The sequence below is a fragment of the Gavia stellata genome, chromosome 15 (assembly GCF_030936135.1).
Source record: "Gavia stellata isolate bGavSte3 chromosome 15, bGavSte3.hap2, whole genome shotgun sequence".
NCBI lineage: Eukaryota > Metazoa > Chordata > Aves > Gaviiformes > Gaviidae > Gavia > Gavia stellata.
In genome coordinates, this window is record NC_082608.1 from 12,352,131 (window position 1) to 12,607,479 (window position 255,349).

General features: G+C 40.3%; 2 protein-coding genes across 2 annotated transcripts; both read left to right on the forward strand.

Annotated features, from left to right (window-relative positions):
* The first annotated feature begins 32,101 nt into the window (after positions 1-32,101).
* Positions 32,102-172,125, forward strand: CHST8 (carbohydrate sulfotransferase 8). Its single transcript, XM_059825050.1, has 3 exons — positions 32,102-32,210; positions 168,505-168,542; positions 170,977-172,125. Exons 1-3 carry the CDS (start codon positions 32,102-32,104, stop codon positions 172,123-172,125), a joined length of 1,296 nt encoding a protein of 431 aa, XP_059681033.1.
* Positions 172,126-212,967: 40,842 nt separating this feature from the next.
* On the forward strand, positions 212,968-251,426 carry KCTD15 (potassium channel tetramerization domain containing 15). Its single transcript, XM_059825014.1, has 5 exons — positions 212,968-212,985; positions 214,417-214,592; positions 237,076-237,220; positions 245,239-245,544; positions 251,271-251,426. The coding sequence occupies exons 1-5, from the start codon at positions 212,968-212,970 to the stop codon at positions 251,424-251,426; spliced, it is 801 nt and encodes a 266-aa protein (XP_059680997.1).
* The last annotated feature ends 3,923 nt before the right edge of the window (positions 251,427-255,349 follow it).

Here is a 255,349-nt window from a genome sequence, read left to right on the forward strand (position 1 = left end):
CAAACGTAAAAAGCCTCAGGAAGAGTGTATCATATCACAGAAAAGGAGGCCATGCCTGGGAGCGAGCCCTCTGTATGGGGAAAGAATTACAGCTCCCCCAGAGCAAAAGGAAGGTTGAGACGAAGGGAGAGGTTTGAACCTAAATTTGTAAAATTAGGCCGTATTAAGACTTCTAACAAAGTCAAAATACTGGAAGATGGAAAAAGCTTCCTACACTGTAGCATGTGTGGCTCTGTGGATGTGCCCAGGATTAGATTTCTGCACATCTCCCATTCACTCTGATGCCTGTGTAGAACCTGACACTAATGATGTCCCTTGTAAGACAGAATAATCTATCAAACTAACCAGTACTTCTCCAGCTTCTTCCTTGGACTTCCCCATCACTTTGTACCAGTCCTTTGGTTTTACTTAGTTCTTTATTGTTTGAAACAACTGTATCTTTTTGTCCTGGGCTTGTACTGGATTTGCAATTGGGGTCTCAGTTCTAAAAGATCATGAGAAAAAAATACCTGTAATAATAACACTGTGTTTAAAATAACTAATTCTACATTGGTTTCTTGAAAAAACTCCTCCAATAAGTAATAATAGCAATGTGTATGAGGACTGCTGTCATACAGGACATGACAAACTTTCTAAAAGATCTCCTATCTTCATATTGTACAAATATTTATTCTTAGTAATACTGCTGACTTTACTAGCACTTCACTCTGTTTCAGCAGAGCCATGACAGGCTTCATATGACAATGCAGAGCAGACTACAAACATCTGCAGGGCTCGTTCCTGCGAGAAGAATTGAACTGTCTCAATAATTAATTTTTCTGTTCAGTGGTTGAACCAAAATTAGTGGGGGAACGAATTGCTTCAGGTACGTCCAAAAGACAAGTGAGTGTTTCATTTTTATCACTGAAACAGAAATCTTCAAAATTAAAAATAATTTCCAATACAAAGATCTTTTTTTGCTTACAAGTATCAAAACAAATAATTTGGGGGTTTTTTTAAGTTTAGACTAATTTGTAAGGTGTTTAGTCAGTTGCTACCCTCACTTTAAAAAAACCCATGCAGTTCAATCTACAAACGTTTTGTAAATGAAAGATCCCAGCAAGCTTTAGCAAGAATTACAAGAAGTTATAATCTCCTACCTTTCAGAGAATCAGTGTTTTTAATGGACACCAAAATGCACTCTGGAAATAGGCTGCTGCTTCTGTCTTTTAGTTAATTATTTAACTTAAAATGTTTGAAATATGCATTGTAAGATGACTTTATTTTAATTTTCCTAGCAGGGACATTGACAGCTCCTGGATGACACTGCACCGAACTGTCCTCTTTAATGACATTTTCTTTCTAATAATCATTGATCCACACAGATTTGTCAGTTCCTGAATAGGACCTCATCACTCACATTGCTTGTGAGAGCTCTGTCAAGGGCTGAGCATGGCGCAGAGGGTCTCCGGCTATGCAAGTTTGCCATGTGATCACGTGATAGATTGGATATGATTTGGATCTTAATTTTTTTGTGGCTGTTCTAAATACAACAGTGTACCAAAATACGACATCTTTTGTCCCTGTGCGCTGAGAGCATTCAGAAAGGTAAAATCCTGTGATGAAACATAAGCAAAATAAACTCATTTGGAAAGCAGCATTTCCTGTCTGTCCCCAAGGCCAAGAATCTCTTATCTCCACCTCCACCCTGTTTGGGCCAAAATATCACCATTTTCTCAATTTATTGTTTACATGATGGGGCAGCCCAGCCCAGTTCTTCATGCAATAGGAATGCAGAGGTCTTTGTCATCCTTTAGAGGACGACAGGGATGGCTTAGCCTGGGCAAGCCAGAGCAGAAGCTCAGACTGGGGCCCCAGCGTGAGCCCTGGTCTGAAACCTGGGGAACAGGCTGCGCTCTTTGCTTACCGAGCAGAAGGGGCTCGATAGGCAGGGGGTGAAAGAGGGCAGGGAGAGTCTGAGGAGCGCACGGTCCGTGGTAAGGCACCAATACATTAATAGCTTTTGCTTTTCCTGACCTTCTCTCACTGGACATTGCTCTCAGCGTAGTCAGTCCTGTATCCCCTCCCAGCCACCACACTGACTGCAAAACATATGAAATAAAATCGGGCAAAGACAGCACAACATGCAACCACTAAAGGCAAGAAAACAGGAGCTCTGGTGAGGCAACAGGGGGGAAAGCATGCAAGGGGAAGGTGTAAATTTGAGAGCAAGAGCTGAGACTCGAACGTGGGAGTGAGAAGGAGCCAGATGAGCTGAAAAGAGACCTGCCATCCATGCCCCAAGGGATTCATGAAGTGGAGAACAGGAGGCTGCCCAGCCATTGAAGTCTCCTTTCAAGGAGGACAGGGGAACAGTTTGCAGCAATTCCCGGTGGAAGGGACAGGGTATTTGATGAGTCTCCCAAAGCCTGGACCTTGGATCAGTCAAAGCATGGCAAAGGCTTGCTCTTCCCTCACACTGCCCTAGGTCTTGTCCTAGAGTCCCCTTGATTGTTATGAAAGCAAACAGCTGCTGGAAATTAAATCATAACCTGTGGTATAAGAGCACACATGAAGCCCTTAAAAAACATTGCCCAGACACAATCATGTCTTAGAGGGTCTGGTGCTAAGGAGCAACTGTACCTTCCACCTTACAGAGCCTTATGGGGCATAATCTTCCTCCTTTTTTTCCTCTTCCTTTCTGCCTTTTACAACTATGGGAAGAAAACAGATCAACACTGTAATGTGACTTCTTTCCTGAGTCTGTAGGGAAGAGATGGGGAAGAAAAGGACTCCCAGTCCTTTCCCAGAGAATCCCCATGATTAGGGGAGAAGACTCCTTTAGGATACCCCTACAGACCACTACTGTATTTATTCCTTTTCCAGTGATTCCCAACAATCTTCACGAATTACCACCCCCTTAGGACAGTACTGTTCGCAGACACGTAATGCTGTTTTCTCCTGTTCCTTCCCTCAGCACCTCCCCTGAGCTGGTATCCCTGGCAGGATCAAGGTTTACAGTTCTTCCCCCCGCTTTTCGTCTTGTAAGCTGTACCCTGATCTCATTCTCTGCTGCTACACAAACAATAAACCAGGCACCCAAGCATGGTTTATCTTAGTAATATTCCATTTCTCTGTCAGACTTCAGGCCAGGTGGTAATTTTGGGTGAGGTATCATCTGCAAAGACAACAAATGCAAGAAACAATCTTTCTTCCAGCAAAGGATAAACTAGATGACCCAAGTGATTTTCTCTGTCACTACTATGTTTCTATTATGGAATAAACCACTGGACAAGGAGAAGGATTTAACACTTTGACTGTAGTGATGGATACTACCAAAAAGCTCAACTTATTTCATCTCCTCACTGCCTTATAAGGGATAGTATGCGTCCAGCAAAACAGCAGTATTTCTCTTCTGTGCAGAGATGGTCTGTAGAGCATAGCATATTCCCTTGAAGGATATCACAGATTCGAAGAGGCTTGGCTTGGATGGCTCAGGTGTTGAATATCTGTATGAACTTAAGAGGCAAATTTTGGCTTTCTTTCCTTATTTTCAGTCTTTGTGAGACATATTTCAATCTGGAATGAATTTTTAGCACCTGTGTACTGTCCATACAGCTCTGGAAAAGCTAAAGTAAGGAGAGAAGAGTTCAGGGGAAATGGACAGGTTACAGCATTTCCCTTCCCTAGAAACCTGAGGACTACCTTGAGCCTGAAGCACGTTCACAGGCTGTCCATTACTGATCTCAAGACAGGAAGAAAGGTGAACTGATGCCAGCAAAAAACTCCTCCACCAAACAGTCCGTTATTAAGATCCTATTCATTATATGATAAAGGTCTTACAAGTCAGTCTGTTGTTTTACTTTTCAAACAAGAATACCATCGTCTGGCTCTTACCAACAGCAAGCTACCAACCCTCATCCTTGCATGTTTGCTTTTCTAGGTTACTGAAGAAAAAAACATTTCTGAGTGGGTTTAACAAAGGGAGCTGAAGATAATTATGTTTATAGTTTATAAATGTGAAGGTGACTCCTGGTTGTTTATACTGTTTAGACTGAGAAATGTTGTTAAAGGGAAGAAGACATCTCAATCCTACAGCATCCTATTTTTCTGTAAAGTAAAACTCCCTAGTACCAGAGGGCGAAGAGTTTTCTTCTGCTGTTAGTCTCTCAATTCTATTAAGAAATTCTTGAATATTATTTCCCTGCCTCTTTCCTCTTTTTTTTTCCTCTCTTTTTTTTGTTTACCAGATAGAGCAATGCTTCACTTAAACTCCATTGTAGTCAGCGAGTGTCTCTAGCTGACACTGGATCACATTGTCATTATGATTTAGGGTTTCACTGATTGTGTTTTATTATTTTTGTATTTTCCAGAACGTTTTAACTCTCATTTTATGTGTTCATCAAATTGTTTAAAGTGAAGGGGCTCTCAGTCTCCACTGCCATACTAAAAGGAAATAGAGGAGAGCTTGCTGTTATTACTATGCAAGTTAAACAATCTGAACAGTGTCTTTTAGCCAGATGTAAATCCACCATTGTAACTCACTATGGGAAGGGGAATGGCAATCACTGCATTTTGATTTATTGCCATAATACTTTTCATATAAATATACTGACCAGAATAGGGAATTTGGGTGTATTTTATGTCTTGATGCAGTAAACATATCTCTTCAAAGCACCATTCGTGCTAGAAGTCAAGAGAGCATCTGAGTAATAACTACTCACAGAAGAAAGAAGAGATAGTGCCAGGCTTGTATGCAGTAGAGGAATAAAAAAAAAAATCTGCTGTGTGGCATAACTGTATAGGGCTGTATAATTTCTACAGATTGGGATGTAGTTGTGTTCACGTAATGCATAAATAGTTCCCCCTGCTTCAAGAGAAGGGCTGTCCTGGGAGCTACAGGGCACTCGGAGTTTTAGTTCCTACTTTTCCATAGACTTCAGTGGTATTTTCTGCAAGTCATTTCATTTCACTGCACCTAAGTTTCTTCATCTGTAAAATAAATCCTTCAAATACAATTGGATCAGCTTCATACAGCAAATTACATCTGATGCTGAATCATGTCTTTTATCTCTCTATCTGTCTGCTTATTTTTATTGTGAGCTCCTCAGGGCAAAGACTATCACTTGAAGTCTCATATATAATAAAAGTGTCTTTAGCATCGCAGATCCCATTCTCAGGGACTGGAAGCTTACTATAATAAAAATAAACAAATATGATCAGCCACTGGAGTTAAAATAAAGCATCCAAACAAAAGAAAATCTATACTTATGACCCTCTTTCATGAACGTACGGGTCCCCAAAACAGATATACCGTTTGGGTGCATCCCTGGACAAATGTAAAACACTGGCTACACTTCAGCCTTTGGTCAATTGGAAGTATTAAGAAAAGCCTTCTTGCCACAGACAGAGTCATCTATGAATAAAATAACAAAGATCATGGGCTAGGAAATGGGGTACTCAATAGTTCAGTGACCTTAACAGGAGACTGGAAAGGAATATTAATACTTCTGAACCCCTGTTTTCAATTGTAGGAACGGGTTGGCCAGTCTAAACATACCTGAGCTGGAGAAAGTTCTAAAAAGGGATTTTTCTGGTGATACAGTCACATGGGGGTTATCTGGAAATGAGAGCAGAGAACACAAACAGGTCTGCCTGTTCCTAGAAGAGCCCAGGCCAGGGCTACCAGCCAGGTTTTGTGGCATGCCCGCATGCATGGAAAAGCTTGTTAAAAGAGAGCTTTCTTGGAAGACAGAAGCTAAAATCTTGTTCTTACTGAAAAAGTCATCTCCTGATACAGAATAGAGATACAACCTGCATAGAAATATGACAGGGATTTGGTCTGCTGAGCAGTTTCAGAGCATGTTTACCATACTTCACCTGGTCAAAAAACTGAAGAATGGCGAAGATGGAAATATTTTCTTTTTTAATGCCTAGATTTGATAGCTCTGAGCTATCAATAAATAAATACAGAGGAGATAAAAGGCTCATTAGAATCACGCTTGAAAACTGGGTGAGGAGGTGCTGGATCATTGAGGTGAGTCCCTTCGGTTTAAGCATGAGGTTTTTGCTCAGACAAAGCTTAGTGTCTCTCACCAGAGTTTGGTTGCAAGTCCTGAGCCCAGGGTTGTGCCCTAGTGGTAGGTTCATGATACATTGCTCGTTATTTTTCATACATATTAAATTCATTTTGTTCACAGAAGAGGTTTCTGGGGTCAGCAGACACCTCATGATGCTCATTCCCTTGAATGGTATTAACACCTTATGTGGCAGTCATTTCTGCTTGCTGTGCCTACATTTTAAAGAACATTATTTTCTTCCAGAAAAACATTTCCGTTCTTGCAATCAGTGCTCATTTTTGTAAATTAAGGAATGAGTTGTGCCAAATTGTTCTCCTCTCTTTCTCTCTTCCAGGGTTATTTGCGATGTAGCTTATGCTACTGTCCGTATATCTACTGCGTGCTTTACAGGAAAATGAAATCATTACACACAACACAAATTACTAGACCTTTTTTACAATCACACACTCTTAATTGGCATGTAAGCACTCAGATCACTGTAATACATGCAGTAAAATGTCTCTGACTCATTTTTTTCTCCCAAGTTTAAAGGTCAACGAGAATATTTTTCTTTAATTTGACAGGCACACAAGAAATAATGCAAGACTCATTTATGGTCAGGTAATGCACAAAGAAATCTATAAATCAAGCTAAGGGGAATATTAGATCATGCTCATATCTGAACCCATCTGGCTTAGTTCACAAAAGAATCAATATGAGGCAGAGAGCTCAGTATTACTCGTGATTTATGCTCTTGCATCTAAGGGGAGAAACATTTGCAATTTTTAAGTCGCTTCATCTGAAACAAAAGGATATGAAAAAGAAACTACAGTTGGCTATTACAACATATGCATTAGGTAAGTAATTTGATGACAGATTATGGCTGCTGGAGGAAGGGATGGTTCTAGCGGTTCCCACTTAATGACTCAGCACATTGTTTTAGTATTTTGATCTTCCTCCCTCCAAGGTATATTAGTAGGGGGCTGTTAAGAAATAAAATTAGCTGGGTTTCCATGTGTTTGATGTTGTAGATGAATTACAATTGATAGTTCTTAGGCACAGTACTGTTAGAAAATATAGCATATTGTAACATACATAACATATAGCTTTTCTTCATCGCCTTCTTTCAAATACTACTTTCACCACTAAACCCCACACATACATAAAAACATATCGTGGCCAAATACTAAGCTTACCCCATACCATATGAGACACATAAGCTTTTGACCCTTCTGTGAACATCCAGGATTTACGTGAAAGCTTTTACCTATATTGTACATCTCTCAACTAAATAAAACCTCCAGTTGGCCTTAAATTCAGCCTCCCCAAGAGGCAGGATGAAAAGCGTCAGACTGCGTTGCAGTACACTGTGCAAATGCACAGGAGTGGGAGGCAGAGGAGGAAGAGATTTCACAAAGCAATTAGAGTATGAAAAACAGATATTGCAGTGATGGGTGCCATAAAAGTATCAGGGGAACTGGGGCAAGTAAAACATCCATTTCAGCTACAGTCATTTGTTTTACATACAGTGCTAATATCCTTCGTACAAGTACCAAAGGCAGCTTAATTTAAATCTAGAAAGGCATTTGGACTAAAGGGAGACCCTGACATATTTTTCTCCCAGCTACTACGTACAAGTAGAATCAATAATTTTCCCAGTATATGTTGATAAATTATTACATCAGACATTATTGATCCAGCCAAAGAAGAAGGAGGTCAAAATAATGGAAATCAGATGGTTGTGATTAGAAATGCTTGGGATATTAATTTGGAAAAGGTTGGTAACTAACATGGTCTATGGGCTTTACACTTATTGATTTAATAAATAGAATAAGCCTTGCTGATCCAAAACAAGGTTACTTGTATAGGTATTTCAGGGGGTTGTGCTACTGAAAGCCAGTCGAGATGTCTTCCGTATGTGTTCGAATTATATTTTAGTTCAGCACACTGAAAACATTAATTTTAAACATGTTCCTTTCAGCCACAATTTTCTACTGCATTTTGCTGCTGAGAACCCTTAGACTTCATGCTAGCAGTAGGATTAGTACTCTTTCAAGTATTTATTTAAAAGGTTTTCGTATGTTTGTGCCATTATTAATAATGAATACATTCATTAATTTACACATGCTTTACAAACACTGGGCAGGATCCAAGAGCCTCCTGTGCAAGGAGCGATGTGTTGGGGCTGTGCTATTGATTCTTTCTTGTGTATATCCTTTTAGCAGAAAATAATACATCAGTGTTGCACCTTTGAACCCAAAAGGTTCCAAAATGTTTTCTGAACCAAAGAGGGCAGCATGCCTGCTAGCAGAGACCGCATCATCCATCCCAGGAAGGTACCACCTTCAAGGCGTTGTATGGCAACAGCCTGGCAATGCAGAGTACTCAGGAGCTGTGCAGGCAGGCAGGGAGGAGAGACTGCCATACAAATAATAGAGAGAAAAAAAGAGGTAGAATGCAATTTACCTGAGTGAGACACAGTCAGGATACAAAATCCACAGCTTTCTCTCCCTTTGCCTTCATACCACTGGAGTCTCTTCTATTTTGGGAGTCCCACTTGCCTCTTTGTTTCTTCCCTCACTAGCTTTACTATCCAGGCACTATTCCCCCACCTGGGGCTCAGTTTCCCTTTTGCAATCTCAGCTTTCTACTTCCACACTTCTGCTGTTAATGTGGTCTCCAGCTGCCTCTTCCCCATCACACTCCTGCATCATACATCCTCCAGCCAGCAGCCCCCACTCGCCCTTCCCATCCCCTCTGGGATGAGCTGGCCCTTTCACAGTGCCACTCACCTGCACCAGGCATGCCCCCTTCCTGCTCTCTGCCCTGCTGGCTCTACCTCATGGCCCTGGCAAGTAAATAAGAAGGACTAGCCACAGAGGGGCTGCAGCAAAGACAAGGAAGCAGCTTCACCCCACTCCTTGCAAGGACTTTGAATGCTCTTGATAAGAGTGATACCTACCAGCTGGGGCTTGTAAGGACGGAGTGGACCGGAATCTGTTTCACCTGTTCTCTCACAGATGGCATTTTTCCTGGTACCCACAGGAGCAGGCTGGAACACTGCCTCTGGGAAGGGTAACTTAACTGAGCGTATGAGCGTATAATGCAAGTATTATTACCATAGCCCTGAATTACAGAAGAGAAGTAGAGCTCCACTACGTATTTGGGAAAGGGTGGGGGTTAGTCACGTCTCATCAGTTTCAAAAGTCCTTCTAAAATATGGTAGCACAGGAAATGTGTATGTGCAGATATGGCTCATTGAAAGTCAAAAATTCTTACCCATTTTCTTTCCACGCTTGGGATTTTTCCAAAGTTTCTCTCAAGCATGAGAAACCAAATATGCTTTCCTTAAGGTCTTGAGCAACTCCTTGCTCTGGTTCTGTGTAATGAATACCAACTGACTGTTGAGTTGACATAGTTACAAAGCCTGGGCCACATGGGACAGCAGTATAGTGTGAAAAATGAAAACATCCATATGTACTTCTCATTTGCTGTGAGTAGAAGGTGATCCTGAAAATGAATTCTATATTTCTTCCCAATCATCCTTCACCATGGCCAATGCCTGAAAAGCTGTGTGTTTTCCCCTGGCAGCAGCACATCTAGCAGTCATAGCAGCTGCATAGGAGTTATGTTGCAAGGGTGACAAAAATCATCTTCCCGACAGGCAGAAAATGATACTCCATAGCTCCATAGCACGTGACTGGATCTATCATACCTGCTCTACGTTATTTAAAGGTACAATAGCATAGCATAACAAGTTATATTGGCTAACGTGGTACAGCAGCTCCGTAACCTCTCTAGCAGGTTATAGTTATGAATCTCCTTTGGACAGCACAATGCAACTGTTTCTTCTGAGTAAGACCTGTCGCATTTGTTACCTGCTGTATAATAAGACACCTGGACCATCATTATCCCACACCAACTTTATAGGTCCTTTTGCCTGACCGGATTCTTTCATCCTAAAACTCACCAAAATGAGCAGCATTAGAATGAGAAGGGCTGGGGTGAAACAGAAGAGAAACACTACTTCCCTGTTCCTGTACGTGCTGCAAGATGAAACAGACTCTTGCGTTAGAGCAGTGCAATGTGGCAAAGCTTTCTGGTCCTTCCCAAACAGCCCAAACTTCACTGATGTGAGGCAGGGCTGTAAAGTATAAGAAGACAGAGGGTGCTCAAAGGGCCATGGCTAAACATTTCCTTCGCTTTCCAGGCACTAAATTCAGCTGTGGACATTTACATGCAATAGTAGTTTAGGATTAGATTAAGAAGTACTTCATGTCTGGGATTACACCCAAATTCGGGGAAGTCGTTTCAGATCTCTGAGGAGCAGTCACAGCCTAAAGCAGAAACGCAGTTGTCCTGTGCATGGTGAGGTGCTGAGCACTGAGCACTTACAAGGCAACAGAGAGTAATTCGGTGTCTCTCAACTGAAATGAGATATGATTTCCCCAGCAGGGAGTCTGGTATTTGTACTATATTCAGGTGATAGTGTTTACGTATCTCTCTTAAAATGGCATATTATTCCCAGTGCTGGTATCTTTCTGGCCACAGAGGCTAAACTATTATTTCTTATTCATACTTTTTTTTTCCTGCAAAGCTTCACTTCTTTAATGCTTGTTATTTAGAAACTTTGTGTTATGTAAATAAAAGCTGTGACCTTTGCCTTTCCAGGGGCTGGAGCTAAGTTAATGCAGAACAGTGCCAAGAGAGAGCAGGAGCAAACAGGGTTACAGCACATTTTAAAATGCCATTTTCCTGCTTGTAATTTATTCTTTCTACCTCTAGCATTCCTCTGCAGAGATATTTATAAAAATAGGTGTTCCATGCACTGTATATCACAGGTTTATTTAGGACTGTTATTGAAGATTTACACTGCTTAAAAGAGCAGTCATAGCAGATAATTCCATTTGCAAGCTTCAACAAAATGTTCCAGGGAAAGTGCTGTTATCACTGTGGAGAATTTTAATGATGGCAGCATTTACAGACGACTTATTTTGCAAACAAGGCTGCAGCAACAGACACCTCAGCAAGTTCTTTTGCCAGTGGTGGTTTTCTGATTGTTGCTGCTGCCTGTTAAACACACTTTACATCCACCTCCCAGCCCGCTCCAGAAACCAGAACTGTGTTTATCCTGCAGCGCTAACCTTGCTCCTCATAAAACTCCTATCAGGAACTCATCTACAACAGTTGCTGAGCACCTCACAGACCTGACCGGGGAACTTGGTCACTGCTTGTTCTCTTATAAAACTTCTTGTTAGGTAAATAAAAGTTTTGGCTTTGCCATTACAATAAGGAAAATTAATAATAACTTTACTAATAGACATGTGTAACATGATGCAAGGCAACCATGGGAGAAGCTGGGTTAAGGTACCTCCTGCTTTCTGGGAGATGCCTCAATTCACATCTCGCTAACCACAGGATTCACTATTGAATAAATTAGTACCGTGCTTTAGTAATCTGTTACAACTGTTGGAGGGAGTGAGGAGAAGAGGAGCTTGCAAGCTGGTAACTCCCTTCATCTTACAGTCCTCACTGAACAGAGACCCTCTCTGCGCATTTAGACCTGCAGGGACACTCCAGAGGGACAGCAGTGATATCCTTGCTATATATTGCAAGTAATATGTAATTATTATGTGTCATACATTGCACGTAATACGTAATAATAATATAGCGCTATATATTGCACTTCTCCAGCTTAGATTCCCTTCCTTACAGGCAAACTGCTTTTCTGTGCCTCAACCTTGGCAACACCTAAGAACCGGCTCACTTGCCCACCTCTCGGTCACAGCTGCCTGTGCAGCAGGCTGTACCCCTGCTAACGGGCAGACTAAGTGTACGTGGCCTTCCCTTCACAACTGTTCACTGGCGTCCGGAAAAGTAAATTTGAGCTACTCCCTCTCACATTGTTCCTTTTCAGCAAATACATCAGGTTTTGGTGTTGCCAGTCTGACATCCCTTCATTAGCACTAGAAAAGCTTGTCAATGTAATCCTGTGTATACTGCACTGGAAACCTTGCAAGACGCCACACTACTCCCCAGTGATTTTTTTTTTCTCTCATTGCTTTTATGTTGTCAGCTAGAACAAAAGGAGTTTCAGTTAATTATCTGTGTATTTGCTGAAACCACTAACCTACATCCTAGCTAGTGCAAAACAGTTGCTTAACTGAAATTCTTGGCAGATTTACACACCTTCTGGTTGCAAGTTTAAAAAAATCTATTCCCGTTTTCAGATTTGCATATTCAATTTCCTCTTATATAAAAAATAAACATTTTACCTTTTTCATTATTCTCGTAACTAAGGGAAAGGAGGAGGATTCAGTAGCTGGAATATTAACCTGAACTGTGGAAGGTCCAAACTTAGCCTCTTCTTGTCCACAGATTTCCCACTTCTCTAGGCGAGTTCTTCAGGTTTCTCTGCCTCAGCTTCTCATTTGTAAAATGGGAGCAACAAAGTTGTTTTCACAACTATAGATTGTGAAAATCTCAGCTGTTACAGTGACAGGGACGGTGCAGGTGACTAAATAGATGAACTGTACTGCAAGAACAGAACAGGGAGGGGTTTAATCTGATTTAGTGCTTTGAAAATATATTTATCTCCACGCATATGACTTTGGTTTAGTGCTGTTCTTTTTTGATGGACTGTTTGCCAGCTGAATCAGTTTCCTCAGTTCACTTCACTACCCAGCTCAAAGACGTTACGCCAATGTAACGCAGCAGGCAGGACAAGACGGCTAGAAGCATTAACTGCTTGAGTTGTACCGCCACCAAACAGCAAATCATGGCCCTGGAGTTTCATGAATCATTTTTTGCACAGTAGCACATGACATAGCTAGAACTCAATTAATGTTTCCACTGATTTTGCATAGAGCTGTGACCTTGCATACAATATCCAAACAGATCACATGCAAAGTCACAGCCACCTCACTGACAGATACAAACTGAATGTCACCATCTATGCACCCACCATGTTGTCCTCACCCTTGATGGTAATTAAATGTGAATTTTCTCCTCCTGGGCAAAAATTAAACATCTGCAAGATGTGGAGATTTTATCCTGGGTGTGGAGGGACAGGGTTCAGATGTCTCTCTTCTTGCAGATAATTGCTTAGTCTAATGAGGAAGTTTTGCAGAATTTTTAACCATTGCTTCTGTGCCTTCTTTAATTATTTGCATATGGCACTATCAAGTTAAAAAGAGTGTGCATATACAGCACTTCTTCTCATTCCTGCATTAGACATTAATGAAAGGAAGTATGAGGATAAGTTTCTCGCTAATGATGGTGGAAAATTAGTTTCAAAACCCCAGAGGTGTCTTGAAAGGTACACCAATGGTATATAAAGGTCCAAGGAGAGAGATTCAGCACAAAATATTGCTAGGCCCTTTCGGGCTGTTTCTCCAAGAGATCCTGTTCCCATTTAGTTTTGTAGTTATGGGGGAGGGTGGCAAAGAACAAATACAGAAGGATCTAAGAGACTGCAATACGCATAGCAAGTAAGCGAGGCTGATAAACAGCGCAGACTAGACAACTAATGCCAGCATGGCATATACAGTAAAGGTTACATGCCTGGAGACCTACAGCCAAAGACAGATTCATGGCATTTTTTAAGTCTCAAGCTAGTGAAAAGTTGAGTGACTGGAGAGGAGCAATGCTTTATGCATCAGTCATAACATTTTGAAGGGCAGCAAATCCACAGTCAGGAGTACAAGGTAGGAGAAAAACAGTTGCTAATTCTTCTCCTCTCCCATTCTGCAAGATGCAGTCTCCAGTTACTCTCAGGCATCTCAGCCAAGCAACAAGAAGCCGGTTCAGAGAGGATCACGCTCTACTTGGACTGTGCTACCGTATGCTTCAGCATCGCATTTGCAATCTTGTGTATTTCTTCTCTGATAAGACTGAGTTTTATAGTGGTTTTCAGTGTGAAGGGAAGAGATGGCGATCATTAGGACTTACTGTTTTAGTCAGTGGTAAGCAGTCGGTCAAGTATATCATACAAGCCCCATTTAACAGTGAGGGATCTGTTTGCCCAATTTCACCCTTTCCTGTAGTTAAACTGGGAAGAGCTGTGGGAGCGAGGGTCAGGTGATGCTGCTGACACCGCTCAACCATTTCACCACCTCAAATAGGTCTACAGTTTGGGGGTTTGTTTATTTTCCTGATTGATAGACACCTAATTTTTTCTTAAGAGTGCCTGAATCCCTCTGCAGATAAGTAAGTCTATGACTACAAGGCTGCTTTTCTTAGATACTTTTCAGAACAGTTTAGAAATAGCCCACATATAATCAGCTTGAAAATTCCTCCACCACACAGTCAGTGCTCTCTGCCTGCGGTTGCTGTTTGTCTGCATTGTCTCCCAAGTCCCCTGGGTTATCACTTTAATGTATTTGACATTAAAACACTTTAACAGGAAGTTGCTTATTATACATAGGCAGAACAGGAAAAAAAGGGTGAGGCAAGAAGGAGAAAAAGATAAACGGAGGCGGCAAAGAAGCTACCACTAATGGTTCAAGCCAAAATAGCTTTTTTTATTTTTCAGTAGGTCTCTAAAACACAAATACATGACAACCATTAACCATCAGATGCACAGTTTACTTATGTTAGTCCTGATGCGCTCAATTAATTCTGTTTTACTGATCTCTAATAATATTTTGCACACAATTATGATACTGCAGTTACAGTATACTTATGTGGGAAAGAAGCTCTTTAGTGCTTTCTTCACGTAGCGTGTGCTGGAAACATGTTTAAACCAGAGTTAATGGTTTGAAGAGGTCTCAGATCCACCCTGCATTGCAATGCAACATTTAATAAAACAGTCATGGTGCTACTGAAAAGGGATGCAAAATTAATCTGTAAAAACAAATAATAAAAATATTAACAATTCAAATAAAAGGAATGGAGTGGGCTGGCTGGAAGCTGGGAAAGTCCAGAATGAAGTCTAAAATGGTGCACTTAACCCCTCTGTTATACCTGGGTATTTTGGGGATCTAACACTGTACTCAAGCCCCTCTTAGGCACACACAGCAAGTTAATATACGGGCAAAGCTGTAATTTTCACCATGGTGAATGTACATAAACTCCAGTCATTGCTAGCCCTGAAGAGGGCTGCAGAGCTGAAACACTGCTATCTGGAACCACAGGAGTTCCTCTAATGGCTTCTCTAGTTTGTTAGATTAAACTTTTACAGCACCGTGTGACACCCAGAGTGGCACGGCTAAGTTTCAGTTCTAACCACAGCGTATTGCTAGTGATCAGCCCACACACCGCTAATTGCAAGTGGGATAGAAATAACGTGCAGCCTGATTTGGCTTAAAAAATATATTGTCCTCAAATCCTACACTGTTTTTCCTCTATTGGAGTCACACAACCATGAGCTGTCATCTGATGAGGCAGCAGAACATACAGTAATTACTAAAAGGTAGATTTCAGGCTCTAGATATTTCCCTCTTGCTAGGATGAGTAGAGGCATTGGTCTGGAAAGAGAGGCGCTAAGGAGCCAGCAGTTGCTTTCAGTGAACTTGAGCGAGAATTTTGATACCAGCTTAGGGTGTCAGGAAACATCTCCTGGGAGACACCAAGCAGAGTGACGATGGAGAATGCTAAAATTCATTACCTAAAACCAGGACGATGAAAGGAACTCCTTGAGAAATATGACACAGCAAAGCTCGGCTGTATCGTTATTAGCAGTACATCCTTCTAGCGTAAGAGAGCCCCAGCACCTGACAGCTGACGTGCTCACCCCTGTTTAAATAGACACCCAGTGGGGAATCCCCAGTAGCCGTGACATTGCGCCTGTTCTCAGGCACCGCAGAATTAGCTCTGTCGGCCACAGTTGTTGAGATTGGAAGGCACAAAATCTGTTGTGTATCCAAAATTAATCTAGCTAAAGAGTATGTAGTGACTGGGCAGGATTTGGATCAACCTAAGGAAAAATTAACTGGAAGAATATCCTTCCTTCTAAAAACTGGACTTCTCTCTGCTGAGAGGTATTATGGCTGGCATTTACTGCGTCAAACTGATAGAGCTCCATGTTTTTCCAGGAGGCTGGAGTCCTTAAGAGTATTTTCTGTCGATATACTATACATCATGCAACACGTACGTATTCTAAAATTACAGTAATATTCACAGTATTAGTTTCAGCAGTATAGGACACAGAACTTAACTTTGTCAAAGAAAGCACCGTTTACATCACAGAATTATGACCAAAGAACACATTTTCTGAAAAGCACCATTTTGTTAAAAAGCCATTTTGGCAAAGAAAATTGACTGGCTCTAATGAAAACCACAATGCTATTACAATGTGAAATAACAGGGAGAGGTGACTATACTTTTATGGGCATCTGAGCATAAAACGATGAAAGAAGATTACCTGTGAAATGAAGGAACAGAAGGGCACTTGCTGTTACCTGCCTACTACTCTACCCAAAGAAGGAAGAAATCACACTAGAGAGCACCTGTGTCAGGTAAAGAAAAATCACACATCATTTCATTTTTCTGTTTTACTGATTTCAAGTGTTCAAAATTCTTGAACGATGCTCTCCAAAATAATGAGGTTTAAAAATAGGAAATGTCATAAACACTTTGTCGATTTAATTTCACAATCAAAATAATTACAACACTATTCAAGGTTAAGTGCCTTAATATTATTAATCATTCATTACATATGATTGAAATAAGGGCCAGCAGCATTCAAACCAGTCCTGCAGACGCTTGCTGGCTACTACCCGTTTCTTAATATAAGTAGCACAACTCGGACATCTCCAGGGACTCTAGCAAAACATTAGCTTTTGTAACATGACTGGAAAGTCACCAAGTTTGGGTTATTTTCAGTCTATGTGGGAGTAAGTTCCAGAAAACAAGCTGGTTGGGGAATTCTCGAGCAGAAGGATTTCAGTAAGAAAATGCCCTTTTCACAGAACCAAAATTTTCTACGTGGAAAAAGAAAGTTTGGAAAAATACATTTTTCCCTGTGAGAATCAAAATGAAGGCTCGCCCGGCTGCTGCCTGCCACGCGCTCCTCAATTCCACTTTCCAGGCAACAGCCCCCAGCTCTCTGCCTTCCTGGCATGTGGACGGCTGTGAAGGGAGAGGAAGAGGATGAAGTGGGGAGACCTAGAGCCCTTCGCCTGCCTAGAAAACCCTTGGCAGTTCACAAGTTTTGTGCACAGCTGTCCAGGCAGTTAGCAGCCAAGCACAGTGAAAACGCCACTTAAGGGCCCAATAAATTAAATTTTTCTGAAAATTGTTTCTACAAAAATCTCACTTTGACATTTTGTCCTGATTCAATACACCTCTTTGCCCCAGCGGAAAGGGCTTCTGTTTTCCAGACAATTCTTTCCACGTATCATGGGGCTCTCGGGAGACCCCCTGGCCACCCACTCCTCTCTGCTGTAATGAGGGCACTCCGCTGGAGCGACCTCGCTGGCCACAGCTGCTGCCGCATCGCACAGGGAAGGGCTGTCCCCAAGATGAGGCCTCTAGGGAGATGCTGGGGTATCTGAGTAAGCAATTAGCAAACAGGCCTTGAGATTATAGTTGAGATCAGAAGAAAAGCTCAAAACCCTCTGCCAACAGAGCTACGAAATGTTTGTTCCAGCTGCAGCATAGAAACATGGTTTTAATGGCACTTAAATAAATTGCTGTCTTATAGCATTCTAGGACATGAATATATTCGCCTTTTTGCTTAGTCGCAGGAAATTGCAGTGATGGATTGACATCATTTTATAATAGGATGCGATGCACAACCAAAACAGGGCTCAGGCAGTGAGCTGCATTCTAACTAAATTCTCAATATTAGTTAATAACAAAAGTTCAGCTGGCATGATATAAGAACTGCACGTATAGGATGAAATATTAATTTACTATGCTTCAGTTGAGATTTTTAAGGTAGTCTTATTTTCCTTGAATGCATGGGTTTATCAGTATCAGCCTGAACACAACTAGCACTCTTCAAGTTTCTTGCTGAAAAGAAATTGAGCGTGCAAATACTCTTTCATCATAATCACACTGGCTGTGCAGGGTAATTCATAAAAGAGCCAGAAATATATTGAAATTCAATATTGTTTTAGTCCAAATCAATATTAATAATTGTTTGCATTTTTAAAGTGCAATTTACAATTGAGAAATGTACAGAGCTCAACCCATAGTTGCTAACACATCAAATTTTCCTATTAAACTTAAAGACACAGTAATTTCACTTAAAAATGTTTCTTATAAAGCAGGAGAAGGCATTGATCTGTGAAAACAGCTATCTATTATTTATATGCACAACATTAGAACAGGTTTTAATTATAAATGAGCTAAAAGGTCAGTAACTATTTTATTTTTAAGGTCTTGATTTTAAATTTGGATAGCTTAATACAAATGTTTACGCACTGTAGGCTTAGCAATGTGTTTCAGTGGTGGGACAGCTCACAGTGGAAAGTGCAGAGAGGATTAGGCAAGGTTAATTCTCAGGAACTGGAGCAAAGGAGAGCCTCTGAGCTGCTAACATAAATGTTCCCATCTGCTTCACTGGGGAATATTGTATCTGTGAAATGCTTCTTGAAAGGACATGAAGTGAAACCATGAAGCACTAGTGGATAGCATAGGAAATGCAAATAATCAGAATTAAGCTTCAGAGGATTTTGCCAGGGCCAGAGTTGGGGCTGAGGGGACATAATCAGTTTGTAAATGGACAGAGCTGTGGTTTTGTAGGAAATTTCTGTGAAAGAGAAAGATTTAAGAAGCTGTCAAGCACCAGACCGGGTCTAAGGTGGTTTTCTAGACATGTGGACATTGATATAAAAACTGATTTTGATGGAACCAGGAGTTAAAACGTTGTCTCTATCGTCCTGGTTTGAATGAAACCATTGTCATCGGTGTGTTGATGGCAAGCTAGAGGCCTGCTTGGCTCTTTAGGAGTCCTGGCTCAGGCACACCCGGTTTCTTTATCGTGGAAATGGTGATAAAAGCAGAAAGTATTATAAACATTATAATTTCTCTATTAAGTCCTAGGAGGCCGTGGAATCTCTGTGCCTGGCTATTTCTGTGGGCAGTTGGCAAAGCATCTTTTAGCACTGGTTTAATTGCAGCTGATGTAGTGTATCCTGGGGATAACTTACACTGAAGGCAAACTGGAAAAGCTCAGGCCCTCTGGCATTGCTTTCCATGATCAGTTTGTAACCGTTAGCTGCTGCCACCTAAGTTTAATGAAAGCTTAAGGAAACCCTAGATCTGAAAGCGAAGATGTTTTATTTTTTCCTATCAAACTGCGCATGTAGGATAATAAACTCACCCAGCCCCAGGAGCTCCGGCACCAGAGCTGCAGGACTGTACCTTGTTTGGTTTCTCTAGGCAACCCCAGTGAAGTCATGGTGTACAAACCAGTATGACTGAGCAAGAAAACCATTTAGCAATGTGCTATCATCAGAAAATTATAGTCCAAAAGCAGTATTACAGTGATGTAGCCAACAAAATCCAAAGCTAAGCAGTCAGACTAACTTGAACCACATCTCTGCCAAACACTGCGCAGAAAGAAGAATTAGCTGTCCCTTAATTGCTACGAGAGCCGCAGTGCCTGGCGGGTTGCAGGTGTGGAAAAAGACCTACAGCATATTGCAGTACCCCCAGTCCTTAACTCTAGCCTTGACCTTTCGCTGGTCACCTTTTGCATTACAATAGTATTTGATTTTTTTTAACCAGGGTTCTTCAGGCTTTGTGGAATGAAGAGTGTATCAATAGTGATACTACCCTAGTAATAGTACTAGTAGGAAATACCCCCCTCAGATACACATTTTACTCCATATGGTTTTTGTATTTAAAAGACAAATACTTGATCAAGCCTTTGAAAAAAAAGTGTATAAAAATAGTAGTTCAATTTCGTCCACCACTAATGAATTCGTGATTAGTCTTTATCTGTGGCAGGAGAAAGCCAGCATCAGCTACTGCTTTCATAAGAAATGTCCCGAATAACTTCATGCAAATCACATAACTCCTCCCTGTGCAACACTGCATCTATATGTTAAAAAAAAATACAAAATCAATGCAATTACTTCTTTGCTTCAGAGAAGTAATTGCAAGGGGAAACACAAAATTGTGAGGCACAGATAATTACATTGATGTGAACCATAAAACCAAACAAACAAAAAACCAAGATAAACTTTGGTGTTTATTCTTGGTGCCAGGACAAATACTGATGCTTCTGTGTGTGCAGAATGTGTTTGAAATTTGTCTTACCAAGTCTTATTCAGGCAAGTCATCTTTGCACCTATTAAGTCTCAGCCTTCCTTTACTGCTTGTGACGTACAACACAGTGTCTACGTCAAACCCCAATTCTTTTGGTACCTTTTACAGAACCATTACATGTGAGTGACTTTGGAAAACTAACAATAATTTCTCTGAGCTTCAATCAGGTTCTTTGAATGTGAATCCCTCAATTTCATTAATGAACGCAAATATTCATGTTTGTGTTAACATCCCCTGAGCCCTCAGCCAGAACTAGATCGGTGTCAACCCACAGGAGAGACGGCACAGGCACAGGGACAAGATGATAACGCCGCCCCGAGAGCCATCCCCCAGCATTTGCATAACCCTGTGGGGTACAAGACTAAATACACCAAACAGGAGGAGATCCTGATTTTATATTATCTTTGCTGTTCAGTCATCTGAGCCTAGTTCACCAGTACCAACATGCTGCTAAGCGTCTCAACAGTACAACAGAGCATTGGTGCTGGAGGGAGGAATACCAAAATACCCTTTCTCTTCCCCAGGAGGATTCCTCTGTGTCACAAATACTTTGACAATTGTTCCATCTCCTGGAGCAGGCATCGTTATGCCTGTCTACATTACAGCAAAAAGAGGGAGGAAAGGGCACAAGTTTTGAGGCTGAGTCTACCTTCCCCTCACTGAATGCAGAAGCTGAGAAGGGATGGAGTTACAAACCGAGTCTGATGTCAAACGCATTGAGTCAATAGAGTATATCCATTCCTATAGAGTATCAATGTAACAACAGGAACTTTCCCAGTGACATTTAATGATCTCCGATATTTACAGCACACAAGTACGCCTAGCAGCTAGTTGCCTTATCTGTTCTTATTACAAATCTGACAAAAGGTGCTTAAAAATAATTGAATAACAGCAAACCAAATAGTAATATTCTCCCACTCTACCAGTATTACAGAACTGATTTTAAAGAGAGTTCATGCCTATTCAGGATTCTCATTACAGCTCAATATTGAAAATCCCCTTCTGTTTAAAAGGCTGAGTAGTTGCTCTGAAATCCACGCTTCCTCTAACTGGTCTGAAATTTGGAGTGTCTGAAATTCTGGTGCGTAGTAGCATACGGATAAGTAAGAACTAGAAGTGCATTGCACATAGGCATCCCCGTTCCTTATACGGTGACCATCATACTAGTGTCTTTGCTTCCCTATGTAAATGGGGACCTACAGTCCTTTGACAGACAACTTTGCACCTCCTTTCTCACCCAGTCTTACAGTTACTGCAACCACCACCTAATGAAACAGCCACATTTCTGAACACAGACCACATCTGTCTCCTTGGTGGCTCTGTTGGCAGCTATGCACTCCTGTCTTTCAAAGTATTGCACCCCTTGCCAAAATGCAAAACTTCCAGAAGCCAAAGAGTGCAAGGGTGAGGCAAATGCTCACCACCCTATGTAAGCAATGCTCCAGTATAATACTGATAAACATACCCTCATATGGCCTTTGAACAGGCACCATCTACCACAAATGCTCGGCTTGCTTCCCCAGGAAACTCCTGACCACGTCACAGCTCTGCCTCTTTGCAACTCCACCAGCTTCCGCATGTACTTTCCCTCACCCATCACTACACAGAACCATTTCACTGCTCTTTAAGTGATGGCGAAGTCCCCAGATATTTCTCTTCCCTAATACACACCTAGGAGATCTCTCAGCTTGCAGAAGGGCTTCTTCCCATTGGTCCCACATGGCAGATGAACCGGAGGGACTCAGCCCCTGCTTCAGACCTGCCAGCCGATCCAGATGGCAGCACGTCACAGCTACGCCTCTGCACACCCAGCCAACTAATCCTCCAGCACCCAGTGCAGCTTCCCTTTATACGCTGCAGTAACATGACAACTGAATTCAAAACAAAAATTCTATTTCATTTTGTTTAGAAATTGTACTTCACAATAAAATGCAAATATTTATTTCAGTTTCCTTTGCAATGTATCCTGGGGGAAAATTTTCAGCTGGAAAGAAAATGTAAGAGGCATTTTAGAGAAGAAAAAAAATAGCTTTCCAACTAGATCTACTTATAAAATATCTCCTTTCAATTAGCTGCTGGGTTTCAACTGTCCGAATCAAGAACAAGAGGAAATAACTTGCCTCTGACATACGGGCATAGTGTAAGTGAAAAAGTACCTTGACGAGACAGATGGTGATGTTACATTAAGGAGAAAGCATTTGTAAAATTTCAGTAAGAAACAAATTAGTCATCATGGCTAGAAGGATTAAGAGCCAGTATTAGGTGAAAACAGTCAGATGTACAATGTTAACGGAAGTCGCTCAAGTCAATAAAGGAACCCACTCCACTGCCACAGCAAAATGTTCCAGTTCGAGGTTATGAGGGCTATTTTCTTCTTCCCGAAGTAACCATAGTAGCATCACAATGAACTAGACACAGTGTGAGCCAGGAGGCTGTTTTCTGTCTGCTTTTGCAGAAATTTTGCTGTGTTTTGTTTCCTCAAGTGCAGAATTAAAACCACCCTGACTTGTGACAAAGGTTTTTGATTCCTAGCTTACAGGGACCATTTCATAGTTTTCCTGTTTTTCTTGCTTGCTTACAACTCCCAGACAAAGAATCTGCACTTCAGACACTTTTGTCTTTTAGGAAAAGGAAATAACATTCAGGAATCATGAACCTCCACACTGTGTTACATGAACCATGTTACATATGGCACAAAGTTAAGCTGTAACATTGGAGGACAGGGCCCCCACATATATATACGTAAAGCTACTCAAAATTGGTGTTATAAAAACTATTTAAAATCTCATGATGTCAAGAGGTTTGGCATGTGAATAAAACTTTTACCCAATGCCTAGGAACATATTGTTTAAGTTTATATATATATATCTCTATATATCTATATCTCTCTAAGAAGCTTATAAAATCTTTTCAGTTCTGTCATCTTTTTCTCCTTACCACAACACATCTAAAACTGCACAGAAAAATTAATTTATAAAAGCAAACTCCAATGTACATTTGCTTCATACTGACATAAAGGAGGGAACATGTTTGGGGTAATTACTTGTTTGGTACCTCTGGAAGTACAGCTTACTCCAGGTGCGTTGTATCTTCTGAAAGAAGGTGTTTTTATTCGGAATAGCCAGGAAACCTATGGAAGAGACAAATGAAGCACCTTCAGGACAACTGAAGAAGAGTATTTCAGGGATGTGCAACTACCACTGTCATACGATGGTGCAATCATCTAAAAAAACTTTTGAAAATGTGATAGTTACTTTAAATAGAAGAGAGATGGAGGCAAGTGTAGGGAGAGGGAAGCATTTCAAACCAGGCTCTAATCAGAACCAAGTGGGCAGCTGAAAAACTAGGAACCTTTCTGCTGTATTTTACAAGAGAGTTCACTGCTTTCAGCACAGTTTTCCATATGAAATATTGAAGGTGGGACAATATCCCTATAAATCCTGCTGCCAGGCAGAGCCTGGGAGGGCTGGGCTGCCTACATGTCAGATCTGCCCTGCAAATTGTATGCCTTCTGCGCAGGCGTGGAAGAAAGCTGGACAAGTTCATTACGGACAGTCACTATTTACACTGTCACTGTATAAGCTCCTGTGAGATGTTAATTTGAAACAAAGTAAAGAAAACTTTTTTTATTTCAAATGCAAACTGCTTTAGAGATTATATTTTAGCTTAGGAATAGTATTATAACCCCTCAAGGATCTTGGAGAGGTGTGTGTATTAACTTGCTAAGGACCTGCTGCAGTACTGAGGAGATTAGTAACACATGACTCCTGCTACAATTTGCACCCAGAAAGATAGGAAAGAAATCTTCTCCACTTTGAAAGGATTACTTTGGTTGTTTACTGAGTGCTGTCCCTTTTGGTCTTAAATTGTAGATGAAAGTGGAAACCAGAAGTTCCCGCTTCCTGTTGCAAGATGTAATGGAAATGAGAGGAGCAGCTTTCGCAGCTTTGCCAGGGGTTTTGGAATGGGCAAAAAGGGTCATATGTTATCACTCTGACTTCAGCCATGTCAAACAATATCATAGCTTTTTACAGTTATGCTAAAATTCAGGTTTTGGCATGTTATATGAGTTAATATGCCTTCTAGCTGTGTGCGGGTCCAAAGGACAAAACTGGTATACGTAACAGAGTAGAAGTGGACCCACTAATACCTGACAAAACAAGTTTCCACCAGAATAAGAGAAAGCCTCTAAACTCCTTTTCCCCACTCTTTGGATTCGTGCATATGTGAGCAAAAGAGGATCCTGTAATTTTCAGGATTCTCTCCATGTTGGGAAATCCCCGTTTTGCATAATTGGAGGAGATGCTGAAAGCCAAGACACATAATGACATCAATGACTGGAGAATAGAGCTGTTAAAAGGCAATAAGTTCTGCCTAATTTCCTGCAACACTGATGGTGTGCGCTTCGTGGCACATAACATAGGTGGTCAGCTCAGCGTGTTCATTCAGGTTCGCTGGGACGCAGAAGAGACTAATTAAGCTGCAGGGAGGAAGAGGTGCCAGCTCATCGGGCAGGTCAGTAGGTCTGATTCACCCAAGCACCCATTCCTGCCTCTGCAAGTGCTTCTTAGGAAAACTAAGAGCTCAGAGTAGTGCTGCATAAAATCACACAAGGCAGGTATGCTTTCTCTTCTTGAATTCAAACTGCTAAACTGGTCTGTGCATCTGGCAGTGCTGACAGGCGGGTCAGGACGTACCCATTGGAGCTACCTGGGGGCGAGGGTTCACCATCATCCTTGGTCATCAGCTGGTATTACAGATAGGTGGGAAGGCTGAGCCACCTCTCTCTGCTCAAGTATTTCTCTTCTGATTTCCAAGGATTTGTCAGAGTCAGAGGAACCTTTTATTTCACTGGTGATTTCATATAAGCATGTTTAATTCCTTTCCCCATATGAAGAAAAAATAAGAATCCAGATCTTTTCAGGAAAGAATTTTGAGGAGATTTCAGGGACAGGGCATTTTGAACAGATACAACTTAAAATTTCTTATTTCACCCTTCTTCAAAATACTTACTTTTTCTTATTACACAAAGAAGAACATAATTACATGTGAAGTTGAAATAAGCCAGACAAAATGTTTTGATTTGAAATATCAGCTGGAAACAAATTTTTCCTTTCCAAATCTCAGGGAAAATCAAAGTTTTTGTTCTATTGATACATGAGCAAGAATATAGTGACAGAAAATCCAGCACCCAAAGATGAATGTTAGGTGAATGGAAGCAGCCATGGGATTAATAATTTCCTACTTCTTTCTATACTAAAGAAGCTAGAGGATTTGGGGCATAATACTTGGGATTCATTTGCATTTCCTATTTCCAAGAAGAAGTGCTGACAGCTACAGAATAATATGACTTTTAATATCTCCACCTTTAGTACAGTGCCTGCATTTGTAAAACTGCTATAAAAAGTTAGTTTTACTGGTGAATACGAATAATGTTTACAAATCCTTTTTTCTTCTGTAAATGTCATGACAAGCCTGATCTAGAAGTCAGGGGTAAAGCAGAGAGTGGACACTTGAGTGGTGGGAAAACGTAGTGCCCTGCGTTTGAAGGCCTTTTGTCTCTGTAAGTGCTTTGAAGCAAGGAAATGCATGCTTGGCTCAGCTTCAGAGATGAGAAGCAGCTCTTGTTCACACAACTCATAGAAACACAGCTAATGTATCTAGAAGTGATCATTTCAGTAATAATAGCAAATCTTTTCCTTATATTCTTGTAGTAATAGTAGTCCCTTTTTTTTCCTGTTCGGCTAATTGCCCACTGTCACTATCCCAGTCTCTAACTATATTACACAATCTAAGTAAAATTATCTTTATAACGCATAAAGCAAGTGCTCCATTATGGCACCCTTTCAGAATGCACAAAACAAAACCCAGTAGAAGACAAAAATCCATCACAGCTCCCAGCTGCCAACAGCTCACAGTTAAACTTCCCCAGATCAGCTATGGGAGTGCTGAAATTTAACACGTAGTTTTTATTTCTATCAGGTAAAGATTGACTTATAAAAACATTTCCGTGTTTATAAACATATCTCCCTGAACTGGCAATACTACCAGTCAATGCATGCCATTAACTGGGGACAGTTTATCAAAGATAAAAGACACCACTGAGGCTGTGCCCGTGCAGTGCCACGTTTCTCCATACAGAGAGCCCGGATAGCACTGCACAGACCCACACCTCCACAAAGAGCTCCAGAGCACCATGGGGACATCCCAGTTTGCCTCCCAAGAATGGTATAACCACAGCAGCGGGAGCCCCTGCCCAAGCTAATCTCCACTGTTTAGTACCTGGTTATTCAACAGCACACAAAGCTCCTGGTGGAAACGCATCAATCCCCGCTTTCAGAAGGCAAAGATACCTGCATACTGCTGCTGTCCTTTGAATAAACAGTGGGCTTTGACTCTGCTCTGAACCAGCAGCCTGCTATCAACTAAAGGAATATCAACTAAAGCTCACACAGCATGAGAAATGAAGTTTATCGTGTACATGTGAACTAGGCATTTACATTCATTCATAGGTGATTTGTAATTGTCCAGTTTAGCAATCAGTAGATGTTTGCAAAGAACTTGGGTGTTTTGTTGACTTGCTGATGTATACGGTAATGTAAACCTGACGCTGGCATTAGCTTGCATTCCTTAATTCACTGGGAGCTGCATCAGCACCTTGCAGTGAAGCCCCAGGAAGGGAGAGTATAAAGGTGCCCTGTAATGGGCAGGTGCCTTACGGGGTCTCTAGCCCACCTTGGTCCTTCCCTTCACCTGGTTCCACATAGGAAAAGAACCTCTTCTGTCCTCATCTTGGCACAGTTCCTTTCACCGTCAGGCTAATTTAGCTGGTCTGGTCACCAACTATCTGGGGGAGTGAAAGCACACTGGCACCCAATTGCACAGAGGGTCAGGTAGCTTGGGTTCTGCAGGGTCTCTGTGAGCAGCCAACAAAGAGAAATGAGGGGCTGTAGCTATCTTGTGCCCCCTGTCCCTCCTGTTCCCAAGAGTGACCAAGCTCTTGGAAAGCACTTGTTGGTAGTGCTGTGAAAGCTGCATGCCCTGACAACATGTTTTCCCAAGACAGCCAGTCTCATATACAATACCCACCTAAAAAGAAGGTGACCTCAATTAAAGATCGACAGACCTTTTCCTGGAGGCAAGTCAGCCTACAACTTTGCTCTGCAAGGTTTTTTTTTACTTTCCGTTGAAGCATCAACATGGCTACTAATAGGGAAAGATCTAGTTCTGGATGGACCAAAGGAAATCCCCTGAGTGTCTACCCAAAAATTACATCATCCCCTTAGATTATTATCTTATCAATGCCATTCTTCACACAGACTTGTTAGCAGACAAAGGAGAGAATGTCATGTCTGCAAAACTCATGAATGAACAAACAGCCATGTGCTATTAGACACAACCCTGAGTACAGCCTGGCTGACCCATCTCAGATGAGGAATCAAACAACAGAGATGTTGGTAGAAAACTGTCTCTTTGTCTTTCTTGGGTTGATCCATTATCATAACGTCAAATTGCTCACAGTAAAAATGTTCAGCCGTTAGGCTTCCAGGTAGCAATTGCAAAAAAGCAGACCTACAAAGCACTACTTTCAGTGCCACTCTTGTCAAAAAATTTGAATAAATCTTTCCCATCATATTGGTTTGCAGTGTCTTCCACTACTGCTTGGGAGCAGGGGGGAATTAGTCATGCTTCAGTGTTTGTAAATAAAATTTTGCTATAATATTCAAAAGTTTGCCACAAAAATATTTGGATGGTTTTTACCTAAAACTGTATACCTTTTTCCTTAAAAGTCTTGTTTTAATGATGCAACAACTATTCTCCTACCCAATGCTAATACTTCCTCACCTCGCATTTCATAGGAGCACTATGGTGATTAATGAATGTCTTTGAACTGGAAAGTGCTATCTGATTGCTCATTATTGTCCGCGTACGCACATACTTCTGCTGTTTTCAAGGGCAGAGCATTCACATACCATGGTAATGGGAAAGCTCAGAAAAACATATATTGATACCCAGGAGTTTTATCCACCACAGAATTGTATAAAGGAAGAATAAATTAAAAGTTAGATGTTTCAATTCATTATTGCACGTTCTAGTGAACTGCTCTCCATCTGTTTAATAAGTTCAGGGCAGCTGAAAATGGAGTTTCGATTGGAAGCTGCTTGCAACCTTATCTCCTTGCACTCTCAGTAATACTAATAAGAATTATAAAAATATGTTATTGCCCATTGTGAGGGGCACAGTTAAAGTATATGACTGCAAATCCAAAGTGTAAGTTGAAGGCTATGGATTCATCCAAATTCTGCCCCCCAGATGCCAGGGCTCTGTATGGATCAATCCAAAGCTCCCACATACAGCATCCCTCTCTCTCACATGCCTGAGGAAGTATTGCCTGAAGAAACTGTTAGCTGATGCTCCATTAAGGTTTGTTGTAGGTTTTTTATCTCATCCATCTTTAAAATTATGTGATTTGAGTATAAACAATATTTTCAAATATTTCCTTAATGAAGGTATTTCGTTCACATTTATCAGTCAGTGCTAACTGCTTTCAGAGTTCCTCTGCTCCTGTAACTCAACGACCAGCCTGGGAGGGCTCAGGAAGCACATGCTCAGCATGTATAAAACAGCCATTCCCATTCATCGGCTTTGCTCTCCTAGGACACGTTAATTAAAGTCAAGTGATTGAAAAAATAATTACAGGAGAATAGGGAGGGAAAAAGCTTAGACCCATAATTTAAAGATCTCTGAAGTTTGTGTTTTGATGAGAGGTAATCATTTTGTTGAGAAGAAAGAGGTTCTCTTTCTTTTTCCTTCTTGGACTCCCTCTATAGTCACTGCTTGCTAAGATGTGTAATGGCAACAGGCAATAAGCAGCAGTCTTTCTTTAGAGTTATGCAAGTACATATGGCCTTTTTTTCTTTCAATATATGCTTTCATCTAGCTTTTGTGACTGTTGCATCTTGAGGTGTCCCAAAGATACTGTAATGTCTAACCTAAAAGGTTATGTGATCCTGAACACAGTTGTCCTATAGGATGTGGAATAATGTAAACATTGTAACTGTTAAAAATTGCTACTGTAGCATTTCTCTCACTAATTAAAAACTGGCTAGGGATCTTCTTTCTTGATGCTGCCTCTATTTCAAACAAAAACATTTCAACAAATCAAAACCAGGGAAAATGGTTTAGCATTTTAAGCTAATAATAATTGTTTTAGAAATCCGTATTTGCTCAAGGGTATAATTCATTCAAAAAATGACCTTAAAACTCAGCTTTAAGCAAATATAAACCCCTTGTTATTTGGGAGTGGATGTTTCTAAGCTGCTCGCTCTCAAATTATGATCATGCGTTTCTTGCCAGCTCTCTATCCCACCAGCTGCCGGGGCACTCCCAGCAGAGAAGGGCAGGGCCGCCAATGCCAGCCTTGGGGCTGGGAGACCCTTCGACTCTCTGCTGCGTAACAGACTTTCTGTATAATCTTGGCCAAGACACTCGCCCTGTAAAACTGGGGTAATAGCATCCTCTTCCCCATGGGCATGTAGAGAGTGTAAATAGGTTACAAAAGGGAAATGTTTATGTTGGGTAATCAAATACAATTCTTAGAAAGCTCTGACTGGATGGTTTTACAAAATGATGGTGTGATTTTGGTGTTGTACAGGTGGATTCGGTTCAAAGTACCCATTTATGGAAACCACTGACTATGTAGCGCAAACAAATTCTGTAGGGAACCAGACAGAAGGTGGTTCATGTTCCCTAATTGTTTGCTTATAACAGCAGTGTTTGGAACTGTCACACAGTTGCTTTGAAGGCTAATCCTCCTTCCCTAATCTGACTCCCCTAGGCCTTTAGAGTTAGTATTTGACTCTTTAAAATATATATAATAAATATATGTGCAAAAAGTCCATCCATAGCATACACACATGCACACAACAGGCACAGATGGAGCTACACAAGGACCCATAAGGATTTGGCTTTGCTAGTGCTGAAAAACTTAGTGACATGTTCTTTTAGTTTTACTTTTAAAGGGGTGAGAAAGGTTTAAAAAAAAAAAAAAAACCCCACAGCTAATGCGTGCCATAATTTTAGCAGAAAATAAAGCTGAATATGTACAGAGAGAACTTAGTGCTCTGCATTCATTTAAGATACAAGCATCCACCAATGATCCTGGGCTGGAGCTCCAGCTGCTTTACACACTGAATAAACATAGTTGCCATTGAATAACCTTATCAATCAGAGTCACAGAAATTACTTCATCAGGACTGCACAACTAGTGTTCTTCTTTGGTGCATTTTAGAAATTTAGAATACCAGTACACTGCAGAAAATTAAAAACCTGCTATGGAAACCACGAAAAGCAAACAAGTTGCTCCAACACCAAATATTGCAGACACATGGAGAACAAATCCTTAAAGACTCTTCGTGGCATAACTACTTTGAATCATCATCTTTCCACAACCCATCTTCCCTGCAAACTAGTGTTACACAGTCTTTCTGTACTTAAAACCTCCTTTGTAAACAAAGAGCACCTTCAGAAACCTTCCTTTAGACCAGGTCACATTTACAATTAGAAATATGAGAAAAGCAAAGTGATTGCCACCCCTGCGACCTGTTGCTGATCTCCAGCCTGAGCCCTTGTGTTCAGTAACTTGCTGGTAAGAAATCCGGTTACATTTTTGGGAACCAGTTCCACTGCCTGTGCTCTAATGCACCTTCCTTTGTGTTACTGAAAAACACAGAACCAGCACAGTTGTGTGGCAAAAGCATTTATTTTAATTAATAAAGCCATGTGGCACCGCTAATGGTTTTCCTCTCTAGTTCCCATTCTTCCATTTTTTCTTTTCTTAGTATCTTACCAGAACAGACTTTGGTTCCAGCGGGCCTATTCTTGGGCTTAAATTAATTTGCCTTAGGGCTGTGCTCAGCAAGGGGTTTAGAATGACACACAACGTGCCCATCTGGGACTCGGGCTGCTGCCGTTTCACTGGGACTGCACATAAGGGCAAGTGTTAGAGCAAGCAGTGAGAATCCGCAGAACCAAGCCCAGAAACTCGCTGGGAGTTCCCAGGGGAGGAGAGGCAGCCGTGCCCGTCGTTCCTGCAGAGACAGCCCGCTTGCTCCCCACGCTCTCTTTTCTCATGTTTTCTGCAAGCCAGTAAAAGGAGCTCCAAGCACTGTGACCAGTATTTCCCTTGGAAATCAATACGCCTGCAGAGCTTTTTCAATAGGCAGCATGGTGACCTGTGGTGCACTGTTCTAGTTCGACTGTTTTCATCAAGGGTGAAGCAGGCAGCTGTCAGTTGTTCATCCTTCTCCCTATGTTTGACATGCAAGGTGCAGCTCTTGTGGTCATTTCCCCCACATTATCTCACTTTATGGTTTTCATATTGTTTACCGGTGAAAAATAAAAAGTGACACATGCTTCACTTGAAGCAAGCAAACTATTAAGAGGGGTTCCTGTGCAAATTGCAGCCATGGCATGACCATTTTTCCCAAACTGTACTTTTTAATGATATTCTACATTGTCTTTTCAACAAGTTAAAAACAGTGACATATAATTAAAGACAAACTGATGGGGCAGAAATTGACTGGATGACTGCAATTAATTGTACCAAAGAAATACTAGAGAAAACAGTTATTTGGTCTAAACAAGGACTTAAATCTACTAATCTGCATTGAAAAAATAAATGCTCTGTATGTTAAGTTTTAGGGATTTGGTTTTTTACCTCTTGTAGATGTATTACACCAGACTTCCAGATGAGAAGACAAGACTATGAGTGAAGAGTGTCCTGGAGATTGCATGCAGTTCTTTTCCTGGGTCAGAACCAGATTGATCTGAGAACAATAATTATGAGGCTGACATGTATGTTCTCCTTCATCTTGCTGTTTGGAGCAGCTGGGCTCGTTGTCTTCATTCACCTGCAGGATCCAGAAGAAATAGTTCATCAGCAGACACCAGGTTAGCATTCCTATTTCTATTTGACTCACTCACTCTTGCATGTTCAACATTTTGTGCTTATACCCTTAACATGTTTTACGTATTTCACAGAGGTTGCCTCAACAAAGGTATGGAATTTTTTTTAATGAAGGCTATTTTGAAATTAATTAACAATTTCAAAGAGGAGTTTGCTTAATAAACAGTTCCAAGAACCAACTGACTGATTATGCAGGAATCTTTGCCAAGGTGTGCAGGGTCCAGCTGGACAGAGTTAATTTTCTGCTAAAGTTGAGAGCAACTTCTGCTACCAGCTACATCACTATATATTTGAAAACGAGCAATTTTGCCAAAAGTTCAGTTCCTGCAAATACATGCCTCTGAATCCCCCTTTGCCTGGATACGGTATTCAATGTGTCATGGAGATGCAAGATAAGAGATGCATAAATGAATTATGCAAGAAACATAAAATACTTTGGGATGCATTCCTTTAATGTGCTTAACTTCCATTAAACTTTTCATAACTTTCATTCATATGCGTGCCATCTTCCTGTGCTACTAACTTTAAACTGTGAAGAGCCACAAAGACTACATCAATGTGAGAACTAGAAAACTGTGGGCTGAAACATTGGCTTCCTTTTAAACGAGGGGCACGCAAGAAGTATGAAAAAGCACAAGATCTCTTGATTTACTGACAGTTGCTTTCTCTTTGACTAAGGCTGTAATGAAGGCTGGTTAGAGCCTAGACAAATGGCAGTGCAGTTACTCCAGCTGATAATAATGCCCCTATGCGCTGTGGTTTGGTCACTGTGTTTGCTCTTATATACACTGAAATTCTCCTTTGACTAAGTAAGTGCTTTATAAAAAGTCTATTTGATTGACATCTTCATTGTACAGTGACCACAACTGTGTATATTGTAAAGTATTATTAACATTTTTAAAGGAACTGAACCTTAACACAGAGACTTCTTAAATAATTATATTAAGTGCTAATTTCTGTGTCCATGTTTATTAAGTGCGTATGTCCATGTCACTAAACAATCTATACTTTAATATGTTTATAATTTAGTCCAACTGCACACCAATTTTGAAAGCAGCCACTCAGCTGAAACTATATAAATAATGAATCATCAGTGCAAAGCACAGAATTAACCAGTCCCTTCAGTGCTTTTGCAATTTATTCTTGTATACTTAGATGCAAAAGAGCTTACAGATTAAAGCTGTCGGTACTGGCCACATTCGACTGAAATTGGCCAGTAGATTGGGGGTGATGGGAAAGACATATGGACAGCAAATGCAGGCAGTACTCTAAGGCATCTAAGAATCTGTAACTTTATGTTGAAAAGTTAATTCTTTGTTCCTGAAAGAGAAGGAATTTCTAGTGGTGTCTCAAAAACAGTGCAATTTCTTCTCCATTTTTTCATTATTTGTCCCTCATCTTGACCTGTCATACCTCTGTTCTCTCTGCCACAAACCTCTTGAACACTGACTGCTGATTGTAGTACACTGTGAAGTGATTTTTGAGAGGGATATAACGGTAGAAGGGGACACCCAAGCACATTTAAATAAAACCAAATTTGAACAGAGCTCCTACCCCCAGCAGGGAAACTCACTCTGTAAGGTACTCGATTGCTGTGGGCAGGGTTCTGCATAGCTAAAAGATGAACATCCCAACGATGCTGTTACTGCCAAAGGTGTGTAATCAATTGCTCCATTCTCACATTCAATTACTATTTATGTTAACTGGAACCAGACTATACCCTTGAGTAAAAGGTGCTCAGTACAATTACTCTTATTTCTGTTTGGCTGATTTTCATGTGTGTTAAGTGCTTTCAGCTCCCAGTGGACTCAGAAACTCCTCAAATCCCCTGCTTCTGAAAGTGATACCAGTTATCACCAAAACATATTAGGAGACTTAAAGGGCACAGGAAAAAATATCCATTCATTTCATTAAAAAGACAGGTAGGCATATTTCACCACTAGACAGTCTCCTGTGAAAATCTGTCAATCACAAGCAACATTTCTGGCGGGCTGAGAGGATTCTTCCCTTCCCCTGTTCCGAGTGTTTCTCCTTAAAAGGGCCTGTTTCTAATGGAGATTGGATATTGCTGTAATTTGCTTGTCTGATTGTTCCCTCAATAGAATTGAACAAATGCATGTGACATTAAGCTACTTAGGACAACAGAGTCTGCATGGCCAAGTTTTATTGGATTAGCCTTTGCTTTTGTATTTCCCATGTAGTTACTATGTAGTAAAACGTATTTGCCAGACCCTGGAATCTCATCAGGAAGGCTGGAGAAAAGTCAGCAACGTTTATTTTCTGCTGAAAAGCAGTGTAGGAGAATTTTGCATTGTCCAAAAGGACATTTTTCATTGTTAGTCCGTTCAGTCATCTTTAATTTAAGATAGTACAACTTATAAAACAAGATTAATAAAAATACTTTGGTACTTCAGTTTATCTGTCTGTTCTGGAAATTGTTCTTGATTGTTTTAGTCCTAGCAAGCATGATGGTGAGACCTTGATGTACTACTTAAACCAGTATAAAATCCACAGTCATAAAACTTTAAGTAATGCTTACATTACTTTCACTGAGCAAAATACTCCTGACAGTAGCTGTTTGTGTTGATTTGTTACTATTCATTTATTCTTTCCCTGTGCTTCACATTGCTACCTAATTGTGATGCTGTACTGAGAAAGCAATATCAAAGTAATTTTCCACAACATTAGTTACAATTTTCTTCTGATCTTTCGAGTGAAACAATCCCATCCTGTTGGCTTCTGTGAGCATATAAACCTTGATTACATTTATCTGTTGGAAACCAATGCTTACAAAGTGTACGTGCCCGGGATAGCGGGTGTAGAGCCTTTTTTGCTGATTGACAAACATGCTGTCTGTGTAGTTTTATTTATATAATGCACATCACTCTGAGCAGATATATTTGAGACAGACAGCCATTTAGGGTGGGCAAAACAGATTTCCCAAGCCAATATATTACATTCAGTAGATATTCCTGTGGTCATTAAAGAGACAATAACTTCACCTAGGACAGTTGTTTTCTCTGCATCTATGAAGAGTGCTATTACTATGGAGAATGCAGGATAAAGCAGGGGTGTGGGCTGAGAAGTGGTATGAATGAGAGTCATACACTGTACAGAAACACAATGCTCTTCTAATAATTCTCCCTGTATAATTGTACAAAACTTGGCTTCTGCAGTAATCATGCCGTTATTCAGACACAGTAAAGGATTTGTTTTGGGTGAGTCAAGCACATTTGCGCATGGCGCACAAGAAAAATTTAATACATATATCCCCATCCTAACGCTAATGAGTCTTGAATCTATAAATCTCCTGTCTGTGATAGGATATTAAACATGCAACAACTTTACGGTAACTAAATGTGCAGCCACTCTGCTGCTCTGTTTGTCCTGGAACCACAAAAGCAGCTGGGAAGGGGCCTGTCCAGCCCTGTGGTTAGCAGGAGGCTTCTTCAGCGTAATGGCATGTGCCCTCTCTCTCAGGATTTACAGTGGAAGAGTTGATAGGGCTAACGAGCGCCTTTACAGCCTTGGCCAGGGCCACTGCAGTTTATGAGATCACTGACAGCACAGCTGACAGCACAGAAAACTTGGATTTGTGAGAGCTGCAGTCGGGCGGTACAGGAGAGAGCAACTTGGACAAACAACATCAGCAAGGGAGAGAAGAGTCTAGAGGGTGCAACCCGTCCTGACAGCTCTCAGGTGGATTTCAAATGCCTACACAAACTTCTGAGCTGCAGACCAGCCAGTCCATGGGCTAGAGGCAGGACTGGGGTCCTGAATAGCAGGTGGGCAGGTGAGGTCGTGGATAGCAGGACCACTGCTTCTGAGTCGCACCAGGGACACAGTTATCTATAGCTGTACTACAATAACTATAGCTGTACTGAAGACCATGTGCTCTAAGGACTTTAGTCAGAAGAGAGGGATATTCTAAAATGGCATCTACATTTCTAATGGGAGATTTTGCCAAATAAAAAGCAGGAGAAGTATTAATATTTCTATACACCTATATTCATGTAGCAAATTTCTCTCTATATGGTGAACAAGCCCGTGGGAAAAAAATATTGGTTTTTTGCCATATGGTTTCTGAATTCACAAACCTGTAAGAGTTTTCAGTTAGAACTTTTAAGATGAATATATGGGGACACACACTCCTCTGGGAGCTGGTAAAAGGTGGAAAATACATCTCAAAGGAAGCATGTTGTGAAAGCTCCAAAAGGGTGAAAACAGGGAGTAGAATGGAAATGGCTTTGCAGCCTGACTATATCAGAATTTGAAAGTCAACTATGACTATAACCAAGCCTGAAACTCATCTGACTGAGATTCTGCAGGGATTGCTCTCCTTACCTCATCTACCGATGAGGTACATCATCTACCAATTCCAAACATAATACTGTCATCTTTATTTTCTGCTTTACTAAGGGTGTGATAGGGAGGAGAGGGAGGAAGGAGAGATGACAGAAGGGCTGGCATGTGAATGCTGTTGCAAGCCTGATGGCACAAGGGAGCCACAGTGCAGAAATCTTACTGTATATTGCAGTAGCCTTAGAGCAAATACCAGTATTGCAGCTATACTGAAACTTTCTTAATTACTTATTCAGAGCACATACACCTTATTACTCACAAATTACAGTCCTATGCACATCTCCAAGTTCGCTGTACATTTCCATAATACTATCCTAGTGCACAATGTACCGCTTGTTTGTCATACTGGAAACTTTTTATAAATACAGTTGAAAATGAACTAGCATTGATATATAATTTCAAAAGTAATTTTCCTACAGTTTGCACCTTACTTCTCTTTATAAACTGGGAGCTGTTTAATCTGCTTCTCAACTAACAGCATCAGCAGAAATCATGAACAAAAGAATCTGGTGACTGTAGCGGAGGCGAGTGGGCTTGCCAATATGCTTTTCAAGCAGAAGCGGCATACCATTACGTGTGTAAGGGTAGCTTCCACCAACTCAAGAGTGGATGAACCTTCTGCAGTTGCATCCTCTGAGTCTTCTTTACCTGAACTTCCCCCAGAAAAGAACTTCCCTGTGTGCAGACTAGTTCCCAACGGTCTGCAGTTACTGGGACGAAAAGAAAAATATCTATTTCCTCATCTGCTGAGGCAAGGCACTTATAAGGGAAATGTGGTCTTGTAAGTATGATATTCCCTTTTCTGTTGCTTGAAGTGGTTGCATTTTAGACTGACTGCGAATGTGAACCTGGTTATTTTTTACATTGGAGAGAAGTGCTGGCAATGACTTCATCAGTCTACTGCTATAGGGGAATCAAATGCTGCCCAGATGGCAACAAAGGAAACTCTACACCACACTGCCGGTGCGATCCTGTTCAAAGGAAACGCAGTCTAGTGCTGAAAGCCATCACATATAAGCTGTTTTATAATGAGTAATATAGAGAGATTGTCTCCTACAACACTTTTTCCCTGCTTTCATGACTATGCCATATCCTTGGCAGTCTTATGAAAAATGCAGCATTTATTTATGACACGATATTGAGAGCGTGCTACTTTTTTTTTATTTTATTTTATTTTTACAGTTTCTGTTAACATGCTTTAGCAGTTAGAAAGTTAGTACTTTTTCCAGCCTAAAGCCCATTAAAGCAAGTAAAGCTCTCAAGCTACAGCATCGCAGGCCAGCATTATGGGACGAGTATTTCCTGTCAACCATCAGCAAGTGCTTCATAGGAGTTGGAGCACTTCGGTGTTAGACTGTGGAATCAGGATCCAAAGCTGTTGCAGTTTGTTCCTGTCCTGTCCTGCTGCTCTTAGATTGTGCTATATTGTGTTAAATCAGGCGATTTACCTGCTCAATGTTTCCATTTCCTATTATAAAGGAGGTTCTCTGCAGGGGATTGAAGGTAAGGACTGCAAGATCCTACAACAAAAAAGCAAGGCCAAAGCATATTAACTGTGAGATTATCACAAAATCCAGTGCATTACTGGCAGCAGTTATAATCCCACTGCAGTGGTGCACACACACATCAGATGACTGAACTCAAATCCACTGCCCGTTTATTTGATGACATAAAGTCCATGTCACCTAATCCCAAATGTATTTATCAGCATAAAACTAGACTGATGTAGGGCTAAATCAGACTTACACAGTGCAGCTTCCACTTCCACAAATTTTCCTATCCTCTCTTTTTCTGTGAGCATTTCTTCTCAGATACTGACTGGTTAAAAAAAAGGTTTGATATTTCTGTTAAAGCGTACTTTTAAAAACTGTCAGAGGTTGACACTTCTTTGTTGTGTCTGGCAAAATAAAAAGTGACCTGCCATCTCAGAGCTGCATTCGTTTATGGTGCTTGGCAACATATCACAGGCAAAACTCAGCTGCACTGTGATCTGTCAGAAGAGTCTCAGAGTGGCAGCTTTATGAAAGTATATTCCTAGGGAACAAGCCTGGATGCTTCTCAGATTCCCCTGGAAATTTGCAGAGGCATTACAGAACCGTGCAAAACTCAATCAGCAGACTTTCATTTCACCTCAAAACATTTATTCTAACTATATGGCTACATTGAATTTTTCATAGAAAATGCATCAGTACTAGAAAGCCTCCTTCCATATGTCAGCTATCATTCAGTTTGCTTGATTTTTAAAACTTGATACACATTGAGGAGCTTAGGTAAGTTTAAAATACTTTCTGGATTTTCTAAAGTTTATGCCATTTTAAACATGTCTTAAATGTTTCCGTTTCTCAAAGTTATTAACGTTCCCCTAAAAGCTTAACTAAAACTTCCTCTCTCCAGCAATATCATCCTTTTTCATTTAGTAAACATTATTTTTCCTTTCATGATTCTAGTGGAGCTTGAAATTAAAGGTTTTCTTCTCTATTATGGCCTGCTTTGTGTATCAGCATCAAAACTGCCAGTTAACTACTGCTTTAGCACCAGTCAAGAGAGCATAAAAAGCCAAATACTTGATCTTGTATAGGCCCTACACAAGAGCAACTTCTTGTGGACATCTTTATAATTTTCTCCAAATGAATAATCTATTTTTGAAAGTAAGTGACTGCTTTTGGATCTGTCACCACTTGACATATGCAAGGTGATTAACTGATTTTAATCTTATTCTGTACAGGCCCTATCTGACAAGATGCTAGCTCATAGCATCAGTGCAGAAAAGCACTTCAGTATCAACTAAGTGGCTCCAGTTAGCTCTGCTCCAATGCCTGAAGTGCTCTGCTGCCTGAGGGGCAGAATATTCTCCGTCTTGTAAAATTAAGTCCCATCTTTGTCCCTTTTTGGTCTCAGCCAGTTCAGGAGACCTATGTGGTAATTAAGGGGAAAAATGCTCCAGCCAGGCACTTCCTCCGTTGCCACTTGTGTGCATCAGGGCAATTCAGACATGCTCTTTCCCTTTTTTTCAGAATCACTATCCACTGTTCCCACCTACAGAAATGGAGTCTTTTGGGGCTTCTGATCCTGCTTTTTAGTTGGAAACCACACATTTTCTCATAAAACTCTTTGCAGGGGCTGGATGTCTGATGTTTTGCTCTTTGTAGCGCATTAGCCAAGAGATCAGTGTTTACAGACTTGGGGTCTCCCTAAACGATGAAAGAGAAACACGCTGTGCCACCAAGTATGTACCCGCATACACAAGGAGAGTTACGCGGGCTGGGAGGATATCAAGGGACATCAAGTCCCTTTATGGAGCAGTGGGAACTGAACAGCTTCAGGAGGGAAAAAAACGCCGGTTGTGAATGAAGTTCTTCATTCTTCAAGAAGGCGGCTGTGCTCCAGTGCCCTGTTCCTTCTCTGTTCTACTTAATTTACCTTTCTCCTCCCATCTGGCATAAAGATTGGCAGTGCTGAGCTTTCTGCAATGATGGCACAGATAATACTTGGGCCAAAGAAAGGTATATTTGGCTTTAGAATTATTTAAGGCTTGAATTCACAGGAGTCTTTGGATGGCCTGCACCTGCTGCAGTCCGAGTGGCTGACAGGGAAGCAGAGGAGACACGCAAATACTTATTCTTCTGGCCAGGAGGACAGAAAGCACAAGCCTAAACAGAGGAAACTGGTCATCTGCCCAGTGGCTGTTTGAGAGGGGTGGGAGGGGAGACTCCTTTTCTCAAGCTGTAGGTAATGCACAATGGCCAAGATCCTACATACCAGTTTCCAGCTTGTTGCATTTTTTTTCTTGGTTTGTTTGACTTGACTTTATTTGTTAATAAAGTTCTGCACAGCTTAATGCCCGTAAGTCAAACCACAGGAGAAATTATAGACAGCAATCACCGCCACTCTTTGTGAACTGAATGCAGCTTTAATTGGGTTCTCCTAATTGTGCATGCAGCTGCTAGGAAAAACATGATGATGCTTATCTCATACAAGAAAACAAATTCCTCTCACTGCTCCATTGTAAACAAATGAAAAAGCATGTATTCAAATAGTCACAAAAGTAAACGTATACACCTGCAGGTAGATACCATGAATTTTATGCCATAGCAAAGCAATTCAGTACTCATTGAGACTTTAATGCAGTTCATTGTAACTGTTTAAAACTCATCCTAAAGACTTTGGTGAGAACTTAAGCGGGGCTGGGATACCATTCACATGCCCAAAACACATTGGCACCTCAGCGACCAAGTTCACTTAGATACTGTGAACAGCCAAGATTAATAGTGGAAACCAGTCAACTGATTTTTTACAAGCTGTTAAATTGAAACCTGCCCCTCCATTCATTTAGCTCAAGAGATGTTATTACCCTGTAAACAGGAGGCAACCTGCAGTCACTACCTAATTAAAATTCCAATTATTCTGCATTTATGGGCTGCTCGTTCTCATGCTATTGAAGGGAATTAAGTTACTCAAAAATGTACAAAGTCAGGTATTGTTTAACACCTATATATTGATGATGTGTTCAGTGCTGCATGTTAAACCAGCCATGTCATTGCCTGTTCCGGTAGCATATTTCACCAATACCTGCAGAATGCTTCTTGCGATGATTTATATTTTGTAGGAGAAAAAAAGAACAGACTTTAGCAAACCATTGTAACAACACTGTTAGGAAAGAAGAGCATGCAAATGGGAGAGAAACAGAAAAAAAATATGTGTGCAGCACACAAAGAAAAATGGTAGGAAAGGAGGTCTGCGAAACAAAAGTTGAGATAACTTCCTTTTCTGTTCTTCACATTTGAAATTATTTAATGAAAGGAGCTTTGGGGTTTTTTTGTAGAAAAACATCCAGAGAGACTAGTTCTGCTAGATACTTTAAACAATTTTTAAAATTAAAAAATATTATTAAAACCAAAATGTTTAATTAAATTAGAATGTAACGGAAAATTTACTGCAGTTTCATAATTCATATTAATAGAAAATGGGCCCAGAATCAGTATGACTGAAGTTCCCAGGGGTGCTAAAATGGAGACAAGGGAAGTAGTAAGGCAAATTAATATTTACTACAGTTAATTTACAGTAGTTAATGAACTTAGAAAAAACACCTTAAATTTTTAAAAGCACTAAATATTCCTAATAAACAATAATGATCTAATTATATTATACTTCCATATACAAATCTTTGCGACATAACACGTTCTTAACGTCTACACATTTGCACACCGTATTTTTCCTCTTGCTTGTTTCCAGAGATCAAATTATATATTCAGTATATTCTGATTGTTCTCTGCCTTTTCCTCTAAAGGCACTGGCTTCACTTCTTAATTGAGACCCAGTGGAGATAAGTTCACCACAACATAATTTAATGAACTATGGAAGAGTTACCTTTTACTGCATGAAGTATCAAGCTTCATGACAGAGAAAGAGTATCTCCTAGGTGATGTTTCAGTAGACAATAATTAACTAAGGCATCTCTTAAAATAATACCACCCATACAAAAATGCAGCCCTTTCCCCCTTTGAAACCGGACAACACATAAAGCGAGTTAATAAGCCAAGGACACAGTTCTTGAAAGGAGTTCAGTAACACAATTTCTTTCCTCCATGAAATCACAGATTAGAAATTGGAGACCTACAGTACAGACGAGTGAATTTTACTCTTTTTCCCCTTTAACTTCAAAGGCTGAATTGTACTTGATTTACCCTGCACATTAGTCTTGGATGTGCCATCACCACAGTCCCTTCCAAGTGTGAAGAAGATTTTCCTTTTCGCTCTGAATGATTTTGAGCAGATCAGCAGAGGTACTCTCCCCACACACAGCTGTCATCTCAGCGCCTCCTGCCCCCTTTACTTCGGGGCTTTGGGGAGAAACTTCTGCAGCATCGGCCTCGCTGTATTTTTTGGTTATTTACTTATACTTTTGTGTAGGGGAAAAAACCTCTGACTTTTAAATGTCTCACATAGTGCAGCCTGGGGAGCAGGACTGAGCCGCCTGCAGCCTCCCTCTCAGGGGCACGGCAGAGAGCGCGCTGCCGTTCTTCTTCACCTCCCTCATTCAAACGTGCTGCTACTACCTGTGCTGGCTGTCCTGTGACTACTACCTGTGACTCCCTGTCCCTACCTTGAGTAGTGAAGGCATCCTTTTGTCGCTTGATCTTTGTATATTTTTGCTGCAATTTAATGTTAATTAGATTTCAAATTTGTCAAATTAGGGAGTGTGAGTCAAACGCTGGCTGCTATTGAGTTCAGAAGGGTGCGTGTATTTTTAGGCATTTTTACAGCATTCAGCCACTTGGATCACAGCCCTCCACACCACCACAACCAGACAGTAATTTGATTATAACGAAAGATGTTTCACAAAGAACTGCTGAGACAGCATTTCAAGAATTCTGAATATTTTAATATTCATTAATTAAATGTTTCTGAGTTTCTGTCCTTTCAGCAACCAACCATTGGTGCTGTAAAAACATTCAAGTGAAGGGCATATTGTTAATATTCCAAGAGAAACCCTATTTGCTGTGAGAGCAGCTCTAATTAGCAAGACAAACCGTCGTCTTGTAGTCATTTAGAGGAATCAGAAGCAAGCACAGCAACACTGGTCTTGATAGCAGCAAAATATTTACTATCTCCTGTCTCAGTGGAGAAGGTGCCCAGAGTTAGAGGCTTACCTTGGGAAAAGGCAATTCTGTTTCCTGGCTTTGACTTTGCTCCCTAAACAAAGCACTCGTTAGATCTGTTGCACGTAACGACTGCATTTTCTTAGCTGAGTTGCATGAATCTGTCTCTATTTCTTTCATCTAACAAGCTGAAACATTCTTTGGTAGGAATTTCACAAAACAAAGATTTCTTGAATGCATAGCTGCGTTTGGGTTGTGCGTCCGTCTTTCCCGCAGCCATGGCTCAGCTGCAGGGCACCGGCAGGGGAAACGGGAACCCAGGTGCCGGTGGCCAAGCGGATTTTTTAGACACAGAATGGGACAATCCACAAGTGGTTTCTCTGATAACGTTCCTGGCACAAGGAGGAGAAAATTGGTATTGACTAATAAACACAGACTTCACAGTCAAAGCAAACTCACTGCTAAACAGCAGATTGCAGTCACGGGGTGGAAATAGCCATCGACTCCTGTTAGGGCTGCTGCTGCAGACAAAAAACAGTGCCCCACAGTCAGCTGAAAAGCAACGCGGTCTGATAGTATCAGGGGCAGAAGGCATCATAACATCAAGTTGCTGTAATACAGCATGCAGCACAGCGTTCACATTGGCATGATGTTTTGCCCTGGGCAGCATGTACTACGTCATGACGTGAGGCCAGTGAAAGCCTGCCCAGCCGAAGCCAGACCTAAGGGCTTGGAGCCGCCGAGGGGTGGTGGCCAGGTCAGGCAGAAAACGTGTATGAAAAATGTATGGGAGCAGTTCTACAATACATTTTCAAGCTTTGTTATCCCTCCATGCTATTTTAGTTTATGGAGCTAAAATGTCCCTCTCCCTTACCAGCAGGCCTGGGTAGTGCCTAACGAGTTCACTGAAGAGAGCTGATTCATTTAGCTGATTCCTTTTCTCTGCAACAGGTTTAATAATGGCACAATTCTCTGGGCAAGATTGGGTCCTAAAGATGATAGGGGTTTTATCCCTCAGCGTAGAAGTAGTAATGAAAGCAGACTGGAAATCTCTCCATCCTCACAGTGGGCCACTGTGATGTCAGTGTCAAATATAACTTGACAAGACAGCCGATACCAGCAGGATTCTGAGGTGGTGAAGGCAATGCAAGACGTTTCTTTAAATCAAATTTATCTTGTGGGTTACTTATACTATTCTTTGCATTCTTTGCATTTCCCGGACTTAATACATTGCTGTTTGTTTTTTAAAAATGAATGCTCAAAAGCTATTGAAACATTTTGCAGTCAGCATGCTACCCAGCGAGGCTGTATCATGACTGCAGTGTGTAAATGCCAAATAGCTTGTGTCACTGGCTGGCCCTGATAAATCAGAGTTTAAAACAAATACCACTCAAGCTTATCTACTGATGCTACTGCTTATACTCAATCAATACCGTGGGGCAGTGCCATCTGATAATGCTCTTCATAGTCCAGGGGAAGCTTTCTCACTGCTCCCACTGGACAGCCAGCAAACGTTTCAACCAAAAATGATCCTTCTAAACAAATATATTTGAAATTTTAATTTTGCAATTTTTTTTTTCTTGTGGAAAAAAAAGTAATAAAGGTTAAAACACATCCCAAAATGATCCACACTGAAAGGTAAGTAACATCGCAGCAGGAAAAAAACCCCTCCATTTATTCTTTTCCCAACTTGTTTTAGTTTAGCTACCGATTCAAAATGTTGACCTAGGCTACTTAAGTGGCATTTCAAAGGAAAACTAGTACTTATAAAGTAAACGATCACTCTCTTTTAGACATGGCATTAAATACAACTTGTTCTCCTGCTGTGTTGAGCTCTTTTCTCTGCTTCCCATGATACAAGAGCAATGAATGGGTCCTTTGGGGGCCTACCTGATATGAAGTGAGAGATGTGAAAAATGTGACTTATTTTTAGTTAGAGAATTTTATTACAGTAAAGATATAATCCCTTCCTCAAGTATTATAGTCCTAAACAAAGTGATTACCACCAAAGAATGTCTTCTTTTCCCTAAAACATGTATAGCAAAAAACCCACCCCCCGGCCCAGCAACCATAAACTATGTTGCAGGATAACCTACCAACCATGGCACTGCCACCAAGGAAGCACCTTCCCATCGGTGCCAATTTTCAACAGCCGAAAGCAAAAAACCACCAAACACACGTGTGAAAACTAATGAACTCCAACATACAACTGCAAAATGTTTATCCAAAGCTTTACAGAGAAGCTAATAGTTTTTTAAGTGCCACACAAATTTACAGAACTGAAGAGTGTTAACATGATATGCTAATGGAATCTGCATTTAGTAAGATATATATCCATTCAAATTCTATGTACCTTTCTGTCAACACAGCGTATTGCAAAAATGAACCATAGAGACCACAGTTTAATCTGATATAAAATCAAATGATCCATGTTAACAACACAATTAAATAACTGTCAGAAACTAAAGAAAAAAATTATCAGAAGTTCACCAGATAGAAACTGGTTTTGAAAAATGTGAAAGCACGATTACACAGTAAACTGGAAGTTGTTACTGTGATTAGAATAATATGGGTGGTAAATTAGGTATCAATTTTATTATGAAAAAAGTCTAGCTCAGGTGCTTCAAAAATGAAAGCAGAACTGCAAATTACATGCTGTTTATGTTGGCCTATTTAAAATTACTGGAGAATGCATTACAAGGACAGTAGCATTTGGAAAGGTTATTTGAAGGCAGTAAAACTGAAAATTATGACAGCTGCTTTTCTGCTGGACATGTCAAACAAAATGATGCACCATATATGCTACATAGAGGTTTGGTATTTCCCACAACAAAACATTGCCATGCAATGGGTACAAACCACGGGAATTAAACCTTATGCTTAAAATTCAACAGCTTCTAGCTAGTAATACTCTATACCTACAGTCTGAAGGTGCAATATAGGGATTTCTTTCTCCCCAGCAAAATTTTACTAGTGGCGATGCATGAACAGTCTTGTACAGCTCCCTCATATGTACATTTGTCAATGTTACTTTTGCAAAAACAGCCCAGATGTTGGATGCTCAGAAACACTGTGGAGCTGATCTGTGAGCACAGCTCTAGCATCCCTGTGTCTGCTTCTCCACAATCACTTTAGTGCAGTAGCTGTCAATAAGTCAGTGTGGTCTGTGGACCACTGGAAGTTCATGGATTGCTTTTAAGGTAACTAAAAGAGCAAAAAAAAAGTAAGAAAAGTAAGCTTACACCTAGCAAACCTCAATACAAAGAGGTCCATATGCCCACAGAATAATTTTAGAGGCTCACAGACTTAATGAAGGTTGAAACTACTCTTTTAAGGGTATAATTACCAGAAATGCACCTAAAGCTATGTATTTGGTGTGAACTACAAAACAGAAATGATCTCTCCAAAAGGAGATTGAAGTAAAAAATAGTCCTTCCTGGGTGTGTAATATTAGGAGTGCTCTACACCAGATACAAATAACCACACAGCTGAAAAGTTGCGTTATCTCACGGGGCCAGTTCAGGAGCAGGGTCAGCAGTAAATGCGCCTGCACTTAATGGTCCATTTTGCAGCCTCACTCAGCTTCAAGGGGAAAAAAACCCAGCACCACATTTTTTCAGAAGCCACACAATATTTGTTTTGTCTTTATTCGGGGAACTTTTGACGATGACTCTTCGTGCAGCTCTTCTCTTGCCCTCCCTGTGGTTACCCGTACTGCTTATCCATTACCTCAGGAGTGAGCAGTGCTATTTGCAATTCCATGGGGGCCAGACACAGAGAAGCAGCACATTAGATACATTCCAGCTGCTCATGGCAACCACATTTAACCCTCCTTGCAAACGTAAATCTTTCAGATCTCTTCTTCTAACATTTATTTATATATCTGAAACAACAGAAAGGGAAAGATATATCTGGGGAAACAACCAAATCACCAGTTTGGTTTAAAATTCAGCTTCCCCAAAAAAGGATGCAGAAGTAATGCATATAGCCTCTGCTACAGCTGATGGCAACCTCATCCTTTGAGCTGCAGTTTGGTTCAGCCACTGTCCCTCTGCCCAGGCAACAGTGCAAGCCCCTGTGGAAGTGAGTGTGACTAGACGGGAAGAGTACCTAGTAACCTTACAGGCAAGTTAGAGCCTTCCCACTTCAACACCCAAACGCAGCAGTGGTCAGTCTCAGCTGGTTCCAGCGACACCTCTGCTTTCAACCTTATGGTGCGTTGGGCACACAGATCTTTCTAGGATTGCTTTATCCACTCATACACATAAAATAGCTAATTTGCTCAACGATTATGTTAGCTCCTAATGCAGGTGAAGATTCACGTACATAAGTGCTTTAAAAATAGCTTTAGAAAACCTGATTCAAAGACCATTGAAGTCACTAGGAACTTTTCCATTGACTCGCTTTGGATTGTGTCCCAAGTACTTATCAGTTCCTTCAGCCCCTGTGCTTCAATAGAGTTGAACTCCGCTTACTAAAGATGATACTCTGCTTTTTTCTTATTACTGGTTAAAATTCATATTCACAGTGCAGCACTTTGAATCAGCAGTTTTCCCCAGATGCTTCTGATGCTTATCCTCCTTTGTAAAAGAGAATGCTACTTCATATAACAGAGCTGGTAGCCTCTATTCAAACTCTACCATGCTGCAAAGAATGATGTTGTCAGACAGACTGATCTTTCTCCAATAGCTTTTGCAGCACTTTTGTTATAAAGATGTTAAAGATAACATGGAAGAGAAAAGGAACAGATTTAGAGTCTTGGGATAACAAAATACAAAGCATGACAAAGAATCATAATACTGATACTTGTAATTGAAAGAGCTACTGAGAAAGTGTATCCTGGGCTTTGGGGAAGAATAAGGGAAACGAGTAGTACAGGCTGCTAAAAAAATAAACAGATTTTTGTGAAAAAGGATAACAATAATTTTTTAAGGACTGTTAATTGTTTTGTTTCATTGTTGTAATTGAGATTTAATTGTGGTAACTGGAAAGAGCATCAGCCCAAGACAGCATACCTTCAGGAGTCTGAGCCCCCAACTCGCAATTAAGTTAATCCAGGGAACTATTAAGTACAATAAAAGACGGGGAATAGCATGTATATCATGGGAACAGAGACTCATAGCAGTTATTCTAGCTCTGTGAAATAGAAATTATAACGAACAGATTTTAAAATGCATTGATATTGAGAGTCCTTTGTAACATTACACTAACAACGTTATGGTGCAGCCTTTACATACTGCTTGCATGGTCAAGGTTTGCATGTGGACAGTTAGGTGGCATTTTCCAAAGCAACAACAACAACAAAAAAAAAGATCTCAATCTCCCACCATTAAACTGTAACTGGTAACTCTACGGGTAGCAGATTGATGCTAGTGCTAAATACTTTGCAAAACTTCAAATACTGAAGAGTAGAAAGTCATGTGAAGAAGAGCTAGTTAAATATACAGGCGGCAAAGTACAAGATTTATTATGCAAACTACACATGCCCAAAGGCAGCTTATGCAAGAGTGGAAGGGATTCTTCCAAGACGTATCATCATCCTTCATGGAAATTGTTCTATGGTCCAACTAAACAGAAAGTACAGGTTGCCCTTAACTCATCTTATTTTGGTTAGATTTCATGTTTCTTGGAGTTAGTCCTTTTCCTATTAGAAAGACAGACAAAACCCAACCAAACAAGAAGCCCCAAGACAGTAGCTACTGTTAAATAAAAATTGGATTTCCTTATTGCTGAGTAACTGCCACACTCTTCAGCATGCACCAAGCTGCAATACCAAGAGACGGGTTCTTGCAGCACGATGATGGGCTGTTTAATGGCTGAATGCATTACAGTGTGCAACCAGGCTCTCTCGCGTTCGCTCCTGCAATGTTTCTCTCTCTTTGCTACACCTCATGAACAAGTTTAAAAGGATCAAACCACCGAGTGGATAATGTACGTAGTGGGCACTCTCCAAGTATCTTTTTCTTGCTTTCTACCTTTGTAAACAAGTTAAACATGCAGCAGAGAGGAAAATTGCTAGTGACACTTCAGACCTTGCTGGCTTTCCTACATTACCACAAGTTGTAAAAAGCTGCTCTGAACAGCACAGTGAAGTAGTTATGCCAATTAAAAGGGGTGGAGTAATAATTTTGAAGTAGCAGATGTCTAACTTGTCATTTTTAAGTGAAGTCTTCTAACACAATTTTTGTATTTTCTGGAATTTTTGCACAAAGTATTGTAGCCTGCAGAAGCCTTATAATTAAACACCTATCATAGTGAAGAGCATGTGCCAGAGTTGAGGATTAGGTGATCTTATTCCTGTAATGGGATTTGCCTGCTAATTGTCACTGCAATGACAGCAGCCTCTGTTAATAGGAGCATAGGAATTGCTATAGTGGCTAAGATCAGCAGCACATCTATCCATGAAAATATCCTGTCTTTAGCAATGGACGGTATGATATGATTTAGAGGAAAATGGAAGGTAGTCTGCTATGGAATGAACTACTATCGAGTAAAGTTTCTTCAATATTCTCATTAGCACTCATATTTCTTACAAAGCTCCTTTTACTTGGGCAAAGAAGCCCTATCTTTTTAATTTCTCTTCATAAAATTCACTTTCTGTGACTCCTGACCAATCTCATAATTCAGAAGACATACAGCGTGATGCCCCTCCTTGTTCTTCATTTGAATTTGTGTGCAGCATCACGGCCATGCCCAGAGCAGCTCATGGTGGTTGCAAGGTTAGAACTTCAGGGAGGACAAAGACCAGAAACTGATGGGTTCAAACATGGTGGTGCAAAAAGTGAGATGCGTAGAGAAGACTCTTTCCTACAGCCTGTTGCTGAAATAATTGAGCTTTGGGATGAGTTCAAGAAACCTTGGAATTCACAAGACAACAGCAATAGTAGCAGAAACTGCAACTGAATTAAGTAGTAACTCCTACTGTCTACAGGAGAACCACCTCAAATCTTTAGGCAGGGCTGTCAAGAAGGATGTGAGCTACAGCAGCTTCCCTGGGCATACCAGTAGCAAGGGATTCAGAAGGAACAAAGAACCACCTCTGCAGCACCAACACGGTCCTGCCCTGTCACCCTACAATGTGCAAGGAAAGAGGATATTAAGGAGGGAGAGGAATGGAGGTGGGTGATGCAAGAGCGACGCTCTGAGTATTTGTCTCATCAAAGCTCAAAACAATGTCTGTCCATGGGCTAGATTACAGATTAGTCAATTCCTGACTTCACTTGTAAACTGAAATAATTTAATGATTTGGGATTCTTGTTTCTTTATACTCACAAGACTAAGTGATTGTTTAGAAGACTTACACCGTGACTTTTGCATTATTATTTCTACTGCAAGAATAAGACAAAAACAAGCTCTGAAAGCAGTCCACTGCAATATCAGGTAATTGTATCACAGTACACTCAAGCTCTTTCAAATAATTAGTTAGTCAAACATCTGCTGCAAATTAATATTGGGCCAAACTTGCCTCTTGGGTAATTCAATGGACTTCAGTACCATTAGGCAAGGGATGATCTGTTCCCACACATTTACTGTCTGCGGATAATTTGCTCTGGTTTAGAGCTTCTTCCTTGCATTGCTCTAGCTTGAAATCCTCTTGCAGTGCAGTTGCTATTTACTAGCTTGTGCTGATGCATCCACTTTTTCTGGCTTAATGCAAGAAAATTCAGCATGCACACACTGCCAAGGAAATGAATTTATTCAATAAGCCCTGCAATGTCAACTCTTACTAATTCTGTAATGCTGGAATAAACAAAGTCAGAAATTATGCTTGGCTTTCTAGCCATCAATAAAACCTTACAAATCTGTAAGGACTCCTAAATTTCACTGTCCAAAACCAATACTAAGGCAAGTCTTAACTTGGGAAATTCAGATTGCATTTTAACCAAACAAGAAATGAAGCTAATATGTATTGACTGCATTAACAATTCATAAACGCACAGAAAAGAAATAACCAATCTTTATAGTGTTGCCATGTCTTTGAGGCATTGATTAAACTCTGTAGATGCTGGTCTGTCACTTTAGCAGCTATTCAATAAGTCCAGTGTTTGTCCATCAATGTCTTTTGTCATTGGTCTGACTGTCCTGCTCAGGTTGGCAGCTATTTAAAAAAATGAACTGTCACCATGGAATAATCAATTAATCAAGCATGAATTGCTTGACCGCGTCTTCTAATGAGTGTTAACATGTAGACACTTGTCAGACACTTCGCAGACCAGAGGGTTTGTGTGGTTATATTCATGTCTGGGAAGCTGACTGGCAGCAAAGCCCATAAGCACAGACCCATCTCATTGTGTTAATAATATACATCGCTTACAAGCATTTCTTTAAAATAGATTAGCTACAACCATAATGATCTTATTGATTTTACAATCTTTTCCCCTTCTATGGAAATTGAGGTGAATCTTTGCAGGAAGAAGTTGGTACCCTACAGGAGTCAGGGAAGTATACATCGTCTCACGCCCTGGTGTGAAAGGTTAATGCATTTTCACGAGCCATTACCTCCTCTCACATACAAGAGCAATTTATATCCAAACCCTGTAATAACAATACTGCTTAGCAACACCCCAAAAATTCTATTGCTATTTCAGGGATAAGCCTCATTCTTTGGGATTACATTTGTCAAATTAATAGTAAAACTATGCAACAGTTCTCTGTGAAGATGTACATTTTAATTATTTCGTATAAATATAGTGACTTAAATAACTGTGGCTGTTATTAGCAGAAGAGTGGAGGGTAACTATTTCAGTAAGCAGTATTAATTCTCTGCTAAGCTATCCTAAGGCACACTAAAGTATCAATTTTGTTCTTTAAACTTATTCTTGAACCTTTAAATAAATTATTTTATTATCTAAACTGGTGAACAGAATGGGTTAAAGACTTTTTTAGACAAACAAAAGCATTTTATTTCTAAGGTAACTGGATTACAACAACCGAACACTAGATTTTGTCCCTCAGAAGTTTTGTTTCTTTTTTTTTTCCCATAGAAACCTCCAACAAAACCCACAAAAGAAAAAATTCAATACAACATTATTTTTCTATATACAAACAGAATAGTTTCACATATAAATACACATCTTTTTGGAGCACTTCCCCTCCTGAGCAATCCCCAATGAACAAAACTGCACTTTTTTAAACCAGAACGCTTATTTAGATGAAGGATTACAGATTTAGGGGTCCAACTTTGGTCAGGCTGGTTGTAAATTCAGAGCCTCTAGTCATGTATTCATAATTATGAGCTTCACTGTGCCAGTTTGTAAGCAGAACTCCCCTCTGATTAACATGGGGAGGAGTGCTGGAGACTGGCTGGATGACAGAGTCAAGCAGCAGTAAGACTGCATACAGAAATGATTGTACAATAGGTCCTTTTTTAGATTCAAAATCACAATTTATAGACAGGAACTATTTTTTTTTTTTTTTTAAATACTGCCTCTGCTCTGAGCACATGTTTGAAAATGCATGAAGCTAATTTAAACATGCAAAATGTCATTCTGTACCTCTCTGCCACATGTCAGTGTGTGCATGTCTGCAGGAAAGGGCGCCCATTAGGTACAGGAACACACAGGATGGATTCCCTTCTGGTTCTGGCACACACGAGTTAAGCATATGGGAATGTGTGCACCCACAGTATGCACATTAATTTGGAAGATCTGACATTTATGAACTTGGATTAAACTGCTTCTCGTGATTACAGATTCATGTTTCTGGATGACTTTACCAGGAGTGTCTTGGATGGAACCTATGGCACTGTTTCACGAGGCACCGGAAGGGTAGCAGCATGCCTGTATGGTTAGCATCAGATTTCTCTGAATCTGAGTAAATGATACACAGCAATCGTTCTAGGAAAATGCCATTTTAATGATAATAATTCTTATTTAGCAAAGTCCATTTATGAAAATGGCATACAGTACTGTGGAGTCATGTGCATAGGACTCTTAAGTACTAAGGACTCAAATAACACTGCATGGGGATAAAAGCAAGGTTGCTTATAGATATGGACATTCACAACCTAATTTAATAACTCTGAAAAACTCTAAGTATAGAAATGGCCATAGAGGCAAGTTTACATATCCACATGTTTGATAAATTGGAGGGGAAATGTACATGTAGTCTACTGCAGTTAAAAGAAAAAAAAAATTAAAATCTTTGTTTCTACCTTGTAATCTTGTAATTGCTTGTTAGTGACCAAATATTTTGAAGGTACTTTTGTGAAAATAATGTATTTTGCAAGAATAGATCTGAGGCCAAGACTGGAGTTCCGTTTAGGAAATTAATCCCAATGAGATCCATGTTTCTGCCTCTCTACCAGAGATCACTGTTCCCACATTTTGGCTGGCCAAAAAAATTTTATGAATTTTCATTTTCAATGCAAAGTCAGACAGCTGTTTACAGAACTGTTACGAATGAAAAATAACTTTTTTCCCTGGGTTACAACAAGTCCAACTCAGTTCCTCCAGCTGCTTCACCCTCCTAGATATATCATTTTTTTCAGCAGAGTTAGCTGCTCAAACCAGCCCAGTTCCTGGTTGCACAAGAATCACGCAAACTAAGGCAATGGCAGTCTGAACTCAGCCCAACCATGCCTGGGGGTTAGTTTAAACTTGCCTTAAGCCACCAGTAAAGGTGCTTTGAGCCGAGATTACTGATTTAACATGGAAACGCCTGATGCAATCAAACAAAAACAAATGGATAAAGGGTAGCAGCATCTTAAAATGCCACAGTCTCTACTACTTAGTATCTGGTGACTCACTCACTTTTCAGAGGTTTTAGAGATAAAACACTGCAGTGAGTACATGGATTATTCCATTCTGAAATGAAGCTGTATGTTCTTTTATGCCTCCCAAATCACACAATGCTATTAATCTAATATAAAAAGCATCAAAGAATGAAAATGGCATCTGAGACAGTATATATCATGCCATATACATGCTTTCAAAACCATAAGTTTAGCACTGAAAATATGCTTCCTGTTGTTTTAAATCTAGTTACCCTATATATTTCTCTTTTTGCTACATTATTGTAACAGAATATTTACTTACAAATACATTATTTCATTCATTGCAAACACCTGAAATCAGTTTCCAGAAAGAGATTAAACTTACAAACCTTGGGCTTTGTCAACCTTCAGGTTTCCAAAGCTTGAAGTTAGATCAGCCAAGGTACAGCTATTTTGTTTTAATCAAAACTGATTTTTTAATATTATTGCCACTTCTCTTGATTTTCTGGAACCGCACGAGTGATAGGGCAGAGCAGCATGTTTCATTCATTCCTTAGATTACAGTTTGTAATGTAAGTGCTTCTTCTGAATATCCATGAAATTAAAATGTACGTGAAATAGTAGTTATTTTCTCAAGAAAGAGAAATGCTTTTAGAGGAGAGGCAAGCAAGAAAATCCCACCCAGGCTGCATAAAATGTTCTCTATGTGTGCCCTCTTGAGTGTGTTCTTCAGAATAAAATGAAAAAGAGAAAGGAGGTGTTCAAATGTAACAAAAATGTATCAGTTAACACAGCTATCGAGTTTAGTTTGCTTGATATCATGGAGTCTGATTCTCGTTTATGCTTTTCCACTATAATTTATACCCTGGGAAAGTCCATGTAAATTGCTAGAAAGTATAGAGGGGCATTAATGCAACCAAAAATAATGCTCACATGTCATTTTTTTCATAGAACAGCCTGGACTCTTCAGACATTACTTACAGTTTTTATTTAAGGAACAGACATTTTTGCTAATTCCCTGGATTTAACAAAGTCAATAGAAGGTACACATAAATGTAAAGGATTGAAAAGCCATTCCCTAAATTTATGAAGGTTGGGATCTCCCCACGTGGGATTCTCAATCCTTTCAAATTCCATGATGGCATTTCTGGGTTGATAATAACTATCCTACAATAGTTCAGGTTTTGTTCCCAAGCCCATTTAAGTTTACAATATCTGTATAGCTGCAAAAAAAAATTAAAACAGAAAGGCAAATTGTAGCAAATACATTATATCTGTGACTTCAGTGGAACCACACTGCTATACATTAGCATGTAATTTAGTCCACTGCCTCTCTCAGATACTCTAACCAGGCATCACTGCACATGATTTCCTGTCCCATCGAGGGTTCACTCATTTCCAAGCGGCCCATAGCCTGAACAGATGTATTCAGCAAACGCAGTTTAGCACTGGGTTTTAATGAAAGATGGCCAGATTAAATGTGCATGAAAGCCACATTGCACTGATACCTGAGAGCACCATCTATTTTCAGCAGCACTCGCTTTCATTTATGGAAGAGCAATGAAGTTTCTGACACATGCTCTGTTGCCATCATAACATTTTTTCTTAACCTTTTCCCAAAAGCATCTGGGGCTGGGAGCTCCCCACTACCTACCGCTGACAAGTCTGCTGTATATACTCTAGATGAGCGATTCCAACATCACCCTTAAAGCATCAACCCACCAGGAGCTGTCTGGGAGGTTATTGCCTGTCAGCCTCCTGCATTTTCTTATCCAACAAAGACTTGACTTTGGGGAATCTGTGAGGTGTATTTCATATGGTTTCAAAACCATTTCCATACCTTCTAAAGTGCCTTATCCACAGCACATCTGTGATTACCCAACACCAGATTGCCGGGATCTTTTCCGAAAGGCTTTGCCTGAAGCATTGATTTTGCAAATGCAGTCAATACATGCTACACCTTAATCATGTGCCTACTCCCATGGAAATCAGTGACACAGTGTGAATGTTTGCTTTATACTTAATACACTACAGAGTGATGTAACAGGGACAGAAAAGCATCTCTGTGTAAACAGACTAAGGATTGTGAGAAACTGAAGCAAAGAAACAATACCTACACTTTTCCCTTCCCCCCTTGTTGCAGAAGTTTTTTCTCTCTCTCTTGTGGTATTGGTGTATATTTCAGCTTCTACTCTTCTAAATCTCTTTTTAATTCAGAGTTTTCATTTAAAAATGCTAGCTGAAGATATAAAGAACATATAGCATCAACATTTTGAAGGCTATTGGAACTCACAGTATCAATTTACAAGACTTTTAAATTCTTTTGTATTTATTTGGTTAATCTTAAGATAGTAGAGGGGTTTTTTCTATAGTAATCTCTAGTATTTTTCTGTTAATATTAGGGCAGAACACTTATTGCATGAAAAATGAGAACTACTCACATAATCACCTGATTGCAGAAGCAAAGGATTTGGAAAAAAACTCATGCTTTTAAACAATTTTTTAAAATCATGTTTAAAATATTACAACTATGAATTATTGTTGTTGTTGTTGTTATGAAAACCCTTCCCTCGAGGCCAACTTGAGCTCTACTATGGAGCACAGTTTGCTCAGGCCTTGAGCACAGAGAAAAGTGCCTGGTGCTGCACGGTGCAGTGAGCTGGCGAGTGGGAATGTCAGAATTAGTGGGCCCAGAAGGGGAAGGGGCAGCACAGATGCAGGAAGGATGCACAGTCTGGACCAGTCCTTATAGATTTGAGATTCCCCTGCTGCTGCCTAAAAAACTTGGTTTGTTAAGGAGCAAGGATTGGACTTCAAGGGGAAGTGGGAGCCCAGCCTGTCAGGAGGCCCGACTCCAATGATGCCAGTAGCAATTGTGGTGAAATACTCTCCCTCCAGCTGCAGTTCAGGGACTCACAATGACTTAGGCAGGCAGCAATACACCCAGACTCCAGTAGCACGCCAGACTTTAATGTCAACTTTCTACTACTGCTCTCTGAGATAAATACAGCATGCTTCTTAATCCTACCAGTGGCTTAGCTGTGCTTTTTCACTACCTACAGCTTACAGGATCAAGCCTGGAGTTGTTAAACAATCCAAGAGAAAAACAGTTCAGGATTTTCCTACCTTCAAGCTTTTCAAAGAGGCTATTGGTGGTAAAGACAGTGAATAATTATATTTTTTCCACTATTAAATGTCCAAATAATAAATAAAACGTTATCTGAAGTAGATCAATTCAAAATGTTTATGCAGCTACTGAATGCCACCATGTCCACCTAAAGATAGCTAGGTAGATCAGTCAGAAGATGGAATTCAGCTCAAGTTCAGAGTTGGAGGTACAGGCTGCATACGGTATGCACCTGGTCAATCCACAGAAACCAGCAAAATACACAGGCAAAAGGAGAGTCTGAAACCCCTCGGCAGCATAATAGCGCTGACTCAGGTCTGAAGTTGTACTGCTGACACTAATCTCTAACAGTGATTATTTAACCTTTTACTGGGAGGGTATATCATGGAAAGCAATGGATTGAATTCAATTTTCATTAAGAAATGCAAGATTCCTGCCCAACTGATGAGGCACACAGCACTGCAACTACCGCTGTACTCATGCACAGTCATCCCCACCCCTGCTTAGTCGCACACCCTGTTAGCCAGTTGCCTTTTTCATATAGTTGTTTACACAAGAATGTATTTTGGCCTGCTGTTTAGTGGAGCAGGCATTCTCATTTGAACATACATCGGAAGATATAGTTTAAAATCTACCTGACATATTACAGATAATAGGATCAGATCTTCAGTTACTGTAAATCCGTCAACAAAGTCCTTGCCGGAAGCTAAGGAGCTAGTTAGCTGCATGATTTCTTTGGTTAATTAAGTCTTCTACACAAAGTATTGTTTTGCAGACAGCATTGCACTGATGCTGAAAGAGTAATAAACCCGCAGAACTGTTCATATTAAGCTTGTACTTTGTTAAAGAAAGTGTAAATCTGTTTAGAAGAGGAATCATTGCTATCATACAGGAAATTAGCTCAAGGATAGCTTATTTGTCAACTAAATACATACCTGTATATCTCTCTCTCTCTCTCGCCACATATAGATATAAAAGGATGTAAATAATCCTCTTCATGGGTTTTATTTGTTCTTGCTCTAAGTTAACACCTCTGTGCCTGTCTAAAAGGAACACCTGGCGCAGTTCATGAGCTGGTACCATGAACCTCAAGGATGCCATGGCTTTTTCATTTCAGAAGTGCAATCCTTGCTACCCGGACCCCTCAATCAATGACCAAGTCCAAATGCAACGCAGATTATAATGTCGACTGATTTCTTTTGCTTGTTTCGTTCCAGCAGTTAAATCCTTCCACAAATGCAATTTGAAGTACTAGACAGGCTCAACTGTTGCCTAGTCTATGTGCTCAAGGCCAAAGAAGAACTCCCTCCCACTTTTTATCACATCACATCACAGCGATGTCACTCTCACTTAAAACTTTGGATAGAAGATGTTAAGTACTAGTAATGTAGAAGGACTATCAGTAGCATTAGCAGACCTTTCTAAAAACCTAAAATTAATTTAACTAGGGACCCTAATTTTCATAAATGTCACAAGCGGTATAAAAGAAAGGCTTTCTGCTATATTTAACAAACAGCACTTGTAGGCATCCTGCCAGCCTTCACATGGGCCAAGGGACACACAGTAAATTCTTACAGCTTTAATGTTTACTTCATGGCTCCTTTGAAAACAACAGTGGCTAACTATGGTGATGGAAGTCTTGCCTGAGGTCCCCAAACAGTCATTAAACTCTTAGCCTTCTGTTCAATATAAAATGACATGCTTGTTCTGCATTTCTTTCACTGAGCTGCTATGGAGGAGCCATGATTCCATTGATATGCCTGGCTCAAGCCCAAAAATGATTGCATTGCACTTTCCTGGAGCAGGCTGTCAGTTCACATTCAGAAAGCCATACAGGATGCAATTGTCTGGTCACCGAAAATAGCTTCGGTGCATATTTAAGCCATTTCAATGTGGCAATATGAGAATTAATTCTCCCTTTTCCTTCTAGAAATTTATCATTTGCATGGCAGTGCTGTTCAGTGTGCACAGAATCATCGCATCCCACAACATATTAATATTTTAGTTTGTTATCTCCTAAGTTATTTTTAGCAGCCAACTGTCCTTGCGTGAAGCTCAAAACTGCAGCAAGATGCTTAGGCATGTTCTGTGCATGGTCAAGGACGTATCGTCATACATCTGCTCAGCAGGCTGCAGCCTTGTCTATTATTAAAGTAATCTCTGAACTGCTACTGTAACACATGTAATCATCAGACGCAGGATGTCTTTTCCCACCTGCTCGCTATTTATTGCCCTGTTATCCTACAAGTTTTAACAGTAACTTGCATTTCAGCTGATAAACACCTAGAACTGAGACTCACTATAACAAAGCACAGAATATTTTGTGATCTTTTTCTTCTAGCTACTAGAGTATATTCTCAGCTTTTCAGTATGCATTTCTATTTTTAGCATTAGTTTAAGGATACAGAAATTTATAATGATCAAACATAATTAAATATCAATATTCTGGATTTACAGGCAAAAATCACATTTAATAACCAAGTGGGTAATAGATGCTATTGCTTTGTCCTACTTTTTGAAAATGCACAGGCTGCCTATAGGAACTGAAGTATTAGAATATCAGTTTGGAAATGGATTTATGTCAAATTTTATATGCATGAAAGATCAGTGGTCCCCAACTGAAACCTTTGCTGCTTTTTTGTGACATAGTAAAGGGTTCAACAAGGTCTATAATGTGTTAGCTGCATATACTCCCCTGCCACCATATTAATTGTCTAATCTTTCTACCCCTTGAGAGCCAAACTTTCGCATTTTGGCTAATTTAGCACAGTGCATGTAGGTATTAAGGAATAAACTAATTTTATTATTTCCTCCCTTCCTGTTCAATACAGTGAGTGAGAATATGAGTAGTTGAAACCATCAGCAGGCATTAATGTTACAGCTTTTGAATTTACTAGGCATTTTCTCAGAAAACAAGGGAAATAACAATGTCACTGGTTGCATTGCAACCAGAGGTGCATTGCAGGCTCTCAACCTCCCAGGCTTCACCTTCAGGAACCAACCCTTCTGAAATTATGGCTTGATTCATTTAGCTAGCTTGCCCTCCCCAACTAACTGCATTACACTCATGCCATTCTCTGCAAAAAAAAAGAGACATTTCCAACTTTCTGAGAATACAGAAGGCAAATTCTCAAATTCACCTTCAAAACTGAAACAAAAGAACGGTGGAGAGCTGTTTCATGATTTTGCTAACATATAATTTCTGCCCAGTCCTACTGTTCTGCAATTGCCATCACTGAGAAGAGGAAACTTTCCAGAAAGTGCAAATACCAAGCCGGAGCAAATCCCTCCTGTTCGACAACAGCACTTGTGTAGAAACCTGCTCCTTGCTTGTTCCCTGCACTAAAGCATCCAGACTGTACGTCCCTGCCCACAAGCAGGGCTGTGGGACACTACGTCACCTCCACACCTTCCCTTCCCTCCCACCGTTTCATCCCCACTCCTACAGCCTCTGCTGTCAAAGCATCTGATCCTGATAAACCAGTCCAAAGCAATATGGCTGGAATGTTTGTCCTTAGGCAGAGGTCAGGGCCAGCTGATAGTCCTCCCCAGTGACAACTGGCTGCTAGCGCAGCAGAACAAGAAATATTTGCACTAGTTACTCTCTGCTTCATACAGAGCAGATTTGCATCACCGCTAAACCAGAGACTACAGCATATACTTCAACTGATTGTGTTTAAACAGTTCTAAAGGACAAGGAATGAGAAAAAAGATTCAGAAAACAAACAATTTCTAATGCATGCATTTCACAAAACAGCTTCATTTCACTGCAGGAAAACCAAAGTGGTGGATCCTACAGGTGTTACACATCATAGAGATTGTTATATGTAATAGAGGTTAGGTACATATTTTACAGCAATACTAATGAATATTGCTTATTCAGCTTTTGCGATTTGTTTCCAGCCAATTTCAGGGTTGGTTTTTTTTTTTTCTTCAATCCCTGCTTACAGATACATACTCAAGTTCACCATCTCACACGGTATATGATGCCTAAAGGTTTAAAATTGATATATTTTAGCAGAAAAAATAGATGAATGTCTTACATCTGTAGTCATTATGTGATACAACAAAACAGGTATAAAAGGAATTTAAAATCTTAATTCATACTATGCAAATCCAATAATATGAAAGCTGTTCCTGAGCAAATCATATTCTCAAGGTAAGAGACCCTGATCTGTACTATTTCCTAATAATAGTTCTACAATCATTCTATAATAGATAACAAAAATTCAGAGGCTCAGTATCAAACTGTCTATTCAGAATATAAGAAGCATAAGACAAAGTATTTATACAATTGACTTAGCACAGTAGTTTTCAGGGAGGATTTGAAAAACATAATTAATTGGTTCATAATTTATTAATAAAAAAGTAACGAGTTGGAAGGGGTGGCTTTATTTAAAACACCTAAGCTTCACTGTAACCACATGCTAAAATCTCAGCAGGACTGCTTTTAAGAGGAAATGGGATAAAATCACATAATTAATTAACTTATCACTTATTCATGAAAAAGGAGTTGGAAGAGACAACCTTGTTTAAAACATCTAGACTCCATTGCTACCAAATATTACAATCTCAGTAAGAAAATCAAGTCCTTCTTCTACCCAACGTGTAAACCAAGGACTGTGCCAATTACTGTGCACATATCTGGGTGGGGTGTATACATACACAGGCTCTTTACACAGAAGGATTTATTACCAATAGTCCTGCCTGCATTTAAATGACAAAAAAGATAGCACTCCCCGGGAAATGAAGAATGTGCTGCGGTGCAAGTACAGTCAGACTGTCCCTTCCCTCTGCTGTAATTCCCAGGTTGTGAAAAACTTGTTAGGGTACTTGGTCAACAAGGGTATCAACATATAAACTGTCCCAGGAGTCTTTGGCCTGAAAAAACTGGGATGAGCGTTTAAACATAGATAAAAAAGCATAGCATTTGGTAATTAAAGTTGCTAATGGCTGACTGCGGGTCTGAATCTAGCAAAGCACTTCCATGCATGCTAAGCTTGAAGTAAGTAATGAGTTTTGCTTACATGCTTAAAAAAAAGTTTGGTGAATGACTTCTCTAAGTAGCAGCAGCTCTGGAAAACTAAGCTGAGGCTTACTTTGAAAAGATAGATTTCTAAAAACAACCAGCAGGTTTGTCTCCCCCCCTTTCTGCAGCCCTCATATTTCAACCTCATTGTTAGGTCTTACACGGCAGATAGTAAGATAATACAACACTACATCTGAACACATCCATTCACTGTTTAACATCACTGCATGTCCTAAACAACCTAATAAAAAAAAGGTTTTAGGTGCTCAGCAACAATTTTCAGGCTAAGACTTGTAATGAGAAGCAACTACTTGTACAGCGTGCTTGCTCGGTAACGAACAATAAAAGGTGAGGACTCTTGCTTATTCCCATCTACAGTAAAAATACTCCCGGCTGCAGCCTTCAACTAATTGCAAAAATCAGCTTTCATTGTTGTGAACGGGTAAGAAAGTGTCAGAGCCCCGTCTGAAAGCAGAGCGCTGTCATTTCTTTCCTCTCTTTTCTTCTGACAGCAGTGGCAGTGTGACATAGCTGAGTACTGTATTAGACACCTGGAGTAATTCAATCAGTTTGAGCTCTTCTGTTTGTTTTTGGGAGCAGCTATACAAGACACAGAAAATGTCCTGTGAAAAAGGGGCAGTATTTACCGTGGCTTCAGTGGCTCACGAGCAATGAATTCATGACTGATTCATTTCAAACGAGTGTCATCTGCGCCTCCCTACAAGCATATGCATATGCCATATACTGTCCAGAAAAGTGTTTAATACATATTTAATATACTTGTTCTGTAAACACATACTAACGGAAACAGCACTTGCTAACAAGGGCAGTCCTGTCCATGGCTTTCAGTGGTAATACTCAATGAGTAAAGTGATTCTGGGGTTTTCTATGCTAGACAGATGGATCTCATCGCTGCGCTGCAAAGCCTGTGCTCACATTCACGTTGGTAGAAAAAGTACACTAAGGCTTGTTTTCATATCTGCCTGCAAAGGCAAATGCCATAGTTAACACATGTCCCAGCACAGGAAAATCCAAAAGAGCCAACAAAATCTCTGAGTATGACCTCCAAAGAGCTTTTCTAAACTTCAATGTCACAGCCTTAAGAGTATCTATAATTAATGAAATAATTAAATTAGATTTATATAGAGGCAATCCAAGACACCAGACCCAGATAAATGGTTGATTCATTTAAAACGACTAATCATAACCACGGTGAAATGATTGTAGACCAAAGCAGTTACCTCACCACACCGGTGCCTGACCACAACGAGGGCCCCACAGCCCTCCGCACAGGGGACAGCACCTTCCAAAACACTTGGAGAAAGATACCCAGGGACACCGGCTGGGCTAACTGGAAGGAACTGCCCTAGTTTCGCTCACGCATTGCAGTTATTTTACATTTTCTCTTCAATGGAGTCTGAACCAAACTCTGCATCCCTAACTAAACACTCACTGAAATCCGGCATCCTTCTAGTGTAATTGGTGAGGCGTATATATTTGTGATGGAGCACAGTTTTATATCAAGTTTGACTTCCTCATGGAGATTCATTTCCACAGTCTTTTATTTCCCATTGACTATAACAATTCACAGCAACACCACCTCATGGTAACGTATGATAAACTTGCAGAGTTTTGCAGTAGGAGCTAAATGAAATGGTGTCACCAATGCATGTTAGTGCAGTGCAATCAGTACCACTCGTATTAAACAAATGGATATTAAAGTTCTCTCATCTAAATAAGTGTGAGACAAACTCTTCTACTGCATAAATCACATTGGTATCAAGGGGTCAACATGCAGACAGATGCTGTATTAGAAACTAAATCTCAAAACAGCCAAGTTAAAACCACTATAATAGGAAATCTTTACTGTTTAGAAAATACAACCGCCTGGCAATAGTATCTGCTAAAATACTATGTTTCTTTCAAAACTAGCAAGGAGAAAACTAAAAGGAAATATAGTTTTAAAAACATTTAAACATTTACATATTTGCTGATTTAAAGGAAAAAGAAGCTGCCTGACAAAAGGATCCAGGTTGCCTGAGAAATGGAGCGTTCAGGAGAATAATGGAGACCTCTTCCCTGCTATGTGCTGCTTGCAGTAACAGGGGAATTAGGCCCCTGCGTTTAATTTCCCCAGGCAGCTGTGCTGATCCAAACAAGGTCAGAGACACTGCTTTAAGGAATGCCACGTAGGACACACAGGGTAGTTTGCTAAACTAAATCTCTCCACTGTTTTCCACAGCAACTCAATCCTTCCCTTTGATTTTTTATTAAAGCATAACCCAGGTACAGTGAGCCAAGAAAGGGTTAAAAAGAAAATCTGGTCTTCATACTTTTTTGATTTTGTGAGCATGAATCTCTTTCACGGAACAGCTGTCAAGTCAGCCAACGAAACAGGTCTGCTTAGGTCTCCTGATAATACCAACTGCTGTTGTTCATGTATCCTCAGTGACAGCAGCAAGATGAAAATCGAAATGAATCGCTCTACAAATGAGACACTTTTCTGCTTTGACTTTCCAAATGTGACAGTGCTGTTTGTTTTCTCAGTCAGCAACACTTAGAGATGTTAGAAGCTTCTGGTGTCGGAAAGTTGCTCAGGGGGCAGTGTCAAAAAGGAAAAAAAAAAAGGGGGGGAGAAATCTGCATAACAGTTCCTTGCACAATTGTGTTTAAATTTCTGTCCATTAGTACTACTTCCGCCAAAGTGAACTGCAAAATGTTCCTAGCAATACAAACTATTGCAGACTTTGAGCGGCAACCTTTAACTTTTCATATCTCTCAACAAAGTATTTATTCAATATCCTTACTGTGCCACAGATGCAAAATGCTGATTCGCACCATATGAACTACTGATCAACCTTAGCTCCCACTGACGGGCTGCAATAGCACAGATGCATTAGCTTCTGTCCGTCTGCTTAGGAGAAAAGTGTTTTTCAACAGATCACAAATTACAAAGAAAAAAGATTTTAAAACGCATTCTTTCCTCACTATGAGTTTGAAACATTAATATTTGCCCTTCTATCCAAAGATCTGAAAACACCCTCCAAATATAAATGAATTAAGCTTCTGCAGGATATGTGAAACAAATATTTCTCTCCAGCTAGCACAGGAAGAACCTAAGGCACAGGGTACACACTGGAACTCATCAATTACTCTCTTGTTTACTGCAATATGTAGCTAGAAACACAAATTAAAGTTATAAAAGACTGATACATTTTTTTTAACAATTACGTTAAAACTCATGAGCCATACTGAAACACTGAAATACATTCTTATACAACCAAATGAAACCTTCCTTTTAAAATATATCTCCATTGCCTAATTTTCCTCCTTATCTAACACCAATACAATACCTAATACAAGGAGCACAATCCAATGTTCAGATTTCCCCATATTTTTGAGAGTAGAAAAACTGTAACACTTAACCATTAAAAAAAAATTTAAAAAAGGAGAAAGCTTTCAAAAATGCATTATGTATTTAAGTTCATTTGGCTTCAAAGGAACATAGCCCTTACAGATGTATCTACACGATGGTTACAGACATGCCTGTTAGAACAGATCGGCTTGGGCAGCGCTGCACTAACACAAAAAAAAATGTTTCACATCAGTATGGTTTTGGAGTATGCTGAGGGATTTCATGTGTATCTACCCAGTCACATAGTGATACCCCAAATCTCTAGAATCTTTTGGAAGTTTTACTCTAAATCCACTGAGCCAAAATCTGTTCTCAGTCCATGAACGTATCTCCGAAGCTCACCCTTGCCAAATAATCAACTTTAAAACTTCCTGTTCTGTCAAGCAAGCTTTATTTGAGGGGCAAGCCGTCCAAAATCCCTGGGTTTGCAGGTGCCAATTGTGAGCATCCACAGAGCCCAGTTATGATTTAATAATTAATATCAGTACTACTTCAATCTGAGCGTCTCAAAGTGCTTTGCAAATATGAATTAAGCCTCCAAACATTCTGTGAGTGTCCCCATGTTACCAATGAAGGAAGCAATACTCAGTCATTTAGTCATTTTATACAGAAAATCTGTGGGAAAGCAAAAATAGTATCAAGAACCTCATAATCCCAGTTTCGCACTGCTAGCACAAAGCTATCTTTTCTTTATCTTTTTTCTTTTACACTATTTTATGATTATACAGAGACAATCTTTTCTTGAACCATATGAGTGGATAAAGCAACTACGTCCACAAATTCTCCATCTTGAACCAGGTTATTAATGATAACCAGATTACTTTGCATGAAAAGAATTTTTGGCACCTGGTCTTCTCTGAAACTGAGGAATATGTGAAGATGAGAACCATGTCACTGCAGTTACCCAGTACTGCCTTAATAAGATTTTGTACTTTAGCTGCTAAACTTGGAACCTATTCTTTAAAATTTTCCATGCTGGGAATGTCTAGTTGGGCTGATGATTTTTTTTATTTCAAAATAAATGATCCAGCAGTTTTAAAAAAATTAGTTGGGGGGAGGGGAAGAGGCAGTTTTGCCAAGCGAACACTTCCTTTTTTCGGTTTCAGCTGAAATCAGGTGTATATTCTGCTGAACAAGTGGCATTGTTGCTAGTAAAGGGATAGTACTGGTGTTAAGAGATTTGCCTTTTGTTCTCCTTGTCAAAAGGTACTCACATATGGCCCTTCGCTCCCACCAAAGACGATTTCCTTGCGTTTCTAAGTTGAAGACCTGAGGGTCAGCCCAAGCTTAGGACACTGAAAAACTCAGATCAGACAACTAACAGGATAGTCAATTACACAAAATCCTTATCAAATGACTGATGATACTGCTGATAGCATGTTTTCTCTTCTTGATTTTAGTCCTAATGCTTGTGCCTCACAAACCTCCCTCAGTCCATTTGCGGAGGATGCCAAAGCAGAATTATTAAGTATTTTGTTTAGGCACTCTAGATTCATGTATAAACAAGCATGAGGTAGCTCAATTAACAGGACTGCGCTCCCAAAAATGTGAGATATGGAACAAAGTAACGAACAATCCCAAAGTGTACGCAAATGCTTTCAGTGCCGATCAATCATTTCACATCGCTTCCCAAAGAAAACAGAGCTGGTGCCACCTGGCACAGTGCCGGCACTCCCAACTGTCACCAACATAATTAGCTCACCTGTAGATTCCCCAGCCCAGACGCTGCAGGGAAAGCTGGCAGCACAACACAGGCGCTGCCCGCTGGCCAGCCTGGCGAGGGAGGCTCGAGCAGTGCCCACGCTCCCTCCCTTAGCGAGAGGTTGGAGTGCTGGGCTCGCCACGGGCATGGTCACTCTCCCGGTGACTTCAGCAAGTTACTCTACAGGCAGCATATGAAATGTAAATAAGAAGCCGGTTGATAGGTAATGCAACAGAGTTTAATTCCGGGATTTCTGGCACCACTGAGCTAAAAACAAAAAAAAGTAGTAGGAGCTTCTTTGGGTGGTAGCAACAGAATGCTGCTCTCCTCCACGGCAAGCCCTGCCACAGGGACACACACATCAAATAAGCATGTAAGCCCCTAAAGACTTCAACCTATTGATATCAGGCCATTGCTTCCCCCCTTCAGATAATTTCCACGTGCCTTCCTCTCCTTCCTAGATCTTGCACAGCAATAGCCTCTTTTTCTAAGCCTCCAATATTCCCCCTAGTGCATCTGGTCCCTTTCCCTCTGACCTCCCCACCTGAAAAGCAATCCCAGCCTTGGGATATCTCTGCACTCCCCCCACCAGCTAGAGCAGCAGGACCAGCAATTGCAAATTACTCTATTGTGCCCCAAAACTGGCAGCCCAGGCTGCTTGCTGATGCGTTGGGCTACAGAGAATACTCCTGTCCTGGCCCTCCATGTGCCAGTCTGGAGTTGAGGTGAAAAGAGCAAGCCTGACCAAAGCCAGTCTTTTACTAGGCTCAGTGTGAGCACGCCAAAGAAATTGCCCAGAGGACACCAGGTTTGCCAGCCTGCCCTATTCTAAGATATCAGTGTTTTTTCATAGCATTTAAAATGTATAAAGAAGTTGCTGCTGCAGAAGTGAGTTGGGTTTGGGGCTGAAAAAAGGAGGAATCTTTCACATCTGTCAGATTAATTTAAATAAGGTTGGTTAGTCAGAGCAGTTCAGTGGTTTGGAAAGTCAAAATAAGTCCTTAAGAGATGAGTGGGGCCTCAGGGAAATTGATGATTAAGGTATTTACCAGTGGGCTATGCAATTTACTATAACATATTATATACATGAGCATGAAAGCCAGGTCTGTCTCTGCAATTTGCATGTGCATACACACATTCACAAATCAAACTTTAAAGAATGAGTGAGGGGTCTTTTGTCCCTTAACGTTATTAGAGCTGAATGGATTTAATCAGCAGGTTGATAAATTATACGCCTGCTTAATTTGCTCAATTGCCAGGACATAGATTTTGTGCAGTTGCAGTGTGTCTGGACAATGGATGAATGGCAGACTCACAGCCATGGAAATGACACGCCTGGTCCTATCCACAAGCCAGCTAACAGGCATGCATTGGTATTTGCTACCATGAATTTCCCGCTGTGTGGTCCTTTGTTCATTGCAGGATGCCTCCTTGCTTCAGTGTAGCCTCTACATTGGTCCTGCCTTAACAGTTTTCACACCATCTTCATGTCTTGAACTAGGTATATGTTTGAAGAATCTGTATCATAAATATAATCTTATCTTTTATATTGTATTTAGATATTATATTTGAGCTACAACAGAAAGATGTAACGTTGACTTTTTGCCAGTATGCTTCAGAAGCCCAGGAAACCCAGGATGATCTCCTTTTCTTTCTACCTGAGCATTTCTTTTTCAACTCAAGTGCTAGTTTGTCTGGCTTTTCTGCATGTAAAACCATAAAAAAAGCAAGTATTTCCAGGATTATAAAGCCGGTACATCTCATGGTTCAAGCATCAGCTATTGATCTTTGCTCTTATACTTTGTTATAGTATTACTGCAGCCCCTAAATAACACGACTGAATTGCTAGACTATAAACACACCATTCGTACAGATTCTCTGTGACAAAGATACTAGGACCCAAATTACTGGGCAATTCAGCTTCTCCTAATACTGCATAGCATAGATCAAGCTCCCAGATTGTGATCTCTTTTAGACCAGTATAAACAGCTAGATATAAACTGTTGTAACAGAGATCAGAATCTGATCCACTGAGTACACGCAGCTATTCTTGTTCATTTTTGTTCTGCACTAAGGGTAATGCAAGATCCTCTGAAGCAGTGTGCGCTGATAGGTAAGGAAATGTGCTAGGTAAGTTCTCATCCTAGCCACCAGCCTGGCTATAAGACAACTCCTAATGGGCCTTTTTTCAGATTACCAGAGAGTCTCTGACAAAGGCTAAAATTGCCCACAAAGAATTAAATTTGAAAGACTTAGGGAATGTGGTTGTAAATTCTGTAGGTCACAGAAAATCAAACAGCATTACAGAATAGGTGAATCCGGTATTATTCAGAAGTAAAATGTACAAGAAGGGGAGACTGGACAGCATATGGTGACGGCCACATTCTCTTAAGCCATCAGTACGCTCTGATGTATCCTGTGCAATCCCTACCTCTGCACAGGAGAACCTCAATTCTCAGGAAAGAATCTCTTACTACTTTTTTTAAAGATACATGAAAGAACTTACTAAATTCAAGTAACTTCTTGCAGATATTGTGGTCCTGTGATATATTTTAGGTATGATGTAGTTTAAAAAATGGAGGCATTAATGGTATAGACAGTATATATAGTGCAAAAAAGTTTCTGACAGTGTAAGAAGCGGTGGTTTAAGTATACAGAAGATCAGGAATCATTACTTCTATTGTTCTCCTCCTGATTTGGTTTTGCTATTGTCTTTTACTTTGCTTTTGACACATACCATGTAAACTGAGTTGTGGTAAAAAGTTATAAATAAGCTACTGCCTCTGAAGCATGCTAGAATACGTCACGCTCACAGTCCCTACCTCCTTCACAAAGGAGATTTTTCTGGGAAGCTTTGTTTCTCCTGCTTGCTGCTTCACTATTCTGTTGATGCTGCAAAGTAGCTGTTGTGGGAGTTGTTCTTTTGATAGGAAGCTGACTTTTGTCAGTACACTACATGCAACATTTTTTGCACAATAAATTTAAGAGAAGATAACCTCATTACGCAATCATTCTTGTGAACATTAGGAAAGCTATTAAAATTTGATGTGATCATTTATCACAAGCATAGTTATTACAAATACTAATACGACAGATGTGATTACACTTTACAAGTCAGTGCTACAAGAGAGGATGAGATGTTGGCAATTGCTTGTCACACTTGGCTTAGAATCAATTCATATTAAATAATACTTTAAACGCATAATTTTGGTTTTTCCACTATGCTCCCAGATGGATGTTTATCTTCTAACAACTCACTGTTTAAGTTCCATAAATAGTTGCAACTTCTAACGTTAAAATGGGTAAATTACCAAATAATGCCAAATATTACTCCTCCACTTGTCAAACGCAGTTTGATACGAGGAATTGGTTGTGCGTTTTTCAGAGTGCAGGGCACGTTGTTCAAGTTAACCAGCTTTATAAGGAAATGTTCCTTCTGGCTTGATACTAGAAAATAGTTGTTCTGAAAGGGTTTTTTAAATTTATTTATTTACTTATTGGGAAAAACCCAATCCTACCATACGGTTTACTTTCAGATACGCAATGTCAGTCAGGCATGCTCTGTTAGCCAAGAACATTTGCCTGCCCTATGTCATCTATACAAACCTTTGGTTCTGTGTTTACATTTTGGACAGCTTCTTTTAGACATACGTATTTGCTAATTTCAAAATGCTAAATAAATCAATAATATGTCAGACCTTGTGAGAACAGTAACAGAAGATTGCGTGTCCCAGCATTAACCAAGTCACAATTTCCTACCTAGTGATCTATAGATAAGCTCATTTTTGCTTTCATCTAAATACCAGAGTATACGCAGACAGCATCAGAAATACCTCTTTTACATTGTCACTTATAGCGACAGACATTACCATAAACATTAAACTATGTTTTATCAACTATCTAAGGCAGAGTATACAGTACACTTCCCTAGAAAAAAGCCACAAATACTATACACAAATAAAAATGCACTCATTTCCAAATCTGCCTATTCTGCAGCCGGTTGCTCACTCATGGGTGCAGCTCAAGGAGGCCATTCTGGCCGCTGTCCACACCTACCCACTCCAGCATCTACCTGCTCCCCCTTCCTTCTCCCAGTTGCCACCGGCTCCTGCATTACCTGCAGAGTGGCTGCACAGTCACCCCAGGAGACAGCCAGGGTCACAGTCAGCAGGGCTGAGGGTGTTTGCCCTCACTGAACACCCTTCCCTCTGTCTCAGGTAATTGCTGAGATAGATCTCTTTCACCTGCCCTTGGTATGGCTAACCATGTCTGTTTGCTTTGAAACGCCTGGGTTTGGAGGCAGGACGAAGGGCATGCTTCAGTTTTATGGAAATGTTATTAAAAGCCTTTCAAGTTGCTTCTGTGGTAAAAAAAAGAAAGGGGAGGCGAGTTTTGTTAACAAAACCAAACCCCTGGAGGCATGTTTTATTTGCCAAGCAATGTACACAAAAACCTGATTAATTTAAAGTTACGTTCATATATTTTAAAGAGTCTTAAATTATTCATTTCCATTTAAAAAAATATATCCAAGCAGAGTTGCTTCAGTAATAAATTTTTAAGATGCTGGGACATTTTACATCATACTGTTCTCCAGAGACTTGTCTTTGCATCTTAGGTTGTTCATTAAGCCAGGAATAGTGGAATAGGAAGGAATGTACAATACCAAGGAAAACATTTCTGGATCAGGAGTCACTGGGCACAAACATTGGAAGTGGTTGAAGAGGAAAGAGGGAATTGGAGGCCCCATGCGCTGTTGAGCTGGTACACACTTCAAGAACAAGGGCCAGTGGTGTTAGTGCTATACCCGCAGCAGGCGGCATCATGTAGTTTACTACTACTACAGGCGGCTGCTGCAGTCACTGCCTATGTAGAGTAGCTCAACACAAAGTTTATTGGCAAAAGCAGAGAACTCAAATTATTCTTCTTCTGCTCTGTTGCTGCGACCCTTGAGTGAGCCTTCCAACCCCAGGCCTCGAGCGTGCTCTCCTCCTTACCAGTCTGTGGACTGAGATGATGTCCCCACTACTGCTTCCCTTAGAAACTCTTTATACTATACTGATGCTGAAAAGAACTTCCCTGCTTAAGCTAAGAGGCACCTCATATATAAACATTTCCTACTGGTTTTGTGGACAAACCAAGCCACTCTGCCACAAGACAGCATCTCTTGCCATTCTAAAATTGTCCAAAGCAAGTATTATAATAGACCAGTAAGCTACAAATCTGCACAGAATTTTTAATATAATGATGCACAGACTGCTCTATTTTTCAAGCTGCAAATCCAGTGAAGTTTTACACACAGATGATATACAGAAAAGCCTTCACAGGCTGAGATTTAAGTCAGCAAGTTCTTGCAATCTGTTTTCAAAGACTGGGGACAATAAAAAGCATCTAACCTACCTCTCCCCAACTGCACAGAGTGAGCAGAATGCACAATGAAGCACTATCTGAATTGGTACTTGACATGGAGCACGGCTACCAAAGCTGAAGCTTTTGAGCTTTTGACAATTAGAGCTCTACCCTGCCGTCCTTGTTCAGTGAAGCTGATGGGAGTTTTGCCTGAAATTGGTTCTGTGAAGCCAGCAATGTGAGACTGCCATGAATATTTTAAAGTAAAGGAGTTGGAATACTCTAATGATCTTATGTAAATCTAGTCTAAGAATTTCATTGGAAATTTTTTTGAATGGGTCATTAAGCAGGGGAGAAAAGGTTGGAAAGCAGCCTGAAAAGGAGAACATTTTCAAAAGCCAAAACACTCCCCGCATTCTTCAGAGCCATCCAATTAGCCTAGCTTGGGGAAGTCAAAGAAGAACAAAGTGACAGAGCATCAGGTATATGAAAACCTATAGGCAGACCCTCCAGTTTGTCAGGATACGGCAGAAAGTCAGTAATATGTAGTTAGCATGTTTAAATGCTAAATTTGAACCTTAGATACATTAAAAAATACCTAAGATTTAGCATTTTTCTCCTTATCATTAGTGCTAAAAACAGAAGTCCTGCAAAAATTCAACACTAAGCAGCAGTAAGAAGTGTGGTGGTGATACCACTGGTGAGAGTGCAAGTACCTCGTGGTTCCCTTCGGGCCACGGCACCTGGCTCACCTGAAGCATTCACCAACGCAGAGGCTGGTGCAGGATACCTGTTTAATTAGCTGCTCAACTAATTCTTTTTTTCTTGTGAAGCAACACAAATATTTCTTAACAAAAACCTGTCCTTGGCAGCTGAAGGTCTTTTCATGCCTGATTTCCTTAGTCTTTATGGGAATGCATACTATTATTTGTAATGTGGGAAGAGAATATTTATGAATATTTTTGGTGAAGAAGTGATTAGGATAAAGCTATATATGCACAGTAGGCAAACAGTTTCACAGTACGCGTCTGACACAGCTCACTCATTAAATCTTATGAGTCTTCTGTTGACTTTTCTCTTGAAGATTTATTCCAGAAGCAGCACTACGTCAGGAGCATCTATGCTGCATAGCAATTACTTACGTGTATTTGGAATGTTGCAATAAATAAATATTTATTTAACACATGCCCAGGTAAAGGACTTTTTTTCGATATAAGGTCTTATTTAGCTGTCCTCAGAACCATAAATGCTGTCCAGCCCTATTCCTCTCCTGCACAGGTGCTATAGTAGGTTTTCTCTCAGGTTAATGAGTTTCAAGCTAAGGACTGATGGCACCTTGTGCCCAGTTTTAATTTTAATTTAATTGCCACCATTGCTTGTTCAGGGAGACAGAAGGCATCGGTAACTGGGATACATTCAGAACATCATCCCACATATAGATACAAGAGAATATTTTTCTCTAATTCCTGCTGAAAAAGTTCTTCTCCTATCTGGTCCTTATCACCGTAGCACAATGACGAAGCTCCTCACAACCTCCAAGACGCCACCTTTACCCCCATGAGGTAAAAAAGAGCTGTTATCCTCATTTGGTAGCGGGGAACGGAGGTTCTGCAAGGTTAACTGTCCCCACCAAGACCACAGTGACAGCAGATAGCGGGTGACACTGCACGTCCAAGTCCACATTTGGCTGGTCAAGCAACAGTCACATAACCATTGTAAAAGAGACCGCAGAACAGTAGCGGTGCACAGATTTAGGAACCCTCTGTATTTCTAGGGATCAGCAAATTTTTCAACTAAACAGTCATCTGAAAGACTTGAATCATTAGAATGGATCAGCTATTACACATGCTGAATTAGCTGAATACCTGAATTAGCTTCAAAGTGGTAGATGTCTTTGAAGCAATGATGCTAGTATAAACACCAAATGATTTTTTACAAGAAAAAAAATAAAGTTTTTATGGTTTTACCTAGAGGTAGTGCTGATGCCAGCAATTCTGGGAAAAGACAAGTTTGGGTTTATGTGACAAGCAAACCTTCACAAATTACACAGACTGCTTTGTCAGAAAATGATGACCCGCTGAAATTATTCATGCAATATACAGATAAGATCTGGGATAATTCCAGTGATTTAATAAGACAAGGACAATGCCAAGTACAAACAGAAGTAAAGTTTGGAAAAAAACATAGCAGTCAAGCTTCCTGCAAATAGCTACTCCAGATGATTAAACCAGGAATTGATCAAGATAGATATCATCCCTGGTAACATACTTAGAGACTTCACAAAGAACTCAAAATACATGGAAGACGGCATTTATGTGTGCTAGAGAGAGAATTAATATTCAAAGATGTGCTCACGATAGACAAAAGTATTTAGACTGTTTTCAGTGAGAATTAAGGGATCTGGACCACTAAGTGACACTCAGAAGAGTGAGTAAAAAGCAATTTCAGTGACATGTTGTGACGAATAACTAAAATGGGTCAGAAAAAGTTTACCTAAACCACCAGTTACAGATCATATACTTGGGAATATCATTCTCTATGCTTCTGATCGAGAAACCCGAATTCTTCTCTGGTTCTTCTCCTGATAGCAAGAGTCTGCTTTGGCCTCTAACAGAATATTCTCCTAAAAGAGGCTCATAAAGCAAAATAACACTTCCCAGCCATACATCAAAAGATAAATGTGTAATGGGAGATGGCGGCTGAATACCACATGACTTAGTGTAAAGATATCTAATATGTTTCCTACATAAATACAATGGTTGAAAATAACGACACTGATTAGGAAGTTCATAGTTTTGCATGCCATTAAGCGTCAGAAACTTTTCTTTCATTCTTGTTAGGAATTAGGGAGTAGAAAATAATTCTCTGAAACTATTGAAAGGGATGGAAACTGTTGCCTATATTTAGACATTACAATAATCTCCCTTTCACAATCCTTTAAATAGGTCAGCATGTGTATTGGATATTCATAAACTGGTTCATTAGTTGATTGCTTCTTCCTTCCCTCCCATATCAAGTTACACAAAGAATGAACAAGAGCAGAAAAACTCACCTAGCGCCAAGGTATTATTGATTGTAATCATAACATTATAATGTCAACTCCTTACATTTACTACTGTACTAAATATTAATAAGAGTTAACTCTAAGTTATTGGCATTATTACAGAAATAAATTGGATATCATATTTCTGTGTAAATTCCACCTTTTCATCCTGCAAATATCAGTGCATGTTAAATATTTGAATTTTCACTGCATTAAAGGTTCTAAAGTTCAACGGTAATTAGCGCAATAAGGTGCCAAATGATTCAATTCCCAGGAGAGCTGTATTATAGAATGAACTATGGCAAAATTCCAGGGACTGAATCTATAGCATAATTAGTACAAAAATCACATTTTTAGCATAATGTAATAATTACATGATTTGTTCTGTGGACTTTGCAAAGCACTATGTATAAAATAATTTTTAAAGCACCTTAATTTGATGAAAATAAGAGTTAAATTATCTTATAATGCTGATGTTAATGTTTGAGGGAGAATGGAAATTACCTCAGGAAAAAGCCTGGTTAGTTGGATAGATGTTACTGCAGCACAATTCAGAAATCAAAATTACGTAACTGTAAGTGCTGTCTAATTTTCCTTAACTCTCATTTTCCTCCCACCAGACTCATTTCTGTTTCACATGTTTGATAATGAACAGGCTATCAGTAAGAAGTAGTACTTCAGAAACAAGAGCATACCTATCTATTAACCAAAGGAAAATAACTAAACTGTATGCAATAATTAGCAGCCATCAATTTAAAATCTAATTTTAGAGTCTTGATTCTGGAAAGCCTGACAAATAGTTATGATCTCACTCGCATGAACAGCACTAAGGGATCATTGAGACAACATAGTTAAGACCTTGCATATTGGGAATGATATCTTTCTGGACATTATTTGATTCCAAAGGTAAATTCAAAGATCCCTAGTGCTTATCTCTTATAAAAAAAAAAATCCCCAAAGACAGTATTTTAATCAAAGCAGTATCATTTCCTTGAAGACACAATACGTGCTTCTATCACAGTCTCTCAGCAGTGGTCCATTCAGATTGACCTTAGATAACAGCAGTTGTATAAAGAGCAGTTTTGTGAGCACCAGGATTAATGAAACCCAGGTTTCCTACAGATTTGTGTGCCATGGTTGACTGAAGAACTGAGCTGCTCGGGCTGAAGCTTTTCTAGCAGCTGGGGCACTTACTAAGTCTTTCTGCCTTGCAAATTCTTGCACGCTATCTGGCGTGAGAGCTCACACTGCCACCTTCCCTTAGTGCGGGCACTTACAGGGCATTTTTTACTCAGTTGCCCATTCCCATGAAGCTGGTAAGAGTGCAATTATTGCTGAGACTTCTTCTGCTCCTTTCACTTGATACTGGCTCGTGGGTTCACAGTTATTAGAGGCAGGAAAACAGCCATAGACACACAGTAGGCTTATATAAGTCTTTTCTCCACATAAAACACAGTTTTTAAAACAAAAAACTGTATGGACCATGCATTCAGTGACACAAACAGGGAAAGATTGCATAGGGTACTCTGTCTAGTTTGGTGAGTATAAATATTGTGCAGCTGCTTGCTGTCAGTGTTATGACTGGAAACACAAAACTAACAGCTTCCTTCTGATATACTTCCATCTTTATTCAATGTCCTTCAACCTTTTTAGGGTTGTCCGCTGTGGGAATCAATGCAGCACCTTTGAATGCTACTTCCTCCAAAGCACGTTAGACTTCAGCCATTCCCCCCAAGTAGCCTCAAAGGGAAGATAGCATTATAACTTATGATAAATGATGCACAGATAAAGGTTGTCTTCATCATTTTATATTGCTGGGATGCATTTTTCTAATCTTTCACAGGAGAAGCTTACATCATGCTACATCAAGTTAAATAATCACATAATCTAAGTGAAACTGCAATGTGCACATACTTAATATACCGCTTAGTTGTTTTCCCCAGTTAAGAAAATTGACGGGGTGTGCACTGTGCAAGGCTTGAAATGAACTAACCTGCACATATTAGTTCTGTCAAGAGCTGCATTTTTATGAGCAAGTTTCACAAAACATTCGTAAAATACAGTATCTAAACTGCAATTTGATTGATAATTTAATATCTTTCAGGCTATTTTTTTTTCTCCTGAAAAAGGTTCACCACTTTTAATGAAGTATGCTGTGCTTTTAATCAAATGTCAGGTTTGAACATCTCAGCTCAGGTCCTTTGGTAGAATGCATTTGGCAATTCAGGGCATGTCAAATTGAATAGAGCCATAACAGTCTAGCAAAGAAATAGAGCTCCCAAATACGTTCTCCTGCTTCAAGGTTATCTCTTAGATTACAGATTAGATGTTCATTTGCCTTGGCTTATGTCAGGGAGTGCTGTCCCTAAGCTTTGAGAAGGACTTCTGTTCCCTCAAAGTGCAGACTGTGCTATATTTAAGGCTGAAATTCTGAACAAATCTAGATAACTTGGGGGAGAAAGATATGAACTAGCCCGTGCTTCCTCCTCACACGCAGATACTTTCCTACCACTGCAACACTTCAGCTGAGTCTCACAGTAAAAATCTCTCATCCTCCACCCGGAGAAGGTTTATGTAAATCTTAATTACCGCATCACAGTTTCAATATTTACTGACATGCTGTAAATCCATTGTGTACAAAGCAGACTAGGATCCAATAATACAGAGGCATTGTTTAATTATATGTTTATTAGAGCAGTAAAACTAATAATCCCCAGTAAAATCTTTGAAAATTATCCAATCATGATAGAATAATCAGTCTCCTTTCAGCACAGGATAAAAGCACAGCAAACAGACATTGCTGTATCACAAAGCTGTATCAGGCGTAGCTACATGGCCCCCACGCCCAATTCATACTGCCAGCCTCACACAATCAACGCGTTTAAAAACACGCATTAGAAAAGCAATTGAATAATTCAAGTTTTGGTGCCTATATCAATTATTTCATTTCAATGGATCTCACTCACAGGGAATAGATTCTAGAAGCTCAATTTTATACACACAGCTCTGACCCAAAGCCAGCAACAGTTAGGGGAGTCTTTCCTTGGTATCAGCTGTCTATGGACGAGACCAATCCCAAGAAGCCTGTGGCAATTCATGAGGTTTCTGGCAAGATTTTTGTCATATGTACAGAATACGACCCTGTTCAGACAAAATAACATAAGGGCATTTTGCTTTTTGCAGGTTTACTGTGCGCATGTGCTGTTGGTTACAGTGTCCCATAGTGCATGAAAGAATGCAAGCCGGTCACGTAAAAGAGAAAATGTATATTTATCACAGGCTTTCCCCAGAAATTATTTCTAATGGGGAGGAGAACACTTAATACAATGTGCATGTATTTTTCCATGTGGAGACAAAGCATCAATGTCTCTTTATCCGCTTGTGAGTTAAGAAGCTGTTCTTCAGCTTGTGGGATGTGGCTGTTGCCAAGACAACCGTGGTGCAGCCACTTACAATGTCCGTGATCATGCACCACAAGCTGTAATTTACCCACAGGTTCCTCATTTATTAGAGCAGAGAAATAGCAGGACAGTTGCTGCACTGTGTCCCACATGATGCAGCATGGTATGAGTGGCTGTCACTACCTGCTCTGGGTCTAAACTGATGCTGCATTTGAAAGGAAACCAAATACTGCAGTAAATGCTTTGTCAAAGCGAAGTGTAACCTCTGAACCTGGGAAGGGAAATGAAGGAAAGCGCTACCATTTTGCAATCGCCACAAATAAAATACAACTTTCCACATTAGAGACTTTTGAAGGACTTACTAGATTTTGGTGAATGCCTGTGATGAGATCTAAATGTAGGAGTCCTTCAGAGCCTGGGGAAACAAGCAATAAACAGGACAGTCTGGGGCTTTACGTTTGGTCACTCCATTGCACGGCAAGGAAGAGGGTAGTAATTAGGATTCTCATGCAGAGCAAGCAGTACCTCATGTAGTATGTTTTATCACTTGGGAGGATGAGCTAACATCAAAACTTCTTTGCTCTGTGGATGGTCTGCACCGTGCTGTTCACTTTCTGTGAACACCTTCAGGATCAGTCACCAACGTTACAGTATCCGAACTTGTCACGGGGAGCACTCCTACAGTAAATTCTTAACTACTGCTAGCAGGTTTCTAAAATGCACAGTTAATTTGGCCACTGTAGTCTTAAGTTCCTGGGCTAGCTAGGACATAAAACCATTTTGGGGGCATTTCTAAAGCCTATGTATTATAAACCTATCTCCATGCAAAAGTAAACGGTAAGTCACTATTACTAAATGTTCATAAGGTCAGAGGATGAGGAGAGATGTATGTGCTATGTATGGGTTGGGCTGAGCAATCACCTACTTGCACAAAGGCATGCCTGGAAGAAATGCTGGGCCTGAGGCTGCAGAGGAAGGCAATGCAAGAGGCTAACCAGACATGAGAAGCAGGAGAGAACATGAACACACACAGACTGCTGTCCATTGAAGGAGCTATCAGGGTAGCAGCACCTGCCATCTGAATTCAGTAAAGCACCTTGATGTATCTGAATTTCAGTTTTAAAAACTTCACAGCACTTGCAGTGCACAATGGTGTCATATCGTCACTGCAATGACACTAAGACATGCAGAAAAGGCTGCTTCTTGTCTTGTTTTGCATATCCATACACCTTGTATAGACATACACCTTGTGTTCCGTCGCATGTCAGTACTGAGCAGTCATGTCTGCATTACTACTGATAACAAGCATCAGTGAGAAAAGAATTGAAAGACAACTATAGAAGATAAGTATGAAATCCATGTAAAATACTAATTTCCCTGTAATTCACTACTTCCATTTCTTTCTTAGAGTCCCACACATAGTCAAGACATTTTTAAGTACAGGTTCCTACTCAGATCTTCATGTGGACAACAAGCCAGTCATGTTATTTGAACAACGGTTCACATTCTACAGTACATAGATAGGTCTTTAAGAGTCTTCTTCCATCTCCTTGTTTTGTCATGTATTTCTTCTGTGCATAACTATATTTTACTGCAATAAAATCCATTCTCCTTAAGGCACATTCTCTAATGAACAAATAAAAAAATGTTATTTTGTTCAGAATGTGTTATGAACAGCTTAGTATCAATTTTAAAGAAGTGTGACTAGCTTCTTAATGGCTTGTTATTTCAGTTAGTTCTAGCTGCAACTAAGCCAGAAAAATGCTTTAAAATCAGTCTTATTAAAGCATTTTGAGAGTTTTTTAGCAATGCTTAGATATGCCATCAGTATAACGTTTTAAATAACCACCTAAAAATAGAACTTTTTTCTAGACATCATACAGGAAATGTGGTAAGGGACACATGATAAAAGAGAGTTCCTATACATATACTTAACTTCATAAAGCCACTTGAGAATCCCAGCTTAGAGACAGAAAGTTATGTACCTTAATCCTTATTTATGTTGCTTTAAAATCAAACTGATCTTCCAAGCTGCTCATGTTTGAATGCTCCAGTTAAGTCCATGGATGTTGCTAAAGGTTCAGCACTTCATCAGAATTCCTGTCTTGAAGGGACCCAATTTCAGATTTAGCTTTCGAGTATTACTTTCCATACTTGGAGTCACAGTGGAATCCAGTATATCTGAACTACAGTAACTAGCCCAAATTTTCCTGCAGCGATTCACATCTCCTAGGCTTCAACATACACTTTCATCAATCATTGCATTCCATTCCCTGATTTCAGCTTCATAATGGAGTTCCCCAAACTCCACTGAACTCTGTGGGATTGCTGAGCATGAAAGAAATGCCAGAGCAGCAGGTAAGGTACACATGTATGTCCCAATGAAAGTCTTCCTCCTGATGCTCCTTCCTGCATTACTTGCCTTTTTCCCAAGAAACATCCAGTAGCTTAAACAGGTATATGTTAGAGCGATACATTACTGAGAACTGAATTAATCCTATTTTGACTCCATTTGTTTCAAATGTACTTCAGTCACAATTGGCTATTAAAATGACACAAACATGCAAATACAAGGAGTGTTTCCTATTGTTCAAATAGGTCTAGTATACAGTCATTCATTTACCGACTCTTCTATTTCCCTGTCATCACTGTAGCTGAGCAACTTCTGCAGAAAACAGAGAGGCAAGTCTGTTGGGCTCCACAGATTACCTGGTTCTTATTTTTCATAGTATGACAGAACCCAGTTCAAGAGAGAGAAAAACTTTATTTTTAGGTAGAGGAGAGTGTGTGTTTGAACTGTTGTGGTCTACCCAACTGGAAATACCTACTTTAGTAATGCCTATTGGTAAATGAAGACCCAAGCATATCCCCAGGATTTCTGTTCCTCACATTCCCCCAACAACTTGTAAGATGATACATCATGATGTCTGACTATATCCCACATTGTCCAGAAGACTTTGAAACACAACCTTTACAACAGAATTTGCAGCTGTTCAAGGGTAAGGCCAAGCTTTCCTTGAAATACAATGGAAGAGTGAAGACCGTATCAAGCACAAGTAGTAGGTCCTTCATTTTCCTCATAACAGTACCTATAAATAAGTAATAGTCAGCTCAAGGTCTGTCATAATTCCGAAAAAATAAATTATTCGCAAACAGTATAAAAGGAACTAGAGAATGTCTTACGTGTCCCCTAACTGTAGGAGCTGTTCTTAGAAAGAATGACTGTGTCTTCTTCTACCTGGCTGGACAGCTGATGATGATGAATTTTGGCATGTATGGTATTAATCATAGTTTATTTCTGTAAAAAGACAAAAGCTGAGTCCTGTCTGCACCTATCTTTTGAAATTATGGTATAGATTGCTGTCTTTTTCCTGAAGGAAGAACAAAAAAATACCCCTAAATTCACTTAGATCCATGTATTCAGCTTTATATACATCACCCTTCATTTTTATTTTTTTAATTTTAAGCACAGTATGGCATTACTATTTATCAACAACTTCACTTCCCTTCTAAGGTATTACATTTAAAAATCCATTCAAGAGCATGATATGTAATTCAGTTTGACAAAACATGATGCGTTAAGGTATTCCATTAAATCCTTACAAGCACCTTGTCTGTCAGTAAAAAAGTACTGAGTATTATGCTGGTGGATCCTGACTTCCCATCTTCTTCTCAGTCAGAAAGGAAAGAGTTAATTCCAGTACAGAAGAGCAAGGTCCACTAATTTCATTCCTCTCTTATTGACTCATTCTTTGGTTTAAATCAGTTTAAAGAGCGGGTGCTTTGTTTCAGGAACTGAATCACAGTTTCTCCTTGGAAAGGCAACCTGGGTCAATCGTATACATATGAAAGGGGTCATGAAAATTCATATCTGCTTGGATCCCTATAGGGTGATATTTATCTCTGTTGGGTCAACTGCAAAAGTACTCAATACAAAAGTAAAAGGATGTTATAAATGTCACTAAAGGCTGGACCAGGAGTGGTTAGATATAAAAAGAGATTAAATGGAGTAGACAGCCCCCAAAATTGCAAGGTTTCTTTTTATAATTATACAGATGAAAACTGTGTGTATACAAATTTGCATTTGAAGGGATGTATTTATATGTCGTAAGACAGTAATTCAAGGAGGAGTGAGGCAGCAGTGAATAACTCGGAAGACCAGAGACAGCAGAGACTGAAAGATCTGTTGGGCTGCATTTTTGACTGATGGAAGCATTGACATTTTTCAGGGGAGAAAAAAGTAGATTTCATAAAGAGAACTGAGTTTTTAAACTCGTCCAAAACAACAAAGGATTTTCACTTCTCTGGAGAGTGAAGCTTGATGGTACCAAAAGCAGTACTATTATTAGGTGGGGTTGAGAGTCTCTGTTCTCTCACACTCATGTGTTCCTTCCCATCTCCCACTCCCAGCAGGCTTCATTCCATCCTCATGGCACCTTAGGGTGGAGCCTCTCTGACAAAGCAGGTCCCTGACAACAGCAAGAGGAGAAGGGAAAGAGAAATAAAAGAATTTGGAGGAAAAGAGAAATTTGACTTACATATTACCCAAGAAAAAAATGTTTTGTGGCAGTTTGTTCTGGGGTTTTTTTTGTAATATTGGACAAAATAATGTTTAGTTATCATAGTGATATGACATGGCAACTAGCAAAAGCTGGTCAAAAGACAAGGATGGAGAGGGGTTGCTAAAAGGGAGTTCAGGCAACTAATAGCCACCAAGGAAAATTCATCTCCCAAGACTAAAGTTCAAACTTCCAAAAGCATGCAAATTTCCAAAATGAGGCATCTATATTTGTTTCAGTCTCCTGTGAAAATACAAAACCTATTTACTGACAAAGAGGATTCTTTAAATGTAGCTGTTATGGTAAGTTAATTATTCATGGCATTTAAAAACACAACAACATTGGGGTTTCCTCCATTGGTAACACTGGTGCACCTTGGTGGAAGAAAGGAAAGAATAAATGACTACAAAGATCTTTTTCCATCATGGTAAAATTCTATCACTAACAAAATCCAGATCATTAAAGAGCTTGCTTTCAGTCTGAAATGTCCCAAATAAAACCAGATTTGTTACATTGCAAATCCCTGAATGCAGTTAAGGGTCTTCGTAGTTCAGTAAATTAACTCCACTAATGGAGGGACTATAACAAAACTGGCCTAAATAACTTTTCAATAACTATCACCAGTGAACTTCCAAAAGGAACTGATCTTTAAAATGTGTTAATTAAAAAACAAATATAAAGTATTCCTACAGAGCAATTGTAGGATTCTTTATGTCTGACATGCCTTCACTAATGAGGAAAAATAAAGGAGTTAATTTTTATGAAAGTTCTTGTCATCTAATATTATTAAATTGGACCGGCCTTCAAGGGGCTCATAAGCAATTTATTGAAACTGAATTAAAAGGTTCATGTACTGAACTATAAGTAGTATAAAATTTTGGAACAGAGGCACAAAGAACATTTCTGGCTCCTGTTATGTATTTGCTATGCAAAATATGTACCTTGTGTCATTCGTTTTTATATTACCAAGTTATACTTGAAAGAATATTGATTTCCATGTAATAAAGGAAATGGCAGCAAAACTGCAAGAATTGAAGAAATCTATTTTATGTGTTCATAAGAAGGAAATATACATTAGAGTCTGGTGCTTGAGGAACACTTCCAAGCCTATGCTTATAACATTCAAAAAAGGTTATTTCTTCCATTCAGCAAACCACAAAATATTAGGTATTTGTTCAGATAAAGGAGAATATTTTTAATAGTTATCTTTTTTAAATTAGTTTTTTTTAATATTTATCATCAGTAGTATGAGAACTTGCTAGTATGCCAAAATAAAAAAGCATTCCTGGATTTAGTTATGAAATACTGATTAAATAAACAAATGAAATGCAAATAGATTAGATACTCTCAGTGCAGATTGCACAGTAATGATTTATACATATAAAGAAGTGGTCACATGGGATGAGAACCACTTCTGAAGTGGTTACTCTCTCCTACTTCTGAAGTTTACATGTAATTGATGAAAAGGTTTAACTTACTTTTTTGGTGAGGTGGCCTTTTGTTATCTCAGCAACTGGGTAAGCATTTTAACAGTATAGCGTATTGCCATTTCTTTCAGGGGAAATAACATTAGAAGATAAGAGCAGCTGACAAATTGCACATGAGCATTGTTCATTAGCATACAGAAAAGGAAAATCCAGCGGTAGAGCTGCAATTTTGTTTATTACAGATTCAACAGATTTCTGTTTTACTCACAAGGATTCAGTGCGAGGTTTTGGTATTAGTCGAATTCTCTCCTCTCCTGGCCCCAGAAATAGCTGATGCCAACCGGCTTGCCATGTTTCATCCATCTTCAAAACTGTCTAGCTTCTCTACCATGATCTGGCCCCCCCAGACTTCACATTTCATCCAACCAAGTTTGGTATAAAAAGCATGGACATGTTTGGGAATACTATAAAAATGCAGGACAGTTTTGTACAAAACTGTTTTTTGCTATTAAAGCTTTGTGCAGCTGTAAGAGCACAAAAACACTATAATGTACATACAGCTTTAAAATTTTTAAAAAATGTTTTAAAAAACAGCTATTTTTGCTCAATTGTGTATTGTCATGTTATCCTGCTCTCATCTTGCACATATTTTGGTGACTTTTTTGTAATGAATTCTGTGCCCTTGATGAGTATTTTCCTTTTTTCCCCTATCCTACTCTTTTTCTCTCTTCCCAAAAAGGGGTGTGCGGTTTAATTTATTCAAAGCAGAAAAAAATAACTGAATGGAATTCTATGAGGTTTTCAATTTTGGGTTTGTTTCTTCTTTCATGAGGGTCAGATATCGACCCTTACTAACCTTGACATTGTCACTTTAACTTAAAACCTATAAGCAAAGCGGTTCCCTTGCAAACAGCACATACGGGCCATTTTAAACAAAAATTGACACTGTCAGCGAACACATCCAACTGAAATGAAAACAGTCTCTGAAAGGCACTAGTTGTGGAAAGAGAGCAATTTCAGACAGCAGGAGCCAGAAGAAAGAGTGCTGTGAACGTACCTGCAAAAAGGGGGGATCTGTAGTATGTTCATTTAGTAAAGCCCAGTACCCCACTGCTCCTGGAGTGAAAAATTTAGACACTAAAGTAGAGGCCTGGCATGCAAGCCACTTTCAGAAATGAAAACAGTGATTTTCAAAGAAAATTATTAAAAAGCAAAGCTAGCTTTTAGCATTAAATAGCTTGATTGGATGTTAAAGGTCTCACACTCCACTGCAAAGCATCCAAACAGCAACACTGCCCAGTATCCAAATTGCAACACCATGTAAATACAAGCATCTGAGGGTACCAGTTTTGTGAAGACCTTGGAGAGGAGAGCTATAATCAGACGGTGATTAAACAATTTCTAATGACTTGATAAGCAATAAAAATGGTGCAGGAGAGATACTGTGAACTAATTAAATAAAAAGGTGTCAGATGCAGCACTGAGGGTATGAGAGAAGAAGGAATTTAAGCATTTGGCTAAGCATTTTAACTCTCTCCCCACACACATTTCTCTATCAAAACAAAGTCTGCAGTGTGACTCCCCACAATTTAGCCTACAGATCAACCTCAGAGCAAATTGACTCACTGTGTTCTAAAAAGAAATGGAAATTACTTTCTTCCCTACACTGGAAGTGATAAAATTTACCCATAATATGAATCATTTGACTGACTCCAAATCTCCTAGCCAGACATTTTTACTGATAGGATAAGGATAAATGTTTCTACTTAAGGAGTGATTTTATAACCTGTTATCAAAATTATGATTTTTTTTTTTTTTACAAGCAAACAAACAGCACTCTGAAAGAGAGAAATATTTTGTACCACTGCCAAACACTATGCTTTCTTAAGGCAGGATAAACCCAGCAGTGAGAGTGCTGGGAAGGTGAACTGAATAGCATCAGCTGCCTAGGAGTGACAGCCGGGCGTAGCTGAGTGACGCTCCTTAAGAGAAGTTCCTGTGCTTTCACTGCTCTCCCTCCCCCTGCGTTATGGCCCTGCTGAACAAACACCTGAATGAGCACAACTGCAGAATTACAAAAAGGGGCGGGGGGGGGGAAGCTTCTCTGATACCACAGAAAATGCAAGGAACTACACCCTAGATAGCAAACTCTCGGCCGTCGCCAGCCCTGCTTTACTCCAATTTTACTGCAAGCCAACCCTCAGCTGGAATCAACAGGGTAAAATAAGCATAAACCCAAGAGCGACAAACCATACACCCACTGGGTTCACCTGAAAACAAAACCCCGTTTATGATCTATTTACCAAGTTAAATGTGATTTAGACTTCAAGCGTATGTGATTTTCCACAATAACACTTTCGGGATGTGTCATTTTTTGTCTTACAAGAGGAACAAGAGAGAGCGAAGAGAGCAGGGTCCCCGGGGCTGTAGGCTGGTGTCCATTTGTGCTGGCTGTTGCACAGACACAGAGCACGTGAGAATTTACAAACTAAACCAACAAGGCAGACAAAAGGTGTGTCCAAGGAGCTGAATTTGCCCTCGTTTTATATAGGGGAACTGAGCCACAGGAAAATTAAATAACTTGTTGTTCTTCAACCAAGGAGCATGCTCAGAGCTGTGAAATGAAATCAGATCTACTGAATCCTTCCACTTCAGACTGTACCTGCAGAAGTTTCTTTCCAAATCCCTTGGATAGTGCAGGTATTTTTCCCTTGATTACATTACTTGGTTTTCTTTACGCTACAGAATCTCCAATGAATTAAGTGTCTTAACTGAACCTAAAGTTTTCATCTGAAACTATTTTGTTAATGAGTAAGTGAAATAGTTTCTAGGGCATTATGTAAAACCCTAGCACCAGCATCCCCTATGGCTCTCTCCCAGGGCACTGTGAACAACCACTCTCTGGCCACAGACACTTCATAGTGCGGGAAAACTCTCTAAAGCCACAAGAAAGATGAAACAAGTAGCCTTTGGGAAGGCTTTTGGAAGCTAGAAAAACAGTGCAAAAGTGGTTATTGTTCTGAACAGAAGATCCCTCTGAACCGTACCCAAATGCCTGGCCCTACTGAACCAGGCACAAATGCCAATGCCTGCTCTCCTTACAGCTGCACAACTAAAGTGGAAAAATTAGACCATAAGTATAGCTCCTGAACCTTGACACAAAACAAAAGGTAGATGTGAAAACAAACAAAAATGCATTTTCCATACTGGCAATGCCAATTTACATGTGTTTAATCTAAAGGCACACAACATGCTTTGATGTGAGTCTTTTCCACTGCACTCTCAAAAAGCTGAGCTGATTTTGAAAGCATTGCACGTCTACTTTCTGCAGTATTTCCAAAATCTTTTTCCTTCTTTCCCAAGATGCTACACGGTCATACAGAGGCCAAGTTTTGAAAATTACTCTGAAAAATGCTTGAATCTGCACTAGTTATGTTTACAAAGAAGAATTTTAAACCTGCCAAGATTTGTAATACTGCAAGATGAGAAACTCCTGGGTATTTTCAAAAATAAAATAAGTGGCTGTATGCTTGACACCCAAAAAAATTTCAGCTTCTACTGCAAAGCATATTGAAGCTACACGAAAGACTTCTGTTAGCTTTTGTAGGTTTTAAGGCCAGCTTTTGTACATCTGCAGCATTTGGTGCCAAGTTATAAATGGGATAGAAATCACTGGCCAGTGTTACATCATTTTATTGGTTGTATTTCATGTTTTACTTCAATTTTAACACAGTCTCTGAGATTGTATTTCCCATTTAAGAGTAATGTATTTTTACCTTTCCTCCACAGTTCATTACAAAGAGCATTCAACAATTTGTTGTTGTATTACTGGCACCAATTTTACCAATTCAGACTGCTTTTATGAAAGGCTGGCTTTTAATTTCAAGTAGAATGCAAATTAGGATAGATATTAGACTACAGCAAGTTCAAAAGCTTTCATGACAATGGTCATGAAAGGTGCCAGATTGATAAAACTCGGAACTGATATTCCCAGTGCATAAAAGATGCAGCTGAGAAAACAAACTTCAACATCTTCCTATGCCATAAACCATGCCTCACCTGTCATTCAAACCAGCCACTCCAGAGGCGAGGGAAGGTGACCAGCTCAAGTCTCTTCTGCTCTACAAAAACTGCATCCCAGTTGCAATGACTATGCTTTCTTAGCAAAACTTACTAGCAGCCAAACATTGACGTAAAAAACAAAACAGTAAATTTAGACTTCCGTCTTCTAGCATTATTTTAAATCGGTGCCCACCCAGAAATATTTTGAGAAACAATGAAAAAGCAGCGGGGATACATGTCTTTCAGAAATATTTGCATAATGAAAAGATCTTCATTTGGGCATATGCAGTCAATTATTGATGCCATGTGATCTCTTTTTACTATAGTATTGACAAAAATTACATCAGAGGCATTACAGATTTGATTTGGGGAGCAATTAATTTACACCTTCTGAAGCAATTTATGCTGCTCAGTTTTTATCTAAGTAATAACTACACAAACACATTCTCAAAATACAGATGAGGAAACTTGGTACCTCTTATATAACCCAACCCGTGTATCGCTACGAGGGCATTTCAGACTACTGCAGGTACCCTTAGCAGATGGTAAGTCGCTGACAGCTTTAGATGTTCTCAATTAAATGAATCAAGATACCACTTGTTCCAAGTGAGTGGGTGGTTAATCACATTCACCCTTTGTATTGTTGACAGATAATGTTGATTTTGGTAATAAGAAAACTGAGAAATTTGCAGAAGATGGAAATGTGTTTTAAATTCAGAACAAAAGGTCAATTTTCCACTCATAATCAACTCTTCCATTCTCCTATGAAACCACATTTGAAACAAAAAAAATAGCATTTTAGAAGGTAGAAAAACCTTGGGGTTTCCACAGTGAAGGTCAGGAAATAAGTTGTTAAAAGGTTGCATGCGACTGATTCTTTCTGTTACTCAGAACAACAGCATTGATTAGCATCTCTGATTTCAAACCTTTATGCATGCAAATCCGTGTGTCAAAATTCCCATGAAAATGTAAATAATTTCCATGTCCAATTACCATATGAAACATCATGGCACTCATTTGTACACACCTATTTCGTTAGTCTCATATTATTGATAGATTTTTGAATGTTAATCCTTCATATTTCAGCTTGCATTATAGGCCTTCATATGTGGAATATGAACCCAAAGTCTGAATGAGCAGTTATGAGGTTTCAATAAATCCAAAATAAGAAAATCGTTATTTTGTTTTTCATGTGTGTTCACGTACATGAAAAATGAAGCTATCTTCATAGAAGCCTTTAGCCTGATTTAGGGCCTTGAACAGTCATCAAAAGAATCTGTTGCGTGATCAATAGCATTAGGAGCACAGCAGACTACTCACTGGTGTTCAGAATTCTCTTAATTGGGTTTTCCACAAGGAAAGCAATTCCATTTCATGATATTAACTGACAATAGCCGCTCCTTGAGCGTAGCAGTATTATTAAATACTCTGCTTAATGGCGACATTTGGTAAGACACCACTTTACTTCTCAATACTGACCAGGTGTTGATTAGGCATGAAATGTTCATCTCTTGTCTTTTATCAAATAAGCTACCCTAAAAAGACTAAAAAATACAAAACAAAAAATGAAATGCAGTGAGTATTTTATGAATTTACTTCAGTTGATATTGTAGTTTGCCTTTTTAGACTTATGAATTCTTCCTACCACATGCAAACGTGCTACATTCAAAGCTCTACTGAATAAATTACTTTCCCTTTAAGGGAGATAATGGGTCCACTGTGGTGTCCCAATTAAGAGAATTCTGGCATACTAATTTTATGCTTTCTAATTAAAGCTCAATTATGGCTCTAGGAGGCTGGCCTGGACTCAGGTTGAATGGCAAAGAATTTGAACCGCCAAGGCTGGAGACATTCAGCCTTCTAGGTCATAAGCAGCCTTAACATCTCCCCAATGCATACTTGCCAGCAGCAGTTTTGCTGCAGGTAGGGCACATGTAGTACAGATGTACAGCACACTCTCCTGAGACAGTCCTAAGCCACCTGCCAAGCTTACTCACATCGTCTTCACTCACTATGAAGACTGAACCCAGCCCCAGCAACACTGTGACAACCAGTCCTTTCTGATAAGTTGAACCCTTGGCACCTGGAGTAAAAGCAGACTCTCAACCCTTTGAGATGGGCTCTTAGAGGGAGGTGTAATAGCCTTTACACAGACCAAGCACTTGGGGGACACAAAAGCTCACACTTTCCCAGTGATACTATTCTAGCAACTAACCATTTTGTGGTAAGAGACCACAAACAAATGCAAGATACTCAGGAAAAAGAGAAAAACCAAGTAATCTGTTTGCTGTCACTTCAGTGTAACAGCCTTAACACTTTGTACATTGCTGAAGGATTGCCCAAAAGAATGCATCTGCTTTGTGTTAAGAACAGTAACAGGTATTTATTATAGTCTATATTGGAGACAAGGACAGACACTGAAGTAAACCTTCCAAGGACTTCACTAGTTTGGAAATGTGTCCCAGGGCACCAGCTAACCGAAGCTGACAATGACCCTGGCAGCAACAGAAGGCTAATGTTTTCACAAGGATGAACTAACTGTTCCTGAACAAACTCTCCGATGCATTAAGGCACAAACAGGCACTGATTCAAAATCAGCCATGTATGTCTTCAGCTCCAAACTATTTTCCCCAAGTGGACAGGTTTATGGGGGCCAACACAGAATGTCACGGACCATTTACATTTGAGTTCTTGTTCTTCCAGCAGCACTGAATATTATTGCTAGAAGATGTATACAAACATCTATTGAGTGTATATAGATACACATACACACACATGCATTTGCCACATTTGGTGTTACTGAGCCACAGAACAGAGCATCCACACTTATAGGTCTGCTAACCTTTCCAGTGCCAGAGAATGGATTTACTCGTCTCTGCGATGCTAAGGAGAGCTCTCAGAGATGACAGCACGTATTTCCCCAGTTCTCTCCACATCCACAGCTCTCCATGTGCCTCTGCAACTGCCACAAGAGTCATCATTACTGAATGTCTGACCAGCCTCCTGTTCCCACAAAACTCATTGCTTCCTCCGGACAATCATTTCAGCAAAGAGCAGAAAATACTACAGGACTAGAAAAAGAAAAATGAGAGCTGGTAGGATTACAAGGATTAGATGGATTTGTTAGACTGGGAACAAAATCAGGTTTCCTGTTAGGAAAGAGAGAATGAAGAGGCACATTTCCAACCTTAATTTTAGCCCCTTCTGGAAAGGCTGTAATGGGTTTGGAGGAAAACGCCTTCCTCAACGAGTTTTCTCCTGCTTCAGTTAAAATTCCACCAGGTAGTCTGGAAGTATGCTAGAGAAACTTGACACATTAATTTTTATTTTATGTTATAAATAAATAATATTATGAAAGAGAGAAAAATGTGAACTGAAATGTCTGTGTTTACAGTGCGTGTATAAGAATCCGTGGGCAGATACAGAGAAGCTGTCAAAGCATGGCAACACAGATGCACTTCTCTTGCTATGACACCTTTCTTCATTTTTTGAGCATGATAGCGGGGAAGGAAAAGCAGCACAGGGAGAGAAAACACACCAGTTATTACAGCTACAGTTCCAACACAAATTAAATAGAAAAAAACTTAAGCATCCAGGAATAGTAAATCTCTTTTTTCTTCACATTGGTGTAACATTAAAATGACTATAAACCTTATCATCATGTAACTGTAAGCCTCGTCTCTGCTGCAACAGATTCAAAGGGTAGCTTGCTTTCTAATGCTCTCACTGCCCAGAAATATGTTTTTTGTTAGTCCTGACTCTAAGCCTCTACTTGGGGGGGGGGGGGGGGGGGGGGGGGGGGGGGGGGAGGTATGTAATTCTACTAATAAAAGTCAGCCCATAACTCCACAGTTTTTCACTGTGCTTTGTTTTGCTGTGAATCCAAAGGAAGTTATTCACATGTTCTAATCTGCCCCTCTCTCTTCTTTCAATACACAGAAAGCCTAGTTTCCTAATGAAAATACCTAAATTGGCTGCCTTAAAAAAAAAGACAAAATGAGTCCTCAACTGGCCGTTCTGTTGGTAACTTACATCTTTGGGAGTAGTACAGCAAGCACTACTTCAGCAAAGAAGCGATATTACTCCTGTCTATAAACACACAATATAGATTTCCCCCAAATCTCCATGACTGCATTGAAATTTTTGTGGTCTAGATATTATGTCTTTTAAGATTTTAAACCTGCTGGAACAGACCTTTCCTTGGTCCCCCATGGGACTGCTAAAGGCATGACCTTCAGCGATTCTGTGCAAGAAGGTCCAGCTGAAAGTTAGGATATAATTTGGTGGAGGCAGTCAGTAACTGCAGTTTTTGCTTGCCTTTGCTGCAGAAGAATTTACATGTTACAAAATAACTGACTGTGGACTGGATTCTCAAAAACATCTTACTGACTTTCAAGTCAATGGTACTTGTGGTCTTGAACTACTTAAGTGCTTTCAGAAATCCAACACAAGTCTGTAAAACAGATTTGTTCTGCCCAGTTTGCCCAAGAAGCCATACTTTAAAGTTTTCTTCCAAGTCCCAGAATCAGTATGCACCACAACTAGTTTTTTTATTCGTAAGTACTCATGGGTCACATACAGAAAGTGAAAACTGTCTGAATCAAGAAACCTCTAATACTCCAAACTTCTGAAACTTATGCTTCAGGTATGACATATGACTACTTTAAATGTTCTGGCTAAAAATAAAAATTAGAAAAAATTCTTTCTGAAATAGAGAAACAATTAAATTAGTAAGTTTCAGTTCAAATCATTAGCCTTCCCTTGCCAGGGAGAAAACCATCACTAACTGGGAGAGAAAGAAATATTCCCATCCTTGCTATGAATTGGAATTTCAGCTATAATCTGCTGCTGTTGCAGAGGGCACCTGCTCTTTTGAGCAAATAGTTCAAAAAAGGTGTTGTTGGACCATGGAGGGTCCTGGGAATTATGACTGACAAGGAGGAAGTTGTTTTGGGGTCTCTCTTTCTGGTGCACATTAAATATGAGCAGTACTGAAGCAGTCAGTTGTATAGGTTTGGGTATTGAGGGCTATGATCTCATTTGAGCAAAATGTGTAGAGTGTCGGGTCTTGACCTGCAAGCTCAGGTTATGAAAAAGTCTCCATACTTGAATATAGAGAGGAATTTAAGTGAAGGAACTTTAATTAAAGTCAGCTGAGGGATTATGGTTTGTTTCAAACTTTACCATGTATTTCCACGTAAATTTTAAAAATCTGATCTGGCCTTTCTGCTATTCCAATGAGCTACCTGTGCCAAATTCCAGCAGAAGTAGAGCCACACCGGGAAGTTGCTCTGTTCATACAGGACTATGTTGCTGGAGGTAGCAATGCCTGCAGTGCCAGAGCAGAGGTGATGTATGACGAGAGCTGCCAGAAGTGCTGCAGGAGAATGGGGATGCTCCGTTCCTGTCCCTTACTGGTGGCACACCACCCCAGCGACCAGTGTGCAGTACTCCCTCAGCATCCAGCATGGCTTTAGCAATACAAGGCATGATTGAAATTATATAAAACATTAATTCAGCTTTATATGGTATCACCCTTTTTACTTCAGAATTCTTACATAAAAGCAGTGCATGTGCAGCTGGGTGCATTATTCCGAAGACCTTGGTTGCACATTGCCCTGTAGATGAATAACTGGCTATTTTCATTTTCTATTACACTTGTTTCATTCAATACACCCGCACTTACATCATCGTATTTTTCTTAATCTGGGCCAAAACACTTAGTTTTGTGCATTTCTAAAATGGCAATATCATCAGACAAGTGAGTGATCCAGCTTTTAGAGCTCTCTCATTCATTAGCCTTCGCAACTAATATTTATGTTTACAGCTATTTTTTCCTATTGGAAACATATTTTTTTCTGAGTTTAGGCTGCCTCTGGCCTCAAGTCTTAACTTTCCCAGATGTTTCAACATTTACTTTCTCTAGAGAATTTCTCACAGCATATAATGACCACTGTGCCAAGGACAGCATGATGTAGGCAACCTACACATAGGCAGTCCCCACCTGCTGAAAAAGCCCTGCTGGTCTGCAGACACTGGAAGCAAATCTGCTCTTACTGATCTCAGAGGTCAGGAATCTACCCGAGCTGTGTCAGAAGCACAACAGATTTCAATCTGTGTTAAAATCATGCAACGTTTCCCATGAATTTCCAAGGAAGACAAAGGTACAGTCACAACTCATTCAAAGCTTTGAACTTTTATAGTGTCAAAAGTAATGGAGAAGTAAAACAAAGAATTGCAATTCTCACCACCTTTTGTCAGTCAGAAATACTGGACATGAAATGCACTTGGCAGGATCAGAGAATTTCAGACAAGTTCAGAGATTGCCAAGACAGACAACTAAATAAATGCCTGCTGCAGCACTGTCTTACCCTCTATTCCCAGAGTGCTTCCTGAGAGAGCCATCCCTCTTGCACACAACTCTTACCAAAGCATGCCTGGTTAAACCATGTGCAGCTATTTGAAAACAGGTGCATAATCCATTACAAGAATTGGGCTTCAAAATGCCCTTTTAAAGTTGGGCCAAAACATGTAAGATTAAGTCCTCCGTCAGAATTCCTACTGCTCCTATCGAACAAAACAGGAATTACACTCACTAAGCAAAGTACTGGATTATAAATGGAAACTGGTAACTGCAATTATATATGGCAGAAAACAAGCTTGCAAATACATACATGTATTATATGAGGCTTTCTTTGTATCTCCTTCCCTCCTTTTCCTTGTAATGAAGAAGCTGTTACTGGCAGATGGAATTAAGCACGAGCTGCTTTGAATGCTTTTAGTCTGTCACTTGGCTTTACACTCAAGAGCTGACACTGAAAGTAACTCCCTTCTAATAACTCTGCAACGTATTTCCTGAGACTCCATGCTCTAATCAAAAACTGCAGGCACTTTCCAAATGAAGTCTGACAGACCTTAGCATTGCACTGGCACTTTAAATACCAGCTGAACAAAGTCCATCTATTGCACATGAACTTTAGGGAGGCATAAACTTCTGTATTCTTCAGTTACAATTTGTGAACATCTAAAATCAAGTCCACAATGTTAGGACAGCTGCTAGCACTATTACTACTAGCTTCTTGCACTTGTGCATTGAAATAGTTTCTATCCATGGAATTCAAAGCACTTGGAAAATGTTGATGGGGTAGGAGCCCAACTGCCTGTCTGCCTGCATTGGTCCCCAAGAGAAAACAGGCAGGAGCAACCTCTAGATACCTTTGAGCATCTACTCATCTGCTGCTTTCTCTTAACTGCATACAGAACCTTGGCACGGACCTGGAAGACTGCTGCAATGGCTGTCTTAAAATTCATGAATGTGTTAGGTGATACCTATGCTAAGACAGGCAACACTTCTGCAGTATTGCATCTCGTCTTTTCAGGAAGGTTAACTGAAGTGAATACTGTTAACTGCATCACACAAGAAATTCCTGGAAGAGGTAGGAATAGATCCTGGGAGTTCTGACTCTTGAAACCAACCAAGCTGTCCTCCTTTCATGTTATCCGCATTCAATTCCCATTTGATCATTTAACATGATATAAACTAACTAAGCCACACTGTGTTGGAAGTTACCCAAATATTAAGAAGGGCATGAGATGGTTTTGTGGTAGACCTAGACCCCTGCATGACAGCTTCCACGTACAACCTGAATTTGCAGTGTCAGAGTCTCTGTTACTGTACTGCGATCACTTCCAGATAAACCGATGAGCCAGGCAAGATCCTGGAGCCACACAGTCCTAAGGCTGACACTGCAATTTTCAGCAGCTATCACTGGTACAGAACTTTTTTTCCTTTTGTTACAAGACACTTGCTTTAAAACATGTGTTACAATTTATATCTGAAATAAGTCAACAGTGTTGTTGTGTATTGTTTCACTGGAGGGACAAACTGCCATGTATGCCTGCCTGTGGATGTCATCAAAATATTATGGCTCACGTGATGGCATTCCCTCCTACACTGACTGCTCTGCACTGAAAGCTTCATGCTCTGATGGAAAATTGACACAAAACTTATGTTCATGATAAATCCTCAAACACTATCTTATTAGTATTACACTAGAAAAATATTCTCATTTATTGAAGTTATCCAAAGATGGATTCTGACAGCAACCAATAAAAACATTCACAGCTATGGCTGCAGAAATAATTATCCACAACAGGTATGGCAGCTGCTAAATGAGAAGCATCCTGTGTTGGCCACAAACTGCTTGAAGAAAGGCAGGTTAGAGGGATAAGCCCATTAAGGATACAGCAGTGATACAACCATAACTGCATACAAACTAGTTCTAACCCATAACTTTGCTTGCCATAACCCTGCCGGGCTCCCTTCCCTTGTATATCTGACAAGCTCCCTTTCCTAGCACGTACAAGGAAATATCAATTATACTTAACCTTAAAAAAATATTAGAAAATATCATGTGCCAAGCCTGCAGCAAAGAGATGAGATCACCTGAAAATTCCTCAATAGAAAATGACATTTCTGGAGGTAACAAAGTGCAGTGTCCAAATATTTCAAGCATCATGGTACAGAATATAAAAAGTCAGATAGTATGGTAACCAGCTAAGACTGGAAAGGGTTTTAGCCCTTTACAAATCTATGAACTGTTATCCTATGTTTTTAGACAGAATGTATTCAGCAAATACATTCAAATTACATTCTGTCCTTTAAAAAATAATTAACAAGTAGGTTCCCAAGCAGCAAAACTAATGTAAGGTGTGGAGTCTCTGGTAGCTAATAAGGTGCAAATGCTAATTGAAGGTTTTCTTGTGGCTTGTGGTGTTCACAACATCTTGTTACTGCACTTGTGGATCCAAAACAGCTGAAAAAAGCATTGCTCCAAAGTTGGCAACAGTGGTGGATGTGTAATCCCTAGAAATGCAGTTTGTAATGTTGGATAGCAGCTGGAGCTCCCAAAATCCAAAATATAATGAAACTTCACATTTTATATCTCCTTAGGAATGGTCCATTTCGTTTGGGGCTTTAGCAAAGCAAACATCTTGAGAGCTGTCTCTCAGCAGATGCCACGCTACACTAATGTTCAAAAACTTTCACTTTCTTAGGAGACAAGCAAGCAATGCTGGGTGCAAACAGAAGTTTCCCAGAGATAATCTTGCTAAACAACACAATTCCTCATTTCTGTTTTCTTCTTGTGCCTCCTCCTAGCCACAGTACAGATGGCAATGCCCTTAGTGCACCAGCTACCATGCTATAGGCAATCCCATTAAATCCAGTTGGAGTGTTCAGCAAGTAGGATGTTGTTCTGAAGTGAGGGCACTGGATCCTCATTACTTGTGAAGAAGCCAAACTGAACCCAGAAGAGATTAACTGCATTTTTTTAGTTTCTTCCACAGATTTGAGACTTCAGAATACTATGCTCCCCCCTCCAATTTTAGCAAAGAGCCATTATTTTTGTTGGAAAGCATACACCGTATGTGAGTATAAAAGCCTTATTTGAGAAAGGCAGCTACAATGTATCTCATTTCATCAAATCTATTTTTCAGTCTATATATTTGAACACATTAATAAAACACATGTAACAGAAACTGTCAAATTCATCAGCATTCAGGAAAATAAATAAAATTCACTGTTGTATTTCATTTTGACTATTTCACACACCTTTCACCTTGTATATTCATCAACCTTTCAACAGCTGCACGGATCTACCAGCTGTGGAAGTAGTTCAGCTAGTACCAAAGACGCAGTTTACACTGCAGCATTTTAACACTCTGACCTCTACTTGTAGAAATTTATGTGCATCTACAGCTACCTAAATATTGGAGGTGTCATGGTGAACATGAAGCTGAAAAAGAACGATTTGTTTTCACTTACAACTTTTTTTCTCTGAAGTTTCACATTCACAATCCAGAGACCTTCCTGTTAATCATTCAGTTTTTGAGAAATTTTATTGCCACAGAACAAGCCTGGAGATTTTCAGACTTGTTAGCAGCCTGCACCCGAGCAGGTAAAGCCCGACATGCAGCATTAACCTGGTCTGCTGGCTCTGAGAGGGGGTTTTCTTTTGCTGGCCAGAAGCTGATTTGGTGACCAGTAATATAAATGCATGGTCTATCACACCAGTTAATGAAATTTCACAACATCAAAATTCAAGAAAGAAAAGACCTGTAAGGTTATCTAAGCTATCATCCTCAAAACACTGGGCTGTTCTTGGCAGCATTTATTTGAAAAGCAAGTTTTAAAAGAGCAAAGTGATGATTTTTTTCAGCTCTTCCCTTGCACCAGAGACAGCAGTCCGTATCATCCCTGGCAAAGGGCGCAGAAACAGCCAAGGTCCTTCACACTGCTTAGATCCAGAGAGCAGAGACAGCTCTGTCAGCAGCACTCACACCACGGACGCCCCTGCAATACAGTGGCAGAGGATGGCACAAGCTGCCACCACAGGAACCTAATTAATATTCTTCACGGCATCAGTGAAATTTTAGCCAATGTAAATCCAAATGTGCTGTATTAATTGTCATTCCATTAGGGTTTTTAATAGCTTCTGAGTGGAAAACAAGGACAGAGGAGAAAAATACTCAATATAATGGGAAATCAACTCCAGAAAATCTTACAGTATGGTAATTGCTAACCATGTGACCATGTACTACCTACTTTCTGAAATAATTTTTTTTCAACCACATGCAAAGAAAACAAGAATGCCACACTTTTTAGAGACTTTCTGGGGTACCATAGGTACCCTAAGGTAACAGTATAAAATTAATTTATTAGAATTTTCAGCCACTTGAGGCTCTCCTGAAAGGAAAAAGAAAAAATCATGGATCCAAGTGAATTTCAGACTACGGTGTCCAATTCCATAACTTTAACTTTAGCACCTTTCAAATCAAGCCTTTACTTTTTTCCTTAAGGTGTGGTAGGTGGCCACTTTGATCACTACCCACTTGTGACATCCCTTTGTGCATTCACGGTATTGTTCTCTAATACAAATACAGAAGAAATCATAGCTTAAAAATAAATGAACATTGTGCAGCATGGGGAGCTGATGTCAAAATAGACTGAATAGGTTTTTATCTAATACTGAAGTCTGTGCTTCCTAAAGCTCCTAGCTCAAGGCATAGTAATTCAATGGCAAATTAACATAAAGTAGACTCAGACTTTGAAAATGAGTATTATACGCCTTCCACCACACAGACAAAAGAAATATCTTGCTGTAATATGTGAAATTTTCCAGCTCTGAAACCCTGGTGAGAAAAAGAAAAATCCTCACACACACACCAAGTAATATCATACATAGCTTAGCTGCAGCTCACCTGAGCATGAAAGAAACAAATACCTTTGGCAGGGGGTGAGCTATAGAAGAAAAAGGAACAGGATTGACTCAGAGTTGAAAAATGTGGAGCACTATTTCAACAACTAGGAAACATATTGGTAATTCAGCAATGTAAACCCCCAAAGAGGAGTGTGGCACAGATACATCCACCTGATCAAGGTATCCAGGCTCAGGAAAGTGTTTAATGGATGCCCTGCGTGAGAGAACACAGAGAGCTGTGGAGCTCAAAACACTTAAACAACTAACTTAGCAGGAGAAAAAGCAAAATTACCAGTCAAGGGAAAAACAGTATCTTCCACCTCTGTAGATGATCAACAGAAGTTCTGCAGGATGGTATTAATACAATTTACACTACCGGAAACAAACTGCAATCTGGTCTCCTTTCAAACCCCCTTACGTATATCTGCTCACAGAATCCAAGGACTCTTACCAAGCCCTTGGTTTCTGATCTCAAAGAAAACTCCTGGTTTGGCATATAGTCTTCTCCATAGCTCCCTCTTGAAACAATTTTTTCCCCTCCACCATGAGGTGCCTGTTTGGAAGTCAGGCCCGCTCATCTAGGCTAATGTTTCTTTGTTGCTGTTAAACAGCACCCAGCCTGGCATCGGCGGAGCCACACCTGCCTGTCTCACCCTATCGCCCGCTGGCACTTCACAGAATCACAGAATCAGTAAGGTTGGAAAAGACCTGTAAGATCATCAAGTCCAACCATCAACCCAACACCACCGTGCCCACTAAACCATGTCCTGCAATGCCACGTCCACACGTTCCTTGAACACCTCCAGTGAGGGTGACTCCACCACCTCCCTGGGCAGCCTGTTCCAGTGCTTCACCACTCTCTCCGTAAAGAAATTCTTCCTAATATCCAATCTAAACCTCCCCTGGTGCAACTTGAAGCCATTTCCTCTTGTCCTGTCACTAGTCACTTGGGAGAAGAGACCAACACCCACCTCTCTGCAACCTCCTTTCAGGTAATTGTAGAGAGCGATGAGGTCTCCCCTCAGCCTCCTCTTCTCCAGACTGAACAACCCCAGTTCCCTCAGCCGCTCCTCATCAGACTTCCAGCCATTCTCCAGCCCACCAGACCTTTTCCTCCTCCGTCACTTCCAAAAGCTTTATGTTCATAGCATAAAGTTACGTTTGACCCATAAAAGTGCAAGAATAGCAAATTTGTGTTATTAATTTTGTATGTGATTTTGCAGTCTCCAGTGTTAGCAGCACTTCACTCATGCCATCCACAAATTTCAGCACACATCTACTTATTCCGCCCACATCATGAATCGATACAATGAGCAGGCTTAAGCCAGGACAGATATTTGAAGAACATCATTAGTAACTGCCATCTGATAATATCCCTTTTAACAGGATCTGTTGCAATCTTCTCTTTAGTTAGTTCCACACACACATTACAATCCTTGCACTGATTGCTTTGTGTCTTCGAAAAGGAGAAACTGCATGCGTAGGTATCACACTATCAGCAAATAGCTGCTTATCACCCATTCTACTTTTATTTATAAACTGACTGGCAGGTGTGTTAACTGCCCATAAAATTACAGGAGATACATTTAAAAAAAAATCCTACTCCTTATTTGTTTGTAAAATCTGCAAAACCATTTTGTTGCCCATAATTTTGAAGGTGGCTGCTGTTGACAGTGTTTCCACCGACCTGGCCAACTTTATTTCTAATTTAAAGTTACTCTGGAATCTCTAATCCCATATTTGAAATTCCTATTACTGGGGGCTGTAATCACAATTGGCTTGGCAAGAAACATGTTTACACAGCTCCATTCTGTTAATGCCAACCCAGTCACACACTCCATCAAAAATAACGGCCTTCAGGTCAGGAGCTACCTTTACACACACACAGGTGTGCACTCACCCACAGTCCAACCATTATTAGTTACAGAGTCCCTTGAATCAGTAGCTTTTTTCTGCCAACATTACAAAATCAGGATTTCTTGGGAGTTATAAGACATTAATGGGAAAGTCAAAAAAGTTAAACCATTATTTTCTTGTTCTTTCTTCTTTTTCACCTGGACAGAATCTCTTCACAGGTTCTTTTTGATGAGTAAAAGCTAAAATAAATAGGACATCTCTAATATGCCATATGAATCAAGCAGTTTTAACTTCATCCGTTCAAGCAGAAACACCACTATATAACCGCATTTGACGTGATTTAGCCACTTCTAATAATATCTCCTGTAGATATCTCACTTTTTTCCTTTCCTCACACACCCAGAGCTTCCACTCAGGCTGTTCATTCATTCATTACCTCCCTCTCTCCACTATCACAGTCTCAGCTGAATATAAAAGATAGTACATCTTTTCCAAACTGCTCCACGCATTTCATTTTTAAAATGGTTGATTAATCTCAACTCTTAAGCTGGAAGTAATTGAAAACATCCTTCCTGAACAAGATGACAAATATCTAAGTTACAACAAACTAATTCATCTCTAATTTTATGCTTGCCCTTTCCATGAAGCTCATTAAGCTACCATACAGCACCTCAGCCTTTCTTGAATTTACTGATCACATCCACACTACTCCAGGTAAAGGTCATTTTACAGGTTTGTGTCAGTCTTTGTTTAAAGGAACTTTTGCTCACAGCTGCTCCACTTTACTCAAAATCCAAAATGCACAGCCTTGATGTTGTTTCTTTGTCCTGTTTCTCTTTCCCTCTTTGGCATAATTTTCAAAGTATTTCACTGCAGAACTTCATGTCAGAACCACTTTTAGCATCCGTAGGGGTTCTTCAGGGGGCAGCAGTAGGGTCAAGTCTTTTAATCCTACCATTAATACCCTCACCATCAGACATCTAAAATATAAAATATTCATGCATGCAGATAACACCATTAAAGTGTTTATTGCAAATGTCATGTCCATCTCAAACATGCCCTCTTCTCCAATGACACAGGTGATCAATAGTTGGCTTAATTATCAGCTACAAACTCTATTCCAGTCTATTGGTATGATGAAGATTTCTTTCTGCCAGCACATTCAGCCCAGCAGGTACCTGTACAGTATACACTGAAAATTCTCCTTCAGCCTGTGTCACGTTTAACAAACACCTTAAAGAAAAATCTTGGGAATATCCTGTCCTTTAACAAACACATGGCTTGCATGACAAATGCGATCCTGATTTTAAAAGGCTCTCTATAAAGAACTAAATATTTACTCTTGGTGCTACATACTGATCCGTATAAGGCAATGGAGTAATTTTCGTCCTGAAGAATAAGAATCAATACTTTTAGTATGTCATTTTCTTCAGTTGACATAGTTAACAGAAAATGTTGTAACATGACCAGCGTGGAAAACAGTGCATGCACATGGACATTACAATGCACATTCTTCTCCACCTATGTGAAGGACTTTGATTGGATTGGTGAAAGTTACAGTTCGGGGCAGGAGTGGGAGGAACAAAACCAGAAGACAAACACCCCTTAGTTCAACACAAGCATACTTTCTCTGGTGAACAGTCAGACAAATATGCAAAGAAGAGTATACACTTGAACAGAACGTGAACTGAGTCCCTTGATTTCAAGCATCAACTGAGGTTTTTTTAGTTAAGTATACTTTCACATATTAGATCTACTACATTATGTACTTAAGAGTCTTCATAATACAGCATACTAGCTATATATTATTATTATAACCATGCTGAAGTGCCTAACTCTGTGCATAAAAAAAGGAAAAGAAAGATGCTAGGGAATTTGTTTTCCTGTTTAAACAAAACATTTGCTCATACCAAAAGACAGATATATCATGTGGCAAACATACATAAGCAATTCATTTGCTAAGAAGATTTATACTTAATGTCTAAATGTATTACTAGATGGGGAGCAGAGAAGAAAGGTCATCATTCATTAGGTAAAATGAGGGAGGGAGAATTCATCTGATTAAAACATTAGCATATAAATGTGATAGGAATCCTGAACCTCAATGCATTCCAGAAACAACCACAAGTTCTTAGGGGTGTAAGTCATCCCTGGCAGCCATAATATAGCTGCAATCAAACCGGCATAGATTCACTAGCAGGAAGGAAATTACACCAACTTCAAGAAAAAGGATAGCTTTAACATAAGTCTTTTCCAAAACTTTGTGAGACACCACTGGAATGCACCATAAATTCCAGAGGCTGTTAAATACATTGCCTGGGAAGAGAAGTGTACAAATACACAACTAAAGTACAACTGAATTATGAAAGCTTTTTAAGTTACTGCTCTTCATCTCAGTCACTGCAACGGACTGTGCAGGCTTTTAGCCTGCTCCGGTGCACTGTAAACCTCAATGAGGATTATTTCAGCAAATAAATTTCAATTCACCATTGCCATGACATGGAGTGTGTCCAAAGGCAGTGACAGCCGCTCAGCTGAAAACGGGACCATGGGAAAACACCATAACCTGGTCACATGTAACTGCAAGCCTACTTCCTGAAGGGGATTTGCTATGAAGCAAAACAAAAAATATTTCAAATCCTCCTGATATTAGACAGAACTTTATAAAGGAAAATACCTTCCCTTACCCAAACCCATCTTCTACTTTATGCCTAGTTGGCGACAAGACTTAGCTGAAAAGACAGTATGTAATTGGTATATACAAATCTCTGATAATATAACACCAAGGTTTTCTTATCTAATATTTCTTTGTTTCACAACAGTAAATTTACCGTTGCTAAAGGAGGCTGGATGTAAACCATAATATTTTCACCAAGAGTTCAGAAACAAATTCAGTCTCAACCTTTATTATCTTACATCTCTGTAATGAGCAAACTCATCCATAGACTTCTGAATCCTGCTTCCTAGTAAGAGATTAGGCATCCTAACGATCCTCACATGCAGCAAGAAATTAATTTCTTTATCCACAGTTCTCCAGCTTGCAGAATCATCCAACAAAAGAAACAAACAAAAAATTCCATCTGATATAACGAAACCTCTCCATAAATCCACCCCCACAATTACCTTAATTTAGAGATAAAGAAATAACTGCACTGCACTTTACGATCACAGATCCAGAGATTAAAATTAACTCAATGAATAAACAAGCTGTGGTTTGCTGAACACTGCAAGCCACATTCCTCTTCTGCTTAAGGTATCGCCAGGGATTTCATCAATCATAAAACTGAAGATACATTAAGAAGAAGAAACCAGTAACAGAAACATGCTGCCTTGGCCATCACTGGTTAAGGACACTGCCAATACAATAAAGCGAATTAGAGAAATTGGGCTGATGCTATCACAAATAAAGCAAGAGTGCTAGGAGGGTAATGGGCAAGAGCACTGCGTCACAAATTCAGTATAACTGCTCAGACATCAACCCTAAATCTCAAAATTAAAACCAGGTAGCTGAAATTTAAATGCAGTATTAATTTCATTTTGTTACTATTAAAATAGAGCTCTATTTGTTTAGTTCCTGGTCCCAATTCAGTGCTCATTCTGTTCTTGCAAAGAGTCCTCAGATGAGCAATGCCAATGGAAACACTACTGCACAGCTTTGCATGAGGCTGCAGAACAGCAAGTCCACGCAGGACTCTTCCACACGCCCTGCAAAAATCAAGGTTTGTTTTAAGGCGATAGGACAAAAGAGGTTCATCAGCAGAAAGTCAACTCATAATTGCCTGGATTCACTAGGAACAAAAAGGTGAGAATAATCCAACAACAGCTGTACATCCAGCCTAAAAATTAAATGATAAGGTTTTGCCACTGACTGAGATTTAACTTTTATTCAGTCACAGTCTTATGCCAGACATTGTCTTTTCTGTGCATTATTTTAACGTGGATAGGAAGCTTGAGAAAACAAAAAGATCACCACTGCAGAAAGCAGGATCTACTTCACAGTGTGCCCAGAGGGACAGAAACATTTACTGCTTAGTGCCTTGTCTGTATCAGAGGACTGTGCCTGGAACTAGACTCAACTTTATCCCCACTCTGTTATGCACTACTTCAAGCAGCTCTTACAGATTAAATTATTGCAGAATATCAGAATAAGTTTCCTGCCTGCATAAAAAATGTCATATTTAATTTTCTTCTCCTTTACATAATTGGTAACATTTTTCTTCAACAATTAAATTCTTACTTAACTTCATTTCTTCCAAAATTAGAAGCTGGACAGCCTCTGCAAACTAGAGATTTTTATTTAAAATATTTGATAGCCTGGGACAAAACCAGAAAACAGATTTCCTCTAACTTTTGGGGCTTCAAGTCAAAGGTCTTGAAAACCTTCTGTTTTTTTTTTTTTAAATATGTATAATTTATGAAACATCTTTCAAAACCACAGTCATGTGGACACAAGTTTCTGAAAATTACACTTCTAACATAATGTGACAACCATGGACAAGTACAAAGATGGAGCCAAATCTTGCCTTTAGTTTGAGAAGGACATTGGGTCTCATCAGCATTGTTCTAGAAAACAGTAATCTCAAATGACCTCATTACCATACTGAATTTCCACCTTGTTTGGTGGGATTTTACAACTATAACAAAGTCTGACCCATTACATAATGTGATTCTCCAAGTAAATAATTATCTCCATAATTTACAAAATATGTCAGAGCACAAAGAATAGTTCAGTCACTTGGGAATTACAGAAAGCCATCATCACTAAAGATGATTATTATCCTAAATGCAAAAAATAGCATGGTCTTTATATAGCCCCAATGCTAATAAAAGATTGTCAGTCAAAATGTGGGTCACAACAATTAAAAAAAAATGTTTTGAAATAAATATTTCAGCATTTGTTGATATATAACTATTCAGTGGGATAATAACTACAAGAGCAGAGAAGGAACCTGCTATCATTGTTGAAAATTTAATCATTTAAGTATTGCCAACTTCATAAATTATTGATCATGTAGAACATCTACATACCATACAGTACACAGAGCCTACCACTGGCACTTGAACGTTTTGGAGAGCAGGAAAAGGCAGTGGTAGAAAACAAGAATGTTGTCTAACTGATCCTGCACAAAAATGTACTGTGGGGGAAGTTCCTTTGTTCCACAGCACTATTCCTGTACTCAGCCTATTGCATTTACATCTCTGAACATTTTATGAAACAGAAAGGGAATGAATTTAAAAAAAAAAAAAAAAAATCACAGTAAGGTATTATTGTGAAGACCAATTATAGATGTGAAGACCATCCTAATGCAGGAATTTTTATATTTAGCTACGGAAATATTCAACAGTGGCTATAAGGGGATCATATGCTCACAGGTCTGACCAAACACACAAGACACTCAGGAGACTCTTGTTTTAGTCACTGATTGCTAGGACCAGGCATCCTGAAGATCTAGAGTCTGAAGAAATTTAGGTTTTTTGGCTTCTAGGCACACCCTGTCAGAGCAAGCAAATCAGAACAGAGAGTTTCAAGGCAGTTATTAAGAATGCTAAATGTTTTGGAAAAAACGGAGGAAAATGTAAAGATTTGGGTTTTTTTTTTTTTTCTTACATAGAAAAGAGGATCAGAAGAGGACATGAGATGAATCGTCTTAATGTAAAAGGCTCTTACTAGGAGTGAGTTTGATGAATTATTCTCTGTGTCTGCTGGGGAGAGGACAAGATATAATTGGCTTAATTTTCAGTGAAAAGTACTTAGATTGAGAAAAACTCTATACATCAAAAGGTAATTATAATAGAACAGACGGCTGAGTGAGGTTATGGAAACCCTATCATTCTTTATAGGCACAGGTTAGGTAGACACGTGTCAAGCATCATGGAGGTGTACCTCATCCTCTCAAGAGCTACTGTTCCTAAATTTTTTAGGCCTAGAAAATCTTTTTATACATACTAGATTTCAGCTTGTCTCTAGGCCTGCCACGTGACCCTTTATAAAGCATTTTGAAATAAAGACAGTATCAAAGAGGGATGACCTCATGGACCTCCTCCCTGGGCCTTGGAGGCCCCTTTTTGCAATCTACATGGGGGGGGGGAATAGTAAGATTCTACAGCTTTAAAAATAGTGACTGATTAATTCTACTGATGTCTTTGGCTTCCTCCTCCTTTATCCATAGTCCATGGGGTTGTGCCTGTATCTGTGGACGGATCACAGCCTCCTCCGGTTCTGCCTGGCTCTCTAGAGTGACAGCTGCGGAAGGGCTCCAGGCTCTCTAGTCTTATTCTGCACATTTCCAGCAGAGGAAAGGTAACATGTAAGATAGGAACCTGTATTTTGCTCCGGTCATGCAAGGCCTCAGGTTCTTCAATCATCCTACTAATACGCTACTAACTACTTTAAAATGTACCTCCGTATTCCTGACCTATTTCAGTGAATTCCCTTTGCAACAGGCAGGAGCGCTCCCCTCAGTGACAGCCAACACTTGCATGACTTCTCTCTTTCTCTCCTGCTCAGGCACATTAAGATAAGGTACTTAGCTCTGTCTGGAAAAAAAAATGCCATGGAAAAAAAGAATCCACAGGATTTCCTCATGCCTTTAATACGTAGATGAGCATTTAATGGTTCTAAGTCAATTTAAACTGGCTGGTTGTTCTTCAAAACCTTAGCTCATATTATTCTTTCTTAACTGAACACTACAGAAATAATGATGAAGTTGTAATTCCATCTCATCTACTGGGTATCCCAACATGAGACTACATAGGGCCAATGATGAGTCAGAGCACGACAGGAGTTTGTATTGCCTGCACATAACCGGTGGAATTTAACGATGTACAGAAGGAGCCTTACCAGGTACACCAGTCAGTCCAAACTGGTAGAAAAGGAGAGGTTTAATTTTCTTGGCATCACAGATTTAAAAAAAAAAAAAAAAAAAAGGGCACCAAAAAAACCCCCAAAACAAACAAAAAAAACCCCACAGCCTGAAGCTCCCATCCAACTAGGAATTCAAAGTCAAATGTACAGGCAACAATTTATCATGATGCTCAGCAAGGGAAGATATAAAATAACAGCCCAGTGAATAATGATATACATGGGACTTGTGATGATATGCAGTGATGGTAAAATAAAAAAATAAAGTAACATTCTTAATTTAGGTGCTATAATCCACATATGCTGGTAAAATTATATACAAAAGGATTGTGGTTTTTCATCCTTAGATAAAAGTGACTAAAATCTACTTTACTGATCATCCATTGTCTGAAGGAGGCCATGCTTATGATGCACAGATAAGAGAGCTCATTTAGAGCTATTTGTAAGAACTGGGATTTGCACTTGTGTCTTTGCTAATAATTATGGCCACACACTTACCCTGCCACATGTAATCCATCATCTGATTACTACTGTCCACCCACTGAATTTTAGTGACGCCAAATGCATCTCATTACCAAGGACGCTGGAACTGGAAGGCACGGTAAAAGCATAAGACAGCACTATCATAAATAGTATCAACAACAGCAGATTATTTGATACCTCTCGCTCCCAACCCCTGTATCTCTTATGAATTGCCTTCATTAAGTAACTCAAAAACGTGAAGTTATTTAGAGATTTGTAACTGTCAAATTAGACTTTCTGACAGAGCAGCTTTGATGCATCAACACTACAGCACCTGGAGAGTGAGCCGGAGGGGGAAGGGGAGAAATGCTCTCAGACGCCTGTCACTCACCCGCTGCACTGAAGATTAGTGGAACGTCAAAACTTTTACTCTCCTCCTCTCCACGAGGAGCCTTGCAAACCAGCCCTGGCCCCAGTCAGTGTTCACACTTTCCCGTCTTCTTTTCATTGAACAGTCAAACGTGCAGGAAACAAGAAAACTTTGCACAAATCACCCGTACTGCAATTGCTGAGGAAAGAGCAGTTTTCAACCTGTGAAAGAATAAATGTTTTGCCTGTGCTCAGCTAAAGGAACTACTTAGGAAGAGCAATATAGGATTTACGTTTTCACAAATCTGAGCGAGCCCCACAGAATCGACTTGTTTTGTGCCAGTGACTGCTGTTTTCTGTCTCTTCTTGCTGTGCCTGAACAAAGGCTGAGGTCTTTAGCCCAAATACAGTCTCTAAGCCCAGCTCTTCTGACAGTGGACAGATAAGGTCTATGCAAGACCTCCTAGAGATTTAACTGACCCCCAGGGAGCTGTCACAAGTATACCACGTGGCACACCAGTCAGTTTGGAACAAGGTTTTGGTGCTCTACCACCACCACCAGCTTTCTAAATGCTCTTCACTGATAAGATAAAGCAGAAGAAGTAGAAATCAATAAGAAACCAATTAGAAAACGCAAACTAGGGCCATACTGAATTCTGGTGGTCAGGGCTTCTTTTCCCTTGCTTTATCAGACTTCTCCTTCATCTTGGACTAGTTAATGTGGCTTCCCTCTAGTGCACTGGCTTTAGCCTCCATCCCTCTTCATGATGAATTCTCCTGATCTGACCCAACAGGCAATCACAGATCCCCAATTCTTTGCCTGATGCTCAGCAGTCTTTCCTTGTTAATACCAAGGTACAAACTTACACACTTAAGTACTCTACATAAACCAGCCTTTAATGTTGCTGGGTCTTTGAGATACCATTCCAGAATAGGGCTGAAAAAAGAACCAAATAAGAGAAAGCAAAGATACTGCATATTCAAAATAGAGTGCACAGACTGACAGAGATGCACAAAAATTACCACAGAGTATCCATGACCTGTGCCATTTCCTAACGCATTACAAGTATCCTCTTAAAAAAAATGAGCTGTGAAAGAGAAAAATTAGCAAATATACAGAGAACAGTTCTTGTAAAACAAAGTTCTGGTAAGACAAGTCTATTTTAAGTATATTTTGCATTGCTATAACAAATAGCACACACAGGTGCGTAACTGAAATTATGCTATCCTTATTCACAAGAAGTATTTTTACACATGTAATCAGTTACAGCTGAACATGGCACACAACAGGAATATGAACCCAACACTCGCAGAAGATGGCCTTTACAGGGGTTCTCCCTGTACCTCAGCAACACAAGAGAAACCCCCTAGGTCTCCCTAGAGGAGACCTCTAATTTAAAAAGATTCTAGAAAAAACAAGATGTAGCCCAGACACCCTTTCCCGATACAGACACTGAAGGAAGATGACAGTTCTTACTTACCCAATTTTACTAAATGATAATTAGCATTAACTCTGCTGCTTAAGCTATTTTTGAGTTCAGCAGGAGTCAGGAGAAGCCAACACCTACTGAGTAGCAGTAAGGGTCAAATGCATGGAACAGAATTGCTGCCAAGGGAATTGTATCAGGAGCTATCTGCACATTTCTGTATCATTTATTAAAACCCCTTTTTGTTACTATTTTAAACATACCCACAAGTGCCATTCCAGGGAACTGACATTCTAGAAATGTTTAATTCTATTTGCTTCTAAGTATCTAGAAAAATGTGGGGGGTAGGAAAACAAATCTGCCAGTGTTTTCCTCCTGTAGGACACACTGTCCTCACCTCTTGGACATTTGAATCTGTATTTTCCTGAATTAGAAATCTGTTGCTGGATTAATCTTCCTTAGCTTTATCTGGGTTGCTTCTTAGTAAAATCACTATTTCACTTACGATCTACCAAATACAATGGAATCATTTATTTCTTGTCTGTACCAGTGGTGTTATGTTGCTTGTGTCAAATTTTCAGGTTATGGTTCAGCATTTAACTCACTCCTAGAGAATTCTTTACTGTCATCTTCAGCGACAAGTGGATGAAGTTTTCATAATCACAAGCAAAAACTGTAGCTGAGAAAATAGATGTGTGACTTCAAACCTACATAAGGAACATCTTGACATTTAAATCCAATTACCCTTTCTCCTTCCTGATGAAAATATGATATCAAGTTGTGGGAAATTCTACTAGACAAATATATCACATTCTCCAGCTCCTACAAACTTTTCAGCACCACTTTTGGCATTACATATTGCATTCTTTATCAGTCATTTTTACAAAATAAAGGGTTACAAGTGTGTAGTAATTGATAGGTGATGCCAAGAAGTCCATAAAAATTTTGTTTGGAAAGTCTTCCTAGAACAATGATCTTCTCCCCAGTTGAAATCATTAACTGCAGAACTGGAATGAACTCCAAGTTAAGACAGACTACTGCTCTTTGTAATAAATTAAACTGTCAATCACTCAAAGCACCCTTAATATACTATTTCCCCAAGCTCTTAAATTACAGGCTGAATTTCATTTATCAGCCTGCTGCATGTGAAAAGGGATTAATTAAACTCATTCCAGTATTACAGTAAGGCTCTATTTCTCTTAGTACTAAAGAATAATTGACTCCAAATGAATTGGGAAGTGGGTAAGTAATTGTAGTTATTATTCTGATGTAAATATTAGTTCTCTTTTGACATTTCAAAAGATTTAGTAGAGGCACTTTAGTGATAAGAGAGATCATTACCCTGTCTAGGAATAAGAGATAGCATAGGGAAAGTGAAATTACAATAATTAGTTTATATACCTAAAAATACCCCATCTTTTTTTTTTTCCATATAGGTATATACCTTACAGTACATTTTCATTAACTGTTGCTCCTGATTTGTTGTATTAAGTATACTGCAGTAAAGGCAACACACTGTATCCTGTTACTTTGGAAAGAATTCAGAGGTAATAGGAGTTCTCATACTGGAAGAGGAATTAGTGGGAAGTTTGTCTTGGAGACAGTCATAACACTGGCAGTGCTACAAAATTCAAATCAATTGATTGCCATTGTGAATGACTAATTGTGATGAAAAAATTATACCAACAGACACACTGAACAGCAAGAAATCACCTTTTAATTGGACAATCAGACTAGCTCAGACAGGAAAGTGCAGCACCTTCAGAATAACAAAAGGTTTGGGCATTAAGAATTGTGGGTAACTTGAGATCACCAAAGCCATTTTCTAAATATAGCATCTCCTAACATCTGTCTAGAGATCAGGGCCACGCATTCACATTTAGCAGCCCAAAATTTAGCTTCTAAGTCTGCATTTTCATTTTGGGATAGGTAGACTGATTTCAGCAATTCTTTGACCACTGAAGACTATTTTTTAAAACATTCTTGTAAAGCAAAATCTGAAAAAAATACCTGAAGTCAAAGCCTCTCGATCTATTTTTTTCAGGTTTCGCTTATTTTCTCCTTTTACTTCATAACTTCTCTGCAGTTTTGATTCTCAGCACTCAACAGAAGATCACAAGAGACCTTCAAAGCAGTTTTAGCAATCCGGCCTCTTGAGCAGTGACCGAAATCTAGCATTTCATTCCCCAAGATGACCTAGGCTGTTTTGAATGAATTGTCAGCACAAGTTCTGCACGTTTCAGGTTATTAGCATGAAGCAGCAGTTTAGACAGACTTTGCTCATTATTGTTTATTTCCTGCTATTCTTTTTCAGGCTAAAATGGGCTGCATACCTCACAGAACCTTAAATAAATGCTTCTTCCCCAAGTGCACAACATACAAACCTGCCAAGGAATGCAAAGAGTAACAGACAGTATTTACTTTCTCTGAGAATGTATCTATTCTTTAAAGATATCCTCTTTTCGTTCCTCCTTTTTTTTCCTCCATTAATTGAAGAAAACTCTTCAGCAGTTTGGACTAACAGTTTTACACGTCTTTGAAAGTAGAGCATCATAAAACAGATACAGTTGAATATTTGGTACTGACAGGCTTTCTAGTAGATTGCGTGTAATAGAAATAGGCCAATAAATGCAAGGTAGCTTTGAATTATCATAAGGATTCCCAAGGGTAAGTGAAACCAGAAAACCATTTAAATCAGTTAATTCAGATAGTCACCTAGCAGATGAAGACTGTGCAAAAGAAGGATCTTGCGCAATCAATGGTAAATGAACTTCAGCAACAAGAACATTCTTCTTCACCAAAACGTGGTTGATAAATGCAATGTTTATCAACAGCTCAAAACAGTCAGGACACTATTGAGAATAAATAGATGAACACCAGTTAGTATACTGAAGTGGATAACTAATTTATTTCCAGCTATAAAGACCGTTAATATCAGGGAGTTTTGCGTTTCCTCCTTACAGGTTTGTTATGAGGTACTGCGTTTTGTAGATACTAAAACATTCTGCAACTAGATAATTAGGTTTGTTCATATTTTGTTGTACATTAAGGTAGCAGATCAATGTGGCCATTGAAGCAAAGTGATTCTTTAAATTAAAACCAAATGTGTCTGTAATTTGGGTTTTGCCACTACTGTCCCTGCCTGACTTGTCACCAATTAATTGTTTCAAACAGGCACTCAAATATAGTGGTCATGAGACAATTTAAAAACCTGGCTGGAGACAATTAAAATAACTCTATCCTCCTTACTTAGTTAATTCCCCCCAAATATGGAAGTAGGTGAAAGGAGAAATAAAAATAGATTACAAAGTGACCAAGTTATTGATAAAACTGCCATAAAGCAAATAAGCCGTAACATTAAGGAATGATCATTTACAGTCCATGGGAAGTCCAACGCCCTAAGTAAACCTTTCAATAGGTCATTTAAAACCTTATAAAACTCCTCTTATTTGGCAAAGGATAAGTATCTACTTGAAAGTACAAACCAGAGGTTCAGATTAATCTCACAAACTTGTACATAGGATCATGAGTTTTATATAAATCTGTAGCACTCTGTTAGAAATTAGGTGTAATTCTTATTATGAAGAACAAGGGAAAAAAAGAAAAGTAAATGTATAGTGATCCCAGAGAAAAATATACTGGACTGAAAAATAACATTAGCCAAATAAAGTTGCACTCATCATGCAGACATACAAAGATTCATGCGAAGGGCAACACTTCAGATAAAACAGTCATCACTTAATCAAAGACTCAGTGAAAGGTGATGAAAGATATATTCAAGAGTAGTTTAATTTCTAGGTGCCAAAATAAAAATAAGGAGCTTCAGTGTGTTGCCTGAATGATATTTACTGGCAGATGGGATAATAGGAAACATGGGGCAAACTGTTTGATCAGTTTGCCTCAGAACAATCATCTATTTTGCAGAGGGAAAGCCTCTGGATCACAAGCTCTGCATAACTTCCACAGCCTCGTGTCTTTTTCTAACATTTTAGTTAGTAATATCATGCAGTTCCACAAAGTCATAACACCCTGCTGCAGGAACCATACAAAATAAAAATCACAGCCTTTAAGCAAATCCTGAGATACATTTCTAGTGAAATAATTCAATCCAGTAAGAACAGGCATATTTCAGAGAATATGTAAGACTTAAGACCCTAGTTTCTCAAACATCTGAGGAATATTAGGTATCAAACAGAATTATGGCAATAAAATGGTAAAATAAGATTGGAATATGATTGCCTAGGAGGTATATTGCAGAAGTGGGGGACAGGACTGTCAGGTTCTCCCCCTGGCTGAGCATAGTTGTAAATTGGTGATATCTTTATGCTTCAGTTTTCCAACTATGCAGTTTGGGGAAAATCCCCCTTCTGTTTAAGACACTGAGATGTCTCAAATGATGATGTGTAATACAAGAGTGTGTTAGCATCTTCCCAGGGCTTACTGTATCATTAGCACCAGGGTAAACACATGGAAGCAGAAATGCAAATAAGGGGATTTAATTTGAAGCAACAGTTAAGAACTGTGGAAAGCCGCAATGGAGGAAATGCTTTGAGGCATTCCATGTGTCGTAACTTCAGGCAAATATCCAGAATGAAATGAAGTAGGTAAGATTCTTGCTGACCCAGAATGGCTCAGGCATTTATTCAATGGAAGAAGGTATAAGAGCATTCTGATTATTGAAATAAGTTATCATAAAATTAAAGCAATACTTGCATCCAATGCTGATTCAAATTGAATCAGTAGAACAACACTCATTAACTTCAGTAGAATTACTATATGGCCCATTTGATCGAACTCCATGGATAGTTACAGTCTTTATTATGTATAACATGGTACTACTATGGATGCTTACATTATACATAAAGTTCGAATTGTGAACTGTTGAAAACTTCTGAATTTTAATGATCTTAAATTTTAGCATAACTGGTAACAACTAGAATCTGTATCTATTGAATCCTATGCCTTTGTGTGTTTTAAGTTGTGAATGCTTCTCTAGCAGGAGTCTCCTGCCCTTGTGTGTGGGCAGGTGGTATCCAGTTGATTAAAGTGCATCTTTTTGCCTACTATTATGCACACTAATCAATTACAAATACCAGATTAACAGAGAGGGTGCAGCTGAGATTGCACAGAACGTTTCAAATCCAGTGTTATGTTAATGACATAGTTAAGGTTAATCACATTGTTTAAAATTTTCATTGCATAAAGGATTCAGGAGAATCTTCAGACTGCAGTCAAAAGCAAAGGTTTAACAATGCCTGGCAGGCTTCTTTCTTTTGTAGTTACATTTTCTGATCTTCACTCTAGTGACACCTCATTACCCAAATAGGCAGTACTGCCAACTTTAAATTTCATCAAGCTCATGCTTATCGCAGTCTTTTATCTAATTGTGTACTGCACAGGCGGGGGGGAGAGTTCTTTTGTATTCAGCTTGCAGTTTCTCCTCTTATCCCCCTTCTTGAGCCACAGTTGATGGACGCACTCTCACCTCTGCCTCCAAAGTAGCCCATCACACCCTTCTCATTTAATATTATATCCTTCTCCTACTATCTTTAATAACATAGCAATATTATAGATAGTGTTTAGTCCAAACCAAAAAAAAAAGCATCCTCCTTCTTTTTGCCTTCAAAAAGATGCAAGTCAAACAAATTACTAGGACAATAACTCATTTAGATACTGACTTCAAAGTACAATTTGGTATGTGCCTTTTAAAAATTGAATGCCAGGGTCCTGCCAGGAACGGAAGGGCATCATTCCCTAGGGTTCAGGAAGGCCAGCCTGCCTTTACAAAAATCATTTCATTATTCCTTAGCACATATCTGAACTGGTCAAGTCAGGATTTCAAATGAGTTTCTAGCTCAGCATGCACTGCTCGCTTCAGAAGAGACCTGCTTTCAGGAAATGTAAAAGCAAAGGCACCTAATCACAGTTTAGCTCTCTATAGGGTCACAGGCACTATGAAAAACATTCCCAATACAAAACTGTCTGCCCAGTTGTAAGGTAAAATATATTGCTCTGTAAACTAAGAAAGTCCATATTGAGTTCGTTCAAATCATGTTCCCTTTTTTCTTTTTTAAAAATTTCCTAACTCTTTAATGTTGCTTCATTCAAAGAGAGCCTAATACTGTCTCAGACAGGTGGAAAACACCTAAACACTACATGTGAACGGTTATGCTATTCCACCAATAAATGAGGAATATTTTACTGAGTGTTCTTTTCACCTATGCTCCTATATATCCTAGAATATTTGTTCCCATGTTTCCAATTGTTCACCATTCCAAATATTAAACCAATATTCTTTAATTATGGTCCTGTTGCTGGACACTACATTAAATTATGACCACATTAAAATCCTGCTGTCTTGCCTACTCTGACACACAAAACCAAATTTATTTTCTCAGAACTTCAAGCAGCACAATGCACGCAAGCCATTTACACACACACAAAAGATGCCTTGATTTAATTGCTTTCTAGTTATTCTTAGAAAAAAACTTCAAATGAAAATCGTGCATTCCTAATTGCTATGAAAAAAAATTCTTTCAAGAACTGCCAGAAGGCAACATAGAAAGTTTTTGTATGTGATCAAGAATCGACTTGGAAACAGGAAGTAAATAAAGATTAAATTAATCTTAGAATTGTATCTCACGGACTCATGCTTAAAAGATCTGGAATTCTACTAGTGATGAAATTGGGCTCCAAAATTCCTTATCTGAAGAATTCCTATAGTAGTTAGAAATATAGTAGTAGAAGTGGTGAGGTGGGTGTTGGTCACTTCCCCCATATAACTAGTGATAGAATGAGAGGAAATGGCCTCAAGTTGTGTGAGGAGAGGTTTAGACTGGATAGTATGAAAAATTTCTTTACTGAGAGAGTGGTCAAACATTGAAACAGGCTGCCCAGGGAGGTGGTGGAGTCACCATCGCTGGAGGTGTTCAAAAAACGTGTAGATGTGGCATTGTGGGACATGGTTTAGTGGGCATGGTGGTGTTGGGTTGATGGTTGGACTTGATGATCTTAAAGCTCTTTCCTAACCTTAGTGATTCTGTCATCCTGTGAATTAAAAGTTCTAACGAGAATGGAACATCACATTAGCCAAGTAATTGCAATCTCCAAGTGGTCACTAGGAGGTACACATTTTAAGACTTGGTGTGGTGTTGTGCCTACACCTGGCCCACAGGCCCACTGGAGCCACCACTTTGAATCTCAGCAAGGTTAGCACATCATTCAAATGTCACGTCATCTTTTTAGCTATATATAGACATCATGGAACTGATTTTTTAAACTTAGCCTACATTTGCTGAGAAGCAATTTGCAAGAAAGGATATCAAATGCAAGTACAAAACCCAGCTGTACACCCAATTATTTGGAGGTATGAAGAAATCTGTTGGCAAGACATCTAAATCTCCTTTTTGCCCCCTCACAATAAACAGAATCATATTCCAGCTCATATGGTACACAAGAATTAGATATTCAGCAACTGTTCATACAAAATCAGACCCTACAAATCCACTGACATTTTTGGAAAGTTAAAAGCTAAATCCTGCTCCTTGGAAACCAATGGGAGTTTTGCCATTGAATTTAGTTTGCCCCATTACTATTGGCCAAGTATTTCTTCCTCCCAGCACGGCTGAGATACCTAGTGAGCTCTTTGAACTCTGCAGACTGAAGAGATAAAGCTGTGCAGTTACTTTTCAGATTTTGGGAGATGAAAGCATATGTTTCATAGTGTTGTTTCAGCACTTTTAAAAACTTAATTCAACATTTTGACTGCTAATATACATACATGAAATCCAATAATCCAGATGGCAGAAAAATCATCTTAATACACAGGATCAAAATGGGTGGGGTTTTTTTGTGGGGTTTTGTGTTTTAACTCCACATGAAAAGAAAACACATCCTTCTTTCATTGGTTTAACAGTAATTAAAGATACATAGATCTCTGTATTGACTGCAGCATGCTACACGGTCATTTCTTTTCAGTATGTAACTCCCTAATTTCCTTTGAGTCCATTTAGAAGTCTATTATATTAACAGAGGGAAATATATCACTTTGGTAATTATTCTGTTTACACTCACACTAAACCACACAGCCTTAACCACAAGATGGGTAAAGATTATCTCCCAGGTGAAAAAGGGTTACATTCATGGCAAAAACACACATGCAGCATGACAAAATTACAAAATGCCTTCAGATCAATTCTGTGTGCATGTCTGCTGCTATAAATCAGGAATTACACTACTGAACATACACCAGAATAACACTGATTAATGTTACATGTGACATTCACGTATGATGTCTGCCTTACTGAAGTAACCATTGCTGGTTTTGATGAGGCCCGAGAGAAAAATTTGGTCCTGTGACTCACTTTGATTTTTAATGAACCTTCTTAAAAATCACAATCAGAAGCTGGGCTTTTGTGCTTGTCTACACAATTTGGTTTTTAAACTGTGAGTTAGAGCAATGCAAACAGTAAAGATACTAATCGCAGTTTTGACTAATCATCTTTTCATTAAGGGACAAATTCACTTAAGATTCAAAAAGATGATTTAGCTGTACAGGACATTAAAAGACCACTGGGGACGTTTCTTCAGGACCTCTCTGTTTTATGATCTCTTTGTAGTGAAGTACAGGATAACTTGCCTGTCCTCTCCAGCCTGATGTAAAAAATTACAGAAGGTGTTGGAAGACTGTCAGCACTAGCCTGAATGCTCATAAATGGACACAGTAGTAATTAACAAAGTTGTTGTACCTTCAGTTTCAGGAAATTCAAGTTAAAAGCAGAATCAGAGTGAGCTTATAGGATTTTTTGTGTGACTGGGACTCTGGTTAGGGATAAAAACACAGTTATGACTTCACCTACCATTTTCCATGAACTTACAGGAATTATACAGGATTCTCTCACATAAATCCTCCTGAATAACTGTTTTAAAATACTGGAATCTGCAGTTTCCTATGCTATTTCTAAAGTCATTCTCTGAATTACTAGACAGAGAAACCGGAGAATGCAAAATGAAAGATGCTTAACTGCATTAGAGAGACATTCACACTGCAAAGTTCAGACCCATATTCTGAACTTCCCAAAACTGGTGGGAAGGCAAAGGGCTATAGGAAATGTCAGGTGATCCATCAGAGAAAGGAGATCCTCACCAGAGGATTCCAGTCTAGAAACAGTTGGTTACAACATTCAGGCACAGACCGTGCTTACAGACATGACTGTTGTTTGCACACTGTACAGTGCTGTTTGTTTATCAGTGCTGCAGAGAAAACTAACAAGGCTCCTTTGTTAAAATTCTGCCAACTTGCATGTAAACTTGAAGATACTTCTTTTTTCTTTCATGGAGCCAAACCCCGCATACATCAAGCCTTCCACAAGTAAAGCAAAGTAAAGGAAAATTCTTATCAAAATATTGTTAGTTGCATGGTCCACTTTCGTAATATTGTTACCGCTTTGAAGATTTCCCTCGTGAGGCTGGCTGTAGTGTTTAAGGAAATGCTAGTGGGTATGCCATTCATTTCTCATCTCTCACCGGGCTGGCAATAGATACCGTGGTTCATTATTACCCCAAAGAGGTTGTTTGAAACTGGCACAAAACAGAACCACTCTACCTTATCTAGGACTAATGTCTAGCACTGCTGCCAGTTAAGTTATGCCACCGATTTCTGTGAGTGATCAGGCCTATATACTGCTACAGGCTGAGCACCAGAAAAGGGAATTCTATTATGTGAACTATGTCACCAGTGAAAATTCTTCAAATAACAGAGGCAACAGAACAAAGTTAATTGGAGAGAAGAGAATCTGGACTGAAATATGCATAGCAGAGAGAGATGAAAGAGGACAGAATGATACAAAAATTAAACTGTGAATGAAATAGGGGAGGCACGCTGATAAAGGGGTCAGGAACTGTGTGAAGAAGGGCATGAAGACCAGAGGGTAAAAAGCTGATTAGCTGTTAATATACAAGTAGATCTGAAATGATGAGGTAATTGTTTTAGGAAGCAAGAGAGATTTAAAACAGACACACAATAATGATACTGAGTACAGAAAACCCTTTGAAAAAAATCTTTTATTTTCTTTTTAAAGAGAGCTTTATACAATAAAAAGAACTAAAAGGAGAATGAGGCTGTGATGGGAAAAATAATTCAGAAATTGCAAAAGGCATCTGAGCAAAGGGAAAGCCACAGGAAAAGATCCAAACGTGCAATGCATTTAACATCAGCTGCCCAGCATCTGCAATGTCACAGTATTGATGTTTGGTGTCCTGGAGCTTTCCCTTTAAACTGAAGGGGAAATCAATTGAACCTCAAATAGCAAAATTTTGGCTCTGTAGAACATGGCTTTAGGCACCACTTATAGGCAAAATTCTTGCAGAAAGGAAACAGCTGACAGGTAATTTAAATCATGATCACACTGAAATGAGTAAGGAAGCACAGCTTCAGAGCAATCACTTCTTAAGTACTAGGATTCAACTTACATTTTTCTTTAGAATACTCTTCTGTATTCACCTGTTCCTACCAACACCCACCAATTCCCTAAGCCCGGCTATGTCTTGCAGCTCTGCTCAAAAATACTGTAGAATGTAATTCATAAAATGCCTTTCTAATTCTTTTGGGAATCATTGAAAGTGCAACAGAGACCTTAATGTTTCCAAAGGAAGGTAAAATGTTTTACTGTGGAGCTGTGAAAGGTAGCATTAAGCAATACAAAATATGAACATAGTAGAAATGTGATGACCTGCTAAACTGCAAGGGTGTCACAGAAAAATTCAGGTTGTAGGGCACCTCTGGAGGTCTCCAGTGCAACCTCCTGCTCAAAGCAGAGCAGGCTTCAAAGTGAAATCAGGTTACCCTGGCCTATCGTACCTCCATGCGAGATTACCACAAAGATTAAGGATAAGCAGATATGTCTAGTAGCCAATTTTCTTCCCTTGTCTCTGTCAAATCAGAAATAACTTTCTCTGAAATCTGCAAAGCAGCCTCACACATCAGAGAAAAATCAGACTTCACTGTTAGTGGGGCAAATGCATTCATTATTCTGAGTATATGATGCTCCATATGGATGAAGCAATAGCCCCAATCTGGTCAATGGCATACGTCCCTTGGATGAAAACAGTGTGGGTTGCAACAACAGTGAATAGAGGCTATTACAGCACTTCCTGCTATGAACTCATTCAAAGCTATGCACCAGTTCAAGAGAACTGAAAACTGACATTTCTATTTGGAAGAAGAAAGTGAAGTGCTTCTGACCCCAAAAGTTAAGTTTTGTAGAAACTGGTTTTCTCACAGATAATGAATTCATTTCTGTTGCACAAAGCAATGTCCTCACAACTAACAGGATTTCAGGGGAAGAACAGAGGGGAAGAAAAGGAAACTTCAGCCCCAGTACCATCAAATTCCCAGTGATGTTAATAGGCTACTTAAACCACAACTAAGACTGACCTCGGTATCTGAATGTGCTAGTGAACCGTACAGACACACAGCGAACCAACACTTCAGCCCAGCACCAGACTCCCAGAAACACAGAAATAGTATAGACTGCTGTTAACAGACCTGAAGGGGGGAAGGCTGGGGAAGGACGGAGAACAGTGGCTTTGGTAAACACCCCAGCTCCCCATACTAAATAGAGTCACTGTGCTACGCTGAAGAAAAACAAAAAAAAAAGTATAACTTTTGCAAAACAGTCAATAGTTCCTTGGAAAAGATGTTAAAAATAGGTCTTACTGAACACAGTAAAAGCTGTAAGAGAGCTCTTTTGCCTCCAGTTTTACTAAGTTTTCCATTAAATGATGCTGTCATGCAATTACTGTACTGCTAAATACCAGGCTACTGCTGTGCTTTGTCTAAAGGCCACTAATGCATATACTGGCAAAGAGGCACTGGCTCATTCTCAATGCTGAGGAAAACAAAGAGAGAACTACAGTCTTAGTCAAAATTGTATTAAACTTCTATTTACCATTGTTTTCATAAGCAGTAAAAGTCAGAAATGGACATACAGTGGCTCCTACCTCGTAGTCAGAATATCCAAAGTGGTGTATTACGAGTAAGTCTGAAGAACCAGGGTTTGAGGGTTGCTAAGAGGAACCTGAACATTTCTCTGAATTTACTTCACAGCAAGTGATTTGCACTGTTTAATAGAGAAGTACAAATTACAAACCAGTCTCAAACTTGCAATGACTTTTTTTTTTTTTTACACAGATCGGTCCCTTTGCCACCAGAGTTCATTGTTCTAGTCTCAGTCCCCTGACACGTGTCTTTGTGCCTTAACCCAAGGAGTTAACGCAGCCTCTCTGCAATACCTATCAAGGGCAGCACAACTGAGCTGCCCAATTGCCTTAGCTTGTGATAAGAAGTAATTCCTCATTTCCACCAACTGGTACCAGGTCAATCTGGCTTCCACAGTAAACTCTGGGTTAGGAACAAAGCTGACAGCTGTGCTCAGATACACAGTAGTTGAACATGCGGGTTATAACAACCTCACAGGACATTCCTCTCATCACTGAAAGACCCTTATGAAAAACTGTGGTGAAGGAAAAATGCAAAGGGAGCCTGAGGGAAGAGAACACCTAAAGGAAGAGGGTTTCAATATGCGTCCCTTGCAACCAAAGAGAGCAGAGTCGGTCTGTCAGAGGCCCTGCTAAGAGATCGACGTAATTCCTAATCACATTTGTTTATCAGAAAGTACATATCCCAGTGTCTGCCATGCGTAGCTTGTCCTGCAGGTACCATCATCCATCTTGCGATCTGTGATGGGGCAGACACCAGTGAACAGCCACTGGGGAAGACTCCTGTGCCGAAGGGGGAGAGACTAAACAAGCTGTCTTTTCTTCCCAGCCTACCATGCTGTATTAGTTCTCTCAAATTTAAAATGTTTTTGATCAGATGAAGCAGCATTACAAGGAACTGTTGCTCACTCATCAATGTCTCTGAAGCAAGACATCACAAATGAGTACAATTTAGGCTGTCAGAACTGTCACTTTCCTATGTGTTTATTTAATGCAGATCTATTAATCCACATTAACAGAAAAGTGAAAACCTTTTGTTATGGTGAGAAAAAGGAAAGGGATACTGGAAACCTTTCAAGCTCTTACAAAGGCTACTAAGCATAGGACAATATTATGAAAACACTTATTTCAGAATCCCTAAAAAGAATTAAGCTGTTTCTAATGTGAAACACATTAAACTCTCTCATTATTTAAAATTCAATGTGAAAGGAATATCTGCCTAAGGCAAAATTTTATAAACAAAGGCACTTAAAAATATTTGAATATGAATCCATGGCTGTCTTTACCGAAGCATTTGCATAATGGACCCATCCTTGTTCCCTGCACAGAGCCTGAGGAAGCTGGCTGTGGGCTGGGATGCTCCCCCAGGCTGTAGAACAGGACAGCAGAGTCCTCTGCTGATGTTCAGCATCTGCCACCTCCCCTTCTAGCTCCTGTATTTCCATTTTGCAGCTCTGCAAGAGGTTGATTAGCAGCAGAGCACAAAATAGCTGTCTGTATCCTGCCTTTCCTTCAGAAACATCACAAATACACACAAACCCTTTAAAGCAGCAAAGGTGTGATGCTGGGCTTTTTAGCACCCGTGGTTTGCAGACCTCCTGGGTGCACATTGCTGCGTCCCACTCCCATACTGACTGCGTCAAAACTGCACCACTGTGACTGTCTGCAGGGTGCAATTTGTCCTTATCAAGCTTCATTGTCAAAGCATCATTCTTGACTTGGATTTAAGGCTTGGGTACTTTAACTTGGGCAAAATGACCCTGATAAGTTACACAGTGTAACAGAAAAGCACAAATTGCTTTGTTAGGCTCACAAACACTGACAAACACTAAATCTCACTCAAGTCTATCATGGTCCCTAAGACTCATTGAAATCTTCCCAAATACATCACCACCTTCAATCACACCCAAGCAACGAGACACTCCAGCTTTTTCACAACTCTCTTGTTGACTGACAGAGGCTTCTCTTACACGGAATTAATTCCTTGTGTTGTTGGAGCTACAGAACAAGCCTCTCATAGCAGCCACATGTGAGAACCTGATCCTCCTCATCTTCCTCACAAACATACACTTTCAATTTGCTGAACTGCAGCAGATAATATGCTGGAAAAATCATAGTGCTGCAAGTAACAAGGGTAGCCTTGCTGTTCCATATTTTAATCAAAAGGCAAATCTGCTGGAAGCGAGGGTGTCTGCTGTCCTGCACTTTAGGACTCATTTCTGCTTATGCAGAGTAGATACAAAAACACCACCACCTTGCTCTGAGAGCATCATGTGTCTCTGCACAGGCGTCATTGTCATGCAAAGCAGAAAGAAGAAGGAATCAAGCCCAGAAAACCACTGCTCAAATTGTCATTTGGCATGAGATTTGGCAAATGCCAAGTGCTCTTTTTGGAGCAAACCAAGACCTTTAACTGTTCAGAAGACATGGTATGTGGAAAGCCTACTATGTGAGCTGTAGAAGCTTTAATTCTGCTTTACCCTTCTTTTCCTGATCTCAATGCAGTCTATGAATCTATTTTACTGAACTATCAAGCAAAGGGAAATATCATAAGGTTGTCCAAAGTTAAGTCAAGAATCCTGTAGCAAAGACAGGAATAAAACCCCAACAATGGATGAGCCTCCTGTTTTAACCTCACACTTGAAAGTCAAAGGCATGACATTCTTCTGAACCTCAGTCCTATGAACTCCAACCCATTGTACTTTTTGTGATGAGTCTTTGTAGCTTGAAAGAAAAGTTTTGAGTCCTTTTTCTCCAACGAAGTACAGACAATAAAACATATTGTAAGTCTACATTTACTAACCTTCTTGAAACGACACACAAATCAAAATAATACAGTTACAAGAACTGGGTTTACTTTTGTCTTCAGCAGTTGCAAGGTGTAGCTATATTGTAAAATACATTCTTTAATTTGTTTTTGGAGTTTAATCGTGATCTATCATTCCCCATTTCAGTGGCATTTAGGTACTACCATGTTTTTGTAATATTAATAACATCATAATCTTCATTAGTATGCAAATCTATACCATCTGACAAGCTCCTGTTCTATTCCGTGAGCTCCTTTGTTGTTGCGGCCTCATGAATTTCATTATGAGACTAGATTATTATCAAACAGTGGGAAGGGGGGTGGTGGGGAATAGAGAGAATGACGTGGAAATTGTAATCTCTTTTAATAATGAACCCAGTTTCATACTGCAGTTCGTTCTTGCACCAGATGCTGCTGAGAGAAAAGGGAGCAGAAGGAAGGAAATTCTTACAAAACTGCTTCTGCACAGTAACCTTTCCAGCAGATGTCTCTGGAGGGGTGGACTGGAGGGAGATGTTCCCCCAGCCCTGTGTCTCATTTACATTTCAGATAACAGCCATGATTCTATCCATACGGTTTTGCGATTCATAGCTTTACAGACAGCAAAAGAAAACAAAACAAAAAAATTTCTGCCATTTAAAAACTGGTGGCCATTTCCTCTCCAATTAAACTGATATCAAACAATCATCAGTCTTAGCATGCAATCACAATAATTGTTTAAAAATTATAATTATTCTTGGAGCAGTCTGTGGCTGTAAAAATAAATACAATTTGACAGAATAGCAAAAAACTGAGAGGAGTGCAAACTTTCCTTCCTGTCTGAAAACACCAGGGCCCCATCTCCTGGGCAGGGCACCGGTTTCTGAATTCGTTGCTGCAGAGCGACCGCTCAAGCAGCCAAGGTTGCGCCGCCCCATCATTCCCAGCTCCTCCTCAGTGCACTTCCTTGTCTCACCCAACATCTGTGTACTTTTAGGCTACAGGGAATTTAGGGGAAAGCTACAACAGGAATAGTGATATTAAGCTGGGAAGTCCGATCACACGTCCCAGAGTTACCCTGTTACCCTTCCTGGGTGTCTGCAGACACAGGCAGACATTCCTGCAATGGCTCAAGCCCAAGACACCCACTGGCACCAAGACACCCACTGGCACTCAGCAGCCAGCTCTGGCATGACTGCTACTCCCCAGGAAGGCATGGGAGGCACTGCAGCAGGGTAACTATGCTGCTATTATCACACCAGAAGGGTATCTAAAATTTTCTTAGTAGCATAAGGATTCACTCCCCTTAAGTCTTACAGAACCAAGCAATTTCTGAAAACAAATATGATTCCTTAGAAAATAAGTGGGACTCACTAAAGTTGCTCCAAGATCCAATATTAAAAAGAGATGTCTGTCCCTGCTGTAAAATTTTGTATATTACCTGAATTATTGCTTAGTTGTTATTAATACCAAAGTCATCTCTTTTATTAAAATCTACAATGCTCTCTACAAAGGACCACACGTAGAACATATTTTTGAGGTTTAGTCAATTGTAAAACATCTGATCACCATTAAGTATGGGATTATCTGCTCCTTTCCTATTAAGTATGATTACACATCAGTTAATTTGATCACGTGAATTTAAGTAACACTAACTGCTGTTAGTGTTATTTATTAACCAATTTGTCAGAGGTCTCCCCTTCTCAAAGCACAGATTTTAGTACTAGAACAAGACTTAATCTCCAAAAACTCCATGAATTGTATAATTATTTCTAAGCTATTTCTCACTCACAAAATTCACAGAAAAGATCAGTAAACTTAACAAGAATGCCCAATTTTAAAACATATTTTGTATTATTTATCAAAAATAGGTGTGGATTAATATGCTACATCATGTAACCTACAGCGTAAAATTTCTTTGGCTTTTTTTGCTATTTAAAAAATGTATTCAAATGCTAATATAAAAAAGTTTGTATTTTAAAATGCAAACTAGCAATTCATAGCTACACATTAATTAAACCACTTTCAGTTTTCCTATCCAGTGGGGGCTGTCAAAAATCAGAACTTTCGTCATACTGAAGTCACACCGAGATGCTCAGAGTTCCCTTTGTTCTCCTCCTCATTAAGGAAAAACCTGTCATTAAGAGAATCTATTTAAAGCAAGCAGGGAAATGTGTTTGGACTTTGATTATGGCAATTAAAAAAACCCTGCTATTCAAAGGTGGTGCTTTTTTATTATTTAAATAACATTTCACATTCTTCTAAGACATTTTACACTAAGAAGATTGTTAAATTAGGTGATAAAAGGTTACTTTTGTCTTTGAAGCTGAAATATGTAACTATTCTTTCTTATCTGTCTGGAATTAGAAAAGCTTCAATACCATGTATTTTAACAGACTCATTATCAAAATTCGCCAGACTTCATAATACAAACAAATGCTTCACTTCTGCCCTTGTTTAATCCCAGCTAGACAATTTCTTCTGCTTTTTGAAAAGGAAGATTTCTTTCAACATTTGACAGAGCAATATCTTTCTATTTTCAAATTGCACAGGGTGTGGTTGGGAAGCCATAACCACCACCTTTTCAAAGCACGAGAAATGGGACAGTTGTCAGGGATATATTTTAAGAGGAAGACTCAGACAAAATAGGGTAGGGTAAAGAAAAACAGTGTTCTCATCTTTTTTTTAAAGCCAGAACAAGACGAACATGCAACTGAAAGGGGCCAAGCAGGTCAGACCACAATGCAGAAGGAAGTACTACAACACAAAATCTTTATTCTCTTTACCTCCTACAGATTTGAATGTTGGCAAATTATTCATACCACACACACACACAAAATTCTACTGGCAACATACACAGAGCTGAAAAGTCCTATGATGAATTACATTTTCATATACTTTCAAAGTTTTGACAACTAATCCATCCTGCTGAAATTACATCATTTCAGATCTCTGAGCAGACTTGCAAAGTACCGTCAGTTTTTAGATAACCCGACAATAATATTTCCATCACTGACCTACAAATCTATATTTCCCACTAAAATCCAAATGATATTGGTCTAATGATGTCAGGATGCTGCTTATTCACTCCTGGATAGATAAGCAGGTGGACTTATTTATAACGCAGTTTTGATCAGAAGTAAAAGCACAAAATCCGTGCCCAACACGTAATGAAAGAAGACAAAGTAACAGCGTGAAGGATAAAGACTATAAATGTATATCAAATATATGTATGTTTTATTTTTCCAAATAAATGTGGAAGCAGTTACACAAAAGAAATTTACATGAGCTGTCTCATCACTGCTGATCTTCAGCTCCTGAGTGTCACCCACTGTTTATGTAAAAGAAAAAGGCTCTCTACAGTGAAATAATAAAAATGTTATAAAAACATATATTGGATTTCCTTCACTGCCCTACAGCCATCATTGAAATGCTTGCTGGTCTCCTGTCAGTACCAAGGAAGTGACAGTTTCAAGAAGGAACATGTCTGTATTTGACACTGCCCAAGTCCACATGAATCTAGAGAACTGGCAGCAATATCCTTAACAGAAAATATTTCCAGAGATCAGAAGTTAAGCTTCTGCCCTGCCTCCACAGGGCTGCTCTTGCACACCCTCAGAGAGCCGGTCCCCACTACCCTACCTGGCAGGGCCATGGAAGGGCAGGGCAGGCACTGCTGCTGCTGGGCACTGCCACCCTGGGCTCCAGCTGCCGCAGGTCAGCGCTCCAAAAGAAACGGCCTGGCATGGGCCAGGCTCGCTCCCGCATCCCCCAGGGAGGATTAACTATAGCAAGGCCCTAGAAGGGGACAGCTGCCATTTGGTGCTGCTGGCTGCTGTGATGATATGCTTGCTGCCTTCGATTTACAGGAATTGAGTACTCCCAGTAATACCTAACATATGCAACTACTAATTCCAATAGCATCACACAAGTCAAAACTACTCATCAATATCTGACTAGCTGACAATTATGACTTTATCCCACAGGCTTAATTTCAAAAAGAAATAGTTTATTGATTCTTCTCCCTCTGCCTTTTATCTTTCCAAGATGATCCGTTGTCTTCTTCCAGACTTAACCATCCCCAGTCAAACCCACGGATAAGCCAGCCCAGCACTAACGTTTCTGCCTGTGCTGTTTTAGCATCTGAGAAGTCAGAAGATTCAGTCATGAAATCATATAACTCATGAGATATAACTGTAAAATAGAAAGTCTCCAAATCCAACTGCTAGCCTGTATTCTAACTGTTTTAATGGACTCTGAAGCTTATGCAACCCATAGCACATTAATATTGCCAACATTTCTGCAAGATTAACTACAGGAACAAGGGCCTGAGTGCCAGAAAAGCAAAAACTGGCACGCAGTCTGAAGAGAGATACTCAAAAGTTTAAATTGATATGATTTTCTGACACTTGCTTCAGAAATCATATTTTCAGCCTCCTAAGGCTCACCCAGTTATAGCTTTACTAATGAAAAAGAGAATAAGCTAAACTATTTTTAATGATAGTGCATATTAATAAGGAACTGCAAAATACATTAGACCATTCTACCTTTCAAACTTTATGCATTTAAAAAGCATAAATGGTTTGGCATTGCACTTCAGAAACACAGTCCTTTTTAATAGGCTCTCTTCTGCGACCTTGTGTTAAATAGGATTATTTTCATTTCTTGTTGACTCCAAAACTGGAGCATGTCAACCTATTATGAATATTTTTCTAAATACTAGCAAACTACTTTTTTCCTCTGTGCTTTAATTAAAGGACATCTACCCTTGCAATAGATATTTAATAGCAGGCAATTTTTTTTGAGATCTAATACACTGACTACATCTTAATAGACATTAAAGATTACAGAGCCCTGCTAAATAGGGTAATTATAAATTACTTAATGTCAAAGAACTATTGAAAATTCCTTGAAAGGAATAACTTAGTAAGAGAGGGCAGAAATACTGTTTTACAGTTATAAAAACTAAAGAGTTTTTAAATTTAAAAAAAAAGTCCGTCTTCAAGAACCATCTCAATGTACAAAACCTGAGACTCAGCACTCACAACAATAAGCATTATGCATGGCAATTGCACAGAAAGTCCTACCTTTTTGACTTTTGACCATTGCAGCCCAACATGCTTGTTGGTAGATGGTATTGACACAGCCCTACTTAATTCAAAAACTTACAGAAGACAAGAAAAAAGTAGAAAACTAAAGTCAATGGGAAGCTAACAACTTAAATGGCTTGCTGAATCTGCACTTCATTTTTACACAGTGAATTTGCCTGGGTAGAATCCTATCCAATAGGGTGTTAAATATCATCTCTGAACTGAAGTTCTTGCCAACTTCAATGGAAGGCATCAGTTGAAATTCATAGCTAAGTTGCTCCACCTAAAAATCTGACAAAAGTCAGAGCAGGTAAGCAGCAGCCAGCCTATAAAAATGATCCCGTGCAGTTATACTGTCTGGTATGCTATGGGTAAGGAAAGGTACTAAAAGATCAGTCTTAATACAAAGCTATTCTGCACTGTGAAGAGTAATTAGAAACACATACACACGTCTGCTACAAGGTTAAGAAAACCTTTTTTTAGGTTTTGTAGGTGATAGGACAAGAGGAAATGGCCTCAAGTTGTGTGAGGAGGTTTAGGCTGGATATTAGGAAAAAATTCTTTCCTGAGAGAGTGGTGAAGCATTGGAACAGGCTGCCCAGGGAGGTGGTGGAGTCACCATCGCTGGAAGTGTTCAAAAAAACGTGTAGATGTGGCACTGAGGGACATGGTTTAGTGGGCACGGTGGTGTTGGGTTGATGGTTGGACTTGATGATCTTACAGGTCTTTTCCAACCTTAATATTCTGTGTGATTATTTGCTCTGAAATCTCTAGAATAGACTCTAAATTTATAGGTAAAACATATTAGTGTTACAGCTATGAAAAGTAATTCACAATTTAGCATTTAGTAACCATAAATATTACCATATCACTGATGTAATACAGACTTTGGCCATTCAGCAAAAATGCAAAGATTTGAACACTGCAAGTCAGCAATGACTGAATGGTAAATACCGATGGCTTGTGAGACCCATAACTGAGCTGAGGTCATAAAGCTGTATAATGGAATTAAGCAGTTAATGCTGACATTTTAATTTATTGTAATGTTAGACACTGAGGTATGTATGCACTTTTTTTTTTTTTTTGAAGAATTAAAAAGAGATTAAAAACAAAATCACTTTGCCTCTATCAGTTTAGTTAAGCGTGAATGTGGTGCCTCTAGCACAATGTATTTGCAACCAGCAGAGGCAGGGGAAGGAACTTAAATGATATTTTATCAATTATTCAGACACAATTACCACAACTACCTCAGAGTCTGCCCATACAAACTTTTTCTAGCACATCTCATCCCACCTATTTCAATATGAATTATTCACTAAAACATTGGAAAAATAATACCTAGTAAAAAGTGAAATGCTTTGCAAAATTGTGTGTTTTGACAGAAAAATTTCAGACAAAAATCAGTAGATATCAAAATGTCCTTCTCAGTCTTGAACCAAATGTTTCAATTTTCCCCAAAAGAAATAATTCTTCATTTCAAAAGCCTGTAATAATGAATTGTACAAAAATTTGAAAGGAAAGAAACATTCTGAATTTATAAAAATATCTTGCTTATACCAAAACAATATTTACATAATTTTGTAAAAACGCCAGACTCTCTAAGAAGGAAGCTCTCTCTTCAGCTCTACTTATTTCAAATATGCAAAAGCATCCACACTTGGCACTTGAATTTTGTGACTTTGCAATCCTTGCTCTTGTAATTGTTCCTAAACCAGGGAAATACATTATTTGTTTAAAAGAAAGATAAGGCATACTAGTAATCATACTTTATTTAGTAAAACCAACTGTTATTACTCAAATTATTAAAAAGAATGCTATCTAATCCCTGAGAAAAATCTTATGTTAAATTAGATTAATTAAAACAAGTATAATTACTTTTATAAAAGGCAGTTTATCCCATTTCTACATCCATCACATTTCAATTTATAATTAGAACAGATGCAATGAATGTATCAAATGAAAACAATTTCATACTTAAACCTAAAAAATGTTTACTTCTTCCTATTAATAAATGGATCTAATAAGAATATAGATAGGCAGTAATACATGGCCTATGATCAAACATCCACAGTTAATGATGGTATTTTAATTCTCAAAAAAAAGAAGCATTTCAGTCACATCACCTCTGCCTTCTGAGAATGTATTGTGTAATTTTGACAGCTGCAGTATCTGTTATACTTCAAAGGAAACAGGAAACCAGCTTGGGATATCTTTTTTGATTCCACCTCATTGTTACCTCCTGCTATACAGATAGCTATCCATGAAACTGGACTGACACTGTATTTGCAAGCTGACTGTTCCTATTTCACAGAATATTTCTGGAGATGTTACACTAGAAGACAATGAAAAATATAAGCCTTAACCAGAATAGCTCAAGCTTTAAAACACTGTCAAGCTTTATCATGAATTAATTTCTTTTTTAGTTTGGGGAAAAAAAAAGTAATACAGCGAATGTCTTCCAGCCTTTCATTGTTTCCATTGTCTCCAAGTTTCCTCTTAGACAGTAAGGTCTGTCAAGAATAGCCCCATCTTTTGATTGTGTCTGAAAGTCCTAGTACTCCAGAAATAATATCAATAGCTAAGTGTTTAAAGGAGTCACTTACGTTAAAACAAGTATAACCAAGTTCCATGCAAAAGCTTACCTGTTCAAAAGCCAGAAATAATGAAGTGCATCTGGAGCTATATGCAATAGGTCTTTGAAATGGCCACCTACTACGAAAAACTTTGAGAATGAAAGGACTCAGTGTCAAACGCCAGAAAAACTGCTGGGAAATCCTTACGTCTGCTCAAGGATGAACATCAGCATGTCTGAACTACAGAACCAGCTGGTTTTGGAAACTATATTCTTTTCAGGCAAACCAGGATGAGTTTCCTTTGGGATTTTAAATCTAAAATGTGGCTTGGGATTTTTGACTAAACATTCATACATTTTTCTCAAAAAAAAAAAAATCTTTCAGCAGTATTTAAATGTATTTCAATAAACCAACTCTTAAAATATTTTTTCAAGCATTTCTTCCTTTCAAAAGAGCACTCTGTTTAATAAGCAAGACATCAGTGAAAAATAAAACAAATCGCATTTCAAATCCAAGGTGATGCATACTTTAAAGAGAAAAATTACTTCCTTAGACATGCTTATAATCAGCTCAACGCCATTATACAACAGCTCTCCTTTAAACATTAATCATACTACAGTGCTTGTTTACTTTCCGATTTTTGTCTCATGTTGGCTTTGTTCCCTTTTCCCTGTTACTTCCAGAAAATACAACACAAAAGACTGAAAACTACATATCAATAAAGTAATTCTACACTAAGAATAACTGGCTAATTACACTCATACAAAATCTTCAGGTACCTTTTCCTTCTGTTTAAGGGAGATATAAATCTATCCTTTTTTTAAACAACAGCCCATTTTATCAAGAGAATGTGAAATGTGGAGAAAAAATTATTTAGTAGAAATCACCTTGAGATGCACAAAACACCAACTTAACAATTCAAAGATATTGCTGCTTCTTACTTCATCACATATGACAGCAAATGAAAATGCTTTTAATTGTGTCATATTGACTCTTCTTCTAAATAGACTTTAGAAAGCTTTTATGCCCATTTATTTTCCTATGTTTCTTGGAAAGGTAGAATTTTTCAGAGTCATTACTACTTCAGGGACAGCCATTATGACCATCTGTAAAGCTAATAAATAAGGTATATGTGAAAAAATATATATCAGAAGATGTCTGTTTTCCAAAGTGCATGACTGTTCCCCTCTCTTAGGTGGTAGCACTTTAGAAGCTGCTTCTTTTAGTTCATTGCAACAATGTGGATTTCTTAGGATATTTGTGTGCTTCAGGAGAAATAATCTGGCAATTAGTGTTAACTAATGGATACTTCAGAACTTTTCCTCCTATTGCAAAGCTGCGTACATGTTCTCCAGATTACTGTCCCACTGACATATTTTGTAAAATTATGTACCTTTAAAATTTCATTATTATTGATTGCTACCCACTTTCTGCAATGCACAGGGCATCCTGCTGCCTCACAATCCGACCTACTCTGAGTTGGGAAAACTAGTTCTTAGTATCTTTCTCTGTCCTCATCTCAATTTCATAGGCAATGAAAAAAAAAGGCAAGTAAAAAAAGGGGGAAAAAGAAGAAAGAATTTTTTGTCAAGCTGAACTCCCAAGACTCCCCTTATACAATATAAAAATCTGAAATGCGTGTTATGCTTGCTATTTTTTATATCTATAATTCATTTCATCAGGCTTTCTGTCATGTATCCATAAAGTGATTCAAACAACAGAAATGGTCTGAGTAAATACAGAGCTGGTTTTCATTTTATGCCTGGAACAACTAGGCTTGCAGATATGAAATTTCAGTTATTACATTTAACATAGAGAACTATAGCCTTTCAAACACATGAAGTTATATTAATCTCCAACAAATGGGACTTTGGCTCTCACTCAGGGTAAATCATTATGCAGTGCTACTTCCACAATAGCTTTAATTAAATCTGTTCTCTTTTTGGTTAGGTTGGGGATAACAGAAGGGCACAGTTGGCTGTCTGAGCCTTTTGGCTATGACAGTACTAATGGTCAAACATCGCACAAGCCAGTGTCAGTTTTTAATATGCCTTGCTAAGGTCATTTCTATCCACAGTACAGTAGCAAGAGGCAAAAAAACCCCACAACTAAGGGTAACGCATGTATTTGCAGCTGGCCAAGTGAAAACTGCATTTTGTTGATGCATCACAGGAGAAACAGCAGCACTGGATTGCTCTGCTAAGTGTGAAAAACATCTTTTCTCTTAAAACGTGACTAACAGCTACCACCGATCACAGTTTGTATATAGTGGGTCTTCCACTGGGGGCTTATCTTTGTAGGCATTTCTATATACTCAGATACTCAAAATGGATCTTTCTCTACTCATAAATGAGACAAATTCCATGGGTTCAGATGCAGTTATGGCTTGGATAGAAACAGTAAAAATGGTGACAATGAACCAGATTTGGTTCAGCTCCATGGTAGTCCTCCCCAGCTGGAATCCAGTTCAGGACTCGGTGTAGTAGGTATGGGTTAAACAGCTCAAAAAAAAAAAAAAAATCTCTGGCCCAAAGGTTTTCCACCTGAGGCAGAAAAAGAGCCAAACAGCAAAAGAATCATTATTCCCATTTGCAGGAAGAAATGACTTGTGCAACATCCCACAGGCAATCTGGAGTAGAATTAAAACTCAAAGCTGATAAGCCCACCTTGCTCCATGATCTGCCTGCAAAAGATGGTGCAGACATGATACTACTGTTTAAGACTTGCTGAAATTAAAAGGATTTTGACTCCACATGGAGTCATAGGTAATCAGTATCCATGAAAAATAAGAACTACAGAAGAAGGACTAAGCAAAATAGACAGAAAGAAAATGCATATGCTTTTTATGGAGGTTGCCGAAATAGATTTTCCGGTTTTAACTATCCTGTGGAGCTCAGTAGGAAAGCTGATTTATCCTGTGAGTGCACAGCAGTTGCTCCCTGCTAGAGCTGCTGTTTAAGTTTAATTGGAATACACAGCACTTTTGTAACATTTATATCACAGAGAACATTTAAGAAAAGCAGGAAGAGCCTTTCAGTTCGACACACTTATTTCTGTTGTGATCCTGATCACTGAACCCAAGTGGAAATATGAGCCACAGAATGGTTTCTTTGCTGCCCGTTTCAGTCAGGAACTCCAGAGGCAGAAGCAGCTGCTTGCAGAGAAGGAAAACGGGCCAAGACTGGCTAACTCAGGGGACTGGCAATGGGATATAGAGCCTTTCATCTATAGGTCACTGCTCTGAATCCAGCACACAGCTGTAGCAACGAAAAAGTTATTACCATCAAATGGAGGTTCAGTGGCCTAAGAGAAACCATTTAAATGGCTTCAGCTTCATACAGGCACTCACAGCAGAGAAGGTATTGTTACAACTAGCAGAACTGCATAGTCATCAGTGATGTGGAAGTTTTTGGCATTTTTCTACATTCCCAGAAACAGAATTGTGTCACTGAAAAAATCCTGTAATGCTTCTTTTGACCAAGAAAATTTTTCATAAAATGAAGTCTGAATCCATCCTCTTTTAATTTAAAACCATTACCCCTTGCCCTATCACTACTGGCCCTACTAAAAAGTCTGTCCCCATCTTTCTTACAAGCCCCCTTTAAGTACTGAAAGGCCACAATAAGGTCTCCTTGGAGCCTTCTCTTCTCCAGGCTGAACACCCCCAACTCCCTCAGCCTTTCCTCATAGGAGAGGTGTTCCAGCCCTCTGATCATTTTTGTGACCCTCCTCTGGACCTGATTCTAACAGGTTCATGTCTTTCCTGCGCTGAGGACTCCAGAGCTGGATGCAGTACTACCCGAGCAGAGTAGAGGGGCAGAATCACCTCCCCTGTTTATTGAAACAGTAACCATCTTTGCTTATGGATATATGAATTGCTTCATGCATATAGATAATCCATTGAAGCCTAAAAGCACTGCTTATCCACCCTCTAAGCGGCACAACACTGGCTGTCCCTCTGCTTCCATTCGGAGCACCATACACCAAAAAAAAAAAGGTTAAAAGCCTCCCTGATATTATAACAAAAAAGTGCCAAAAAAGAGGCAGGGTTGGGGGTTTTGGTTGTTTGTTTCCCCCCTCCCCCACACCATTTTGAACAAATCATCACAGAAAGAATTCCTCAGCTGTAGGTGTTTTGGTAAGAATTTTGTCAACCCTTTCTATTTAATGATACCACTTTCTGCAACTAACACTAAGCCCAGTGAAGTGACTACTGTGGCTTGTACATGAGATAGCAGCCTCCTTCAGAATCCCTGTAAAGCATCAACAAACCCTTCGTAACTGAGAATCAACTAACCACATTCTGCCACCAAAGCATTTGGGAAAGCTAAAGCCAAGACTGCATTCAGGCAGAACATTCTTGTCGTATTTTGTATTCCAGTTAATATTCCTGATTTTATCAATCACATTATGTAGGTGGAAATGTTACAGCAGAGGCCACACAGTTATTCAGAGTTTAATAGTTAAAGAGATGCTTGTGCTAAATAAATCTGCGCAGTTCCATTGTGAAAATTCTGCGTTCAAGAGGTCTCATCAAATCATGTTGGCTGGTATGCTTGGATTAGTCTAATAGCATGTTCAGCTGTAGAGCAAAACATGCAAGGGCAACAGTTCAAGAGTCTTGATCAGTCCTTTTCTACTCTGCAGGCACATGTAATGTTTTTGCAGTTAGAAAACTCATATATATACACACACACTCCCACTGAATTTCTTTATTGATGAAAAAAATGTTTCTGCGAATTTATGATAATAGCTCTGCAAAGTACTCTGAGCATTATGCAATTTAAAGCCTTATGGGTACCCAAGTATAAGATTTTTTTAAACAAAAATTGCTGCAAATATATTTACAAGATGCAAAGAGATTGTTGAAAAGCTAGCAGTATATGACAATAAAAATGCAGTATTCGCTGTGAAACTTCACATGCTTCACACTACAAAGTGTTACACAACACCACTAAAGACATATTGCATAGATAGTAAGAATTTAATTTAGGAGTATGATAGATACCTGAGTCCATAACAGTCACGCCAGGAAGAATCCATTGAGGTGCATCCACAAAAGCAAACAATGCCCTTCCTATTTAAGAGATTACAAAAGAGCCAACCTCTAGTGAAGTATATGAATGGAAATCCCAAGGTTTCTTCCTAGAAGATATAGAACTACTAAAGCAAGCGGCGATTTTGTAAAGGTTAGGCTTCACAATTTTGCCTTTTGATCATCTTGCAATAAATGGCCCATTTATTTGAACTTTTTGGTTTCTTTTTGACATATTAGTTAGGTCAAACTACATTGTGCACCTATAATTCTCAGCAATTCTCAGCTCAGTAGCCAGGCATGTCTTACATAGTCAGTATTCTTCACATTTAGGTATGTCTGTAGAACAATAGCCAGTTCTATTATATGAGCCAGTTTTAAACACTGTAGATAAAAATCTGGTCCCAATGAAGCGAGCATCATGGCTTCAGTAAAACAGATATTATACCATATATTATGTAATTATATTCCTGTAGTGAGGAAGAAACGAAAAGTATCTCAATGAAGTATAAAAGCAATTAAGTTAATTGCTATCCTATAACATTTTAAGGGAATGCTATCCTTTCCCAAACCCTCTTGTAGGTTTCCACAGCCATGATTCTTTTTCTGTACTCAGCTTTGTAGAATGACTGTAAAAACCTACAGAAAATCACTGACTTGGATACAGAAGAGAGACTGAGGACCATGACTGAAGTAGAGAATTTTCTTTATTAAATTAACATATGCACCGATTTACACAACTATCCAACATATCCCATGAGTTGTGCTTTTACTTTCCAGATGTGAGCAAGGATGGGAAAAGATCAACCTCAGCAATGAGAACTGAAAAAAAGCCACAGCAACCCATCACATCATACTTCTCATGGGTACTAACAGTCGAGCTGAAAAGCATCTCGGCTTGATAACTCCTTGCCCTACAAGACAAGGGCACTGGATTAGATGGTGTTTGACCATCCAGTCTCAGGGAAGCAGAGCCTAAACTCCCTCTGCTAACTTGAAGTCTCCTACAGACACCTGCCATGCTGTGCAAAAGAACAGCCCGACTCCAAAGAGAAGCCGCAGAGCGGTAACTGAGAACTCTTACCACTGCCAGTGTCACCCCAGGGTAGGATTCAAATCTGTGGTGCAAATCAGCTGAGCCTGGAGCATGCTGCTCCCAGAATTAGAGGCAGGGATGACAGGATAGTGACAAACTGATAGTTTTTTTCAAACTGGAATTTAAATAACCTAGGAGACAAAGGAAATCTTTAGTAAGGCAAAATATGGTTGAAGGGGAGTGACTGCTTTGTCATGTTTCTAACAATAACAGCAAGGAAGCAGTATAGGAAAAGCAGGGGAAGGCCACCTTCCTTGGGATCTCTTGGGATAGTTATGGGTGGCCAATCCCATGCATGCATTTCTGCTCCCAAAAGGAGATCTAGCTAAAAATTCTCCACCGTCACCATGACTGTAACATGCCCTGAAGCTCCTCAGGCCTCAGCCAGCCTGCTAAGAGAATTTCCACTCCTGCCACATTCTCCGTGTCTGTATTCCTATACCCCCATATTCCTCGTTCTTGTGCCAGAAGACACATCTCAGCCTATCCTGTTACAAGGTCCCCCAGGCATCTACAGGCAGCTGACACTCATTGCAACTTCATCATCTATAAGGGAAACCATCTGAGCTTCTTGCTTGGAAAATGACTCCTCACTGTCTCAAGAACAGTCCTGCCTCCTGCCACTGCAGGGCTTTCAGAAACCTGCACTGAGGCTGCAGTAATTCAGAATTCAATTGAGAGACTTGGCCAGAAGACAAGGGAGTGCAGTGATCCAGTCTCCAACACGTATCTTGCATTTGTCTATAACAATGGTACACCGTAAGCTTTTGAAAAAAGATTATGTTAAAGCCTTTATCCCATGAGAAATGATGTTAAAGATGATGTTAAAGACTTTCTCTGATTCTCACCTTGCCAAGCTTGGTACCCTCCTGATTTCTTTAATCACAAGCAGATATCCAGTTACCTGATACACAACCTTCTCTATCCAGTCTCCCATTCTATCCAGCCTGTAGTGTTTGTACTTAAAACCCTTTCATTCTTGTTTCTCTGTGTGCATTATCCACTAAATATTATTCTTCTGGGTATCTGTGATACCTACTGAATTAAGTAGTTTATATTAAGATGAATACCCAGTATGTTTAATATAACAAAACACTCCCTAGACCAATATATGGTGGACAACTGGCACACTTTCAGTACGTTGCAAGGTAACGATTTTGTGGGGATTGACTCCAGAGTAGGTTGCCCATTAGCTCACATAGTTCTTCTATTAATTATATTAGCATAACCGAATGATAACATGATCACTATATTCCTCACTAATGCTGCTGATTCCTCAAGGCATGCAGCTGATGCATGATGTTATCCACATGGATACAAAATTATTTATAATAGCCATGAGTTTTGGAGGGGACTTAAAATAGGACTCAAAAAGCTTTTAAATAGGACTTAAAATCCTTAATCTTTTGTTAAAACTAAACACTGAAAGGAACAGTATCAAGGGATGAGATAAACACCAAGGTTATAAGGAATTAATGATACATGAAACTGCATCTTTTTGCTCTCTGAGTGATCCTGCAAATCAGGCGTATCAAACAAAGGTCAGGAAAGTAACACTCTGAAAGCTACAAAAATAGAGCAGTTAAAAAAAAATCATAAAAATGCCACTATCATATCTTTATTAAAACCCCACACCTACGTATCTAATCACACACGTAATACCTGAGTGCCAGTCTCCTTTGATCTATAGTTTGCTGTTTGGAGCTGAGCAAGCCATAACTTTAAGTTCTTTTCTTGTCAATGGGTAAAATGCCTTGAAAGCAACAGAGCTGTGTGTATTGATTAGAAATTCCTCAGGTGTTTTAGTATTTCCCACTTCACACCTGCCAGACACACATTTCACAGGCAGCAGAAATGGCAAAACAATGTATCTATATCCAAAAATTCTTCATACAGTCCACCCTCTGGGAAAACAACCACCATTTTCTGAGGTATGGAAGCCTAATTTTATAGAGCAAAAGGCTTATTAATGCAGTCCGTGTATGTGATCTAATCCTGGCACTCCATGAGCACATGCAACAAGCATAGTCCTCAATTACATGGCTTCCCTGTCTGACACAGGAGGGAATACTTGGCAGTCTGCTACAGTCAGTCAAATTCCTGAAATAGTTAAGAATTTACTGTGCATAATCTCTCTCATCATGTCAGAATAATCTTAATTTTTCCTTCAGGTTGCTTCAGAGTACTTGTGAGAGAAATATTTGACACTGTAGTTGCATCAACACTGTTGAGCAGCTCTGTGGACTGCAAGGCAAAGTGTGAGCCGGGAGCACAACGTATGGCTATACAAGTGTGTAAGTTTACCAGATATTAAGGAGAATTAGAATTGTATCGGTAGCCTTACTACCTTGTTCTCTGTGAAATTCTACTGGGTAAAGCTGAGAAAGAAGGGAAACACCCCCCAACACACACACCCACCCCAACAGGAGGAAAAAGAGCAAGATCCCGCTCCAAGTGAATTAATTATTTCCATTTTCAAGTAAGCATCTTACTGCATTCTCCAGGGCACCAGAGAGCAAAGAAACAATAGCTAATGCTAAATTTCTCATAAAAGCACTATCAGTAATTGAGCTATAACTGTGGTATGGCTTGTTCGCTGTTTGAGTTTCAATCTTGGTAATTACTTTAGATCACTCACCAACAATTGTTCACCATTTGCAAGCTTTCTTACACTGTCAGCACAGCAGGATCCCTTCCTCTTGAAAAAACCAGGCTTTTGTAAAAAAACATTTGGTCAGCCTTACATTAATGTATGCCTTAATTTTATTCTATAGTAACAGGAAGAAAAAGGATTGGGCTATAGGTAAGATGAAGTACAGTCACGCACCCTGAATTTTTCCCTGCTATAAGCTTAATATAAGAAATAGTAGATATACAGCAGCTGTACCTAGAGTCACTTGCTAATAATTAAGTATTTATGATTTCATCTCCTTGCCAATTTTATACTGCATACTGAAGGAGGCAAACTGTATTAATCTGATACAAAAACCTATTGTTTGGAAAAATAAAATCTCTCTTTGAGTTCTGCATAGCCATCTGAAATACTGTTTATTTACCTCTTCAGTTCTGTTTAATATGTATTTGGGACTATAACATGCCATTTAAATGCTGTCTCTCAAGTGTAATACTCTTCTCCCTGGTAATTGTGGAAAACATAGATTTTTGCACAGTATCAGAAAATTAAAGAAGGTCATGACATTCTAGTGGGCTTTTTTATGGTTTATGAAACCTTCATTAAACTTTTAGAAGACACGGCCTTGAGTCGCTTGGGAGAAAGCAAAAACCTCAGAGTGCTGCTGGGGAACATCACCTGTAATTTATTCACTTCGAATGCTTTTTTATGGTGCAGCTCAAGACAGATGCATGACATGATTCCAACATCCACAAACCCGAGGCACGAACTAATTGAATCCATAACCAGAAGCTGGTAAATGGGTAGTCTTATGAGTTATTCTGTAAGTGTTACATGGAGAACAGCTTGCTTCACAATCATTATTTTGCTGTAGTGCAGAAACCACGTAATGAGGACTTCATGCTGTTAGGATCCTAAACCTTGATTATTAGAAGATTTCAGTCATATTAAAAAAATGATATATTGCAAGTAGATAGGGAGAAAAATAGTAATTGGACGCTCAGCAGTGGGTTAAAGCCACAATTTATTTACCATTTCCCTCACATTAGATGAAACATTAATAGGATTATTAATAAGGATTCCGTATTGGGTTTGTCACATAGCAGCAATGTATCAAACTATGCTGCTGCCAAAAGCATGTTAGCATACTTTTAAGGCTACAGATAAATCTTATCTATTCTAAAATTACTGAAAAATGTTAATTTTTATAGTTGCTTGAATCAGGACGTGACCTTTAAAGTAGAGAGGCAAAACCAATACATCCATCCAATGATATTGATTTCTCAGGTACACAAGGTGAATAAATTAAGGAAACTGAATTACAGATTAGAATTCAGCGCTGATTTATTAAAAATAAGGTGCTGATGAAAAGTGATTCTCTTTACAAGATGGTTTTCTAATTTCCAATGCAATTGCTATCACCACTGTAGTCATCAGATCCCAGAAAAGCTGGTTCTATTTTTGGTCATGTAGTCATAATTAAGAATTGTTTCAGGCTTTTTTGTGTTACTTTCCCATTTAATTTAGTGTGATTCTTTGGTCTATGACACAAAAACCCCCACCCCACCCTCTTTCACCAGTTGCTCAGATGTCCAGAGCAACTTCAGAAATGGGAGGGGGGGAAAGGGGGAGAAAGGGGTAGCTTGTCCAAAGCCTTTTACCTCTGCAAATGTGAGCGTATTTTGTTTTGGTAACATAGTACCTCTTAAAAGTTCACTTACACATTGTTTGCCACTTTGACTTTAAAGAAAATTCACTGTTTCAGGATAAAAACAACAAAAATATTCCTCTTAAAAAACTTCAAGTGAAATCAGTCAAATCAATTCAGGCTTCTGCTGTGGCAACTTCAAGATAGATACTGGATGGCTTTTATTTTTAAATTCCCTAGATGAAATCATTATAGAAAGTATTCATTTTAATAGTTCATAGATTAACTGAAAGTTCATTAAAATAATTTGTGTATATGACATAATTAAGTATTAAAAATCCCCTATAATTTTTAGCTATTCCCAGTTCATTTACTCAAAGGAAAAATGTACTTTGGAACATATTTTGATTTGTTACTTTTATATAATATATATACACACACAGATTTTTTTTATTTTCTTTTTTAAAGTAATGCACCTTAGGTCAGGCTCGGGACACTAACTTTTAAACATGAACCCAGATGCTGCAAATGATGATTAGATGAAAAGTCACAAAACAATAAACAGGAAGACTTCTGATCTCAGGTTAGGGATGAGAAGGAAGCAGCTTGCTTTGAAATAATTATTTTACTGCAGAGCAGAAATGGCATAATGAGAACTTCACGCTGCCAGAAGCTGTAACCCTTGATTGCTGGAATACAGCTGTCACATTAAAAGTGACACATTGCCAGTAGATTGGCATAGCTGCAGTAATCATAGACCTTACATCTGTGCTACACTTGCCCAATTAAGGGGATTCTTAGTGCAAGTCGAGGCCAAGGTTAATGAAATTATTTAGTATGCTTTACTGCAGCAGTGTTGTTCAAAGAAATAAATGGAAAAGTACGTTAAAACTTATTATTCTGATTGACAACAGAAAAAAAAAATTGAAAAGCCAGAATTTGTTGCTCTAATAAACCACCTTTAAGAAACCATTGCACAGAAGTACAGGCAGTTTAACTAAATTGTTCTGTTATAGCTATATACTTTAAAGATAAATACTTAAACAAAACCAGAGAAAACAGTTTTCATCATGACAATGATTAGGGAAAACAAGCTTAAGCACATCTTCAATGCAGATCCCATTTCTCCACGAAATTCTACATTTCTATATGACATCCTATTCCCGTGAGCATGAGCCAGGCGGCCTTCATTGTATCTCAGGTCTTTAGTATACACCTCCAAATATAACAAACCTAAGCGATACTTGTAAGCCTGGAACTGCAAAGGGGATTGTAGCTGCCAACAGGAAGAACAATTGGCTTAAGACTGAGCTAACTGGTTCAAAACAAAACGGAAGTGAGACCTTTCATTGCTGATACTGTCTACTCAACAAAATACCACCTTACATAGAAACTTCTTATAAACTTCCACATTTCAGAAAGAGGGAAGTAACATACTTAAGTTTCACCGACCAGTATTTCATTACTGTGAATATCTTGATTATCACAATTGTAAAAATTTTAAATATTTGGACATGCTTCTCCGTCTTGAGGGTGGGACAATCTTTAGTTCTGGAAATAAGTACCTTATAGTTAAAACCCAGTCAGTACCCATTTGAAAACTCCTTCCTCATCACTCCGAAGACTTTAGGAAGTCCAGCAAAAAGCCACATTATACAGTTCACGATGATCTAAGAAGTGCTTTGATACTGCAAATGATCTAGAAAATCCTAAAGCAGGTCAGATTACATTAAATTAAACACAGAATCTGAGTCTCTACTGGGTAAAGAGTGTCTTCATCTCAATTGGTCATTGAGGTGGGTTTTTTTTTTGGAGGGGGTGGGTATGTCCCCTTTCTCAAGGAAAGAAGAAACTCCACAAATTAACATTTGGTGAGAGGAGAAAGGGAAGAGTTTAGCAACCTTCCGTCTGAGTTCAGCAGAGGGGAGGCTAAAAGTAAACAGCAATAAGAACAGGGAGAATAAGGAATGTCACAGGTCAAAGAGAGGTCCATGTTATTATGGACTCATGGTTTTGTGACTGGACAGGAACACAAGGAAAAGAAAACTAAGTGGGCACTCCAGCAGGCAGCATGTTACCAGACCTATGGGTTGCCTGTTTTTGTTTGTGGTTTATTTTTGTTTGCGTTTTTGTTGTGGTTTTTGTTTGTTTTTTTCTTGGTTTTGTTTGGGGTTTTGTTTTTGTTTTTTAAACTTTGTCCAGATTATTTGAAACCAGCAAGGAAGACACAGAAGCCTCCCTAGAGCCAGTATTTCGGTTTTACCATGAGCCCTAACTAGGGCCAGCATACAGCTGTGGTGCACCGGTGCAGACTCAAGCCTGCTAAACTTGATGTCTAAGGGGGAGAAAAGAGAAAAAATAAAGAAAAAGAGAAATGCTATGTGTCTTATATTGACAATCTTTAGCAATCAAAAAAATCACGGCTCAGGCTCAAAAGTACCATAATTTTCGCTTAATAAATTTGAAACTTGAAGTAACAAAACCAAAAATCTGATTAATTTTACTTTGCTACATGTTTTGAGAGGGTCTTTAGACCCTGTTTTCCTGGCAACTCACTTCCTTACCCACAGTGACAGTAGAATAAGAAGAGACCGAGGAAAATCACCTCACAAAAGCATGAATAGAAGTACTGCCTTTCCCAGCGACCTGTGATATTTTGGGTTCCCCTATTCTGGAACACAACAGATTATGACTTGGCCCTACACCATTATTAAACCTCCTTGAGAAGCGCAGATTGGCATGAAATCTTTTACAAGGAAGTTACAAGAGCAGCGGCATCAGAACTTTAAAAAAAACCCTTGCAGACACCTTTCATTTGCAGCACTGCTTCCATGTCCCCCACACCCCAAGACAGACTGCACTTACCAATTTCCTCGCCCTCCCAGCCCGCAAGAAAAAAGTACGAGGTTTCACAGAAGGAAAAAGAAATCTAATTCACCTTGCAGTTAGATGTCTAAGTGTCTCACAAGAGGAATAGGAAGAGCTAATATTGCAAATATCAAACACCTTTGTGAGGCAAAAGATCATTTACTAAATATCCTGCTGCGAGATGCAACTGGGGAATTTGAATGGCTCCCCCATTACAAACCTTGAAGTCCACAGCAGTTTACCGGTTCACTGAGCAGTAGGTTGGACCTGCACACCTGGGGGAACGTCGTTCAGAAACAGATGCCCTAGAATTGCCTGAAGAAATGCAGGCATTTGCCCTATGGCATTTGTTTGTCTAGATTGAGCAGTGAATTGAGCAAACAGCTAATAGATACGATTTTGGTAGGTATGACTAGATATACAAGATAGCTTTTTCACTTAAAAATTATTTTTTGAATGGTGGCAGGCAATAGGAAGGTTATTAGTCTAGTGTTTGGAAAAAACTCACGATGAAGTCTTCAAATTATGTAGCCAAATGTTTTTCTTTCTGTATATATACTTACCTAGAGCGAGTTCGCACTATGTGCAAAGCATTCCATGCCCCCTCATGATCATTTCTCTCTCTGTCTCACTACAATTTGGCAATAACAGAGGTAACCACTGAATAAATTAACCAACAACACCACCGATCAAGATGAATGACGAATTTCTGTAGTACTTGTAATGTCAGCATACTAACACACAGGGGAAAAAAAAAAAAATCTGCTGCAGCATAACTGAGTGTAACTACCTTAATATTCAAGTTAATTTGGGCTTGAACCATTAGTTGGTATCAAAAAAAAGCTACTTCATGAAGTAAGGAAATCCACCACAACTGTAAATCCAGCCATTATGATTTTAATGGATATGAAGCCATTTCTACCAGTACAGACTTAGCTCACTAAGCAGTTTCTTATTTGCATGCGCCATTAAATTCATACACTTAAATTTCCAGTTGCAGGGAAAACTGAGATATTTTTTAATATTTCCTTTTTTAAACAGCTCAACTGATATCATCAAATTGTGCCATGCATTGCCAAATAAAAATAGTGTTATCAGTCTTTATGTGATATGCTGTTATAAACAAAGCAGTGCCAAGCACAGAGTGCAAAGATGCTGGCACCTTGCTGCTGAGATACCTGCAGCTATTTATGGGGCAGACTGTCATTCATGAGAATTTGTTAAAAAATTCTTTAAAATGTGACAAGCAGCATTAATGTTAAGCTCCATGTGAGACATTGTTTTCCACAATATATATTCTTATTACTTTATTTTTCCTATATTAAGGGTAGAGAAAGCTATGTGGGAAATAAGGATTAACAAAGATAGAGAAAAAATAAAGATGCATTTCCAATGTTTTGTTATTAGGTCTTACCAAAGAATTTAATAAGTTGAATTTTCCTATTAATGCAATTGAAAATTTAATGAGCTTCTTAATTTATGACTTCAGTAGGCTTGAATTATAAAACAATAACACAAGCTGCACTCTAATTGCCTGAGTGCATCTGAAGATGACAGCATGTTTAGGTTTTCATTTTAGCATCTAATCTAAATATATTAACAAATAGAACAAAAATCATTGCAGTTGTTCAAAGAGACATAACAGAATTAATTATTTTTGTGACAAACAAAACCATGCTATTAAAGCATTATCCTTACTATTATATTCCACAGTGTGGTAGAGAATCTCCAAGCTCTTTGCTTAATATTAATATAGTTTTCTGGCACCCTTGAGAGCTTGTTAAGAAAGATTATTCCCACTAAACCAATAACTGGAAATGAGATCAAGCCGGTAGTATCATGAAAATTTAGGGTCTGAGCCAGGTCTTAGAAGGTACTGAATGTAGTCAGCTCTTAAATGGGCGTAGAGCTGTAAGCACATACCTCTTCAGAAGACTGAGCCTGTTCTTTGCCCTGTTCTGTGATACTGCAGCCTTTTTCCTGAATGACTTTCCCATTCATTTCAAAGCTTCCTGTGGCTATACAGTTACCTACAAGGTCACTGTGCTGGTCTACTACGGGTCAGCAAAAGCATCACAGCTGGGAGTCCCTGTAGTCTAACACAGGGCAGTTTGCATGCAATGTCTTAAGCTCTACCTGATCTACACTGCATAGCAAACAAGTGCACAACACAGCAGCTGGGTTCAGCTTGCTCAGGCCAGAAGATCTTACCAGTACAGATCCTTGCTACAGGAGACTAGACACAAAGGATATTTTCCGTATGAAACTCAGGCTTTGAAATGTATCTTCCATTACACCAAACAAAAACGTTTTCCTATTAGATAGATATTAATTCTTAATTTTTTTTTATTATTTTTGTTTTAACAGTTTGTGCTGTTTCATGACAGTTTAATAGTAGTGGTAACTACTAAATTGTTACATTACATATGAGTTGACATGTTCTGTTAACGTCATCTTTTTAAGTTATTGTCTGTACTGTTTTCTTCAAAACAGAAAATACACAAAGAAAATTAAAACACCTCATATTGCATTCGTAGACTGGGGTTGTGGGAATTGGTTGGTTTGGGGGTTTTTAAACATATTATGCATTGATACTTTTGATAGTAATAAAAATTATATTCCAAGAAATACCATTGTAAGAGAAACTGAATATTCCCCAAATTAAAGTTTCCTAAGTTAATCTGGTGTCTTCATTTCACTAAAAGTTACATTCTAACCTTGAATCAAAATCCTGTTTTCACCTGGATCTTAACTGGAAAAAGTAGTACAGCAGGTTTTTTATTTTGTCCTTGGGAAGACAGAGTTATTGCTTGATTAAATCTGCCTTTGCACTTTGACACCTGCAATAACACTACTCATAAATTTGAGTCGTTATTGTACCTGTCCGCCAGTCTTCCCATGTGGTGGTAAAGGTGGGGCAGAGCCAAAAGTTTCAGAGTTGAGTTCATTCCAGTCCAACACAAATCAGCTACTTGCATGACATATGTTAACTCTCACTTGTTGTATGACAATAGTTCTCTCTCCAGTAGGACAACTGGTAACTTTTTTGCCACAAAGGTCTAGAAACTTCAAAAAGGAGCAGATTTCTGGACTTTCTGGTTGTCATAAGAACACATGCATCACTATTTTTCAATCATACTGGCTATGCTATCAGACAATTTATTCCAAGAATAAAATAAACTCATTGCAAGTGATCTCAATGGCATAAGGTAGTTCCTACTATGAGGAGACAGATACTTCAGATGTTTACGTGCATCGTTGTTGGAACTAAGTGATCTGGAAGGCTGCAGATCATTAATTCATCATCTAACATTACTTAATTTACTACCAAGACAAGCAAATTGTTTGTATCAGTCAACTTACTGATTTTTTTTATTAGTTTTTCTTAAGAGGGCAACTTCTAGTTTTTGCAGACCCACTCGAGTTTGAGGAAGGGGAGGAAAAGAAGGATGCCATTTATGGGCATTAGTATTCAAACTGTCTTCCCCAGCCTGTCCCTTTCCCTTCCTCCTCCCTCTAAAGAAAACACATAGGGAAGAACATGAACAGAAGTAGTTGCAGGGTCTAACAGTGCCATTTGTCACTGCCAAGATTCATCACTGATACAGGATTACAAGAGGGAACAACTGAAAGCTTAAGGATTTATCTAGAGCATCCGAAACAGCTATTAAACTAAGATTTATAGCAAAGTGCTTAATGAAAATTAATGTTTTCCATCTTAGCTATTATAATACTGGAAACAGAAAGAAACTTGTTCCTTTCCCAGGAGCCACCACTGACCTCTTCAACTGGTTAGCAACACCTAGAAGCAGGTACATATGTTTAACATTTTGTATTTTGACTTTACTGGGCAGAAACTTAGAAGAGAAAAGAAATATGTTCACACGGGTGGAGCACTGTAAGTACGGGGCAAAGGCTTCTGGAGATGCCTATGAGAAACAGGTTTTAAGTGCCTAAATGTGGTTCACTGCCTGCTGAGACTAAGACCCTATGAGCAATAAAGACTTTTATAAAAGCTAATAAAGGCAGCTTTATTGGTTTTGTAGAGCCATCATCAGCATTTTCCTTTCAATATCTATCTAATGACATGCTTTTTAAAAGAGTTATAGGCTTGTAAAGACCAATGAAAAAAATAACAGCCCATGAGCAGAAGTACTACAAGCCTGACATCTTCATGCCCATGCCGTTATGCAGGTTCACCTTAATCTGATGAGAGACAGTGCTACTACTGTACAAGTTTACTTTTAGGAAGCGAGCCACATAGACAGGTTTTTTGCTTTCACTACATAACTCGGTTATGAATTGCATAAAGTTCTAGAAGAACACTTTTTTTTTAATATGGCACTGCAAAAACAAAGGCTTTCATGTACATTAAAAATAGCAGCTTCAATTATAAAAAGAAAGAAAAATCATTACAGATTTCCATGTTGTGTTTTTTGCAGTACATGTACCTTACCTATTTTTTCTCTGAATTTGGACAATGAAAATGAACTAAAACATATTCTGCTCTTGTTAAATTATGTTTAACAAGATTTAGGCTTAGTGCTGTAACTTACTAAAACACTACACAGATTTTTATTTTAAGTAACTTTTACTTGGAATGAAATCAGCAGTATTCTTACAAAAAATAGAATACAATCTGTTCATTACTACCTCTCTCTCAATTTCAATAAAAGTGATGCATAGAAGGGAATTTTTATTCAATAGTTTTGAACTAGTAGCAGCAATTTACATGTCATGAATATCTGAACATTTATTTGTGTTAAAGGAAACATTAAATACAGATAAATATAATTAAATCCAGTTGAAACAAATGGGATTCTTCACTTGACTCAGAGTTTCTGTATTACTTTAGTATTCAGCAATTCTCTAATTCAATAACAAGTGAATTAGGGTTCCTCAGTCCCTGTGTAGTTTTAAGGCAAGAGAAATCCCTATCTGGATTTCTAATTATTTGCAAGCTAATTCCTTAAACAACGCCACATGGAGATAAAGGAAGGCAGAAAAACGTTCAAAACAGAAATCCTAATAGGTACTTCTCTCTTAAGATGTTTGTGTATATTCATTTTGGTTATTGTGATGCCTTTAGGGTGTTGAAAGAGAAGAAAGAGAACCCTGAGAACAAGGAGGCAGCACAGTTCTATGGGGAAAATTGGTGCACAGCAATAAAACAGACTAATTCATTTTGGAGGACTCACAGAAGAGTATGGTTTAAGCAAAGATACTACAGCTAGTTTTAGATCTCTGTAGCCTTAATACAACAGGCAAGAATTTCTTTGCGTTATCTTACTGACAAAGGTGAAATTGTCACTAAAAATTACTGGAACAAGCTTATTTTAAACAGTGTAGTTATGCAGATTTTCAGAATGAGACCAGAAAGTAGTACTTAAAAAAAACATTAAAACCTCTTGATTTAATAACCACATATCCTATCCACATTCAAATTAGTTTAAAACACTCTATAGAACCAAATAAAGCTTACAAGCACCCACACTAAAAATCACACAAGTGGCTCATATAGACACAAATGTAATTTTTGCAAGGAATATTTCTATTCTCTACATCAGGTAGTCCACTATGGCACTTTAGGTGAGATAGGATGTGAGGCCAAACAACTGGATAATGATATCTGAAAAATCTAATCCCATCAAAGGAACATACACAGTAAGAGCATTGAGAAAATGTCTGTGTCAGCAGTGAGTAAGTACGTCCATCAATGTTAACTTATAAACACAGACAAAACTTGCAAGAAATTTCAAGACAAAGAAGGTAGCACAAAATACAACAGGAAATTTTTGGGCAGAAGTTAGGAAAAAGTAATTTCTTGTTCACAAGCACTGCCTGTGATCAGCAATATAATCCTCAATTAAAGAGACCACCATTATAATGTTTGCAGAGCACCAACCACTTATGTTCTTGGTCAATCAGTTAACGTGCACTGCACTCCTCTGAGGAAGGCACATTCTTCCTGTTTTATAGCTGTGGAAACTGAGGCAGAGAGATCTAGTGATGAACCCAAGCCTACAGAACAAGTCAAGCATACTAAGCTTATAATTTTATGTCTCACAGGCTTTGAAACCTACCACCTTGCAAACTGTTGGAAATTAAGCCCATTTAAAACATAATCAGAAAGGCACAAGATGAGCATGCTTACATTAAGTAACAAACTCTGGAACTGCCTGACCCATACTTAGGCGTTTACTAACAACAGATTACTTAAGAATTTTTCTTCTATTAATTCACTCCAAGACAGTATATGCTGTCTTGTGATTCGACAGAATGCATTTTTAAGAGACATACCATTCTGAAATACAAAATTAGTCACTATATACAAGATCCCTTGAGGACCCAGCATTGAAAAAATATGTTCATTCTTCATACCAGAGGTTGTGTGTCTGAACTTAAAGGATATTATTGCTTCTCTGTGGAAAAAAAAAAAAGGCGGCAATGAATCATACAGTCTTTCAGCGAGTTCCCCAAGCTAATACACCAGTACAAAGCTGGAATTGCTGGTAGCCGATTTCAGGATATTGGCAAGAAAAAAGGTTGCTAAAGACCACATTGCCTATCTTTCCCACAGTGTATTTCTGTTATTATGAATGTAGTTTGAAAGCTTTGTCTGAAGAGTCTGACAGTCACCAAGGAAATCACTCTTATTGCTTCTTCCAGCACTTGCTGTCAACAGCTTGGCAATTACAACCTTCCTTAATGGGGGGAAAAAAGGAAAATTATGTCAATTGATAGTCTGGAGTCTTATTTGTTTACAAGCAAAACAGAACTATGGATCCAAATGGAAGAGGTCATAAGTGGTGATCAGATCAAGCTTCCTATAATTTTAATGGTTTTTTTAATTAAAGATATATTCTTCTTTTATAAGATTATCAGCCCTGTACCACATACAAACCATACAAGTGAAAATGAAGGTTTCTCAAGTTCGTCTGTGTAATTGGCATGAGATAATTCTCTCAGGAACATACTCTGAAGAGTTTCATTTTTGTGCAAACAACCAAAATGCACAAGCAGTTATGGGAAGGGATTCAAGACAATGCTACCATGTATTTTCTCAAAATAAATGGCATCTTTATGTTCTGTATAGCAGAAGGTATAGAAAAGCTACCTGAAATTGCATGTGGTGTGCCTCTGCAAGTTTCAGTTCATTTCAGCTCTACCAAAGAAAGTTTAGAGGATCTGTGAAAATGGAATCTGAGATTGCATGAAAAGCATAAAACCCATTCCCGCCAGGAGGCCTTAGTCACTTTAAGAGGAAAAAGAAAAACTAAAAGGGGGGGAAAAAGCAAAGCTAGATTTGCATCAGGAAACACAGATAGACATTTAAATTAATTCTAAACGATGATGCAAAAAATTTTTATTTCTGACTTAGTCCTGTTATAGTTTTTGACATCTTCACTTTTTGGATAATTAAAGCTTCTTCTACAGGGCATTATGACAGTTTTAAAAATGCTGTCCCCTTTTTATGCAAAGAGAAAAGGTTGGAAAACAGTGGGAGTGTGTGAAATAGTGATGTTCTTTTCCATGCATCTTCTGATGGTTTTAATTTTTCTTGAGGCAGAGACACAAAGAAAAAAATGTGACCAAAACTTTATTCTGAGTATTTTTTAAATACATGTTTATTTTCCTACATTCAAGTTCTTGCAGAAATAAAAAAAAAAAATCACTGACAATTTTATCAAATATTTTTTCTTCACTAAAACTTAACAGGAAGAAACTTGCTTTTTGCAAGCCCACTGTAGTTTTCCAAAATACATGGGTTTAGTGGAGCAGCACTAACTTCCCAATCCTTTCTGGGAAAAGTACAATGAGAAGACACAGCATGAGTAATGAGATTAGGAGAGCAGTTTACCATCACTTGCAAAGTTGATAATGCATTACTACTCACTCACTGAGGAACTGATCCTGTACCCACCAGAATAAATGCCAAACTTCATAGTTTAAGAGACAATGCTATATAGTCATAAATAACTACTGCTTAAACAGGAGCTGTTATACTGTTAACAAAGGTTTTTTTAAAACCCTCGCTTCCAATTCTGATTGTCAGAGTAGCAAATCTTCAGACAGTGGAATTCAGAGGTTTTAAATATTCCATTCCTGAACAATAGGTAATAAAGCTGTAGGGAACTCAGCCACTGAAGTAAAATAAATTATATTATTTTTCCCCCAATAGATCAACTATAAGACCATGAGAAGACCACCAAATCAGATTTGCAAATAGTAAGAGGTTTGTTTCTGATGAACACTATTAATTTTAAATGTAATGGTCACCTGCAGTTACAATGAAGTCACAACTTTGACTGTAAATGTTTAAAATATCAAAAGTGGAAATAAAGACTGAAATTGAGTTGTTGAAAGTAAAATATATATTAAACAATTGACATAAAAAAGATTGAGACTTGGAGGTTACCTAATAGAGTTGCATACCAGTCTCAAAGATTTTAAAAAAATAAGTCTTATCTAGCATTTTCTTGTAAGAGGGCAACCCACTTGCATTCTCAACAAAAACTCCACAAGATATTAAGCAGTTCAGTAGAAAGTCCATATCTGAAGTGAAGGAGTTGCATTTCAGATTAAACAAATGTTCAGATAGGTAAAGTCCTGTATGTACATAGTTTTCTGCTACAAACCTGGGGTTTAATCAGCATTAGAGCAGAGGCATCAAAGAAAGAGTTACAGTATTGAATTACACTGTGTAAGCCACACAGAGTCGGTGTGCTTCATTGTCAGGAAACAGTTCCACCTGTAAAACAGTTGACTCAGAAGACTGAATTAGAGGGGCAGATTACTTCAGAGATCCTTTAGCCAACGCATAATGGAGAGAATGAATTGTATATAATTGTATGTGATGTACTAAGTGAACAATGAATATACTGAAATGCTCTGAACAATGATCACCATAGAAAAGCTTTCACTGAAATCAGACACATTCACACACTTTCATCAGCTAAATAAAAGTTACATTCCTAGCTAACCATATTCAGCAACCAATTGGCTACTCACTGTTTGTACACATTGACTTACAAAATCAGATGATTCAACTGTCATAGCAACTGTATCCCAAATTTGCATTGTCAAGATAAATGCAAACAATTCAGTATCTCAGTTCATATGGCCCCTTCTTGGCTGATACACCATTCTACATTGGGATACTAGAAAAATTAGGAAGTGCTATTATGTGCAAATGAAAAAATGCAGATGTGGCCATAAAATGGCAGCAGCACAGGGGTTCTCACTTCAGGTAGCACTGATGGTTCAGAGTGCCAGAGAGGCAAATATACAAGAGCCCTTCTGGTTTCTGCAGCCCAGGCAGTGGGCTGCATGGACGGAATTGGCATCTGTGGGAAATGGAGAAGTGACCAAATGGAGAATACCTGCCTTTTCTTCCTGCCATAGCAGATGGGAACCCTTTAGAACACCAACGTAGCTCATCCAGGTGTGGAGATGAAGAGAACAATTACCAGTCCCCACAGAAGGCTATTTTTCTCTCACCCAAATATCTGAGGTATGCTGCCGCACCACTGCTGCATCTTCTCTTTCACTTCTGTCAGATCTAGTGTTTCTAAATTGTGCAGGGCAGAGGAAAGAAAATACTGTGACATGGCAGAGGCACCAACTAGTGAAGTAAACAGAAAAGCCATGTCGATAGGGGAAAGCCATTTACTTTAGCAGCAGTTCCCTATGCATCCCATGCAAAGTATTTACAGTCAACTGTGGGTAGAAAAATAATGCTAGAATGGAGACAGAGTTGTGCTGGGAAGCACACAGGGAGAGAGGCACCAAAGGCCTCCCTCCAATGCGAATACCAAGCTGTAAATGGATCAGACCCTGAGATATCCAGTTGCTAATGGTAAGAGTTGTGAGCATTGGTTAACAGAGCAAACATTCTCTAAATCCCGCTTCTGCTGGATTGTTGTATAACGCCCACATGATATAATGCTTCATTAAGCTCAAACTGTACGTTCTATAAGCACCTAAACCTTCAAGACACTCACATATCATGTGAAGCACTAAGTACCTTCAGCAATGCATGTCGACTTTAGCACAGTGTACTACAAAATAGTTTAGACCTTCTGAGAACCACCAGTCCTTATCTGATATGCAAGTGTGTTTGCATGGGTTTCCTATTTCCATCCTGAATAGGTTTCTCGGTTCATTTCAAATCTTCCTGGGAAAAGTCTAACAGTTTTCAGTCTCTCTCCTTGTTTAGTATTCTTTTCTCAAGTTACTATGAGTTTCTTCTCCTGTTGCCTAGGGTTAACAAGTCAGAGATTTCTCAGGCAGCAAGAACTATCACTCTACCTTAGTGGAGCTTCTTCATCCCATTCACCAGAACAAAAGAACTTCTCTCTCATTTTAAAAAACCCTCCTGTCCTCAAACACTGTCCCTTACACTAAGGTAAGGAGATATTTGACAGCTTGTGCAGATGTGAGGTCCTGCTTTCCAGGTGTCCTACTACCAATTTTCATTGACATTTACATAGCCAAGGAGAACACACCAACACCAAACTGTTACTTTACTGATGGGGAAATGCCTGCTGATATGTCTGGCGGCCTCTATGGACAATAACAGTATCTGACTGCCTCTTTGACCTGCTGGCATTGTTTTCTCAGGCATAGGCACCACTCGCTGTGCATCTGATTTTTGATGCAGTTTCATGTCATCTGCCTCTATAGCCTTGAAGTCCTTTGACACATCAGCATTTTTTGTTTCTTTATTAATTGGACTTAATAACAATTCACTTAATTTGTGCTTTGGCTTGGTTATCCTGAATTTCTTAAATTTCTTGAAACAACATTACAGCATCTGGAGACTCCACAGTATTAGAACTAGAGACCTCCAGGTGGAGTAAGTCTGGTTCACTCCTCTCTGGTTTAAGTACATTTGTTAGAGCTATCTTAGAGCATGTCTCCAGTTTCTTGGAGAAAGCACTGTTATTATTTTCAAGGATGTAAAGGTGAGCAGCTACCACATAACATACTTTTGGTGAAACATGCTGCTAAAGACAAATCACTCAACATGGTGTCCAATGTAGAAAAATGTGATCATAGCCTCGATGGAGGGTGATTACAACTCCTTCTCCAGGCGGAAAGGAAGTGTACCATTTTGGAAGACTAACTTCACACAAGCTGTGTGAAGTACGCCATGAGTATAGCAGAACTCCCAAACCAAATACCACTGAAGACTGTCTTCCCATTACTTTTCATTGCAAGTCTATCTCTAAAGTATCTGTATCCCCACTGAATGCAGAAACTGGGAAGAACAAAGGGAAAGATTGTTACCAAATTAGGTATTCACTTGTGTAAGACCTTGGAAAGACAGACAAAGGTCTGGATCACTAAATGAGGTAACGAGGCATAATCCCTTCAGAGGGGAGAGATCTGTACCATTCCCCAAGTCAGGATATATATACCTTTCTTGCTACTTTCAACTTCATGGCTTTTTTCTTGAATTACCAGCGATTACTCAATCATTTATCTGCCTGGCTACCATCTTAGGTTGACTGTATTTAGTCAAGGAGTAAAGACAGTTCTCCAGAAAACATTATAAACTTTAAAATTAAATAATGGCCACTTTTTCTAGCTTTACACAAGAAAGTTAAATTGTGAGTTCCAAAAGTTTCAGAACATCTTAATGGCCTGCATTTACCCCTAAAATGTTTCAAGCTCGCTAAAACTCAAGACTAGCACCTTGACTCTTCCTACCTGGGTTTCCAGTTCAGGACAAGTCCTGGGTACCACATAGTGTTACATGGATACTGGAAGCAGTCAGCACTCAGTTTTTGAGCAGAATCATTTCCCCCTCATTCTTACTGATATGAAAGTCAATCTAAGACACTACTCTTATGCAAGCAAATTGTTCTACCAATCCCTCATTAAAATCCAGCTATAGAAGGAGTGCAAGTGAGCTCCTTAACAAGAAACAGGAAGTCTTCCACAAAGGAGAAGAGTAGGGCAGGTGAGAAATGACTAACAGAAAAACACCACTGTCCTTCAGTTGCTCATTAGTCAGGAATAAAAGACCTGGCAAAGAACTCAACCCCTCACACCCAGCTTTCCCAGAACTGTTATCTCCTGCTTGTTTCTCACAGGTCATGAATCAAAGCCTGTCCAATTATCACCCCTTTTGCACCATGTTTTGTAGCTAAGTTGCAGGTGTTAACTTCTTTTTAGAAATACTACATATTGATCTCTTATACTAGGAAGACTTGTCAGTAATTAACTATGAGAACAGGAGAAAAGGAAAGGGTTATCAGTTCCAGCTAATTGATTGTAACATAATAACATACAGCATTTGGATGCACATCGGTGGTATTTGATTGACAGTCAATCTATCAAATCAGTGAACTTTACCACTCAGAGGCATGTCTGTGTAGATCTACCTTTTAAGTTTTGCCTGCAGCCTTCTGTCTCTCCATTTGCACTTTCTCTCCCAAAGAGATGTCTCTACAGAGAGAGGTGAAAGCAGTCCAGAATTCTACCTTTATTACTTCGCCTTCCCTCCAACAGATAGACCACCGAAACTTTAGTGTCCTACTTGCATAACTTCTTGAAACTTTTCTGGGGTTCTAGGTAAGCTATTCTGGCTAGCTTACTCCTCTTCTACTACATTCACAAGTTACAAGTGCTTGCTTGAGATTCATTAAACTCCTCTGGTTACCTGAATAGTTCTTACAGGCTACTAAATATAAATGCAGTGCTATATTTTAAACCTTAGCTATTCAGGTTTATTAAAAAGTAAAAAAGTGTAGTGTCCTTGTCAAAGTCATGCTATGAAGGCAATATGCAAATATTAAATATGAGAATGGAGAATAACTGAAAGGTATTAAGTAGAAATTGCAAGTAACTGCTGACAGTGCCTGAAAGCTAATGATGCTAATTAACGATATTCCCAGGGATAGGTCCACAAAAGGAATGGGTAATGCAATAGCATAGGCTTGATTTTTCTGCTTTCTTCATAGAATTCTTATTGAATATAAATTAAGTCAGAAAATGGCACTCTTTAATTAGGATGGCTAAATAGCAAAGAGAAGACAGAGTTAACAAGTAGTGGTACCTTCCTCATAATAAATTCACAAACAGCTTCTTGTATTCATTCAATTAAGCTTGCAATATAAAGGTACCATGCATTTCCCTTTCCTTTATTAGCTATCAAGGAAACAGACCAAGTGTAAGTTGCATGATTATTTAGTCAAGGAGACAGATTCAGTGTATTTTAGAACATATGAACATTATGAAAAAAACACAGTAGTATGGGTCTTTCTTTCAGGGTTCACATACCTGTTCTATTACCATGTTGCACGTCAAAGAAGTATTAGGGTTTTTAATTCCAAGTAATAAAAGAATCTTCTCTTCAAACAACTTATGATCTCAACAATGGAGTAGAGGACAGATGAAAGAAAGCCTCATTGCAAAGTCTGAATGCAAGTTAGTAACTTTCTGGACAAGACTGACACCACAGTTTCAAACAATACTCAGCTAACAAAGTCACTGCAGATATGTAGGTGGTGGGACTTACCAGGAAATCACAGCAACACTTTAATTGGGTTTTGATTCAAAAGGAATTTATTCCTCTAAAATGCTAGCAGTTCTGTTTCTGCTTCTCTCTTGCTTTGACCTCAATGAATAAACAAATTTGCAAGGCAAACCATATCAAAATAATTACTTCTCACATGAATCTGTTTAGAGTAGTGGAAAAGTAAACAGAAGTTTCAGGAGATTGTGTTTCTTACTAGTACACTTAACACAAAAACACATACAGCAAAACCAGACATGAGGCAAGTTGTCCAAGAGGTACAAAGCCTTCATGAGGGGGAAACAACAGCAGGAGGCTAGCCTGGGTATTTTGTCCGAGAAACATTGTTTAGACATAAACACTGTACTCAGGTGGCACCCACATTTAGAAACAGTGGGTACTGGCTCCATACTGTGGTCTTTCACTCCAAGAATCCCCTACTGGAAAAAGCTGTCTACGAAGGATGGCCTAAGTTAAAATGTCAAGAGGGACATCATGTCAAAAGTATCAGCTACAAGGGAGTTAATCAGGGAATCAAGAGGAAAGCAATGACAACATGGCAGCAGCCACAACTCAGCGAGCACTGTGCTTCACAATGATGACTTGGTGCATTTTTGCTCAATTCGGACGTACAGGATTGGCTACTGCTACCACAAATGAACTGGGAATACCAAGTTCTTTGTCAGTATGAAAGTCCTCAAGTGGCAAACATTAGAAGTCACTTAACATGTGTACTGATCTCTACTTTTCTTCCCCCATTTGTAATTTTTTCTTGTTCAAACTCATGGATGAGCCTAACACTTTTAATTATTTCCAGGGTATCCCTTCAGAATTGCATTGCTTTCCCCATATACAGTACTTCTGTCCAGAGACTCCCTTACTTCGTTAAGATGGAAAGTCATTTCAGTCACAAAAAGCCAGAGTAATAGTGTTTTAATCATCTGAAGTGCACACAAGCTGCTACCACCATAAGTACCCCATGACGCAAACGTAGCACAATACTGCGTTGCCTGCTGCCTATGGGATGCAGAAATTGCAGATTTGCCTGGTTTAGAAATATGAAGCTAACTGTTTCACTTAGATTCAATGCCTACCGCTCTGAAGCTGACACGGATTGAAAAGCACAAGATCAATATGAAGTAATTCAGTTTGTGCACAATACTAGCACAGGAGAGGTGAAAATGAGGGTGAATGGCTATCTTTTTAGGAAGTATTCTACTTCACCATAACAAGTGCTTAAGAATAAGCCACAAGGCAGAGTTCAAAGTTCTTCAAATAGATTGCATTTAAACTATTAAAAATTGCATGTTTGGCAATGGTAGGGTTGAAAAAAAAAGCTACAAACTCAGGAAGAATGAGTTATCCAATTTACAAAAGGAACTCACATATGAAAAGAATGCTCATAAAAAGATAAAACCCCCTAACCCCCAGCAGGCTTGGCAAACTTCTTATGCCTTCCCAAAATAGGGGAAAAAAAGAAACTCTTTGAGTAAAGAGACATGCTTAACTACTTAGAGCTCCAAAGGGCTACTTTGGAGGCTGGGAAATAACCACCGAAACATTCTGTCCATCCCCCTTTGTGTAAAGGCAATAACCATCAAACCTGTCTGTTAAAGTTTTCAGCTCCTTTAAATCAGTAAGATGGACTTAAGAATCAGGTTCTTTGCCACGAAGTGTAATGGGAGATCAACGTTGCATATCAGTACCATGGAGGCATGAGAACATAAGAAGGTTTAACATTTGCACAGCAAACAAATAAACATTGTTTTATTTAACTGCACTCAGAAAAGAAATGTTTATTTTCTATAAATCTTACTTCAAATGCAGTATATTTTTATTAGAATAAAAATGCAATCCTGTCAGATGTTGCTGTTAATGAACATGCCTCTGAAGAGTATGAAATATCCCAGCTAGATTTTCCCTATAAGAGAGGTTTTTTGGTTTGCTTTTTTGTTTTAGCATCAACATTGCCAGCAAGGATGACGTTAAAGCAATAGAACACAAGTTTCAAATTGAGAAAGATCAATTAAAATGGAGTTAATCAAAGTTAGCTTTTGTTACACTCTCAAAAGTGCTGGATCAGAGTCAGAGTAGAGACTGAGGATTCTTTATACAGGTAAAGAAAGGTGAAGGGAAGGAAATTATTGGAAAAAATAGAAGCATGAATATTAGGAGCAGGAAAAGAACAAAAAAACAAAAGAGGACTGTAAATGTTAGCCAAAACCAGAGATTGTAGAAAGCACTGAAGAGGAGCCAATAATTGCATCTTGATAAATACTAACATTGCACCATGGAAGCAAGGAGTACTCTCAAGTTAACAGTCCTTGTTCTCCATCATGGCTATAGAAATCAGGACTCCCTGGGAACACACACCACCTACCAGGGGCAAAAATGTCATTCTCACAGTGAGGTTCTTCAAGAAGTTGCAGCTTTATATTGCATGCAGCCCATGTGCCTTACAATGAAGATTACTCAAGGATTCTTCTCTCAGCAACTCAGTCCCCAACCCTACCAGGCAAGCTTCACACAAGCTGGAAATGTTTCTACAGCCCACAATCCACTGACACATTGCATTTTAAGGATACACACATCCAACTGCCTGGATAGCATATATGTGAGAATCCAGTACATCCAGAGATGAGCAGCAGAACCTGGGCCTCAAAATCTTAGTCTTCAATGGATAAACTACATCTCATAATTGAGCAATCATCTGCAATGTGGTGAACTGAACATCATGCTTAGAAGTCAGATACCTGCATTCTAATCTAGACATCATTAAAGACTCACTGTATGAGTCTGGATTTAAGTTTGTCATAGTAAAATTTGACCAGTGACATGGGGTTTTCATACAATCAATATTTGAGTTTGTAATTCAAAATATGACAACGTAAAATCAGATCAGTTTGGCAAATGCAGCGATTAGCCTCTCTGCTTCTCATGTGTGAAAAGCCAGAATAGTAACAGATAACTTACTAAGCTTTGTGAGGTAAAGTAAAAAAAGTCACTACATGGTACATACATACTGTAGCAATGGATATCAGAATAAAATATTTACAGTTAACATTTAATTTTTTCCAGAAAAACTGCATTACAAATTAGCTCCCCAATAATTCACCCTTACAATTCATACATAAATAAAATCATTCTTGTCATATGTATAATTATTCTGCCACCAAATACAAAAAGGTAGCATAAAATGAGAGGTGCTATGGGGACTGTGTTTGACTGCATTCATTTCAGAGTGACAGACAGGTTCTTTGGTCAAATTGCAGGATGCTCAAGGCTTTCCTGTATGCACCCTATCATTCATGGATAGTACAGTAAATTTGTTTGTGTTATCCTTACCATTGCAACAGTTAGTGTGAAACAGATGTGAAAACAGACATTCTGTGTCTCAGAAGTACGTGACTTCACAAGTCTCTGTAAAACACGATGATGCATGTCCTGTCACTAAACATTTAGCTTTGACAAGGGCTCAGCAATGTATCATTTAACCAAAGTATTCACTGTAAAAAATTTACTCATCTGTGGGAAATGACACTGCAGTTTCACTGGGGACTCAAAGAGGTTAGATTATATATTCACATATAAGTTTGCTTCTTTCTTCATGCACGATTTAAGATGTGCTACAGCTTTGCTAAGCCTTCTTTACTTTGCCTCATTAATTTTGTCTGCATTAAAATGGGGTACTGTGTATGTAGCTTAGATGGGGACTTTTGAGGGGGTTTTTCCCTAATCAAATAAATTATAAATTTTAGATATAAAAGGGATACATACATAGCAAACACTTAAAACAGATACACACACATATATGAAGTTTGTTCTATTAATTAGGCCTCAATTTCAAAATAAAAGCATTTTCTAACAAGAGGTTTATATATTTAAAAAGTATTCCAAATATGTACACTACATATATATTTTACATATACATAAAACCAAATAATTTAAAATGGTAGCAATCTTAGAAGTAATTAAATTTTTTATGAGTAATTTCATTCAAATATGTAAACAATTAGACACCAAAGTAAGTTAGGATCAGAAATGGGCAGTTCTTTTATACAGTACAAGTTAAGAGCTCATTTTAAATAACAAAAAAACTGGAAAAATATGATCTGACTAATATTTTGGGGAAAATCCTTTTCAAACTAAAAATTTTTCATGCTAATAAGAATTCAGAGTACTAGTCTATTCTTCATTCTGTGATTAAGTACGTGTTGTTGTCTTTGAGTAAAGACCTAAGACTGGAGTGCATGAGGGTAGGACACTTGACACAGATATTCATGCAATGATAGTAATGGCCCTCCCAGAATATATTTCACAAATCGGTTAGGATGAAGCAAACAAGTATACACTGCTCACAGAAGCCCATTAAGGGATGGAGTCACAGATGCAGCTTTGAAGTTATCATTTTTATTAAAAAATGTTTCAGCTATAGTGTAGTCTCAGAACAGAGGAAAACACCAGAGGCAAACCAAAATTAGGTCTTGAAGCAGAGATAGAGGAGAAGGCAGAGAGGCAAAGCTATATAATACTACACAGGGAAGATGAAGGCCGTTTTATTGTGTTGCTAGTAGCAGTTAAAAAAAAGAAAATCTCACAACGAGTTTGACTATATGGTAGGACTGGATGAAGCATAAGGCTCATATTTCATGAAAGGCAACAAAAGCAGACATAAAACATAGGCCAAGCCCAGGTCTAGAAAATCATGGTTGCACAAGGGGAAGAGAAAATAACACCATGAAAACTGACATAAACTATGTACAATTGATAGAATGATTCTGTCTCTCAGCTATTCTCTCTCTGAGCACTAGTGAGATGTTGGTCATTGTCATGTCTGGCACCAAACATTTAATGATCACTAACTTCACCTGGGTGCAGCAGACACCAGCAGTTTATTTACGGCAAAAAATACTACCATTTTGGCAATAACATCTGAGAGCTGATAAGTAACATGGATAGCAAAGATATAGCATAACATTAAATTTAGATTTTGATTAGTATAGTAGATCTGTGCAATATAAACTTCCCTGAGCTCACTGCACTTAAAGACGTTTTTTCCCCCATGTAGCTTTAAATCTGAAGTGACAGACTGTATAAGACAGACAGCTAAAAGAAGCCAACTTTAGAAGTCACAAATTCAGAAAACATTGAAGAGATTGGCAAGTGCTTCACCAAACATTTACATTAAACATGAATTGTTGTTCTGATTTCATCTTAAAGCCAGTAAATGAAGAATCATTTTTTTAACAGTTACTCATCTCCTACTGACATTTATTTTTTAAAGCACAGCATATCAGTGCAAAGTATTAGTCTCTCAAATAAATTACCTTTATGAAACATTACTACAAAAATGTAATTAGTCATAATTAACCACAAAAAAGATAAGTCTTATACCTGCTCTTTGCACTTTTGTGGGGTTTTTTTAATAATTATTATTCATGGCAGATACATACTAACTTTAACAGGTAATTACACAAACTGTGTGTTTTTGCTACAAGCTATTACCGCTTCCCTTGAAGTCAGGACAAATGACCACAACTAAACAAACCCGGGGGGGAAAAAAATAATCCTAACTTTTACATTACAATTTGGACACAGCAAATGCTCTGATATTTGCATCTGATTCTGTCCAAAATACTTGCTCAGTTTTCTGATAGGCGGCCAAGCCTTTTCTCACCAATTTATGTTTTCAATTGTGAAAAGCTCAAAATGCTTTCTGGAAGGGAGTGGATTTGTAGACGTTATATGATCTTATTTTTCAGGAAGGATTGCACAACCATTCTCCTATCTTACACTGGTAGGCATAGCTAGTTCACAGTAGGAGAAATATTCAAATATGTAAATTCTCACCTATGCATGTTGACAGTATTGACAGCCAACGTAAGTCTCCGAGATTGTGACAGAGAACGAGGCATGACTTAACACTACTCAATCCAGTTTAAAGAAAGACCAAAAATGAAATACTTGAGAGGAATAAATTGGTACTGAACAGAATGGTGACTATTGTCTGGCATAACATTTGAGAATTAATAAGTGCATTATATTATATATACACAAGAAACCAAAAGATATCCATAGAAAATGAGCAGAATTGACCAACTCACAGCACCAGAGCAAAACTGTACCTGACACATATGATTTCTGCCTGTAAGAGAAGAAACAGCATAACAATATTCTGAATTTATAAGGAAAACAGCATTTCATTTCATGCTTTGCTACAAGAAAGCCTAAAGTAAAAATTAAGCAACTACTCCAACTAGCTGTATTAATGATGCCTTAGAGCAGAGGCCAAGCAGCCAATGCAAGTCTAGCTCAAGTGGCTTAAAGTTATGCCTTTAGGGTTAGCAAAAGAGAAGAGGTTACACCTGCTGACAAAAAGAACATTTTCATGGTTTAAACAGATCACCCATGCTCTAGTATAAATTCTTTCAAAGTACTGGTGCTCAGTTTTTGCTATTCTTTTTGGACAGCAGTTTTCATACCTTCATTGCTCTGTAACATATTACATAGCAGCAGAAAAAGTGTGATTCTTTAACTGATCACATCAAGAACTGGACAACAACTTAATAGCCTCTCCTAAAGCCTGGTGCAACAGAATCCTCCAGAACCCACACAAGGATGCTATAGATTAGCTCTGTTTCTCTTTAGAATATAACTTCTGACTATTTTGCAGTTAAACATTTTTGAGAATCAACTAGGAAAAGGCTTAAGACTCCCTCTATAAGATGTCTGGAACTTGCATCTGATGAAGTAAAAACAGTATGTCCTTTGCTTTTGACAGGCACAGAATCACAATATCCCCATCCACCTTAACTTGAGTTTATTGCTAACAAATTGCTGCAGTGAAATTAAAGCTCAGACATGAGCCAAAAGAGTCATGAGCGCTGCTAGATGAACTCTAACAGCACAGAAATAACCACATCGTTTTTACTCAAATTCTACTAAAAACACCAGTTTGTAGATCTGATTAAAAAACCAAAACATGATTGATAATTTAAGTTGGACTTGCTACTTTAACTGCAATAAGGTACAATGTAAACTATGCATGCATGGTGTTTTGAGAGCTTTCATAGTACCATGAAAATTAATCCGATGGGACTGAGCTATTCCAGCGATGCTTTCGCTTATAATGCTTTGCAATACCTTTACCTGTAATTGTCCTTGTCAAATAGGCTGCAGATGCGTAATGCAGACTTAAACTGAAGTCTTCAAGCAACTGAAGTTCTCAAGCAACAGTGACGGTGATGATAGCAGTTTTATAAGTTGAAAAGCCCCCAAATAATTTCATAATTAAAAAGTGTTTTCCATTATACACTCCTGTATTATTAACTTATATGTAGCAGAGGTTAAGAACAGTAAAGAAATCCTACACATCTGCTAAAGCTGCCTTCTAGAATTTTCACATCTTCATTATATTATTTTCAGGTAGACACCACTGTAGAAGCCAGAAGATTTGGCAAAACACAATTCCGTCTTGTTTTGTCTCTCCAAAACTCTACAAACATTACCTCACTTATACATAACTCCACTGTGTGTTATTTTGGTTTTATATCAAAGGATACTACTCAGTGCAAGCTATTACTACGATTAAGTACCATACTATGCCAAGTTGGGGGTGGGGGAACACACAGCTTTATGTAAGTACACAAAGAACAGCCTTTTTTTAGAGCTCTAACCTGGGATCATGAATTTCGGCTGCTTCTCATTCTGCTACTGGCCTTTTAGCTGAGGTTAAGCAATCACTTCTCTCCATTTCAGTTTTGCCATCTGTAAAAGGGAGGTAGAGACATTCACTCCATTTCACAGTTGTGAAATCTATAAAGAGGCCTTTCAAGGAGTATTGTTACTATGATTCATCATGGGTCTATTTATCATTGTATTAACAGAACTTGTTCCTATTTTCCTTTTAGTTACCGAGAGGACACACTGTCATCAGTCCAGCAAAAATTAAACTATTGTTTTTATTTTTTACTAAATAATGACTATAATTTCTTTCTTTGTTTAGGGATAAAATATAACATGGGATTCCAGCAACCAAAAAAAGTAAGTTTTCAAAAGTACATAAGGAAAATTGTACCCATATTCTGAGTATGGAATACAGAGAGAGATGGCTCAGATAAGGCCACTAGACTGGAGATGAAGCATTGAAAAGATGCAAAGCTTTGCCATGAAGTGCAAATTTCCCTTTTAAAACATGAATTTGATAAGGTATGCAACTTCAGTTTTATGAGTTTTTTTCCTAGACTGGGTATTGCCAAAAGATACTGTAAACTTTGCATATATTAATGTTCTGTATGAAATCATACTGATCAAATTAGTATCCTGAGAGGTACTTAAAAATAGTCTGAAGAAAAATACTGGTGAAATTCCTCCATCTAGTGGCTGTTAGCACACTCACAGCAGCAGTGACAGCCCACCATAGACATTCATTATTTCATGGTTAAAAGACAAGTGCAAAATATGCAAAGGAACAACTGTGCAGCTGGCAGCTGTTACCCAAATGCCATTGCCTGGTGAAATCAGTGTGATGTGATTGACATCACTCCACCTCTACAGCTCCAGCTTGACCTTCTGGATGAAGGGTTACACTGAGAGAAGACACTCAAATCATGGCATTTGAGTTTCCACCAAACCGTAGGTTCATCATCATCGTAGTCATTAAAGCTGTGAGTATCTAGGAAGTCTGAATTTTGTAACCTTGAAATACCAGCCACATCATGAGTAAATAAGATTGAATTTCAGCCACTCTAAAGGGCAATATTTAGAAATACATCTGGTATTTTACCTAGACAAAAAACTTCAATATACTTTTGACTACCAGAAACAACCTCTGAAGATAAGAGCAGAGTACAACAATCACTTCCAACAACTGAATATGTAGTGTCTTGTATGACAAATCATCAGTTGGTTTCCTTGCCTGCACATCACATACTACCTCCTCTACCAGAATAGCCTGAAGAACATTTTAGAAGTTCTGCAACAACTTGCCTAGTACTCTAAAAATTGTTTAATACTGACCTGTTCGAGTTTTGTGTAAGTTATCCATTTAAGCAAGTCACCTACAAAATAATACAATTTGTTTTTTTCTTTTTTTGTCACAAACGTGACAAAATTGTAATGAATGCTGAGTCTTTTCCATCTCTCACCCTTAAAAAAGGATGTGGCAAGATATCAAAATTGTGCCATCATGGAAGTTGTAAGTTACCTATAGCATCCCTTTTTTCAGCCAAACAGAAAGAAACTTGTAAAAATCACTACTACAATTAAGATTTAACCTGCCACCTTGAAAGAGCATGACCCTACTAATCCCCATACTGTACACCTTAAAATTCATCCAGTATATTTAAAACTGGCTTCAAAAATAAGACTGTTAGGGAGCAAATAAAGACTGAAAGCCAGAAATTTACCATTTATAAAACCTCTAAATAAATATTAAGTATTTTAGGTAAGCAATAAACATTTTGCAACTACATCTGCTTCCTCTGTTGAAATACTCCCCGGTGGTTCATATGCCACTTAGCTTCCAGATGAGTTCTCAGAACAGGGATGACATGCAGTTAAACAGTGTCCAGAACCTAATTTTAGTTTCAGAGGCATAGACATGTAGACAGGGATTTAATTCAGCTGCTTTGAGAAGCAGGAAGTAATGGAGCATATCTGAGCTGTACACTAAAAGAAGTATTAACCTGCGAGATCCACCTAATGAAAAAGAGCAGGTCCCAGAAACCCCTTATCCATAGACGTGCTTTACTTACTCTGTTTTCACTTGTCTATTCCCAGCCACAGCCTCATTCCCACCCCTTACCGCTTCTCATCAAGTCTCAGTTGCTTTAGTCCCAGGCTCACCTCACTCAAGCCTCCCTTTGGGGTCCCTATTCATGCTGCTCTCACCAAACCCACTTCTCTGCAAAGCCTCCAGGTTCTCACTGCAGTCCTTTCTGCTTCCCTCTTTCCACTCTTGCTCCCTCTACATCTTCACTCCACTTTACAAACACTACAAACCTCCCTTTCCTGCCAGGCTTCACTCTGTGCTCAACTGCCCTCTCTGCAAAGATAAGCTACTGAAAGAGGGGGGGAAAACCCAGATTTGTGTGACAGTAGGCAGTCTGGAATAATTAAGTAAGTCCTCAAGATACTCAGATACCTTTTGTGGAAAAATCAAAGACAACATATCTAAGACAAAAGTATTTATCAAAGTCTGGGTACAGGCACCACCTAAAATACAGTTAAACCCAAATCTGAACTGGAATTTACCAGTTTAGGCTCATCTCAGCCTTTGATTTTCATGTAAGCACAGAACAAGATGACAAGAGAAAAGTCATTACCACAACGTAGGCATAGCACTGAGGACTTGCAGCAATGCATTTTGTTGTACAATTCTGTTGAACTCAGCGTGTATTAATAGATCCACATTAAGTTGTACAAGCTGTTAATAGTGACAAACTCTCTCATTTTTCATCCCCCCCTCCCCCCCCAGGACTGTGTTTCCAGCAACAACCAGGATAGAAGGTTAAGAAAAAATACTGCAGACGGAGTAGCAGCAGTAAAGCAGAGCTATTCATTACACCTATCTGAAAATGTGCCCACTAAGCTTCAAAGCACAGACAGAAGGCAAAGCAGCATAATGTTTGCTATGAAAGATCAACAGAAAGGTGAAGAAATTAATTCCATCAGGCTCCATAAACGGAGGAGGAGATTTATAATTAAGAAGAGCCCAATTTTGATTTCTATTAACAGCTCCATTCTCAACCTGCCCACGCTTAAATCTGAAGACAGAAACAACAACAAGTGGAAAAGTCTCTATCAGATCCAAAGAGAAAGAAAGCAGATAATGAGGGAAACTTGTTCTAAATACAAGAGTAATAACAGAAGAATAATCACTCCTTATCATGTTTCTAGAATATTTGTAGAAGATAAATACAGAGTTTTATACTGTGAAGTACCAAAAGCTGGCTGCTCTAACTGGAAACGTGTGCTCATGGTTCTTAATGGGCTGGCTTCTTCCACAAAAGATATACAGCACAACACAGTGCACTATGGAAACTATTTAAAAAGGCTGGACGGGTTTGATCACAAAGGAATTTATCATAGGCTCAACACTTACACAAAGATGCTTTTTATTCGTGAACCTTTTGAAAAGCTGGTATCTGCATTTCGGGACAAGTTTGAACATCCAAACAATTACTACCACCCGGTTTTTGGAAAAGCCATAATTTCCAGATACCGGGTCAATGCCACCAAAGAAGCGTTAAGGACAGGCTCTGGAGTCAAATTTAAAGAGTTCATTCAATATCTCCTGGACGTACATAGGCCAGTGGGTATGGATATCCACTGGGATCACGTCAATAGGCTTTGCAGCCCATGTTTAATAGACTACGACTTTGTTGGGAAATTTGAAAGTATGGAAGAAGATGCAAACTTTTTCTTGCACTTAATTGGTGCTCCACAAAATTTAACTTTCCCCAAGTTTAAAGATAGGCACTCCAATGAAGAACGAACTACCACTAAAATTACACAACAGTATTTTGCACAGCTTTCTCCTTCTCAACGACAACGAAGCTATGACTTTTACTATATGGATTATTTGATGTTTAACTACTCAAAACCTTTTGAAGATTTATATTGATTTCAGAGCTGAGACATTTCCACAGTTATATCAGTTGACTTGCATAATTGCATAACAAATCCAGGTGGCTTCTGTTTATATATACTTGTCTGTTAGTAAACAATTGGTTGAAGAACAAGAAAAACCCAAAACAGAACATAAATGGCTAGTGATGTTTACACCTTCACCTTAATTGCCTCCTTTTTCAAATCATATTTTTTCTATAATTTCGCCACATGAAATGTATGTACATATATGTATAGTATTATATGTCAGGGCTCCCAAATAAAGCACATAATTTTCCATGCTGGTGTGACCTGTGTTTGCACTGGGAGGATGGTTTCAAACTGGGGAAACACAGCTGACAATTCTACAGCTGAGCCAGTATTTCAAGCTCTTTACTATTTAGAAAGTAAGTCTGAAAGTGACAGAGTAGCAAGAAAAAAAATGCAGAGTAATATTTACAGCTCATCGAAATCTGCAACACATAGAGCCATACACTAAACAGGCACTATGTATTTGAAGTCATAGATTATTATTTTCCTGATATTCCTAAGTTAGTTAGGGAGAAAAAGTCCACTACACTTACACTGTTCAAAGACACACTGGTGAAAACAACTAATACTTAATGACCATGTGAGTGCAGTATTAAACCAGATGTTGCAATTCAGAGTGAGGACATGTCCTCCCCCTTCAGTATTTCCCTCACAGCACATTCATCTGCAAAAAGATAAAATGCAGGCAAACATTTGCATCTTTATAAATGTTACTAAGATTCTTTTAATCCTTTGCATTAACATAAATCTCTGGTTTAATCTTCATAGTCACCAGGAATATCAAGTCTTTCCTTCATAAGAACAACTAAGAATAAATGCAACTTCCTGCCCAACAGGGTAGTTCTTTTCACTGCTGCAAACAATTTGCACTTGTTTATTCCAGTATCAATTAGATCTGACTTAACACACAAAAAATATTCCAGGTGTTTTAGTTCAGTTTATTTTCTATACTGAAAAGAAGGCTTTCTTTCATCTCTAGCAGAAATCTCGTGTGAGAATCAAATACTGGACCTCCCACTGGTTTTGTAAATCTTCACACTAATTCTGTATACAGTATCCTTGTTTACATGTCATTTAACCACCTGAAATGACAACATTTAAAATTGGCCATATCAGAACAAGTCTCAAACTCTACCACAATGCCAAACTTGAACTCCCCAGTAATTTCTAGAGTTTGTATTTCACAACCAAGAATGCCACCACAACTGGCACTGTATAAATGTACAAACACCTAAGAAGAAACACTTGTTTCAAGCAGATTCTCATTTACCAGTTCAAATCCTCATACAGATAGTTTCATGCATCACAAGTATTGGCATCACAGTTTCCCCAGAAACATCCAATATATTTTTTATATTTTCTTTTAAATTTTAATAGGGGAAAATTATTTTTAAATACCTTGTATTGAAAGCTTTACTCACAAATACTTCACGTCTGACATGAGACTTTCATTTTTTGTTCAGAGAAAAATTGTTTGCATCAGAAAGGTAGTCTGGAACTTACATTGTTCCATGAAACCAGTTACCATTCCTGGTCTGCCAAGCTCCTCATCACTGCCTTGCTGCTGCAGCTAACCACCTGCCTCACCTTTCCACCTCCTCAGATACTTGTTGATCTGCTCACATGACTAGGAAACAGCCTTTTTATTCAAAGCAATTTTTCTGCTAGGCCAGCTCAGATCAGCAGTAACAGGCTGGGGGCGATTCACCTGGGCTGCTCTGCCAACAGGTAAGCATGGCAAATAACCGCACTCAACAGGTCACATTCAGGAGTATCCAGTGAAAAATAAGACATTAGTCACTTCCTAGTGCAGACAGAGGAGAATATTGATTCTGATAGTGGTGGGATTTATTGGGGGGGTGAGGAGGCATAGTCAAGACAACCACTAGGAATGAGTTATGCCATCCTTAATATCATTAAATGTTAAGTGCTCTAAGTGACAGTACTCTAATTGATTTGCATGTTATGGAAATCACAAATAGCAACCAACACAATGAAAGTATATAATAGATATTGGAGCCCTCATAGCTTCTTTCTCAGGGTCTGATCATGGTCAGGTCAGTGTACCAGAGCATAGTGTGTTATCACTGCTCCTGCAGACTAGTGCTGAACTCATTCAAGTCAGCAGGTGAACTTCCACTGAAAGAATAATCACACCTCACCTTATTGCAGCAGCATTACAGCAGAAGAGAACATGCAGACTCATAGGTTAGCCCTGTGATGCGACCAGAGTAATGCTGGATATCATTTGTATTCAGACCTCTGCTAGTTTTAGAGAGCTCTAAGGGGAAGGATTAAAGAACTTAATCCTACAGCTAGATTCACATTGAAGAGCTGACTTTCTCCTTCCTCCTCCTCCCTCACCCCAGTTCCTTTTCAGCTTTATCTACATATACACATAAATTGCTAGAGCCACAAGGTCATGTTTACATCTGAAAGACTTTGTCAGTATAGGTACACATGAGTAAAGTATTCACTGTATGAGTGGAAAAAAAAATATCAGCAAAATTGCACTTCTGATCGTATCAAACTGGTGCTTTTCCTACCACTACCCCCCCAAATCTCGTAATTAAAAACCTTTACTACTCCAACAAAAGCTAATGACAGGGGAATAACGTTTTTAATGACAAATGAAGATGAAGACTTTAGCAGGGTTTTATTTTGTCTGGGGTAAGAAGCATTCTTTAAAGACTGCTAAATGAATGATTTGCATGTTTATGACAAGCTGTATATGGCACAGTAGCATCTGTTCTACAGTATCTCAAGGAAGACAGAAGTATCCTTCTAAATACTTGAACATACTTAATACCGGCTAGTTGCATTAATTTGGCTTTGTTACTGTCATTGCTTACTCCCTACTGACTAGTAGAAACAAGACAAGAAATGGTTTCAAAAAACCCCACAGATCTGTAAAGATATATTTTAAAGCTAGAAGAGATGCATTATCTTGAACAAAAAAAGCTAAGGCAACAGACAAGTAAACTAACATTTTCATATCAAAATGTTTAAATAAAAAGTAACAATTTTAACTAGATGGTGTTACATTTTCAGACCGCTCATTTGGGTTATCTTGTCTTTTTTCCCCCACATATAAAACCTTGACATTTTATCTTTTCATAATGCAACTGAACTTTTTTCAGAGTTGTTCATTCTGAGTTATGTTCATATTTTAACCTTTAAACCCATATTTAACATATGGGAATTTATATTCTATTTCATATGGAAAGTGGAAATTCAAGACTTCGTACAAAAAACTCCTATTTTCAGATAAACAGCCTAGCTCAGAGGTCAGCAGAGGTGAACATCTTGCATTGCTATAGTTACCTGAAATCATTTTGTCAATCCAATTGTTTTTTTAAATTCTCCTTGATGTATCTTAGTTAAGATGTGTATTTTGTCACTACTGGACTGTTTACAGAACTGTAGTCCTATTTCTCACCTTAAAATTTTCCAATATTTTTACTCCCAATCCTTTTCTGCCCTACCTCTCTACTTACAACTCCTATTGTCTTAGAACTTCATCCACCACAGAGTTAATAACAACAAATAGCTGAGGTGCTGACACCAGTCAAACTGCCCCAGCATCTTCCCTCCCCACACAGATTAAACAGACAGGCCTCCCAGCTTCACAAATCCATTCTTAGGTTGCTTCCAGTACTGGAGCTACTTCACTTGATTCTAGCTGGGGCAGCTCTCCATTACTCCTGATATATTGACAACTTCAAAATCTGTACTTCCCATTTTAGTATTTCAGTGACCAGCATATTAGGAGTAAAATGTTCACAGCAACAATCCCGAGGTAAGGACCCAACTAAAGCAGTCACAGAAGCTGAGGTATGAAGGCACTGAAATACCAACAGATCAGAATCTTAGACCTTATGCCTCAAAGCAGTCCAAAGCCTACAGTAGAAAAAGGGATTAACTCAGATACAAAAATAAATTGTGTAAGCTAAGTAGGTGTTCCCTGAATAAATCAGTAAGAGAGCATTTTTAAAAAGGCAAGACTATCATCTAAATGAAGCCCAATTTGTTAGCCAGCTTTTGCTGCGCTGGCACTTCAAGCCACCAGCTGCAGTTCTGTCAATTATAGGTACTTCAGCACGAGAGCTACGCTAACCAGTCACCATGCCCAGAATGCAGCCCACTGAAACATACTGAACAGTGCAAGATGCAGTTTATTACCTGGCTTTGCAAAGTCTGAAACTGAAAACAGCAATCATTTTTTAATTAAGGGATAATTTAAGAACTTGACATTGGGATGCTCTGTACATAAAGTTCATGAGGATCTGAACAAAGTCATCTCCTTTGAGACATTTATGTACATAAATTATCTTTGTAATGTGCACAAATTGAGTGATAGAGATTTGCAGGTTTTTTGTATTACAAAAGCCCCCCACATTACAACAGATATTCACTATGGTTGACCTCATACCAGTACTGTCCATTTATGGGGGTTTACACCTCTAAAAATAAACAAGAATCAAGAGATTAAAATGAATTTTCTTAACTCCTTATGTTCACAACTTTTCAGAATTTTCATGATGAGGTTCCAACACTTTTTCTGTTGTAATCACTAATATTTGAGCACATCAGACTGCACGATATCAAAAGTGAAGATAGATTGAGGATAGAAGATCTCCTTTTTACCACAATTTGGTCTAGTGGTTTACAGCTTTACTTCAGTCATTATGAAGATAAGAGTTTTCAAGGTCTTTAAAATGTAGGTACGCGTTCTGGTGGTCCTGTTCCAGCCCCAGCTTCGTTTGAGCAACTTAATGAGAAAGTCCGCTCCTTGGATGACCAAACAGTATCTTTTTTGGAGAGAGGGGGATCTGCAAAGTAAGAGAGATCCACACACACAGACAGCATGTACTACACAGTACATGAATGTAATCCTTTGTTTTTGTGCTACTTCTCCCATTTGGCTAACACCACTGCTGACTGTAGAAGCAAGAACATACCTATCACAAATCCATGTATAATTATCTACATGCATATAAAGTACATATAAAGCTATTTGCAATTTTTTTCTATGTACTAACATATCTATTAACAGAAGGCTTTTAATATAAGAACTCAAAAATACATGAGGGGAGATATAATCCCAAAGATCGATTGTAAAATGAATACAAGCACTATCAAACATGCATTGTCTTTTAAATAGTTGTTCTTGATTTCTTTGTACAATATTATGAATTAATTAGCCAGGCCAACTCAAACGGTACCACATTATCTGGAATTATGAGATAAAAACTGAAAAGGGGTTTCTTTGTTGTTGTCTTGCCTAATTATTATTGCTTTATTATTGACAGAAGTTGCTTTAAATCACTGAGTTGACAGACATTCCTTTTCTACCCCCAATAAGAAATCACACAGGTAGCTGGGCATAGTCCAGCCAACCATTTGGAAGAGAAACATAACCATACAAATCTCAGCCTGATCTGTTCATTTTAATTTCAGTGATACCAGAACAGCATCTGCATGCAGCAGTAGTTTGTTTTCAGAGCACAACATGAGAGAAGTCACAGCACAGTCTCTTTGAGCTGATATTGCTTCAAGGGATTATTTTTAGGTTGGCGTTGTTATTTGTGGTGACTTCAAAGCCTCAGCATGCATTTACACACTCTTGAACAATGACATGGGAAGTGTCCCAAGCTTCATATGGCAAGATGCATGTAACTAATTTTCGTCCCAAGACAACAGCTACTGGTTAACAGGGGCCAGCAATTTTCTTAGCTTTTATCAATGGAACCTAGCAGACAAGCCTGTAAACAAACATCTCTAATGACTTCCAGCATGATACTGCTGTAAGAATGCACTGGAGTCAAGTACAAGAGAGAGTGAGATTTTACATTAGCTATACCAGTGACAACTGATACTTACCACCGGTAAGTCACTTTTGCCAAAATTTCTCAGAACTATCCATTCAAATAGAGGTGTCCAGAATTACACATGCAGCTAGACTCACAGTGGATTCAAGTTCTAAGAATGGCAGGCATTCACCTGTTCCACACTTCAATTTAATCCTGAAATATGTGAAAGCATTATGTATAATGCATCACCTGAGCAGCAAGGGCAAGACAGTATAGAACATACTGATACAGGATGGGAAGACAGACATCATTAAGCCTTGATCATTGCCACCAAGCTATTTGGTTAACATATTATGAAGCAATTGATAAAGTTAGTTGTGACTCATGCTAGAGAGTGTTTGCTTTATGACTAGCCTAATAGAAACTTTCAGCCTTGTAAAAATATTTTCTCATCTGGTTTAATGAAGAACTCCAAATACTTAGTTTAGAAATAACACTTTAGGAAGTCCTATGCATACACACAACTCAGTGGACAATTAACTTGTATGCAGCAAAGAGCGTAACATAAGTACCCAACAGCTTCTACATGGGCAAATCTTGTGTCATTTTCCAGGCAGTTTGTGCCACAGTGAGTTTTACCCAGCTGCATGAATAAGCCCTTTCAAATTCTGCCATCCATTGCCATTTTTGCCACCAACTTTTTTTTAACTGAAGACACACATTTAACAGAATTGCAATGGAGGTCAAGTTTTCCAATTAGTACCTACCTTGTATGAGAGTTGAAACCTTCTGTTTAAATTCAGCTATTGCAGTAGAACTGGCCCTATGTTTCACATTCAGCTTTATAGGACTCTATAAGTGATCTTTTCTAGCAGTGTCATCATTTTTTCCTGGAGCTTAAAATTATGCTGTCAAGTTATGAAAAATGAAAGACGCTTTCACAATCCAACTTTTCCACAGTTATTTTCCCAACCTGGGATTCCTGTCCAGATATATTTCCACTTAATACAGGAAATTTCCTCTCAACAGATCCAAACATAAGTAATGTCACCAGCTGCAAAAGGTGCTAAGATTATGTTCAAGCAGAGGGAGCGGTAGCATGGGAAGCAATGGCCTAAGGCGACTGCACTAAGAGCTTGTCCCAAGCCATTAAACACTAGTGGAGGTGGCTTCTTTCCTAGGAAATGAAAGCTCCAGGCTACAGTTCACCTTCAAATTCATAGATACAGACTAATGTACATTATGATCAGAAGAAAAAGTTATTTTCTTTGTTTTAAGTGTGCAGCCAGTATAACCCTTTCCGGGTACCATGATGTAGCCACAAAGAAGTCACATGAAGGTGATACCAGCGTGGATATACTGAATACCACAGGGCAGTTTTAGCTGTCTGTTTCTATAAGATGTCAAATAGCTGACCTGTTTCTATAGTATTCACTCACAACAACGCTTCTACATCTAGTAGTAGTCAGGTATGCTAACGCTTGGGGCAGGTAACTGGGAGATTTGGCCTACTATTTATCTGTCATCTGACTGGTTTGGGTCTGATCTCCTAGACTTGCTCCGCTTATCTTTCCCCATCTCTGGTGTGGGGGAAAATTCAAGAACAATATAATATTTAGTGTTTTTCATTGCATTTCATTTACTGATCTCAAATTCATTTTTAATTTGCTTATAGCTATAGATAATGGGAAGGGTGCTCGATTCCGCCCCCCCCCCCCCCCCAAATATCTTCTTTTCTATCAGAATTTTTTTAATAATATCAAAAAAGCCTAGTCACTATAGCACAGGCAATCTGACCAATAAAACAGACAATGCGATAGAGCAAGAGGCTACATATTTATATAGTCTCACATTATATTTTTCCACTGAAATCCATACAGACATAAATCCTGCTCAAGTGACATACTGTGTACTCATCAAGGTGATATTGTCTTTATAAATCAGGCATACAGTGACCATTTCAAGCAGTGTGGAAAATGTGGCAGACATTATATGAGATGGGTTATGAATCCGACAATTTACCCATGTTTATCTGTGCAAGAAAAGGAGTTTATTTTTTATTATCCAAAATAAATCCGAGAACTTCATTAGATCATCCCACCAAAATGGAACATCAGGTTTGTATTACAGTCTACGAAGCACACAGCAGCTGGTAATGATCAAAAACATTTCACCTTGGAGCTCTTTCATATGGAGTTTCAAAATTAACCATTCAGAATAAAAAGCTAAGCCTGCCATATTTGACCGAAATATACAGCTTAAATACTCACAAATGAACATATGCAAAAGTAAAATCAATTTTAGAAAAACTCAGAATATAAAGGATGCTGTACACATCTTGACACTCTAGAGATATCTGATTACAGAAAGGAGAAAGAGGTAAATAAATATGAGAACAATGAAATTCCAGTAAATTGTGTTAAAACACAACCACTACATATTTCCATTTCATTTATGCACCACTGGTTCTAAAATAGCATCATGACACACACCGAAATCTTTTGCCCAATCCTAATTGGAACACCACTACCCAGTTGCTCTGGAGTAACTACGAGTTGAGCACAAAAGCAACTTGCTAAAGCTGTATCTGAGCAAGGCAATGGTGAAGATAGTAAGAAACAAAAGTAATTTCATCAGTGCTAAAATGACAGCAAGTTGAGTCCACTTGCTACAGTCAAGCTAAACAGGCTGCAGATAGCCCTGACTGCACAGGACAGGACAGCCCAGCAGAGTCAGTAATTAAAAATCACATTTTCATCTTTGATTAGCAAGACAACACTGAAGACAAATTTGACTCATGCCAGAGCTGGTACATACTTGAAAATGGTACCCTCTGATGAAATGGATTTCCAAATTAGTTGGTTTTCATTGGTATCTGGACAGTCTGATTAAGTTGAAGAGCTTTGTATTGACTTAATTTAATTCAGTGACAAATGAGTTTAGTTGAATTGGTGCAGTTTAGTTGAACCCTTGCCCCCTCCCACAGAAGATGCATTTTCAGTTACCTTCTGCATGGTTGCATTGCCCATGAGGTCCCAAATAGTATATGCTATTTAACCATTCTTTCCTCTTTCAGAAGGAGCTACTTCTCCCCCCACTATTCATTGTTCTAAACTATAAGAAATAAGTAATACCTAGAATCACAATAAAGACTGGCTTCAAACACATTTTCCCACTCCCTAGCTTCAACTCAGAAATCAGTTTCCTTGCAGATATATCTGACAAGCAAAGCACCCTGGAGTAACACCTTCCAAAATCCTGAGCTTCCCAATCCAACTGACTTTGAAGACATTAACACTTCTGTTCTTTTTCTGCAGTAAAAAGGAAGTACTCACATGGCTTGCTATTTAAGGGGCATTGCCCCTCACACTCACAAGTCAGTATGCCTTTGTAGGAACCTGTGGGTGTTCAAATCTCAAAAAGTATCTTACTCCACTTTTCCTGTCTTCCATTCCGATTTTATGTTGTAACCTTGCAGATTATCTGCAACCAGAATGGTTTCAAACCAGATGTGTTTGTTTCTCACGTATCAAAATCTCCTATCCCTTCTGAAACATCCATAAAGAAATAGGACTGGGAGAGGCTACACTGCCCTGCCCTACTAGTGGTCTGGTTTTAAATGGTCTGTATCTTCTCAGCACTTTTTAAATGCATCTGCATTTAGACTAATGTCTACCTTTTGCAGCTTTAGCATGTGGCATAAATATCAAATGATGCAAAACAGACAGATCTGCCAGTTTTGAAAATCTAAGCTCATAATATGGATTCACAATCTTCCTGAGAGCGATTAAAATCTGCAGATCCACAGACTTGGATTAGTGAGGCTGAGTGTAAGAAACACTAATGCAAATTCAAGTATATACATCCACACTTCAGTTCTGCCTTCATTGACTGTTTGATTGATAATTAAGGCATACATTTAGTTCCAGAGATAGAAAAAACTCAAATCCCAAAGGAAGCTGCCAAATCTGAGCCCAAGGTTATTAATCATACTGCCTCTAATTGTATATAAAGTATCTTTACTCCCTCAAAATTTTTTTAATATTATGGGATTTAAATATGTCACAATATTCTGGATATCTTGATTAGATCTCCTTTAATATACTGTCTCCAAATAATTTGTAATTTATTTAACACCACTATAAATCTCACAGAAATGAAGAACTCTTACTAATCATTAAGATTAAGCAGAATTTTTAGCCTGACTAGACTAGCAACAAAATTTGATAAGGGGAATTTTTTTTTTTCTTAAACAGTGCTTTTTACTGTCATCTTGTAATTAAAGTTTCAACCAAGGTCCCATTAGGCCGATACTGATCCCCCCGTGAATCAGACAGACCCTCAAGTCTTTGCATTTTCAGAGTTAAGTCTCACTGGAAACTAGCATCTGGGAAGGTTTTGACTAAATCAAGCAAGAACTCACTAAGATTAGAAGCCTAAAGAATTTGGCTCCTCATTGACATTTAAAAAGTTTTCTACATCGCTCCCCTGATGCAGCAAGATCACATGCCGTCACAAAACACCACACTTGGGCTACTTTACAGGGTTGACTGCAAGGGAAGGTAGGCTACAGTGCCTATAGATGCCAAAGTACATTAAAGCTCACTATAGATGCCCTCCCTCATTCAGTAGTCCCTCCAGATTAGGGCATAAAAATCAGTACAGTGAAAGTCAGGGAGGACACAGAACCTGTGCCAAGCAGAAACCCAGCTACAGGGCAAAAGGAAGGGAAGGACTACACAGAACCGCTGGACAGAGGAAGAACTGACTTGGGAGAAGCACTACAGGATCTGCCCAAGGGAGAACACACTACCTACACACTTGGGCAGCTGGGCCAGGACGGGTCCCGCAGTGGAACTGCTTTATATGCATTCCTCTCACCTACAGAAGCTGTAGCAGGGGTATTCTTGCTTCTTTTATGGCTTCTATATCACTTACATCTTCGCAGTCCTTCCACAAGTGTCCCTACTTTGGTAAAAGCCTCTCCTGCTTCTGGCAAGGGCACTTCCAAATTTTCTTTTCCAAACTACGATCATACATGTTCTCCATTTGTCACCTTCTGATCCCGACTTTCACGGTTTCTCCTCTGTGTTACCCTTACAGTTCCTATAAGAATCTCTCCCTTAGTCTTGATCAACATGACAGACTGCAAGACCCTGGTCAGGCTTTCAGACTCTCTCCTTCATAGTAATGACATTTTAGAACTGACTGGACTACTGGTCTACTAGATCACTCAAATCATCTTCCTCCACTCCCTTCATTCAGTTTCTCCCCCTTACAGCTTATCTGTAGTTACTAAGCATAGATATTTGCATATCTATAAATAATCCTGAGGAATCTCAACTTAAAATACTTTTTCCCAATACTTGTTTCTCTCCACAAATCCAGAAGAAGTGCCCAGAAACGAAAGCAAGGGCAAGAAGGGAAGATCTACTGAAAGGTTAAACAGATAATTAAAGCCTCAAACTCACAACACAAACGAGGTCCATCTTGTCCACCCATTAAGATCTTTAACTGTATTAAAGACAGTTGTACGGTCCATCCAGAGGAATGGGTAGTCAATGCCAGAAAGAGGCAAGAAAGGGGTCCCCAGACACAGGCAATGAAAGTCTTGCTGTTACCTTAAATATGCACAATAGCTCAGTGCATGGCTGCCTTTTTTTTTTAAGCTTTTAGCAAACACACCTCAAACAAGCATTAACTTTGATGAAAGACAGCTCCTAAGCAAGCATTAGAATAAAAAGGACACTGTACCTTTTACCATACCATAACAGTGTGAGATCTTATGATATTTACCATAAAACAGAAACAACTGTGTGTATGATCAGCTGCACCAATACTAGTTTTGTGAGTTAGGTTTTTTCCTGCACCAAAGAACTGGAAAAACTAACATCCTTGTACCACAGCCAGTCAAAACAAAGGGAAAGTAAAACGAAGCACCGAATGGAGAAGAGGTAGAAATCCACACATACCAGCTCTGCATTCAACGTTACCTTCCTGCTTAGAGAAAGGTTTTCCCTTTCATTCTGTTCTGAAGCATTCAATACAGCTTAGCACCAAAGGCAAGATTTCATACTCAGTAGAAGAACAATTCTGATGCTCTACAGGAAGTCTTATATAGCTTGTCCCAGTATATTTCTCTTGCATCCTACTGCCTGCCTGTAGCCTTAAAGAGTAAGGACATTTTATGACACAGGTGATCTGGTAACAGAATGGTATGAACTAGTCACATAAAACATCTTGCTGCAGTTTTAACATCTGCAGACTCACATGTTCCAGTTTTAGGGAAGGTAAGGTATCTTAGTGGAAAAAGAAAGATTTTAAGGCCTAATTAAATTCCTTAACCAAAAGTATTTAAGTTATGACACTTCATGCTGCAGGTACTTAATAGACCTATTATCCAAGAAAAGCAATTTATTTTTTTTAAATACAGTCTATTATTTCAGAAAGAAGTGAATGAAAGAAGACGTTGCCTTCATTTAGAAGTACGATGCTAAGCACATGCAGCTTAAGTAACTCTTGATCACAGAATGCTGAACTGCTTCAAAGATCAAGTTACTACAGCCAGGATCCTTTGAAGTAGAACTGATAGTGTAATAAAAAGGTAAGCAGTTCAATTAGTTTTTCAAAGATAAGAATTGTCACAATGAAGTTTGTCCGAGATCAAAAGTCTCAAACCTATCCAGGGGCACCAAAGCAAAAGCCATCCTACCTGTTTCAAGTAGTTCCAAAGAAACTACTTGTTTCTCTGTGGCCAGAATATCACTCCAAAGAAATGTCACTGTCCCGCACCATGCCCCCCAAGTACAGCAGTTCTTATACACCACACAACATTTCACACAGAATGTCAGAAGTTTTGCAAATGGCCACAGATGGCGCAAGGCCATTTGAACAATGAATTTGTTGTAAATAAGAAAATGGTCACACAAATTTAGTATCCAAGCTATTGCTCGGACTTGAGCTGTCATTAATCCTTTACAAGACACTGTAAATGGATGCACAGGAAGTCTGTTATAGCTTTTCATAATTTGAGAATCAACACTTCATATGAGACAGATTAAAAGTACTGGCAATTAACCACATCAGCCACACGGTACACACCAGTAGAAAGTCACCTAGTAGTCAGCTTTGTGTTTGACCACTGGTGTTTTTAAGTGCCACATAAATCCAGTTTAGAATGGTGAGAAAGAAGAACAACCCAAACCTTCATATTTCTCAATAGGAGGTACCTACTTAGTTCTCCAGGATGCATCTCTTAAAAAGCATGACCATCTTCCTACTACAATCTTCTTAGTCTTCTGTCATTCAACCTTATGAAACAAAAGGGCCATTTGAAATAATAACAGGAAAATGGACCTGATAAATTAAGATATTATTTATCCATATAGAACTTACCACACTGTAAGCCAGCTACTGCCTTAGCATGCTGTCCTGTCATTTCCACTTTATTCTTGCCATACTCTCCAGCGTCTCTTCCTTTACCTGGTTGTGATACTAACAAGTATTTGTTTCCCCTCAGCTATAGATTGTTTAAATATCTGTCTTGGAGGAGGGGGCCTTTTCCTTTGAAAGCTGGAAACATTAGTTTGCATCTCAAGCAATAGTGATATCAAGTTTAAAAAGAAAAAGAAAAACACTCATCTTTAAGCTTTCCCAGTGGTTTTGAAAGATCTGGCAGCTGCCCAAGAGGGAAAAATTGTCCTAATAACAGAGACTATGCTGCTGGAAAATGACATTTTAGAACTGTTGGTCGTTAACGAAACACCATAGATCAAGATCTTTTTAACCAGCAGCACTAGAATAACTTGAGAGGGTGACTAAAGCCAGTGAACAGGGCTTTCCCCATAATTACTGAAAAGCGAAACTCATTTCTCTTCACCCTGGATGGCTTTCACCTCTTGCCAGCAGCATTAATGTAGAATATGGATGTTAATAATGAGGACAGTAGGAACTGGAAGTGTTTTAAGATTTAAAGGCTGACTTTTTAATGGTGTTCATGTGTAGTGTGGCATGCCGTACAATAAATACAACTCCTTTTTACCAGTTCAAAATGTGTACTTCTCTGCAGTACTAATGATATTTAGGGCAACATTTGGCCCTTTTGCATTCTCTCTTATCTCAGATCATTAAGTACTTTGGACAAAATTATAATAATGCAACTTACTTTATTTTTGGAAAGTAAAAGACGTTACAAAATGAACATAGCTAGACCCTTAGGATGTTTTATGCACTCAACACCCCACCTAATAAATAAGATTGATTGACAAAGTATTCAGTAGAAATGGACACAGTAAATCTTTCCTACGTTTCTCCAAGCACTGCCTACATTTCTTGTGCTGCTCTCACAATTGCAATCACTTTAATTCCAACTTTAAGAAAACTAGCTGGGGGACGAGCGACAGAACTGGAACAGAACAAGGTGCTAGCACAGAAAGCACAGAATTAGTGACAAGTTTTGGAACATTCTTGGGCTGCTTACATTGAAATCCAGCCACCTTCATGTTCAGAGGTACTTGTAACCTGCAGTAGCTACATGGAAGTTACCAGGGATTACCTGTGCCTGTCACACCACTTCCTCCAGTACACATGCTTTCAGACCTGCACAAAGACCAGCAGTTTCACTAAGTCTTTACCCTCTTTTGAAATTGAACTGGTTTGAATCATAGCAAGCCTTCCTCCCTCCCAAGTTTTCTTGTAAAAAACAAAACCAAAAAAACACCTGAAAGACCTGATTTTCAACATTCCTTATTTCTCCTCAATTACTCTAAAGTCAGATTTGAGCAAAACTTACAGTTTTCCTGTTTAGGAAGGGGGAAAAAAAAAGAAAAAACTTCATAGCTATATTCTACAGGCAAACTAAGATTAATGACCAGCCAGGCAGTCTTCTCCCCTTGACCCTCAGTTATTACCTTTGCTCCAGCTCCCACAGTGTTCAGGAAAGCCCACACACTAACTGAATGAAGAATTTAATCTTTTGTGTCTTTTAATCAAAGAACTAATGTTGTTGGACAGCTTTACACTTCGACTACATTATTTCAAAAAAGACAAAAATACCCTCTTTCTTAATGATGACAGTCTTGCCACTATCTGCTGCTCTGATCTCACATATTCACCCATAGACTTTAGTCTCAAAATATTTTATAATATAGGAATGTTTTCACGCACTGTTTAAATATTGTCTTATCTAGAATAAAAATAGCATGAGCTTAATTTCATGACACTGGAGGACAGGAAAAGAAAAAAGAAAAAACAAAACCACACATCCTTGGGGAATATAAACATGTTGTAAAACACCAGCACCAAACCCCTTAACATCTAGTACATGGTAAGGCCAACAGGGCAAGGTTTCTAGAAGTCAGCTAGGATCTTCACCTTTCCCATGGACTTTTACTCAATCACTTTTTTAAAAAAGAACCTACAATTGTCTATTCTGTATCTTCTGCAAGTGATAACATTTCCATGAATAGCACAAATTGATGGGGAAAATGCCTTCTCTAATTACTCACCAAAAAAACAAAGAGTCCAAACTAGAATTCATAATCAGCTTAAATAATAATCGGTCTAATTGACTAGGTTGGCGACACAGAGACAGAAGCTTAAGGAACAAAATTAGTTGCTGCAGGGTTATCATGGGGGAAGCTGTTGCTTATGAGCTAGGAGCTGTTGAAAAATCTCCTCTGAGAGTTTGAAGAGACTTGCAGTGAAGAACCACTGAGATCCAGCACCAACTGAAAGAGTTATAAATAATTTTGTACCAATGCACTTTCCATATATCAGCAGCCAGAGGATGCAACATCCCCTAAGAGGCCAGATAAATTTACAGAGACCACCCCCATAGAAGAGGAGGCTGCAAACAATTATGCTCACATTTTTAACATACTGCAGCAGGAAGACAGACAAGGACTGTAGAGTGAAGACCTACATTGTAAAGATGTCACCTTTAAGATTTATACAAACATTAAATTTTGAATGTTACAAATAAAGCAAAAAGAATGAGTTGCTGCTTTCAAATAGATAAGCAAGCAGAGGCTTACATGGGGTAAAACCAATTGATTTCTGCTTCATAATGATTCATGTCTATAAACACACATATGGAGCCATATGCACAGCCCTGACAATGCCTGTGGCATGGAGAAGCACTCACAACCTCAGCTCTGAAACACACATTTGCTTTTTGTCTATTGCTTCTTGTAAAAGATACAGAACCTTTCTTTGCTATTTTGGGCAGTGGTGTTTACTGTATACATGTATTAAGGGTTCTAGTTAACAAAAGATGTCACAGCTACAAATCAGTAACTGTTATCTTCAAGATGCTCCTGATGCAGTAGGGACTGAGTTCTGTACACTTAAGGAACACTCAAAAGGAGCGCAAGACTTTGGAAGCATTCCTGATCTTTGCATATATATACATGCCAGTAAAGAGGAAGCCTGGGGAGAGTGTTCAGCAGTGGTCTTCTGCATCCACTCGCCAAAATGAACAAGGGATGAAGCAAGCATAAACTCTGGGAAAAGAGAGGCGGCAGCAGCTTAAGTATTTCATTTGTGTGCCACGCTTTTTTAATCTTTCTCTGGCTCTGCCCTCTACATTAGGTAGCTAGCTAACCTCACCACAACCTCAAGAACCCAGGCTTGAATCCTGCTCTGTTCCATCTTGCTCACTTTTCACCAGTTTATACTACATGTAAAAGCCCAGGCCTTCATGTGCAAAAGTCAAATTTCATTTAGCTATTTTTCCTCTGACAGCTGCAAACCACAAAAGGTAGTGATATTCTATTTAGTCTGTTGTCCAAAGATACCAGCAAGATGTCTGCTTCTTTCATCTTGCTGTACATAACATTTTATTGTTTGAGCAAGCCCACAACATCAAGCCACAGCATAGCTTCTTAGTATTCTTCAGCAATAAAACCAGTCCTACTGCAAGCCAATAAGAACAGGGAGAACCTTCACTTTGCATGGCATAATATACATGAGAACTTGTGATTTCAGCCTCAGGACAGAGATGAGATGAAAACATGGCTGACTGCAGAGCTACAGGAGGGATAATTTAAACACTAGCCCTCTCCCAGGTCTAGGCCAGAAGTAGGAACAGAGCAGAGGGCAGTGGATAAGGGGAGAGAGAGCACAAAAGTGCTCTCCAGAGAGCTGTCACACTCAGATGACTGCTAGGAATTCTCAGACACAGCAGAGCCCAGGCAACCATTTTGGAGAAGTCCTTTAATAAGTACACTAAATTACCACAATTTCCAAATAATTGCAAGCACTGTATGTTTTCTGAATCCACATACACAACTAGTTCATAATTGAGCAAAGCCCAGCAAGTCCCACAGCCCATCAGCAGTGGGTCGGTTTCTTGGGTAGATGGGGCTTAAGGGCAGGTACCATGGCACAGCTGGAGCTCTGTGAGGGGCTGCAGGAGACATTTATTTCTCCTGACACTGTAACTTACTGTGTCAGTCACAACGTTATCTGGGTCACTGCTACAAGTTTATGCGGCATCGACAGCAGTAGCCGCCCTGCTGGCAGGCTTCCCTTGAATACCTACAACGATGCAATATTAGCATCCAGTCCTGATCACTAGAAAACCTAGATTACAACATCTAATCCAGGCAAAACTTCAGCCCAGTTTCCAGAAGAGAGAGGAGAGTTATCAATGAACAGGAGCATAATTAAACTGTATTCTTGCTGACCGATATCCAGCACAGGGGATTGTGCTGCAGCTGCCACTCCATTTTGACAATAAACTTAGTACATTTACTTGTTTCTTCTCCTCTCCCTTAATTTGCCTTACAAACCAGTCGTGAAGCAGCAGAACAGACATGCTTTTTAACCTTCCCCCTCCTGCAGCCCCACACAGGTTTCGTGGGTGCTGCTGCCTCTAAATCTGCAGTAGAGCCACAAGGCCTGCAGAGCCGGAGGGATGTGGTGCTCCTGTGCCGTTTCCATGGCACTGCAAAGGCCTCCAGGCTGAAGCCCTGCTGTCTGCCTTCTCCCGCCCAGCTTGCAGAGAGAGAATAAACATGCTTTCTCAGGGCTACATGGTTATTGCGTCTTTTTCCTTCAGAGCCCTCTCAACAGATCATTTCCATTGTGCCTGCCTTTTCTCCACATTTCTACTGTCATTAATTAGGATAGCACTTTATGGAAGCAACAATATTTAGGGCTTACCCAATTAAGCAGGCACATAGCAGAAGGTGGTCCCTGTCTCTGAGGAAGCCAGGCTAGCACGCTACATACACCACCATGACAGTAGAAAAAGCTTGTGTCTCAGGTTTTTTTCTTCTCCTAAAGGAAGGCATAGGAATTAGGTGCACACAGAATACAAAAAACCCAAATAATCTGAAAATTAGGCTTCAGATTTCTGGATTTTGATTTCTTTTCATTTAATTGATTGGCTTTTTTGACTGAAGCAACCCCAAAAATTTGAAATGCAAGAAAACCACTGTATGACTTAGAGAAAAGTCCTAGAGTTGCTAATCAGGTGATTACAAATGAGCCTGTGAAAACAGGCAACAGCCATCAAATTCACCTGATGACCTTCACCCTCCCTGCTTCCCCCAAGGAGGAAAAAATTGTAACAAGCATTCTTTCAAGTACAAAATGCCCAACACTTGGGAAAAGAAGTAAACAGGCATTTGCGAAAGCAACCTCCTGCCCTGCTCTCTAGGATGACATTAAAACAGGAATAAAGGCTCAGTGTCCAAGTCTAGTTGTGATTAACACAGGATTCAGAGCCAGAGAGAAGGAATTTAGTTACAAGGAAAATTGGCTGCTCTTTCATCTGAACCTTTCTTCTTTTCAAGAAGATTTTACCTTAGAAAGGAGGGGGAAAAAAAAGACAAAATTTTGTGTCATTCCCTTTTCTTTCCTATGACAAGCTGTCACTTTTAGATATGGGAACCGTATCACCATGTTGCTGGAGAGAATACGTGGGGCAGAACTTCTCCTTTCCTTTGATATGAACAAAGATTCAAGTAATAAAGAACTAAGAAAATGAGAGTGAAGGAAAAGCAGAATTTTTCTAATAAGCAGAGCCGATGTAGTTTTAGTATGACATTCCATGAAGCAACAGTGGCATCCAGTGGTATATTTCCATAAGAAAGTTTCATATCCTACTTTCACTAACTTCTGGCTTCCATCAGAATTTTTTTTTTTGCAACAGGTTCTCAAGGAACCCTTCCTCCTCTTCCCGCAACATACATTACCAGAACAGCTACCACACACCCACAGTCATCAGTACCAGCAATGGAGACCAAGACACAAATGCAAGTTATTAGCTTTCTCAAAGACTGTATATCATATCTGCACAGTCAGAAATTTGAAATTGTTACAAAGAAGCTGCAACATTGATACAAACATTTTTAAATTATTCTCAGAAAAACAAAGGACATTTTTCTCATGGTATCCACAAGAGTGCAGCAAATATTATTCTGTACTGTTCCCCTCCTCAGTCACCCTCCCCGTTTTGTTTCTCTCCAAGGCAATATGTTCATTTTTCCTCATTTAGTGACATTAAGATTATTTTCACTTTATGATATCTAAGCATATGCTCTGGGCAAAAGGAAGGGCATATAATTGTAAGAGTATACTACAGAAGGAAGTCCATTCAGTGAATTTATTATTTCCAGACTGAGATCACACTTGCAGTTAAGAAAGCACCTTGTGCTAGCACAAGCTCAGTACCGTCACCAGTTATAATTTAATAAGAAGGAGAATTGTCTCACCAACACAGAGCTGAGACCCAAACCTGTCAGTCCTGCTCTCAGGTCAATCAAAACTTCTGGGTTTTGGGGGTTTTTAGGTTAGGTCTAGAGATCTTTTAAAAATAATCAGGCCTCAACTTCACTAAAAATTGTGTTTCTCACTTAGATTTTCAAAACAGTTAAACTAGAGTATCCGCCCCTTTTTAATAGGACCATTTCTCTATCTACACACCACACAATAATCTTCAGAAAGCCATTGACTAACTAGGTTCCCTGAAGAAAAGCAGGCGGCCTGTTTCCCTCCCACCCAATAAAACCTAAACCAAGCATCTCGGGAAGAAACTGAAGCTTGGCCTACATCCAGTCTTTGTATGACAGTACAGTAACTGGGAGTTTAACTGATTTTAATTCATGTGGTTCCACAAGTACGAGAGTGCCTATACAATCTATCCCAGTGAACACAGACATAAAAGGGTAATTGCTGCCACACTGATGAGGAGGAGATAGACTGGGGAGTGTTCAACATGGAACTGAACTGCACAAGAGCATACCAGCAAACTCCTTTACCACAGACCTTCTTCCACTCAAACCCATTTAGATTAGCAAAAAAATTCTGACTAATGGAAGCTGCATTTCAGTCCTGCTAGCACAGCAGAACAGTTTGCTCCATGGAGTAAACAATGTATTTTATTCATCATGGTACTAAAACATCACAGTTCATAAGTATCACCCAATTTGTGACTCTAACAATTAGGTGACCCGAAGGAACAGGTTACTCACTCATGCTGATGTTAAATGCTCAGCGTGGCTGAACAAGAAGCCAGCCACCTCAGACGGCTGAAATATCCCATTTCAATATTGCTCCATTCCAGCTGGGACTGAATGACTGAAATGCTAGATTTGTGGTTTAGGTATTTACTAACTAGATTCCCTGCCTGAACTGGCCAGTTCCCAAAAAGCATTACTTCTGAGCAAGCAGGCAAAAACTTGTAGATGAAGTCTGCCCCCAAAGCAAGAGGAAGTCACTGCCAATAGCAATACAGAACTCTTTTATAATATATTGTTCTAGCAAGTAACATGCTAACATTAAAAATAGAAGAAAAATGCGTAAAGAACAAGACAAGCTCAAGACCTATTGCCTTTTGATGAAGTGGAAAATCCCACATGACTGGGGGGGGGGGGCAGTTATGCCCAGGAGATGAGCCTGAACTACAACACAGAATTGTGATTGAACTTGTACTACAGTTAGGATAAAGCAATCTTTCAGCAGCAAAGTTGTAACATAGAAAAGTCTCAGAGTGACATGGGATGATCAATACTATATGGAATGAAACCTCAGACGAATCAGACATTTTAAAGCAGAGCTGAAAGATTAAGATTAATTTTCTTATTTTCTTTCCCCTGTGCCTCTCAGCTGAGCTAGGAGCTTCCTGAACATCCTTAATAGATAGGTTTTCCAATTAATTGCAGACTGCTTTTCCACAACATACTATAACACTTTGGAAATAAATATAATAAAGCAAGATCTCTGCAGCTCTGAGCCCAACCTGATTTCATGCAAGGTCTACTGGCTGAAGGACAGCAAGTTCTAACTCCAGTAATTTGACACCAAGCAAAAGGTATCTCCACTTTTCCCTCCCTCCTCTTCTACAGAGTTCTTCCCCTTTTTCTCCTCCTTTATGTATGCAATATTACAGTATTCCTGCACTTCAGAAGAGCATGCTCACAGTATCCAACCAGCTGTAAGGGAACAGAAACCAAACAAGGGCTTTAATGCTAGGCTCCTGCAATTGCATCTCCAAGTCAGTATCAGACCAGTATCTCCCAGACTAGCAAGCAGGGCTACGCAGCAGCAGACAGTGCTGGTAACATGGAACTTGCACCTGGCAGTACTACAGAAGACTCAGCAAAGAACTCAAGCTCCAAAAAAAGTGCTAGGATATGTCATCTAAGTAGATATGATGAATTTGTCTGAAAAATTTCTGGGATCTTCAACGCTAGTAAGCCTTACCATATTATTTTTAGTGTAGATTAAGGGTTTTGGGGAAGCTACTTAACAACATAGGCTTTCTTTGTTATCTTAGAAAAAGAGATCACTATTTGTTAAGAATATAATCGGCTTGCCACCATTTACTGGTTTAGACAATATGAACTATGAGATCACAAGGTAAGTCGCTCATCCTGGTTTCATCTCCATCAGTGGTACACATGTTTTCAAACATCACATAATGCATTTGCATGTCAAATAAGCCCGTTTATCATTAACGGATCTCTTGCTCCTAATACCATCTTTCCACCAGGTGTCACACTTCCCCTTTATTTCTTGCCTACCCCTTCACCTGGTAACTTCAAACCTTATTACTATAACCCTATACACAGATGTATTTGTTCCTTTACTGACCACTTCCACAGTCTCTCCTTAATTAAATATTAGTCCCTCTATTTGGTTTGCAGTAACAACACTGCAGTTAAACACCAAAACATGCATTACTCATGTAGCTAAGTTTCAAGCCTTACTTATATAGTAGTGCTTACACTGCCATAACCAGAAAAAACTGCATTGCTCTGTTATGGTCCAAAACCCAACACATTTGTATGCATCAACAGGTTATTTAAGATGACAAAAATCCCCTTCCTGATGCCCTGTTTTTAAAGAGGGTCATTTCTGAGTGGTTTTATTTTTCAGGCCTGCCAATACTTACTCTAGAGAAAAAAGAAAGAATTCCATTCACATTGGCTAAATGCACAAAGCAGGAACATTATTTTCAAACCCAAATGCCTAGATCCCAGCATTAAATGTTTTATGGTATGATTTAACACATGAAAAATGAGTTATTTGAAATCAGTGATATTTTAAGCATAAGAGCAAAGTTTGGTCCAACCCTGCTACCTTCTGAGATGACCTCTGGTTTGTTTCACTTTGAGAACTATTTTCAAACTGCTGTGTCAGGAGTAACCCATTAGCATTAGCTATCTTTAGAGTCTGCAACCAGCCTTCTCCTAGTTTGATAAATGCAATGCTCATATATTATTCTAGAAAAATAATCCATGGAAAACTATAATTTTGAACACAGCATTACCTCAGCTTCAGAGTGTGCTAGTGTGCTATCATACTAGACTGCAATGGTTTAGTTTATACAAGTTTATACAATTCCTTTCCTGTCCTTTGACAATGACCTATTTTTAGACATACATCACACTGAGTGGGTATGTCATTTGATAGAATACCATCCTGAAGATTCAAGTCTGTCATAAATAAATATGTAAGACAAACTGGTACATACAAGTTGCCTCTGAGACCTGCTTTCAAGTCCATTCCAGAATGCAGTGAATGAAAATCATTTCAAATGAATGTCTGCTGGTCTCTGCCATCTTTCTTCTCTAAGAATTGCACATCACAACACAGCTGATCATTTCCAAACAGACAGCTCTAAGAAGGTACAAAGGGAGGAAGACAAAAAGGAAACCTTCTGCTAACCAGGTGACAGCCCTTTCCTGCCTCTTACTCTCCCTGCCTCTCAGAAGGGAAGGTATCCACTGGGATTCAGTTGATGCTTCTCCTATTAATTCTGCAGAAAGAAGAAATTACCACCTAATAAAAACCCTCCACAGAATAAAAATCAACATTAACAGCAAGACAACCTACAAGAAGTATTATTCTGAGGAGACAACGGTGGGGTTTTGTTGTTTGGGTTTTTTTGTTTGTGTTTTTTTTTTAACTCCACCTAGCAAATATTGCCTAGCAACAATGGGAGAACCCTCCTAACAAAATGAATCATGCAGGTATTGGCTGTTTACTCCCATGAAGGGCTGTGTTTCCACCCTGTCAAATGACATCAAGGCCATGTTGCCAGAGGCATTGGGAGTTTTGACCTCTAAAAGGCAATTTTCTCACTGTCTGCTGAGAAATGTAACATTTTTCTTATTGAAGGCTTTTATATCATATCTTGTAGGTTTCAGATCTATAAATAACATACTAAAAGTCTCCAACACAATAAAGCCACAGCTATTATGTTTTGCTATTAACACTGTAAACATTAAATATGACAAAGTTAGCACTCTATTAGCATAACTATCAGGCACCACAAAAAGCCCACATTAAATTGCATGACCAGGTTTACTGTAGATGAACAGAGGCCACAACTTCGTTCATGCAAGTTCTGAATTTGAAAAAGAAAATATCCACTAGATCACCAGATACCCATGTAAGATGGACTTCAGTCTTCCTTGCTTAAGTAATTCCTCCCTTGATTTCTTAATGGAGCTATTACAGTGAAGAGTTTTATGTTACAGGATGGACATAGGTTCTTAACACCACATGAACAGAAGAGCTAAGAACTGTTATTTGCATAGAACGTAGCAAGTGTGCTATAATTCTCACCAATAAATGGGCATGTACAGTTTCGTCTCCCCAATTAATTCTTATTAAAATCTTCCTATGTTTTAATTGCAGCAGCTCTGCTTTGAGTAGAGCTGTCAATGAGCTTTGGTGCTTAAAAGTATTGCTTCCCTAGTTGCTCCGCAAAGGATGAAACTCTTGTATGCTGCTTGTGACAACTCAATTTGTCCAATAAACATAGTTAACTACAGCCCTGTACACACTCTTGAACCAATACAATGTTTTCCAAGTAAGGAGATAAGAAGTAGGACCTCTAGAACACTACAAGCACTGTTAAATACCATCATCAGGGGTTTTTTGTTTGCTTGCTTTTGCCCATGTTAAAAGAGTCATCAAATCTGTAAGAGGATCAGCATTTGCAAGCCATGCAGAGGCAAGCAGTTGTCCCTGAAAACATCAGCATTTTCACAAAATTATTCTACACTGATACTGTCAGCCTTTTTTACAAAATCATTCTACGCACCATACAGAGACTGGGGATCTAGATACCAAGACAAGTACTTTCGGTGCTTTTCTCAGACTGAAAATCTTTTAAGCCATACAAGTAGATGGCCGATTCCTAAGACTACAAATCAAATTCCACAATCAGATACAATCTTCATAAGAGGCATTTGTGAAATGAGGTAGAAGCACTCAGTGTTGGGGTGTTTTTTTTAAACAATCAGTAACTGTTCTCAAAATAATCATGCAAAATTACTTTCTATTAAGTAATCCTTTCCCCAAAAATGCTCAAGAAAGATTATGCTTTGCTTCCGAACGTCAACTGCAGATTGGCAAGCTTTCCCAGATATCTGTACGTAGAAACAGATGGTTTTGGCTATGTTCTTTAACAAAGAGAGTTTTTTTTTTTATATTTATAGAAGAAAAGTACAAGAACTGAAGATAAAGTACTGTTTGGAACATCTTTTGATAAAAGCAAAATATTAAAGTGCTTATTATCCTATTGAAGGAGTTTACATCAACATTTTCTTAGAACTGACTAGTAATTTCCTATACCATGTATTTTCTATTCTAGGAATGCAGTATTTCCCTTCAACAAACAGAATTTTACTTACTACTCTTAATTTGTATAGGCCACAAATAATGTAAGAAATTGTAACATGATTTCAGGATTCCAACAGTTGAATTTAACACCTATTTCTGGGAAGCCAAGTGTCAGCAGTGTTGGCACAGTATTCCTTGAAGAAAAAAAAAGGAAAAAAGAAAAAACCCAACAGTTGAAAAAAGCTTGCCATGCTTTGCAATGCAGTGTGAAACTCTAGAGCTTACAGATAACATAGATGGCTAGATTTATTCAGTCACTATACATACTGAATCCAACTCCTAGATTATTTCCTTCCAATTTAGCTTGTTGGGAGAGACCTTCTGCCTTATTTTCAGTCTCAAAAAGGAATTCACTCCAAAATAAACATATACACACACATACTTGTATATAAAAATCAGGCCTTTTTAATCAAGTTATTTGTTTGAACCACATTACTGCAAACAAGTCAGGCACACCCTTACTGCAAACATGTATTTAAATGCCGTACTGATACTGAGTTAGTAAGATACATATCCATACAGCAAAAGAAAACACATATTAGACACTTCCATATGTACTTGAGATTAAGCCCAGAAAAAAAATGAAACTTACTATAAAATGAAATCAGAAGCTAATTCGTATCATCTTATCATTTCTCCTGAGGACTCCTGACAAAACTTTATCCCAGCAGATAAGCATATCCAAAACCTGAAGCCCTACAACCAAGCAGTTAAAGAGCAGCATAGCCCACCCCTGAGAGCAAGACCTGCAGCAGAAGTCAGCACTGTTACTCTTCCCAGCGATCTAGGGAGCTGCTCTTCTACCAAGATGGCTGAAAGCAGGTATCCGTCCTACTTGCCCCACTACAACTAGTTCAACTAGCAAAGGAGGAGAACAAGCATTTAGTATCCAATGAGAAACGATTGAAATGAGCAGAGAAAGAACTCTACAGGAGGTTAGTCAAACTACTGCTGTACCTGTATAAACGTAGTGTATTTCTTCTGTGGTACAGCCACAGCAGCAGAGTTTAGTTAAGTACAACACAAGACCTAGGCAGATTTATAAGTAATTTTTAATTAACTGAACCCTAAAATACACCTTTGTTGCTACAATACTCATAAGAGCCCCGTAACACAGATTAGGCTACCACACAGGCATTAATTAGAAACACCGCTACTTCCTACCTCTCAGAGGACTGCCCTCTCCCAGCAGCTCCCCAGACACCTCCTGCCGCTGAACGCTTGCGGGTTGCTGGGAGCTACGGTCAGCACCGGTCCAGGGGCCTGCAGCCCCTCCACCTGCTCACACAAGGAGTTTTTACCTCAAACTGAGCGGCACACCCAACGCACCCCAGGCACACCTGCCTCCACTCACCCACCTGCCCCGCACAGCTCATCCCGCTCTGCCGGCCAGCCCCGGCGACAGCCTCTGTGCGGCCCACAGGCCGCTCTGCAGTGCCAGGCGCCCACCCCACCGGGCCCTCCATGGTGCTGGAGCCCTACCCCAGAGGTCCCCCCACAGTGTCAAGCCCTCAGCCCCAGGGGCTGCTCAGCCGTACCAGGCCCCCTGCGCCCCCCCCGCCCCGCCAGCGCTAGGACCTCAACCCCACAGGCGCGGTCCCACAGGGACCCCCCTCAAAGCGCCGGGCCCCATCTCCCAGTCCCGTTCACTCAGGCCCCTGAGGCGCCGTTTGCCTGCCAGCCCCCACAGCCGCCCCCCCGGGGAGCAGCCGCCGGTTTCCACGGCAACGGCGGGTGGCGGGAAGGCCGTGTGGAGGGCTGAGGCGGGAGCGAGGCGCCGCGGCGGGACGCGGGCGGCCGCGGGCGGCTTCCCCCGGCCCCCGAGTGCGGCCTCCCCGCCCGCCGCACCCGGCCCTGCCCTGCCCGGCGCCGCGGGCTCTCCCACGCACCCACGGGGAGACGGGGCCCGCGGCTGCCCCGCGGCTGCCCCGCGGCTGGCCCGCGGCCAGCTCGCCTACACAGGCCGGCCGACATGGGGGCACCCGGCCCTCCGGTTGCCCCCTGCCTGTCCTGCACAAAACCCTGACTGCTGCAATACAGGCGGGGAGCCACAGCATTTGTCCTGCATTATTCATGCTCTCAGCACTGGAAAGGAAGAAAAAAAAACCAACCGAAATTATATATATTCATTTAAAACTATTTTTCAGATCGCTTCAAAATTCAAATTAATTAGGATTAATTAAAAATTAAATAAAAAATAAAAAGCTCCGAAAGTGATTTTTATTTCACTTACATCTTTAATGTAGAAGTAACTCCAGTGGGGTTGATATTTTTAGTTTCATGCAGCATAACAAGAGAGATGGGGACTTGCTATTCTACCGTGGCAGAGCTGCCGAGTGGGAGAACAATGCGAACGCGGGGCTTCGTTTGGGGAAACAAAGGGCAAAATACGTGTAGCGACCCAAAGAGGGGACAAAGGAGGAACACTGTGGCCAAGGTGTCTCCTCTAGTCCTTCTCCTTCCCCCAAGCCAGACCAGTTTCCTCCCAGTCCCACCAAATGGAGAGAGAAAAGGGGAAAGGAGAGGAGATCCACATCCCTGCTTCCCCACCAGTGATCCTGGGGAAGCCACTGCAGCAGTCACCCACCCTGCTTTCTCATTCCCCAGATGCATGGAAGAAGAACCTTTAATCCTCTTGGAAGAACTGCCCTTTTCACAGTCAAAACGCAGACACCCCCTCACCCCCTCGCCGTTCTGGGAATATGAATGTAGATGCTTGTGAAAAGGAAGTAAATATCGGGCCCACCTGAGGGAAAAGTCTGCATTTGAATTTCAGGCCTGCGACTGAAGGGTGAAACTCCGACAAGCAGCAAATGCAGAAGCAATACGGGATCCTTGCGCAGACCCAAGTGTAATTCTTACTCACATCCCTTATCATTTAATCATCTCACCAGAGCTGATGACAAGACTGTTGTAAGCAATCGCGTAGCGAGCACTGGCACCCAGGTGAGAAGCGGGTTCCCAGTGTGTTGGGCCACATAAAAGCATTGCTGCTCCGAAAATTCCCAGTATCATCTGAAATAAGATACAAGAATTGAACAGAAAAGCAGCAAAAGGAAAGGACTGGAGGGTCACACTGATGTAGACAGGATTACATGGCCTCAGACACCTTTATGGTCATGTTGACTGAAGCTCATTTCCACTTGTTCAGTTAATTTACCCTTTTACTATTAAATCACTAGTTCCTCAGAGGAAAGGCAGTTGCTAGCCAGCAGATCCCTTGGTTATGTCATAACTCAAGAATATAATGTGAGGAACAGGAAGCGGTCTAGAAAACTAACTCCAAGATGAGGTTCTTACAGGGAGAGCCATTTCTGAGCAAGCCGGTGAGCAGCCAAAGCTGATCTCCTGTGTTACAGATAACGCAGTGCATTCAGAAATAAGGGATTCATGTGGAACACTGTTTGATGCTAGGACTTTTCGAATACCTTTGTTCACCAAAGACTGTCAATGTCTGAAAATTTACCTGCAATTTTTTTCCAAGAGGATGTCTTAACAACGGAAAGCTTAACTGAATAACATTCACGAGAATATTAAATGTGCACAACGGTCCTTTGCATAAAGCAGAATGAGTATAATGTTCCAAAAATGGACGAAAACATAACCATGTAATTGCTGCTACAAACCATTTTAAGAAGGCACTATGCTAGGTCCAGTAGCATCAAATAATTTTTATTTCAAATTGTATTGAACTCATCTGTTTACAGATTCCTTCTACAAGTTCCACATCTCAAAGGCTAATTGCAAACTAAAGGCTGGATATAAAAATACAAATCTGAGTTCCTTTAATAACCTTTCAAACTGAAGACTGACTATAAGGTGGCAAAACCTGTGGCACTGTAATAAAACACTTGAACAAAAGGTTAAACAAGGCTTTAACCAAGACTTTGGTTATTGTCTCCTCTGTGCACCATTCAATATATACTTCATGAAGAGACATATGCCTGTTATTTAAGGAGTTTATTCCAACAAGAAAAAAACATCCCGTTCTTCTCTTTCTGGAAATGTGGAATAATCCAATGCTTAAGAAGTTAAGAGTGCAAATCCATGAAAAATGATGCCGCAGCACGTGAATCCTCAAAAATACAGGTTAAAACAAGTAAGTATGTTTTCTACTACTTAGCAATGCTGTTTCTTTATCAGACTTTTGGGGACACTTGTTTTATTAACTTCACATACTTGCACAACATCTGAGGTGATACCACGGATATTAAAATTTTTACAGAGTCAGGATTCTGAAATTTTACTCTCACAGAATATTGGTCTCTGCTTTTTCAACCAAACACACTGTTTAAGTAAAGAAGTATATGCCCCTGTGTCTGTCTGAAAGGATGCCAGGCCAGGGAAGCGAAAAGCTCCAAATATCTGCATATCTGAAATCAGTGAAGCAAAGGAGAGGAGACCATCAGGGAGGCTGCTAAGGTCCCTGATTCTCAGGCCCAGTGTAAATTAGAGCCCAGCTGGCAGTGGTACTCGGGAGACCATACGCTAGCTGAGGATGGCTGGAGCACAGCATGTTTCAACCATATGTCTGACATACTGCCTCCTTTCCAAGGGTCTCTGGCATAGCGGGATTTGGATAGGCTCTTGCTCAGCTGGCCAGGTTGAGAGCTCTCATGTTCTTTGTGCTAAAACAATGGCACTGAGGCTGCAGCTCAGCTCTCCTCCGTGGCAGGCCACGAAGAGCAGCACTGCTATGCATCACCCATTTGGAAGGAGCACATTCCCACCACGGCGTGTGGTGGAAACGCTCAAGCTGAGCCCAGCTGTGTCACAGGTGGGCAGGGATAACCATTGGGGGGGGGTGGGGGGTGGGGGGTGTAGGATGCAAAAATCCTAGACCACAACACTGTTACTGCTCCCTTTTTATACTGTTAGCAGTAATGAGTTTTGTTCTGCGGTGTGTCTCAATCTGCAAGTTAGTCGCAGTCCCACAAACTCCATCCTGCTATTCGTTTCATCCAACAGATGAACATCACAACCTCAGATCAATTTTTCAGTTTCTGCCTTCCAGTTGTGTTTTTTTCCTATTATTTAGATATTTTGCAACATAACAGTGTGCTTAATTCCATCTTCACGGGCTGTTAAATTCAGGTTCTGTTTTAGCAGCCAAGAAAGTAATTCCCTTGCCTCTCAGGAGAATTTATCTATCTAGCCAGTCTGTTGTCTGGAGGTCACAACAGCTTGTACCGCCTTTCATTTAGAGTGGATCTGAAAGTGGAGCTGTTGAGAATATTCCCTTCCCTGCCACTAACATTAGACTCTCCCTGGTCTTTCTTTGACTACCCTGTCCCCTTCTGGAATCAGAGAGGGCCTCCGTATCCGGAAGAATTTGCTCTGTTTTCTTTTTCTTCCATTTTCATGTCATTGTCATGATGCTTTATTGAGCTGCTGCTCTCTCAGGTTCTGCCCCAGCCATGCATGATCCAGACCCCTCAGTCTGTTATTTGCCAAAGAAAAAGCACGCTGAAACGCTGCTACATAAATAAGAAGCAGTTCACCTATGATTCTAGATGTGCCTGTGCCCAAAGATCCTAAAAACAGTAAATTATTTGATACAAAAGGGCCATTATGGCTCTTTTCTTCATTCTCTGTATTCTGTTAAGTGGTATTTTTACAGTTTAACATATTCCAGACCTTTGCTGGCAGAAGCAATGCATATAACCTCACTTAGAAGTGTATTCAGTTGGGAGCTGCCTGGCTACACAGGATTTTATACATCGTTCAGCTAAGTCAGCGATCCATATGCAAAAATCAAGCTCTCAGGGACACCATGTGGATTTGTGACATTCTTCAGAGTACTTTGTGGCTCTAATAAACCAATGAATGGATTACACTCAGCCATAAAAATGTTTTTTCCTCTCTGTGACATACATAATATGGATAAGCTTTATTTAATAAGTAGCTAAAAACTAATGCCATGCATGTAACTTAAACCGGTTAAAAATATTCCTCAGTATTGTAACCGCTTAAGAAGAGGAGTGAGAGCGCACAACAAAATGGCAATGTATAAAGCTGAGAAACCCCGTGCTGAACGCTAACATGGGACATCTTGATTAAGTAAATTTCATTTTGGAAACTATTTTTGGCTTATAACAGTTGGAAGCAGAAAAGACACACAAACCTTTCCTATACTGTATTTCCTGACAAGCTATTTCATCTTGGCTTTCCAGTGTAGATTATTTCTCTGTATCACGCTGTTGTCATGAGTTAGGCACTGGATAATGGATAGTTTTAAAAACAGTCCATCTGTATTTAGTCAATAAAGTAATGGTTTGTAAACTCACTCAGCAGCAAGCTGTTTCTTGAAAAGAATAGAAGAGCATTCAAGGGAGGAGAGTGACAAGACTTGGTGATTTCCTAATGATCAGATTTTGTTCTTTGCATGGTCATGCTTACTGCTCCCAGGAAACCCCTTCTCTGCCTACAAATGACAAAAAATTATTTGACTTAATTAGCAAACCCTGGATCAAGTTCCTGTTCCAGAATTATTGGCACTGCAAATGGCTTGAAAACTTTTTTCAAATGGGAGATGCCCTTTATTCTTCCTTTTTATCATTCCTTATATGTCAACTGACTGTAGCGACTGTTGGGATTTCAAGGTGCTTAATATTTTCAGGTTTCTCACAAGACCAAACCTTTCCGGCAGCTCAACGCATTTGTATCATCAGCCTTCCACACCTTCCGCTTCTATCTCATTTTCAGTGACGGAAGCGATGGTGCTAGTCACAGGATCCACGGCTGCCTACTCTCTGCACTCAGATGTGTTTCTCCCCAGTGCCCCTGCGGTCTAGGAGACAGGGCTAAAGGCAGACACATCCATGAGACCTCACTGAAGGCAACAAAGTCACGTAGGCACCAGAGTCCAACAACTACTTTTGAAACATCAGTTTCTTACTCAGATCTTCTCTCCCCAAATAAAAGTTCATCTAGGCTACAGTGGTGCCTTAACTGTGAAGAGTATTAATCTACATATAGACATCGATTCCTTTGTTTTAAAGGAACTCCCAATTCTCATTGATCTGCTTTAAACATTTCATGAAATGATCCATTTTCTCTCTTATTTACTGCTTTATCTTAAAATTCCCAGTAGAGCATGGTGCGTTTTAGAGAGAAGGGTCAGGCAGCCTGTGGATTTCTTCCTGCACTTTTTGTAGTCAGTGGGAATATCGGTATCATTGCCAGGAAGCCAGCATGAGGCCTCAGGTTAAGATATGTAACCTAAGAAGTCCTGAATTCAGTCTCAAACCTCAAGGTAAGACACATAATATAAGGAAAAGAGTAAGGACTAAGACAGGATGAGGGCTACTAGCATAAATTCATACAAGGCCTTCAAGAACAGTACCGATTGGAAGTTGTTGTTACTCTAATTCATATAGCACGGTGTAGAAGAGGTCGATGTTATTTTTCAATTCATGACACTTTCTTTCACACAGTCAATAAATTTCAAATCTGATAATTTCAAAATATATTTGGAACATCTTTTTGGTAGGATATTTATATTCCTTCAAATCTGCATATTTTCCCAATCTAGTAATTTTCTGTCCTGTAAAATATACACAATTTCTTATTTTTGGAAAACACAAAAAAAATGGAGAAAAATGAGCTGGGGTTCTTTATGGGCTTCTCTTCACACTGTCTTAAGAGTGTCAATAAGGTTTTTTACCTGTTTATTGAAAAAAATGGAAAGGAACTATGGAATAATTAGATAAAAAACAAAGTTACAGAAAGGTTCTGTCCAATTCCATTCTTAAGCACCTGCACAGAATACAAAGAACTGCTGGTAAGAAAAAAATCTGAAGTATTTAATTTGAAGTATTTAGTATCTTACGAAACACATGCTGGGCATTTGGCCAAGAACTTTTCAAACACCTATGGTAAGTTATAACTTATCATTTTTAATTATAATTATTCTGCAACCAAGCTCAGGAATCTTGTTATAAATTTTGTATTGCTTTGTAGGGAAGATAATAGAGTTGTTGAGAAAATAAGTTATGTTCCATTCTAACAGTGTTTCTTCTTTTTTGTTCACTACATACTATTTAATATTTTCGTTTGTACACTTCTTAATAGTTGAGCTTTACGTGAAACTCTTAAAAGCAACATTAGGATTCAAAATACAGTGGAAGATTTTATTTTCAGGGTCACAAGTAGCATAGTGAGATTTCTCTCTTAAACAATGACACTTAGTATCTCTGTAGTTCTATGAATACTTTTGAAGTGTCATATTAAAACCAATCTCTTGGCCTTCAGGCAAAGAGAAGCAATTAGTCTTGGAGTTGTGAATAAATAAAAATCCATTTATATACCCGTCCTTGACACGTACCTTGCAAATCTTAGAAACTTCATCTAGTGGGAAAAGAAATGTTAAATCATGAACACCAATACTAATCATATGGCAATGTTGCTTCCTAAAACTGTTTAGTTTACATCAATCTTTTAAGTATTAATTCATATGTATATATTCATACATATTGAAACACAACAACAGAAAGGCATTCACACACTTGCGTGAGAAGAAAGAAATGAATGCATATAGAGATGTAACGCGTACCTTTATTACCCTCAACATTAATAGAGGCAAGAAAAATCTCAAAGCTCTCAAGTACATTGTCCTTTTCTTAGATACCGTAAAAGCAATCCCACACAAGTTACGTACCATGCGCATGCCTTTTTCATCCCAAGTGCTACTGTGTCTTTGCTTTGATCTACAAACAAACAAACAAAACAAATCTTTAATAGCCATGCATCCCATTTCCATGCAGCACAATTAAATGGTACCTGTCGCAGATGTGTTGAGATGAGACAGAAAACAATTTCTACTTTTTGTTCAGTGCAATATTTTTAGATCTTCTCTTTCCTCTCTACTGTGCCTCAGTGCAGAAGCATCCTATTTTTATGATGCTCTGATTGCCGTCCAAGATTCTCGTATTTATTTTTCATTTAGCAGTTAGTAATTCACAGAGGCAGTAAAAATTTTGATGCCGAGTCATCCCAAATAGTCTGCCTGCACCCCTACAGGAAAGCTGAGTGGATCTTGGGCTGCGTGACAGGTCAAGTCTCAGTGGAGCTTGTCGTCCCCGCATGCACTTGTTGAGCAGAAATGAGACTGCTTAGGCTACAGCCTTGTCCCATGATCAGGTGAAGCAGCTGTCTGGGGACACGCTTGTGTTCGGAGGTTATTTTAGAATAAAATCCAGCCCTTTGTGCCACGCTCTCATAGGCAAACAGGGAGTCCCAGCCCAGAAGTCAGAGGTGGGACGGTGACCCCTGCGAAGGATCACACCTGGGCTGACGGGATGGTCAAGGAAAACAAATTTTAGTCTGTTCTGGATGCAAATCTCTCTGCTGACCTAGTTCTCATTCTCCTTTTCATTTCAGAAGCTCAGCTAAAAATCCATAAATTAAGGAAATTAACTGATGGAGCCTCCGGCATCTTTGTAAGCTATTTAAATCTTTAAATTTACAACATCTTCTGCATATATCAAGTAATTGAACTAACTGCAGGGATGTAACTTTAATGAGAAAATTTCCCTCTTCTCCTGTAGTTTGTACTCTAAAAAAAAAAAAAAGCTACCCTTAGGAGAAAAGTTTCTGTTTATTCCTGCCACGGAAGAGAACTTTAAAAAAACCCCCTCCGTTTTAGAGGGTCCTGCCTGCCTTCCTCCCCTGCTTCCTGGCGGGGCGGGGCGGCCCCGCGGCCCGGAGGGGAGCGCGGGCGCGGGCGGGGAGCGCGGCCCCCTCCTGCGCGCCGCCGGCCTGACCTTTCCGGCAGCCGCGCAGCGTTGCATAACTCCCCTGCGCGGCCGCGCTCGGCGGCTAGTAGGCGCTGCAGCCCGACGAGTCGCCGCGGCTCGCCGGCCGCCGGGACGCGCGGCGTCCCTCCGCGGGCGCGGTAGGCGGCGGGTCGTCCCCCTCGCTCCGAGCGCAGACGGCGGCCAAGCGCCGGAGCCACAGCACGGGGCCGCCCGCCGGCTGCGGCGCGCTGGGGCGCGGAGCGGACCCGCACCCCCCGCCAAACTTCCTCCGCGAGGACCAGCGCGGAGCGGGGCGCGGGGAGCGCATCCCCCGGCTTGCAAAAACGCGCAGGCATCGGCAGACCCGCATCTTTGGCTGAAAGTTGAGGGAGGGCTTTGCTCGCCCCCCCGCCTTTTTTTGTAGGGGGGGGTGTTCCCTCCCGGCCCCCCCCGGCGCGCGGGCCGGGCGCGCTGCGCGCCCGCGGAGCCGCCCGCGGAGCCCCGCGCCATCGCGCCGCGCGCTCTAATTGAAATGGCGCTTTTGGCCGGGGGCGGGCTGCCAGGGCGCTCCGCAATAGCACAATGCATGTCGATAGACGTCATTTGGTTTTAATGGCCTACAGGAAATTTGGCGTTTACAATGCGAGACATTAGCAAAGGGTGAAAGGGAGGGGGAGGCAGGATGGATGGATGGATGGGAGTAATTGCAGCCCCCCGCCCCGCCTCTGAGACCCCCCGTCCGCACCCCGGCGGCGCTGGGTGCTGCGGGGGGGGGGGGGGTCGGGGCTATTTTTTTTATTTATTTTTGAACTTGATCTAGTTTATCAACAAGTGCAGAGTGGGTGCTACCCTAATTGTAACAGAGGAGTCAAGAGATGTGAGAAACGTGCCCTGTGTTACTTATTTGGGAGCTGAAAATTTATGCCTAGTTGAAAATGCCTGGGGAAATATTACATCAGACCAAATGACAATGATTAAAATCAGCTTTTTTTCCCCCCTTCCCCCCCTTTTCCTCCTTCTTCTTTTCAGTAAGTCTGTTGAAGGACGTGACAGTGGCCTGATCCTCCCTAACACCGAACCGTTATCCCCCGGCCGGGCCGGGCCGGGCCGGGCTGCGCGGGGCTCCGCGGGGCAGCGCGGGGCTCCGGCCCCGACCGCGCCGCCCAACGCGGAGGGGCTCTGCGGGCGGCGGCGCCGGGGGCGCGGGCTGGGGCGCCGGTCGCCTTCCCAACCTTATTTCATTTTCAAGGGCTGTATTTTATTTTATTCGGGGGGGGGGGGGGGGGAATAAATCTGGAGACCTTCACCAAAAGGAGGGAAAAATATCCAATTTTCATCGCAAAATTAGCTAGGGCGAGAGCAAAGGGCTGAGCTAATTGTAGCCTAATCCTCTGCCCTGCAGGCGTTTGCAAAGCCCTGAGCAAGAATTCGCTTTTTTTCCTCCTCTTCTCCCTTCCCTCTGTTATTTAGAGACGGGATTATTGCCTTTCTTCTCATAACAGCCTCGGCAGTTTCATTTAAAGGCTTTTTTTTTTTCCCCTTCACACACACACATCCACGCACACACACAAAATAAATAGAAAAACAAGCAGCAAAAACAGAGAGGGGGAGAGAGAGAGGCTTTAAAAATAATAATAATCACAGCAGGATCCGCGGAGCAAAGATAGTAATAAAAGCAAAAAGCTGAGCCCATCCACACACAAACCCCACAGAGCCCCAAGCCCACGGGGGGCTCGCAGATCTCTTCTGTGCTCAAGGTAAGGAAAGCGGCGGCGGCGGCTCCCGCGGCTGCCCGTGCCGGGGCCGGAGCGCGCAGTGCGCGCAGTGCGCGCCGTGCTTTGCATTGCATCGCATCGCATTGCATCGCGCCGCACCGCGCCGCGCGGCACGCTCGCGCCTTCTCTCGCTCTCTCCTTTTTTTTTTTTTTTTTTTTTTTTTTGGAAAGTGCCTCTTCTTCAAACTAACTCGGCTCTTGGCTCCGGAGGAGAAGCGGCGGAGGGGTGTTTTTTTAAAGCTACAGGACCCGTTTGCAGCCGCCCCGCTTTGATAGCGCTGTGTGTGTGTGCGCGCCTGTGTGTGTATGTTTTGTTTTGCTCCGCTCCAGCATGGGCAGCGCCGGCGGAGCCCCGCGGCCCGGGGTGCCCGCGCTCCCGCTGCCGCCCCGGCCCCGGCTCTGAAGACGGCCAAGCCCCAGCGCGGCGGAGGCAGCGCGGCTCGCTCCGCGCTCTCGCATGGTACACGCGGAGCCGCGGCCGCGCCGCGCCGCGGGGGTCGGGCGGGCGGGGTGCCGCGGCGCGGGGGTGCGCGGGCCGGGGCGCGGGGGCTGGCGGCGGGGCGGCTCGGCACAAAGGGAAGGCGGGCGACAATGGGGAGCGCCGCGTATGGAAAGCACGGGCGGGCTGTGAATGAAACTCTGGCGCCAGTGAGAGTGGAAGGCTTGGTTTGGGGTAGACTTCAAACCACTCTAGGCTATAGTTTGCATTTCTGCTCCTGCATGCGATGTGGCACACTTCTGCAAAATTAATGCATTAGCCTGGCTAATGCTCACCACCATTGGCTGCACGGAGAATGTACAGGATCGGGGATTCGGGGTTGGCTTTTTTTTTTCCCTTGCATTCATCTAAGACATCTCCTTTCTTGTTATGTGGGAATAAGTAAAGGACGCCATGTTGTGCCTTTTTTTTTTTTTTTTTGGTTGAATTTCACCTTTGGGTATACAGTGTGTTCAAAAGGGAAGGGCAGAAGTTGAGTGACCGGGTGCGTTGCTTGCTGGTGATTTCCCTGACCATCAGTAGGGAAAGGCATTTGGGTGACGTGAAACTTGCACTAAATAGACTGGAGACTGCCAGAGATAGGCGGGTTGCGGGGGGGGGGGGGGGGGGGGGGGGGGGAAGGAGAAAGCCTTTTCTTTTTTTTCTTCCCTTTTTTTTTCTTCCCCGGTAACCAGAGCTCCAGAGGGAGCTCCCCGCCTCCCCCCTAAAAGTTTTGGGCACGATCTCCTCTGTCACTCGGTCCAGTGTTCAGTGAAGCAGCGTGGAGGTGTGTGCAAATGTTTACGGACTTTTAATTTGGGAGCCATCGGGCCCGAGGTTTGCAGCCCCCCCCCCCCCCCCCCCCCCCCTTTGTCTTTAGGCTGGGTTCACGGCGTGAGCAGTTGTCTCGGAGTGGCTCTGGAGGCAGACCCGAGCGGTCGCCGTCCCTGTTGGTAGAGACAAAGGTAATTGCCAAGTCTGTAGTTGTGCCCCTCCGGCTGCGCTAAACGCAGGCTGGGGAAATGCAGACGTTGCCGTGAAGTCACGGGAGCGCCAGGGTAACTTCTGCAGCCGGTTATGGCCCCGGAGTGCTGGGATGGGGCGGTCGGGGGGCTGCCGTGGGTGTTCTACCCCCAGTGCTCTCGTGGATCTGCTGCTAAAGAGACGGAGGTCCCTGGGGAGGGAGAACAGCTTCCCCGAGAATCCAGCCAGGCAGCCGGGGAGCAGCTGCGGGTGCTGCTCTGGTTACCGCCGAGCCGGGGTCCTGCGGCCGGCTGGACCCCCTCGGCCGGGCTGCGGCCCCGACCTGCCCTCGCCCCGGCTCCCCGGGAGAGAGAGCTGCTTCATGGCAGGTCCTTAAACCTGCCGTTTTCATTTCACGTCTTAAATGTGCATGAAGGAATTAAACTGCACGAGTGAATAACAGCATTAGTTTCAATTAATTTTTATCCTGGCAACAATAAACTTTAGAAACAAAGCGCTTTTACATCCTTAATTAGTCTTGCTTCCCATCTGTAGTCTTTTAAGTGCCTGCTCCTTGATTTAACTTTGTCCCTCCTTCAGAGCCGCCTCCTTTTTCATTCTTTTCCCTTTTTTCTCGTTATCCCTTCCAGACTGCTGCCTGTTCCTTTCCTGCAACCTTTCACCTCCCTTGTCCCTATCTGTCTGCTCTGCTCTGTGCAGTTTATTTCTACTGTATTTTCCCAACATCAACAGCAGTATTGGTTACCATGGCCCCGAGCTATGTGCAGAGGTGGGAAAGCTTCATCCGCCCAAAAGTTCTTACACTTTTGAAGTCTTTCTTTTAGTAGGATCTGAAATGTATCATCTAGAGTGTGTATTAAATGAACAGTATTCCTGAAGGCTTTAGAGCAAGAAAGGCAACACCCTGGAAAATTCTGCAGTCTTTCAGCATTCTCTGCCCTAGGGTTATAGCCCTGGGCACGGAGCTGAATGGAGCTCTTACAACTGCCTTCTGTTTACCTTTTATGGTTAAAATAACAGCTTAGCAAAGAAGCAACTTCATGGAGAAACGATTCAGTGAAATCATCTCAAGCTGTAGCAGCATAGCTAGTTTAATCACCCCTAGAGAGCTGAACAACTGTGAGCACAATGGGACACAAAATCATTTTGTGTGTAAATGAGCATGGCATTGTGATTATTTCACTTTGCATGGGCAAATAGTTTTTACAAGCAGTACTTATGCAGTTAGCTTAGAAAGGCAGAAAAAGATAAGCTGGCTCTGAAAGATCTCGGTGTGTAATGTTTGAAAAACTAAATATTCGGATAATTTGGGAATCAGGCTCTATTGATTTTGCCTTCAGCAGGTTCCTGTGTTACTTATTAGAGCAGGGTTATTGCCTGCCACTAGTTGGGATGCTAGATCCTGTTGTAGGCAACTAAAGAGCAAGGATTATTTTACATGGTTTAATAAATGAAGTTTGTTAGTGTTTCTGCGATATCTACCCTTAAGGTTTTAATTTTCACATCAGTATTAGAAAATATGTGCATAAAGACTTCCACTGGATAAATACATTTAGGATTTTGCTTTGTGCATAAAATAAGTACATTACTCAGTGTGATGAATTTTAGCTGCGTTTTACATTAAGAAGAGGAAGGAGTCATTAGAAATTGGGTTACAGTACCTTAAGAAATAGGGGTATTTATTTTTTTGGAGCAATAGGAGTGTTTTCAGTGCCCTTTATGTAGTGCTTAGCAATTATGCCCCTTGATAATTTGCTCATATGAAAATGATCGAATTCCACAACTTTAATGAAAACGCTGGATTCGTTTTTTAATACGAATCCTCTCCAACCAGGGGAAAAGCCTGTGTTTTAATTCCCCTTCTGCTCCCCTCCCCCAAAAAGCCAGTGGCACCCTCAATAAGTATGAAAAGCCATAAAAGTTTGAGAACTATTTTACGCTTTCCAATGATTTTCTATAATTAAGTGTTTTTTCAACACATGCTCTAGCTGAGAGATGCCAAAAGCAGAGGATTGTTCAAAAGGTCCCTCCAGTGAATAGTATAAATTAAATATCTACTGTGTGAGTATGGCCTCACTGAGAATCTCAGACTCTTTACAGATCAAGGAATTTACTGGTATACTAACATTAAACAAAATCCTAAGATAGCAGCAGTGTTTAAATATGCACAAATAGATTCAGATCACTTGATCTTTAGCTATCTGTGCATATTTTAAAATTGAAGTCTGTATTTCAAGACAAATGGTTAAATGTAAGACACGTTTACAGAGGACTGGAAGTCCTTTGATTTCATTTGGAAATTGTAACAAGGGGTGCAGATGAGCCCTAATTAGGCACTTGTTTTGTGGAACTGCGTGAGATTTATTTCTAAGGCAGCTCTGTACCGCGAGAGGTCTGTACCTTTATCATTAGTGATAATAGTTGGGGTCTGAACAAAGACAGGGTTGACATTCAGCCTGGATCTTCTGACCCTTTCATTTAAGTGAAGGAGTAGAGAGTGAACATGAGTTTACAGTGCTCCTTGGTAAGAAAAAAAAAAAAACCTTTGTGTTGGCAGACGGATGAGGCACTCGCAGATTAGTAAACACGTCGCTAAAACACTGTAGGTACTTGCATACTAAGTTGTTTTTAAAAGTTAGTTCTTTTATTTATGCTGTATGACATATTTACTGAAGATTGCCCACAACAGGCTCTTGTGGGAAACAAGAAAGCAACGTCTTCAGTCATGAAAGGATTCAATCACTTTCCTTGAAGGTGGTGCTGTAGTAAAAATGTTAATGCCCAATTTCACATCGGCTGACACAGAAGTCCTAGGACAGAGTTGGTATTTGCTTCGTGTTCAGTGCAGATGTCCATCCAGCCTCCGAAGAGAAAAGGATGTGGATTCATAATGGGGTGATGTATTTCTGTGCTGTAGATGCAGGAAATTCTTAGGAGCTAACCAAGATGAGATACAGTAAATGGAGATGTTGTGATGACTTTGTGAAGCTGTCCAGATGTATTAAGAATTTTCAATTCCTTTCTATATAGCTCAGAATATTTTTTTTTTTTACATAGAATGTTGCTAATTGTATGTTCATCGAGTGGCGTAGCCAGGCATCTTCTGCAAAATTCTGCTAAGAGAAAGGCGAGACGAGCTTTAGATTTCTGAGAAACATTGTCAAAGTAATGTGGGAGAGATGGGAATTCACTTTGCAATGCTGCATGTAAAGTGCTTGTCAGATGTAAGGAAGAGCCTGGATGCTTGGTAGCATGCTTGCAGAACAAAATACCAAGAAAATTAGATTATATTCAGAAATGTCTTCGACTCTAATGTTTTGCATATGTCGCTTTACCCATGAGGGGGAGAATGGATGGACGTTTTCTTAAACTTTTATAAAAGGTTTTTTTTCCGTTTGACATGTATGCCGTCTATACCGATTTAACTGAAATCAGCTTTGAGACACACGTTTCAGGCAGAATAAGCTGTGCTTTTCTTCCAGAAGAGAATTGAGGAATTTTCTTTTGCTATGGTTGTCCTGTTCGTTTTTAAGACATTTCAGTATTTTTTGCTTTGTACGTCAGCTGAAGATTTTTGGACTCAGTGCAGAAATTTCACTAATTTTCAAATATTTTTAGGACAGTAAACATTTGGTGGATTGTTGATTTTGTAATTTCACATGCCAGATTGTACAGTAATTTCTAACGTGTCTTGTCATGAAAGCATGGGTCAGTTTATATATCTTCCTGTTTTCACTGCTTCCAGGTATGAACGGCTTTCAGTTTGAAAGCTTATTATTAGTTCTTTATATCTAATATTAAGGCTTAACTGAAAGTTATCCATTTATTTCACAATTATCGAAAATAAACCAGAAAATTGATCTTAGTTTGATGTGAAATTTACTACATGTATAAACTAAATGCCTTAGGTACTGAGGAAGTCACTAATTTAGAGGTGTCTTGTTACTGAGACAAACTTGCAAAAACCCCTGAATCCCAATTCACAAATTGGTTATTCGTTTGTCAGGGGATATTTCACATCTAACACATAAGCCCGCGACCTTTAATTAGAATTTTGCAGTTTGTTTTATGCCCCTTGAGGCTGACACCTTGAAAAATTTTTTTCTTGATTTCTTATTGCTAATAAGCATCTTTCTCTTCCCCTCTGGTACTTTGAAGAAAATGATGCAAATACACTTAATTATAGTGGTGGCAATAATTTGTTAGCTGAATATGTGATCAGGCAGATGCAAAAATGATCTGATTAGATCTGTGATCACACTGGAAAGAAAGGTAACACACTGCTACATTTAAGAGAAACTGTTCTTTTGTGCCTTCCCTTTGCAGGAGGGAAGAAGCATGTCCCGTCTGTCTCTAACACGGTCCCCGGTTTCTCCTCTGGCTGCTCAAGGAATTCCTCTCCCAGCTCAACTCACCAAGTCGAACGCTCCCGTGCACATCGATGTAGGAGGACACATGTACACCAGCAGCCTGGCTACCTTGACAAAGTACCCAGACTCCAGGTAAGACCTTGGTGTTTTCAGACTCGCTGCCCATTTCTGTTCATTGCATGGGAAGAGGCATGTACCTGTGAGGAATATTTCAATGCGAAATACGATTTATTATATATTCACCAGTTATGAATAATTCGGTTTCCGATTTATACAGTAACTTCGCTGGGGTTCTACAGAAAAAAAAGCCTGTAAAATTTATGTATTATTCATTTTCTCTCTCAACGTCTTGTGCACTCTGCCAGTACGTTTGAAGCACCTGTTGGTGTGCTGCCCTAGGTTACTTCCAACTGTACCAAGCAACTTCTTTCTTTCAGATTTAGGGGGGAAAAAATCCTTTTTTTCTTCCTTAAGAATACAGAATGGCTCTCTTACACTGGGACTAATGGCTGCTTCTGTTGGCCAGCCAAAATCCTAGCCTCAGGGGTAGCTGTGTGCCTCAGTGTCAGTGGTCATTTCCTTTGGGCAGGGGCCGGCCGTCCTGCTCTGTCTGCTTGCAGCTGCAGATTGGATTGAGTCTTTGCATGCTTAAAGGTAGCTGATTTCTGCTGGACAGGTTGGTGACATGTCTGGCAAGATTTTTTTAGCTTTGGCCAGTATTATCTCAGAGTAGACTCCAGATATGCCAAATTATGAGTAGATGTGGCATGAGAGGATATTTGTGTATATGACATGTTTATGATTTGCCCAGCTCCCAGTCCCGCAGGGTACTGGGCACTGTGGAGGATGGGGGATCCTGGGCAGCATCAGGCCTATGACAGTAGTGTGGAAGGGACCGCTGTGTTAAGGGTTAAAGCACATTCATTGGAGCAGTATGTTAAGACATACCTGATTTTGATTTACAGTTATGATCACTAAACCAATTCAGCTTTTTGTCATTCAGACTGCTTATTTTTCAGAAGGGTAGGTAAGTGCCTCATACGTAACCGAGAGAACATGTGAATGTGCAGTGTCAGGGTGCCCAGCAGACTGGTTAAAGGAGGCACTATTGACTCAAAACCAAACCAGATCCCAGGTCAGCAGGTTTTGTTGCCAGAGGTTTTGCTACCTGCATGGTCAGTATTTTCTTAAGGGGTAGATTTTTTTTTTGGTATGACAACCAGCGTAAAGCTCCAGTTTCATTTGAAGATTTTTCCTTTAAAAGAACTAGGGATTTTTTCACAGATTTGGCAGGTTCCCAAGCAATAAATGACATTTATGGAGACACCTTGAAATGCCTCTGATGTCATAAAGCGTATGGCTGTGATTTCATTCCAAGGAAAGGGAGCTGCTGAAATTCTCTGTGGAAAAGAAACAATTATTAAAATACCTATACTTTATGGTCAGACTAAAACAGTATGATTTTTCTGGACAGTGTCTGTTTAATGATGTCTATGTGGTACTACTTTAATCATCAGTGGGGAGAGATTTATAACAGAGAAGCAGACAAACACTTCATAATATAAAAAAATACAGAGAAGATTCAGCAGTTGTAATAGAGTAGCACATCTGTTTCCACATTTTAAAATATCACTGCTGACACTGTTTTTAAAATATGCCCCATATCAGACTTACTTAATAAAAGCTTCAGTTATGGAAGCTTTGGGAGAATATACATAAATTCACAGATTTTATTTAAAGACAATAGAGTACTGATCGAAAACCTTTTTTTTTTCCCTGTTTGATAAATAACAAAAGCATATTTCTTCAGATCTCGTACTTTGTTTAAATTGAAAGTACAAAACTGTGACTGACCAGAGCTCATGTGCTGCCTGATGTTTTGCTGTGTACTGTCTTTCATTTGTATTGCTGTGTTATCTCATAAGGCTTGAATGCTTTTTCAGCTGCTCAAACTTCAGTTCTCACTGGAGTAAGAGCTTACAGGATGAGACCTGTAAATCACATATATTTTTATAGCAAAAGATAACCCTTCACCAGCATCCCAAGTAGGACATACCGCTACATACGTTATGAAGCTGGATGAAGTGTACACCCTAATTTATTATTTTTTCCTTTTTTTTTTAAAATTTGTTTTTCTGCAGTGCTACCTAGTAGACTTGGTTGATTACCCCCCATTGAGTCTGGCCTGCTCTCATTCCTGGTTAAGGCAAAGTACTTGCAGTTAGTTAATTTCAGTGGGGGTGGTTGGAGCTCCTGATGGTGCTTCGCTGCCCTGGTGTGTATCTTCTGTAAGGCACAGACTGTCTTCGCAGTGGTCTGGCTGGGAGAGCAATCCTGCGTCTCTCACAGGTGCAGGAGGAAGGAGATAGCTTTTCTGAGCGAGACATCTGGAAATAATGCCAGAGCACTGTTAGCTTATGCTCACAGATAACGTGCATGGCCACATACAGAGGCATGGCCGTACCCATCGGCACGTGGAGCTTTCTGGATTATTTTGGACAGCATATTAAACTCTTGGTTTGAGCGTGAGTTTAAAAGCTTCAAATCTAAGAAATCAAACAAATTTGTAGGTTGTATTTCAGCAAAAGACGTAAGTGTATGCTGAAATGCTTTGCTAAATCTTAGCTCCAGTCACATAAAACAGCTTGCGCTGACTAAAATTGAAAGCTGTGGGAATAAACTTCCTGTTTATTTGTGTTACAATCTCTCTTTCTTTTTCTGTGCTCCAAAATCCTGTGTAGGCTTTTAGCTTGTAGTATATAGTGTACATGTATGTTTAAGGACACATACAGATTGTGAGCATGTGTATAAATACAATCAGGGTATGCATACACAGAGACATCACATGCTAATGGAAAACAGAAAAAAATAAACCATCAAATCATGTTTATCCTTCCATAGTATTTTGAGGAGGCCCAATCCTGTTGGGTCCTAAACAAACTCGGGTCACGTTGGCTTCAATGGGAGGGAAGAGTTCCCAGCAGCTTGCCAGATCAGGCCCAGCAGGAGCAAGTATAGGTATGACCAGTTCCTGCCTATACCTGCTCTCCAGTCACCCCTCTGGTATGATATAAATTACACCTGACAGCAGGCAGCGTGATACATTTCTTATTTTAATTTGTTAGGATTGACTGTGCTCAGCCCACTCAGCTGGCTCTGCTTGGCTGTTCCCAAGTTACGTGGTTGGCTCTAATGCGGGGAGAGAAAGGACCCAATTCTGGAAGTCTGTCTTACATGAGTGAGTGGCTGGTAATGTGAAGTCAGAGGCCAAATCTTGCATTTCAGTGATCCCAGAGTTGTTTCAGAGCAACTTTGACAAAGTCTTTGAAGTTGTTTGCATTAGCGCAGCTGCTGTGAGAAGAGCATTTGTCCATTGATTAAATTTGCGTAAGTAAGGGTGCCAGATTAGGCATTGAAGGGGGTAGACGCCCTCTTTCCAGTAAATTTTTATGGGCTACATAAATTCTCTCATCTAAAAAGGAGAAAACAAGCAGCACACAACTGGTGTGACAAAGAAGAAGGGGGTTAAACAGCCACTGTCAGAGATGGTTTCTAAACCACTCATGCACACCTTACGCACTACTCTTACACACCTTTCCAGTTGGCTTTTTGAATGAAACACCATACGAGAAAGAAAGCTGGCCTTTCAGAGGGTGAAAGGCAAGGAAAATGAGAAACATAAAAGAAATTGTCATCACCAACAGCATAATGATGGTGGTCATGGAAATTGCCTCAGAAATAATATTATTAATCCTTCTTCCTGTAGCTACTTGAGGCTGCTTTCCGTGCATACCCAAAATTGCCATTAAAGTTAACAAGCTTTGGAGGTACAAGGAGGCTGATGTTGTCTTACCTGGATCTGAGGCTCAATTTCAATAGTTTATTTTCAGCAAGTTCTCCCACAGTTTGGTGGAGAACTCAACTTAACTCTGCTAGTCGTGAGTTACAGGTAGAAAGAAAAAAAAACTGTTGAATTTAGTCTAGTGACCATCAACATTTTATTTATAAAGTAACTGGCTAAGTAGACAAATTTATTCATCTTTGAGAGCATTTCCTCTAGAAATTCCATTCATGTTTTCACCCAGAGGACCTCTGAAGTAGTCCCTTCGCACATTGACACTTGAATACGGATTTATGTGACAGATTGTAAAGGCTGCAAAAGCTCTAGCACATCTATAAAGTGAGTTGCAAATTGTATTTATCCAAGGGAGTGAGACAATTCTTACATTTAAAAAACAAACCCACACCCAATGTCCAAGCTCCTAACGTGCAGGCAGGAATACCCAAAGACATTGCCAGATCCTCCAGTCTTACTCCCGCTGAACTCAGTGGCAGATGTCTCATTGACTTCAAGTGGAAAAGAAGTAGAAGTTCCAAATCCCTGTATACCACAGCAAGCCCCAGCTTCTCGATTTCACTGGAAATTTTGATATCACTTTGAATTTCCGTTAGAAAGCAGAACCAAGATTTTTCATCAGAAGCCTGTCCTTTTCGCAACCTGAATGGTGTTTTTAACTCAGAGAATTGCTGTGAGCTCTTCGTGAGTTGTTCTGCTACAAAAGGTAAATATATTTACCTTACATTCTTGGTTAATTAGTATTTGTTATATAACCCCCTATTAAAGATAGGTATGTTCTTTTGTTCGAAATATATTTATAAAAGCTCATGCTTTCCATGGCGTTAGTCATGTGACAAAAGCAAACAGGAATATAATTTTAATTGACGTCTAGGTGGGAATAGTGTGGGTACACAGACCCCAGGGAGCCTCCCCCTGACAGTTTGTAGTGCACCATGTTTGGGCCCTCTCTGCTCCCAGCCTTTCCTCGTCAGGAAAATGGAGCTTTTTGGCCCCGCGGCCCAAGGCACGCTGAGCCACTGCTAACATAGTGCACGTCCTGATCTCAGTTTTTGGGGCACCTGGGCTTTACCACCCCCTTCTGTAGAGGCTCTGTCCTCCAAAGAAAACCAACGCAAGCTTTATTACTGTTTCAGAAATGAACAACCTTAGCTGTTAGAAGACATAGTAAGAGTTTTCCAGGCATATCCCTGCCTCACTTTCCTCTAAACCCATGGACTTCTTTGTGATTTACAAAGGAGGCCCCTAAAGCATGTGTCTTCTCTGAATGTTTCTTGTCAAAACAAACTGTCATTCTTGTATAAACCCACCCTTAGACAAGCTCTCCTACCAAGCATAACCTTCTGATTCTGGCTACTCTGTAGGTATCTCTGGTTTTTAATTCCCCTACCTTTTCTTCCAGCACCTCCATCTCTCTGGTTGCTGGAGCTCAGCACTGACACCTGAGATCTTCTGCTTCTCCCCCCCTTTTCTGCAGCCACACTGAGCTGGACTGAGTTCAGGGGAATGCTCTTGGCCAAGTTTTAGGACCCCTCTATTGTTCCTGACAGAACGTGATTGCTGACCCTGTATAGCCAGATACAGTGATTTCATAAGCTCAAACACACCTGCTACCAAGACCTACAAGACAGATTTTCCACATTATCCTTCACACTAAGGGCTCTGTACTGGGTCCTGCTCTGCACTTCTTGGGAGGGAGCAGGGAAATTCTTAATTCAGATGTGTTTAGGATATATATAGTTCTCCAGACTTAGCATACCTGAGAACATCTCGCATTTCTTGCTCATGTAGGATCAATCCAGTGTCACTCTTATAATAACTTATTTGCTAATTTCTCATCAGATCTGTGTATTATTGATGTTATTGCCTGAAAACAGTATCCAATTAGCAAATTTTGTTGCTTACCCCATGCTGGCAGTTAGGGTGTAAATCAGTCCTTAAGCAAGGCCTGTACTCCGGACAGGTTAAGTGGAGTGAAGACCAGATTTGTTCATAACCGGAGATTGTTGGTGGCTGCGAAAGCACAGCACATTCGAGGGCAGGATTCCAGTTTGGAGCAGAAGTGCTATCAGCTCTCCTGGGCCAGCACAGCCTCTTGCCAGCCCCATGCCAAGGCAGTCCTGCACCACTGCGGCATGAGTAGCATTCATCCTGACTGAGGAGTCTCCCAAACCTCTCCATGCCACTGCCATTCCATGCTGCTCACCCACCCAGCATCTGTATAGTGTCTTGTCCCTCTTCATTCCCTCTGTCATCCCTGCACACCTGCTAAGTGACTCTGTTTTAAGCACAGTGAAGGACATAGGCAAGCATGCTGCCATGGCACATTTCACGCTTCGTAAGGTACCACTTTTCCCACCAAGGTCAGTTGTTGAGCACCCTGTTTGTGGGGTGACAGCAGGCTCTTGACACTCGCGGGCTATGAAGTGTTGTATATTACCCAAAAGGCAGAGAGTTTCTGAGTCAGAGCCAGCAGCCCACGTTCAGGCAAAGCGCTAGAAAATGCACCTGCATGTGAGCTGCAGTGCAAAGCTCATTAATTTTAATAGGTATTGTGAACTTAAACCATACACAGACTTTAAAGCAAAACACCTGAAAAGGCAGGAGCAAGTGTTTTTCCTGCATGTTACAAATGCTCAGAGATGCAGTTTATGGGCACGGTGCATGAGCACTGTGCACCCATAACGGAACTGCACACCGGCGTGGCAGCTCTGCAGAGAGGGGTGAGCCTGCCAGGGCTCCCTGAGGCTCTGCCGTTGTTTAAGGCAATCAGGTGTATGCTGCAGATGAGAACAAGTAAAGGAGACGAAAACCAGAGGTTTTAGTTATATGCAGCACCTTTTCTAAATTAACATAAGAATTTTCATGGAGATTAAAAAAATTTTCTGTTTCATTTCATGCACCTGCAATATAGAGAGAAATCTTTTGAGTTTTTCTTACTTGGTTGTTGACCAGGCAAATCTTGCTTCGGTTTGTGAGGGAATTTTGGCCAGCAAAATTCCTAAGGAAAAAAACCTTAAAATGGACCTTTCCCCTTCCCATCATCTGTCTCCCCCCAGTCTGCCTGTGGATGTTGCAGTTGCCAGAGTGGGAGCTGGAGCAAGAGAAGGAACTCTCAGTGCCAGGCTGCTGAACCAGATAGTGTAAAATGAACCAGTCTTTCCCCATCCGCAAAGCCAAGTATGGCTGTTTCGTATGGGTGCTGCGTGGCTGAGGTCACACAAGTCTGTGCAGCACTTTGATAAGCTCTGGGAAAGGTGTGAAGCATTCATTCCTATGGGCAGATGCGTGTTGCTGCTAGGACACATCCAACACAACTCCCAGGCAGTGTGGAGGGCAGAGCACAGTGGGTGGAGGTGAGGAACCGTTTCCTTTTGCAGACAGACTGGCCAGAGCCACTACTGCAGGAGTCGCACCAGTCCCAGGTCTGAGCACCAGAGCATGACCTGTGCCAGAGGAGGGGCGCATGGCTTGGCCACCATGGAAAACAGAAGTAATCTGTAACAGGGATTTAATTACAGCTGGGAACGATGATGTTAGATACCCTGTCTCTAGCTTTCACTAATGGGAAAAAGTCCTGGATTCAGGGTCTGGCAGAACCCATGGAAGCACACCATGATAGCAGGTTTCCCCACATTACGTTACCCAGGGCTATAGTTGCATAGCTGGAGCAGTAGCTTTGATGGTAGAGTAGTCCCTGTAACCCTAACCCTTCACTCCAGTGGTTTGGGGAGACGGGAGGGAAGAAATTTATATGGAAACTGATTCTTCAGACCTCTCTGTGTCCACCTCTCCAGGATCTCCTGCTAACTGGCATGTAGGGAGCTCCTGTAGAGAGCCACAACAGAGCTGAGCTGTCTGCTGTGATAAAGGTGTTTACTCCTTACTGGACTTTATAACCGCTGCCTTGCCCAGCACAGCTGCTTCCCGGGGACTGCCCGCAGGCTCTGGTGAGGAAAGCAGAGTTTACCCTTTGGGAGTACAAATCTTACTGTAATTGGGTGCTGAGATTGGACCCTGTCGATGAATGAATTATTTCTGTCTTTACTTGGAATATTTGACAAAATGTACAAGAAAATATTGCTTAGCTAGTCTCTGATGAACACTTTTTTGGAAATTATTGTTTCTCTGTATACATATACAGCCTGGGTTGTGTGGAGTTCTAGGCATAAATGGGTATTACAGCATCTAGGAAGGGGCAGACCAAGCTAGTCATGGAGAGGATAACATAGCAAACACTCATCTGACTTACAGAAATAAAATCATGGCTGTGGTGCTGTGCCTGGCACAGGCTGTTCAAAAAACCTGATTTTGAGAAAATGGCACATTCCTACCCAGATACTAGCTTATTCAGCTCAGCTAGTCAAAAGGAAGAGCAGGCATCTCCGTGCAGCTCATGCAGCCTGGCTGTGGTCAGGAGGGATGTCCCTTACGGCCTCTGAGAGGAGTCCAGAAGACGAACGTTGAACATGGTCTCCAGTACCTTCGGTGCAAATCCCAGCTGAACTTGTCTCATTTTCTACTCTTCCCTTTCTTCTTCTGCAATGATAACACGACTGTAGCTGAGTTACACTTAGTACATTAGTAATTCCCACCCTTCCCGCTTACAACAGGTTGAAAACTAGTCTGGTTTATTAAAACTCATAAAGAGAAGCCAGCAGACAAGGAGACCAAAAATTAAACTTTCTTTTTTTTTTCTGGTTTAGCACTCTCTAGCAGTTTGTGAGGTTAGTTGGTCAAGTACTTTGCAATTTCTTTCATTGCTACTTTTGCTTACCACTCACCTGACAGGGCACTTTGGTGCCAGCAGCACAATTTAAGAGTTTTTCGGCAGTCATTTTCAGGGCTGTAACATGAAAAAGCATTAGCAGCATATTTGGAAAAACCACTCCCATGGAATACTATAGAAGCAACTTGTCTCCTCCTTTTTATGTGCTGCTAGTGGAGGCTGTTTCCTGCCGATGAGCATGGTGTAAAGTACTGCACCTGGGCTGAGGTTCACAGCTGTAGCAGCTTTACTCCTAAAGCAAAGGGAAATCTCCTTTATTGATTGCTTCTTCATGTGCTGTGCATCCAGCTCCCTCATCGCGTGGAGAGGAGTTACATAAAAATGCAGATTTGGTAGCTTTTTACTGGAAATTGTGTCCAGAGGTCACAGCTAACCACTGTACCAGTGGGGCAGATGAAGCATTACCTTTTCATATTTGGTCTTTGAATACACGTCACTGGTGTTTGTCTTTTGATTTATAAAGACCCTGCAATGGCAAGTAGACCTGGTCTGCTTAGGGGGATATTTCATGAACTACTTAGGAAGTATAAAACAGACTCTCTAGATTATGAAGCAAGGGGGTATCTGTTTTGTAAGGAACATGTTATGAAATGAATTTGTCTCTAGGCCTAACTTAATTATTTTAATGATCCCACTGATGGTTGTTGTAGGTGTCGTTCTGTGTATATATTGTGACCTACATGCTTGTGATCGTTTATGAAATCTAAGATTTAAAAATACATTGGACCTTATTAATTCCTTGCCTACTTTCACTGAAATAAATGGAGGTGGTTTGGATATTGGTATGTTGGGCCAAATCTCTCTTCCAGTGAAGTTAATGAGAGTTTTACCGTAAGCTTAAATGGAAATAAAATAAGCTCTATTCTTTTAGAAAACTGCCCTAATAATAAACCTGGCCAAAATAATCCCTAGTGGAACCCTCTTGACCTCTGTGGAGTTACACCAGGGATGTATATTGATGTTATGTGTGGAGAGGAGTTAGGAGAACCTGAACATTGTAGTAAGATGCTTCTGCTGGGTAGTCACAGTACTCTCTCTCGAAAACATCTGAAGGTGTAAAACCAACAGGCAAATGAAGACAAAGCATTGTGCACTTATGGGTGTGTGCATGTACCTGTCCTGGTCAGATGGCCTTCCCAAAGAGATGACTCCACTGGTTTTGAAGGAGTTACTCCAAATTCAGACCTGTGTACCTGACATCAGAATGAATCTATTAATGGGTTAATAAAATCTTTAAGAACAAAGTGCATATTTAAATAGAAATACGCAGGCATGCAACACAGGATTCATGTGTGAAAGCATAAAGGAGGCTAGATCTCTCAAGCACAGAGTAACAAGATGGCGTGGAGGACGCCAGGCTGTAGGTGACACAGGTCATGCCCCATGCTGCTGCTAGCCACATTGACTTTGCCAAGTTTCTCTGTTACGTGAAAAGTAATAAACTGATGAGTACACCTAGTCCTTGCAGCACATCAGCTTGTTCCCTTGTGCTGTACTGACATTAAATGCATAATCTGGTGACTGAAACAGGTAAGTATTGGCAATCACTCTCATCCCTGGTATAACTCCATTGATACAGAATTACACCAGGTTGGTGGCCCTCCTAACCCGATTTGATAGCTGGGAGAAGCTGCAGAGCTGGAATTAAACTCCAGAGTTATAAACTCATATCTCCATGCTCTGTCCACCAAAATCCCTACTCCTTCACCTCATCTGCTGTGATTAGCATGTACCTCAATCTTGTGATGCTTAAAAAAGGAATGACACCTGTAAACATTTCAGAGTAATTTGGTTTTTATTTTTACCTGATTTGCTCTCGCTTGAAACTCTGCCAGGCAGGATGGCTATTGGTGTCGCATGCGTGCACGATTGCATTCCGTATTGATGCAGTCGCTGTGATGACTGCCTGCCTGTCAGAGCTGGGCACCAGGACAGATAGGCTGAGCAGAGGCATTCCAGTATTCACCTGTACTGTGTTGATTTCACTCTACTGCAGTATGGTATGCGTTCAAAGGCTAAAATTGCTGCTTTTTTATCTGCTGAGGACCACATAAAGCAAACCCTGAAAGGAGTCCTGCACGTGGATGCTGGGAAGCTATTATGCAGCATTTGCACCGTTACTCTTGGTCAGACTGAGAAGGGATCATTTGGCAAGCATTGGAAACTGAGATTTGCACCGTAAAGCTGAAACGCTGAAGGAATCCCAGTCCAAAGGGCAGGCTCCCGTTACGCCTCTCTCCTAATGGAGTGCAGATGCTACCAGTGCTGCAGGTAATTCGTTTAGATCTGGTAGACGCTTTTGCAGCAGCAAATCTCTTTCTTGAGAAAGCAGACAGTGAAAACCAGGGACTCTTTTTAACCTCTTTGGTGTCATGCTGTGTTATGCCAACGAGTTGTACCAGTACAATTTACACCAAAGACTGCAGCTTTGGCATTTGGGGAATGTGGTGTGCCTTCCGGGAGACCGCTGCCTGAATTCTGCCATTGCAAAACTTACATACAATTTCATGGACAAATTTGGCTGGTGGAACGCCATGGGAACCAGTAGCTGACAATAGAGAAACTGGGTCCTCTTGTGCTGGGGTTGTCTGGGAGGGAACGAGGGCTGAATTTGGGCCAGTAGTACTTAACACTGCTGTTGAATGAAGAAAAAAATTCAATGACTGCTTTTTAATCTTACAGACGGGGCAGGGGGGGGATCACACATGGATTTGTAACCAGTTCCAAACATATCTCCTCTTCTGTTCACATCCAGTTACATTCTGTTTGCAGATGCAAGGGTTAAAGCGGGGGCCTGCTTCTGCTTTCAATTAAATCAAAGGATGTTTTGGCCTTGACTTCACTGGGACCAGAATCAAACCCATGACCATAGTATTGTATTTAAGAATGACTCTCTTGCAGTCACTTAAAAAAGCCAGGTTCAGCTCTCAGTATCTCATCAGAATCCAACCATTAACAATTTCCTTATTATTTTAAAGTTTTTGCCAAGCTTAATTCTGTAGGGCAAGTGTCCTCTGTGCAGCAGGTGTATTGGTATCTCCTCCGCGGGTGTGGTTCCCTCTCTGTAGCCCCTAGACAGGGGCTCCCCCTTTTTTTGGGAAAATGGCCGTGGAGCCAGGCTTTTCCCAGCAGACATGTCAGTGGGTCGCTTCCTCTCTATCCCTGCTCTCCGGCTGCAGTAAGAAAAAACCTACTGGAAATGCCTTTTCGCTTCTGCCTTTCGTCTGCCAACATCTCAGGCTCACCAGCAAAAACTGTTACAGAAGTCTTTCTACTTGGTGTGGATATATGGGCTTTGGTGGTGGTTTTCCCTACAAAATAGCTTTTTAACAAATCGTTCTGGATGCGTTCAGTTTCTTTAAGTGAACAGCCAGGAAAAATGTGTTGGGTACAGCTTAATCAAATATAAGAATAAACAGGAGCATCATTCATTCATCATTTTAAGTGTGATAACAAAAATACGGATAGAAAGAACTGGATGCAACTTCCCAATCACATACATGCTTGTAGAGAATTATAAGCAGTTAGTCTGCCTGTAACTCCCCACAATGTCTTTGTGCCAGAGCGAGCTGTGGTGTGAGCTGTACCGGAGGTGTACAGTAGTATAATTGCAGCAGTGTTACATTCTGGAACAGGGCAAAATTGGTGTAGTTTACTCACTGGAGGACAGAAGGATGGGCTACAGGAAAAGCAAATAAGAGGAACAATGTAAGATAAGCCTTTTTTCTCTATATTATCATTCTCAGCAACAGAAGAGTTTTACCAGTATAGCGAATTGTCATACCAACCAACTGCCCAAGAAGCGTGGGCAGTTTCTTTTAAGCAGAAAGCTAATTTATCACTACCCAGAGAGGCTGGTATCACTCCTGTTCACAGCAGTGGAGCATGTCCCGATACAGCGGAGGCGGGCGTGGGCACTGAGCGGTGCCTGGTGTTCCTGCTCATCCCAGACAGTGCAGTGCTGCGGAGTCCTGGGCAGCCCATGCCTGGGAACTTTTTCCTGTGGAGCTGGAAATAAATAAAAGAGTCGAAGGAAAAAGCTGCTCAGCTTTTGTTTGTCTGGGATGAGAAGTAAAGGGCTGTGGCTTGAGGAGATTAAATATTCTAGCTGTTTGCACGAGCAGCAGGTACCAAAGTGAATGTGTTAGCTGTAACCATTTGCACTTCATAAAAGGTTGTGCAGCCCTTGAGTATCTGTGCCTCTTTCTCCTCCTGTGTACTGAAAAGCACTGGTTTCACAGCACCCACACATGCAAAGATGCGGAGGGCCAGACTCGCACCCTGAAAGGTAAATGAGTTACATTTGAAATTTTCCCTGTCTTCACTGAGTCCCAGTGGGAGTTTCGCTCTTGACTTCAATGAGCAAGGATTTAGCCCATTTATATTAAAATAAAACTAGTATCTGCATGTTTTCCAACCTCCCAGCATGCCCAGTTGTACAAGGGTGGTGTTAATGGAAGTGATGTCCAGATCCAGTCAGATTTGAAAATCGTAGTAAAGATACTGAGTTAGCTCCCACTTGAAGTTACAGCAGGTAGGTGAGGTGAAAGAGAGCTGACATTTGGTGCAACCCTGTTCTCATCAGGGCCTTCATAGCACTATGACTTAGGCGGAAGGGACGGTTAAAGGAATAGCATGAAAAGGCTTGTATAGGCAGGAATATTTTATTTGAATGGTGCATCTTCTCATGTATTAACAACTTAATTCTGTTGAGTGCCCACAACTCCCACAGAGTTCAAACTGAAATGCAGTTCTTGCAGGATTGGGACCTTTGGGAAACGAGGGAACGCTCTGGGAAACTTAAGATGCTAGTTTAGGAGTTTGTTTAAATCAAAGAATTTTTGCTCCTGCTTTGATTTTCATGGCCAAAATTTAGTGTAGATTCTCCGTTGAGAAAACATGAAAGGCCAAGAACCCTCGAAGGCTCAAATCAGAACAGCAGGAACAATTCCATAACAAAAATAGGATACTTTTAGCAATATAAATTTGTATTAATATTTTTAATCTTCATCAACTATTTAGACAAAAGGTCAGTTAGAATGAAGTAAAAGACACAAGAAGAGCAAAAGTAACCTGAACTTTATACTGGAAAAAATGATAGTACTGGAAGTACAGCTAACATGTGCTTCTTTAACTTCCAATGTAAGTCCACAGTTTAAAATGAAGAGAGGAGTTCCCAAATAGACAGGTATTACCTACAATGTATGAACTTCTGTGCAGTTACCTGGACTTCAGCATATTTCACTGAAAGGATAATATTTAGCTCCTACCACTAACAAGTTCTGTGTTTTGAGGGTCCATAGTAAATTGTAGTACTATTTGGTTACTTTTATTAAAAATACACAAGTCAGCCAGTCTCTGCCCTTCTCACTCTCCCCAGGTAGTTACTGCTTGTTAGGAATAGGGGTGGCAGAACGGGCCTATCTTGAACTACAGTAACTGCAACCTCTCCACTTGCACTGGGCTGCCATGCATCTGCACACCCACCATGGTCAAGGCCTCTGTTCTGGTCACAGTTACTCCAGAGCAGCTCAGCCAGACCAAATGAATGCAAACGGTGTGGTTAAGCATCAAAAAATAATGGGAGGCTGTTTGTCACTGTCCCTGTTACAAAGGAGAACAAGCCATATCAGTGGCACGTAGGGAGCTTTTAATGGAGAAATGCAAATTGTACCTGTATTTGAAAATTACGTTTTTTTCTTGTAAAGCACAGCAAATGCATTTTGTGACTGAAGTCTTAAATAAATGTGCGATGCTGATGTGTGTAGCGAATGAGTGCCGTTCTATCTGTATGTGTCTACTTACCCTGCCTATAAATGTGGTTATGCGCTGAATGCAATGAAAGGATTCATAATACAGCAATTAACATACTAGAAACTGTTTGTTTAGTGAAGTCTGTTTATAGCTGTTAAAATAACACACTAAAATATACAAATGCTACTTTAATAAGGCAAAATAAAATCATTAGCCTGATGGAGGGCTGGATTCTGCCAACGTTACTCATGGGTAAGCAGTGCTTTGCTCCTGAGCTGTTGACTCCCTGCAAGACAAGTGGCAGAAGCCCAGTCCCAGGGAACAAACACGCTGCTGATAAATTTGGGATGAGTGGCCAGTGCTGATGGGCCTAATCGCAGTATCCTAACGAGGTGAAGGGCTTAGGGTTAATACCCTTGTAAACCTGGTGGGAATGGAAAGCCTGGAAAGCAAGGGCCATGGGAGCTTAAATTCCCATAGTTGCTGGTCTGCTCGTTGTCATTGTTTGACCACTCCTCCTCCTCCTCCCTCAAGACCTGATGGGATGCCTGGCTGCATGGATGTAGGACCAGGGTGGCTCTTAGCTACAAGAGAATGTTTTAATGCAGGAAGAGACACTGGCTTCCCTACCTGGGATTAGTGTTTCTACTTTCTTGTCTTAACTGCTAATTTATGTATAGGCAATACTGTCTCTACAAATGAGAAAATAAGTGTCATGTATCAAAATCTAAAAATACATATACATTTCCATGAAATTACACGTCAAAGTCACCCGCCAAAGTGTCTGAAGTGTGGAGATAGGCTGTTAGCAACAGGCGGAAGAGAAAGAGCTGTAGGATCTCTTACCCTTACCATGAATGTTTTGTGGTATTTCAAAAATAATAGGTAATTTCCACTTCAGTGGATTTTATTACCTGTTGCTTCAGTGGACTTTAATTGGTAGTAACAGAGAACTGAGAACATAATTGTCCATGCCTTTGTTTTAACTACAAAATCCATTATATATCTAATTCCACTTTTTAGTGATGGTATAAAAAGAAGAAAAAAAATCCTTCCAGAACTTCCTAAGAATGATTCTGCATGGTAGATGATAATGTTCCTTCTGGATTATTGACTTTTAAAAATACATGTTGATACTATATAGACTAGCTCTGATCTATTGCAAAAATAGATATTCTAGCCTGAACAGCAAAATATGAAGTATTAAATCTAGGTAATAGATCCTGCAGTTCCTTCAGGTGCTTAATAGTTAATGAGCATAATATCCTTTAAAAGCACTGCAAAGCGAGCATATGGCTCAACTCCTATGGCATTCCAGGATCAGCATTGGAAGGCAGGAACAGAAGGTTATGGGAATTGGAGATGGATAAACCTGTTACCTTGTGAGTTAGCTCTGCCATCCCTCTGCTGAGATCGGACTGTACTGCTTGATGCTCTTCTTAAAAATTGAGAGAGGGGTTTTGGGGTACAGGCTTTAGTATCTCCATTTGGTTCTCACAGATCAGTTTTATACTTCAATATCTGTGGTCGTTCACTTGTGACATCAGGACTGAAGGGTCCGGGGCTGAGCCATGCCTGTATGGGGCCAGGCGATGCCTGTAGTTCACTGCCACCTGAGGCTGCCCTGCTGAAATGTGGGTGCTCACCCTGGTCTTGGAGGAGTGGTGGGAAGAGTCGTCGGTGGTGGGGGTGGCTCAAGCACACCCGGAACAGTGACCTGCCTGACACTGCAGGCTTGATGCCTGCACTCGATTTGGGACTGGAGGCCGGCACTTGATCTGGGCTTACTTATGCCAGAAACTCCCTTTGGGGCACCTGTCTGTGTCTTCAGGCATATGAATCAGTCCCAAAGCACATATGGCTGCTTGGATTTCCTAGTTTGCACAGCAGCAGTTTATGCCCCCAATTTAAGAGTCAGACTCTCTCCCACACACACTTTTCCCCATCACTATACAAATAAAAGATTTAAAAGATGTATAAAACAAAATTCTCCCCAGTTCAAACACCCTCTAGGCCAAGTGTATGCTTGAAGCAATCTGAGGTGGTCAAGATATTATCTTCGATTAAAATGGAAACTGTGGCAGAGCTGTAAGTGCAAAGCTCGCACGGTTTCTGCGCTGCACCGCAGCCAGGCTGTGTGCACAGACCCGCGCTGTAGACAGTGCCTCTCCTTAGTGCTATTTTCCTATAGTCAGAGAAGGGCTTAAAATCACTGGTCAGGTAGCAGGGTGTGAAGGTACGGTATAACCATACAACAGAGCTTTGTTTATGGACTTTCACGCTAATTATAGCTGAAGTTTTAAATTGAGGCAGATCAGAAAACCTGCTGCAGCCACATGCAACCTTTAGCCACGTTCTTCACTGTACAGGGCATGAGTGAGCACGTGTCCTGGCAGAGACGACGTTTTAACGTCTCTCCCTCATAACTACCGTCAGGCCAGAAGGCAGAAGACACTCGTTTGCTGCTCAGCTGGGTTATCCCTGTCCTCCTCTGGCTAGCCCTGCCCGCTTTTCGGACAGGTTGGGTGTTTTAACATACCTCCCTGGGGAAAGCAGCTGCAGCTGCTTTCTCCATCACAGTTTGCTTTGCTGGGAACTTGTGCACAAACTCAATCAGTTTTGCAGTAAAAATAATGGAAATACGAAAAACACTACTATAAAGATCCAGCAGCGCAGTCCACTGCCCGCCCCAGACCGTGCTGCTGCAGCTGGGATGTAGCAGTGCCAGCAGAGAGCCGGCTCCTGGCACGCTGGCATTGGGTAGGGCGCAGTCGTTCCAGCGACTTTCCACTTCTCTTTCCCAGCAGTTGCGTTCTTGTGATGGGACAAGTAAGAGACTTTCTTATAACATAGTTACACGGGCAGCAGTGCCAGACACAGTGTAAGGCACTCCGGTCTCTCAAGCACCTCTGCTCCAATTCACAGCATTTTTTCCCTTGCAAGCAGATAACAGTAGCTATCCTACCCACCTTAAGCAAATATTTAAGAGATAAGCAGTGCTGTTCATACTCAGCAGCAGTGATTGGACTCTGCTCATACACCTGGGACACTCTGCTAACATGTCCCGCGGGGCAGTTTCAGGTCATGCTCGGTGTCCTGGCTCTAAACAACCCTCTTCCTCCTCTCTGCGGCATTTCCCACAACCACCACCTCCTCCTCCTCCTCCTCCAGCTCCCCAGTAAGGCCCAACAGCCAAGTACAACTGACAGCCGCCATATAAAATGCAGGGAGAGCCGCAGAGCTCATGTTTACTTCGCTGTGTGTTTGTGCTGAGTGGAGCAGGAGGGTGCACGGAGGGGCAGGCAGGTACAGCAGAAGGCACCAAGTGGAGCACAGACCCATGCGCTTGCAGGAAACATGGTCCGGCATTTCTCTCTTCTTCCCCTCTCCTCCCATAAAATTAGGAGAGAGACACATTTTAATGACAGTTTGCTGAAATGTGCACTCCCTGCTGATTTGACATTGGGCAGAAAAAGTGTCTACAGAATCAATTTTTAATAAATGTAAACAACTAAATTATGAATGACAAAAATATCACTGAACAGTTAAATATTAATCACTTAATTACTTAAATTAATACTTTTAGTGCAGTGTTGTGATAGAGAGTTTTACTCACGCAGCATTGCTGTGCTGGCTGGGCAGGTGTGCAGGGGGATGGGACTGCAGCGGCCCCCCCAGCGCTGGGCTCAGGAGCGGAGGGCTCTGCTGGTGCTTGCCACAGCCCCAGCTGCTGGCTGTCCCACAGGTCCCACGATACTGGGTGCTCCTCTTAAAGCCTTTGGAACCAGATTTATTAAGAACGAACTTCAGTTTCCTGTTCAAAAAGAGAGCTGTCAAGAAAATGGCTAAACTGGCCCCAAACCAAAAAGCAACCCCCTCAAAAAAACCTCTCCTATCCCAGCGTGCTGTTAAACCCCCCAAAAGCGGGTGTGTGATGTGCAGAGCCGTGGCTGTGCTCAGTGATATCTCGGGAAGACCAAGGGTGCTCCAGAGGGAGCTGGGGTGCAAAAAGCTGTGGCTGCTTCTAGGATGGAGTTGGGTGAGTTTATGAAAGAGACGGTGTGCCGCGAGGTGGGGGGCTGGAGTCACTGCCCTGTGGGCCCCCTCCATGCTCCCATCTCGACAGGCGCTGCAGGGACCTTGCGTGGTGGAAAATTGGTTGCAAGTGTTACCGGGGGGTGATGGGTAGCAGGAGCCATCTGTAGGTACTTGCACACAGCACGCGGCTTCCTTCCCTGCCCAAGAAACTAAGGAAAAAAATTACTGGAGCTCTTGTCCTTGTGGGTTGGCTGGCTGCATTGTTTGTTTTTAATCTAATAAAAGGAGATCTTAATATCACAGTAAAATCGGTACAAAGCTAGAAACTCACCCCTTGGCGTTTTGGCGAAACATTACTGAGAATGTAAAAGCCTTTAGCAGAAACAACAGAAGCACAAAGAAATGGTAGAAATAGGATCAACAGGTTGTGTTTGGGATGTTGGGAGGAGCGGGAGAGAGCACCCAGCTGGGGCTTGAGGTGCCGGCAAGACCCACTAAGCTGGAGGCTGGACGCCAGCCCCATTGTGGCTCTGCTCTGCAGGGACATGATGCAGCGGTGGCCGGGAGCAGCGGTTCTGCGAGGGTCGGGGTGCGCAGCACTGCAGAGTGGTGGCCAGGCGGTAGGGAAGAGCACATTGCCAGGAGAGCAGGAGCAATGGAGGAGGAGAAACAGATGGCTGGGAAGAGCTGTGCACTGGGAAGATGGTGTGAGCATAGCGGGACCTGGCCGGGGAGGTGGAGGCAATGGAAAGGCAAGCTTGCCATCCTTAGGCTTGCAACTACTTGGATTGATCTGGCTCGGTCTGCTCCCTGTCTGGAAGTTAAATCTGGGACAGAAATCTTAAGAGTGTTCTTAAATTAGAAAGTGAAGCATCTCTTGCAAAAGGTGGGAATGCTGAAGAAGCGTTTATTGCTCAGACTCACCCATCGCTGTAGGATCCAAGTGCGGCTCTTTTTGCCTCGTCTCTGTTTTCCTGTGTCTTCCAGCTGTTCACAAACATCACTGGAAGCACCATTCCCACATGCCATAAGCAAGTGCCTCCTGAAAATGCCATTACCCAATTTGTCCACCAGTACAGTACTGGGCACCATGACCACTCATAAAAACAGCCATTTTCAGGGTGACTACTGCCCCATCTGAGAGCTGCAGCCACTCCCCATTACTTTAACTCACATCACATGGCAGGGCACTGGAGGGAGCAGCTTCCTGAGGCCACCAGCTGGACTGGTACCTAATTTCTGATTGAACATTAACAAGTTTGCACAGTGCAAAACCATTCCCATCCCCTAGCACTCGCTGACTTGCCAGCTGTCTGACAGCCTGCGTGCATTTTGCTTCCGTGCTTCTGTCTGCAGCATTTCGTTCTGGCCACCCAAGACCCATCCACTGAGCACATCGGGTCCCAGTGGGGCTTGTGGAGCTGCACCTGGTCACTGTGCCCTTTTTCATGCTTCACCCGTGATGAGTAACCCTGGCAGCCGAATTTTTCTTTCGAAGCTGCCATTTGAGTTCACTTTGTGCTCTCACAATATTGTGTTTTCTGATGGACTTTCTACAGGTACGGTTTATACTGGTGAGAAGGGAGAAGCCCGAGCACTTTCCGCACGCAGCATTACAACATGCTGCAGTGAATTTGATTCTTGGAACATAGCAGCCCCCTAAAACGTCAAATAAATCCTTAAACTATTCATCACTCCGTTTTTGGGGTGGCAGTTAAGTCTTTCAACACTCTGCAAGTTTCTTTCCCCAGCAGTAATTTCGCTGGTGAAGAAATACAGCTCAGGGCACTCCACAAAGGCCTCAAAATTCATGTTTTGTTTTCATTACCAAAAAAATGCTTCACTACATTAAAGAGTGGCCCATTAAAATTTTGTACCCTGTCTTCCCTGCGCCTTGTCGTTGTTGGCAAATCTTCCCCCATATGTGCGGCAGAGCCGAACAGCAGCCAGCATGTTGCTTTTGCAGACTTCACAGAGAAAGGGCAGTGAAGAGGAGGAGGTTTAAGCCACAGCCCAGCTTGTTTAGGTGTAAGATCTCAAAATTTTTCAATAGCCACGCAAATTTACTCAATAAACGTACCGTACTGAATGTTAAGCTGCTCTATCAGTGTTTCCTCTGCTTTTAGTCTAACCCAACACAGCACACTGGCTCATGTGCATGTCTAAGGAAAGAAAGTAACTAACTGGTTCCTGGAATAAAATTTAACGCTGTACAAAGCAATATATTTAACCGTCTCAGGCAAATAGCCCTAAAATAACAACGAAAAAGAAAATAATGCATTACTGTAGACTTACCGCACCTTGGGATTATATAAATTAGAAATTGCAGCGTGAACTGGATGGTGTTTTCTGATACCATTGAAAAGCTAGAGGTTGAAGAAAAACACTAAATGTATTATAATTAAGGTTTAGGGGGGCATTTGGTTATTCTCGTAAGTAACTCAGACTAGCTGAATGCTGACACGGACACGAGAGCAGGCAGTAAAACCTGGAGCTTGTTTAAGAGGTCAGAAAGGTTTCTAGCTGAATTCAGTGGGGACTTGCTAAGTCCAGTTTTATTTAATATCTCCACAGTTAATTTAGAAATAAACGGCATGTTAATTAAATTTGCAACTAAATTAGCAAGTTAGAAGATCAGACCAAGGTGCAGCTGTGGAGAGCAAATCTCACCATGTTGCATGAACCCACAACCCAAAGCAAGCGGCGCGGGGCGCAGCCGGAAACACCAGCACTGCGGGCGGTGGCGGGGGAGCAAACCCGCCCCTGCCCATCGCCGGGGTGGGCGCCCGCCTTCCCCAGCCGGGCTGTGACCTCTCGCATCCGCTCCCCTCGCTGCCAGGCCAGGAAGTTTGGGGTGGTGATACTGGAAGGAGGGAAGCAGCGTGGCTGCAGCTGCAGCATTCGCCAGCAGTGCTGGCCATTGCCCTTGGCAGGGTTTGGTGAGCTCGGCAGGGGAAAGCCCTGCCCTGGTCTCAGCGAGGGGCACGGGGGGATTGCATGGCCGAGTCGCAGGGACAGCTCGACAGTGAAATCCAGCAGGCTGCGGGATAGCCTCTCTGGGAAATGGAGGAGTCCTCACTGGCAGGGTTATTTAAGACTCGACTTTGAAACACGAGACACTCTGCAGTTGGGAACAATGCTGCACTGTCAGAGAGATGGACTCAATTACTTAATAGGTCGTTGCTGTCTGTCTCCTGCGATTTTCCTTTCAAGAACATATATTCGGCTGGGTTATTTCTCATGGGAAGACAAAGCGTTCTGAGAGAAGCCAGGCGTTTGGAGGGGCGAGGCGGAAGGAATGGCAGCCAGGCAGGCAATGCCCGGTTTGCTTTCTGCAGAGCATGCTCCTCAGGCTGTGGAGAAAGCTGTAGTGATGTAGCTGATGTGGTATTTTGGCCCTGTAACCAGCTGATCCCCCGGTCTCATAGGTCTCACTTCCTTTTCTTTGCTCACAAAAGATTTGCCATGTTGCTTTCTTCTGCCAGTCTCTGATCCCCAGAACTACTGGTGGTGGGACTGTGGTCCCACAGGCAGCGCTGCAGATGCTGCACGGGCCATTGGTTGCCAGTTTGCCAAAACATTCAGAGTTGGATGGCCACTTATCCAGCACTGACAGGTCCAGACAGCTCATCTCGGTGTATGAGCAGCCTCTCTTCTAGCACGGAAAGGCTTTGATGGTGTTTGATCAAAATGACAGCCAAGCTGGAGGAAAAGCTCATGGGCAGGAACCCATCTCTGAGTAACAATTCAGTTCTCTGTTAGCAGGACACGGTGGACAGGGATGTATAACGGAGCTGGTGACGCATGTTCTTACCAAAATTACTCTGCCACCCACGGGGTGAGCGTTTCGTAGGCACTTTCCTTGTTGGGATCATGGGCCTAATTCGCAGCCCTGATTTGGGGCAGCACGAGCTTAGCACCAGGGCAGATGCAGGGCTCTCACTGCTGGTGTGCATGCCTGTGTCTGCGTGTGCACACGTGCTTCATGTGTGTGAGCGTGCAGGTGCACACACGTGTCTGAGGCATCTATCTTTGTGCACTTGTCACCAAATTAAGATGCTGTGCTACCTTATGCACATTGAATTGATGCAGCTAAATTGGCTAGATGTTCTTAAGCCCTGAGGGTGTAATGAGATTTTTGTCTCTTCTGCCCATTTCTTTTTCTTTTCTTTTTTCAGAATAAGTCGTCTGTTTAATGGCACAGAGCCTATTGTCTTGGACAGTTTAAAACAACATTATTTCATTGATCGAGATGGTGAAATTTTCAGATATATATTAAGCTTCCTAAGGACATCTAAGCTACTGCTCCCAGATGACTTTAAGGTAAGGAAAGCTATAGTCTGCAATCCATTTTTTCCTCCCATTCTGTCATTTGTTTTGGTGCAGGTTGGTTTGTGTGCTTGACCTAAACACACTTAACTAAATGTTGCTGTTTATTGTAAGGATTTTTAGTACTTGTGTATTACACCAGGGATGCTATTATTTAATAAATGGACCAATGGTTGTCATGGATACCATAAAAAGTTAAACGATGACGCTTACGGCTAAATCAGTTTCTCTAAACTAATTGTATTTTCTCACATTTTTAGCTTATTTATCAGGGTATAACAACAATTAAAAAGCAACATCAGCAACTAGCACTTACCAGGGTTTAATGCTCAGAATCTGAAAGAAATGTTTTAAATTTGATGGACTTAAATTGTATAAATCTTTTTCTTGTTGGTATAAAAAAGAAACACCCTTAAACAAGCCCATGAGGATTTGTGTTAGATATAACCGATGCAGATACTTTGATTTCAGGAAGTAATCTTTTACAAAATTTATGAATGTCAAAATATTCTTGGGAGATGGAATTTACTGAGAGCTTTTTAAGGAGCAATACATGTTTTCTATGAAATAATGGCGCTGGTTGTTGCTTTGCAAATCCTGATTGTTTAAACACTCTCCTCCTAGCCTTGTTTATTTGGCTTTGCACTTACGAAACTTGCAACATTGTCATCCTTATGTATGAAAATTAGAAGACAAAAGTGTCCAAACTGTAGATGACAAGATTCAACAAAAGCTCTTAACTCCAGGATGAAATGATGAATAAATTGGGATGGCAACGGGGATCTGCTCAGAGTTAGAGGACGTGGAGCATTGGAGTGTGGAGAGGAATGTTCCTGCGCCATGCAGTAAGATTTCGCTTTGCATGTTGGACTAGGTAGGCAAGATAACTTGGCCAGTCATTACTGAATCAGTCCAGATTTGTGGTTGCTGTGGTAGCTTTAGCTTTGGAGTACAGCTGATCCTCATGCTGCAAACCACTCCTCAGCCATTCTTGCCTAAGTTACGAGTATAATCGTATTTGACTCCAGCATGGGAGTGTTTACAGTGAGCAGACGTACTGTGTGATGGGAGCACACATCTAGTCCCAAGGCAGAGAGAAGTTTCGGCATTCACGGGCAGTTTTGGAGCTCCAGCCAGAAGGGCTGTCCTGAGCACTGGTCTTTCTGGGGAGCGGCAGGCAGGTTGGGGAGGCTGGCCTGTGGGTTGGGGTGCTGTGAAGCAGGACGAGAGCCAGAGCACTAAGGGGTGGATGTGAGAAAAGCTTTTTGTAGAGAAATGAGAGAAAACACACAGGTAGGAGTGAAGCTAAAGACCAGACCAGTTCTGTGGATTGTAAAATGAATCAAGTAAAGGGGGGTGGATGGAGAAGAAGTACAGGTGAAATGCCAGAGCGATGCTTAGTGGCAGGATTTTGGACAATCTGGTGGGACAAGAAGGCGTGAGAAGAGAGGGTAGAAGAGATGTAGTTCGAGCTGATGATGGCCTTGACCAGCATCCAGATTTCAGAGGTGCTGTGAAACAAAACCAGCAGGATTCGGTAAGAGCCTGGAGGTGAGAGTGCCGGTGGATGCCAAGGACTTGTCTGCACAGTGAGCCACTGGCAGGGCTGGGAGAGACTCAGGAGAGCCGGCGCTGTGCCAAGGCTCAGTCCGTTGTTCCAGACCATCTCTTTGCATAGGGTTAACTGTATTTTATTTAGTTCCTCCCTGGGAGAGCTTTAGAGCAAACCCCAGGCTAATGAGGGCTCAAGAACAAAGCAAAGTATTGCTAGGTAGGGAGTAACTAAATAAAAATGCATAGAAGAATGCGCTGCAAAGCTATATTAAAACTGCATTGTAAATGGATTTGACTTCACAGAAATCGTGTAATTTTACCAGCATGATTAAAGTGACAGAAGACAATAATCAAAGGCAGCAAATAGAATCACTTGGTGTTTCTAAATGCAAAACTCTATTTAAGGTAAAAAACCTGACAGGTTTTCCAGTGAGACTTGCATTAAATGTTCTTTATGTCAAACAAAGCATTGTCAAGTGTTTTGAATATTTATTAGTTTTTACCCCTTAATTTAATCAAGCAGTTTATTAGCCTCAAGGTTTAGCCAAGTTGCTTTTCAACTTGAATTGCTGCTCAGATGGTTATTTTGGAAAGTTTGGAATGTTGGTACCGCACCAGCATTATTGTGTTTGCTATTTAAGTGTTGTTTTCAGACTAAGTTAACACTGAAATGCAGAGAAAGTGGGGTATGTGTTCCTAGGCTAGTGATTCTTTATTATCAAGTCTGACTGGTGTGTTTACAGTGAATATTAATTACACTTCCAACTACTAATAAGCCAGGACTTGAAAGTGTTTAGTATCTGACAGGTCTCCCTGCTGAAAGCAATACTCTAATAGTACATATAATTTTCTGGGTTTGCAGGATTTTAAGCCACGTGAAGTATGCTGAGAAATTACTGCGAGTTGTTTGGCTCGGTTCTCCTTTGCAGCCAGCCTGTGCTGAGCAAGGCAATGGCAAGCAGCCCGGAGCTGCTTACAGCTCCCTCTTCCTGCACCAGTTCAGAGTCCCATGTGTGGGACCACAACACCTTGAGCAACAGATGTCCTTGAGCAGAGTGTGGAGCCAGCAGCCCCCAGTCTGCCACGCTGCTGGGTTAGGGGGTGGCTGGTACAGGAGCTGCCCCTCCTCTGCAGCCCAAATAGTCTCTGCCTTGATCCGCCCCCCACCATCAGAGGTGTTTCCCCAGGACAGTTATCATCAGCATCTGTCCCCTTCACTGCCAATAGCTAACTTCAGGACTCATTGTACCTACTTATTTGAGATCACTCCCTGCTTAGAGATCTTCAAAGAAAAATAGACATAGGCAATGTCTGTATTATTACTCCATCTTAAGGAAGGGAGGAGCACAAATGCACGAGACATCTGAGTTTCATATGGATTATAGAGGTCACCTGTAGCACCGGAACCACAAAGCTGGCACACTAATTTATTAATATCATTTTAAAATTAGTGTGCTTGCACCTAATTTAAAGTGCTCTCAAACTGACCTTAGCAAACGGCACAGTTGTCCTAGAAGTGAGCAACTTTCTCATAGCCAGGAGTCAGATCTTCACAGCACTAAAATATAAAAGAAACATTGAGTCAGGATGACAGTTTGTTGTTTCATGTAAACAAAGAATAACGTGGAAAATGGGCAGAAAGAGCCATTTCAGCCTGTTCAGGAGTCAACATTAGGTACAAAAACAAAGGACCTCTGTAGTACTGAAAGAACAGCATCAGGTTCATGGGAGACATGGTTTTATAGTTTCTGTTGGCTGTCTCTGCCTGTAGTTAGCAGATCTTTGCTGACCCAGTGGCACAGATGTCGAAACAGCAGCACAACTGGCCTTGCAATCACACTTCCCATCTCCTCCCCAGGAAGATGTCACCCTTGTCAGAGGTGACTGCAGAATTTAGCCAACGTGAAATCCAACAGAAAAAAGCTTTTCTGCCGAATCATGAGCAGAAAATTATTTTGTGAAAGGCAAAAAGCTGCGTCTTTGAAAGATCTGTTGGCCTTTTCCTGAGATCTAAATGTTGTCCAGAAGTTGAGGATGGAGAAAGGCTGTGTGCATCCCACCTGGCTACCTGATCCCTTTTCCAGGTGACCTGACAGAACTTCCCCACTAGTTCCTACAACAGCCACAAGAAGTTGAAGGCTCACAGTAGCTCATGAAGGCTTTTTGTGGTACTTTACAGCAAAATCAGAGGCCACGCTACCCATATCCCCTTTCAGTCTAGCAAGGAGCAGCCCTTCTTGTGAGCAGGGACCTTGGCTGGTAGGAGTCACCTTCAGAGTAAAGCGATTTTCCCTGGCTAAACATGAGCAGCTCCCTTAGTGGCTGTGCTGCCACAAGGTACGCTGCTGTAAGAAGATGGGAAGGTAGGGAAATAATCCTTAGAAGAAATGGGAGATGCATCATTAGTCCTGCAGGGCAAGGAACTCCTGGATACCATACAAAAACTGCAGGATGCTGCCTGCTGCTCAGTAACACTGCACCGATGCCAGGGCTGGAGCCTTCCTGAGAGAGGGTGCAGTATGCATTTATCAGCGTACGCCTGGGACAGAAGCTGTACCAGGCTGCTCTAAGGCTGAGTTTCAATGAAACTGTGTGCACTTTGCCACTGTGCTAGGCAGTTAACACCCTGTAGCTACTTCTGTGCCTGTTTCGGTGCAATGTGCCTCTTCGATAGCCCTAGAAAGATTCGTGTCTGCATCTGCCTTTGGTAACTTACCAAACATGCAGCACGGAAATATTTTCTTGCAGCTCCTGTGGCACCTCCCTGGTGAGGTCCCTTGTGGGTCAAATTCTTCTACTTGATATTTTGTGTTAAACTTTTGCAAATCACCAGGGTAGGATTTTATATCTGCAGTGCAAGGGTGGAAATACCTATGTCAGTATTACCTTGGCATCCTGAGCATCCTCTGTAGATAATCCAGAGCTGGGCATCGCTTCCAGTCCAGTTGCACCCACTCCGAATGGTGTATAAAACCTGTGTGAGAAGATCGTGTACTTAGCGGTGTGCTGAGTCCATTACCCTGCCCAAACACAGGCTTTAGAGAATTGGACCCCCACACTGTGAACCATTCGTTCTTTGTTCCTGGTCTTGCAAAATCCTCTTCCCTCCCTAAATACTTTGTCAAATTCCTTCGCGGTGCCCAAGTCACTCAGTGCAGAAATGCCAGATTTCCCATTACAGGAGCCGGAGTGGGTCAGGGCAGTGGGGCAGGCTGTGCTGGTGGTGGCTGGTCTGGGGCAGCGTGCAGTATGTGGCGTGGGGGGTCACAAAGGCATCCGTTCCCACTGCTGTCACTGGTGGACAGCAATGAATTTTCTCTTGCTGTTCCTAGCAGAAGACACTTTTTTTATCCCCTCTACTTGTTACAGTGCAACAAATTCCCTTTATTCCTACTGCCCGGACTCCCTAATGTCACGTGCACATGTTGCCTCTTCACACCAGCACGCCTCAGACTCCCAGCTTCTGTTACAAACCCCTTCCTCCAGGTGCAAAACCCTTTCCAGCATATTTGTGCTTAACCCAAGTGGCAATAGACATGGAGATGAGAGTCTTATTTTAAAAACTAACTCAAGCACCTTGGCTTAACCCAGGCAGTTTATGACCAGGTGCACACCTCGTCCCACGGAGAACGTGATGCTCCAGCACAGCTCTGGCTTCCACACGGCCATCTGAAGCATGGCAGTACCATTCTGGGAACAGTAGTGGAAGAGCTGTTTAATCTGAAAACTGGTTGTCTGATCACAAAATATCAGAATATAAAATGTATCTTGTCTATTTTAGGATGAACAATGCTTAGCAGGAGTCACTGAAGAGCTGCATTTGATACAGTGGGCCAGTAGCTGGCTGTGGGGCAGGTAGAGGTGGTGTGATTCTGGTTTTGTGTGCTTTATGGCATTAGTGTTTTGGCCCGGGGGTGCTGGACCATTGAACTCCTGTGATTCAGGATACTGTCAGCCTAGTCCAAAGCCCAGTGAAGTCAGTCGAAAAGGCTCTCATGAATGTAATGGGTTTTGCATCCAGCCTCAGGAGTGCTGTACCTCTCTCTATTCTCAGAAACGAAGGACTGGTTTTTATATGGCTGTACCACCTCTTCTAGGTTTTACTGTTGAGTTTTCTTAGCACACATTCAATTGATTGACCTTACAAATAATATGTTATTTTATAGTGACCATGAACACAGACATTCTAAAACTAGTTTTTCAGGACGTACTGAAAACAGCAGGAGACTTTCCATTGCCTTCAGTAAGCACTGGATGCTCCTGCTCGCTCTACAGCATTACATTTTTCCTTAGCGTTGCATGTTTTCCTGGGCTCAAAAAAGAGATACATGGGACCAGCAGATGCTCAGTGAAGGTTTGATAGGCCCCTGCACACACCTCTGTAATAACCACAGTTAGGGGGTGGATTGTGTTGCTCCAGTGTCCCGCACAAAGATTTCAGAAACTTTGGGGCAGGGGTTGTTTTTTAATTTAGGCCACTAATCCCTGTAGGTTTAAACCAATCCCATGCTCAGTAGCCAGGGAGATTCCCCGGTGGACAGGGAAAAGCAGTAATGGTTCAGCAGAGAGTGCTGATTTTGGGGAAGGGGGACAATACCTTCCATCAGGGAACAAGGCTTTAGGGCTGATGCTGTCTTACCTGAGACCAGGTAACACAGCCAGTCTCCACACCTCTTTGTCTGGCCTGTTCCCAACACCAGTTGTTTGCAGCGTGTTTTCTATATGATTTCTTCTTTAATCGTCCTGTTGTTTTTCACCTTCCAACTCCTTCCTGTGAGTGTGTTTGTTGCCCTCATTTCTTCCCACTTGCTCTTAACACTCTTCCCTCTCTGCACCTTCTCCAGTCCTTTTTTCTCCCTTAGTGGTGTGTGTGTTGTCCCAGCCTTAACAGACATCAAAGAGATGTAAAAGATCGGATGTCCCCTTTTTATCGTGATAACCTTGCTGGTGTCACTGTGAATATTCATACATCTCCAGGCTGTAGGCAGCCTTGGGGTGAAGGAGCACCTCTCCACTACCAGCGGTGGGTCTATGGTGCCAAATTTAAACACAGCTAACTGCTTTGGTTCTATAATATCCTGCAGCAGCAGATTTTGCAGGTTAATTCCAAGCTGCTATGAAAAGTCGCACCTTTTTGTGCTGCACGTTCATTGGCCTTTGATTCCCCCTCTTCCCTGAGTCCTGAAGCAGCAGTGCTGCCGTTATTTTTCATGTAATTTTGGTGCCCATTTCTTGATTACTTCTTGTCATGCCCTTTCCGGCCTAAATGATTCCAGTCATTTCAGTCTTGTGATTTTTCATTTCATTTCATTGCAGTGGTGGAGAACTGGCCTTTATGTCCAGGTGTTGACCTACAGCATACTCCACAAAAGTCACGTAGCGTACCTGCGGTGCAGCGTCCCCATCTGTAAACAGGCGTAAGAGCCAGCAAAGCAAATGGCAGGTCTTTGGAGGGAGGAGCTGGTGCTGTGCTCTTGTTGCTTGCTCCTCTTTCCTTCAGGAGGCTGAAGGAGGCAGTGGGGCCGGTGTAAGCAAACCGTCCCCGGGTGCTTCCCCCTCTCTTTCTTCTCTGGTTTGGTCTGGGGGCACTGCTGCCTCCTCAGGCCTGGGGGGCTGCTGACACCCTTTGCCTCAACGTACTCACATGCATTTAAGCTGAGGTGGGAAGATATGTTGGAAATCTGATGAAAAGTTGTTAATGAGGATGTGCAGAAGATATCTCAGTCAATGAACTGGGAATTGGATCAAACTGGGAATTTCAATTGCCCAAAGCCCAGGTGAGGTGATGGACAAATGGCTGCGAAGAACTGTTTCTTTTAAGTTGTTGGAATGTACATCCGAGCTCCCAGCCAGCAGGATGGTCACTACCTCCTCCATATAATTTACCAGGCTCCAAAGTACACTTTAAATACATGAATAATCATGAAATGCAGGGAGCAGCTGAGCTGCTGCAGCTGAATTTCAGACTCAGCAAAGCCAGGTGAGAAGTGAAGCTGAACAGACATCTCCGTCTCGTAACATGTGTGCGAGAGGTGACAGCGAAGCCCGCGATCTCCTGTTGTAAGATCAGAGGTGAGTATCTGTGGCCAAGAGTGAAGATCAGGGCTCAGGACATCTTCTCTTACATCAGCAGGCTTTGCTTATTGCAACCAGTTATTTTGATTTCTTAATCCAAAAGTAAAGCCTTCTGGCATTGAGCTTGTGGGATAATAAATGAAAAAATAATTCAGCGCAATGGGAACTTCACGGTCAGCTCAAACAGATTCAACGCTAACACAGTGTGGTTTTCTGTGTAGGTGTAAGACAAAGACAAAGTATGCGGATACCTGTTGCCTTTGCACTCTTGCTGACAATACAGAAGCCTAAGTAGGTCAAACAGGAACAATACTCATTTTTAAAAGAGAACTATAAGCATTTCTAGTTTCTCTCTCTCCCTCTCTTTTTTTTTTTTTCTGCAGGACTTTAATCTTTTATATGAAGAAGCAAAGTATTACCAGCTGCAGCCAATGATTAAGGAACTTGAGCGATGGAAACAAGAGAAAGAACAAAGGAAACATTTCCAGCCTTGTGACTGCTTAGTCGTAAGAGTGACTCCAGATCTGGGGGAAAGAATTGCATTGAGCGGGGAGAAAGCTTTAATAGAAGAGATCTTCCCAGAGACCGGGGACGTCATGTGCAACTCCGTAAACGCAGGCTGGAACCAGGACCCTACCCATGTTATTAGGTTTCCTTTGAACGGATACTGCCGGTTGAATTCAGTGCAGGTAATGGCCTTTCAGTGCTGGCTCATCTATTTGCTGGGGTGGTTTTTTATTATTTTTTGTTCAATTATATGCAAATTATTTGCTTCTGCCCAATTACCTTCAGTGCTTATACTGCAAGGAGACATTTTCTGCCTGGTGAGATCACAGTCTTTCAGGTTTTCCTAAGTCTAAGCAGAAAAATAGATTTAGATTTTGTGTATGTTAGTGCCATGCTGGTCTCATAATGGTGTTATACTGATAAATGCTAATTTTTTCATCAATGTATAGCCTGCAGCAGTTTTTTTTTCCTCCAAAGTGCCCCCAGGAAGAAAGAGAGAGTTCCAAAAACTACAAAAAAAAATCTCCACACCATTTTATAGAAAATGCAACAATGTGTAAATGCATAATTTATGTCTCACTCATAATTAAATGATGGTGCCTGCGGGATGGACTTAAAAAAATTGATCTCTGCACTTTTTTTTTTTCAAAAGGATGTTCTATAAAAATTGCCCAGAGTATTTTAAACAAAATGTATTTCATTTTATACTCAGAGTTTTGACATCAGGTTTAAAATTAAACATATGAAACAAAAGAAGATAACTGGACAGATAGGTGGATGGCAGCAGAAATAAATATGTGGCTTGTGTTTAGGCAGCAGCCTTATGGGCAAGAAATGCCATTTCACAAGGGATCACTGCCACTGCGGCCAAAGCTTTGGTGTTGCGTTGTGGAGAAGGAATGGTGCTCATGATACTGCTAACTTGTGCCTTAATTAACAAGGGCAAAACAGAGCTCTTGGTTTTTGCATGTATGTCTTTAAAATACGCTGCAAAGAATACTTGTATTATGGAAAGTGAAATCAACCTATAGGGGAATATTTCCAAAGTTACCGTCCTCTGCAGACGGGCTGTGGCTGCAGAAGTTAACTGGGCTGTGGGAAATGCTTCAGTGGTCTCGATAAACCTCCCTGTGGGCAAATACCCACCGAAGAGCTGGCCCATGGGACCGGCTGGCCAGACAGGTTGGGGAGGGAGGCGTAATAGCAAGGGAGGGCAAGAACTTAGAGCCCTTGCTCACCCGTACTGTTATTACACAGCAAGCTGCGGCACCCTCCATCTCCCAAGCTGCCAGCTGACAACATTTTTGGGAGACCTGCAGTTACCAGAACGTGTAAATGTGGATGGAGTCGTTTTAACAACCTGCATTTGACACTGACACCTCCCTCCTTGGGGCAGCATTCCCTGGCGCACCGTGCACTGATAGACGCTCTTGCCTGAAACCATTCTAAACCCAGCTATTTTTGGTGATTTTTGGTTCAAGACTCCCAAGTGTTTTATTTGGTTGAACTTTAACAGTCCGATGCCTGTGGTTAATTTTGCACAGTCCTTAGCAATTTCACGTTTGGCAAAGTTTAGAGTGGGCTGCCCCAAAAATAGAAGGCTGGAGGTGTGTTGGAGGCAGATCAGTGTGCTGGCAGTGGGAACAGTGATGAATTCATTGCTGTGCTGGGTGGAGAAGGGAGCAGCTGCAGTTTAGCTAAGGTAAGTGGATAGGGAAGCGTGTTCATGTCTCAGCCACGCTGTCCATGCGATACGGTTAGATGCATGTGAGAAATTAAGAGTAACAATAAAGGGTCACTGCGAGCCACTGACAGGCTCAGCACTGCAAGCAGCCAGTCAAAGCACTGGGTGCCCACATGGCTTAGCACTTGGCTCTGTTTTATCCAAAGTGGCGTACGGGTAGGAAACATGGGCTTGTAGTAAAATCTGAATGCTAATTATTGCTGTTATTTGAATGTGTTTTGAATTCAGTCAAAATTCAGACAGAATCAAAGAGTCTTTTCGCAAGTTCATGTTACGAAAAAAAGTTTCTGTCAAATAATATTATTAAATTACATCATTTTACTAAATTAGATCATTTTACTATATAATTAATAGAAAGTGTTTTCAAACACTTTCTGGAAAATTACGCATTTCTGAGACCAAAGGCTGATGAAATCAGCAGCTAATTGTCATTGGCTCTGACGGACTCTGGTCAGCGCATAGGCGCTGCCCTTCCCCTTTCCAGGATTTTTTGGCAAAACAGTGTTAAGTCAAAAGTTGGAAGTACAGTGAAGTAAATGCACAGACCTAAGGGAGATGGGTTAGAAGGGATAGGGGTTGGAAGAGCAGAATCATTTCCAAAGAATCTCAAAGAGTGACACGGTAACTCTGCCTGCTGTTTGCCAAGATACATCAGTTCTGTCTCCCTGTGCCCTGCTGAAGGTATTCAGTAGCACAGTTGCTGTATTTATAAATCCTTTGGATCTTTGGAAAATATTTTCACTAAATGTTTTCTGTCAAGAACTGTGCATATAAAACAATGTCAACACTGAGTAGGTAGTGGCAGCCAAAAAAATAGAGTAGGTCTTAATTTAACACCTATTTGTAATTACATATAGGTATAGAATTTTCTAAAGACTGACACTTTTTTCACCTCCTTGCAACAGGTTCTGGTGAGATACATGAACTTACCTCAGAGAAAATTCTGTGATGCTTGTATATGTTGAACATTGAGTCTTCATAATTAAGACTGTATTCGTTAATATTCTGCAAGATTTAAATGAAATGCAATAAGTGAAAGTATCATGTTTCTCTTTGGAAAACCTTCCAACAAAATCAGAATCTGTATTTCGATGTGCTCGGAATACTGGAAGACAGAGTATATTAAATCTTAGCACAAATCCTCTATTTAATATTGTGTGTGTGTCTCCCTATACGTAGGAGAATCACAGCTGATACTCATTTACTTTTTGGCATATTCTCTTTGGAGATCTACAGGAAAGTAGCTCTCATTTGATTCAGAGACGCTTACTGGTTTCCCTCTGTCTGTATCTTACCTTCAGAAAAAGTAATGTGCATAGAGCCAAATTCACTAAATGGCATTTAAATCTGTTCATGTTCAACGAGCCATTTAGTCTCATGCACACACCAGCGCGTACAAACCAGTGCTCAGCGCACATGGAAGCAGCCTTTAGGAGCCTTTCTCCATAGACCTCAGCTCAACCTCCTGCAAGTTGCACTTAAAACTCTACAAACTTTAAACATTCCCTGAATTGCTTACAGGATTTGGCCTGTTTTGTTTCTCGATGAGAAAATTGATGATACCAAGGTTTTTTAACACTAGATTATAGCCTGCAGTCTAGTCCTTCGAGCACGTAGGTAGCAAAAATGAATCGCTTTGTTCTGCGTGTGGTGCTCTAAGGTGTAATGCCTACCTGGATTGTGTATTTGCAGACAGCTGGCTCGGCAAAGAAAAGTCCTATGTTAACATGCAGCCTTCCATAGCTTTGGACGGAGGCAAGCCAAGGGCACCCCCGTGCTTGTTTTGTCTTACAAGCAGATTGATTTTAAAAAGTTTTTAGCAAGGATTTTGAAGTCATGTCTCTCTCTGAAATCTTACCTGTCAATCCTCTGTTTCGCTATCCAGTTAAATGGAAGAAGCCTCCTTTCCTGTAGCTGGGTTGCCTCTCGTCTTCATCTTGCCAGATCTAGGAACAGAGATACATAGTATAGTCAAAATATACTCCAGCCTGTGAAATAGCAGTCTGATGATGTTGTATTCCTCCTTCCCTCTCAAACTCCTGCCTTCCTCTTTGAGCAGGAAGAAGTGTCAGTGTCTGCACCCCATTTCTGTCCTACAAGCTGTGTACAGCCCAGATAAATAAGAGACTTGTAAGCTTTCTCTCTCTCTCCCCCCCTGTTTTAAAAGATGTTTTGATAACTCACTCCCCCTCCCCCCTTTAATCTCTCCGGGTTCATTTTTCTTCCATACACTGGGGTGCTTTTTTGGTCTTTCAGTTCTACAACTTTCTTACAGTATAAAGTATATAAAAATCAGGGCAAAAGTCAGTGAGATTTGGCAGATGCGACTTTCTGAGAACGTATAAGTCCCTGTCTCCCAAGGCCAGGCAGAGCTCCTCGGGCAAGTTGATTTCCAGCAGATACTGCATGGCTTAGGCAAAGCTGTGCTAGAGCAGCTCCTTTCCTTCGCCTGTCCTTAGCAGCCAGGGGAGCAAGTATAAAGTTTTAGTTACCACTAGAAACCCAAACCGTGGATTAAAACGTAGATGGCTAACACGGGCTACTTCAAAGGAGGATTCCCATGGATTAAAACCAGCAAATGCTGCCATGGTTTGCATTGCACTACGATACCACCTTGGATACAGTTGTGCTTTTGAAATCAGTTACCTTTAATAAAGGTTCCAAACTGATGTTTCTGGAGAAAGCAAAGCCAGCATTCAGTCAAAAAGAAATGGTGCACTAAAAAATGCACCATGGCTTCACATGGGTCTGTGCGCAAGGGTGAGGGCAGAGGTCTGGTGTGCAGATCTTCCACATAGTCAGCTTGGGCCTTGAAACAAGACTTTTAAGTACTACTGCAGTAGGTGTAACTGCATAAGTGCTTCACAGGGCTAGTAAAACCAAAAAAGAAAGCAAATTCTTTCTATAACATAAACCGGTGAAAGCATACGAGTTGACTCTGTCTGAAGTTGGGTATATTGCTTCAACACTTCTCTAGGCTGAGTGAACAATTTTTAAATAGCTTAGTCCCTGTCGTTGGGGGTGGCAGACGGCTCTCATATGAGGATGCTGCTGTTACCAAGTTCATCAGGTTTAGTAAATCATCAGGTTCACTTCCCAGTGCAGTGGGCCCAGGCGCTGTAGCAGTGGGAGTGGTACCTTGGGTGAGATTCTTGCAGAACAGTACAGGCTGCTCCCCTTGATGGCATTCATCAGTAGAGAAAAACACAGGAACCATGTTTTCAGGCTGCTGCCCTGGACTCAGGAGAGCCGCCAGCGGGAGGGAGGCAGCATGGCATCTCCTCCGGTGGATCTTACATTGCCGGTCCAACAAAGGTGGATCTGGCATCTGGTCTCGCCTAATGCTGAGAGAAGTCTGTGTGCGTCCTGCTCTGCTGGGAAACCGTATATCAACACGCTCACCCATGTGAAAACACAGCCCCTATCATATTGCCAAGATCAGTATATCCTAGGGTAATGTGCTGTGTGACAGTCTTAGAAATTAAAGTTGCCTCTGGGTTCCTTAAATTCATGCATCTAAATTGCACCAACTTTTCTTTAAAAGGAGAAGGAGAAAACACATATTTGGGCAATACAAATTAACTTCTTTCTTGGGCCAAATTGTTTCCTTATTGCCCACGTCTTGGCTCCGTGTGCCATCCCTGCCATGCTTTGCTAAAAGCAGCGCTCCCTTCCAGTGAGAGAAAATCACAGCTGCGATTTCCATGAAGATCTGGTGGAAGTGTCACTCAGACTTCTAATACATTTTCATCTGCCAAGGAGGAGCTGAGAAATATTTTCAGCCCCTTTCTGTAAGACTGTTCATATTACTAATGAATAATGGGCACTTTTTACTACGACTTAAACGCGATGTTGCTTTCTATAAGCAGTAAGAGATAGCATCAATATCACCACAGTCCAGTATTTTACTATATAATGTACTAAGCTGCTCTGCAGAGTGCTTATTTGTTTGATTAATTTTTGTTTTCTACAGAGGTTTGCTGAGAGCGAGCCTTTAATCACAGTGTAGTCATTTAAGAATAAGTTATAGAATTACAGCTGAATAATATTCATTCAACGAGGACTCGAAAGACTAAATCCATCATTTAGATCCAGTGCTGCTGAATGCTTTTATCACTAAAATTTGCTAAATGTTAATACGATTTTTTTTTCCCCACATTGCAGGTGCTCGAAAGATTATTTCAGAAGGGATTTAACGTGGCAGCTTCATGCGGTGGTGGGGTGGATTCCTCTCAGTTCAGTGAATACGTGCTGTGTCGCGAAGACAGACGACCACAACCTACCCCAACAATCAGAATAAAACAGGAGCCCCTGGACTAGACCCTACCCGTATTCCTTTGTAACCGTAGAAGTGTTTAATAGTCCCTCATGTGAAACACTAAGGATTTGCAAAACAGTATTAGCAAACAGATTTCGACTTTATGTTGCCAATTAGTGGTATTCTGAAACTACCTGTCACATAGCCAGCCATGAAATGCATTTGAAAAACCAGTTGTCCGTTTTTCACAATGAAATTCCTGAGCATGCTCAGCGTACCAGGCCTGCTGGGAACGTACTTTGGGCTGAACAGCTGTGGTGCTGAAAAAGGCAAAGCTTCGTAAACCCCGACCCTAGATTGGACTTCTGCAGAAAGACCAGTTAAAGCAATCTGAATAGATGAGCAGGAGAAACGGTTCTGACAGCCTTTCCAACGATACCCCGATGCTGTGACGCGCGGAAGTGGGCGCCTCCGAGAGGAAGATGGTACACTAAAAACTGCACTGAGTATCTTCCCTGACTGCCACACCTCCTTCATATCAGACGTGCTTTACACCTCCATACGTTACGTTACACTTCTGTGATTGTACTCACTCATGCTAGGAAATGGCTTATTTTTATACAACATTTCCAACTGAAATATCTCTCTGTGAAAGAAAAGGACCAATTTATAGCCAACTGGTGCTCAGTACTAAAAAACCCACACAAACCAACCAAAAAAAGCGACAAAAAAGTTGACAAGGCCGATTATGGGAATATTTGCAAAAGTAGGGATCTGGAAGCACAAAATAAAATGCCATCCACCATCACACAAGGGTCACATACCTAACGTGGAGCTGTAGTTCTCTTAAAGCCAGTCTTGTTTTGCCTCAGAAACTGTTAAGTTTTGCATCATCAAAGAAGTGTGGTTCTGCCAAGCAAGCTCTGCCACCCCTTGTTACTCATTTACTAACCCTGTTACAAGCCCATATTTAGGAGGAAACGTTAAGGATTTTGGACAAGCCTACTCTTTATGGGTCTGGAATTTTTGCAAAAAAATGTTAAAACCCTCTACTGCCATTGTCCAATGGAAGCAGGCCACCTTTTGTTCAGATTGTTTTTCCTCTATTATTTTAAACTATTATTAAAATGCCGATTCTGTAGCTGCCCTCTATCTGTGTAATTTTCTCTTTAACGAAGCCCGCTGTCTGCAGGAGGTTACTGCTCCTTCCATGAATCAGTATCGACTCCGACTTGCAGGGCTTCCTAACTCAGGAGACAGCACCATGTTTGCAGGTGCAAGGTTATAAATAGCATTCTGCTAAATCCTGTTTATTGCTGTTTAGCATGATTGGGTCCTCAATAACTAATTCATGTGTTAATCACAATTTAGTTTCTCCCCCATTAATTTATAGAATACTGTTGTAGATGCTGAATTTTAATTAAAAAAACTCTTTAGATGCATAAATATGGCCATATAGAACAAGGAACAGAGTATTAAGAATTCTTTAATGCTAAATGATTACAATTGGACAAAACAAAAAAATCAAATTTGAGACTAATATTTTCAAAAGCAATGAGCTGTACTGACTATCCAAGGTACCACCTAGGCAGGGGTCTGATTTTTGGAAAAGTGCTGGATACCTGTCCATGGAAAATCAGACCTTTGCAGGTAACCTTGGTTACGCGACTCAGAAATCTCTTCTGGAAATCTTGGCCGATACGCGTTGGCCTGCTAACTTAGCGGAACAGCTGAGCAAATCAGTCTACTTTAAAAGAGTTGTAAAGTTATTTTATTTTGTGGTTTTATACTTGTACGGCATTCTGAAGTTGCTAGGCATTGCCATATTTGAATATATGGCACAACATTCACCTTTGTATGTAAGATATCTGTAGAATTGTATATTATACATTTAATATTGTAAAGAACTTAACGTATAATTGTCATGTATTTGTGTATGCACATTTCTTATACAGTACTTCATGCCATAAACATTTCTGTAAAGTAAATGATCAAAAATAAGCAAGTAGGGTGGAACACTCACTGTATCTCCCATGTTGTTTGAAAGAGGTGAGAATTTTTGATTGCGTCTCCTCCGGCCTTTTGCTCCATTCAGCTTGATGTAGCCATGTCTTACAAAAAGAAAAAAAAAAGTGTTTTATTTATTACTTTCATACATTGAGTTCACTTTTAAGTTCAAAATACCCTTAAATAATCCATTTAGCTTCGTGTTTTTATCCTACATACGCTTTTGCCCTGCCCTCCTGAACGGGGAGGGTTAGCACTGGCAGCGGCTGAGCGCTTGCCTATGTTCATTACCTCTCAGCCAGGGGAGACAGGCGAACACCCCGCGTTTACATTTAAACAGGGGGGCCCAGTTCTGCCACTGGTGCTCAGGCCCAGCCTCCCCCGAGGGCTGTCTGCAAGTGGGACCAGACGCCGGGTCCCCGCCGAGCGCTGAGCACGTCCGGCTCCCGCCAAAGGCGCAGGCAGGCAGCTCTCGCAAGCCAGGAAGGGGGGATGATGCTTTTAGATGTACGTAGAACACCGTTGGAAGTATTTGTGGTTGGTTAGTTTGTTTTTCTTCAGTTTGGTGTTTACCGTATTTTTTAATAGCTCCATAAAGCAGCTCCAGTACTTGGGGCAGCTTGCTAAGGTGGCATCGAAAAGGGTTCCAGGCTGCGCCAGCCAAGTTAAATGTGAACTTGAGATGGAAAGTTTGAGCCATGACATCACAACATTGACTGCACTAAGGCAAGGAAGACATGTGGAAACAATCACTTTGTTAGAAGAAATATGCCTTTAAAAAAAAAAATAAGTTAAGCTAGGACATGTTCTTTTAGTTAGTAACTTCAGGTCACTTATTTAAAATTTATTACAGTTTCATTTATATCTTTTTTACTTATTTCCCTATATTTTTAGGCAGCAATATCAGCAAAAACTGATTTGAATTTTTACTTCTGGCCTTAAACCATAGCAACATAATTTAATTAAGAACATTGCTCAGCATCGCTAAAACAGGTTTTAAAATACCATAGAAACTCCAGTAAAGCTGTGGTGCGCAGCCAGCAAATGTTTTTATTATGAAGGCCAAAAAGTAAACGTAGCCTGGGTTTTCACCTAATTCGATTGAAAAAAAAAGTTCTGATTCTCTGTTGCTGAGCACTGAAACTGTGGCTTGACGAACATGTGTCTTTGCTAGCACTTTCTGTACAACTCTGTTACACCGCTGTGCTCCCAAGTTTCGGAAAGAAAGCAAAAGAGAGAATGTTATGTTGTGCTTATTGGACTAATCGCTTTTGAGAAAGCAACTGTTGAGTGCATTCATTCAGTATATCAATAGCATCGAGGTTTGTTGACAATTTTATTAGATGTTTGACAAAGGATAAGAATCAGCACAACAAAACATTGAAGTATTTGGTTTTAATATTTCTTTGTGGGTATTCTGTTAATATTTTAATGCAAAATGTTTCTGAACAGCGCTTAAGAACTACAAGACAATGTGAAATTCATGTTTGATAAATTAATACTGTATGTCACTCCATGTGTTACTTTAGTAAATTGTTTTATTTCTTTACAAAATAAGTACAAATAAGGGAGTATGTTTTCACACAAATTGGGGGTATTTACGAGTATGTACAGAAATCATCAAAATAACGTAATTCTAATAAACACAAGGCCTTTATAAACAATATGTACAAATTATCAATACATTTAAAACATAATTTTACACTTCCTGGCCTTAAATACCTTATGAATAATCTTTTGGCTAAATAGCAGCAGTATAAATTTTCTTCTGCTTTTCATAAACCTTAAAAAATAATTAAAACTTTTGTTTTTAAAACTATCGGACAAATAGTTCTATTTGTGCTTTCGCTATGGTTTCCCATAAAAAAAAAAATATTGCCTCAAAAAAGTGGCAAGCATAACATAGTAAAAATTGAAAAGATAAATAAGCAAATGTCTCCCTTCCACGGTTACTGATAATACTGTTATGTTTGAAGTA

What these genes read in the sequence shown, in the direction of transcription:
- KCTD15 (XM_059825014.1), top strand. An exon ending in ACAAAGTACCCAGACTCCAG is followed by an intron (nt 214,593 to 237,075) that starts GTAAGACCTTGG and finishes TTCTTTTTTCAG; the next exon opens with AATAAGTCGTCTGTTTAATG. An exon ending in GCCGGTTGAATTCAGTGCAG is followed by an intron (nt 245,545 to 251,270) that starts GTAATGGCCTTT and finishes CCCACATTGCAG; the next exon opens with GTGCTCGAAAGATTATTTCA.
- CHST8 (XM_059825050.1), top strand. Translation starts at nt 32,102, where the DNA reads ATGAGGCTGACATGTATGTTCTCCTTCATCTTGCTGTTTGGAGCAGCT. An exon ending in AGTTCATCAGCAGACACCAG is followed by an intron (nt 32,211 to 168,504) that starts GTTAGCATTCCT and finishes TTCTTTGTTTAG; the next exon opens with GGATAAAATATAACATGGGA. An exon ending in GATTCCAGCAACCAAAAAAA is followed by an intron (nt 168,543 to 170,976) that starts GTAAGTTTTCAA and finishes CTCCCCCCCCAG; the next exon opens with GACTGTGTTTCCAGCAACAA.